Genomic DNA, 285013 nt, shown 5'->3' with positions numbered 1-285013 from the left:
AGTATGAGTATTCATGTGTCTACTGACGTTAGATTTTAAAGTGAATGTTTTTAAACAAATGTCGCATTTGTGTGATTTTACCCCACTATGAATATTCATGTGTGTACGGAGGTTATATTTTGAAGTGAATGATTTTAAACAGATGTTGCATTTGTGTGGTTTTATCCCAGTATGAGTATTCATGTGACTACTGACGTGAGATTTTAAAGTGAATGATTTTAAACAAATATCGCATTTGTGTGATTTTACCCCATCATGAATAAGCATGTGTACACGGAGGCTAGACTGTGAAGTGAATGATTTTAAACAAAAGTCACATTTGTGTGGTTTTATCCCAGTATGAGTATTCATGTGTCTACTGAGGTAACATTTTGAATTAAATGTTTTTAAACAAATGTCACATTTGTATGGCTTTACCCCACTATGAATACTCATGTGTGTATAGAGGTTGTATTTTGAAGCAAACGATTTTAAGCATATCTCACATTTGTGTGGTTTTATCCCAGTATGAGTATTCATGTGACTACTGACGTGAGATTTTAAAGTGAATGTTTTTAAACAAATGTCGCATTTGTGTGATTTTACCCCACTATGAATATTCATGTGTGTACAGAGGCTATATTTTGAAGTGAATGATTTTAAACAGATGTTACATTTGTGTGGTTTTATCCCAGTATGAGTATTCATGTGACTACTGACGTGAGATTTTAAAGTGAATGTTTTTAAACAAATGTCGCATTTGTGTGATTTTACCCCACTATGAATATTCATGTGTGTACAGAGGCTATATTTTGAAGTGAATGATTTTAAACAGATGTTACATTTGTGTGGTTTTATCCCAGTATGAGTATTCATGTGATTACTGACGTGAGATTTTAAAGTGAATGATTTTAAACAAATATCGCATTTGTGTGATTTTACCCCATCATGAATAAGCATGTGTACACGGAGGCTAGACTGTGAAGTGAATGATTTTAAACAAAAGTCACATTTGTGTGGTTTTATCCCAGTATGAGTATTCATGTGTCTACTGAGGTAACATTTTGAATTAAATGTTTTTAAACAAATATCACATTTGTATGGCTTTACCCCACTATGAATACTCATGTGTGTATAGAGGTTGTATTTTGAAGCAAACGATTTTAAGCATATCTCACATTTGTGTGGTTTTATCCCGGTATGAATATTCATGTGTTTGCGGACCACGTATTTTGTAGTAAATGTTTTTAAACAAATGTTACATTTGTGTACCCCACTATGAACACTCATATGTACACGGATGTCAGATTTTGAAGCGTATGATTTCAAACAAATGTCACATTTGTGAAGCTTTACCCCCGTATGAATACTCACGTGTTTACGGAGGCTAGGTTTTGAAGCGTATGATTTTAAACAAATATCGCATTTGAATAGTTTTTCTCCAGTATGGCATCTCATATGTCTCACTAAGGAACGGCTTTGAGTGAAAGACTCTAAACAAATGTCACATTCGTTCAGCTTTCTTCGAATATGAGATGTTTTCTGTACTGCAAGATTTTGCTGACGAAAAAATGATTCGCCTTGATAATTGATGTTATGATCCAATTCGGAACGTGTAGAGCATATCTCATTTGAAGCTTTTCGTAACGGTAACTCGTCTGTCGGGGTGTTAATATCATGTTTCATATTGTCTGAAGTAATTTTTCTTCTGTGTATCTATAAAATAATCCAAACATAATACATAATTAATCTTTTTGCGGATGATACATCAGTATATATGTATATTAGGTAAGAATGCAAAAGAGATGTGTGATATTTTGAATGTGGAATTGAACAATATAAATAAATGGTTGTGTGTAAATAAATTAAAAATTAATATTAATATAAAACAACAATGATATGGATAAATAATCAAACTGGCGTAGGTGAAGTGAAAATGGATGACAAAGTAATAGAGATTGTCGATAACATTAAATATTTAGGTATTTACATAGATTCAAAACTGAATTTTAAGGTACACGCTGAATATATTATAAAAAAATGGCTAGAAAAGTTGGTGTTTTATGTACATAGGTTAAGAAATGTTTTAAGTAGAAAAAGTAAAGTTTTAGTCTATAATACAATTGTCTTTGCTGTGCCACTGTGCTTAACTTGTTTAGTGGCCAAGATATAGGGAAAATAAAAAAAATTACAAAATAAAGCTATGAGAGGTATTTTGAATGTTGGTAGATTAAAAAGTATTTAAAGTATGTTAGATGAGTTGGGATGGTTGAGTATTGGTAATAGTTTAAAGCTAAGCACATTATCGTTTGCTTATAAGTTAGATCATGAGTTATTACCCGATTATCTTAAAGATTATAGAATAAGAAATAGAGATATTCATAATCATTACACTAGAAATAAGAATAATTTAGTTGTAGGTAGAGTAAGAAAAAGAAAGACAGCCGGGGGTGCCTTTCACAGGTGTGTGCTCATGTATAACGCCCTCCCTGAGTGCATCAGGTCTTCTAAAGCCATGGATGCATTCTTGCGAGGAGCTAAGAGACACCTCTGTGAGGGACTGTACATATAAGTTAAATATAGAATTTAATAAGCTAATAGCTAAAATTTTATATAAAGAAATAAATAATTAGAGCGTATTTCAATGCCATTGTACAGGTGAATTTGTATTTTCGATTAAAGGATTTCGATTTTGTTTCGAATCGTTCGAAAGCATTCGAATTCCATTTACTTGCCTCGCCATCGTCTGGAGAACTAGAAATGTTTGGCGGTAAATGAGCACCCGTTTCATCTTCCCATTTTAAATCTTCCAGCCAAACTTCCTCCGGCTTGATAGCCAAGGACTCGTTCAACCGCACTCTAGACGTTTGGTCAATCCGAAAACAAGCGTTTCGAAAGCCGTCGAGCAATTCCAGAGTGTTGACACAAGAGAGGCATATCATATTTGGCAGATGGTCACCTTTCCTGACCTACAAATGAGAAAGGTGTTGACGATTACGAAGACCAGCGCATTGACAATAGCTGTGGTGTAACATCATTATTAACCGGCAATTGACAGCAGGTCCAAATGCGTTGCGCCAAACGCGGTGGATGAGGGTCGTCATGGATGGAGACGAAGGACCCTGCTGGACCCTGCTGGCAGAGACAAAGCCGGCACTCCATCACAACCAGGAAGCAGACTAGTCCAACGGGAAGTTGTCGATTATTGCCGAGACAATGGGACGTGCAAACACCAGTCTGATGGTGCGTACGCACCAAGCCAACGAACGGCACACAGGCCAACTTTTAAAACCAGTAGCGTACAAAATATCGAAATAAAAATTAAATTTAAAAATTGAAATTAAATATCAAAATTAAAACTATTATTATTATATTAAAATTAAATTCAAGTATCAAAATAAAATTATAATCATTATATTAAAATTAAAATTAAATATTGAAAGTTAAAACAGAACATGCACAATTTAAATAAATTTTCGAGATTGACCTAAAATTAGATCATCAACAATCACATACAGGTAATCCTCGACTTTTGTTTGTCGAAGATGTTTTGACTTACGAAGATACGCACTAAGATCGAAAAAAAATCAAAGAATTATTATTTTTACTTCCCCGTAATGCGCAGTTACTGAGAATATATCATGTATTAGTATGGGTGATCCAACGATTTTTGCTAACCCGGGGTGTTGTCGGTCACATCAAACGGATTTTTTTATTCTTCAGTTGTTTCTCTCTTCGAAATAAATCAAGTAATTAAATCATTTCAGAGGTAAAATTTATCGGATAATGTGTGATTATTAATTTTATTTCGACGAAAGAAAAAAAACCCTTTGACAAATCACCGACATTTGACACCGCGTTTTTTTATGAATTGTTTTTTTTTTATCGATCATCCACGTGGAAATACAGTAACATCTCGTGACGACTTTAACAATATTTTTTTCGCTCGTAATCAGAGAAATTATAATATTTCTCTGGTTTTAAATGCAATATCGTCGTAATTCAAAACATTGTTGTAATTCAAAACATCAACGATGATCTAATTTTAGCTCAGTCTCGCTCTTTAGCTTGATTTTGATATTTAAATTAGATTTTAAAATTTAATTTTTATTTCGATATTTTGTACGCTACTGCTGGTTAAAAAGTTGGCCCAAAATCGTCGTTGGTTTAGTCCGTAAGCACCATGAGCAGCGTTTGTGTCACATCTGCACCTGACGAAATATTCGGTGTTTCAGTTTCAAATGGTCCGTACGCACCAAACCAACGACGATTTTGGGCCAACTTTTAAAACCAGTAGCGTACAAAATATCGAAATAAAAATTAAATAAAAAAATTGAAATTAAATATCAAAATTAAGCTAACGAGCGAGATTGAGCTAAAATTAGATCATCGTTGATGTTTTGAATTACAACAATGTTTTGAATTACGACAAAACGCATTACAACCAGAGAAATATTATAATTACGAGCGAAAAAAACCTTGTTATTGTTTCTTGTAAGTCGTCACGATACACTACTGTGTTTCTCCCTTCGGAAATATTTAACCAACGAAGATTTTGGGCCAACTTTTAAAACCAGTAGCGTACAAAATATCGAAATAAAAATGAAATAAAAAAATTGAAATTAAATATCAAAATTAAGCTAACGAGCGAGATTGAGCTAAAATTAGATCATCGTTGATGTTTTGAATTACAACAATGTTTTGAATTACGACGATGTTTTTTTTATTTTTTATTTATTTATTTAACATATTGCCACAGTGACATTACAGAGATCTCCAACGCGTCGCTGTGGCCGGTGATTCAGTAATAATTTATTTATTTATTTATTTATTTATTTGGAAAATTTACAGTTTATTAAGTTACATAGATTGATAGTAAAAAAAATATAATTATGTTAAGTAAACCATTAATAATTTTCACATATAGGTAAAAAAAAGAAAAGCTCAAACATTTAAAATAAGAAACAAAAATGATAATAGAGTAAGATAGTTAAAGAAAACAAAAAAAGAAAAAAAATAGAAATAACAGTATAATAAAAATATCAAAATAATAAGAATAATAATATGATAAAAATTATGAAATAATAAAAAAAATATAATATATAACAAAAAACAAAAAGACAAAATAAATACATCAAAATAAAAATTCATAATCACAATCGTAAATTTTCATTAAAATTAATCATCGAAAAACAAATTTGCAATAATTACTCTAGCTTGTATAGCATTAATATTAAATAAGTCAAACATAGAAATTGTTAAGATTAGTGTGTTGACGGTGGAGCTTGCACGCCAGATGAATGAGCTTCTTCCATAATTAGAAAAAGTATTAGGTATGTAAAGGAGCTCATTACATCTAGTCATTCTATTTGGTACACGCAATGATAGTCTGCTCAATAATTGAGGACAGTCGATCGAGCCGTTAAGGATGTTCAAAATTGTTGAGATGTCAGCTATCTCCCTTCTTTTGACAAGAGGAAGTATATGCTGACACCTACAAGCATCTTCATAGGAAGTATAGGTTAATCCAAAACGGCTACTGACGTACCTCAAGAATCTCTTCTGAATGCGCTCCAATCTGTCTCTTGCACCAGAGTACTCTGGGTTCCAAACTTGGGATGCAAACTCAACAATACTTCTTACGTATGCACAATATAGTATTTTGTATGATTTTATAGAAGTAAAGCATTTGGAGGACCGGATGACGAACCCGAGGGCCTTCGACGCTCGAGCTACAACATTGTCAATATGTTTACTAAAGGATAGATCAGAGTTTAAAAAGACTCCCAAATCCCTAATTTCCGATACCCTTGTGAGTCTATGTCCGTTGATTGAATGAGGAAAGTCAACTGGACATAGTTTTCTGGTGAAGGTTATGCAGGAGCATTTTGCTACATTAATTTCCAACTTATTTATGCTGCAATAAGCCTCTAGCCTGAACAAATCATCTTGTAGGGCTAAAGTATCATTTCGGTTGTCTATTCTCTTGAAAATCTTCATATCATCAGCAAATAATAGTACATTTGAATTCTGAAAACATTTTTCAATATCGAAGATGAAAATATTGAATAATAGAGGTCCCAAGAGGGAGCCTTGTGGAACACCAGAAGGAATATTCATCCATTTCAATATAAATCCATTTAATGAGACAGCCTGTGATCGACGTGTAATGTATGAGGTGAACCATCTATAGAGATCACCATGAATACCGATCTGTAAAAGTTTTTCAAGGAGAATATCGTGATCAATCCTGTCAAATGCCTTACTATAATCTGTATATATAGTATCAACCTGAGACCGATCGTTCATGGCATTAGTAACGAAATCATTAAATAGTAGTAAATTTGTTGTAACTGAGCGTCCTTTCTGAAAACCATGTTGTTGCATACTAAGAGATTGCGAGATAGCTGGAAAAAGTTGGTCGTACACTAATTTTTCTAATATCTTAGCAAATATACATAGCTTTGATATAGGCCTGTAATTGGAAATTTCGTTTTTTTTTCCTTTCTTATGTACAGGAGATATGAATGCTGATTTCCAGATACAAGGTACAAGGCCCTCACTAATAGATCTTTTATAGATAATGGTTAGTGGTAAAGTTAGGCTTTCAGCACATTTTGAGATAAAAATTGGAGAAATTAAATCTGGGCCTAAACATAAAAATGAAACGTATTAATAGAGTAGGAAAATAAAGCACATGGAAATAAGGAACATGGAAAGTACACAGAATAAAATATAGCAATGTAATAAAAATAAGATAAATTGTAAAACGTAAATAGAATTGGCAATTGATGAGTACGTAGTGATAGACGTGTAGATATCTAGAAGCATAAATATCAGCAGTTATGTGTATATGAATATAAATATACACATACATACTTGCATCCATAGAAGCGATACGGAATTACCGAGCAAACCATCACTCGTGATACCAATTGAGTTAACATAAAATTAATAAAGCGAATTATATAGTTTTTTGGCAAGTATTTGTTCATAATATAATAATAAACAATGATTTAGATGACAATTGACGATAGAATTGAAAATAAAGTGCGTTTAGAAATATAAGAAAGAATCAATAATTAATAATGAAAACAAAAACCATAATATATGGGCAGAATTGATAGAGTGCGTAAAGATAGACGTATAAGCCTACATGCGTAGGTAAGCATAGACATATGTATACAAATGAACATGCATCAATAATTATAAACAAAGATATAGAACTATTGTTCAAATAATAATCGTTGATGGTAGTAAATGAATCTGAACATATATTAACAAAGTGAAATATGGAATTAACCAGTTTATATTCTTTAACAATAATATTAATATTAAGACAATAATCAATAATAGAAGTGAAACTATAGTTATAAATAGAGCAAAAAGTATGGAAGAAATTACAGTAAAAATGTAATTGCATGTACAAGTATATGTAATTATAAATGAAGATATAGAATCAATTATCAAACAACAATTATTGATGATAGCAATTGAATTGAAATAAGTATTAGAAAAATAAAATATGGAATTAGTTAGTGTATATTCTTTGATAATAATATTTATATTCAAATAATTATTATTAATAAAAGTGAAAATATAGTAAAAAATATGGTGGAAAATACAGTAAAAAATAAAGTAAGAAATGTAGATATAAAATATAGAGAAGAGAATAACAGGATCGGTAAATATAATTATCACATAAAAGAGAAGGTAAGAAAAATATAAATAAAAAATTAGAATTGATTGCTTATTCATTGAAAAAATATTTATATAATCTTTTTTAGGTCGTCCAAAGTCTTTATGTGTAGAATCTTTGAAGTGGAGTTTTTTCTTAAAAGTATGTTTGAATATCTTACCCAGACGTATTGAAACCCCTTATCTTTAGCATAGGATTTTGTTTTGGTCAAAAGTTGTTTATTGGCAATGGTTAATTGATCATTTATGTAGATTTTGGTATTATCAACACCAACACCTATATCATTAACTGTGAGATTCTTGTGTTTACGGGTAGTCGCAACAAAGTCTTCTTTAATATATCTATTGATGAAGCTCACTACAAGTAGTTTATCCGAAGTGCGGGTGGGAACTCTTGTGATATAATTAATTTCTGATTTTGGAATATTACAATTTACAGTTTTGGAGATCGAGTCAAAAATATTAAAGACGTTTTCATTATTTTTACAAGGGATTCCTTTTATTTCAACATTGTTGAGCCTTAATCTCTGTTCATTGCTTGCGATTTTATTTTGTAATACATCAACAATATTCTTAAGTGACTCGATGTCTTTCACTTTATCCTCTACTGCACTTATCCTACTTTCGGCCTCAATAATCTTTGAACTGTTAAATTCACATGTTGCTTTGAGGTCGCTAATATCAGTTTTTATCGTTTTTATGTCCTCTGCAAGCGACGGCAGGCATGATATGTTACGTTTGATATCAAGGATCTCCTTAAGTAGTGTACCCAATGACGGCGAAGGTGACTCAGTCAAAGACTGAGGACTTTGTGGATTACGGCATCGTGGACACTTCCATGTAGCCCTTTTAGTAGCTCCCAATTTATTGTAGCCGCCTTCAGTAATTTTGGCACAATTAAAATCGTAATGCCTCTTACAATTAGCACATTGAACACCATTAGAAAATTGCGTTTCACAAGATGCACAACACTGCATGATTGCCAAAATGAATTGAACTAAAGGTTGACAATCTATGAAATTCACTCTGCGAACGAGAATGTATGGACTACCCACTTGAAACTTGAATTTATATTTTTTGAAATTATTATGAGTATATTGAGTATATTTTATAAGTACGAATTAAAAATAGCACAACAGGAACAAACTTTGTTGACAGATTTTTTTATTTATTTTTTTTTTTTTTAAGACCGTTTAGGTACTTTAATTAAATATTATTTATGGAAGAGCTAATAACGGTGCGAATGCGTCATCGATCGACAACGAACGACGGCGAACTGATAATAATAACATGATAACAGTAATAATAACTTATAATAATAACTTATAATAATAACAATATTAACACAACATCATTAAAATCATAAAATCATAAAAAAAAGAAAAAACATAGATAAAGTAATAACAATCATTAATATTTATAATAGGCAAAATCAACCACTGGTATTCCTCAACAACCACTCAACCAGATTAGTATATTTTATATTGAAGAGGTCAATTTCACCAGAAATCCTGTTAAGCAGATATATCGCTCTAGATATAGGAGCCGTTGACAACATATTTGTGCGAGCCACAGGAGGAACAAACAAATCACGATTTCTCAAGTCCCTGAATTTACAAGGTGCATTAAACCTAAATTCCTTTAGAACCTGACGATTGTGTATTATCCCATTCAACAGCTTAAAAAAGTGTCTTCCCAGTAACATATTCCGACGAGACTCCAATGAGTTGAAACCTAACGCCCCTAATAGGAATGCATTAGGATATAGCCAAGGATAATAACCATACTGTTTCAAATAAAGATATCTGAGAAACCGTTTTTGGATTCTCTCAATCTTCAATGAATGAGTTATATGGGTAGGATTCCATATAATAGAAGAAAATTCTAGAATACTACGTACTAAAGATTCATAAAGAATTTTAAGCACCAACGTACTCTGGAAAGGTTTGCTAACTCTTAGTAAGAATCCCAGCATTTTTGTTGCACGCAAACAAATATTGTCTATGTGTCGTTTAAATTGAAAATTATTCGAGAACAAGACCCCCAAATCACAATATTCATCTACAAACTTTAATTCAACACCACTTAGGCGATATGGATAAATCAAGCGATTTGAAGATCTTGTCACATTGAGAACGAAGCATTTTTTAATGCTAAAAAATAATTTATTATCGACAGACCAACTTGACAGCGCATCTAAGTCCAATTGGAGAAGGGCTGCGTCACTATGAGACTTAACTGTCTTAAAAAGCTTAAGGTCATCGGCGAATAAAAGATAGTCTGAATACTTAATTATTTTTGAGATGTCATTAACGTAAATTAAAAATAATCATGGACAGAGTCGTCAAGCCAGGTTTCCGTTAGTACCAGGATGTCAGCACATTGAATAGCCGAGTTAGAACCTAATTCATCCAGTTTAGATTTAAGGCCTCGTACATTTTGATAGAAAATGCTTATATTATGCATTACAACCAGAGAAATATTATAATTACGAGCGAAAAAAACCTTGTTATTGTTTCTTATAAGTCGTCACGATACACCAATGTGTTTCGCCGTCGATGAAATATTTAACAAAAAAAATGTCGGTGATTTGTCAAAGGGTTTTTTTTCTTTCGTCGAAATAAAATTAATAATCACACATTATCCGATAAATTTTACCTCTGAGATGGATTTAATTATTTGATTTATTTCGACGAGAGAAACAATTGAAGACATTATCCGATAAAATTTACCTCTGAAATGATTTAATTAATTGATTTATTTCGACGAGAGAAACAATTGAAGACAAAAAAATTTCCTTTGATAAAACCGACAACGTCTCGGGTTGAAAACAATAACTCGGTCACCCATACTAACACATGATATATGCTAAAATTAGATAAAATTAGATCATCGTTGATGTTTTGAATTACAACAATGTTTTGAATTACAACGATGCGCATTACAACCAGAGTAATATTATAATTACGAGCGAAAAAAACCTTGTTGTTGTTTCTTATAAGTCATCACGATAACTACTGTGTTGCCGTCGATGAAATATTTAACAAAAAAAATGTCGGTGATTTGTCAAATGCTGCGTACGGACCAAACCAACGACGAATTTGGTCCAACGATTTAACCAGCAGGATTAAACCAGTAGCGTACAAAATATCGAAATAAAAATTTAATTTAAAAATTGAAATTAAATATCAAAATTAAAAATATTATTATTATATTAAAATTAAATTCAAATATCAAAATAAAATTATAATCAATATATTAAAATTAAAATAAAATATTGAAAGTTAAAACAGAACATGCCCAATTTAAATAAATTTTCGAGATTGACCTAAAATTAGATCATCAACAATCACATACAGATAATCCTCGACTTTTGTTTGTCGAAGATGTTTTGACTTACGTAGATACGCACTAAGTTCGAAAAAAAAATCAAAGAATTATTATTTTTACTTCCCCGTAATGCGCAGCTACTGAGCATATATTATGTGTAAGTATGGGTGACGTCTTCGATGTCTTCAACCCGAGACGACCCGAGACGTTGTCGGTTTTATCAAAGGAAATTTTTTTGTCTTCAATTGTTTCTCTCGTCGTAATAAATCAATTAATTAAATCATTTCAGAGGTAAATTTTATCGGATAATGTCTTCAATTGTTTCTCTCGTCGAAATGATATTTTTTATCTTTCACATCCGGTTGTTTTTTTTTTTGGCTTACAAAGCGTTCGGAAGGATGAAGTCAAGATTATTAGTTTCAATATTGTGAGTGTTGAAGATACACGTGTTGTGCGTCGTAAATTTTTAGTACGACATGGAGAAAGTTCTAATTAAAAAAAATAGAGAGTGGACAAACGAAGATATTATATTACTTATAGACTTATACCGTGAAAAGCCGTCGCTTTGGAATCCGACACATAAAGAATACAAATTAAAAACCAAGAGAAATGATGAATTGAAGGAAATAGCAAATATTTTCAATTGCCATGCCAACGACATAAAGAAAAAAGTGGAGTCTCTGATGACCTCATTTAGACGGGAGCGACAACGATGTGAGGCTACAACAAAATCAGGCGCTGGAAGTGACGACATTTATAAATCAAAGTGGTTTGGTTTTGAAAAAATGAAGTTTTTACTCGACAAATTTACTCCGCGTGCAACACTAGATACAACAGACACATTGGTATGTAATAAAATATCATTTAATTTATTTTATTTTATTTTTAAAGATTTTTTGACACAGTGTCTTTGCAGTTCCACAAAAAGAGATCTACTACCGGTTGTCGGATTTTGTTCAATTTTTTTTCATTACTTAAAATCACTATCAGTATTATACACATTAAATATCAAGAAAATATAAATAATTTAAAAGGTCAAAATAAAATAATGAAATTTTTTTTTTTTAAAAAAATACTACTTCCGGTTTACAAATTCTGACCAAAACATTAGCAGCTCTAAGTTAGTACATAAAGAATACAAATATAAATTTTCAGCTTCATACGTTCAGGAGTGTGGACAGAACAGGCGACAACATTTTTCACCTTTCTAAGAGAAAAAAATCCCACTTCCGGTTTATTAAATTTAGTGATATTTTTTATTTTCATCACATTGATACAATAATTATACTTGAATTTTTTTTGTGAATACACAAGTTTAAGGGTTCAAAAAAAATAGTGGAAGAAAAATCGAACAAGAGTAAACTGCCACTTCCGGTTGAGGGATGATTACCAAATTTTATATATAACTTTTTATTGCGCTTAAACTTCTAGATATTAAATTTCAGTTCAGTAAACTAAAAGGTTTCTGAGAAAAACATAAAAAAACCTCGATTCTCTAGACTAAAAGTATTACTTCCGGTTCAAATAAAAATATTAAAAAAATATAAGGTTATAAAAATTATTATTTCTATCACATTTAAAAAGATTTCAGTCCGATTCGATTGGGAGATAATTGAATTCAAAAACTTAAAAAAAAGAAGCCACTTACATATGTATAAATGGAGGTACCATTTCCGGTCAATTTAAAAATTTGAAAAAATTTTACGTCGTGTCGATAAGAATTTCTGTAACCGATACTAAGTTTCAGTTCGATAGGATTAGCAGTGTTCAAAAAATCCTCAAAATAGACAGACACACACACATTTTTTCTAGATCATGAAAACGTGATCAGTAATGGATTCTGAGTGTGAATTAGTCAAAATCTCGAGTTCGAATTTTCACATGATCACGAAACTTCATCTATTGTTACTACGTACATAGATAAAGTAAAAATAGAGAGTAGAACAGTAAAGTATATACAATAACACAGTAAAGTATATACACAATCACAGTAAAGTATATACACAATCACAGTAAAGTATATCATTTCTCTGCTTACGAGCGAAAAACAATTATAGGGTATGAGTTGATTTGAGATTGTATTTGTATATTCATGAATTCGCTCCCATTCGATAAAAAAAGAGGTTAGTAAAATCCATCGTCTTGTCGGGAAATAATATTATTAAATACATTTATCGGATAAATTTATCTCAGAGGTAAAATTTATCGGATAATGTGTGATTATTAATTTTATTTCGACGAAAGAAAAAAAAACCCTTTTGGTCCGTACGCACCAAACCAACGACGATTTTGGGCCAACTTTTAAAACCAGTAGCGTACAAAATATCGAAATAAAAATGAAATAAAAAAATTGAAATTAAATATCAAAATTAAGCTAACGAGCGAGATTGAGCTAAAATTAGATCATCGTTGATGTTTTGAATTACAATAATGTTTTGAATTACGACGATGCGCATTACCACCAGAGAAATATTATAATTACGAGCGAAAAAAACCTTGTTGTTGTTTCTTATAAGTCATCACGATAACTACTGTGTTGCCGTCGATGAAATATTTAACAAAAAAAATGTCGGTGATTTGTCAAAGGGTTTTTTTTTCTTTCGTCGAAATAAAATTAATAATCACACATTATCCGATAAATTTTACCTCTGAGATAAATTTATCCGATAAATGTATTTAATAATATTATTTCCCGACAAGACGATGGATTTTACTAACCTCTTTTTTTATCGAATGAGAGCGAATTCATGAATATACAAATACAATCTCAAATCAACTCATACCGTATAATTGTTTTTCGCTCGTAAGCAGAGAAATGATATACTTTACTGTGATTGTGTATATACTTTACTGTGATTGTGTATATACTTTATTGTGTTATTGTATATACTTTACTGTTCTACTCTCTATTTTTACTTTATCTATGTACGTAGTAACAATAGATGAAGTTTCGTGATCATGTGAAAATTCGAACTCGAGATTTTGACTAATTCACACTCAGAATCCATTACTGATCACGTTTTCATGATCTAGAAAAAATGTGTGTGTGTCTGTCTATTTTGAGGATTTTTTGAACACCGTTAATCCTATCGAACTGAAACTTAGTATCGGTTACTGAAATTCTTATCGACACGACGTAAAATTTTTTCAAATTTTTAAATTGACCGGAAATGGTACCTTCATTTATACATATGTAAGTGGCTTCTTTTTTTTAAGTTTTTGAATTCAATTATCCCCCAATCGAATCGGACTAAAATCTTTTTAAATGTGATAGAAATAATAGTTTTTATAACTTTATATTTTTTTAATATTTTTATTTGAACCGGGAGTAATACTTTTAGTCTAGAGAATCGAGGTTTTTTATGTTTTTCTCAGAAACCTTTTAGTTTACTGAAATGAAATTTAATATCTAGAAGTTTAAGCGTAATAAAAAGTTATATATAAAATTTGGTAATCATCCCTCAACCGGAAGTGTCAGTTTACTCTTGTTCGATTTTTCTTCCACTATTTTTTTTGACCCCTTAAACATGTGTATTCACAAAAAAAATTCAAGTATAATTATTGTATCAATGTGATGAAAATAAAAAATATCACTAAATTTAATAAACCGGAAGTGGGATTTTTTCCTCTTAGAAAGGTGAAAAATGTTGTCGCCTGGATTCTGTCCACACTCCACACTGAACGTATGAAGCTGAAAATTTATATTTGTATTCTTTATGTACTAACTTAGAGCTGCTAATGTTTTGGTCAGAATTTGTAAACCGGAAGTAGTATTTTTTTAAAAAAAAAAAATTTCATTATTTTATTTTGACCTTTTAAATTATTTATATTTTCTTGATATTTAATGTGTATAATACTGATAGTGATTTTAAGTAATGGAAAAAAATTGAACAAAATCCGACAACCGGTAGTAGATCTCTTGTCTTGTGCAAGTATCCCTACATGTGTCTGTACGGTTCAATATGGAATTTTGTTTTGTGACTTTCTTATATTCCTCAAATACATAGATAAAGTCATGGGTTGGTCACACCCGAATTTTTTTTATTTTTTATTTTTTCCTTGTACTAAAACACCACCAATTGCGCATCACAGTAAAGTATATATTTAATTTGTATTCTTTATGTGTCGGATTCTATAAGTCTATACGTAATATAATACCTTCGTTTGTCCAATCCCTATTTTTTTTAATTAGAACTTTCTCCATGTCGTACTAAAAATTTGCGTAACACAACACGTGTATCTTCAACACTCACAATATTGAAACTAATAATCTTGACTTCATCCTTCCGAACGCTTTGTAAGCCAAAAAAAAACAACCGGATGTGAAAGATAAAAAAAAATATCATTTCGACGAGAGAAACAATTGAAGACATTATCCGATAAAATTTACCTCTGAAATGATTTATTTCGACGAGAGAAACAATTGAAGACAAAAAAATTTCGTTTGATAAACCGACAACGTGTCGGATTGAAACCATCACTCGGTCACCCATACTAACACATGATATATTCTCAGTAACTGCGCATTACGGGGAAGTAAAAATAATAATTCTTTGATTTTTTTTTCGATCTTAGTGCGTATCTACGTAAGTCAAAACATCTTCGACAAACAAAAGTCGAGGATTACCTGTATTGGATTGTTGATGATCTATGTAATTTTAGGTCAATCTCGAAAATTTATTTAAATTGGGCACGTTCTGTTTTAACTTTCAATATTTTATTTTAATTTAAATATATTGATTATAATTTTATTTTGATATTTGAATTTAATTTTAATATAATAATAATATTTTTAATTTTGATATTTAATTTCAATTTTTAAATTTAATTTTTATTTCGATATTTTGTACGCTACTGGTTTTATCCTGCTGGTTAAATCGTTGGACCAAAATCGTCGTTGCATGACACTCGCATCCGATAAGGTTGGCAATCGCGTTTGCGTTCATTTCACTTTGACATTTCGAATGTCAAATCACAGTTTAATCTTAATTCACCGCGGCGGTAAATGTACCGGGTCTATGAAAACACTGATTGTGTACTAACCGTTGGTCACACCCGAATTTTTTTTACGTCTCCAGTATGGCACGGTTTATTTATTAAAAAATATGAATGTAATGAACGGATTTACGCGCGTCTTTATGCAGAGGGCGTGATACGTCGTTATTCTTCCAAGAGTCGAGTTAGGTGGAAACGTGGACTAACCTTGGGATAGTTATATATGTGTATATAGTCGGGGAGGTTCCTGACTGCAAGTCGTCTGCGTTGATAACAGCTCCCTGGCTCCAGAAGCTGGCTCTGCGGTCGGGTCACAGCAGCGGGAGGGGGGAGGCAGGAGACAAACTCCGTACTGCCTCGTGTGGACACAAGATGGCGATCTTGGAGATGCTGGAGGGAGGTCCGTCCCGGATGGCGGCGAGCTGTCGAGAGAGCGCGTCTGATACTTCTCGAGAGGGGTATGGTGTTTGGCGCGGTAAAGTAACTGGTGCCAACCTCATTATTTTTTCCAAAGGGGTTCTTATCAGTTCTTCTACAGGGCTGCTTTTCGATCCTTTCCAGTGGTTGGTCTTCGTTCCTTTCAGAGAGCTGCTCTTCAGTTCTTTCAGAAGACTGTTATTCAAGTTGTTCCGATATTCCGTCATTTTTATGTAATTAGTTTGCGACATTTTATGTAATTAGTTAGCGAATTCTTTTGTAGCAGTGAAATTTATCTAGAAAGGCCAAACAATCGTTAAGTAGTCGTAAATTCCAATATTTTATGGAAAAATGCATAGGAATTTTCGAATTATAATTTGTCTCAGAACGATTTGGAGGCCCCTTAAATTTAGAGGCCACAGATATGCGCCAATTTTGCTGTTCGATAGTCCGCCACTGCTCGCAAGTACTAGAGTAGCATCAGTACCGGTTTTAGGGGGGCTGGGTTAGACGGCGCCCGAGAGCGCCGAGCAAGTTAGGGCGCCACTTGATGCGCCGAAGACGCTTCAAAATTTAAAATTAGAGCTCCAAAAGATTTTAGATCAGAGCGCTAAACATATGTACTCGGCAAAGTCCATTCATTGGGTGAAGGCGCATTCCCTTTTATATTCCCTATTATGCCTATCAAAATATTAGTTTCACATTTCACTGTGGCATCCACAATTTAAATCTTGTGCTATACATATGTATGCCGCTGAGAAATCTTCTGTAACATCACAATTTTTTTTCGGTATTCTCCAAATATTGTTTACCCGATTTTCAGCTTCAATATATTGCTGGAAGATTGTAACTGATCACGTGCAATTATATTTCTTAAATGTACGTATATATGATAAGAATGACATCAAGAACTACCGACCCATCAGTCTACTGTCAGCGGTTTATAAGCTCTTCACAAATATTATCACAGAAAGGTTGAAGAATACCCTTGATGGAAACCAACTTGCAGAGCAGGCAGGGTTTAGGGCAAATTTCAGCACAATGGACCACGTCCAAGTAGTTGGCGAACTAATCGAGCGCGCCAACGAATATCAACGACCATTGTGCCTAGGTTTCGTCGATTGTGAGAAAGCCTTCGATACAATTAGCCATGATGCAGTACTTAATGCTTTACAAACACATGGAGTACCGTAACCCTATATGAGGCTGTTAGCTGCAATATATAAAAAAGTTTAACCACAGCTTCAGTTAAACTTTTTTCAGGTACAAATAGATTTAGCATAGGAAAAGGAGTAAAGCAAGAAGACAAAATATCTCCTAAGCTAATCAATGCGGTGCTTGAGGGCGTTTTCAGGCACTTGAAATAGGACACAGTCGGAGTAAGCATCAACGGTCGCTTCTTGAGTCACCTTCGTTTATAGTTTTAATAGCTCGTGATCCAGCTGAGCTACTGTACAAACTAACACAGCTGGACAGAGAAAGTAGAAAAGTAGGATTAAAAAATTAACGTAGATAAGACCAAACTACTGTTCAATAGCTATTGCATGCCTAATAGCATCTCAATGGATGATAAACCAGTAGAAGTAGGAAATAATTATTTATATTTAGGTCAAATAATTTACATGTCCGGTAGTAAAGATGAAGAGATAAAGAGACGTATGAAATTAAGATGGATTGCATTTGGACGAATCAACGCTGTTTTTAAATCAAAAATCCTACTCTGCCTGAAGAAAAAGATCTTCGATCAGTGCGTTTTGCCAGTGATGACGTATGGATATTAAATTTGGACACTGAACGCCAAGATAACACAAATCCAATACACTCAAAGAAGTATGGAACGCTGTATGCTTGGCATAACGACGAAGGACAAGAAGCGGAACACGTGGGTGAGAAGTATGACAAGGGTAGTGGACATGGTGGATAGAGTGAAGAGATTGAAATGGCAATGGGCGGGTCACGTATCTAGGAGGATGGACGAAAGGTGGACAAAAGAAGTGCTTGAATAATACCCGAGAGAATGCAAAAGGGAAAAAGGAAGACCGCAAGGAAGATGGGTGGAAGAAATTAGGAAAATGTGTGGAGTGAGATGGATGAGAGTTGCGCAAAACAGAGACGGGTGGAAGCGTGTTGGAGAGGTCTTCGTCCAGCAGTGGATGGTGAATGTCTGTAGATGATGTCCTGTCTGTAGTCTGTAGATATGATGATGATGATGCTATACAGACCCATGACAGGATGTACCTTACCACTAGCGTAATTTGGGAAACTTGTGACAAATTTGACAAACATGTGGGAAACACGTATTTATTTTAACACTGGTAGATAAATTGGATAGCAACCCACATGTAGTGGTGAAAAAAACCGAAAATTTTGAAACTGGGGATGAAAGAAACAAAGAGTCAGTTCACGGTCAGTTTTCGCCCTGTTAACACGCAATGGACTGTTGATGATTGGAAAAAGGTATTGTTTAAATATTAATATTAAATTAAAAAATACTTGATAACCTCCTATGTACTAATTTTTCATTCATTTTAGGTTTGCTTCTCTGACGAAACAATTCTAAGGACAATGACAGATGTTGTCCAATACATCAGAAGACGACCTACCTAGAAGCTGATTCATACAACAAAATATAATGCATCTGTATGGTGTGGTCCGTTATTAGCGGAAAAGGGGCTGGACCCGTACATTGGGGCAGGATCAATACAAAAAAAAATTGTTAACAGATTTTTGCCTTATTTTGAATCAGAGGGGATGGATGCACATAATTACATTTTTATGCAAGATGTCACACGGCCAAAACAATTAACAACTACCTGACCACAAAAAATATTCGAATTTTGTTATGGCCAGGTAATTCACCGGATTTAAATCCAATTGAAAATTGTTGGGGGTATTAAAAAGTATTTTTTATAACAGCCCTAATACTTAAAGAAAAAATAATAGATACATGGAATAATGATTCAAAAATCAAAAAAACAATACAGTCATGCATAGAGATCAATTCGGGCTGTTATAACAAATAGGGGAGGGACAACTAAATATTAAGTTAAATACAGTTTTTTTTTGTAAATATTATTGATGAATATATTATGCGTGTATAATAAAAAGTTTTGTTTCATTTCCTGTTCTGTATAATAAAGGCTTCTGAGATTTTACAGCCACAAGCCCGCATGAATTCGTCACTTTCTATCGCTGCTTCATATGCAATTAAGTAGAATTCGCAAAAATTCATTCAAATTGAAAACATTGCTTAATTTTTGCATAGATACATTTTTGAAAGGATTACCTTATCGCATGTATTTTTTTTTCACAGCGAAAAAATTATATTTTATTTTATTTTATATCAATCAATGATAACCTTGATATTACTAAATATGACATTGTATGCAGAAAGACATAATATAATTTAAAAAATGCTTGCGATGATATTTCATCGGTAGAGACACGTGTTTTGAGCATTTTGCCATAAATGCTAATATTCGGAATAGATTTTGAAGGGTCTTCCTATCCCTTTGCCCATTTATTATGTGAATGAATTGCAGTTTACCATAGACGGTGTTTTTCCTGTGGAAACCAAGCAATTGCTTTTGTCTACTACTATAAACAAAAGAAGACAGTTGGAGCTGTGTATCCAAAAGGCTGCTCAAAAAAGCGTCTTAAAACTAGACTCTCACTCAAGACTTAATGAGACATATCTATTCCTCCAAACAGTGAGTAAACTATTCAATCCATCTGTGGCAGGTACAGAATCTAATAATAAGTTTTAAAAAACAGTTTTGTTTTGTTTTGTTAGAAACCGGCCATTGTTTAATGTATTAACAGAGGCTTAATGTTTGGAAGGATATCAACACTTTTTTAGACAATTAATAGAGAATATAAAAAGTCAATCCACGCCGGATATATTGCTATTATTGATGGCAACAAAAATTAAATATGAAGGGTTTGGTTGTGCCGCTCTAAAATCTATTTGGTGTTCCGTTAATAGTGTGGATGCTGAAAGGTGCCGAGATGAGATTTCGAAGGGAATGGTTTTAAAAACATACATACGTATCATTTATTTTATTTTATTTTGACAATCATTTAACACAGTGTATTCATATGTTGGTCCTATATGACACTATGGCCAGACAAGAATATATTATACATACAATAATATATTAAAAAAAAAACACATTTCATTTAATTTTAACAAACATAAACAACAGAGTCTAACATGCTACCCAAAATGACAATATTTAAATCAAAATAAAGAGGGAAGAAATAAAAAACAGTAAAAATTAAAAGAAAAGACTAATAGCCTCAAATTAATTTGATTGGAATTCCTCGAGTGTGGGTTTTCAAATGCGTGGAAAGTGAAATTTTTAGAAGGAATGATTTTGAACAAACATTACATTTGTATGGTTTTATCCCCGTATGAATACTCATGTGTCTACTGAGGTAACATTTTGAAGTGAATGGTTTTAAACAAATGTCGCATTTGTGTGATTTCACCCCACTATGAATATTCATGTGTGTACGGAGGTTATATTTTGAAGTGAATGATTTTAAACAGATGTTACATTTGTGTGGTTTTATCCCAGTATGAGTATTCATGTGTCTACTGACGTGAGATTTTAAAGTGAATGATTTTAAACAAATTTCGCATTTGTGTGGTTTTATCCCATCATGAATAAGCATGTGTACACGGAGGTAAGACTGTGAAGTGAATGATTTTAAACAAAAGTCACATTTGTGTGGTTTTATCCCAGTATGAATATGCATGTGTTTACGGACCCCAATTTTTGAATTAAATGTTTTTATGCAAATGTCACATTTGTATGGCTTAACCGCACTATGAATACTCATGTGTGTATAGAGGTTGTATTTAAAAACAAACGATTTTAAGCATATGTCACATTTGTGTGGTTTTATCCCGGTATGAATATTCATGTGTTTGCGGATCACGAATTTTGAATTAAATGTTTTTATGCAAATGTCACATTTGTATGGCTTAACCCCACTATGAATACTCATGTGTGTATAGAGGTTGTATTTTAAAGCAAACGATTTTAAGCATATGTCACATTTGTGTGGTTTTATCCCGGTATGAATATTCATGTGTTTGCGGACCACGAATTTTGTAGTAAATGTTTTTAAACAAATGTTACATTTGTGTACCCCACTATGAACACTCATATGTACACGGATGTCAGATTTTAAAGCGTATGTTTTCAAACAAATGTCACATTTGTGTGGCTTTACCCCCGTATGAATACTCATGTGTTTACGGAGGCTAGGTTTTGTAGTAAATGATTTTAAGCAAATCTCACATTTGTGTGGGCTAACCTTCCTGTGAATCCTAATGTGTTTACGGAGGTAAGTTTTTGAAGCGAATGATTTTAAACAAATATCGCATTTGAAAAATTTTTCTCCAGTATGGCATCTCATATGTCTCACTAAGGAACGGCTTTGAGTGAAAGACTCTAAACAAATGTCACATTTGTTCAGCTTTCTTCGAATATGAGATGTTTTCCGTACTGCAAGATTTTGCTGACGAAAAAATGATTCGCCTTGATAATTGATGTTATGATCCAATTCGGAACGTGTAGAGCATATCTCATTTGAAGCTTTTCGTAACGGTAACTCGTCTGTCGGGGTGTTAATATCATGTTTCATATTGTCTGAAGTAATTTTTCTTCTGTGTATCTATAAAATAATCCAAACATAATACATAATTAATCTTTTTGCGGATGATACATCAGTATATATGTAGAGTAAGAAAAAGAAAGACAGCCGAGGGTGCCTTTCACAGGGGTGTGCTCATGTATAACGCCCTCCCTGAGTGCATCAGGTCTTCTAAAGCCATGGATGCATTCTTGCGAGGAGCTAAGAGACACCTCTGTGAGGGACTGTACATATAAGTTAAATATAGAATTTAATAAGCTAATAGCTAAAATTGTATATAAAGAAACAAATAATTAGAGCGTATTTCAATGCCATTGTACAGGTGAATTTGTATTTTCGATTAAAGGAATGTTTTGTTTCGAATCGTTCGAAAGCATTCGAAATCCATTTACTTGCCTCGCCATCGTCTGGAGAACTAGAAATGTTTGGCGGTAAATGAGCACCCGTTTCATCTTCCCATTTTAAATCTTCCAGCCAAACTTCCTCCGGCTTGATAGCCAAAGACTCGTTCAACCGCACTCTAGACGTTTGGTCAATCCGAAAACAAGCGTTTCGAAAGCCGTCGAGCAATTCCAGAGTGTTGACACAAGAGAGGCATATCATATTTGGCAGATGGTCACCTTTCCTGACCTACAAATGAGAAAGGTGTTGACGATTACGAAGACCAGCGCATTGACAATAGCTGTGGTGTAACGTCATTATTAACCGGCAATTGACAGCAGGTCCAAATGCGTTGCGCCAAACGCGGTGGATGAGGGTCGTCATGGATGGAGACGAAGGACCCTGCTGGACCCTGCTGGCAGAGACAAAGCCGACACTCCATCACAACCAGGAAGCAGACTAGTCCAACGGGAAGTTGTCGATTATTGCCGAGACAATATGACGTGCAAACGGGTGCAGGTAAATTGGTCGAATGCAATACACCTAAATCAATTCACCTAATGCAATTCCACTAATGACGCTTTTACCGAAAATCTATTGACCTAATGGTAAATTCACCTAATATCTTTATACCGAATGACACATTCACCTAATTTCGAGGTTCAAACCAATAGTAGTAAATTTTATTATTTAGTAATTTTTCGACGCGATATCAATAGATGGCGTAGTAACATAGACAGATAAATGTTATAACATTTCTTTGCAAATAGCCCTTAAACTCTATATACACCATATTGCGCCCGACAGAAGATTTAAAAAGGATTTCCCACCGAGTGATGGCGAGTGAACTAAATTAAGGACATTGAAAAAATTAATTGCTTTTGTAGCTTTGTATTACCTTTTGCTATATATACTATACTATATTATATAGCAAACATTGTACATATTTACAGTAAAATTTATGATAAAACAAAGTAATAAAAAGGAATCAAAAAAGATATACAGATTTTTTTTATTGTACATATATTAAAATTGGCTTTCCAATCATCAATATTAAAAGAAGGTGAGAAGAAAACGCATGTATAATAGACAGACTAGTACAATTTCTACGATGGATACAATTTCCATAATAAATAATTAATAATTTTAAATATACGTAATAAATATAAATTATGATGAATACATAACAAATATAAATCAGTTTACATACAAATATAAATATAATTTATACTACATATGTATTGCAGATTGCAAAACACAATGAAATATAAACAATAATAACAAGACAAGAAACAAGCAATACAATAAATAATAAATAATTTATTAATCAAGTTACAGAAATAAACCAGTTTATAATAAACATTTTCATGTAATAAAAACTCATGAGTGGTATTACAGATGGTCAACTTATTACAGACAACACAGAACACATATATTCTTTTCAATATATGAATAATCAATATGTAAAACAACTGACGTTAAAGAAAATTGACTATTGTATCAAGTCATGTAATAAAAATACTCTTGTGTGAAGCTATAGAAGTTTTTTACAAAAAATTTGGTACGTATATAAACGAAAAGACGTTTGCTTATTTCAATGACCATCTCTTCTCCACCGATCATGGTATTTGGTTGTTCTATTAGTGACACCACACAGACCCTAAGTAAATAACGATTTCAATCAATAACTGTAGCTTGTGACATGTCTAATTGTTTCGCACAAAATTTAATGCTTATCAGCTCATTCATACAGCGATAAATAAAATTTAGCATTGGAAAGAGTTTAAAAATTTGAAGCCACATATTTTTTCGAAATCCTTTTTTAGTTCAGAATTTAATATCACATTTATAATTGGGTTTCAAGCGTTGAGCTAGGATTCTAAACGTACATTAAATCCAAATTTCAGTTCTAAATATACTAGAACGAAAAATTTAAAAATAGCATAGTATAAGTAATATTTATCAATAAATTATGGAATTCAGCATTTTTAATCTTGACATATTCTCTAACGCAGATTGCCTCCCTGCGACGATAACTGTGAACGAAACAGCTCCCATATCAAATTTTGCTAACACAAATGTGATACTGTTCCATTAGTTGTCGCATAAATCTACTAACAACAAATTTAGGATATTCTCGGCTCGATGATTAGGGCCAACGGGTCCTCAGTAGTTTCCACAGTTATTCCAACCCTTTCCTCTTCAGAAATAGTTTTCCAATGTCTAAAAAAAAAATCATTACCTTAATTGATCCCATGTTATCAAAACTTAATAAATAAAATAAGTAGGGTGAAATTGATTATATTGAGTAATGAAATGTTTCGTGCTTTTCTAAGATAATGTGATTGCAATTGCGAAATATAACTTCACTTAAATCATACGTGTACTTCATATTAATGGTTGTGGTTGGTGAGAACAACTGCGGGAAAGTTTTGCTAGTGTTTAATTATCACATTAAATAAAATAGTGAATTTGGCATTTTTCTAAAGTACAATATTCTAAATGAATTATTACTGGTATGAATTATTTCAAGTTTTATGGAGTGATTTGGCATACAATATAACTGTATAAATGAAAGTATTGAATTTTGACATGTTACATTTCAGCACAAATAAAAGTTACATATTATATATTTTCTTGAAATGTTCATTATGAGTATAACAAAAGTACATTTAAATGATAAAAAAGAGCCTCGTAAAAAAGGCTTCATTTTGACTATAGAACAAATGTACGACTTTTGCCGTGCAGAATCAACAAGACTTGAGTATGCATTGCAAAAAATATTTTGATTTTTCAATGGAGAAGTTATCTGAATACCAAAATTGACATTATGAGCAATCCAGATGTTAGGGTTTTTTGCAGACACGGGTTGTCCCTTATATTTAGATATGAATTTCTCTAGTCCACCGTATTCGATTTCCTGGTCTTCTTTTAAGTACTTTTACAACATTTTCACTGTTCTGGTAGGATAAACAATCTGCAGTATTATTAATGGTATCTGCATCTAAAACAATACAGCATTATAAATAATTGTACTAGTTCAAGAACGTGTTATTTACACAGTTTCATTATGATTTTATTGATGTGAATAATTTATCTCCTGAGTGATATCACATTCATAATAATATAACATCATCAGTGATTATAATTACTCGTAGCTAATGATGATAGAGTATGAATTAAAATATGAATAGAATGAAAAATCAGTCCCACCGTATCTAAAGTGGGAGGTATAATTAATTCAACATTCGTGTACATATTTTAATTGGCCAGTATCGCAATATCCTGGGCCCTGGGAAAATTAATTCTGGGTCCTATGACAAATTAAAAAAAAAAGGTCTTATAAATATATTTTAATGAGTTAAAAATCTATCAGAAATATTATAAAAGTACCTATATGTTAGTTGCTATTTTTTAATTTAAGATGTCGGCTGCTCTGCTGTCCCTTTCTCCATCGTAGTGTGCGTGGGATGCGTGATGTGGAAAAAAGGGAGGAAATTGTAAACCAATGAAAACAGGGCGTAAATCTGTTTATGTATTGCGACTGTATTAAGTTATACAGAGATCAAGCAGAGCAACCGAGGAAAGGGGGGGAGTAAACAAAGAAAGCAGAAAGCACGCGTGCCTTTTGAGGTTAGCCACGCGTAGCTGGCTAGGAGTTGTTGAGTAGCTGCCTTCTGGACGACAACTGAGACAGACCCTCTGATGCTTCCTCTGGCGCACACCGCTATACTGGCGATACTGGAGCTGGTCGCTGGTCGCTGGTCGCTGGTTGCTGGTCTCCAAGTATCGTCACAACCCATCACCAGTGGCCGAGCTGGTGATTTCGGTGGCGAGAAAAACTACGTGTTTATGCCGAAGCCGTTGGCGCGCGACTGTCAGTCAGTCTGGGGTGGCCAGCACAAAAATATATCGGACAAATCGTGGGTCGTAAGGCCACGAAATCTCGAGATTTGAGAATCTTATTTTCTGGAAATATTTGAATCTCGAGAATTCGAGATTTACTTTTTTGTTTCGAATCTCGAGAATTTTCGAGAAAGTATAATTTTTTTTTTAATATAGTGAATTGATTTTTAGCATATAAAATCGACAACATCAAAAGGACACAAATACTACATATGTATATCATATCAGGGGTTTATAACTTTATTAAAGACATGATGAAAGAAAGATATGGAGAGATACAATAGAACATTGAATTTATTTTTATTTTTTTTTTATTTATTTTTTTATTTAATTTACACCAAGAAGGCCTAACAGGTAAACCCAATGCACCTTCCTGGCCAAAGACAATTATATAAACATATATGTACACCATCCATATATACACAAATTCTTACACGTATACACAAATACACATACATACATTCATAAATATAAAAATACACATATATACAAATACATACATACACACCTACACATATATACATATATACATATATATATATATATATATATATATATATATATATATATATATATATATATATATATATATATATATATATTCACATATACATACATACACACATACATATACATATACACATACACATACATTACATACATCCATAAACATACAAACATTATACATGCATATACACATAAACACATAAATACACATAAATAAGGATAAATTACTCATATATATATATAAATAAAAAATAGCATACATATATAAATAAAGATAAAACCAACATACATACACATTATGCTAAATAATAAAATTACAAAATGAAAACAACATGTGTAAATATGTATGTAGCTAGAAGTCATTTAAAATATGCTGCCTGACAGAACTGTATGATGAAGTAAAAACATCAAGGCTCCCAGAAAGCAGGTTAAATAGTCGAATGGCTCTTGAAAGGGGTGAGTCATCAAGCACATTAGTTCTGGCCCGAATAGGCAGGAATAAAGTTCTGGAGCGAGATTCTCTCAATTTCTCAGGTACTCTAAGTTTAAGATTACACAGAACTTCAGGAAGATGACATTCACCCCTTAGAATTTTTAGAAAAAGCTTACCAAGATGATTGTTTCTACGTGAAGCTAAGGAGTCAAAGCCCAAGGAGCCCATGACAAACTTACTGGGAAATAAGTAGGGATAGCGCCCAAACTCTCTCATGTAGAGATAGCGAAGAAATTTTCTTTGCACCCTCTCTAACATTAGCGTGTACCTTAAATGATTAGGACTCCATATGGCCGAACCAGATTCAAGCAAACTGCGCACCAATGTAGTATACAGTAAACGCGTCACTCTGGTGCTATTAAAAGCGCGTGAGTTTCTGATGACGAAGCCTAAAGTTTTTGTAGCCCTATTGCACACATCTTGGATATGAGAATTAAAATTCCAGATATTTGAAAAAGTAATTCCCAAATCCTTGATATGTGTGTGACGGGCAAGAATAGAGCCATCAATATTGTAACCAAATTCAATTGATGATCGAGATCTGGAAAAAGAGACAATGTGACACTTGTCAACGCTTATCGGAAGACAATTTGAGTGTGACCAAATAACGAGTGAATCTAAATCGCTCTGTAGCAGTAGAGCATCGGAAGAAGATTCAACGCACCTAAAAAGTTTTAGATCATCTGCATATAATAAGAAGTTGCAATTGTGGAATATTTCCCTAATATCATTAACAAATAAAATGAATAGTAAGGGGCCGAGATTAGAACCCTGTGGAACACCAGAGCAGGTTGGGTATTCAACAGAAGAATAAATTCCATATTTTACAAACTGACGTCGATCCTTAAGATAATTTGTGAATAACTGAGAGAGACCATATGAGAAACCATAACCAATTAGTTTATTGATAAGGATGGAGTGATTTACTTTGTCGAAAGCCTTTTCGAAATCCGTGTAAACAGTATCTGTTTGAATATTAGCATCCAAGGAACCTGTTACAAAACCAGAAAATGATAACAAATTTGTGGTCGTTGAACGTTGTGGACGACCAACGTCCACAACGTTGTGAATAGAAAATAAAGTAAAATTATATAAAAAAAATTTTATAAGAGAAGGCAGGAAAAGAAAATAAAAATATAAAAAAGTAATTTAAAATAGTAAAAAAAAATAATATGTAACAAAGAATTTAAAAAAATTCCCAGTTTCGCCACCCGGCTTTGCCCGTGTTTTTGTCACCGGACAAATAACAAAAATACTGAACATCTATGTATGCATATTAAAATACTGAATATACATTGATTAATATATAAGGAGCAAATACACGAATAAATAAATAATAAATCAAAAATCTTTGTTTTATGTGTGTTACAGTGGGGTCATATTGTCAGTGAAAATATATTTTCACTAGCGTTTTAGTGATATCATAACCGAATACTTTCCCACTAGTGACTAGTACGTACATGCACATATATGTAACTTTAAAATGGTGCGATTTCGTTGTGACATGTGTATATGTACTTATATGATGACCGGATAATAACTTACCGGACAAGTAATACAAATACTGACCATCTATACATATTACAATACTTCACAAAATGATTTACGAGTTAACAAGTATACAAATCAGTCAGTTTATTGAACAAAAACATGTAGTGATAAATTTAAAATATTCTTGATATTTTCGAGATTCTAATAAACGATTTCTCGAGATACGAGAATCTCGAATTTATCATTAATATTTTTTATAAAAATATTAATTATAATCGAATTTATAATTAATATTTTTATCATTTTACGATAGAATTTGAGCGCAAATATGTATAAGGAATCTTACACAAGACAAAAGTTCTACTTCCGGCCGTCGGATTTTGTTCAATTTTTTTTGTTAATTAAAATCACTATAAATAGTTTAATGTGAGTATCCAATAGTTTCGAAAAAAACAGCAGCATCGGCAGCAGCAGTCGCAGCATTTTTGAGATTTGTATGTAATAAAAGGCTCGTTTCCGGTTTATAAAACTTATTGATTATTTATTATTTATGTAATATTAATTGAAGGACTATATTTTTTCGATAAGAGTAGACATTTAATTAATAAGTCCAAAAAATAGCGTAAGTTCGAGCGTACAAGTTAATACAAGTTATAGATATAAAATTTCAGTTCGATACACGGTCTAGGATATATAATAATTCAAAGAAAAATAATGCTACTTCCGGCAGATTTGAAAATGAAAAAAAAAATTATAGCGCAACGATTAAAATTTTATTACGCAGTAAAAAGTTTCAGTGTTTCAGTTTCAAAGATATTTAATGGTGTTTGAATTATCACTAAAATACACAGTCAAACACGCACATTTTTTAAAAACAATAAATACGTGCCAGTGATCGACTTCATCTATTAATAAAATATAAATTTTAAAATACAACTTAATATTTTATTTTGTTTTAAATAATCTTGAAATTATCAATGCAAAAGTGCCATCTATCCGTCAACGTAAAACAACCTTCATTCGACCAATTTGTATTTAGGTAAACTGCAGTTAGGTATATATGACATTAGGTATGGTCGTCGTTCGGTATGTTGATATTCGACCAACTCGCTTAGGTATACTCGAATTAGGTGAATTGCATTATGCTGCGTACGGACCAAACCAACGACGAATTTGGTCCAACGATTTAACCAGCAGGATTAAACCAGTAGCGTACAAAATATCGAAATAAAAATGAAATTTAAAAATTGAAATTAAATATCAAAATTAAAAATATTATTATTATATTAAAATTAAATTCAAATATCAAAATAAAATTATAATCAATATATTAAAATTAAAATAAAATATTGAAAGTTAAAACAGAACATGCCCAATTTAAATAAATTTTCGAGATTGACCTAAAATTAGATCATCAACAATCACATACAGATAATCCTCGACTTTTGTTTGTCGAAGATGTTTTGACTTACGTAAATACGCCTAAGATCGAAAAAAAAATCAAAGAATTATTATTTTTACTTCCCCGTAATGCGCAGCTACTGAGCATATATCATGTGTAAGTATGGGTGACCGAGTTGATGGCTTCAACCCGAGACGTTGTCGGTTTTATCAAAGGAAATTTTTTTGTCTTCAATTGTTTCTCTCGTCGAAATAAATCAATTAATTAAATCATTTCAGAGGTAAATTTTATCGGATAATGTCTTCAATTGTTTCTCTCGTCGAAATAAATCAAATAATTAAATCCATCTCAGAGGTAAAATTTATCGGATAATGTGTGATTATTAATTTTATTTCGACGAAAGAAAAAAAACCCTTTGACAAATCACCGACATTTTTTTTGTTAAATATTTCATCGACGGCGAAACACATTGGTGTATCGTGACGACTTATAAGAAACAATAACAAGGTTTTTTTCGCTCGTAATTATAATATTTCTCTGGTTGTAATGCATAATATAAGCATTTTCTATCAAAATGTACGAGGCCTTAAATCTAAACTGGATGAATTAGGTTCTAACTCGGCTATTCAATGTGCTGACATCCTGGTACTAACGGAAACCTGGCTTGACGACTCTGTGCATGATTCTTTTTAATTTACATTAATGACATCTCAAAAATAATTAAGTATTCAGACTATCTTTTATTCGCCGATGACCTTAAGCTTTTTAAGACAGTTAAGTCTCATAGTGACGCAGCCCTTCTCCAATTGGACTTAGATGCGCTGTCAAGTTGGTCTGTCGATAATAAATTATTTTTTAGCATTCAAAAATGCTGTGTTCTCAATGTGACAAGATCTTCAAATCGCTTGATTTATCCATATCGCCTAAGTGGTGTTGAATTAAAGTTTGTAGATGAATATTGTGATTTGGGGGTCTTGTTCTCGAATAATTTTCAATTTAAACGACACATAGACAATATTTGTTTGCGTGCAACAAAAATGCTGGGATTCTTACTAAGAGTTAGCAAACCTTTCCAGAGTACGTTGGTGCTTAAAATTCTTTATGAATCTTTAGTACGTAGTATTCTAGAATTTTCTTCTATTATATGGAATCCTACCCATATAACTCATTCATTGAAGATTGAGAGAATCCAAAAACGGTTTCTCAGATATCTTTATTTGAAACAGTGTGGTTATTATCCTTGGCTATATCCTAGTGCATTCCTATTAGGGGCGTTAGGTTTCAACTCATTGGAGTCTCGTCGGAATATGTTACTGGGAAGACACTTTTTTAAGCTGTTGAATGGGATAATACACAATCGTCAGGTTCTAAAGGAATTTAGGTTTAATGCACCTTGTAAATTCAGGGACTTGAGAAATCGTGATTTGTTTGTTCCTCCTGTGGCTCGCACAAATATGTTGTCAACGGCTCCTATATCTAGAGCGATATATCTGCTTAACAGGATTTCTGGTGAAATTGACCTCTTCAATATAAAATATACTAATCTGGTTGAGTGGTTGTTGAGGAATGCCAGTGGTTGATTTTGCCTATTATAAATATTAATGATTGTTATTACTTTATCTATGTTTTTTCTTTTTTTTTATGATTTTATGATTTTAATGATGTTGTGTTAATATTGTTATTATTATAAGTTATTATTACTGTTATCATGTTATTATTACTGAATGACCGGCCACAGCGACGCGTTGGAGATCTCTGTAATGTCACTGTGGCTAATATGTTAAATAAATAAATAAAAAATAAAAAAAATATCGTCGTAATTCAAAACATTGTTGTAATTCAAAATATCAACGATGATCTAATTTTAGCTCAATCTCGCTCGTTAGCTTAATTTTGATATTTAATTTAAATTTTTTTTATTTCATTTTTATTTCGATATTTTGTACGCTACTGGTTTTAAAAGTTGGCCCAAAATCGTCGTTGGTTTGGTGCGTACGGACCATTAGGCGAACTTACAGTGAATCCATCTGCATGTATGTACGTATGTAGTATGTTCCAGATCAGTCGAAATATCGATGTGAATTTTCTCAAGGTCACAAATCTGCACGGCTATTCATCCTCATATTGGGCGGGTTAAAGGTGTAGGAATAGGTTCGGTGATTACTAGTCAAATGTGAACCGGTCGCTCTAGATCGGTCACACTAAAACTGGTCACGAGAAAACTGGTCACACCCTGAAATCGGTCAATCAGTTTTCTCGTGACCGATTTTAGGGTGTGACTAGTTTTCTCGTGACCAGTTTTAGTGTGACGGGTGATCACGTGTGACCGATCTAGCGCGACCGGTTGTTCTGTGACTGGTTTACATGTGACTAGTAGTCCGTTTACCGAATATAGCACGACTTGTGCTATTACCAATCTCATATTACCAAAACAGTGATCTCATCATTGATCCTTTGCAAACATGCATAACTCAAGGGCAATGTCCCCTTCAACCATTCCAGAAGAAAGTGTTCATCGCGCAATTGTAAAACGAACGAAACCCAACAATGATGTCATCAGGCAACCGCGACACATGTCTGAAAAGTCATTTACTCGTGGCACACGACCGCATTCTCAAACGAACGACGTCCTGGCGCTGATCCCACATCTATAAACCGGTAAACGGATGGTAATTGGACTATTTGTCACATTGGGGTGGTCACAAAGACATTTTTTGCCATGAAAATCGCGAATACACAATATTTGGCACTCAAGTTCTCGTTACTATGATAGTTATCGTTAGTATGATGGACTTTTCGGCTGCCAGATGTTCCGCTATAGAGATTTTAGTGACTTTGTGACGAGTAATTTGTGACCAGTAATCACCGAACCAAACGGACTACTAGTCTAATGTGAGCCGGTCACAGGACAACCGGTCGCTCAAGATCGGTCATTCGTGATCATCCGTCACGCTAAAACTGGTCACGAGAAAACCAGTCACACGCTAAAACTGGTCACGAAAAAACTGGTCACAACCTAAAATCGGTCACGAGAAAACTGGTCACATCCAAAAATTAAAAATTGGTCGTATGATAACTGGTCACACAAAAAAATTATTCGCAAATACTTTTTTTTAAAAAGATATATGTTCGGTAAACGGACTACTAGTCATATGTGAACCTGTCACAGGACAACTGGTCGCTCTAGATCGGTCACTCGTGATCATCCGTCACGCTAAAACTGGTCACGAGAAAACTAGTCACACGCTAAAACTGGTCACGAGAAAACTAGTCACGGGAAAACTGGTCACGAGAAAACTGGTCACACCCTAAAATCAGTCACGAGAAAACTGGTCACACCCAAAAATTAAAAATTGGTCGTATGAAAACTGGTCACACGCTAAAACTGGTCACGGGAAAATTGGTCACACGCTAAAAACTGGTCTCGGGAAAACTGGTCACACCCAAAAATTTAAAATTGGTCACACAAACAAAAATATTCTCAGATACTTTTTATTTACGAAATTTTTATTATTATCGACTAGACATATGTTCGAGCCAAAGGCCCTCGTGGCCGTGGCCGTGGCCATTGTTTGTGGTCTTCGCGAGGAGTTCGCGTGCATCTGTCAACCCATCTGACGTTCACATCGCTCGCATCCGAGAAGGTTGGCAATCGCTTTTGCGTTAATTTCACTTTGACAGTTTGACAGAATGTCAAATCAAAATTTAATCTTAATTCACCGCGGTAAATGTACCGCGGGGAGGTCTACGAAAACACTGATTGTGTACCAACACTAAGAGGATCCTTTATTGATGTTCACTTGTTACAATAGTAATTATATGTAAAAAAAAAAAGAAGGTCGTTTTCGTTTCTCTGCTTCGGAGCCAAATGGGACGTTGCCAGAGATTAATTCTGCATGTTTGTGCAAGAGCGATGATTATGCCATCGGCTTCATCTTTAATATGGACGGTATCTAAAAGTGAATTCGTCATTTTATAATGAACTTGTTACATCTCATCTACATAAATAAATCGTCGGTAACATTATTTGTTTATCTTTGTTACATTGTAAAACATTTTCTATATGTCCAGAATGACCTGATATCGCCTAAGTATCGCCTTATAAGGGATAGATCTCTCAGGACATCTTCAACGTCTAATTTGTTTACCTATTGTTATGGTCACGTACGGATATGTCTTCCCACGACATTCCCACGAAACGGTATAGGTCAATTCTGCGAAAGGACCAATACCAGCCAACTCGGTCGCCATTACACCGGTCACACGGTCTCTCAGGACGCTACCCGGCCTAATCCGATCGCAATTACTCGGCGGCTCTTTTTAGTGTACGTAACACTATCATAAATTGAGCTCCTTCTTGATACTTCTGAAATGAATGCATCGCTGATAATTTTATGAATATTTATTATAAAGTTTTCTTTTTGACTAAAATTAACTTTGTACAGATGCCAGGCTCCTCAGTCGAGAAACACCTGCGTCGGTTTGTGAGATAGCTCGTGGTAAGCGTGGCCGGGGCTGGTTTCCTCAAGGTGCCGGTGTCGTCATGGACGGGCGTGCTTCGCGGTGCAGCTCTGTTCGCGTGTTCATTTCTGACGCTCTTTGGGACAACAGAATCCGATAAGTAGCAAATTTTACTGCACTGCTCTGTTTATACACATGTATAATGAGCGCAAATATTCTTTTTTTTTTTTTTTTGTACATGTATACAGCGAAAACAATAATCGCATCAGGTACTTTATTGATGTACTTTTATTGTCACATTGTTTCGATTCAATTCATATTTAATTTAAATCACATTTGCATTAATGAATTATAACGCACAGAGAATGCCAAACTTTAATTCCTACAATTTAATTTAATTTAATTTAATTCATGCGCTGTTATCGCTCACCGCTGTCTGATTTTGAATTCAATTGATTTAATTTCAATTGTGGTCCGATTTCAATTAAATGCAGTTTGATATGCGCTGTTATTTCTTATCGCTTCTCGCTTTTATTTTGAATTAAATATGCACCTAGTGAGTGGCAAATTTAAAATTTGTTTCTGATTAATTTCAATCTATTTCTGTTATTTAATTAATTACAATTTTCAAATTTTCATTCGGTTTCCACTTTATTTGAAGTGAAAATAGAATGAAGGAGACGGAAGAAGGAGAAACAAGGGAAAAAGAAGTGGAAGAAAGGGGAAAAATAGATAAATGAATGAATGAACAACCTGGGTGTCCAATTCTAGCACCCACTATTTTATTTTATTTTTTATTTTTTTCTTCTCTATAAACATACATTGATATTTCCGCTGTTGTTGTGGTTTATATTGTCCCCAGGAGTGTTTATTATTTGATATCATTAAATACACGTGAATTTGGGGGTATCGGGGGCGTGCACGCTTATCGGCGGTGTCCGGAGGTAGTGCTCCATACAACCGCACGGGTCCCCGGGTTGCGGATTGGGGAACGACTCCAGTAGTCAACTGCTACGGCGACATAGTGGTCCCGGACAAGGAGCACGTCTTAATCCACGGTGGATGCAATCGTGCCAACGGATGCGTGGCCGTAGAGACGTTAAACAGTACGGTCGCAAACGAGCCTCCGGAGTACCAGCCGACCCTTCGGAGTATCAGGCTTATCCGACTACGCGGGGCTCTGATCGGACGGACTTTTATTTCCCTAGCTACTCGTGGGAATCACAATGGAGAATAGTAAATTAAACGAAATAATAAATAGTATAGAAACTGAAGTGAATGAGCTCATAACCTTCATCAGCAATCATGATAACGTCCACAAGCCAATTAAAAAAGGTATTTCAATAATGCTGTCGTTAACGAATAAACTGAGAGAAGCGGCAGAAAAGAACCATACCACAGAATGCCGTTGTCAAAACAATGTAATGGCTGCAGACAACATTGTGAATGCGGGAAAGACTGCAGAACCGATTCCAAAAGAAAACACTGATCGGAATAAGAAAGGAGCCCGAAAGCTAAATCTTACCAAAAAAGAGATTACATCAACAAGAAAGGTCAGAAAAAGTTTACAGCACGCGGAAAACGCAATTATGGGATTAAAAAAGGCAATTGCCACCATTGAACCCGCAGTGCCCACTCAGAATGACCACACAGAAGACGACTGGAACCTGGTTCAAAGCAGACGTCACACACGACAAGGCACTGGTATTTGCAAGGACAAAGACAAGGAGAAGGAAAAAACTTTAAAACAAAGGAAGCCACGTTACATGAGAGATGCTGTCCTCATCAGCAATCAAGAAAGTGGGAAAACATACGCAGAGATGGTGAAAATGATCCGAGAGGTAAAACCGGACGAGATTGGATACGAATTAACAGCTATCCGCAAGACGCGCAAAGGCGACGCCATTATAGAACTGGCAAGAGGCTCAAAGGATCCAGCGGACCTGGCAGGGGTAATAGCTGGAGCACTGGGAAAGCCAAACGCCGCTAGAGGACTTGTACCAATCGAGACAATAACAATCCTCGACATCCCGGAAGGCGAAGAAGAAAGTGATATTGTTACTGCATTATGCGAGAACAACAGCGCTTTGAAAAAAGAGGATATCACAGTTAGATACTTAAAAGCTGGTATGAGAGGCACCCAAATAGCAATAGTTAGCCTTCCTGCTAAAATTGGAGTCCAACTACTACAGGCAGGGAAAGTAAAAATAGGATTCCTGAGGTGTAGGGTGCGCCGAAGAATCAGCGTCATGAGGTGTTATCGGTGTCAGGGCCTCGGCCACAGATCGACGACTTGCAGCAATCCACAACGAGAGACATGCTTCAGATGCGGGGAAGAGAACCATAAGATAGCTACCTGCCAGAACAAACTATGTTGTCTGACCTGCAAAAACAAAGAAGGAGCCGACACTGAACACCGCAATGGCACAAAGGAATGTCCCATATACAGACAAGAAGCAAGAAAAAATGCAAATAAACCTAAATGGCCCTAACATTCCTACAAATAAATCTCCACGGTTGTAGGGTTGCACAGGACCTTATGCATAAGGTGGCTGAAGAAAATGGGGCTGACTTGGCACTTATTTCTGAGCAGTATCGGTGGAATACCCCACCTCGCTGGTTTTCTGATGCAGATTCTAGAGCGGCCATATGTGCCTTCTCCCCTCTGCTGCATATTACTGATGTAGATAGTGGTAGCAAAAGCGGTTGGACTTGGGTTGAGATGGACAAGGTGAGGATATATTCTTGCTATTTTTCCCCGAATTCAATATACACCGACTTCGTAGAAGGTCTCACCCGACTGGGAGATAGCATCAGCGCTTCTCCTCTACCTACGATTGTCGCTGGTGACTTTAATGCAAAAGCTCCTGAATGGGGGTCTCCACACACGGATAGAAGAGGTATATTTCTTTCAGAGATGGCTTCACAGCTGCGACTACACGCTATAAACACCGGATCTAACACCTTCGTGCGCGGGAACAGTGCTTCGGTTATAGATGTTACATTTGTACACGAATCGCTACTGGGAAGAGTTGGACATTGGGAAGTTCTTGACACCCATTCTTACAGCGATCATCTATACATCAAATTTACAATAAAAAATTGCCAAAAGAAGACAAAAAATAAATCACTCGAAGGGTGGGCAGTCAGGAAATTGGACGCACCAGCACTCGAAGGGGCCATAGCGCTCAAGAGAGAGACTGTTTTCAATGGTGTATCTGGGAGAGGGGCTGAAAAGTTACTCAATCGCTCAACGACCTTTTCCGCTTTGCTTGCAACGCCTCAATGCCCAAGCTTGGCAGCGGCGTGCGTCGACCCCCAGTGTACTGGTGGAATGACGGGATAGCAGAACTCCGACGGAACTGCACAGCTTGTCATCGCAGGATGCAACGACATCCCGACTGCGACGAGCGACGTCAAGCGTATAAAGAGGCTAGAAAGGCTTTGCGCAACGCAATAAAGAGAAGCAAATCGCAGTGCTGGGAAGAGATGTGTAACTCTGTCAACGCCGATCCATGGGGTACACCTTATAAGATTGTGAGGAGGAAACTTCGGCGATCGATAGATGATCCTTACCTCAACAACCAATCTAATCTGGAGATGATAGTTGATGGACTCTTCTCGACCCGGGAAAATTCTGACGTCATCGTCAGGAAAAATATGGACAATGATGTAACCGAACAAATACCCATCTTTACTGACGAGGAACTAAACATGGCTGCCAGACGACTACAGACGAACAAAGCCCCAGGACCGGACTGCGTCCCAAACGCAATCATCAGACGGGTCGCTGACTCAGATCCTGCACTACTACTTGCAGTCTACAACTCTTGTCTGACAGAAGGGACGTTTCCTTCTTCTTGGAAGAGACAAAGATTGGTACTTATTCCGAAGGGAAACAAGGTCCAGAATAGCCCATCTGCATACAGGCCGCTTTGCATGCTGGACGGACTCGGCAAGCTTTTGGAGAGACTGATTCTCCAGCGGCTACAGAAGTACCTTGAGGATCCTACGAAGGGACTTTCGCCACACCAGTTTGGCTTCCGCCCGGGGCGCTCGACAATTGAGGCAATACAACAGGTAATTGACACTGTTAAGAAAGCATGGGAGGGAAGTGTCAAAGCAAGCGGGCATGTCGTGATGATTGCACTTGATATTAAGAATGCATTCAACTCAGCAAAATGGAACCTGATCCTTGAAGCGCTCCAAAGAATTGAGACACCAGCATACTTGGAGCGGATAATCAAAAGTTATCTTTCGGACAGACAGCTGGAATACAACTGTAATGGCATTCAACGACAGCGAAAGATCACGGCAGGCGTTCCACAGGGCTCGGTACTTGGACCTGCACTGTGGAATGTCATGTATGATGGTCTTATACGTGTTCCATTTCGCCCAGAGGCGAAGATAATCGCCTTCGCCGATGATGTAGCATTGCTAGTTGCGGCGAAATCTGTAGAACTCTTGCGAGCTATTTGTGAAGACTCGATCGGAAAGATAAGGAGATGGCTGTCGGACGCTGGATTGGAGTTAGCAGTTCAAAAGACTGAGGCCGTGTTCTTCACCAGATGAAGGAAGTTAATACCGCCGCAACTCTTCATCGATGGGCATGAGGTGAAATATAATAGATCGATCCGATACCTGGGAGTATGGATCGATGACAAACATCGCTTCACTGAACATACAGAAAAGGCGGCGGCAAAAGCAGCAGGAGTTGCCGAAGACTTGGCCAGGTTGATGCCCAACATAGGAGGACCCAAAACAAACAGAAGAAAACTTTATAATGAAGTAGTCCACTCGGTTCTGTTGTACGGCGCTCCGATATGGGCGGATGCAATGATAACGGAAAAGGCGAGACTCAACATAGCAAGAGTTCAGCGAAGAAGTGCGCTAAGAGTTGCTGCTGCATATCGCACGGTATCCGAAGCAGCCATCCTTGCAATAACAGCCATACCACCCATCAATCTGCTCGCAGAAGAGTGGAAAGCGGTCTACAGAGGGGAGCAAAAAAATGACTCAAAAGAAAGAACTATGTCTTTGTGGCAGACTCGATGGGATGCGTCAACTAAGGGTCGGTGGACGCATCGACTCATCAGAGACCTGAGGGTTTGGAGCCGGAGAAAACATGGTGAACTGTGCTTTCACCTAAATCAGATTTTAACAGGACATGGCTGCTTCGGAAGCTATCTGCACAAGATAGGAAAAAGAGCAACACCAGGATGTCATCACTGCAGTGCAGAAAACGACGATGCTGAACACACTGCATTCGATTGTCCAGCATGGAACGCACATAGAACCAATCTAAAAAATGAACTCGGTGTTAACTCATTAACGACGACTAACATGATTCCTGCTATGCTTGAGAGTGCAGAGGCGTGGACAGCATGCACTACGTTTGCAGTATGCATCATGCGGGAGAAAGAAGAGGCAGAACGTGATCGAGAGAGAAAAAGTCGGACTTATGTAAAATGACGAGAGCCTAGATGGCTATCCTGGCTGCCACCCTTGAGCAATACTTAATTAGTAGTCGGGTGGTAGCTGAAGAGGAGGGGGGTTTTACTGGGTAAAAATCCCACACTACCACCGGAATTAAACACGTCGGTGGTGTCTTCTAGAAGATTTCCCCCCCGCCGGGAAAAAAAAAAAGGTGCCTTCCTTCGTAGTCGGTGGTCTGGTCTCTGCTGATGTCGGCTGCTCTGCTTTGTCCCTTTCTCCTTCGTAGTGTGCGTGTGGGATGCGTGATGTGGAAAAGGGGACGGGAGAATATAATAACAAAAGGTTGTAAGTCTGTTTGTATGGCGACTGTATTTTATATATATAAATTACACAGAGATCAAGCATAGGGGCAAGGGGGGGGAGTAAACAAAGAAACCACGCGTGCTTTTTTGAGGTTAGCCACGCGTAGCTGAGTTGTCTGCCTTCTGGACGAAGACAGAACAGGCTTCCTCTGGCGCACACCGGACGGATACTGGAGCTGGTCTCCAAGTATCGTCGACCATCACCAGTGACCGAGCTGGTGATTTCGGTGGCGAGGAGCTAACTGCGTGTTTATGCCGAAGCCGTTGGCGCGCAACTGTCAGTGGCCGTTAGGGTGGCCAGCACAAAAATATATCGGCCAAATCGTGGGTCATAAGGCCACGAAAGCCGATCATCAGACATAGTCTGAACAAACTTCATCGCATATCTCTCCAAATTGCAATTTTTATTTTTTACGTCTAGTGTCCTTGTATTTATAATTTTCAGTAAGAATGTGTAGGCATATAGTACAACTTAAATGATCTCATCAGGTCACTGCGACACATATCCTGGAAAGTCATTAACGCATGGCACACGCTCGCCTCGTAAAAAGGTCGACACGTGTTTCTATACACGTGTCTTGGAAACAAAGGAAGAACACACTGAACCCATAAAAACCACGAACTACGTCCAGGCGTATGAACCCATAAAACCACGCTCGCAGCATAAATAGGTCAGCGCGAGTACCAAGAACAAAAGATGTGCACGCGACACACTTCAACCCAAAACGTTTATAAAGCAACGCAGCAACCTCCACCGGCAGAGTGAGCCTCTGAAGTTCATACAGATCACTTCTCCGAAGAAACCTCTTCGTACATACAATAACCATTGTACCAAATTGAACGAAAATAAACGATCCTCTATCAAACTCAACTGAATTTCCATGGGCCGGGAAACGGTCGAGGAAGAAAGATCTCTCCTGTGCACGTTTCCACGGGGAGACGGGGCCCAGAGATCCCCCATCTTGCTGAAGAACCGCTGTGAGGTCGAGTGCAGCATCACTCCCTCCCAAGAGTACCAGCCCAACGTCCTCTGTATTCCTCACGCCGTTTCCGGAGAAACATCAGCCGTGAGAGGACCGCAGAGCCAGCTTCCCGACCGCGAGGAAGCTGTTATCAACGAGACGATTTGCAGTCAGGAACCTCCCCGACTATATAAACTGTATCCCAAGGTTAGTTCACGTTTCCATATAAACCGAACCTTGGAAGAAGAACGACGTATGCGCCCTCTGGACCTCCCACCGCGAGATCAGATAAGCGCGCGTAAAACCGTTCGTTACAATACAAATTTGGAAGAAAATCAAAATAATATAACGCACCTGAATAGGACTATTTGCTTTTACACAATTAAAATTTGTATTTCTATAATATGTTCGGTTTCTCTCTTTATACTCTACTTTGATTACTTTATAGGTGTCCTCTTTTTTTAAGTTTTTTAATTCAATTATCTCCCAAGCCTATGACTGAATCGGACTAAAGTTTTTTTACATGTAATATAAATAATAATACTTATAATCTTATATATTTTTAATATTTTTATTTAAACCGGAAGTAGTCTAACTTTTACTCTAGAGAATCGAGGTTTTTTTATGTTTTTCTCAGAAACTGTTTGGTTTATTCAACTGAAATTTCATATCTAGAAGTTTAAGCTTAATAAAAACTGATTTCTAAAATTTGGTAAGTATCCGTCAACCATAAGTGGCAGTTTACTCTTGTTCGATTTTTCTTCCACTATTTTTTTGGACCCCTTAAATATATGTGATCTTCACGAAAAAATGCAAGTATAATTCTTGTATCAATGTGATGAAAATAAAATATTACTAAATTTTATTAACCGGAAGTGGGATTTTTTCCTCTTGAAAGGTCAAAAATGTTGTGCCCACTACTCTGTCCACACGCCTCAACGTATCAAGCTGAAAATTCATATTTCTATTCTTTATGTACTAACTTAGAGCTGATAAGATTTTGGTCAGAATTCGTTGACCGGAAGTACTATTTTTTTAAAAACAACATTTCATTATTTTATTTTGTTTTAGTAATTAAAAAAAATTGAACAAAATCTGACGACCGGAAGTAGAACTTTTGTCTTGTGCAAGTTTCCATACATTTGCGCTCAATTTGTATCGAAAATGCTGTCATTCATTGTTATAAGTATTTCATAATCTGTCTATACGGTTCAATAATGAATTTTGTTTTGTAACCTTTTTATATTCCTCAAATACATAGATTAAGTCATGGGTTGGTCACACCCGAATTTTTTTTACGTCTCCAGTATGACACGGTTTATTTATTAAAAAATATGAATCATTTTTTCAGATATATGTATGCTCTGACCGCAATGCTAAATCCATAGGATAATTAATCATTAGGAGTCATTACAGTAACATTTTCACCTTTGCTTTCTTCCTCATTTTCTTTTTCAGAAAACTGTTCTTCAGTCCTTTCAGGAGTCTGTTCTTCAGACGTTTTAGGATGCTGCTCATTATTTTTTCCAAAGGGGTTCTTATCAGTTCTTCTACATGGCTGCTTTTCGATCCTTTCCAGTGGTTGGTCTTCGTTCCTTTCAGAGAGCTGCTTTTCAGTTCTTTCAGGAGACTGTTATTCAAGTTGTTCCGATATTCCGTCATTTTTATGTAATTAGTTTGCGACATTTTATGTAATTAGCGAATTCTTTTATAGCAGTGAAATTTATCTAGAAAGGCCAAACAATCGACGACGGTGAGAGCAATTATCGCAAAGCTTTGAACTTTACATAAAAAAGTAGTCGTAAATTCCAATATTTTATGGAAAATGCATAGGAATTTCCGAATTATAATTTTTCTCAGAACGATTTGGAGGCCCCTTAAATTTAGAGGCCACAGATATGCGCCAATTTTGCTGTTCGATAGTCCGCCACTGCTCGCAAGTACTAGAGTAGCATCAGTACCGGTTTTAGGGGGGCTGGGTTAGACGGCGCCCGAGAGCGCCGAGCAAGTTAGGGCGCCACTTGATGCGCCGAAGACGCTTCAAAATTTGAAATTAGAGCTCCAAAAGATTTTAGATCAGAGCGCTAAACATATGTACTCGGCAAAGTCCATTCATTGGGTGAAGGCGCATTCCCTTTTATATTCCCTATTATGCCTATCAAAATATTAGTTTCACATTTCACTGGTACAAATAGATTTAGCATAGGAAAAGAAGTAAAGTAGAACCAGTAGAAGTAGGAAATAATTATTTATATTTAGGTCAAATAATTAACATGTCCGGTAGTAAAGATGAAAAGATTAAGAGACGTATGAAATTAGAATGGAGTGCATTTGGACGAATCAATGATATTACTAAATATGACATTGTATGCAGAAAGACATAAAATAATTTTAAAAATGCTTGCGCTGATATTTCATCGGTAGAGACACGTGTTTTGAGCATTTTGCCATAAATGCTAATATTCGGAATAGATTTTGAAGGGTCTTCCTATCCCTTTGCCCATTTATTATGTGAATGAATTGCAGTTTACCATAGGCGGTGTTTTTTCTGTGGAAACCAAGCAACTGCTTTTGTCTACTACTATAAACAAAAGAAGACAGTTGGAGCTGTGTATCCAAAAGGCTGCTCAAAAAGCGTCTTAAAACTAGACTCGCACTCGAGACTAAATGAGACATATCTATTCCTCCAAACAGTGAGTAAACTATTCAATCCATCTGTGGCAGGTACAGAATCTAATAAGTTTTAAAAAACAGTTTTGTTTTGTTTTGTTAGAAACCGGCCATTGTTTAATGTATTAACAGAGGCTTAATGTTTGGAAGGATATCAGCACTTTTTTAGACAATTAATAGAGAATATAAAAAGTCAATCCATGCCGGATATATTGCTTTTATTGATGGCAACAAAAATTAAATATGAAGGGTTTGGTTGTGCCGATCTATTTGGTGTTACGTTAATAGTGTGGATGCTAAAAGGTATTTTAGTAAATACAATATAATTGTTACCGATCGTCGCGCGAATCTCAAAAAAGAATCTGTAGAAATATGCTCCATGTTGCGTTTTAATAAATTTGAATTGGTATTATATTTTTATATTAATATTTTGTCTTTGTATTTTTATATTCATGTTTTTTTTCATTGTAATTTCAATTCCAAAACATTTTTCAATTTTTCTATTATATTTTAAATGTTGTGTTATCTTTAAATTGTATATATGTAGATAAATTTTATTAAAATTCATCGAAATGTTTTATTATTTAAAATTAAACTCTTCATAAAAATAGATGCTAAAATGTAATGCCCCAAAACGCTAAACGCTCCGGCTCCGCGCTCCTGCTCCATACTCCACTCCAGATCTATTTTATACAAATGTTACATTGACCTCACTATGAATAGTTTTCGCCGAGATGAGATTTCGAAGGGAATGGTTTTAAAAACATACATACGTATCATTTATTTTATTTTATTTTGACAATCATTTAACACAGTGTATTCATATGTTGGTCCTATATGACACTATGGCCAGACAATAATATATTATACATACAATAATATATTAAAAAAAACACATCTCATTTCATTTTAACAAACATAAACAACAGAGTCTAACATGCTACCCAAAATGACAATATTTAAATCAAAATAAAGAGGGTAGAAATAAAAAACAGTAAAAATTAATAGAAAAGACTAATAGCCTCAAATTAATTAGATTGGAATTCCTCGAGTGTGGGTTTTCAAATGCGTGGAAAGTGAAAATTTTAGAAGGAATGATTTTAAACAAATCTCACATTTGTATGGCTTAACTCCAGTATGACGATTTATGTGTTCAACGAGATTATATTTATGAGCAAAGGATTTTGAACAAATATTACATTTGTGTGGTTTTATCCCAGTATGAATACGCATGTGTCTACTGAGGTAACATTTTGAAGTGAATGATTTTAAACAAATCTCACATTTGTATGGCTTAACTCCAGTATGACGATTTATGTGTTCAACGAGATTATATTTATGAGCAAAGGATTTTGAACAAATATTACATTTGTGTGGTTTTATCCCAGTATGAATACGCATGTGTCTACTGAGGTAACATTTTGAAGTGAATGATTTTAAACAAATCTCACATTTGTATGGCTTAACTCCAGTATGACGATTTATGTGTTCAACGAGATTATATTTATGAGCAAAGGATTTTGAACAAATATTACATTTGTGTGGTTTTATCCCCGTATGAATACTCATGTGTCTACTGAGGTAACATTTTGAAATGAATGGTTTTAAACAAATGTCGCATTTGTGTGATTTTACCCCATCATGAATAATCATGTGTGTATAGAGGTTGTATTTTGAAGCAAACGATTTTAAGCATATCTCACATTTGTGTGGTTTTATCCCGGTATGAATATTCATGTGTTTGCGGAGCACGTATTTTGTAGCAAATGTTTTTAAACAAATGTTACATTTGTGTACCCCACTATGAACACTCATATGTACACGGATGGCAGATTTTAAAGCGTATGATTTCAAACAAATGTCACATTTGTGTGGCTTAACTCCAGTATGACGATTTATATGTTCAACGAGATTATATTTGTGAGCAAAGGATTTTGAACAAATATTACATTTGTGTGGTTTTATCCCAGTATGAGTATTCATGTGTCTACTGAGGTAACATTTTGAAGTGAATGGTTTTAAACAAATGTCGCATTTGTGTGATTTTACCCCACTATGAATATTCATGTGTGTACGGAGGTTATATTTTGAAGTGAATGATTTTAAACAGATCTTACATTTGTGTGGTTTTATCCCAGTATGAGTATTCATGTGTCTACTGACGTGAGATTTTAAAATGAATGATTTTAAACAAATTTTGCATTTGTGTGATTTTACCCCATCATGAATAAGCATGTGTACACGGAGGTTAGACTGTGAAGTGAATGATTTTAAACAAAAGTCACACTTGTGTGGTTTTATCCCGGTATGAACATGCATGTGTTTATGGACCCCAAATTTTGAATTAAATGTTTTTATGCAAATTTCACATTTGTATGGCTTTACCCCACTATGAATACTCATGTGTGTATGGAGGTTGGATTTTGAAGCAAACGATTTTAAGCATATCTCACATTTGTGTGGTTTTATCCCGGTATGAATATTCATGTGTTTGCGGAGCACGTATTTTGTAGCAAATGTTTTTAAACAAATGTTACATTTGTGTACCCCACTATGAACACTCATATGTCCACGGATGTCAGATTTTAAAGCGTATGATTTCAAACAAATGTCACATTTGTGTGGCTTAACTCCAGTATGGCGATTCATGTGTTCAATGAGATTATATTTGTGAGCAAAGGATTTTGAACAAATATTACATTTGTGTGGTTTTATCCCAGTATGAATACTCATGTGTCTAATGAGGTAACATTTTGAAGTGAATGGTTTTAAACAAATGTCGCATTTGTGTGATTTTACCCCACTATGAATATTCATGTGTACACGGAGGTTAGACTGTGAAGTGAATGATTTTAAACAAAAGTCACATTTGTGTGGTTTTATCCCACTATGAATATTTATGTGTGTACGGAGGTTATATTTTGAAGTGAATGATTTAAAACAGATGTTACATTTGTGTGGTTTTATCCCAGTATGAGTATTCATGTGTCTACTGACGTGAGATTTTAAAGTGAATGATTTTAAACAAAAGTCACATTTGTGTGGTTTTATCCCGGTATGAATATGCATGTGTTTATGGACCTCAATTTTTGAATTAAATGTTTTTATGCAAATGTCACATTTGTGTACCCCACTATGAACACTCATATGTACACGGATGTCAGATTTTAAAGCGTATGATTTCAAACAAATGTCACATTTGTGTGGCTTTACCCCCGTATGAATACTCATGTGTTTACAGAGGCTAGGTTTTGAAGCGTATGATTTTAAACAAATATCGCATTTGAATAGTTTTTCTCCAGTATGGCATCTCATATGTCTCACTAAGGAACGGCTTTGAGTGAAAGACTCTAAACAAATGTCACATTCGTTCAGCTTTCTTCGAATATGAGATGTTTTCTGTACTGCAAGATTTTGCTGACGAAAAAATGATTCGCCTTGATAATTGATGTTATGATCCAATTCGGAACGTGTAGAGCATATCTCATTCGAAGCTTTTCGTAACGGTAACTCGTCTGTCGGGGTGTTAATATCATGTTTCATATTGTCTGAAGTAATTTTTCTTCTGTGTATCTATAAAATAATCCAAACATAATACATAATTAATCTTTTTGCGGATGATACATCAGTATATATGTATATTAGGTAAGAATGCAAAAGAGATGTGTGATATTTTGAATGTGGAATTGAACAATATAAATAAATGGTTGTGTGTAAATAAATTAAAAATTCATATTAATATAAAACAACAATGATATGGATAAATAATCAAACTGGCGTAGGTGAAGTGAAAATGGATGACAAAGTAATAGAGATTGTCGATAACATTAAATATTTAGGTATTTACATAGATTCAAAACTGAATTTTAAGGTACACGCTGAATATATTATAAAAAAATGGCTAGAAAAGTTGGTGTTTTATGTACATAGGTTAAGAAATGTTTTAAGTAGAAAAAGTAAAGTTTTAGTCTATAATACAATTGTCTTTGCACACGTAGTGTACTGTGCCACTGTGCTTAACTTGTTTAGTGGCCAAGATATAGGGAAAATAAAAAAAATTACAAAATAAAGCTATGAGAGGTATTTTGAATGTTGGTAGATTAAAAAGTATTTAAAGTATGTTAGATGAGTTGGGATGATTGAGTATTGGTAATAGTTTAAAGCTAAGCACATTATCGTTTGCTTATAAGTTAGATCATGAGTTATTACCCGATTATCTTAAAGATTATAGAATAAGAAATAGAGATATTCATAATCATTACACTAGAAATAAGAATAATTTAGTTGTAGGTAGAGTAAGAAAAAGAAAGACAGCCGGGGGTGCCTTTCACAGGGGTGTGCTCATGTATAACGCCCTCCCTGAGTGCATCAGGTCTTCTAAAGCCATGGATGCATTCTTGCGAGGAGCTAAGAGACACCTCTGTGAGGGACTGTACATATAAGTTAAATATAGAATTTAATAAGCTAATAGCTAAAATTTTATATAAAGAAATAAATAATTAGAGCGTATTTCAATGCCATTGTACAGGTGAATTTGTATTTTCGATTAAAGGATTTCGATTTTGTTTCGAATCGTTCGAAAGCATTCGAAATCCATTTACTTGCCTCGCCATCGTCTGGAGAACTAGAAATGTTTGGCGGTAAATGAGCACCCGTTTCATCTTCCCATTTTAAATCTTCCAGCCAAACTTCCTCCGGCTTGATAGCCAAAGACTCGTTCAACCGCACTCTAGACGTTTGGTCAATCCGAAAACAAGCGTTTCGAAAGCCGTCGAGCAATTCCAGAGTGTTGACACAAGAGAGGCATATCATATTTGGCAGATGGTCACCTTTCCTGACCTACAAATGAGAAAGGTGTTGACGATTACGAAGACCAGCGCATTGACAATAGCTGTGGTGTAACGTCATTATTAACCGGCAATTGACAGCAGGTCCAAATGCGTTGCGCCAAACGCGGTGGATGAGGGTCGTCATGGATGGAGACGAAGGACCCTGCTGGACCCTGCTGGCAGAGACAAAGCCGACACTCCATCACAACCAGGAAGCAGACTAGTCCAACGGGAAGTTGTCGATTATTGCCGAGACAATGGGACGTGCAAACACCAGTCGGGGCAGCGGTTGTGTCACATCTGCATGTATGTACGTATGTATGTTCCAGATCAGTCGAAATATCGATGTGAATTTTCTCAAGGTCACAAATCTGCACGGCTATTCATTCTCATATTGGGCGGTTTAAAGGTGTAGGAATAGGTTCGGTGATTACTAGTCAAATGTGAACCGGTCGCTCTAGATCGGTCACACTAAAACTGGTCACACCCTGAAATCGGTCAATCAGTTTTCTCGTGACCGATTTTAGGGTGTGACCAGTTTTCTCGTGACAATTTTAGTGAGACGGGTGATCACGTGTGACCGATCTAGCGCGACCGGTTGTTCTGTGACAGGTTTACATATGACTAGTAGTCCGTTTACCGAATATAGCACGACTTGTGCTATTACCAATCAAAACCAGTGATCTCATCATCGATCCTGTACAAACATGCATAACTCAAGAGCAATGTCCCCTTCGACCATTCCAGAAGAAAGAGTTCATCGCTCGATTGTAAAACGAACGAAACCCAACAGTGATGTCATCAGGCAACTGCGTCACATGTCTGAAAAGTCATTTACTCGTGGCACACGACCGCATTCTCAAACGAATGACGTCCTGGCGCTAACCCCACAGCTATAAAGCGGTAAACGGACTAGTCAAATGTAAACCGGTCACAGGACAACCGGTCACTCTAGATCGGTCACTCGTGTTCATCTGTCACGCTAAAACTGGTCACGAGAAAACTGGTCACACCTAAAATCGGTCACGAGAAAACTGGTCACACCCAAAAATTAAAAATTGGTCACACAAACAAAAATATTCGCAAATACTTTTTATTTACGAAATTTTTATTATTATCGACTAGACATAAGTTCAAGTCGAAAGCCCTCGCGGCCGTTGGTTGTGGTCTTCGCGAGGAGTTCACATCTCATCAGAGTCAGCTCATCTGACGTTCGCATCCGAGAAGGTTGGAAATCGCTTTTGCGTTCATTTCACTTTGACAGTTCGAATGTCAAATTACAGTTTAATAATCTTAATTCACCGCGGTAAATATACCGCGGGAACGTCTATGATAACACTGATTGTGTTAGTAAGAGGATCCTTTATTTATGTTAACTTGTTGCAATAGTAATTACTAGACACCGGATAGTCACAGTGCTATCCATTGTTCCATTGTTGTAAATCCCTTGTAAAAAAGGTTCGGCAAACCTTTAACAATGCATTTACAACCTTTGAACAATACGCGGCACCTTCTGGGTCCGGTGACTAGTAATTGCATGTACAAAGAAGCTCGTTTCTCAGCTTCGGAGCGATGAATTATTTCTTCGGAATAGTCAAATGGGACGTTGCCAGAGATTAATTCTGCATGTTTGTACGAGAGCGATGATTCAATAACAACATCCAGTGAATCATTGGGATACTCCTCGGTGCCCCCACATACATACACTAATCCGTCAATTACTGCAGCCATCGAGCCTGATCGCTTAAATTTCATCGGGGGCAATTCAGTTCGTCGCTTTGAGATAAGACCCATGCACCAGATCTATATCTTCATGTTTTGTACATAAATAAAACATTGCTAATTGTTGAATATGAGTAAATTGAGTAATTGTTGAATATGAGAAGTGAAAAATATGGAATAGTGCAAGTGATATTGTTTTGCTGACTATCACCGATTTAATTACCAATGTAGTGATAAGTAAGTAGTAATATGTATGTACAATAGAACCACGATTATCCGGATTGTTAAAAACAAACATAAATTTTACGATTTTGCTGCTTTGAAATGCATTACATAAAAAATCTAAAATAACGAGCTACTAAATTATAATTGTATGATATATGTTCTTTCAAATAAATTCTAAAATATATACCTAAATCTAAATTACAGGGACAAAATTACTGAGAGAATAGTAGTTATTTTAGTAGCAGAGTTGAAAAATTAAAAAAAATTAATGAAATATTTTTATTTGTAATTTATGAAAAAATGCCTTTGGATAGTAAGTACCAAATATTTTTAAAAAAGTTTTATTTTTACACATTTGACTAGTAATCACCGAACCTATTTCTACACCTTTAACCCGCCAAATATGAGGATGAATAGCCGTGCAGATTTGTGACCTTGAGAAAATTCACATCGATATTTCGGGTGCAGGTAAATTGGTCGAATGCAATACACCTAAATCAATTCACCTAATGCAATTCCACTAATGACGCTCTTACCGAAAATCTATTGACCTAATGGTAAATTCACCTAATATCTTTATACCGAATGACACATTCACCTAATTTCGAGTTTCAAACCAGCAGTAGCCGAGTTTCAAACCAATAGTAGTAAATTTTATTATTTAGTAATTTTTCGACGCGATATCAATAGATGGCGTAGTAACATAGACAGATAAATGTTATAACATTTCTTTGCAAATAGCCCTTAAACTCTATATACACCATATTGCGCCCGACAGAAGATTTAAAAAGGATTTCCCACCTAATGGCGACTGAACTAAATTAAGGACATTGAAAAAATTAATTGCTTTTGTAGCTTTGTATTACCTTTTGCTATATATACTATACTATATTATATAGCAAACATTGTACATATTTACAATAAAATTTATGATAAAACAAAGTAATAAAAAGGAATCAAAAAAGATATACAGATTTTTTTTACTGTACATATATTAAAATTGGCTTTCCAATCATCAATATTAAAAGAAGGTGAGAAGAAAACGCATGTATAATAGACAGACTAGTACAATTTCTACGATTGATACAATTTCCATAATAAATAATTAATAATTTTAAATATCCGTAATAAATATAAATTATGATGAATACATAACAAATATAAATCAGTTTACATACAAATATAAATATAATTTATACTACATATGTATTGCAGATTGCAAAACACAATGAAATATAAACAATAATAACAAGACAAGAAACAAGCAATACAATAAATAATAAATAATTTATTAATCAAGTTACAGAAATAAACCAATTTATAATAAACATTTTCATGTAATAAAAACTCATGAGTGGTATTACAGATGGTCAACTTATTACAGACAACACAGAACACATATATTATTTTCAATATATGAATAATCAATATGTAAAACAACTGACGTTAAAGAAAATTTACTATTGTATCAAGTCATGTAATAAAAATACTCTTGTGTGAAGCTATGGAAGTTTTTTACAAAAAATTTGGTACGTATATAAACGAAAAGACGTTTGCTTATTTCAATGACCAGCTCTTCTCCACCGATCATGGTATTTGGTTGTTCTATTAGTGACACCACACAGACCCTAAGTAAATAATGATTTCAATCAATAACTGTAGCTTGTGACATGTCTAATTGTTTCGCACAAAATTTAATGCTTATCAGCTCATTCATACAGCGATAAATAAAATTTAACATTGGAAAGAGTTTAAAAATTTGAAGCCACATATTTTTTCGAAATCCTTTTTTAGTTCAGAATTTAATATCACATTTATAATTGGGTTTCAAGCGTGGAGCTAGGATTCTAAACGTACATTAAATCCAAATTTCAGTTCTAAATATACTAGAACGAAAAATTTAAAAATAGCATAGTATAAGTAATATTTATCAATAAATTATGGAATTCAGCATTTTTAATCTTGACATATTCTCTAACGCAGATTGCCTCCCTGCGACGATAACTGTGAACGAAACAGCTCCCATATCAAATTTTGCTAACACAAATGTGATACTGTTCCATTAGTTGTCGCATAAATCTACTAACAACAAATTTAGGATATTCTTGGCTCGATGAGTAGGACCAACGGGTCCTCAGTAGTTTCCACAGTTATTCCAACCCTTTCCTCTTCAGAAATAGTTTTCCAATGTCTAAAAAAAAAAATCATTACCTTAATTGATCCCATGTTATCAAAACTTAATAAATAAAATAAGTAGGGTGAAATTGATTATATTGAGTAATGAAATGTTTCGTGCTATTCTAAGATAATGTGATTGCAATTGCGAAATATAACTTCACTTAAATCATACGTGTACTTCATATTAATGGTTGTGGTTGGTGAGAACAACTGCGGGAAAGCTTTGCTAGCGTTTAATTATTACATTAAATAAAATAGTGAATTTGGCATTTTTCTAAAGTACAATATTCTAAATGAATTATTACTGGTATGAATTATTTCAAGTTTTATGGAGTGATTTGGCATACAATATAACTGTATATATGAAAGTATTGAATTTTGACATGTTACATTTCAGCACAAATAAAAGTTGCATATTATATATTTTCTTGAAATGTTCATTATGAGTATAACAAAAGTACATTTAAATGATAAAAAAGAGCCTCGTAAAAAAGGCTTCATTTTGACTATAGAACAAATGTACGACTTTTGCCGTGCAGAATCAACAAGACTTGAGTATGCATTGCAAAAAATATTTTGATTTTTCAATGGAGAAGTTATCTGAATACCAAAATCCGACATTTTGAGCAATCCAGATGTTAGGGTTTTTTGCAGACACGGGTTGTCCCTTATATTTAGATATGAATTTCTCTAGTCCACCGTATTCGATTTCCTGGTCTTCTTTTAAGTACTTTTACAACATTTTCACTGTTCTGGTAGGATAAACAATCTGCAGTATTATTAATGGTATCTGCATCTAAAACAATTCAGCATTATAAATAATTGTACTAGTTCAAGAACGTATTATTTACACAGTTTCATTATGATTTTATTGATGTGAATAATTTATCTCCTGAGTGATATCACATTCATAATAATATAACATCATCAGTGATTATAATTACTTATAGCTAATGATGATAGAGTATGAATTAAAATATGAATAGAATGAAAAATCAGTCCCACCGTATCTAAAGTGGGAGGTATAATTAATTCAACATTCGTGTACATATTTTGATTGGCCAGTATCGCAATATCCTGGGCCCTGGGAAAATTTATTCTGGGTCCTATGACAAATTAAAAAAAAAGATCTTAAAAATATATTTTAATGAGTTAAAAATCTATCAGAAATATTATAAAAGTACCTATATGTTAGTTGCTATTTTTTAATTTAAGATGTCGGCTGCTCTGCTGTCCCTTTCTCCATCGTAGTGTGCGTGGGATGCGTGATGTGGAAAAAAGGGAGGAAATTGTAAACCAATGAAAACAGGGCGTAAATCTGTTTATGTATTGCGACTGTATTAAGTTATACAGAGATCAAGCAGAGCAACCGAGGAAAGGGGGGGAGTAAACAAAGAAAGCAGAAAGCACGCGTGCCTTTTGAGGTTAGCCACGCGTAGCTGGCTAGGAGTTGTTGAGTAGCTGCCTTCTGGACGACAACTGAGACAGACCCTCTGATGCTTCCTCTGGCGCACACCGCTATACTGGCGATACTGGAGCTGGTCGCTGGTCGCTGGTCGCTGGTCGCTGGTTGCTGGTCTCCAAGTATCGTCACAACCCATCACCAGTGGCCGAGCTGGTGATTTCGGTGGCGACAAAAACTACGTGTTTATGCCGAAGCCGTTGGCGCGCGACTGTCAGTCAGTCTGGGGTGGCCAGCACAAAAATATATCGGACAAATCGTGGAAAATTCTCGAGAAAGTATAATTTTTTTTTTTAATATAGTGAATTGATTTTTTAGCATATAAAATCGACAACATCAAAAGGACACAAACACTACATATGTATATCATATCAGGGGTTTATAACTTTTCATGGTTATTGTGTGGTGAAAAGACTGATTAGCTTTAATACTATTGCATAAATCGCCACCCCATGAGTTTTTTTTATATTTTAAATATTTGTATACGAGACCAATGATTAAATACTGTGTTTTCGTTGATTTCCGAATTGATATGTTGTTTTGAATTGTTGTTATTGTGGAATGAATTGTTATGTAATGACTGCCACTTAAAATCAAGTTTTGCAAGTGATGTGTCACCGCTCATGGTTATTGTGTAGTGAAAAGACTGCCAATAAATCACCACACCATGAGTTTTTTTATATTTTAAATATTTGTATACCAGACCATTCATTAAATACTGTGTTTTCGTGTTTATTAATATTTGTCATAACTATTGTGTATTAAAAAAATTTCAAAAGACTCTGTTTCTTTCAATTTAAAAAATTTTACTGTGTACTTTTTATTCCCATTATTTAAATAATTAATATATATTTACTTTTTCTTTATAATTTTTAACTTCAGCAAGTGGAGACTCTTGTCTTCTACAATCTAAAACGAATTGTCGCCGGAAGATAAAGAGTGATATATATTTTCTAGTTTATTTCCGTTCGATTTCTTGTTTGAAAATAGATTTGAAATGTTGTTCAGTAAAACTCAAAGATTGTTAATGATAACAATGCCAGCTGTTCTCTAGAGTAAGTATCAAATGAAACACAATGTTTCCACAAATCTTTGACTTTTTCTAGTGTTCGGGTAAAAAGTATATATCTATATAAGAAAAATATTAACTTTCATCTATCCCATATATAATAATTATTTCATATGACAATGGATTTAAAATATGACTTATCGGAATTAGTCGATATGTAAAATGGTAAGTGTTCATCGTATGACATTTCTTCGCTGAATTCCGTTTCTTCTATCTACTTAATGAATATGATTTATAGAACCTAGGCTTTCAATGAATGTAACACAGTATTGCTTATCACTTAATAAAATGGCACTTGACTTGCAATTCGAGTCGGCATGACACTATCAACTATTAGTTTAATGTGAGTATCCAATAGTTTCGAAAAAATCAGCAGCATCGGCAGCAGCAGTCGCATCATTTTTGAGATTTGTATGTAATAAAAGGCTCGTTTCCGGTTTATAAAACTTATTGATTATTTATTATTTATGTAATATTAATTGAAGGACTATATTTTTTCGATAAGAGTAGACATTTAATTAATAAGTCCAAAAAATAGTGTAAGTTCGAGCGTACAAGTTAATACAAGTTATAGATATAAAATTTCAGTTCGATACACGGTCTAGGATATATAATAATTCAAAGAAAAATAATGCTACTTCCGGCAGATTTGAAAATGAAAAAAAAAATTATAGCGCAACGATTAAAATTTTATTACACAGTAAAAAGTTTCAGTGTTTCAGTTTCAAAGATATTTAATGGTGTTTGAATTATTACTAAAATACACAGCCAAACACGCACATTTTTTAAAAACAGTGATCGACTTCATCTATTAATAAAATATAAATTTTAAAATACAACTTAATATTTTATTTTGTTTTAAATAATCTTGAAATTATCAATGCAAAAGTGCCATCTATCCGTCAACGTAAAACAACCTTCATTCGATCAATTTGTATTAGGTAAACTGCAGTTAGGTATGTATGACATTAGGTATGGTCGTCGTTCGGTATGTTGATATTCGACCAACTCGCTTAGGTATACTCGAATTAGGTGAATTGCATTAGGCGAACTTACAGTGAATCGATATTTCGACTGGTCTGGAACATACATACGTACATACATGCAGATGTGACACAACCGCTGCCCCGACTGGTGTTTGCACGTCCCATTGTCTCGGCAATAATCGACAACTTCCCGTTGGACTAGTCTGCTTCCTGGTTGTGATGGAGTGTCGGCTTTGTCTCTGCCAGCAGGGTCCAGCAGGGTCCTTCGTCTCCATCCATGACGACCCTCATCCACCGCGTTTGGCGCAACGCATTTGGACCTGCTGTCAATTGCCGGTTAATAATGACGTTACACCACAGCTATTGTCAATGCGCTGGTCTTCGTAATCGTCAACACCTTTCTCATTTGTAGGTCAGGAAAGGTGACCATCTGCCAAATATGATATGCCTCTCTTGTGTCAACACTCTGGAATTGCTCGACGGCTTTCGAAACGCTTGTTTTCGGATTGACCAAACGTCTAGAGTGCGGTTGAACGAGTCTTTGGCTATCAAGCCGGAGGAAGTTTGGCTGGAAGATTTAAAATGGGAAGATGAAACGGGTGCTCATTTACCGCCAAACATTTCTAGTTCTCCAGACGATGGCGAGGCAAGTAAATGGAATTCGAATGCTTTCGAACGATTCGAAACAAAATCGAAATCCTTTAATCGAAAATACAAATTCACCTGTACAATGGCATTGAAATACGCTCTAATTATTTATTTCTTTATATAAAATTTTAGCTATTAGCTTATTAAATTCTATATTTAACTTATATGTACAGTCCCTCACAGAGGTGTCTCTTAGCTCCTCGCAAGAATGCATCCATGGCTTTAGAAGACCTGATGCACTCAGGGAGGGCGTTATACATGAGCACACCCCTGTGAAAGGCACCCCCGGCTGTCTTTCTTTTTCTTACTCTACCTACAACTAAATTATTCTTATTTCTAGTGTAATGATTATGAATATCTCTATTTCTTATTCTATAATCTTTAAGATAATCGGGTAATAACTCATGATCTAACTTATAAGCAAACGATAATGTGCTTAGCTTTAAACTATTACCAATACTCAACCATCCCAACTCATCTAACATACTTTAAATACTTTTTAATCTACCAACATTCAAAATACCTCTCATAGCTTTATTTTGTAATTTTTTTTATTTTCCCTATATCTTGGCCACTAAACAAGTTAAGCACAGTGGCACAGTACACTACGTGTGCAAAGACAATTGTATTATAGACTAAAACTTTACTTTTTCTACTTAAAACATTTCTTAACCTATGTACATAAAACACCAACTTTTCTAGCCATTTTTTTATAATATATTCAGCGTGTACCTTAAAATTCAGTTTTGAATCTATGTAAATACCTAAATATTTAATGTTATCGACAATCTCTATTACTTTGTCATCCATTTTCACTTCACCTACGCCAGTTTGATTATTTATCCATATCATTGTTGTTTTATATTAATATGAATTTTTAATTTATTTACACACAACCATTTATTTATATTGTTCAATACCACATTCAAAATATCACACATCTCTTTTGCATTCTCACCTAATATACATATATACTGATATATCATCCGCAAAAAGATTAATTATGTATTATGTTTGGATTATTTTATAGATACACAGAAGAAAAATTACTTCAGACAATATGAAACATGATATTAACACCCCGACAGACGAGTTACCGTTACGAAAAGCTTCAAATGAGATATGCTCTACACGTTCCGAATTGGATCATAACATCAATTATCAAGGCGAATCATTTTTTCGTCAGCAAAATCTTGCAGTACGGAAAACATCTCATATTCGAAGAAAGCTGAACAAATGTGACATTTGTTTAGAGTCTTTCACTCAAAGCCGTTCCTTAGTGAGACATATGAGATGCCATACTGGAGAAAAACTATTCAAATGCGATATTTGTTTAAAATCATTCGCTTTAAAAACTTACCTCCGTAAACACATTAGGATTCACAGTGAGGTTAGCCCACACAAATGTGAGATTTGCTTAAAATCATTTACTACAAAACCTAGCCTCCGTAAACACATGAGTATTCATACGGGGGTAAAGCCACACAAATGTGACATTTGTTTGAAATCATACGCTTCAAAATCTGACATCCGTGTACATATGAGTGTTCATAGTGGGGTACACAAATGTAACATTTGTTTAAAAACATTTGCTACAAAATACGTGCTCCGCAAACACATGAATATTCATACCGGGATAAAACCACACAAATGTGAGATATGCTTAAAAGCGTTTGCTTCAAAATACAACCTCTATACACACATGAGTATTCATAGTGGGGTAAAGCCATACAAATGTGACATTTGCATTAAAACATTTAATTCAAAAATTGAGGTCCATAAACACATGCATATTCATACCGGGATAAAACCACACAAATGTGACTTTTGTTTAAAATCATTCACTTCACAGTCTAACCTCCGTGTACACATGATTATTCATGATGGGGTAAAATCACACAAATGCGAAATTTGTTTAAAATCATTCACTTTAAAATCTCACGTCATTAGACACATGAATACTCATACTGGGATAAAACCACACAAATGTAACATCTGTTTAAAATCATTCACTTCAAAATATAACCTCCGTACACACATGCTTATTCATGATGGGGAAAAATCACACAAATGCGACATTTGTTTAATACCATTCACTTCAAAATATAACCTCCGTACACACATGAATATTCATAGTGGGGTAAAATCACTAAAATGCGACATTTGTTTAAAACCATTCATTTCAAAATGTTACCTCAGTAGACACATGAGTATTCATACGGGGATAAAACCATACAAATGTAATGTTTGTTCAAAATCCTTTGCTCACAAACATAATCTCGTTGACCACATAAATCGTCATACTGGAGTTAAGCCATACAAATGTGAGATTTGTTTAAAATCATTCCTTCTAAAATTTTCACTTTCCACGCATTTGAAAACCCACACTCGAGGAATTCCAATCAAATTAATTTGAGGCTATTAGTCTTTTCTTTTAATTTTTACTGTTTTTTATTTCTTCCCTCTTTATTTTGATTTAAATATTTTCATTTTGGGTAGCATGTTAGACTCTGTTGTTTATGTTTGTTAAAATTAAATGAAATGTGTTTTTTTTTAATATATTATTGTATGTATAATATATTCTTGTCTGGCCATAGTGTCATATAGGATCAACATATGATTACACTGTGTTAAATGATTGTCAAAATAAAATAAAATAAATGATACGTATGTATGTTTGTAAAACCATTCCCTTCGAAATCTCATCTCGGCAAAAACTATTCATAGTGAGGTCAATGTAACATTTGTATAAAAGAGATCTGGAGTGGAGTATGGAGCAGGAGCGCGGAGCCGGAGCGTTTAGCGTTTTGGGGCATTAAACATTTGGGAAGAGTTAAATTTTAAATAATAAAACATTTCGATGAATTTTAATAAAATTTATATACATACATGTAGCGTTGGAATTTAACGAAAGGCTGATGTATGGGCTATGGCTGAGAAAGGGTATGTTACGCCCGATGGTAGAGAGGGGATGGAAAAGTGGCAGAGGGCGCGAAAGGACCGCTATTTTACAGTTAGTAGAAGTTAACCTTCCACTGGGGGCGGTTGGTCGCTAAACCACCGCGTAGTGTCGTTTTAATAAACAACATGACTGAAAACGAAATGTGTTTGATCTTCAATTCCACCGCCACATCCATCGTGGTCCTGAATAGCGCCAACTATTTAGGAATTCCACCCACATACATATATACAATTTAAAGATAACACAACAATTAAAATATAATAGAAAAATTGAAAAATGTTTTGGAATTGAAATTACAATGAAAAAAACATGAATATAAAAATACAAAGACAAAAAATATTAATATAAAAATATAATACCAATTAAAATTTATTAAACTATTTTATAAAACTATTTATTAGAATATTTCTACAGATTATTTTTTGAGATTTGCGCGACGATCGATTTACTAAAATACCTTTCAGCATCCACACTATTAACGGAACACCAAATAGATTTTAGAGCATCATAACCAAACTCTTCATATTTAATTTTTGTTGTCATCAATAATAGCAATATATCCGGCGTGGATTGACTTTTTTTATTCTCTATTAATTGTCTAAAAAAGTGTTGATATCCTTCCAAACATTAAGCCTCTGTTAATACATTAAACAATGGCCGGTTTCTAACAAAACAAAACAAAACTGTTTTTTAAAACTTATTATTAGATTCTGTACCTGCCACAGATGGATTGAATAGTTTACTCACTGTTTGGAGGAATAGATATGTCTCATTTAGTCTTGAGTGCGAGTCTAGTTTTAAGACATTTTTTTGAGCAGCCTTTCGGATACACAGCTCCAACTGTCTTCTTACAATAGTAAACAAAAGCAGTTGCTTGGTTTCTATAGTAAACTGCAAGCTCTGTTTTATCCCCTCAATAATAAATGGGCAAAGGGATAGGAAGACCCTTCTAAATTGTCTATTAATTTTATACAAATTTCACTTTTGTTTGTTATTTTAGCATCTATTCGCATATTTTACGAATTTAGCATCTATTCCGAATTTTAGCATCAATTAAGCATTAATAGCAAAGTGCCTTAAATACGGGTCTCTAGACATAAGCTTTTGAAAAAAGCGTAATTTTTACACATTTTTGGCTTTTGCAATCTTCAACTAAAAATTCAGTATTTCTGTGCCAAAAGTGAGTATTGGATTTTGCATTCCGTGATTCTTTTTCAAAATTTTCTAAATTTGAGTGCATGATATTTGACTTAAAATATTTAAAATATTTATTTAAGTACCAAATATTTTTTAAAAAAGTTTTATTATAAAAATGGTTTTTATAAAATTATAAAAATAGTATCACATCTTATTATATAAAGATAGTTTTTTTAATATAAAAACGTATTTTACATATATTAACATCTACATATGTACATAATAGACATATGTATGTACATAGTACATGCATGTGTATGTAGAATAGACAAAAGGACAAACATTTATGTATTAAGCCTTTGAAATGGAAATTGAATTATAAATGTTTACGGAGAAATTGAAATCATGAATTGTAGTATTATAACATATGTATGTATAATATATTATATTGTAGTGATTCCTGAGAAACTTAAATACCCATCTTTGTTTCACTTTCGAATTTGAATGGTCAGTCATAAAAAGATCATAACCGTTGGGGCATAGTTCTTGGAGGTAACAATGTTTTATTACAAAATAAAGTTTAAATCTAAGATACATATTTATGTATATGTATCGTCGATTGCCATCTAAGAGGATAACCGCTCTTTGCCGATTACTTGTTTGCTTTCGTTTTCTTCGATTTACATTCTTTTGAACAGAATATCTGAAAATTAATACACAAAAATTGAGATACATAAAAAAAAATTCTGACATTTTATAAATATAAACAAACACATCTATTTAAATACACGATACTATAAAGATTATATTTTGTACACGAATTATCAAATAAATAAGTAAAATGAGAAATATTTACTTTAGAAGTATCAATATGATATGAAGTGGTATATTAGTGACTACATTTGAAAATCTTGCTGACGACTTTTTCACAATAATTCTCCTCGATACAAAATGTAGAATATATATGCCCCTCGGGACAAGTTCTGTAAGTGGGAATTTTCACATTACATAAAAAAATATACAAATTTAATAAATACTATTGCAAATGAGAATTAAAAACAAAGCAAGCTTAAAGATAAATGATTGGTTTTTCACGATTCTTACCTCCAGCTATCAACAACGTCATTTCGGCATTTGTGCATGTGATCTCCATTGCAGCTCTGGTTTGAAGTGAACTAAAATCCAGCCCAAAATAAATTATACAATTATAACGCCATTAGAAATAAATGGAAAAGAAACAAAAAACGGTACTCCAATTTTAAAATAGAGCTAATAAAGCTAACCTAATAGAGATCAAACCAAAATAATGATATTAAAATACAGAGTGTTTTTCATTATCGTTAATATAATATAGCATTAGAAATTATGTGCAAATAATTAAAATTTAAAAATGAAATACTGTTTTATATCTTGTAAAAAAAATTATATTTACCGCCATATTTCTTGGACACTTTATCGGAATTTCTTTTCCAATGCAATTCTTCTCTTCCAGATTTTGAATAATGGAGGCCAAAAATTCACTTTTTGCCCTGAGGTTATTTGCATTACCAAAAATAAATAGCCCTAAAAAATATGAACACTTTACATACATTTTATCCAATGACCAAGGATTTCACTTCTTAATTAGCTTGTTTGCTTCAACGGTAACAGTTCATTTACATAAATAGCATACAGGTATTCCTCGACTTACGACGGAGATACGTTCCTGAACCTCGGTCGTAAGTCGAATCCGTCGTCAGTCGAGGAATATATATATATATATATATATATATATATATATATATATATATATATATATATTTTTTTTTTTTTTCGGTGATTTTACTTACTTTTATTAATACAGTAATTCAAATGAATTCATATTCATATTAAAAAAAAATTAAACATCTACATCATCCGTACTTATTAATTATAAATTATACATCCTCATCACTTATCACATAAGTACAATCCATTTATTCATCTTCAGTTTGAGATACAGTCATATGTTTTTTTGAAAAATGTGTCTAATTTTGTTTGAACATTATCCTGTTTTTTTTCTCTATATATTTCTTGGTAGCATGCGAGATTTTTTTGAATCCTGCGGTTCACATTTAAAAATCTGTCACTGTCTGGGTCCATCATTTCAAACTTTTGTATTCCTTGATTAATTAAATTATAAGCAGCAGCCATTTCTTTCAATACAATTTTTTTCAGCTGTTCCGCAGATGTGATTGATTCATTTTCATCAATATCCGCTTCTGCAACCATTTGAGTTTCAAGATCTAATAATTCTGCATTGGTTAAATCTTCTGAATCATTTTCAAGAAGTTCGTTGATGTCTTCGTTATCTACGTCAAATTGTAGACGTTCACTAAATTGTATGATTAGGCTAGAAATATCCTCGACATTTTCTTGTTTTTCGTATATGCAAAGAGAAACGGGTTCAAATCGATTGGTGAGTTTTTTTTCCATATTCCGTACATATGTACATGCTGAAGTAACTTCTTATGCCGTTAAAGGGTCCATCCCTTATCTATATTTCTTATAGCATGAAGGATATTATAATATTTTCAAAATTCTTGAAAAGTGTTTCCTTCTTCTATTGCTTCAATGTCTTGCGCAAATGTAATTTTTAAATAATGAGCTTCAAGAAACGCAATGGAATTCGCTTTTCAATATTGTCATCGATCCAAATCACTAGTAATTTTTACATACCTCCTTTACGTTTCACATGGTTTTCGTGTAAGTGGTAATTTTTCCATTTGTTGAATGCGTCCGAGTCTTTTTTTATTTATTATAAGGACCCTTTAACGGCTTTACGATTTTTTTCTTTATCTTTTAAAATAGTGGAGACCGTTGAATGTGACAATTTCAAATTATTTGCCAAGTCCATCACTTTTTTACCACTATCATATTGTTTTATCACTTCAAGTTTCATTTCTAAGTCTATCACCTTTCTCTTTTTTTTAACAAGAGTTTCTGTATCAGTCATTATCACGTTTCTATATCACACATTATAAATGTTCTTATAAATAAAAATTTGAGCACTAATCAACACGAAATTGAGAAAATAAACATCCTAAAACAATAACGAACAGTTATGTAACAAACAGTAACGACCGTATGAGTTTGCTACCGTCGTGCGACTGGTGACGAATCCCAAAAGAATGAGTCATAACTTAATTGTTTAAACTACTGCGATGTTTCATTTCTTCCGAAAGAGAATTCCCCGTTTTCATAACTCACATCCACTTGAGATTTATCAATCGTAAGTGCGAACCGTCGTAAGTCGAGGACTACCTGTATATCATTTATGAACATTGTTAACGATTAGTTTGAGTGACTCACCTTGTTTTGCACGCGAAAGTGCAACACAGATACGATTCGGTTCATTTAAAAAACCAATTTTATTCTCCATATTATTGCGTACGAGACACAAAATAATGATTTGGTTTTCAAGTCCTTGATAACCATCTATAGATGAGACATTTACATCGTCAATCGACTGAACATTTCGTAACTGAAATTTTTATAATAGACGTTTAAATTACATTTTTTGATAAATAAATACTTAAATTATAACTACATATGAGCTGTTATAAATGAAAGACGCATAATTCCACTTTTCTTCATTTCGAGAAATATCAAATAAAGAAATATTATACACATTAAAAATACATCAACATACATTTTATTATTAGTATATACATACATGTACATATATAATCAATCTTTTTACTTTCATATATGTAAAATAAAATTTATAAAAATAATTGTCTATGTAAAATCAGATAGCGGGAGGCAATTTATTATTATCAACTCAACTATTATTCTAAATCGTCATTTATTACGAATTATTATCAACTGTATTAACGAATTAAAATCAATCAACACCTATTACTCAATAAACTTTGGTCCCTCGGAATCCGAGGAAATCTATTTCGTTGGATATCTTCGTATATCTTAAACCGTCATCAAATCATAACTCTTAATGGTTTTAAATCCTCACTTAGACATATTCCTTCCGTAGTCCCACAAGGGTCGCATTTAGGTCCCTTATTCTTTTTACTCTGTATTAACGATATTTCATACCTTTTCAAACATTCCTCTATACTTCTGTATGCTGATGATACAAAAATTTATAAACCTATATACACTATGGACGATTGTCATAAGCTACAGGAAGATCTGGATAGATTTTCTATATATTGTATGAACAATGACCTTTTTATTAATCTAGAAAAATACTCTATTTTAAATTTCACTAGAAATAAGTCTATTATCACCTATCACTATCAATTGAACCATTCAATTCTAAACACGTCATCTTCTATTAAGGATCTTGGTGTAATGCTCAATAATAAACTCGATTTCTTTGAACATATTTCCTTCATTACCAACAAAGCATTTAAATCTCTTGAACTCCTACTCCCCTCAACAAAACCCTTATGTACTTAAATTACTTTATTTTTCCTTTGTAAGGTCTTACCTTGAATTTGCCTCAATTGTCTGGTCACCTTTTTGTTTATCCCATATTAATTGTATTGAAAAATTCCAACTTAAATTTATTAAATCCTTACGCTACCTTTTTCCTACCTATAACCATTCTACTGTTCCCGATATTTTAAAAATTCCATCTTTTAACAATTTTTCTGTCATGCGACGACTTACTGATGCTACATTCTTCTTTAAGCTCATAAATGGTTTCCTTGATTGTTCTGATTTACTGAGTAAGGTTGATTTCAGGATCCCAGTTAGGTATTCTAGACACGTTGCACTCTTTTCACTTAATCCTTTCAATACTAATTCCAAAAAATATTCTTATCTGCAGTGTGTTTAAAAAAGCTATCAAGGAGCAATTGATTGGGGATGGGGTGGATATATCCACAAACAATACAACGTTGTTTGAACGAAATTGGACTGAAATCACGGCGGCCCAAAAAAGAACCATTGGTTTAAATAAACTGAAATCAGCCCGGCTCATTATTTTCTTAATTTTAATCTACTCTCTTCCATTTGGGCCTCGCAGGGGTGTGTTGTATTTGTAGCTTATTCTTATTTATTGCAACAGGCTGCAGTTGCAAGACATTCCATTCTTTGTATTTTTAATACATAAATTATCTTTGTATTTTATTACTCATTTAAATTTTCATTTATCTGCTATTTTATTACATTACTGTTTTTTATGATTGTGTTTAAATGTTGTTGCTATTTGTCCTATCTATTTATTTTTTGGTTTTTTTCCCCCTCTTGTTTTATTATCTAGGCCATTGTGGCGCATTTAGTACTTCCTGTAATGCCACAATGGTCCTAAATTTTTAAATAAATAAATAAATTATACAAACCCATTTTAAATATTCCACTTGTGACTTGTATGCACCCAAAATAGTGATTTCTTTTTGTGAATACCCTTGTTTTAACAAGTAAATGGCGAGAATTATTGCAAAACATGCTTCATTTTCGTTATTGAAGCTGAAATTCATTTTTGTCTAGAACAAATAATACAAATAATATTAATAGAATTAAATTTGAACAAAAACATAGAATAGCATTGTAAAAAATACATATGTATAAACGCAATGAAAAATGCAATAAAACAATAAAACGCAAAAAAGGTTTGACGCTCTGACTTCAATCGATCGAAACGCAAATTATCAACTTTAGCAAGTTAATGATTACTTCGGGATAATCATGATGGATGAAGAAAATATTTTTGGAGACGCCTTTAACATTTGGATACTGCTTTACAGAGTGGTGATCATTAAGATTTTCGTATATCAATGGAGTAATTAGATTTGAAATCTCAAGTCTCATTCGATGTTGCGTCACAAGCTGGCGATAGTTACATCCATATATAAGTCTTTCAAAGAGTGATATATTCAGTTTATAATCACGCGCCAATTTATATGAAGCTGTAGACGGCCTAAGTTGCTTGTGATCACCTAAAAATCATTTAACATGTGTAACATTAAAATTTAGTATTATTAAATGTACAAATATACCGAATACTCTTGATTATCGGCTTAATACCAAAACAGCAGATTTTCTCAATTAAAAAAAACCTGTATGAATTATTCGGATAATACATTTTCCATCATAAGCACGGATAATCGGGAGTATACTTAATTAAGTTGTGCCCACCAATCAATATGATGTGTTGGCAATTGATATCCAGATTTACGACAATGTGTGACTCTGGCACTATGGCGGATTCTTCGACTATCACTAAAAATAAAAAGAAATTGGTTGATTGATTCACAATGGAAGGAGACGTATTAGATGTAAAAATACAGCAGTGGATGCTATAAGACTTATTATGATGATATGCGAGGGTGATTTTTAGTAAGAAAACTCATTACTATTGATATATTTTATATAAAAATATATAAACGTAAATATTTATTTAATTAAGTCCCCGTGAAATCGTTACATCATGTGTACTTTATTATTCAATTATTTAAAAAAAAGTAGTAACCAGACCATATGTACATATGATTTTTCGCATATAAAAAAAAATATGTATGTACATACTTGTGCTTCCAATCCCGGAAGGTTACTTCAGCACCGGGATTGCGGTGCTGGGAATTTCCGATCCCGGGATCAATTTCAAATGTATAAGAAAAAGATCAATTGCATGTTTTCATATTTCAAAAACGTTCAATTGCATTTGGCAAACTCTCCCGATGTTTACTCCCATATTGGCGTACTAATTTTGAGAGCTTGGTTACATTCTTTAAATTTTCGATTCGCATCCATAAATTTCTAAGATTAAATAAAACACATCCGAAAATGTAATAAAATAAAGTAAAAAACATCGCTTTGATTCATTGATTTGTTTTTTACAAATAGTTGAAATAATCCACCCAATATAAAAAAACTCCAATTACATTTACTTTATGAAAAAAATTCGGATGTGACCAACTTACAACTTTATCTATGTATTTGAGGAATATAGGAAGTATAAAAAACAAAATTCGATAATCGAACATATACATATATACACGTTCACACATACCGGCTATGAGCATTTTCAATACAAATTGAACACAATTTTTTGAAAACTTACACAGACTAAAGTTCTAATTCAGTTCGATTTGATGAGTGGTTTGTTAGATAATTTAAATCGAAAACTTAAAAAGAAAGAGAACACCTATAAGGGGAGGTACCATTTCCGGTCAACTTAAAAATTTGAAAAAAAATTATGGTGTATCTATAAAAAATTCAGTAACCAATACTAAGTTTCAGTTCGATAGGACGAACAGTGTTCAAAAAATCCCCAAAATACAGTGACACACAATAAACATACAGACACTCACACAGAAACACAGACGTGATCAGTGGTCGATTCTGAGTTCGAATCAGTTAAAATATACTTCAAATATAATTGCAGTTGAGCACAATATCTGCGACAAAATACAGGCCGTTCATACCATTTCGTGGAAACGGCAAGCCGGTGTCGAAAAGGGTGGCAAACAAATGGACTATGACTGTCATTTCTCATCCCACCATTGTTCATTATATAATGTTGTTTTATGTTTTTTTTTATAGTATTTTTAAATAAATTTCTGCCAGCACCGTAATCCCGGTATTCAGACTAGTTTCAGCACCGGGATTGGAAGCATTAGTACATACATATATCTACAAGATGTTTATGTTTAACCAGTTATAGGGCTCAGAATTTTTCCCGGGGCCCAGGATTCCTCCAGTACGTACATATGTACATATGTATATGAAATAATTCGGGTCTACTATTCCGATTACAAATTCACTGTCATTGAGAAGTGAATTTGTAATTCTATTGTTATATATATACATATGTATTCACTATTTTAGTCGGTGAAATTAAAATCTCACTAGTGAAATTATAATTTCACTGTAACATACATACATATATACCTATACAAAACACATATACGAATATTTTACATAGTGAAATACTTATTTCACGAGATAAACAATTAAAAACTATTAAAAAAAGTAAGAATTTATTTTTAAACGTTCTTTAAATATTTTAAAGGTGTGTTAATAGCTTAAAAATCTATGAATGAGATCACAATATTTCTTGTATATTAAAGATATTACATACATGTACACAAAAAAAAAAAATTGTATACAATATATAAATTCCTGATGAAGCAAACGAAAGTTTAGAAAACGAGTCTCGAGATATTGCATATGAAATAATTAATATGCAAATGTACATACGCAAATGATTCTTACTTAAAAAGCTACCCTCGTATATATTTGTATATTTATTTGAACCTATTTTAGGAGCCAAAGCAGTAAGCAAAGTTTTTGATGCAGCGGCGCGGGTGGTTGTTATTGCAACTACATCTGCATCCCTTAATACTGATAAGTCGTTTTTCACTTCACGTTTTTTGTATTCTTTCAATAGAGCAGTGTGATCTTTCTAAAAAATTACAATTCCGATTTAATAAACTTGATATAATGGGTTCCCGGAAGAGTGCACCCAAATGCACTGAATAGTGGCGCAATCTAGAGAAATGCAAATTTTCAAAGGTTCTCGAGAAGAACTCACGTGGAGTTGTGGAATTTTATTTGCGTTAATTCTTCTTGAACACCTTTGAAACATTGGATGTCTCGAGAGTGCAGCTTTCTTGGGTGCATTAATCCGATCACCATTATACTGTGCATCAGAATAAGATGAAAATAAAAATTATTGCATACAGATAAATTCTTCATTAAAATAAAAAGTAAAGATTTAAACTCATTTAAGGCCAAATCATTATGTCTATCCAAAGTTTCCAGACTTCTGCGAACGACATCAAAAGTCATTTTGGTTTCAGTCGAAAATATGCGCTGAAATTTAACAAGAATAGCAATATAGGGCTTGGCTGTTTTATTTTTTGTCTTATGTGTATGTAACATATGTACATATGTACAAATTTGCTGTCCTGATCTTAAAACAAACTTGCACGCAGCTATCTAGAACTTGAAATAAATATTAGTGTTAGGAAACCAGGTTTCCCGCTAAATTTTGAAAATTCTAAAAACAAAATTTTCAAATTAGGTGAGTCTGTTTTTTAATACTATAATTAATATGCAAACACTGTTTAATCATTTACTTTTGACTTTAAATTGCCTCGGATGCATTGAAAATATAATATTTAAGTTTGCTTTGATTTAGAAAACATTTACCAATGTAAGATTTGTGAAAATTGACATTTGAAATTTTTCCCTCGAAATAGGTTCTGAAGATTTCATTACTTTTTGCAGTTTTTATTTGCAGCGCTGCTTATGGATCGTATTTATTATACAACTAGCTGAACCCGGCATGCGTTGCAATGCCACAATAACGCATGCAATGCCTGTTCCCGTTCCCATTTGTCGGAAAAACGCAGGCAGGCATTTGAAATTATTCAATTATTTGTTTATTTTACCCTAAAAACATTTGAAATTATTGTGTTGCAATGCCACTCATTCCCGTTTTTCCCGTTTCCGTTCCCGTTTTTGGGAAAAAATTTTAATAAATTATTCATAATAGCCTCTGTCCCAAATTTATTATATTTATTCCATATTAGTGTTGGGCTCGTTGATTTCAACGGGTGGTTTCGAAAAGAAATTGATGCACGAATTACAAATGACTGACGCCCCGACGCCTTTGCCCCCAGCGCCCCCGATGCCTTTGGCACCCCGGGGCTTTCGCCCTAGCGCCCCCAGCCCCGAAAAATGAAAAAACGAAAAAACTGAAAAAAATGGAAAATATGAAAAAAATAAAAAATATGAAAAAACCTGAAAAATATGAGAAAATAAAAAATATGAAGAAAAAAAAAAAAAATATATATTTAGCGACAGTCCGTTTTTTATATTTATTTTTTATTTTTTTATTTTTTTATTCAATTTACACCAAGAAGGCCTAACAGGTAAACCCAATGCACCTTCCTGGCCAAAGACAATTATATAAACATATATGTACACCATCCATATATACAAAAATTCTTACACGTATACACAAATACACATACATACATTCATAAATATAAAAATACACATATATACATATACATACATACACACCTACACACACACATATATATATATATATATATATTCACATACACATACATACACATATACATATACACATACACATACATTACATACATCCATAAACATACAAACATTATACATGCATATACACATAAACACATAAATAAAGATAAATTACTCATATATATATATATATATATATATATATATATATATATACATATATATATATATATATATATATATATATATATATATATATATATATATATATATATATATATATATATATATATATATATATATATACAAATATATATATATATATATATATATATATATATATATATATATATATATATATATATATATATATATATAAATAAAGATAAATAAATAAAGATAAAACCAACATACATACACATTATGCTAAATAATAAAATTACAAAATGAAAACAACATGTGTAAATATGTATGTAGCTAGAAGTCATTTAAAATATGCTGCCTGACAGAACTGTATGATGAAGTAAAAACATCAAGGCTCCCAGAAAGCAGGTTAAATAGTCGAATGGCTCTTGAAAGGGGTGAGTCATCAAGCACATTAGTTCTGGCCCGAATAGGCAGGAATAGAGTTCTGGAGCGAGATTCTCTCAGTTTCTCAGGTACTCTAAGTTTAAGATTACACAGAACTTCAGGAAGATGACATTCACCCCTTAGAATTTTTAGAAAAAGCTTACCAAGATGATTGTTTCTACGTGAAGCTAAGGAGTCAAAGCCCAAGGAGCCCATGACAAACTTACTGGGAAATAAGTAGGGAAAGCGCCCAAACTCTCTCATGTAGAGATAGCGAAGAAATTTTCTTTGCACCCTCTCTAACATTATATAGTATATAGTATAGTACAGGCCTGGGCAAACTTTTTGGATGAAGGGCCACATTAGAAATTAAAAATGAGCGGCGGGCCGCAAGTAAAATACTATTTTTAGATATACATTATTCATTATCGTTAAAGGAATTAAAACATTAATTCATACAAAAAAATAATTTAATTTGACGAATGAAACTGTTTTACATCTTTAACAGTGTTTTAATTTCAGGAGAAAATTTTGTAGTTGAAATTCTTAAAAATGCATGTAAATTTTCATCTGTGATGCTTGATTGTAAAGAATTTTTATTGATATTCATGATTGAAAATGTTTGTTTACATATGTAGGTTGATCAAAAAACCACCAGCATTTTTTGAGCAAAATCTCTAAGTTTGTCGAATTTTTCCGAATTAATACTGTAAATATATAATCTTAATTTATATCTCCGTCGATACGTTATCAATATATATTGCAATTGATCTCGTATAATTCAAGCCAATCTCAATTTTTCGGAAGTCGCCAAATCTTCATGGAAATTCACCACTTAAATCGTTGATAATTTCACCATATTCTTCAAATTTATTTTCTGGTATCTTCAGGAATTTTATGGTTGCAAAGTGGTCTCCCCGTTTAATAAATAAATGGAGAAGAAACAGTCGTAGTTTTAATTTGAATCCATTCAAACTTTTCACCATATCATGGACATATAAATTTTCCCTTTGGAACACAGTGTTGAAAGTATTTAAATGTGTCACGATGTCCAAAGTAAATGCTAAATCACACAGCCAATCATTATCAGTTAATTCGGGAAAGTCGATAATATTTCTCATTTTTAAAAATAGAAAGATTTCTTCTTTTGTATCCCATACTCGCCGAAGTATTTTTCCTAGGCTAAGCCATAAATAATATCTGTGAACTCGGATTCAATATCTTGAAGAAAAGCAATGAATTTTATGTGTTTCAAGCCACTCGATCGTATTAAATTTACAAGTTTAATAATACTTTTAACTTTTAACACATTTTTGTACAATACTTGTTGTTGTATAATACAATGAATTATAATTAAATTTTAATCAGGACAATTTTCGCAAACTTTATCTTGGATGGTCAAACTTGGTGCTCCGTCAGTTGTTATGATTACCAATTTGTTCCATTGTAAATTATATTTTTTTAAGCAATTAACATTTTTTTCAAAAATATCAGTTCCTGTTGTACGATCTTTAAGTGATTCAAATGACAAAAGCTCTTCAATAATTTCAAATTTAGAGTTCCATCCGCTTATGAAAATTAATGTTTGCTGTATCTTTTCGATCATTACTTTCGTCGAGAGCTATCGAGTACCATGTGATCGATTCTAATATTGATGATAATTGCTCATTAAAGTTTGTAGTCTAGTTTGGCCCAAATTCGAATTGTATCTTATATCAGAAACGATAAAACATTTAATAAATCAACAAAAAAATTTTTAGATCAGAAAAAAGTAAACTTTTTTTGAATTTTGCTCGCGGGCCGCAACAAAATACTCGGCGGGCCGCGGTTTTCCCAGGCCTGGTATAGTATATACCTATAGTATGCACAAACAAAGAGATAGAAGTTCTATCTTGTAGACACATTGGCGAATTCTATGACAGTTTATATACCTCCGATATATGATATTGGATATGTAATAAAATGTATATTACCTGACCATAAACGAAATCCAAAAAGCCTAAATCGATACGTTTTCTATCATCAATGTCTTCAATCACTTTATCCACTTTCTCAATTAACTTTGCCAGAAAATGAATAGACGCAGTGTAACGATTCTTCTTTCGTTTCTTATTCAGGTTGCATATTGTGTTAAAATCTTCTTCTTCGGACCGGCTCCCAATCCTTACCACATTATTGGTGATTTCCAAAATCCCTCTGAGAAATTGATCCAATGCGTGATTTGTCAAAGAGAGCACCACTATCGGTTTTTCAGACTTTTTAATATTTCTTAACATGGTATCAATTATCTTAAGCGCTATATACGTCTTTCCAGTTCCAGGTGGTCCATGAATTATTGAGAAATTATTCGTAAGTGCCATTTTAAATGCTTCAAACTGAAATAGGTCCAATTTGAGAGACTTGTGTGAAGGCCAACCAGTATCACGTCTCAAATTAACACTATTTGATCCAATTTTCCAATCTGTGAACGGGACATATCTGGGAATTTTCGGTTGATACTGAAAATGAAAAAAATAATTTATTGCAATTATAATTATGTATGAATTCACAGTCATTTTTTTCTTTTTATAGAATGCCCAATTTCGGACAATTTCTCAGAATTGTTTCTGACTTCTTACAATTCCTTGGAATAACTTCTCCAAAGAGGTTAATCCCGTCCAGTATGTTCAATGTTCCGCAATCGGGATAGGAAATTCAGCAAATAAAAGCCTAAATGATTCAATTATTCTCGTGGTTATCACTTTTAAAATCCACGATTCATTTCCGTACAAAAGAACCAACATAATATTTCAAGAATTCAGCACGTATTTTTATGGTAAGCTGTCTGTTACCAACAGAGGTAGGGGTTGGCTCGATGCTCTTTTGAAATAGCAATAGACCAGGGACGTCACTGGGATAATGTTTAGAGATGTCAGTTCATCTCAAAAATACAGATTTACAATGCATGCAAGAAAACATATAAATTAAAAATAACTTACGCATCGTTTTACTATTAAATTTTCCATCGGTAATTTGTCAGTACTTTGTAAATACTTTAGAATAGGTTGGTAGAATGGATAAAACGCCTTACTACAAAACATCATGTACGTGGATTTGCTGCCAAATAATTCTTCAGTCAATAGAGAGTTATCAAAACTCACAATTATCTGAAATAATTAAATTGAAAAAATTATGATGAAGACATGGAAACTACCAATGTTGTAGTTTTTACAAATTTAGAAAGATTTTTCACAATTCACAATAAAGACAAAATGCAACTAACGTAATTTATCGAAATTATGAATTGAAACATACTCACTGTTTTATCTATCAAAAAATTATTAGAATCCAAAACAGTACCAAAAAACCACGAATCGAAGGTATCTTTTGAGAAAAATAGCAGTGATCCGGTTAAAAAAGGATTCGGGGTACGATTAATTAATGGCATATCAATAGATACCAAAATCCCAATACGATAACGAAATTTTTTCATCTTCACTAGTCTGACACCGCGAAAAAACCTAAAACACACATAAATGTGGCAAATAAATAATAATAAATCGACTATAAAATATCTTTAAAATAAACTTTGTTCCAATTTTACCGTCCTCCTTCGTAATCATATTTCTCCGTGTGAGATAATATATTCGACCTAAACATCCCGATGGTATTTCTTATTCCTGCCATATAATCTTCTTTCATCAATCTAAATTGGATGTCTAAATAATGGTGAGCACTCTCAAATGTGTCATCCACAATATTGGCCCGTAAAAACACTGGATTCTTAGACAATTCAACCACGTCGGGTATAATATTGTGGTTGCGAAAATCATCGGGAGTTCCTGTCTGAACATATTGAATCTGATCACATGCGCTTTCCACAATATCGACCTGTAGACACTCCAGTTTCGTAGACATCGATTCATCCACGTCGGGTATAATATTGCGGTTGCGAAAATCATCGGGAATTCCTGTCTGAACATATTGAATCTGATCACATGCGTTTTCCACAATATCGACCTGTAGACACTCCAGTTTCATAGACATCAATTCATCCACGTCCGGTATAATATCGGGAACGCCTATCAGACTCTGAAAATCAAAGTACATAGTTATATATAATTCATAATCTATACATATATTTGCCTAGCGGAAATAGCTAAATTTATGCATATGTTACACCGAATCCATGAAATTGTCTATTACAAGCATTCGGCAAGAGAATTGCCGAATGCGTGAAAAATGCAAGCACGTTGCCCAGTTCACGGATTCCGTAAATTCTTTGCCGAATGCGTGAACTGGACAGCGTGTTATATTATAACCAAGTGTCAAAGTGACAGCTAAATAAGGATGTTTAATTCAGTTTAATTTACATATTATTATGTATAATATGACTACATACATACGTTTCACTGTTAAAATATTGATCAAAATGTATAAAAATGGCATTAATTTATGTATAAGTCATATGAGATGATCGAAACATATGTATGTAGTCATATTATACATAATAATATGTAAATTAAACTAAATTAAACATCCTCATTCAGCTGTCACTTTGACACTTGTCCACGCTGTCCAGTTCTAAAAAACAACACCGGAGCGCTGCTGTCTATTTGCCGACTCCATGCTTTGAGCAGACAAATTCTTGCCGAATACACGCATTCGCCAAAAAATTTGCCAAATCCGTGAACTGGGCAACATGCTTGCATTTTTCACGCATTCGGCAATTCTCTTGCCGAATGCGTGTAATAGACAATTTCACGGATTCGGTGTAACACATATATCAATGGATTCGATATCATTTGAAAAAAGGTCTTCGGCTAAAAATTATTATGATTAGTCATAGTAACTAAAAGCTATATAGGTATATCTAGCTTGAACCGTTTGCTATTATATATTCTATTGTGTCAAAAAAGCCAAAATTATTTGATAATGAGCTTTATTTAATCTTTTACACATTTCTACAAGCCTCATATCAGCTTGCTTTCGCTTTTTTATGTTCTGTTATCGGTTAACCTTGAACTTTTTGCCATACCATGTTGAGGACAATGTTATCTGTCTGTGGGCAGTACAATGTTATCTGTCTGTGGGCAGTACAATGTTATCTATCTGTGGGCAGTACAATGTTATCTGTCTGTAGTTGGTAACCATGCCGCGTCGTACCTATACTTCTTCAATCACACCATTTGTTTTAAGATACAAACTAAGAATCAACTCTCGGCCGAGATCAAAAACGGTTGAGCTGAAACTTTGGATACTTACATAGTATTTGACTGTGTTTTGTTATAAATTGTTTTTGATTGATGTTTTTGTTTTTGGTTAATGTACATTGCCGTTTGATCAGTTTTCATTTGCTTTAGTATTGTATGCATAGTTAATATCAATCGGATATGGGCAACATACCAAATGTTCAAATATGGGTGGATTTTTTTGATATCTTGGAAAGAAACTCACAAATATAAGAAAATGTTACCGGACTCAACGGATGGCACTGCAAAAAGTTGTTTAAAACCAAAAAAGATAACCGTTCGATTCGCCTGTGGGCCCCTTAACACACAAGTACTAAATCTGACTGTGCATATACATATAAAACTCTCTGTGTGTGTATTCAGTGGTGTCACCCTAATGGTTTTCATGTGTTTCCGGAAACCCGTTGTTAAAAATCAATTGTTTTCGGCGGTTACTACTTCAAAAAGGTCGCAATATATTACATAGCAAGTGAAGAGAAATTATCTTTTTTTCCGTTATGCACAAGCAAAACTAACTGTTTAAAACTAAATGTGTCTACGGTCTGCACTCGGAACTATCCTTCCTGGCAATAGTCAAAGAGAAGCTCGATAAAAAATAGATGTAGATTTAAGCCAAATAGTGATTAATATAATTCATAAATTATATATTGTCTAAATATTTGAAAATAATCAATTAATTAATTAATTAAAAAAATTTATGTTTTTGAGTATTTTATAGAAGTATATTTGCATGGTTTTTAGGCTTTTTAAGGTTGTTTTATATTGCACTAGTTGTTTTACTCGGCTTCGCTCAGTGTTTGTAATATAAACAGCTTAAACATGGCGAATCTAATAGTAAATATACATTTGTTTTTTTATTAAATTTATTTAAATCGAAAAAAATATAATATTCAACCAAATGCATTGTCATAGCAACTTTATTTTCTTTACGAAGTTCCCAACCAAAGATATATACTTACATAACAAGTTCTCTTTCGAAATTAAATATTAGATGATTTTACTTAAGTTTTGAGAATTTTAAATTTCAAACTCTTTGGAAGACTGCGAACACATACTTAAAGAGTAAATCAAAAATTTAAATTAGCAACGTAAAAATATCAACTTATACACCATTGAATTCAAATTTAACAGCCAGTGGATTTATACAAATAATCGTTTGAAATATTATAAATTCGTGTAATATACATATACTAGTGTTGGGCCCATTGATTTCAACAGGTGGTTTCGAAAAATAAATTGAAGCGACTGGTCTCGGAAAGAAATTGATGCGCGAATTAGACATTACGAATTACAAATTACGAAGTGATTACGAATTACGTTTTGTGCACCGTCGACGCCTTCGCCCCAACGCCTCTGAAAACACTGAAAAAATGAAAAAAAATATATAATAAAATAATTGGTTCCCCATACTGCTCCCTTCGTCCGTCACATACATATATATATATATATATATATATATATATATATATATATATATATATATATATATATATATATATATATGTATATATATATATATATATATATATATATATATATATATATATATATATATATATATATATATATATATATATATATATATATATATATATATATATATATATATATATATATTGACTTCCCTAACGGTTTCAAGATTACGCCCATCTAAAATAATGTTGGGGACAAAATGAGGACCTCGACCGTATCGGAAAATCAATACCATGGATTTACTCGAATTATACCGCATATTATGCTCTGCAGCATAACTCGAGCAAACTTCCAGGAGGCAATTCAGAGCTGACGGAGAAGGCGCCAAGATCACCATGTCATCCGCATAGCTGATGTGGTTACTGCATATTCCTACTATGTGGCAACCAACTCCAGTCTGTCTAAGGCGATGTGAAAGTTCATCCATGTACAGGTTGAATAAGCCAGGAGACATTGACCCACCCTGTCTAACCCCGCACTTCAAAGAAGCGGGATCAGAGTATGCATTCCCCCAGCGTACATGGCTGAACTGATTCCGGTACCAGGATGCTAAAAACCCCACGAATTGACTTGGAGCTCCCCTTTTTAACAGTTTGGACCAAAGTAGATCATGATTCACTCGATCGAAGGCCTTGGATAAGTCTAGAAAACGGACATAAACGGAAGTTTTTCACGATGTATAAAAATCCACTACCTGTTTTAAAGTGTAGATGGCCATGTCCGTCGACGAGTGCCTCTTGAATCCAAACTGTTCATCAGCTGACAAAAGGTAGTCACCATAGATATAGAATACATAGATACGGCCTGACGCTCTAAGCCGATCTCCCTGTTGGTGCATGCACACACAAAAGAAAGTACAGTGCATGCACACTCTCTCTCAGTAGCTAGTTCGCTTCTAAGTCGGAAGGTCGATTGACATTTTTCGAAAATGCCAACGTATTCAGTGAAATTGTGTTACAATTACTCAAGAAAACATAAAAAGGCGGATGGCATCACATATCATAAGTAAGAATTAATATATAATGTCTTCAATTATAGTAGTATTTTAACATATAATGAAATATCGGCGCGATGTATGTAGTGTTATATGTAGAGGTAGGACCGGAAGCGCGCCGTCTATTGTTCCATTATTGTAAATGCTTTGTAAAAAAGGTTCGGCAAACCTTTAACAATTCATTTACAACATGTGAACAATGAACAGCGCGCTCTGGGTCCGCTCTTTAGTTATATGCAGTGATGGAACAGCGGTCGACAACCTCTGCCACAGATGTCTCTAAATGCACGCGTATATCTTGTTGGCACTGAAGGAAATTCAGAAATCGACATTAAGTTTAAAACTACAAACAATGAACTAAATATTTAAGTGTCAGCTTTAAAATTGATCCTTGTGGAAGTTACTAATGTTTAAATATTGTAAGAGCTAATGGTGGTTTCATTATAGTAATGTGGGAAATCCTAATTCACCAACAATCAAAACAAACTTATTAAAAATAATAAGAAATAAATAGCGTAAGCCTACCAGAAATATCGACCGACAAATCTTCACCCCTAGACATCCTTGCAAGAAGCATAGACGGCGCGTGATGTCAAAATCACGCCATTCGCAAACGCACAACGGCCTCGCGCTAGACACGTGCACATCACATGGGAATACACGGCGCGAGATCACATGCACGTGCTGAACACGTGCACCCCGCCGACGGGATGTAGACATCCGTTGGCGACTCACACATGCAAATGCAGGTGTCCAACATCTGGCACTATAAAAGGGAGTCTCGGCAGGATAAAATTTAGTCAAACTCCAGCAGCAGACCATGCTACACCAACAACTAGTCGACATCCAGCTTCTGACCAGCAACACAGCACTATCCAGAGACCGTCTGAACATAACTTTCTAACTACTGCATAATTATACACTTGTATTAATTATTATAACAAAATAAATTCTTAATCCAAACATAGAGCAGTGTTTACAAACTTGAACACAGACTTACCTAACTTAATAAGCCCATGGTGGACTGGTGGTGAAGAACACCTTCACAACTAGATCAGTCCCCATAGTAACATACATTTTTAGTTTAATATAGTGTGTATAGCTAAATATTTTTTTCTTTTTTCCAATAAAATAAAGTTATAAATAAAATAAAACTTCAGTGCATGTACATATGTACATACACTGGTTGTTGACCACTGCCGACCACTGCGTCGACCTTTTTTTCACCACTTCCCCGCTAGTTAAACCCCCCGCACCCCTCAGTTACTGGCGACAAGATCTCCAACGAAATTAGTATGTAAAGGCATATCTAGGTTATTCTACATCTATGGTAGCCACTTAATCTGCCACTCAATATCTTCTCTAGAATTTTAGATAAAATGGTGGCTAGAGCAATAGGACGATAGCTGTCAATGACTGAAGCATCAAGCTGTGATGACTTGAGGACAGGAACAATAGTCGTTCTTGAAAACTCTTCAGGTACATGTTCATGCAAAATCATCAGATTGAAAAGCCTTGCTAATATGATGAAGAAATTCTTGCCACTATGCCAGCGGTTTCCAAACTTAATGCTACTACGCCTCCCTAAAAAAAATTTTTTTTTCCGCGCCTCCCTACCTTTTATTTTTTGATAGTTATAATAATATAGACACGTTTTAAATAATAAACCTTTATTTAAAAAAAAAAAACTGAACACTACAATAGACAGAATAATAAAAAGGTTTTGCTATAACATAAATTTATACGAACATCTATATTTATTTTTATATTAAATTACTAATAAAACTACGTCAAACACATCAAAATTTAGTGCGAAGGATGTTGTTGTTTATTGGCACAAAGTTTATCAAATCTTGGGGGGCAATATGGAGAGTGCCACTCGTAACTCCTTTTCGACTATTAACCTGGCTCGATATTTGGTTTTCATTGCAGCTAGTGCCGAAAAGCCCGTTTCGAATAAATAAGACGTTTCAAACGGTAGAAGCACTTGCATTGCTTTGCAATACAAAGATTCATACTATCCACTTAGATTCATCCAAATTTTAATTATGGTTTAATTTTGAAACTTTTGTTTTAGTGAGCTATCGCATGATAATTCTATCAGTTTTTCTTTTTCGATGGTTGTCAGCTCGAATTCGTCTTCTTCATTGTAGTTTTAATAGTAAATGGATTCTGTTTTGAGAAATCACAAAAATTTTGAGAAATCAAAGTCTTTGAAATAATTGAAAAAATGCAGCACTAAACCATCCAAGTGGTCATTAAAAAGATTTTTACTTGCTTCAATATTGGCTGTGGACAAGAAATCTTTGGAAAGTGAAAACATATCCAACTCATTCTTTTGTAAATTTGATTTTCATAACTTCAACTTTTTAATGAAAGCTTTTACTTTGTCTTTTTAAACAAGTGGATGTATTTGTGATCCCTGCATTGCTATATTTAAACCGCTCAATTTTCCAAAAATTTCAACCAAATAGGCAAGTTCATGTCTCTTCATATTGGTTTTCTTCGAGAAAGGTTGCTAATTAAAAATAAACATTCACGCATTGAATATTTACTGTTAAGCTACGATATGAAGTTTTATTTATTTGTAGATATTATAGTATGAAAATTATTTTTTTATTAAAAAGTTTTGGCGCCTCCCCTGGCAATAGTCCGCGCCTTCCCTGGCAATAGTCCGCGCCTCCCCAGGGAGGCGCGCCTCCCAGTTTGGAAACCGCTGGGCTAGACTTTAAATAGCCTTACAATTTTTCCGGTATAAATTCACAATTTCCACCTCACTAACTAAAACCGTATACTTGCTTTCTTAAGTCTTAAATGAACTTTAAAGATGTTTCCATCCGCCCAACTACCGACTAATTCGTAATGCACAATATTCGAATTCCGTCAACACACAAGTCAGGAGATAAGAATAATGATAGTATTTTAATCATCAATTCCTCTCCCCCAAGTATCCTAGTTATTATATTCGATCCGATGTAGTGTAGATTTTATCATTTTATTTAATAACTCTTAATATGCCAGCAACCATGCGATGATATTTCATCGGGTACAACACTAGTTATTTAACAATTAATATAATATTATTACAATATAATTCAATGCAAGGTCTTTAATAATATTTACTGTAAGTTTTGTTATCTATAACATGACGTTGGCAATTACTTTTATCGTCTAAAAAATATAAATTTCCATTAATATAAAATATATACGCATTGCATAAATAAATTAATTATGTACATATATCAACAACTTTTCTACATTATCATTATATACAACTAAATTTTCATTAATTTAAATATTTCAAAACTCGAAACACGAACTCAAGACCGCTATACGAACAATGTTGTATTTCTTGACCAAAATGCAATGCGAAACTGAAACGAAATATAATTGGCAACGCTAGATCGGTACGACTATAGAATATTTGAGATACAGCCTTGTATCTGTTCATACAAATAGGTGTATATGTATACGTATTTAAGTCCTGTAGACAGAAATGGCAAATTAATACCCTTCTCAAAAATTTTGAGAAATCAAGGTCTTTGAAATAATTGGAAAAATGCAGCACTAAACCATCCAAGTGGTCAATAAAAAGATTTTTACTTGCTTGGAAAGTGAAAACATAACCAACTCATTCTTTTGTAAATTTGATTTCCATAACTTCAACTTTTTAATGAAAGCTTTTACTTTGTCTTTTTGAACAAGTGGATATATTTGTGATCCCTGCATTTCTTTATTTAAACCGCTCAATTTTCCAAAAATTTCAACCAAATAGGCAAGTTCATGTCTCTTCATGTTGGTTTTCTTCGAGAAAGGTTGCTAATTAAATGTGTATATAAAAATGAAAGAAAAACAAAAATAAACATTCATGCATTGAATTTTACTATTAAGCTACGATATGAAGTTTTATTTATTTGTAGATTATTATGGTATGAAAATTATTTTTTTATTAAAAAGTTTTGGCGCCTCCCCTGGCAATAGTCCGCGCCTCCCCAGGGAGGCGCGCCTCCCAGTTTGGAAACCGCTGCACTATGCAGAACATGATCCGCACTGATGCTGTCCCAACCAGTTGCTTTCCCTCCAGACATTGACCTTAACTCAGATTCAACTTCATCGCCAGTTATGACGCAAAACGAATCTTCTGAGTTAGACATAACCACATCAGCCATGCCCATCAAATCCGAAACAGACTCTGAAATGCTTGCTAAATATATTGGAAATACTCCGATGGTTGTAAATTCCGTTAATATGTACCGGAATACTATTATTTACTGCTAAAATAGCATTTGTAGCATTTCAAAATTGCTTGAAGTCTTTATTTCGATGATATAGAGCTATCTTATCCATAACACTTCGGTTAGCGTTGGACTTTGTTAAACTTTACAATTAATTGACCGAGAATGTGTTTGCATCCTTAAAATCTATCTTGAGATAAGCTTTCGCGAACAAATAAAAATGGATTGGCGTACGACGAACAATTGTTGGTCATAGCAGGTATTAAAAAAAATGCACCACTGAGAAATCAACAACAATAATAGAACTCCAACGTAATATATTTTAATCAGTCTGGTTACTCCCAGACACCCCAAATGCCGAGCCACTGGACCAGAGCCTTGGTCAACCTCACCCTCCTAAAGGAGGACATGATAAGATGATATTTGGCTGATATTAATTTCACCACTGATTGTTGTTGAAAAGCAACTGATTTGAAAAGCAACTAGAATGTAAAATCGAATAACAAATATAAAAAAGTATAAAGCATGTTAATATTATAGTATTCTACCGTAAAAATACTCGGCTAACGATAAATCACACAAACTAGTGACGAGAAAACAAACAAAAATGCTCGTGTTCATAAATGCCCAAGGGAAAAATTTCGGCGAGTGCTATTTATTGTATTCCCCCACCCTATATACAATTATAACACTCCCCGAGTATTCAATCGAATATTATTGTTTGTTGTATTGGGAAAATAATTTGAACCTTTTGAATCCGATTGGCAGCACCTGACTCGAAGTCTGATTCAATTACGGAGTATTTTACTGAGCATAATTTTTTTTTGTAATCGGAAAGTAATTTAAACAACTAGAATCTGATTGACGACACCTGACTAGATATCCAATACGATCACGGAGCATTTAATCTAACATAATTATTATATTCGGAAATTAATTTTAAAAAATTAAACCCGGTTGACCACACCCGACTATAATTCAGAATATAATTCGATTCATTCGCCGAGTATTCAATCAAGTATGGAGTCAAATTGACTCAATATCGAATTCGGATATCGAGTCAAATTGACTCTATATTCGATTTATGTAAATACTTATTTTATTACCCGGCTTTGCCCGGGGTGTATAAAAATATTAAAAAAATCTGATTTTTTTTTTATAAATTGCCCCCCTGAACCTTTGCCGTCTAGGGCTACGCCACCTGCGCCCCCCTGAGCATTTTCCGTCTAGGGCTACGCCATCTGCGCCCCCCTGAGCATTTGCCATATAGGGCTACGGCCCACTAAACCTTTGCCGTCTAGGGCTACGCCACCTGCGCCCCCTGAGCATTTGCCGTCTAGGGCTACGCCCCCTACGCCCCCCTGAACCAATGCGATTCAACGCCTAATCGAATTAGCGCCAAAATCGAATCGAATCAAAATCGAATCATGTACTGACTAACCAAGATTGTACAACACGTGTCTTCAACACAATCATTGTTTGCTAAAGAGTATATAAACTCAATATTGTTAGAATTTAAGTTAGTCCGTAATCAACTCTTGTACCGAATATTAAAATAAATTGTTTTTTATTCAAACCGTTCGTCTGCAATTCTTTATTCGCGCACAGGCTTACCCGCACGCAATCCTGTACGCTCCTGAGAACGCGCGATAGAACGACTGTGTAAACGGGGGCTAATGACTCTGAATTAATTATTCATACAATCTGTATAGATACGATAGAAGTAGCCAATGGAGGAATTTTTGACAATAGAGCTTTCAACTTGAGATCGGATTGCCGGTAATTTCATTAAGATCAGTGCTGAATTGATTAGCTTAATGCAATCTCGAAGATAGCTTTAGCAAAGAACGAACTCAAAGTGAGCTCAATTTAATGATTCATTTTGTAACACTGAAAGTATTATTTACACAGCAAAGAAAGGAAGGGTATTAATTTGCCATTTCTGTCTACAGGACTTAAATACGTATACATATACACCTATTTGTATGGACATACACCTATTTGTATGAACAGATACAAGGCTGTATCTCAAATATTCTATAGTCGTACCGATCTAGCGTTGCCAATTATATTTCGTTTCAGTTTCGCATTGCATTTTGGTCAAGAAATACAACATTGTTCGTATAGCGGTCTTGAGTTCGTGTTTCGAGTTTTGAAATATTTAAATTAATGAAAATTTAGTTGTTGATAATGATAATGTAGAAAAGTTGTTGATATATGTACATAATTAATTTATTTATGCAATGCGTATATATTTTATATTAATGGAAATTTATATTTTTTAGACGATAAAAGTAATTGCCAACGTCATGTTATAGATAACAAAACTTACAGTAAATATTATTAAAGACCTTGCATTGAATTATATTGTAATAATATTATATTAATTGTTAAATAACTAGTGTTGAACCCGATGAAATATCATCGCATGGTTGCTGGCATATTAAGAGTTATTAAATAAAATGATAAAATCTACACTACATCGGATCGAATATAATAACTAGGATACTTGGGGGAGAGGAATTGATGATTAAAATACTATCATTATTCTTATCTCCTGACTTGTGTGTTGACGGAATTCGAATATTGTGCATTACGAATTAGTCGGTAGTTGGGCGGATGGAAACATCCTTAAAGTTCATTTAAGACTTAAGAAAGCAAATATACGGTTTTAGTTATTGAGGTGGAAATTGTGAATTTATACCGGAATAATTGTACGGCTATTTAAAGTCTAGCCTACGTCTATTCATCCCGGGTGACGCCGGGTATGTGTGTTTGTCCGCTAATTTAACCGAAAAATCAGAAATGGTTGTATATGCACGTGTTTTAGAAAAGTATATACGTGCTTTATTTATTCTTTATACATTGGAAATCAGATCTTCTTATTATATAAAAACCGTCTGTTATTATAATAAATAGTAAATGATTTATGCACGTGATGCATTTTGCGGAATTTTTTGTCTAAAGATGACAGAGAAGTCATCTAAAGATTTCTAGCAAAGCAAACGCACTGATCATTACATATGTTTGACTTATTTAATATTAATGCTTTACGATTGTGATTATGAATTTTACGATTGTGAAAATTTACGATTGTTATTATGAATTTTTATTTTGATGTATTTATTTTGTCTTTTTTATATATTATATTATTTTTATTATTTCATAATTTTTATCATATTATTATCGTTTTATTATTCTTATTATTTTGATATTTTTATTATACTGTTATTTATATTTTTTTCTTTTTGTTTTCTCTAATTATCTTACTCTATTATCATTTTTGTTTATTTTAAATGTTTAAGCTTTTCTTTTTTTACCTATGTATATGTGAAAATTATTAATGGTTTACTTAAAATAATTATGTTTTTTTTACTATCAATCTATGTAACATAATAAACTGTAAATTTTCCAAATAAATAATAAATAAATAAATAATAAATATGTAGGTTTATATTTACACGATGATGAAATCAGCGAATTTAATTTTTCCAAATTTCATGTATATAGTTAACGTTCTTTTAATAGGCTGATGATAAGAATTTATCCGAAAACAAGACTGATGATACACTTATATAAATAGTTGATTGTATGTATAATGTGTACGTATCAACAATATTAAGGTAATGCGAAATACTATACTGTTATAAAATATGTATGTATATGCGAGAGCACATCCGTTAACTAAACGGTATTATGATACACAAATCCATAATAAGATTATTAATTTCGCATTAATTGGATAGTGCGCACGCACATTAATACGGGAAGAAAAGCCTGTTCCTATTGTTCCTGATGTATCCTGCTCGCGCAAATTAAGTGAGTATGTACCGTTTACCATGGACCCTTTTTTATTGATCTTTCGTCTTAACAAATGACATACAATTTGTACCGGGCCCGTCACGGAGACCGGTATAAATTGTATGCCATTTAAATTTATTATGATTACTATTTCTGTTAATTAGGGTCTATGTTCCTAAAGAAATTCACTAAAGAATTAAACAATAATAAAATATACATATATACCAGTAAACATTCAATTTAACGGTAAATTTGTTGACAATATTAATGATTCTGTTAATCTCTTTGCTGATTTTTCATTTTCCAGGACGATTCTGCGCCATGCCATCGTGCCAAATCCGTAAGGTGTTTTTTTTCCACTGCCTCATATCATAATCAATAACTAAAATTAAGAATATCAAGCTAATTTTATTCTGTAAATTTTAGGTGAAAGAATTTATTGCAAAGGCCATTTTGTCATTGGAATGGCCAGGTAACAGCCCAGACTTGAACCCTATCGAGAATCTCTGGGCCATAATGGGTTCTAAAATCAATGATAAGAAGCCCAGTAGCAAACGAGAACTGCATTCAAGTCTGGAAAATGTGTGGTATAACAAAATATCGGACGATTACCTAAAAAATCTGATGGAATCGATGCCTAGAAGAATAAAGGCAGTCTTAAAAAATAAAGGAGGCCCAACTAAATATTAAATTGTGTATTTTGTATAGCTATTGTAATTTATAATATAATTTAAGTAATTTTTTTTAGATAAATAAATTAGTTTGGCAGAAAAAAAATTTTCATTGAACTACGAATTTTTTTCCCAAAATCACTCATTTACAAGAATGATGATAATTTCAATATACAATATAATTATATAATTATACTAATTTTGAATCACTTTAAAATATCATAAAGACATTGTTTTCAATATTAATGTACAATAAATATATTAGAAAACATATATACGTCAGTATTCAACAAAATATTGATTTTTTGGAGGTGAACACCTTTTCATGACCGCTACTGTACAATTCACAATTGAAAAAAAATCACTTTATGATTAGTGGGGGGGGGGGGCTCTAAATTACAATTAATTAAATCCGCCACTGGATATATCTTAATCTGCTGGCCCTGACAACATACTCCCAATTTTTATCAAGAAATGTGCCAATATATTAATTTATCCTCTTTTTTATCTCTTTAATCAATCTATTTCCACTGGTATATTTCCCAATTCCAGAAAGTCTGGCTATTTAATGCCTCTTCATAAAATGGGGATAAACTTAACGTAATGAGTTATAGAGCCATCTGTCAACTATCAACTATTCCAAAACTTTTTGAAAGTTTAGTATTAGACGAATTTATAACATCATTATTCCACAACAACATGGTTTTACTTCTGGTAGATCTACTTTATCCATTTTATTATTATATGAAAATTTTATTTCTAGTGCCTTATCTGTTAAATTGTAAGTTGACTCAATTTACACTGATTTTAGAAAAGCATTTGGACAAAGTTGATATTGAGATTTTATTATTTAAACTAAATAGTATCGGAATCAGCGGCGTATTACTAAACTGGTTTCGGAGCTATTTGTCCAATAGATCACTATCAGTTAAAATCGGCCATTCTGAATCTTACTCCTTACTCCATGATGTTAAAGTGCTTTTATTTGCATTAAAATATTTAAATGCATAAAAGACACTAATGATTGTGCTGTGCTACTCTACAATCTAATTTAAACACATTAAATGATTGGGTTTTTTTTAATAAATTATATTTAAATATAAAGAAGGTTATCGTCAGGATTAAATAAAATAAAAACAAGATTAAATATCGTCAGGTTCAGTAGGTCAAACTGCAAAATTATTTATAACTATCATATAAACAATGAATATTTACCATCATCATCGCAAATCAAAGATCTGGGAGTTATTTTTGATGATAAATTAACTTTTAATTCTCATATAAATTTTATCACAAAAAATGCCATCAAATCACTTGGTTTCTAAATAAGAAATACTACTCACTGAAAAAATGTAAATACGATTAAAATAGTATACACTACTCTGGTTAGAATTAGAGTACAATTCTACCATTTGGTCCCCCCATTCAATGAAACAGATTAACTTAATAGTCAGTGCAGTTAAAATTCATTAGATTTATCAAATTTAAATTTTTTTAAATTCATAATTATCATGTCAGTAATTTTATTATTTACAAGGAGATTCATTTGCTAAAATTATGTGACAGAAGGAAAGTTAACGGTATTTCAGTTCTGTGTGGTATTCTTAACGGCACCATCGGCTGCTCTGAGTTGGTGACTTTAGTGAGCTTCCATGTGCCGGGTAGATCAATTAGATGTAACCATCTTTTTTGACATGTCCGGCTTTACCACTAAATACTCATTGAACTCAGCTATGTTAAGACTGCACAGACATGGAAATTAATTGTCCATGGTCGATTTATTCAATGTTAGTAAACGCAACATGAAATCCGTTCTATTTAAACATTTTTTTAGTATAATATAGTTTTTTTTAGTATAATATAGTTTTTTTAGTATAATATAGTTTTTTTAGTATAATATAGTTTTTTTTTATAATATAGTTTATTTTGTATATATATATATATATATATATATATATATATATATATATATATATATATATATATATATATATATACATATATATAAATATATATATATATATATATATATATATATATATATATATATATATATATATATATATATATATATATATATATATATATATATATATATATACAGGGTGTCTCAAAAGAAAGTTTATAATTGATTTCAGAGCGTTATGTGGAGATGTTAGACGACTTCTTGGTGCCTGAACTGCAAAACTTTCCTGGCTATAACCAAAGAGCATGGTTCACAGCAGGACGGAGCAACGTCACACACGTCCAATACGTCTCTGCCACGAGTTCGTGAAATTTTCTCAGGCAAATTGATCTCCAAGAGAGTTGACATAAATTGGTCTCCACGCAGTCCTGATTTAACCCCTGGTGGGGTTATCTTAAATCTAAAGTTTACGTCAATAAACCGACTTCCCTGGCGCATTTGAAAGAAAATATCCGTCACGAAATGGCAGCCATCACTGAGTCCACCTGCCGAGCCGTCATAAGTAATTTTACTGTTCGATTAAATGAGTGCCGCGAACGTGAGGGTCTACATTTGGACGGTATTATTTTTAAGACATAAATTCCCAAATTGTGTACTTTAATAATTAATAAACATTTTTTCGATACACGGCTTACTTTTTTTTAATCGATCCACTAAATATAAACTTTCTTTTGAGACACCTTGTATATATGTTACACCGAATCCACGAAATTGTCTATTACAAGCATTCGGCAAGAGAATTGCCGAATGCGTGAAAAATGCAAGCACGTTGCCCAGTTCACGGATTCCGTAAATTCTTTGCCGAATGCGTGAACTGGACAGCGTGTTATATTATAACCAAGTGTCAAAGTGACAGCTAAATAAGGATGTTTAATTTAGTTTAATTTACATATTATTATGTATAATATGACTACATACAGTGGCGGACTGGCCATACAAGCGTACATGCCCGATAGCATGTGGGCCCCACTATCCGTTAGAAAATATGGGCCCTCAGTAAAATTAAATAACTTTTTAACTATTTCACGTGTGTAAAAATTTATAGGATATTGCACTTTGGGACCTAGAGTTTGGGTATTTCAACAAAACAAATTTCTTACGATATACACAAACAACTAATACCTGCTTTAACATCCCAAGGATCGGTTAACTTTTTTTATTAGGCTCGAAATGTAAGTTTCAACATTTGCGTGGCCCCTTTTACCGGGCCCATTTCCAACCTCAAGATTATGCATATACCAATACCTATGTAACAACTACCTACTGAAATAAAAATGGGAATGAACAAATTTCCGTGAATAATATAAACCGAATTTTATAAAACAATTTTGATAGGACGATTCATCATCAACCAGCGATTAAAATTTACTTCATACATACTTTCAAAATAACATTTGATTATACTTCGACGATATAGTAAGATTTAAATTTACAATTTTAAACAGTTTCCGAATATAAAATCTATTCCTAATCTTGACAAATCCATGTATATAGAAAGATAGGATAGGGGCCCCCTCCCCAAAATCCTAATTTTCGATTAACATTAATTGAAAATATTATGCATTTTTTGTTTTCACTTAATTTAGGGGGCACTCGCCCCCCTAAATTAAGGAATAGTGTGAATTTAGAAAATATTATGAATTTATGAATTTAATGATTAATGAGATATTATGAATTTAATGATTAATGAGATACTATGAATGCTGCGTTTATTTCTTATGGATGTTACTTTTGGGTAACTAATAAAATAATCGCTGCTATGTGCTTTGAAAAAATTTTATTATTTTGAAGCAAGTATATTTTGGTTTTTAAGTGGTATGCCTTGGGTAACATTCTTAGAAATTGTTCATCCCATGGAGCGAATCGTTAGAAAGGTCCCCTTTACTTTATTTTGTCTCAAAAACGGATGTGTATCGTTTATTTTTCCGAAAGTTCGTATATTTTTTGATATAGTGATACATTTTGATGGTCGATTTTTGTTAACCATGTGAAGATTTTTGGAAAAAAATTTTCGCCTGCGGCGCTTTTTTGGCTTTTTACATAATAATTTTTTCAAAAATAAGCTTGTTTTTTTCATATTTTATATTTTCCTTCTTATTCCGATTTAAAAAAGTTTTTTTGCAAAAAAATTCATTTTGATCAATCTTTGCATGCCCCCCCCCCCCCCGAAATTAAAAGCCACTTTTATGCCGCATTCTTTTATGATGCATTCTATTTACCTAGGACAAGGATTAAAACGAAATATACAATGTAATTTATGGATCTATTTTGCTTTTGTAATTTTTCTTGTACCTAAATTTGTTTATTCCCATTTTTGAAAATTATATTTATTTTTTGCCCTTGATTTTTAACGTGATGGAAAGAAGAAAATTTTGTTATATGGGGGGGGGGGGGGGGACAAATTTTTTCAACCCTGGGTGGGCCCCCTTTGACTCCTGGCATGCACTGATTTCAGTCCCAATCCGCCACTGACTACATACATACGTTTCACTGTTAAAATATTGATCAAAATGTATAAAAATGGCATTAATTTATGTATAAGTCATATGAGATGATCGAAACATATGTATGTAGTCATATTATACATAATAATATGTAAATTAAACTAAATTAAACATCCTCATTCAGCTGTCACTTTGACACTTGTCCACGCTGTCCAGTTCTAAAAAACAACACCGGAGCGCTGCTGTCTATTTGCCGACTCCATGCTTTGAGCAGACAAATTCTTGCCGAATACACGCATTCGCCAAAAAATTTGCCAAATCCGTGAACTGGGCAACATGCTTGCATTTTTCACGCATTCGGCAATTCTCTTGCCGAATGCGTGTAATAGACAATTTCACGGATTCGGTGTATATATATATATATATATATATATATATATATATATATATATATATATATATATATATATATATATATATATATATATATATATATATATATATATATATTTATATATATATATATATATATATATATATATATATATATATATATATATATATATATATATTATTATTTTATTTTATTATACAACATCAATTAATCAAACACACTCGTCTAACAGATTGCTAACTTAGGAAGTGGTGCAGAGAAAGAAGAGAGATGTGACAAATGTCAATGGCACCATCCAGTGAATTTAAGAAACGGAGTCCACGAGGAATGGGAGAATAACAAATATACGCATATGTATGTATGTATATGCGTATATTTGTATGTATGTATACGTGTGTTTACATTTGCGTGTGCATGTATGTATGCATGCATGCGTGTGTGTGTGTCTGTGTGTGTGTGTGTGTATGTATGCATGTATGCAATATTCTTAGTTATTTATTTTTCTTTTGTATTTCATTGTAATTTATTTTATATATTTTTTTCTTTCTCCATTTCCATTATGTAAAATGGTCAATTTTTTCTTGACCGTAAAATAAAATAAAAATAAAAATAAATAAATAAGAAGAACTTTCCACCCAAGTGACTATTAGTTATTAAATAAAATTGGGGCGACATATGCATATACCCGTAACCTCCGCAGAGTTGTCATGCGCTGTCATGCATATACACCTCTCACTCGTGCTGATAGTGAGAGAGTGAGATGCGTTATGTGTTTCTGCTATTCGCCAACAGGCGTTCTAGTGGCGCGCTGTCGGTCATTTGATATGCTCAACGGTCAAAGTGAAAAATCGGCCATTTCACCTCTCACAACGATTGGGTCACCATTAGGAGAGAGAGATTCTTTTGCTGTCGTTACTCTACATAGTGCGTGGTGTTCATTTTCATACACCTCAACATGGACCTCAAATTTCCTGAGAAATATAAGTATAAGGTGGATTCGATTTCGGACGATAGGTTGTCGATGAAGATCTTTGCTGAAATCCACGACATTGACGGTTGTGCCGACTGGGTTTCTTTGTATGCCCAACTTACGAATTCGAGGTGGATTGTATCCCAGTCGAGAGGCGATGGCGGAAAATACGTTTGCAGGCAAGTTCCTATTACCTATATCTATACAAATTTAAGCGTTACTTATGCCTTTTTTTTTACAGAAAATATTATAAATGCCAATTCAGCCGTAAAAATAAAAAGTTGATAAAAAGAAATTTTGACTGTTTAGCGTCTATTAACATTATAGTGAAATATATGAATACACGTACTAGATATCTTTACCAACACGTGAAGGTAAAAAATACATAGTATTTAATACTTTTATTTCAAAAAAATTTATTTATATTTCTTTTACTTTTTTGTTTATTTTAGGATAATTTTCCTGCCATAATAACCATTAATTTACAACATTCCCATGATACGGAGAGTGCCGAAGCTCTCACTTCGTTAGCTCCGTCTTCTGCCACATTTGATAGATTTCAATGCTATTTTCACAGCAAAATGAGTGTGGCAGAAGCAATTCGAGAGCATGCTGCATTTCTTAAAGAAGAATTTGGGGATGATGATAAATTAATGGTGAATGGTACATTCAACCCCAAAAGTAGGACAGTCGCCCATTGGCATGAAAAATGGAAGAAAAATCATTTAGGTGATACAACTGCTCCTGGAATGATCAAGGTAATACAATTTATTGCAATGAACATGACACAAGGTTGTGTACATAATAAATTTTGATTTTTTTTGTACAGAAAATATATGACACTATTGAAGCGATGGAGAAAGTAGGGGCTGCAAAGATTAAATTCATTGAAGATCCATTCACCGTTTGCATTATGACTCCATTGATGGAAAGAGCTTCAAATTTACAATCAACAAAGGACATAATTTTCATCGACTCGACTTCATCATGCGATCTGCAGCAAAACACTATCACATTTGTCTTAACAGAAAGTGTGGTAGGTGCTGTGCCGTTAGCTGTCATTATTACCAAAGGGCAAACAACTGCCGAGTATTCATCGGCATTTACTCTATTAAAAGATTTCTTGGGGGACATAAATCCTCGGTATATTATGACCGATGATTCTAATGCCGAACGCTCAGCTCTTAGTGGTATTTTTAAGGACTCAAAACTAGTGTTATGTGCTTTTCATATTTCGCAAGCGGTTTGGAGGTGGCTCTGGGATGCTAAACATGGCATTTTAATAGAGGACAGGAAAATATTACATAAATTTTTTAAAAATATACTTATTTCAAGTAGCGAACCTGAAGCCGATATAGCTTTAATTGAGTTAAATAATTCTAGAATATGCCAAAAATATTTACAGTGGATTAAATATGTTGAAAAGTATTGGGAACGTAGAGAGAGTTGGTGCTTCGCATATCGAAATCAATTTACACGTGGCAACCAAACAAACAATTACGCCGAGATAACTGTTCGGATTTTTAAGGACATTGTATTGAATAGATGTAAAGCTTTCAATGCAGTAGACATTATAGGCTATGTTTGCGTTGAAATGAACCGATATTATAAGGACCGGTTAATGGATTTCGCACACGGTAGAAATGCAGCTAAGAAGCATATTTTAAATCCTTTCACTAAAAAAATTACATATCTCACAAAAGACAACATAGTTGAGAGTGACAATGGTTTCGTTTACATTGTCCCCAGTCAAAAAATTCCAAATTTAGTATACGAAGTAGATATTAGATTAGAATGTTGTACTTGCAATACTGGATATCTAGGAAATATGTGCAAACACCAAGCTGGAGTCATTGCTTTGTTTCACAATGTGAAAGAAAAGACTCTAGAAAATAGATACAGTATTGCAGTATTAGCGTTAGGCGACAAGGCTAACACTAAAGAATTTTATAAACCATTAGAAAAACATCCTACTTTAGAACAGTTTTCATCTTCATCTTCGACTGACATTCAACAGCCTTCGCCTTCATCTTCGACTGACATTCAACAGCCTTTAATTTCAAGTGTTCTTATTGAACAGCTTTCTTCCACTTCAGAATGCATTCACAATATTATTGCCCCTGTACAAGATGATCAGGAAATTTTGAATTGGGAACGTGAAACTTTTGATAAACTAAATAAAAACTTATCAATATATCATCGTAAAAAGATTTTTTCTGCAATTGAAAAATGCAAAAATCCATCAGATTACATAGCAATAGCAGATCGCTTTTCAGAAAGAAAACTAATTAAAAAGCACTACAGAGCCCCAATAAACGTTCAACCAACAGCAGTTGCCAGGAGGCGATCTGGCGTTACTAGAGGTAACAAAAGATTAAGTTCTGGACGCTCCGCATTGGTGGGTGTTCAAAAGAAGAAGAAAAGACGACATAATTTGGCTGAAAACATATCATTAAATAGACCTAACGCTGTGTGACATTAATTATTACTCATTAATCATAATCTATGTGTTTTATGCATTTTTTCTTGTTAGCCTTATTGATTAAGCAATCTAATATCTATCTCGTATATATATGTAGACGTTTAAACAGATCACCTTTTTTTCAAAAATTGATACTTTTCGAAAATTTTAAACTTTTGCATATCTTAAATAATATTCACAACTCGAAGTATATTTTTACTCATCCTACCGTGAACGGAATTCAATAAATTTAAAATTTTACTACCGTTTATTTCATCTGCGACATGTCTTTAAGGTCTCTATCATCTTTAGAAATTCGAATACTAATTTTAGCTTAATTGGTTTGATTAGAACGCTTTATTGGTCACAATGTACTAAATACCAACTCTCCTTCCGTTTCCAATATTTTCAAACGTAATCTTCTATAATGTAATTTTTTTGTAACCACAATAGAATTTAACTTTGCAGTATTGATTATTTTGCTTTTGATATATTGTATATATGTATAATATGCACGCCCTTTTATAATGAAATGTTTACTATCAATAAGCCACCTCTATATTGACTGCCTAACGTGGAAGGCGCATATCGGTAGCTTAGACTCTTGGAGCAACGGTCGCCAACCAGGTCGGCGAGACAATTTTGATGTAATTATAACAATACTTTGTCCTTTATCCTTGTCCACGCTTTTTGAAAGCTATTATTTTGCTATAGTTAATCCTTTATGCACTTAATAATTTTTAATACTAATTCTCTTTCGATAAACTAATTTTAAATGTTTTTTTGCATTTTTCATAATGAATATACATATTGTTGATTTACTATAATTTTTCAATCATTATACAGTCACTATATTAACATTAACGATATCCAATTTTTTGCGTATTATTTGCGAAATATATTGCGAATTAGTTACTATTTCATATTTATAATTTTAATTTTATAAAAAAAATCATGGTTTTAATCTATGGGATTTGAAATTTTGAGTTTAGTGTTCTGTAAGGTCCGAAAGGTTGACGATTGTTGTTTTAGAGTTGGGAAAAATATTACTAAGGCTTTGCAATAGGTGTTGTTTCCCAAGTCTCTGAAAAGATTGAATGCTGTTAAGTGTTCGTTATTTGTTTGACCTTTGGTAATGTAATGAAGTGTAAGTTGTTGTTTTACTTATATTGTTTATCTATAATGTTTTAGATATTATATAATATATATATATATATATATATATATATATATATATATATATATATATATATATATATATATATGTTTTAATATTTCTGGTCGCACCTGGGGAACAAAACACTACTTATTCTAACATGAGTTCACCACCGTTCTCGAGCCTGTTTGCAATTGAGAAACAAAAGATTACTCCATCTAAGCCGACTAAGACGACCTCAGATACACCGGCCAACACTATTCCCCTTTGCTAACCCCAATTTTCAAAAATTTGTGTAAATCTCTATTAATTTAATCTATTATTTTCTTAATGGATAATAATGATTTTTACATACCTCTTTTTAGCTTCATTCTTACTAATGTTCTCCCATTCTAATTTTCCTATTCCATTCTTAACCATTTCCTGGTGAGGTTTTAAGCTTCTACCTTCTCGTGGTCCTCACTGAACAGTACTGCTAATATTGTATTATATTAAATTTTATCCCAACTGAGAATTATAATGTTTTAGCACTACTGACGAAAAGAAGCTTAATTTTTTTTTTTTGACACTTATAAGTCATGTGAATTGTAATATTTGAATTTTTGTAAATTAAATATTTTTATAATTAATAAATGCCATTTCATTGGTATAAATTGGCTTTTATTTTAATTTAAAACCGAAAACCCAAGGTAGCTGAGAAATGGTGAGAAATGGGAAGTATCAAAAATAATTGTCAATGAAGATTGAAATTTCTGAATATATGTAAATGAAGTTAAGTTTCAAATATATTGAAACTCACATACAATTAAATTTGATTTTAACTTTACTCTAATCCAAAATTAGGACAAAAAGGTATAAACTATAATTTAAAAACAATGTTTAAGAAAAGAGCCCTACGACTATGGTTTCCACGGTTAAAATATTGTTAGTATGCTACATAATACACGGCTTGTAGCATACTAACAATATTTTAAATCGCCGTCAAACAATCTTGTTTCAATGTAATTTGATGGCCACTACTGTGCAAAGTTTATCCTCATAGCTAAAACAATGACAGCATTACGTTGGATAATATTTATCCAAAAATCTGCAGGCTAATGTCATTCCCTCTTAAAAAATACACATGCTGCATATTTATTTAGCAATTAACTTGGTAAAAGCGCTCATGCTTTTAAACTTCAATTAGCAGCCAAAGTTTATCTATAAACATACTGTGGAATAGAACGAGCATACATGTGAACATCTTGAGAGTATTGATTGAAGCCGACAGTTCATGTTAATAGCTAAATCGCAAAATAAACATAGGGAGTTCTCGCACCAAAACAAACGTCAAACGGTTGAATACTATAAAATAACCACCACACACTACAGTCTACACCACCGCATATAAATGGATGGCTTTATTTGCACGTTGAGGTTGGTTGACAAAGGGACGAATATGCAACACAAAAATACAACAACCAACGTTCCATATCTCCGACTTTCTCTACAATGTGACAGTGACAGATGACAGATGACAGATGACAAGGCAGGCGGCAACCTAGCGGCAAAAGTAGCCGACAGCGCCACTAGAACATCTGTGGCGAATAGCGGAAACGCATATGCGCCTCTCACTCTCTCACTATCAGCACGAGTGAGAGGTGTATATGCATGACAACTCTGCGGAGGTTACGGGTATATGCGCGACATATGGAAATATACCTCAGGCGTTGGAGTCTCGTGGCAGGGAAGAGCAGGTTCAAAACATTCTGTTGTCTCTTCACTTTCGCACTGTCGAGGTTTCGCATTCTCGAAGACGACGGCCTTTTCCTTTCTCTTACGCCTTTTCCTGCGGACGACCGTAGCAGGAATGTATTCCAATTCCGGTCTTGGCCCCATCACAAATGTCTGTACACGTTGTACGACATTTGTGACGATATCTCGGAACACTCTGAGAAATTCCATTGTTAAAGTTATCAAGTTCGGAGCTTCCGAGCGACATGTGCGCGTGAGTCGATCTCGAGTCGACTAGTGCGGGTAACTGCATAGGGACACGGTCGATTGGGCGCCCAGGACGATTGGGCGATCAGTGTTACTCGCCACTGCGACAATTGGACGACGAGACTGGCGGACACTGCGTCAATTGGGCCCTGCGTCAATTGGGCGGCCATCGCACTGGGCGATCATCGAGTGGCCGACGGCGACCGGGCGACCAGGGCGCGTGGGCGACCACCGACACGGCCCGCTGGTGAAGTGGTCGCCAAGCTTACGTAAACTCTGCGTTTTGCAAGGAACGACCGCGAACGGAGCGTTATAGGAATTTCCGATGCACTGACAAATATTCTACCTACATACATATGCTTTATACCGCTTTATTTTTCGTTTCAGTTTTACCAATTTTTCGTAACAACACGAATCATACTATTAATTTTTTTCGCTATATTATATTACATTTGCTGGAATTTTATATTAAACGTACTTTTATAAATACATGTGTAGCACCTTTTCACAAAAAATAATTGTAAGATGACAAATCATATGTACCTACATATTCTCCAAAATAATATAAAAGAAAAATGATCGATTGAATCTTTCGCGCAGTGCTTTTAGTTTTTTTTCAAATGGACACACTTTTTTTTCTTTTAAATGTTATATTTCAGTTTTATCAATTGGATAAATTCACACTCTATTCTCAATTTTCTCAACACTGTATTAGTTATACATAATAACAAAATATTTTCTAATAGCGATTCTCAAAGTTTTCAAGATTATATTTTTTTTCAATGATGAAATACGTTTACGAAAAAAAAGCGCATACTTAAATTCGTTCGCGGAGCTCGAATAATTTTTTTCGGCTTTTCCCATAATTAAATTATTACATCGTTTACGATTCGCAGAGGCAATTCTCGAAAAAAATAGCTTTTTAAAGTAATTTTAAACATCTCCCGTTCTATGGTTATTGTTGAAAATTACATTGAGCCACAAAAAATCACGTTTTTTAGTTACCAGAGCGGAGACTAACCAATCTTTACTAACTTTGACCCACTGAATTCGAATATGATATTGATTTTTGCTGGTTGGTGATTGTTTACGAGATATGAGCGTTTAAAAAAATGCGCGATTTTTACAGTTTTTTGGCTTTTGCGGTCTTTAACTCAAAACCTAGTATTGCTGTGCTCAAAGTGAGTATTGGAATCAATAGTCAGATGTTTTTCCTATTGATTGTGATATTGCATTGCTTTAAAATACTTATAATTAATTGTCTAGCGAATTTTAAAAGTCAAAAAAATATTTTTTTTACGGATTTTTTCTCCGTGCTATTTTGCATTTATTTGGCAATTTTTTTATTTCACCTCGTTTATAAGGATTGGTTTTCTATTTTAATATTTTTTATTTTTATCTAAACGTACTAACTCGAGCGGTAATTGCAATTTAAATGCTTTCGTTTTTGTTGCTCAGTGTTATTATAGTCACATTAAAATCTATATGATAGTTTATAGTAATTAAGGCTCATTTCGTTTATCAATAATTTAATAAGGTATATTTTTACTAATTAATATCTTTCGCTTTTGTAAATTCGAAACATACATACATATGTATAACGAATTATGTTTACATCTATAACTGTCATCCAGCGCTCATCTGTTCATCTAATGTATAATTTCTTTAATAATATTTTATGCGTATAAAATATTACAAAGACCTTACAAGAAATTATATATTTTCAAATATTTGGACCGAATGAACGAACTCATTCAAAACGTTTTTTTTTTTACTATGAGTGGCAGTTTTATTGCCTAAAGATAAATAATACCGCGTCTCATAGGCTAGGCTAGAGATGCTCTGCAAGTCATTTTGATAAAAGAGTTCTCAAAACCACTTTTGACAACTGTTTCTCGAACTACTTTTTTTCTTGATTGTTTTACATGACATGTTATACATACATACATATGTAAGGTTTTTCAACGGGTTTTTGCGGTATCATAAATTCATGGCCCTCAAATTTGGTTTAAAATAATGCAATGACGTAAATGATTTTATACCCTTTATCCTTTTATTAAATTCAAATTATTCTGAAAATATTTTTCATCACAGAGTAAATTCCAATAACTATTTTGAGGGAAGGTCTTGATTTCAAAAATATTTCGCATTTTAATTTAAGTATTTCATCCTCAACTAGTATTTGGTCTACATCCAAAAATTATTTTAATTTGATTGATATTTCTTCTATTTGTATTTCATCATTGAATGGGAATGACATGAATAATATTATATCCTCTATTTTTGAAAAATCTTTAAATCTATCAAACACATTTCGTAACTTATTAGCATATTGATCATATTCATGTGAGCTTCTATCGTAGATATGGCAGCCATATTTTCGAATTTGCATATTTGAGCTGGGCTCGTAAAAACTGACTTTCGACATTGTATTTTTGGTGATCAATTTAATATTCTCTATTTCTTCACCTTAATTTTTTCATTATAATCATCTGCTTCCTTTTTTTACAATTCATTTGACTAAAAAAATAACTGAACTTAAATAAATTATACAGTTAACATTAAAAAAGGAAAATATATACAAAACGTGTTTAAAGTATTGTCTAACATTCGAGAGTTTTTTTTTATAACTTTCTATTGTAGGGAGATATTTTCGTATCACATTTGAGCATTGAAGTAGATACTTCAATGAATTTGAGTCTTAAATGGTCAGTTTATTGTTCTCAAAAACATACCCAACTAACACCAAACATTCGAGCGAGAATTAACCTACGTAATTATTTTTTTTCCTGTATAACTGTAATCAATTCGGCTGCGATTTGTGTTTTTTAATTATTATTTAGTCGATCAATAGAGCGACTATCATCGGTTTGTTTGTTAAAAAATGTGGATCAACCGTAATAAATGCTTATTCCTAATCTTACGAAATTCCAAAATATGTAAAATTTGTATTCAAAGACATTTATTTATTTACATTAAATTAATTTTAGAATTGCTGGTATGTAGTCAATTCTAGAAACTCATAAATCGACCCGTTTTATTCGACCTTTTTTAATTTATTCCAATATTATTTTTTCAATATCGTATTCAAATTATTATTAATATTATTAATATATCACTGATCAAGTGATTTACTTTTACAATTTCTTGCTGGAAATTTGAAATCTGAACCGCTGTATTAGATAAACAGATGAGTGCTGGATGACCGTTATACATATGTACATATGTAGATGTAAACATGATTCGTTATACACGTACATATGTACATATGTATGTATGTATGTTGCTACTTTACAAAAGCAATAGATATTAAAAACCATGTGAACTGTATAATAGGTAAGTAAATACGAAATGAGCCTTAAATAATTTTGCAATCAATCCGTCGATTTTCATTCAGTATTTTTTTTTCTTCTCGAAGCAGGTTTTACGATTACCTACCAAAACAATGAAATAAATGGTCGGTCCCAAAATTGCAAACATTTTTCAAATGGACACACTTTTTTCTCTTTTAAATGTTATATTTCAGTTTTATCAATTGGATAAATTCACACCCTATTCTCAATTTTGTACTACACTGTAATAGTTATACATAATTACAAAATATTTTCTAACAGTGATTCATTCAACATTAGATGATATTTTGGACCGATCCCTTCAGGTACCGATCCCTTCGACAAAAAAAAGAGGAAGAACATAATATTTGATATTTTTACGATACAATCGTCTTAATGCAATACAATGCCTCTTTGGCCCTTCTGCGAACAAATTCTCTCATTGCCCCGAAAATATAAAAATCGATATTCGTACAAATTTACGTAAAAAATATTCGTACAAATTAAATGTTCAAAAATAAAAATATAAATACTTATATAATAGCGCGAATTGCATCGGCTTTCGATGATCTTAAAAAATATGGGATCAACCGTGTGATTGGTGCTTATTTTTAATCTTACGAAAATCCAAAACGTGTAAAATTTGTAACTCTCAACATTAGATCAATTCTAGAATCGCCAGTATTTAGTATATTCATCAAATCATAGTATTAATAAAGTTTTTTGATTTACTTTTCATTGATGAATAATGAAAATAAATATTAAATTGAAAATTTTCAAAATAACATATGTACATATGTATGTACATTCATACAACACACACATACATACATTGAAAAAATTATTTCCATGCTAATTATAACATTTGAAAATTACAAGGTTTATCTTAGTTTTGGACAAACCTCCTAAAACTTTTCCGATCGCTTTGAAACTTTGCCATTTTTTTTGGAATAAAAAACGTTTATTTTATCGGAGAGGTTTTGAAAAAACGATGAAAACCATTTCAGAATAATTTGAATTTAATAAAAGGATAAAGGGTATAAAATCATTTACGTCATTGCATTATTTTAAACCAAATTTGAGGGCCATGAATTTATGATACCGCAAAAACCCGTTGAAAAACCTTACATATGTATGTATGTATAACATGTCATGTAAAACAATCAAGAAAAAAAGTAGTTCGAGAAACAGTTGTCAAAAGTGGTTTTGAGAACTCTTTTATCAAAATGACTTGCAGAGCATCTCTAGCCTAGCCTATGAGACGCGGTATTATTTATCTTTAGGCAATAAAACTGCCACTCATAGTAAAAAAAAAAACGTTTTGAATGAGTTCGTTCATTCGGTCCAAATATTTGAAAATATATAATTTCTTGTAAGGTCTTTGTAATATTTTATACGCATAAAATATTATTAAAGAAATTATACATTAGATGAACAGATGAGCGCTGGATGACAGTTATAGATGTAAACATAATTCGTTATACATATGTATGTATGTTTCGAATTTACAAAAGCGAAAGATATTAATTAGTAAAAATATACCTTATTAAATTATTGATAAACGAAATGAGCCTTAATTACTATAAACTATCATATAGATTTTAATGTGACTATAATAACACTGAGCAACAAAAACGAAAGCATTTAAATTGCAATTACCGCTCGAGTTAGTACGTTTAGATAAAAATAAAAAATATTAAAATAGAAAACCAATCCTTATAAACGAGGTGAAATAAAAAAATTGCCAAATAAATGCAAAATAGCACGGAGAAAAAATCCGTAAAAAAAATATTTTTTTGACTTTTAAAATTCGCTAGACAATTAATTATAAGTATTTTAAAGCAATGCAATATCACAATCAATAGGAAAAACATCTGACTATTGATTCCAATACTCACTTTGAGCACAGCAATACTAGGTTTTGAGTTAAAGACCGCAAAAGCCAAAAAACTGTAAAAATCGCGCATTTTTTTAAACGCTCATATCTCGTAAACAATCACCAACCAGCAAAAATCAATATCATATTCGAATTCAGTGGGTCAAAGTTAGTAAAGATTGGTTAGTCTCCGCTCTGGTAACTAAAAAACGTGATTTTTTGTGGCTCAATGTAATTTTCAACAATAACCATAGAACGGGAGATGTTTAAAATTACTTTAAAAAGCTATTTTTTTCGAGAATTGCCTCTGCGAATCGTAAACGATGTAATAATTTAATTATGGGAAAAGCCGAAAAAAATTATTCGAGCTCCGCGAACGAATTTAAGTATGCGCTTTTTTTTCGTAAACGTATTTCATCATTGAAAAAAAATATAATCTTGAAAACTTTGAGAATCGCTATTAGAAAATATTTTGTTATTATGTATAACTAATACAGTGTTGAGAAAATTGAGAATAGAGTGTGAATTTATCCAATTGATAAAACTGAAATATAACATTTAAAAGAAAAAAAAGTGTGTCCATTTGAAAAAAAACTAAAAGCACTGCGCGAAAGATTCAATCGATCATTTTTCTTTTATATTATTTTGGAGAATATGTAGGTACATATGATTTGTCATCTTACAATTATTTTTTGTGAAAAGGTGCTACACATGTATTTATAAAAGTACGTTTAATATAAAATTCCAGCAAATGTAATATAATATAGCGAAAAAAATTAATAGTATGATTCGTGTTGTTACGAAAAATTGGTAAAACTGAAACGAAAAATAAAGCGGTATAAAGCATATGTATGTAGGTAGAATATTTGTCAGTGCATCGGAAATTCCTATAACGCTCCGTTCGCGGTCGTTCCTTGCAAAACGCAGAGTTTACGTAAGCTTGGCGACCACTTCACCAGCGGGCCGTGTCGGTGGTCGCCCACGCGCCCTGGTCGCCCGGTCGCCGTCGGCCACTCGATGATCGCCCAGTGCGATGGCCGCCCAATTGACGCAGGGCCCAATTGACGCAGTGTCCGCCAGTCTCGTCGTCCAATTGTCGCAGTGGCGAGTAACACTGATCGCCCAATCGTCCTGGGCGCCCAATCGTCACGTACCGACTGCATATGTATATTGGTGCTTACGGACTAAACCAACGACAATTTTGGGCCAACTTTTAAAACCAGTAGCGTACAAAATATCGAAATAAAAATTAAATTTTAAAATTGAAATTAAATATCAAAATCAAGCTAAACAGCGAGATTGAGCTAAAATTAGATCATCGTTGATGTTTTGAATTACAACAATGTTTTGAATTACGACGATTCGCATTTAAAACCAGAGAAATATTATAATTTCTCTGCTTACGAGCGAAAAAAAAAATTGTTAAAGTCGTCACGAGATGTTACTGTATTTCCACGTGGATGATCGATAAAAAAAAAACAATTCATAAAAAAACGCGGTGTCGGATGTCGGTGATTTGTCAAAGGGTTTTTTTTCTTTCGTCGAAATAAAATTAATAATCACACATTATCCGATAAATTTTACCTCTGAAATGATTTAATTACTTGATTTATTTCGACGAGAGAAACAATTGAAGAAAAAAAAATCCGTTTGATGTGACCGACAACACCCCGGGTTAGCTTCCATCGTTGGATCACCCATACTAATACATGATATATTCTCAGTAACTGCGCATTACGAGGAAGTAAAAATAATAATTCTTTGATTTTTTTTCGATCTTAGTGCGTATCTTCGTAAGTCAAAACATCTTCGACAAACAAAAGTCGAGGATTACCTGTATGTGATTGTTGATGATCTAATTTTAGGTCAATCTCGAAAATTTATTTAAATTGTGCATGTTCTGTTTTAACTTTCAATATTTAATTTTAATTTTAATATAATGATTATACTTTTATTTTGATAGTTTTAATTTTGATATTTAATTTCAATTTTTAAATTTAATTTTTATTTCGATATTTTGTACGCTACTGGTTTTAAAAGTTGGCCTGTGGGCCGTTCGTTGGCTTGGTGCGTACGCACCATATGACGCCATCCACACAGACGATATCTACCACTACCTACCCGTTAATTACTAGAAAAATTACTAGTCAAATGTGAACCGGTCACAGGACAACCGGTCGCTCTAGATCGGTCACACGTGATCACCCGTCACACTAAAGCTGGTCACGAGAAAACTGGTCACACGCTAAAACTGGTAACGAGAAAACTGGTCACACCCAAAAACTGGTCACGAGAAAACTGGTCACACCCTAAAATCGGTCACGAGAAAACTGGTCACATCCAAAAATTAAAAATTGGTCGTATGATAACTGGTGACACAAAAAATTATTCGCAAATACTTTTTATTTACGAACTTTTTATTTCTTTAATGAAGAATTTCTTTAATACATACAAATGATTGATATTAGTTTGTCTGTTTATGACTTTCCATCGCAAAGTCAACATTTTAATGAAATGTTATTCCGAATCAAAGCCAGTGATCTCATATAGATATTTCACAACAACAAGTCTTACGATGGCATAATCATCGCTCTTGTACCAAATTTAATCAAATAAATTAAAGTTACAAAAAAAGTTCATCGATTTATTCATAAAATAAAAGAAATTTTAATATTTTCGTTTCTATTTATTTAATAATAATACAAATGGAAATTGCTCAATACTCCTTTCTTCCAATACAAGCTGCATTGCTACTTCTAAGTTTGCGTCTATCAGCTGGTTTCTAAATTTGTTTTTAATAAAGTGCATTACACTGAATGATCTTTCGCAATATACGCAATTGGTGCCAAATCTTTGTATTGGTTTGTTTCATTGTCAACGTATATTTCCGACCAAAATTTTTGAACCGAAATATTATTAAAATGGTTATTAAGTACTTGATCATGACTAATTTCTAATAATAAATATTTTACGTTAGCCCAGTTAATTAATCGCAATACTGAAAATGATTTTAATCTATTTTGTAGTACTATGAAATTTTCATTTGTCATCATAATAAAAGGGGAAGATACAAAAGAAACAGTTTAAAAAAAATTTAATTCTTCGAACCCTTTATCAAGTTCTAGATTCAGAGATTTAAAACACTCTGTTATTTTAAGTTTTAATTTTGAGGTTGTGTCAGTCATATTATCTATCAAATCACTAACAGAAGATAAAATTGAAAAATTGTCATTTTCAACTTCTGTCACAAGGCTTTTTGCTATATTTTTTAGTTTGTCAATGATGAGCATGGTTTCTATTATTGTTAAGTTGCTTTTTTGTAGTTTTTAAAATATATATTTTTTTTTTAAATATTAGTATTATTTACTATTAAGTCGCTGGTGGCCGCAGTAAAATCCACTAGTGGCCGCATGCGGTCACCGTCGCCGCACTTGAGAACCACTGCTCTAGACCAGGCCTGGGCAAACTTTTAGGATGAAGGGCCACATTAGAAATTAAAAATGAGCGGCGGGCCGCAAGTAAAATACTATTTTTAGATATACATTATTCATTATCGTGAAAGGAATTCAAACATGATTTTTTTTTAAATTTCATACAAAACAGTTTTTTAATTTCAGGAGAAAATTTTGTAGTTGAAATTCTTAAAAATGCTTGTAAATTTTCATCTGTGATGCTTGATTGTAAAGAATTTTTATTGATATTCATGATTGAAAATGTTTGTTTACATATGTAGGTTGATCAAAAAACCACCAGCAGTTTTTGAGCAAAATCTCTAAGTTTGTCGATTTTTTCCGTATTAAGGGTGTTCAAATTTCTTCATTCAGCATCCCACTGTAAATATATAATCTTAATTTATATCTCCGTCGATACGTTATCAATATATATTGCAATTGATCTCGTATAATTGCCAAGCCTATCTCAATTTTTCGGAAGTCCCCAAATCTTCGTGGAAACTCACCGCTTAAATCGTTGATAATTTCACCATTTTCTTCAAATTTATTTTCTGGTATCTTCAGCAATTTCATGGTTGAAAAGTGGTCTACCCGTTAAATAAATAAATGGTGAAGAAATAGTCGTAGTTTTAATTTAAATCCATTCAAACTTTTCACCATATCATGAACATATAAGTTTTCCCCTTGGAACACTGCGTTGAAAGTATTTAAATGTTTCACGATGTCCAAAGTAAATGCAAAATCACACAGCTAATCATTATCAGTTAATTCAGGAAAGTCGATAATATTTCTCATTTTAAAAATAGAACGATTTCTTCTTTTGTATCCCATACTCGCCGAAGTATTTGCGAATAATTTTTTGTGTGACCAGTTATCATACGACCAATTTTTAATTTTTGGGTGTGATCAGTTTTCTCGTGACTAGTTGTAGTGTGACGAGTGATAACTAGTCACCGGACCCAGAAGGTGCCGCGTATTGTTAAAAGGTTGTAAATGCATTGTTAAAGGTTTGCCGAACCTTTTTTACAAAGGATTTACAACAATGGAACAATGGATAGCATTGTGACTATCCTACCTCTAGTGATAACGTGTGACCGATCTAGAGTGGCCGATTGTCCTGTGACCGGTTCACATTTGACTAGTTGTCCGTTTACCGTCGATTATATAGGAGGTAAAGAAAAAAACCATTTTTTCGAAATATATATACAAATTAAAAACAATTGGAAACCCTTGTTCCGAAATTGAGGTGACACCATTGATCATAAGTAGAGGTAGGATAGCCAAGGTGTTTTTGTATTGTTTATATTTCTTTGTGTTTTGAAATCTACATTACATATGTAGTATAAATCACTAACTGATTTATATTTGTTATGTCATATCATAATTTAATTTATACATATAATGTTACACCATAATTTATATTTATTACGTATATTTAAAATTATTAATTTTAAATGGTTCGGTGATTACTAGTCAAATGTGAACCGGTCACAGGACAACCGGTCGCTCTAGATCGGTCACACGTGATTACCCGTCACACTAAAACTGGTCACGAGAAAACTGGTCACACCCGAAAATTAAAAATTGGTTGAATTTTCGGGTGTGACCAGTTTTCTCGTGACCAGTTTTAGTGTGACGGGTGATCACGTGTGACCGATCTAGAGCGACCGGTTGTCCTGTGACCGGTTCACATTTGACTAGTTATCCGTTTACTATTTTAAATGGGTCTACGTGACGAGACAGAATGTTAAATTACAGAAAACACAAATATCAGAAGGCAAAGATCAAAAAAAAAAAAAATGGTGCATGGTAAACGGTACATACTCACTTAATTTGCACGAGCAGGATACAACAGGAACAAGAGGAACATGCTTTTCCTCCCGTAATCTGCGCGCGCACATTAATATGTATCTTGCTCGCGCAAATTAAGTGAGTATGTACCCGTTTATCATGCACCCTTTTTTTTTGATCTTTCGACTTAAGATGTTTCGATTTTCGATCTTTGCCTTCCGATATTTGCGTTTTCTGTAATTTAACATTCTGTCTCGTCACGGAGACCGATTTTAAATATACGCACAAGTGGAAGATGGTCGCATTGTTTCGACCAGTGTTGCCAGGTTGTCGTTCATGTGCCGCTTAGCTAAGCACAAGAGCGACCCTGTAACGCCATTTGCCGGTCGGCTACAGGCGTGTCGTCACTGAATCACTCACTTCGCCGTGAGACATCTCCGCATCCACCCCGCCCCTTCTTCTCACTTTACCCGCTACCCCCCCCGACACAGGCGTCCTTCGACATGGCGCCCAGCACCAGGTAAGTCTCTCTGACCAACACCCCTCTCATCGAGCGCACTTCGACCGGCTTCTAGAACAAGTCGACGCCCCATGCGGCCCCCCCCCCCTCCACGCTATCACACCACACCACGCTCCCCTTGTAAACAAAGGACGACGCGTTCCATCAAGATCAGCGATCATGGAGTATACACGATCAGCGATCGTCCGGCTTGCCGCCATTTTTCATCCAAACCCGAGCATCTGATCCGAGCGTCTCATAGTCCGACTCATAACCTATAAGAATGGCGCGGCGATCGAACTGGTCTCTAGTGTTGCCAAGTGTGCACGTTTCGAAAAAAGCGGTTTCATTGTTTTTCTTTTATTTCATTTTTTTTTTTTTTAAATATGGTAACACATTTGATCCGGTTCGGATTTATCAAACAATGGCATCCTTCATTGCATTTTTTTTTCTTCATTCCCGATAAGTAGGGTTATGTGATTTGCATCGTAACTTTTTGTCGCTTGCATGAATGTGCGATAACTTTCGTGACCCAATGATGCAATAATTTCATAATTGTTTACTGTCCTTATTTGTAGCTGATGTATATAATGACTTTTTTCATCGTCGTTGCCAATATATCCACACATGTAAATTTCATTACAAAGGACTGCACCAGACAAGCTCAAGAATTGGAAACTGATTTCAAATCCACACATACACATATATGACAAATTTTTCTTACATATTTAGACATGATTGGATTTGCTGCCTGAATACAAAACGAAAATCACATTCTAACATTAATCTATAATGTAAATTTTAATAGAACAAACTTTCTAAGTACCTAAAAACTATTCAATATTAACCCTTTGAATGCTTATCACATCGCCAATTGGCGTTTTGCCAACAAGTCCATCAGCCTGAAATACGCCGATGGGCGTTGTTTTTTTGAGTATGTATAAATAAACAAGAATACTACCCGCTGAGCCTTTCCAGGTAGCATTGGTTTACATCGGAATTGTTGAATTTATAACCATAGCAGAATATCTCGATAGAAATCCCCCCAACAGATTGTGAGCATTACATTTTAACAACAATGAAGAAGATGGAACTGGTTTTGGAAAAATACATTCATCAATAGACTTGTTTTATATTGTTGCAAGATATATTAGAGCGTCTAAAAACACACCTTTACAAAATTCGAAATCCTCTGCGGTATTGATCTAGGGTTTGTTTGGTTTGGCTACAATTTGTATACCGGATTTCTAATTGGCAATGTTGGCGAAATTTTCAGCGTGACAGACTTTTAAATAAATAAAATTGTATTTTATTTTATATTAGTATGAAACGTACATTTTTTTGTATACAATTTTTAATATAAAACAAAAAAAATGACTATTTTCTATAAAGTCAAAGGCTTGATGAACCTATCGTAGATCGTCTTTATCGAAAGCTCCTATTTCAAGGGCTATCGGCCTGAATGGGATATTTTTAGAACAAATTGTCTGGTAGCCTGCACTCGTCGTTAATTTAATAATTGAATGTGATGTATGAGTGGAATTTTGGTCTTCTCTCTTCCATTTGGGCCTCGTAGGGATGTTTCGTATTTACGGCTGGTCCTTATATATTAGTGCTGGCTATAAATGCAAGACACTCCTTACTATGTGTTCTGTTTATTTGATATTTTTATTATATTATATCGATTCTATCGTCTTCGATGGTTACTTATTAATGTATTTTTGTCTTATAATTATATTTTCGACCATTGTGGCGATGCCTGTAATTAAATTAATAAATAAAATCACTTAAAAGAATAAGCCAACATGTCTACAATATCATCATCGGATATACAAATTATCAATCCTTTTTACATTCGTTACAAAGCGCTCAAAGAATATGTTGAAAAACCAATGTCTTAACATTGAAGAGTTGTAGCGTGAAACAAAATGCAATTGTGAAATGCAATAACTATTTGAGAAATTCATACATACATAACTCTTTCCCAAGAAAGTTTCACATGCGGTGAAAGTCACAATTTCATCGATTGCAACAGTTTCACAGTTTGACCCAACACTATCTTTGACTTTACTTTGACACTTTACGTCTGAGTCTTTTTTTTATTTTCTTTTAATCTACCACTAGTCCCAATCGCATTTTTGCATTTTTATCAATTACAACAACACACCACTGTTCTCATATCTCGAATTTAACTTTGAAGATGAACTTAATCTCGGGTCACATTTAAGTATCTTATATATACTCTCTCTCTCTCTCTCTCTCTCTATACACGTCTGTTCAAATATACAAAAAATCAATACATCAACACGCTTTTCCACTTATCAATTGTCTGTTTTATCACATGGAACATTCTAGGAATAAGATCCATGTATTGGATCATTCAATTTGCATTAACTTCAATCAACCGTTGCCAAAAGGGACGTCTACATCATCTTTAAGGTTCTCGTCGCTGGCACGATTTTTTCGGAACGGCTTCTGTGCTGTACAATCTCTAAAAATAAAACTTGAACTAGAAATTGCTCTCGTTTGCTTAATTTCCATCTTTAATAAAATGGCAACTAATTATTTGATAAAATGGCAACTAATTATTAACCCATCAAAAAGATAATTAAAATGATGAGTTAATAAGAGATATAAAAAAAGTCGTCTTAATTGTAGTGAAACGCAAAGGAGGTCTGTAAAAATTAAAATTAATGATTGGTAATTTATTAAATAAGTGATCAGTTAAATAATGTAAATATTCATTTTTCGATCAGTAAATAACAATTTTTCTATCGGTAATTAATTAAATAAGTGATCAGATAAACAATATAAATGATAAATTTATTTAAGGGTCGGCTTAGGTTAAGTTGAGTTAGGGTTGGCCTTATTCATTTAAGATTTGGTTGTTGGGGTTGGTATTTATTTAAAAAAAAAAAAAACATCTTAGCAGTCTACGCTTATTTATTTAAGGGTACGCATATCCGAGAAAAAGTCAGTCCATGGCAAAAAAAAAAAACCAAAAATCGGGAAGCCAGTAGCGTCAGCGAAAGTGAAAGAAAGCCAGTTGAAAAACGAATTCGAAGTACGGGAGAAAAGCGAGGAATCAAAACATCAGTGAATGTCGGATTTTATCAAACAAAAAACGCGCGCGGGTGGAGAGGATGTTGCCAGTGATAATATTTCTTATATGGCAACATTGACTCTACTTCATCTGTTCAGAATGCGTAAAACTGATGGTTTCATTTAATAACACTGTTCGACACGAGAAATGGTTCAGAGACGAGATATGACTTTTCTTATAGATCTATGCCCAGTAAACACGAATCTGGTAATAAAAAATGTCGATTGGCTCGAGATTCGGAGATATGTGTTTTTTAAATCGCGCGATTTTTCTATATCTTGGTGTTGTTCGGTCGATGTCTCAAAATCTGTCAATACTAGTACGGGCTTTTTGCTCGCAATTTTACCGATTTAAAGTTCAGCACACTTTCAATTAAACCTTTTAAACGAAAACAAAAAATAGTGTGGCCTGAACACTATCCCAATAAACATGTTTCGATAGAAAATACTCAATATAAAATAGTATTGACAGTGGGAAAAAATCCCAAGTGAAAATTTTTAATTTTGATTTGAACTGGACGACTACTTAGAGAGATTTGAAAGCTGAAAAGTACTACAAATGAAAGATGAAATACCCGACTATAGATTCCAATATTCATTTTGAACAGAAAATTGACAGATTTTGAGACATCGACCGAGCAACACTGAGATATCGAAAAATCGCGTGATTTAAAAAAACACATATCTCCGAATCTTGAGTCAATCAACCTTTTTTATTACCAGATTCGTGTTTACTGGGCATAGATCTGTAAGAAGAGTCATAATATCTCGTCTCTGAACCATTTTTCGTGTCGGAACAGTGTGATTGGCAATTCTTAAAATTGAGTTTGAGTTTAAAATGGCAAAAGCCGAGACAAAAGTTTGTAATGAGCATGCGGCCACGTGGTTTGCAACCATTTGTAGCGCAGCGTTTTTTTTGTCCGTGACACTTGGCAACCCTATTTGGGTATTGGTAGACCATTTCGACCAATAGGAATCGAAGTGAAATGAAATATATGGATTTAAATACTTACACTCATATGTACATATATATATATATATACAGAGTCTCTTTCGAAATTATATATTAGATTTGCGTGCGCTCTTTGTTTCTAGGATTCTGTAAGATTGTTGATTGATTTTTTTCGTTTGGTCTGTTTTCAGTTCAGTTCCGCCGCCGGCAATGTGGGCCCAGAGAAAAGACTGCATTCATCTTACATTCAATGCCGAATGTCCTGATCCCAAAATAGAGTGAGTTTATCATGATGTTCCGCTATTGCAATGTGCGACTGTATTTGAACTTATTTCATTTAATCATAATTTATATATATATATATATATACATATATCGGCGGCGAATTATATCAGACGCTTGTCGTAATGCGGAAGTTCATTTACTAAAAAATATTGTTTGTTTTTTTTTTGTACATATAAACTGCTTTGTTACCAAATTGTGATGTTTTGGCGCATAGTATCCATTGCAATTGATAACCTTTTCTTTTTTTTTTTTTTTGCTGATAATGAGTTTTATGTGCGATGTTGTATTTTTTTTTTTTTTATATATAAATATATATATATGTTCCGGGATGCAAATTTGGAGGAAATGTGTTTCCATGCGGTTTATCCTTTGTGCATTACATGAAAGTCGGCAAAGATGAGAGCAATCTCTATTAAATGAGTGATTTGGGTGGCTAATTTTATTTTTGAATTGTTTTGAAACTCGAAATATATAATTAAAAGCTACTTATGGCAATTAACTGTTTACGAAATTTACGAAAAAAAGTAAATATCAATAGATCTATAGATATATATTTTTTAATGCAGACTATTCTTTTATGCTTATTGGTAGTTTCAAAAGGGAGATAATGTATTAAAATTCAACCAATATCAAATTTTAAACGAGTTAAGAACCATTTTTACTATATATGTATGTATATTATATTCAAAAGTAGTTTTGTTTAATGGAGCCAACCCATATTGGGTCATTTTTTTTTTATTATTTACCAATTGTGTTTTGCATATCTTCATTGTAAGAAAAATTTTATATTTTTTAAATTACTCATACAGGGTTGGTTCCATTGAATAAAACTCAGTTGCTATTGGCGTATATATATATATATATATATATATATATATATATATATATATATATATATATATATATATATATATATATATATATATATATATATATATATATATATATATATATATATATATATATATATATATATATATATATATATATATATATATATATATATATATATATATATATATATATATATATATATATATATATATATATATATATATATATATATATATATATATATATATATATATATATATATATATATATATATATATATATATATATATATATATATATATATATATATATATATATATATATATATATATATATATATATATATATATATATATATATATATATATATATATATATATATATATATATATATATATATATATATATATATATATATATATATATATATATATATATATATATATATATATATATATATATATATATATATATATATATATATATATATATATATATATATATATATATATATATATATATATATATATATATATATATATATATATATATATATATATATATATATATATATATATATATATATATATATATATATATATATATATATATATATATATATATATATATATATATATATATATATATATATATATATATATATATATATATATATATATATATATATATATATATATATATATATATATATATATATATATATATATATATATATATATATATATATATATATATATATATATATATATATATATATATATATATATATATATATATATATATATATATATATATATATATATATATATATATATATATATATATATATATATATATATATATATATATATATATATATATATATATATATATATATATATATATATATATATATATATATATATATATATATATATATATATATATATATATATATATATATATATATATATATATATATATATATATATATATATATATATATATATATATATATATATATATATATATATATATATATATATATATATATATATATATATATATATATATATATATATATATATATATATATATATATATATATATATATATATATGACTTATATTATTGTATCAGGGAAAGATCAATATTAGCGAATTGTAATGTACATATTATTTTTCTATGGTGTACTTTTTTTTCGTACTGGTATAATTATTTGTCACAATGATTTGGATTAAATTGAATTTTTGTTCATAGAAATGGATAACACCATAAATGGAATTTTCAATGGAATATAATTTTCGATTGTGTATGTTTGTATGTACAATGGTAAAATTTGATCTTTGCCTCGATACAATCAGTCGTCTGATGGACTGTATTTGTCCACGAACTCTGTAATTGGTTTTTGTGTGTTGAGATAAAGTTGTATACTTTATTGAAATGTGAGTTCTCAATATTTTAGTTGAGTTAATATATATATATATATATATATATATATATATATATATATATATATATATATATATATATATATATATATATATATATATATATATATATATATATGTATTTGTGTGTGAATATTTGTAGGAAAAATTTAATATTTAGTGTACTATAAATTTTGCTATGATCGTTCAATAGGTTTACATCAAAAACGCTGTCGTTTGGTGGCAAATGCTTACCCGATAAGAATTCATATGATTATGTTATAAACCTGTATGCCGAGATAGTGCCTGCGAAATGCATAATTATCAACAAGGGCAGGTATATCCTGGTGATACTCCACAAGGTTCGTATTCAATTATATTTTCATTACATATAGAATTGGTCATTGCGACTAAACCATACGTATCTCCTCAGTATGCAAGCCCATTACTTTATTCATAAAACTGGCAATATGAGTAATGTTATGCAACACAGTCGTTTCGTGGCACTTGATTGTTGAAATATTTTTTTTAGTGCCAAAAATAAATTCAAACGTTATCAATGTGAAAGGTCAATGCTACACAATGGGTGGTCTTTACCTTTTTATTTTAATTTGCAACTCATTTGAGTTCTAGTTCAGACATGTGTCGAGTCACAATAGCCTCTAATAATGTTGGAAAACAGTTTTTTTTTTGTTCTTAGAGCGCAAATTTTGACTTAATTTTGTAATTATAAATGCAGTTTTATTCCTGTTTTCATATTCCGTCAAAACAAATTGATATCGTTTCAATACAATCCTAATCTAGAAAGATGATTTTTTACGTTCAATCAGTCTTTAACCTTTGAGTGCTAAATAATGATATGTCGTTGTTTATAATAAAAACGGCATAATGATTGTTAACATAAGTTGTTGACGTCATAATGGTCGTATTCGAATACTTACGTTAGTGCATCATCGGTATGAAACTTTTTATATATATATGTACATAGTCGTGCCATAAGTTCTGTTACAAACATATTTTATCACAGAACAAAAACTAACATAAAACAAATTTTATTACAACATAAACTTATACACATAATATAAAACTTAAAAATTTTCGAAATGTCCACCCCTATTTTCTATAAATCCCTTTAACGTGATCGGCCACCCGTCTCATCAAATTACGCACCACTTCCATTGACATTTCATCGACTGCTTCAAAATCATCTAAAGAGCTATGGCGTATTGAGCATGCTATGTTCTCCAGATCTGAATATAATTTATAATCCAGGGGATTAAGGTTGGGTCTCCCGGAGGGTCATTCTGCCATACTGATACACGCCCGAATGCTGGCCGTCAACAACGATTTTTGTGCTTTCTGGATTTTTAAGCTTCTGTTGTAAAATACAACGCTTATTGTTAAATAGAATTATATTGATGAGCTTCATAACTAAGGCTATGGCTAATTTTTACTATCACAGAACTTGTTCTCACTGTTCATCCCAATTTTGTGCCATGATTTCACGTTTTCGGAGGAGCTTTCTTCAAATTCGCTCTCGGTCTACATGGATTGGATTCGACGATCAAACTGTTCTTGGCTGGCCATTTCTTTCAGTGTTTAATAATGAGTTGGATATGGTGAAACTTTTGATCGTTCGATACACGAACATTCTTGGAAGCTTAAGCTTTTTCATGCCTTCTTCATAATCTCATGCAGCGCTATCACAGGCATGCGGTTTTCGTAATCTATCCACTCCATCTTACCTGAACAAAGGAGCAACTGATTATGTATATGAATGTAATCTAGATATGTACCTTTACCAAAAGGAGTAAAAAAAATATTGTTGGTATTTAATATTTACGAGCAAAACGATCGCAAACCTTTGTAACAGAACTTATGGCAGGACTATGTACATATATATGCATTTATATCAATGCAAACTTTTTTTTTCCCACTATTTTGTTTCTATAATAATATAGAATATAGAATAATAACAAAAACAATAGAAAATCGTTTTCTATTATAGAGGTCATGAGCCGTCGTGCAATTAAATGCAACTAAAATGCACACCAAATGATGCCAAAATCATAAACTAGTGCATTTACAACCACGAAAGACAGCTACCAAACACCCGCTTCAAATATCTTGTTTCAAATACAATGTACAAAAAAGTGTGGGTACGATTTAACCGTACATTGAGAAAAATACTTTGTATCTTTAAAAATGTTTGTGCATGAAAAATTTGTATTATTTTCGGTGCATTAAACAATCTCGTATTGTGCATCGAATAAAATATTTTGGTATTATAAAGTGACCATTAAAAGGTCTTCCGCTATCGACAATTGTCAACTGTCAAAAGTGCTCACTTTTGTTTCTCACTAGTGAAATGTAATCTTAAATAAAACCAACCCTAACTTAACCTAACCATACCATAAATAAACAAAATCCAAGCAAACGTTGGTTCGTATTTTGGTATACGCGATACAGTTCATCTCTCATTTTAATGCACATTTCATCCAATTTTTAAGTAGCAAATATTTTTTTCAATGATCAAAGCAAACTTTCTAATGCAATCTGTATCCGTCATTTAGAAATGCACACATTTTTTTTGTAATGTACAGAAACTTTTGTCGCATTAAGTATGGCACACTGCCAATGAAGTATGCTAACACTATGGTGGCCACTGACTCATATTTGTATCATTTTGGGTGCACAACGCTTACTGGAATATATTTGTATCGCGTTTTCGTCATAAACGAAAACGTGATGAAAAATTGTATCATTGGCCACAAACGATTGACGCGAACGTGATACAAATATATATCAGCAGACTGATACAGTTCGCGCAGTCGTAAATCATATATGTACCAGCGGCCACCAAGCGTTGTGCACCCAACATGATACAAATATGAGTCAGCGGCCGCCATCGTGTTAATAAATAATAATACATAACTATTTTCCTTCAAAAAAATTATAAATTTTGGCATTTCTCGCTAGTATTTTGAAAATCATCGTGGCGTTAAAAAGTTAAACAATTAGTCTGCGCGAAATTATCACCTTTGGGCTCTAGGAATTGCGATAATATTGTTCGTTTCAATGTGATGTTAAATAACAATGACAACAATGAATAAAATGTTAAATAACAATAAATAACAATGCACGAATATATAATTTCATTGACTGTTTTCAGGTGGCAGTTAATGCGCCTTTCTGGCCGAGACTTACAACTGAAAATGTCAAGCATCATTGGTTAAAAGTTGACTTCGGTAAGATGCTCGAGGACAACGAGAGCGACGAGGAAGGCGGTGCGTATCATTTCGTTGTCCCGAGTTTATTTTGATCGGGTATGAATTCATTTTAACGCGTTATGTTCATGTTACAGGCGGCAAACACAACATTGAAGACATGATGAGACAAATGGGAGGATTAGACGGTATATATATTTATATGTGGTATTATAATCGGTGATGCCGTCGAATGGCTGAATTTTTATCCAACGCTTTATTGCCGTTTCAGATATGAGAGACAGACCTGATTTTGACGACACGGAGAGTGATTCGGACGACGACGCTATTCCCGATCTCGAAGAATAAAACGGCAAATCTTTCGTATGCATGTAAACAACATGAAAGCGACTTTTTCACAGATTTACATATATTGTTTAATGGTTTCAATGTTAAATGTCCAATTTATCATCTTTTCATATTATTTTTTTTTTTTATTATTTTCGATCAAATTCGATTTCTTTTATTGGTATCTGTCATAAAAAATTTTTGCAATATAGCATAGTATTTTTGCATTATATTTCATAATATCACTGTTTCAGTTGCAATGTATCATATTTTTTTTGGCATTATTTGTATAATAAAAAATTTCGGTGTAAAATATGCTAGAATATATTTCTTCACATGTTCATCATTTGCATATATCATATTTTAAGCAATATATCATATTTTTTTTGGCATTATTTGTATAATATAAAATTTCGTTGTAAAATATGCTAGAATATATTTCTTCACGTGTTCATGAATTGCAATAATCATAATATTTTTCGCGATACATCAAATTATTTTTTGTAATATATCATAATATCACTGTTCCAAGAGCAATATATCATAAGATTTGTTTTGGCGTATTTTGTTTAATCAAAGATTTTGCTGTCAAATATGTTAGAATATTTCTTCACATGTTCATCGGAAACCACTGTCCTAAAATATGATGAATTTTTTTCATCATTAATTATGATTCAGTGAGTATATATATATACATATATATATGTATGTATATTTATAATATTTTGATAAGTACAAAATAGCGTAAATTATTTTTTTTAATTGAATTCGGTAGATTGTTTATTTAGAATACGTCTATTTTCTACCTCATGATTGCATTGAATTTTTTCTCATCCGAAAGTCTCCAGATTTGTACCAAATGTGACGTATAAATAGGTAGACTTAAGAAGGTTGTGTTGGAAACCACTCTCGCCAGGTCCAGGACAATAAAACAATGTTGTAACTCTATTATAATACTATATTGCAACGGACAGTGTTAAGTCTATGAAGTTCACTCGAATGCGGTTCTAATAACACTCATATACATATAAAACGACCTTTTTTTTTCTCTCAAAATATGATTAAGTATCGAGAGCGATTTACTCGACTTATTTAAACGTATGTTTTAACTATAGATTTGTTTACTCTTATAGTTTTTATTCGGAACTGTATTATTATGGTTTGGTTTTGAGCGATAACGTAACTAGTTGTATAGTGTGGCATCCAGACTCTGCAAAGAAAAAAAACCGACGTAACCGATTTGCCAAATTGATTTCAAATTGGCAAACTTTTACCATTTTTTCAAATCAAAGGAGTTGAATTTGCATGTCCTAAATACGGGAGCTGGAACTGGAGTCTGGTTAATTGTAGAATGTTGTAATCGTTTTTCAGGCTTTTCATAATGCTAGTAAGCATTACTGTTATTATTGACTTTTTCAACGATAGCAAGTTTTCTTACTATCATTGAAATGTTTCCGAATAAGCTGTACTGCTATCTTTTTTTTAATATTTAACTTGGTGTCGTAAAGGATACTCTTCGTCATATGAACATGTTATATGTATTGATTTTAGTTATATATATATATATGTATATGTATGAGGTATTGTAATTTGAATAAACATTAATTTTAATTTAATTTCTTTAAATTTGTAAAAACCAAATGTTGTTTTATTTATTTACTAATACACGCATCCCTGCATTGATTTTCAACAGGTAAGAAATACAGATGTGGGGGGAGATGTTTGGTAAACCTTTTATACTTATTACGAAAGTATATGACTTACAGTAGAGCGTCAAGTTTCGAATTAGTATACACTGACCAGTCAGTGTGTACACTAGCATTGGATTTTAGCTAGAGCTTACGACGCTAGATTCCGCAGATACTCTTACTAGACTAAGTACATATAAACTGACGCGCAAATTCATGCACTAGTAAATCTACTAACGAATGATATTAGATTGGTTTAGCGTTGCTCTTCCAATGAATTTTATGCTCAAGAATATAACTGGTTGTGTTCAAATAACTAGTTTATTGTTGAACAGAAACGAAATAGGCAATAATTGACAAGGTTAAATCCACTGTAGAAGATTTGCAATTGCGTACATCCGTATTACCTACGATTTTAGGTTTGCAAATATTTTATATTTTTCATTTATAGTATGTTCTTCGATGTAATGTCGCGTTTTTAGTTTAATCCGTCATAGGCCGACTATATACTTGTTAAGAATGTCTACTTGTTATTACTTTCGTACATTTACTGCGTACGGATAGCTAGTGTATGAATTTACTTGTAAACGTGTTCATTCATTTTCCCGTGTATACTGTTGCTGGGTGATTTTGATGATACCTACACTACTAGTCGGTGTATATTGATTCGAGCTTTATACTCTTATTGTAATATATGTATATATATATATATAGGTATATTACAGTGAGTTTATATCTGAATACAATCTCACTGGCATGGCTTTTTGTTATTTTTGACAGTTGAATGTAATTGCTACGCAATGCTGCCACCTTTTCAAAAATGACAGCAAACGATGAACATTGATCATCGATCGATGAAAAATGTCTGATTTTATATAACATTAGAAGTAAAGATATTGAAATGGCAATGGGCGGGTGACGTGGCTAGAAAACTTGGCGAATATAATATGTAAATTTACTTAAAAATGTACATATTTGTTACAACATCTGAGTAAAAGCGGTAAACGGACTACTAGTCATATGTGAACCAGTCATAGGACAACCGGTCGCTCTAGATCGGTCACACATGATCACCCGTCACACTAAAACTGGTCACACTACAAAAATTCGACCAATTTTTAATTTTTGGGTGGGTGTGACTGACCAGTTTTAGTGTGACGGGTGATCACGTGTGACCGATCTAGAGCGATCGGTTGTCCTGTGACCGGTTCACATTTGACTAGTAATCACCGAACCAGTAAAAGCATAGAAATCTTGCATTTGTATTATTGAATATCCAAAATGTGTATCGAGAATGTTGTCATGGTCAGCATATGTGCGTCATTAGCGAGTTTTATTTTTGATAATAATTATATTCCTCAAGTGGTAATTGTATTATTAGCAGTGGCGGCTCGTGGATAAGATATCTGGGGGTGCTGCGGTTGATTAAAAATAAAAAATAAATGTTTATTTGGATTATATTTTACTACTAACATCAAAATTATCAAAATTAAACTTAGATGTATTTTATTTCATTAAAAAATTGATTCCTATCACCTATTCTTTAAAATTTTCACTGTTCATAATCATTTTGTGGCGACCCCATAGAAGAGGGTGGCAGCACCGGTCGCCATGGTTACGGCAGTGGAGCTGTCATTCGACCATTCGGCCCTAATTCGTGGGGGAGGAACTACCCTGTTCCCCCAAGACGAAGGGTGGACGGAAGCCCTACCGACAGTGTTACTGGGAATCCGATCGGCATGGAAGGAAGACCTTAATGCCACGTCAGCAGAACTGGTATATGGTCAACCGCTACGGCTACCGGGAGAGTTTCTGGCTCCACAACGAAACGGAGGACCCAACACAGCGGAACTAGCAGAGAGATTGCGGTCCCAAATGGCGAGGTTGAGACCCAGTCCACCGCGGCGTCATGGAACAAGATCAACCTTTATCTTCAAAGACCTGCACACCAGTGATCAGGTGTTCCTGAGACACGATGCTGCCAAGGGTCCGTTACAGCCTCCATACGATGGTCCATACAGGGTGTTGAAGAGGGGACCGAAGTTCTTCACACTGAGAATTAAGGATTCCAATGTCACCGTATCGGTAGACCGCATAAAGCCGGCATACATGGAAAGCAGCGGAGAGCCCCCCAAGAAAATGCAGAACCACAGCAAGAAACTGGCCGACAAGCAACCACACGGACTGGCAGGAGAGTCCGGTGGCCAGCCCATCTGGACAGCTACATCCCGTAGTTGTCGCGACGGCTACGCAATGTCGCTGGGGAGGGAGTGATGTGGCGACCCCATAGAAGAGGGTGGCAACACCGGTCGCCATGGTTACGGCAGTGGAGCTGTCATTCGACCATTCGGCCCTAACTCGTGGGGGAGGAACTACCCTGTTCCCCCGAGACCCACAATTTGTTTTCAATTGACAGCATAGACAAAGCCGTCAATCTTTCCTGAACCATTGTGTTTCTTATATATATGTATGTCTTTATTCTATTTATTGATGAAAAACATAACAGTAAGGTTTAGAAGGAAGAGTAGAAATGTAGAAAGTGTAAGAGGTGTAGAAGGAAAGACGAAAGCAGAAGGAATGACGAAAAGTGAGAGGTGTCGGGCGCGCGCATACGACGCAAAATACGTCTCGTACAGCCGGGAGTGGCAGTACGAGACCAAGCTTCTAGCGCGAGCTCCCTCCCCGCGCCCCTCCTTCGCCCACTCGGCATATTCAAACGAAAACCGTACTGCACAAAATCATAAACGATGCCTCACCTTCTGATATTAGTACCGCGATGTATGATCATTATTGGATGTATCGGTGTGCGGGCGGGCTTAATACATGCATAAATAATATTGATATGTTCATATAATATACATACATTTATGTATATAATAATATTATTTTTTTCTCAATTTCCTTGGGGGTGCTGCAGTACCGCAGTGCGTATGGACGAGCCGCCACTGATTATTAGTCACATTGCGATCGCCCAAAGGACAATTTTTTCTATGAAAATCGCGAATACGGAATATTTGGCAGTCGAGCTCTCGTTAGTATGATGGACTTTTCAGCCGCCAGATGTTCCGTTATAGAGATTTTAATGACTTTTGGGCGAGCGCTTATCACCGAACTGTCATTACATCAATCAAAGGCTCGGTGTTTACTGGTCACAAATTACTCGTCACAAAGTCACTAAAATCTCTATAACGGAGCATCTGGCAGCCGAAAAGTCCATCATACTAACGATAACTATCATAGTAACGAGAACTTGAGTGCCAAATATTGTGTATTCGCGATTTTCATGGCAATAATTGTCTTTGTCACCACCCCAATGTGACGAATAGTCCAATTACCCAATCAAAGACCAAAACATATTTTTTCTACATGGCAACACTGAAAGTGTACTTTTGACAATTGACACTCCCGTTTGACAGTTCACGAAATCCAGTTCTTCCATTAGCTAATGATCGGATCGACCTTCGGAAATTCAAAACTGTAGTCTTCGCAGTGCCTTTGCTTCCAATTCGAAAGTGAGTCAACATTTGTGAAATTTTCGCCATTAAAACATTCCCATTCAGAGTCCGTTCACTATTGCGTCGCAAGTCTATCTCATACTTCCATTGCTCCACATAATATTGTCAACACATTTTCAAAAACTCGCCTCCAACCCGTTTAAATTTACACACCTTCATTCACATTCAGCGCGCAAATCGTCATCAGAATGAGTCATCCTTTTCGACACATTGCTTTGTGTGTGTGTCATTAATATATTGTATCGATAACCTATCACCGATATATTATACTGTAGAATAATGTTTATTGACCCTTTGAATGCTGACCAACGCCGATCGACGTTTTGCCAACAAGTCCACGAGCCTGAAATACGCCGATAAGTGTTGTTTTTTGAGTATGTAAAAAATAATCAAGAATACTACCCACTAAGCCTTTCCGGGTAGCATTGAAAAAAAATGCATTGTATAATCCGTGTCAATGTTTATAAATACTGGTTTACACCGGAATTGTTGAATTTATAACCATAGCAGAATTTCCCGACGGAAATCCCTAACTGCTGAGTATTTCAGATCGTGGCTTGGCATATAGATTGTGAGCATTACATTTTAACATCAATGAAGAAGATGGAACTAGTTTTGGAAAAATACATTCATTAATAGACGTCTTTTGTTTATTTTATATGTTTGCAAGATATATTAGAGAGTCTAAACACACCTTTACAAAACTCGAAATCCTCTGCGTTAGTGATCTGGGGTTTGTTTGGATTAGCTACAATTGTAATACCGGCTTTCTATTGGATTGCTAAATAATGCTAGTTGGAAATGTTGGCGAAATTTTCAGCGTGGCGAGCTTTCAATAGAAAATACGTCAACACTCAAAGGGTTAATCTTATGTGTCAAAATAGAAATCACTTATTTTACGTATATCTTTAAAGTACAGACTATCCGTTAAATATTATACCAAATAAACAGGAGTGTACTACATTAAGGTGACCATTCGTACTGATTTTACCAGGACGTAATGGTTTTTTGGGTATTAGTGAGTAGTAGTTGGCTCGTGAGAATTCAAAGAGGGGGCTGCAGAGATTAATCGGGCTGTAGTAGCTCGTTGACCATACCGGTGATCATACCGATACTATATTGGGAGAGCTGTAGCCCGGCAGCCCATATAGACGAGCCGCCACTGGTATCTGCTCTGGTAAGTCGTGAGATAAAACCAGTACACATTTTATAGATCTAATAGATGGATAAATATAGTCCTGCGGTGAAAATGATGTCTCCTATAAAAATATTGGCATATTAGTCAAATTTCAAATTCTATTTATCAGGAACAAATGCACCAGCCGAAGGATTTTTTACTCGGATGAACAATATATAGTCTTGTTTAGTATTTTATAAGAGCATTCAAGAAAATGATTTAATTTTTTTAAATAAATGTGCGTCCATGATTCTTTAATCTCAGTTTTAAATAATTTAAGTATTTAGAAATATGCTTTTGGAAAAAAATGGTCCTGGTTTTGAATTGGGTAAAAATGGTCGGTGCCACTTAAGTATGCGGTCTACCTTCACATATCTACTTTAGTATGCGATCTACCTTCACGTTTTTACTTTAATATGCGGACCCTAACAACCTAATCTTAAATTAATAGGGCCAACCCTAACTTAACCTAACCTAATCTGACCCTTAAATAAATAGGTGTTGGCTGCTAAGATATGTTTGTTTTGTGAAAATATTGATGAAATAAAACTAAAAAAATGTCCTGGTTTTGAATTGGGTAAAAGTAGTCGGTGCCACTTTAGTATGCGGTCTTCCTTCACATATTTACTTTAGTATGCGATCTACCTTTACGTTTTTACTTTGATATGCGGTCTTACTATCTCAGTTCTCGCGTGTGATAGTGAGACTGAATAATACCGACCCTGCCAACCTAATCTTAAATTAATAGGCCCAACCCTAACTTAGCCTAACCTAATCTGACCCTTAAATAAATAGGTGTTGGCTGCTAAGATATGTTTTTTTTTGTGAAAATATTGATGAAATAAAACTAAAAATAACATATCTTAGCAGCCAACACTTATTTATGTATATAAGGGTCAGGTTAGGTTAGGTTAAGTTAGGGTTGGCTCTATTCATTTAAGATAAGGTTGTTAGGGTCGGTATTTTCTTCACTGTTGACGATGTTTTGATAGAAATGCTTCGACAACATTATGGGGCGGTAGGAAAAAACAAAAATTATAATAAACAGGTCGTTGCTACGATGGATCATCGCATGTTAAGGTAGACCGCAGACTACAGTGGCACCAAATGGTCACCTTAAACTGTATGTATAATAATTTCATAGAGTTATAACGAATCGTATATAAATACATATTTATTTTTCAGCTTTTCTACTCAATTCTGATATCACACTTCAATGGAAGCCAAATTTAAAATTTTACTCATCGGAAAAAGTGGGGTGGGAAAATCATGGTAAAAGCAATTTTTTTTTTACTTTAAATAAATTATAATTTGACTCAATTATAGCCGTAGCTAATTAATATTATATGTAATTTTAATATTTTACAGTGTTCTGAATTCGTTCACGACTTCGGATTATGAAATGGTGCAAGCGCCGACAATAGGAGTAGACTTCAAAGTGAAAGAAATCTCAATAAATAATGACAAAATCAAATTGGGCATCTGGGACACGGCTGGCATGGAGAGATACCGAGTCATGACACCCTCATTTTACAGGTAACGGAGACCGATTCGAACGGTGGATAGACCAGCTGCCCGATCTCCAGTCAAATACGTCGAATGGTCTAGTTATGAATGGTCAATAATTTGGTTTCAGGGGTGTTCAAGGTGTGATACTCGTGTACGACGTCACCGATCGAGGCTCGCTCAACGATTTGAATAGCTGGATCAGTGAGTTGCAAACGTACGCTGATAAAAGCAACATTGTTGGATTAGTACTCGGAAATAAAATAGATAAGGTAAAGAAGTAGTGAGCGCAGTTGCGATGTGTTAACGGGCCCGTTTTTAGTGACACCAGATAAATTAGACTCGGTTTGATATGGTTCGTCTAAGAGCAGGCCCGGTGTTGTAGGTGAACCGTCACTATTGTGACTGATTGTCTATCATATGTTAACTGTATACTCGTACAAATATCATCATATTCAATTCCGGTAGATTTTATATGGCGAATACGACTCAATCCTCTGATTGATTGCCGTTTTTATTGAATCGATAGCCATTGTTCATTCAATGTTTTGAATTTTGCAAAAGACTATAGCTCGCCTGTGGCGATTATGTATCCATACACTTTATAATTTTAGTTGGTTTGTATAATTTTTATAGTGTGTTTACATACATAAATGGCTAGATGTATGAATGGATAGGGTTCTCAATCGAATATTCGAATATTATAATACTATCTTGAATGAAATTTTAAAAATATTGTATACTTAAGCAATATATGTACATACATAGATAGTCATTTTTTTCTTCAATATGCCCAAGCGACCTTAGCAATAATGCGGTTCCAACAATCCTTGGTCCTTTTCCATGCGCCTTTATTTTGTTTCGATTTTTTTTTCTTATCTAACTATGTATATATATATATATATATATATATATATATATATATATATATATATATATATATATATATATATATATATATATATACATATAATAGTCTACCTATACAACAAACAGTCCCAAATAGAAAGCGTATACCTAGAAAGCATTGAAAGCCGCATCATATACATTTATAATATCGCTATTTTGTGTCTCTGTGTATGTGTATCTGTGTGAGATGACGCTCGCCGTACTATAATAGTCGTTTACATATTTACATAGTCACAGCTAAACCAATGTAATATCGAAAGTAAAAAACTTCTATATATACTATTTGCTACCAATGTTTCCTCTAGGCTAATAGACGGCGCTAAGTCTCTGAGCATTTAGCGCCATCTATTGAAAATTTATTTAATTTAATTTAATTTGTTTTATATTGTTTAAATGTAGGTAGGTAGGTAGTTTTTACCTTTTTTTTTCATGTTAATTATAAATATTAAATTAAATATATTTAAAAGGTATTTGAAAAAAATATGAACGCGTGCGGCTCGAACAGAGCACCGACACATTTCTTTTAATTTTTTTTATTTAATAACTTAATATGCCATAACCCATGCGATGATATTTCATTGGGTACAATACTAGTAATATAGTATATATAAAAACGGACGCGATGAATGTGGGTATGTTTGTGGCGGACAGTTCCGCGACAAATCACTCACGGACTTTACACTCAACGGCGTTACGCGCACGAAATTAACCGACAAATCACTCACGCGACAGCTGGCTCAATTGTGTTAATTAGTCACGATACGTTTAATTGAGTTTTGGAATAATTATTGTCAAAAAAAAAAAACTCACTCACGGGATAAATCCCGTGAGTGATTTGTCCGTGATTATAATGTCCGTGAGTGATTTATTTGTGAGTGTAATGGCCTGGAGCCAGTTGTCGCGTGAGTGAAGTTTCGTGTGCGTAACGCCGTGAGTGATTTGTCGTGACACCATGGCGGGCGCGTGGACAAGTATTAGGATTTAAAATGCGCTGCGCGGAAGCGTGTGCACACATACACACATCCACGAAGAAACACACACACACACACGTTCATTCATCATTTCGAATGGGTGAACGGGTTGTATCGACGAATGTGTAATGCGCGCAATCAACTTTTTCTATTAATACGTGCGCGCATTACACATTCGTCGATACAACCCGTTCACCCATTCGAAATGATGTGTGTGTATGTATGTCTTCGTGGATGTGTGTATGTGTGCACACGCTTTCGCCAAAAGTCACTCGTATATATGTATACCCACTGTAAATTTGCTTTTAATGTTCTCGGAAATACGGCAAAAAACGTTTGATGTTTTCTAATCTAATATATAATTTCGAAAGAGACTTTGTATGTTGGTATATACATATGTATCTTTGGTTGGAAATTTCGTAAACAAGTCAAAATTTCTATGACGACAATTCGATTGTTTTTTTTTTCGATTCAAATAAATTTAATAATAAACAAATGAATATTTACTATTAGATTCGCCATGTTTACGCTGTTTATATTACAAATACTGAGCGAAGCCGGGTAAAACAACTAGTAATTTATAAAATTCAAAAAGTAAACGACAACTAAAGTAATTGATGATTAATTATAGTTAACCAATAATTATTCAAATTAAATAATATTTTACTTACAATTTGTTGATTTTTTGAACTAATTGTTTAAATAAATCAATACTGGTGAGAGTCGAAAAATATACGAATATTATTTGAATATTTCGAAAACTAGGAATAATTGAGAACCCTAATTAGTAGTTGCATATATCGATGGATAGATATGTAGATGTATGGAGAAACAATATAACAATACAAAATGGCGTCGACTTTGCCTGTCGTTGATTAGCATATTATTTGTGCGATTTTTTTACATCCCGTATTGCGTGCTTGTTGGCGTCTTGTCATTTAATAAAAAAAAAAGTGATAATAACGTGCTGATGATGGCAAAGTCCTCGTGAAATTTTGTCAATTGATGTTTTAAATTTTAGCCAAGAGCAGTCAGCACTGAAGACGGACGGATTTTTGCGCAACGCTACCGCATGATGTTTTTGGAAAGCAGCGCTAAAACCGGAGAGGGTGTGAACTTCGCATTCGAAGAGTTGGCACGGAAGGTTCGTCTCGCAGTTGACTTGTGTTTTTTTTTATATGCCATTACGAGCTTTGCCCCTTAGCTACACCTATGCTATTAAACTTGAGCATGTATACATTTATAGATTGTAAATTTGAAATCATATCCGAAGAGTTGTAAAATAAGATGACGAACCGTTTCAATCAGTGAAATCAGATAAATTTCAAATATGATAAAATAAATCTAGCCAGCAGCATGGCTCAGTGGTTGCGTTAATGCTAAGCACCGAGAGGGTTCGGTGATTATTGGTCACAAAGCGCTCGCTCAAAAGTCACTAAAATCTCTATAATGGAACATCTGGCAGCTGAAAATATGATAACTATCACACTAACGAGAACTCGAGTGCTAAATATTCCGTATTCGCGATTTTCATGGCAAAAGTTGTCTTTTGGGCGATCGTTATGTGACTAATAATCCAATTACCCGCCGATATGTCACTGGGTGCGATCCTGTGAGCTGACCTCGATTGAAAATTTATTCTAAGTATAATCTTTAATGCTGCTGGTCAGTCTTGGATATTTGTGACTCCAAGTCGATCGTTTCCTATCAGTTTGCCAATTTATCTGATTTTCAATGAAACGGTTACTGTGAAATTGGCATCTCCTTTCCAATCTCTCTTGCAATTCTCAAGTTGTTCAGCGTCTTGAGGTTGGCCGATTTGTATGATAAAATGCTGCAAAAATTTCTCCATAGATGTCACTGTGGATGATGTTTGTATGAATTCGCATTGTATAAAAATGCTTGTAATGATTGTATTGTGTCTGTATTAGTACACTTATCGCTTCGGAGTGATCTGTTAAGGCGTGTTTGACATAAAATAGGCAAACGATCTGATAGGAAGCGATCGACTTGGAGTCATAAATATCCAAGTCTGACCAGCAGCACTGCAGAAATACTCGGAATAAACTCTCTTCAATCGAGGTCAAACCAGGACTTGAACCCGGAAACCTCTTGGTGGCTAGCATTAACGCAACCACTGAGCTATACTGCTGGCAAATGTTATGTGAATTGAATTATGTGGTTTTTTGTTGTTGTTGATAGGTTTATGAAACTCCTGGACTATGGGAGTATGAAAATGCGGAGCCGGCGCCATCACCGACGCAAAATCAACAAAATTGCTGCTCCGGCTACATTTGTGAGTGTATTTATTTAAATTTTATACACTCGTACAAATGAAAGTGTGTTGATTAATGTTTTGTTTTCTTTTTCAGGGTGATTGAGTTTTAAAATGCGCATGTTATTTTTCAAAATTTATTATTCAGACATCATATCTCGAAGAGGCAATTTTTTAATTTAATTTCTATACATATAATATGTGAGTGGTTTTTTTTTATTATTATTATTTGTGTGTTTGAAAATAAAAGGCGAATATTTTTTTTTATGTATCTTTTTGGTGGTAGTCCGCATACAACGAAAATCCATTAACTGCATGAAGAGTTTGTTGTCAGGGCCAAAAAATATAAAGCACACATTTTCCTTTTTAAATCAAGGAAAATTTTAATAAATGTACAACTAGTTGTTTTACCCGGCTTCGCTCAGTATTTGTAATATAAACCGCTTAAACATTATTAATCTAATAGGAAAAATTCATTTGTTTTTTAAATTGAATTTATTTGAATCGAAAAAAAAATAATATTCAACCATTGTCATAGAAACTTTGATTTGTTTTTGAAGCTCCCAACCAAACCTTACCTTACAAGGTCTCTTTCAAAATTATATATTAGATTAGATTGATTAAATACTTCAATTAGTGGATTTTCGCTGTATGCCGTCAAGCTATTATATGTGCAGTAAACTTTCAATTATCCAGGTTGATTATAAAATGCTTTTTACAGTAGAGAAAAATCTGTGATTCCTATTGTTTAGCTAAGATGTTCTGACCAATAAGAATAGTGTATTTTGTAAGTTTTCGTAAAGCAGAGGTTTATGTATAACAAGGCTTTTCAACAAAAAAAAGCAATGTATGAAAGAAACATAAGTATGTATGTATTAGGGGGACCGAAAAGTAATCAAATAAACACCTGTCTGTGCAATTTTCCTATGCGATGAAGATGATCCTGAACTATAGACCATGGACAGCCAATAATTCCTCGATGGTTTGACAAGGATCTGATTCCACCGTTGACGTTAGGTATCATCATCTAATTTTTGAGCTCTTCTTTTCGTGCGATCTCCTTGATGTCCCTATTCCCATTTTTAAATTGTTTATATGTACCACCGATGGACACTTGTTTAGTTTCAAAATATCCCCGTAAGTATCGGTGATCCGTTTCACTGCTTCGTTTGCCTTCATTACTTGGTCTAACATAAACAGCATAAAATGACGCAAGTGTCCTTCCTCTATTATTGGTCTCAAAATCCTTCCTCAGGTATAAATATATTTTTTTAAACAGAAACAATAAATTTACAACAATAACTTCAACATAATAACAAAACTTAAGTGTTTGCTGGACCGTGTCTTGACACAAACTGACTGCGAAAAAGCTCGTCGACAAGTTTTGACTACTTTTCGGTCCCCCTAATATATACAATACGTTGATAAAGATTTAAAGAATGATGATGTAAAATTTTTGTAAACATTAAACACTATTTCTGTTTAGGAACAATTTATACGTCCATTTTATAAAATAAATGTGCATTTAAAAAAATTTTTGTTCATTAAAAAAAGTTTGCGTTCATTACAACAAAACTGTGTGCATTTTTAAATGACGGATACAGATTGCATTTGAAAGTTTGCTTTGATCATTGAAAAAAATATTTGCTACTTAAAAAGTGGATGAAATGTGCATTAAAATGACAGATCAACTTTATCAGCAACCAACGATATGGACCAACGTCTGGTTAGGTTAGGTTAAGTTAGCGCTGGTTTTATTTATTTAAGATTACATTTCACCAGTGAGAAACAAAGGTAAACACTTTTGACAGTCGACAATTGTCAATAGCGGATGCCTGCAACGTTGCCACTTTTTGTATCCATTCTAATGCGCTAAATCTATTTTTTGAATGATCGTTTCATATTTTTTTTAATGGTCACAATACGAGATTGTTTAATGCAAACTTTTAATGCACAAACATTTCTTTTAAGATACAAAGTATTTTTCTCAATGTACAGTTAAATCGTACCCTTTCTGTTTGACTTGATTCACGAATTGTCATCACATCTTTTAATTCGATATGTCCAAAATCTTAGAAGAGTAGAATAAACATATTACAGGCCACCAATGTATTAAAATATTGTTAAACGCAAAACATTATATTTATTGTTTTGCGAGATAAAAATTTTTCAAAATCAAGTAAATTGAATTTATTCCACGTTCATTTATAACGGCTCATATATGGTTTCTTTTAAGAAATAATGCTGTTTTCAACATTTAATCAACAAATCAGATAATCGAAAGTTTACTGTACTTTTTGTTAACGTATGTATATTTGTTGATTACCATATTAATAAGCAGCTTTGATATTTACATATATATTACGTTTACACTCTAATTTTTACGTTGTAATGTTTCATGATAACTCTATGTATATAATTTGGATCTGGAACGGATGTGTTCCAAATAAATGCGGAGAAGCGTACATAAAGTTCCCGGAAGATGTGAATCCAAAGACGATATGTGTATTTAATCAATGTTTCATTTAAGTTGAAACATTTTTTCAATACAGTGGTCGCTAAGATTCTGTCGACGAATCATAACCTCTTTCCGGGAACATTTTGTTATGACTTTATGTGTATAGATATATATATAGTGGCAGTTTATTCTAGATGCAAATTTGTGGCGTATGGTATGACACATCGGACCACAAAGATATGAATGTTTGTTCATTGGTGCAAATGCGATTTAATTGCATAGTCATTCGGGTCAAGTCTGTAATCACGTTCATTTCGATATTGCCGATATTCGATTTGTGGCATGTGAAGTTTATAATTATACATTATTTGCGAAGTTTCACAAATAATGTATAATTATAAACTTGTATTATATTGTATGTTTTTGTATTTATGTATATGGAATTTCAGTATTGCGTATTTGCATGTGTAATATGTATCTACAAACTCCTATGTATGTCCATACTATCGATTCGTTAATATGAATAGGTACATCGGAACGATTATAATATATAATATGTAATGTATAGCACAACTGCTGCGTTCTGATTTTTTTACATTTACATTTTTATTTAATTTGTAATTTATTATTATTAAACGAATTATAATTCATTGAAATACATATGTTGGTTTTCTTATTCGCATTTTATATATGTATGTATGTGCTAGTGTTGTACCCGAGGACATATCATCGCATGGGTGTTGGCATATTAAGTTATTAACCGTTTGCCCGTGGCCGTCAGCTATGGAAGTCTGTAGCGCGGCTGTCTTCCATAGAATTTCTGAACTTTGCACGGGATTTTGAGGATTATATGCGCCTATTTCGACTGTTTTAAGGTTCAAAATTGGTTGAATATATTACTGAGAGTTGAATGCCATCTATTCAATTTGCTTAAAATGAATATATATCAGTCAAAATTATTTTTTTGTGGAACCATACTGAAACCTCGCTTATGTGACGTCACGTCTTCATACAATTATGAAGAATGATTATTTGACAATTAATCCAAAACTACGAGATATATTATGTATTTTATTGTTTAAAATAATACTTTATGTGTTAATTAACATATCTGGTTACATTAAAATACTGGTAACTATTAAAATCTGTATTTAAGGTCGAAAACTTGATTGCCAAATTTGCGAAAAAGGTGTTGCGTACGGGGCTTGTTCGCTATATTTATTGCTGCGGGCAAAGGGTTAAATAAAAAAAAATTTAGATAAATGTGTCGTCGGTCGTGTGCTTGATCCCCACGTGGTCGAATTTTTTTCAAATACCTTTTAAATATATTTAATTTTAATAATAATAATTATTATTTTTAGTTGTTTGTGTATATATATGTTTTATTTTTGTTATGTCTAATTTATTATTTTGTTTCTTGTCTTTTCTGTTATATTTTTGACCATTGTGGCGCATTAGGAATTCCTGTAATGCTACAACGGTCCAAACTTTAAATAAATAAATAAATAATTTAATATTTATATTTAATTGTTTAATAAAAAAAAAATGGTAAAAACTATCTATAATAGTAACTCGAGGTAGGACCGGAAGCGTGCCGTTCTTTGTTTATTGTTCGCCGTGCATTGTTCATTTTTATGATGAACCTTTTTTATTGCACTCTAGCTTTGTAGCTTGCTCTATTTCCTGGAAAATAGACCCAAAATGCCCTGTTTCCAGGAAAAAGTACGCTTCCGGTCCTAACTCTAATAGTAACCTAACTACATATAAACAATATAAAACCCCGATAGAAAAATTAATTAATGAAATAAATTTTCAATAGATGGCGGTAAATTCTCTGCAAACATTCTCATATATACGATTCAACACCAAAGTGGTTTCGTCTAAACTTTAAAGTAAGATTTCGTTTCTGCAATGTTTTCTTACTCGAGCGGCTCCACGCCTGAATTGTTATTGACACGCCTACTTAGCTTATACGCAAGTGTATAACAGTGGCGTACGGTGAAATTGTTACAAATCGAGCGTGGGCCGTGATGCTTTGCATCATTCTGCGAAATGGTAGCTACGCCACTGCCCCAAAGCGTCACACCAGTCTTACTTATAAAGGACAAGTTGCACAGCATAGCTTCCCCGATCCATTAATGTATTGTTTAGGCACTTAAAGGTCTACCCTGGCCAGAGTCTATTGTTTGCGCACGCACTCGCCCAGGTATGTGAGAAATCCAGCGTATCCATTTTTCGGACACTTATTGACTCCCGTTAGCTTAATCCGGGGTCTCTATTGTTCAACCACGAATGCACTTAGACAGTGGATACTGTGTCTCATGTTCCCACGTTACAGTATCATATAATTAATTAGGTTTAAAATAAAACCAAACTACATTAGCATTGGTAATTGGACTATTCGTCACATTGGGGTGGTCACAAAGACAATTTTTGCCATGAAAATCGCGAATACACAATATTTGGCACTCAAGTTCTCGTTACTATGATAGTTACGTTAGTATGATGGACTTTTCGGCTACCAGATGTTCCGTTATAGAGATTTTAGTGACTTTGTGACGAGTAATTTGTGACCAGTAATCACCGAACCATTAGCATTGTACCAAAAAGTCATTTTTTATTTATTTAATATCATACAGGCGAGCTTAATACTTAAATATTGTTTTCGAACATTATTTATCATTTTCTTTAGAACAATCTTTGCATAAATATGAAATCTATCTGTTTATAACTAAATGAAAATCAGCTACAATCTACGCACTTTAGATTATGAAATAAAGAATCTATTAAAATTTAATTAAAAATTAATTGAAATTCCAGGCTTGTTATCAGTACAGACTTCGTATATGTATTTGGTGAGTAATATGTTATTTGTAAATTAATATATATTAATACACACATACATATATAATAATATCATACATTGTATGTATGATAAACACAGTGAGATGAATACATCGTATGAATATATTACTTATTTACTAAAAGGTCACAACCGTGAGGTCATTGAAATTAATTCTTTTCGTTTTGCTTTATCTATTTCAGAAACAGACTACAGATAAAGTTTTATTGAGTTGCAAAAGTTAATTTAATTTTTATTACGTCACAATAGAAGATAAAATTAATTTTAAGCCACATTTTTTTTTATACATATGTACATATATATCTATTCACATTCACAATCAATGGTTTGGATGTTGATTTGCTTAACCAACGGTTGAAATCAGTGGCGTACCGTGAAACTCTCCCTGTTTTTGTCGCACAGCCTTGCTTACGTGTGCGCGAGCAGGGTACAAGGGGACTAGATGACGTCATACCGAGTCCCCTTTTATAATAATGGACCGTGTATTTTGTAAAACGGAAAAATTATACTGTGTCTTATGAAACCGAACAAATTAATTCTTGTTTCGAAGCATCAGACAGGCGGGCGACTAGGAATGGCTACGTGGTCGACGCTTTGGCCACCCCTGGTCTATAAAGTATTGTATGTAGTACGAACTTCATTGTCAATGTCATATTCATTTCTTTGTATGTACACTAAATTCGGCGAATGAATGATTATATTAAACTCAGCATAGTGATGACTTGCATATCGTCAGCATACAAAGAAAATACATTAATTAACATATTTTTTGACTTACGTGCAATTTTCACGCTCTATATTTAGTTAAGAGGCTATTTTCTGCCATACAAAGTGTATCAAAATTGTTGAAATATATCGTTTATAAGAAAAAATGTTGGATGTGCCCAACTCATAACATTGGTTCGGTGATCATTGGTCACAAAGCGCTCCCCCAAAAGTCACTAAAATCTTTATAACGGAACATCTGGCAGCCGAAAAGTCCATCATACAAACAATAACTATCATACTAACGAAAACTCGTCAAATATTCCGCATTCGCATTCTACATTCCGCATTCTGCGCGCGCACATTAATACGGGAGGAAAAGCTTGTTCCTGTTGTATCCTGCTCGCGCAAAATAAGTGAGTATGTACCGTTTACCCATCTGGTTTAACATCTGGCAGCCGAAAAGTCCATCATACTACCGATAACTATCATACTAACGAGAACTCGAGTGCCAGATGTTCCGTATTCCCGATTTTCGTTGCAACGATTGTCTTGTGCAAAATAGTCCGTGCTCAAAACAGAGACGAATGGAAGTGTGTTGAAGAGGCCTTAATCCAGCAGTGATTGTCAAACGTCTTTGAATGATGATTATACGGTTCGGTGATTATTGGTCACAAAGCGCTCGCCCAAAAGTCACTAAAATCTCTATAACGGAACATCTGGCAGCCGAAAAGTCCATCATACTAACGATAACTATCATACTAACGAGAACTCAAGTGCCATATATTCCGTATTCGCGATTTTCATGGCAAAAATTGTCTTTTGGGCGATCACGATGTGACTAATATTCCAATTACCGATTATACATACGTATTTCAACTTCAGTTGATGAATTTTCATTATATATTTACCAACGATAAACTGTAGAACTGAATTTTATTTATTTTTGATATTGTAAGTAAGTATGTTGACGCATTTACACATATGTATACTTTGAGTACAAATCTCCTGTTTGTTGGATGTTGGTTTACATACATACGTACATACAGAGGTCAACGTCAATCGCGTCAGTGTCGATAATGTCGTCTTACGGTAGCCTCGTATGCTTGGTGATCTCTTTGTCAATCCTGTTTTCTGATGTGGTTGATGCTGGAAGACACAATTCACGTCACCTCGGCGCACCGCCTGTAGCTGAAGATGCAATTCTTCCATCTGACCAATGGTTCACTCAAAATTTGGACCATTTCAACCCGACTGAAACCAGAACTTGGAATCAGGTCAGACTTAATGCAATTTTCTTGTTGTTCGCCACACAGCCAATGCTGTCACCCTGTGGGTTTCCAGAAACCCTTTAAAAGTCTGGAAACCTAAATTCATCAATAAACTTTGCTTGTTTTTCAATCTCGAAATTATTTGACACCACCGCATATGGAATGATGATTTAAATAATTCATTCAATTATCTATCTAGTTTCCACTTATTTTGTTAAAGCGACCATTCATGTTTAGATTTGTCCGCAAACAAATTTCTCATCAGATTACAATACAATACAGTCACTTACAATATTTATCGTAGTTACGATAAATATTGTAACCAAACCAATAGTGATATCCATAGTTATTATACTAGAAATAAGAACAATTTAGCTGTAGGTAGAGTAAGGAATAAAAAGAATACAGCTGGTGGTGTCTTTCATAGGGGTATGCTCGTGTACAATGCTCTCCCTGAGTGTGTCAGGTCTTCTAAGACCGTGGATGTATTCTTGCGAGGTGCGAGGAGACACCTCTGTGTGGGACAGTGCATATAAGTTTAGTATATATGTATATAATTTTAGAGTTATGTATTTAATTAAAATAGAAGTTGTATTAAAATAAGCTAAATAGCTAAAATTATATAAATAAATAAGAGACGGAGACTCGCGACAGAACAGAAGACGGAGACAGGTTTCTTTATGTTTGTTTTTTATACAATTATATGGAGGGAATTTGGAAGAGAGAGACCGAGGTTCGAACTTTCTCTCCCAAACGCTTTCCTTGTAATTGTATACACAGCAAACATAAAGCAACCTGTCTCCGTTGCTAGTCTTGGTCTTTTGTTCCCAAATGCCACCTTCAGAGAGGCTACGACACACCCTAAGAGAGACAAGTCTTTGTTTCTAAGAAAATTTCAGCATACAAATTGCCGCTTAGTCCACAGACACTTAATCTTATAATCTATACTAACTTAACAATGAGAACTTTGCAAATTCATAATAAAATCATTTACAATGTAACAACGTACCAAAATTGACCAATCTCAAGGTGAGTATTTGGCAAAGGTATTTTCTACTCTACAAAAGATCAATCAAGAGATTTGTCTTTCGATATGTACATATTATATATACATATATTTTAGCATCTCTAGCCTACCCTTTCAAATTAGAAAAGGTCAAATAATAGAATGTCTACACTCTTTTGAATAATGTAATCATATTTTATAGAGATATTTCACAAATGACCAGTACTTCAAGGCGAACAATACCGGACCCGTCTTTCTGATGATCGGCGGTGAAGGTGAAGCTTCTCCGGAGTGGATGGTGGCCGGAACATGGATAGACTATGCCAAAAAGATGAACGCTCTATGTTTCCAACTGGAGCACAGATACTACGGAAAAAGCCGACCCACAAAGTATCCATCATCAGTATAGTCTAATTTTAATCAATTCCAAATTCGCGTATTGACGATTGAATCTGTTGCAGAGATATGGGTACTAAAAACTTGGTGTACTTGACGTCTGAACAAGCACTTGCAGACCTGGCGAACTTCATAGCCTCTACGAATGAAAAGTACGAGTTCGACTCGAACACCAAGTGGATACTATTTGGCGGCTCGTATCCGGGCTCTTTAGCCGCTTGGATGAGATTGAAATATCCTCATTTGGTTCAAGCTTCAATTTCTTCCAGCGGACCGCTTCTAGCTCAAACTGATTTTATGGGTATTTTCATATTAATCGTGGACATCATTGGGATGAATCTATTCCGACACTTATTGGATATTTATATATTGTAGATTATTATAAAGTTGTGGTGGATGCCTTGCGTACAAGCAGCGATGATTGTGTCAATCAGATCAAAGAAGGGTTCAGCCGGATAAATATCTTGCTCCAACACAGAGTCGGACAAAGAAGTATCAACACAAAATTCAGGTTTCAGTATTTTGATTTATTTATCTACATATGTATATAGTAGTACTTGCTTAATTCTAAAAGAACTTTACTGTAATGATTACAGTACTATTCTCCATCCAAAGACCAATCCTCGGCAGTCTATTATACTATTTGTTTTCAAATTTTATTTAAAGCTAACTAACTAGCATTGCCAAGCAAATAAAAACTTCTAAATAGCTCAAAAGTGTGTGGTCTAATTGGGTTAGGATATTGTAATGATACACCAAATTTGGTGGTATAACTTAGTTACAAACATTAATTTTAAGTGGTGGCTCGCCTATATGGGCTGCGGGGCTACAGCCCTCCCAGTATAGTACAAATGTATGCTATTTTTACTGTCCATATGGGCTGCAGACCTCCCAGTATAGTACATATGCTATCTTTGTCTACATTTGATCACCGGTATGGTCAACGAGGTACCATAGCCCGATTAATCTCTATAGCCCCCCCCCTATGAATTCTCACGAGCCGCCACTGTTAATTTTCATATATATATATATATATATATACATACATATATATATATATGTAGATTACTTTAAATCTTTAGTTCTCGGGCTTCATTTCTAAACATTGCGATAAAAAACAAGTGATGATTGTGATTGGCATTCATATTGAAAGATTTCTTATATATCGTAGGAAGTTTCATGCTTACATGTTTAGCCTAGAAGTAGGGCAAAGCCTGTTATGTCTACTAATTTTCATATCTTCGACTATTTTTAGGTTATGCGACACAATTGAAAATGCTTCCGATCTTGATATATCGACCTTTTATGAGAACGTAGCTAGTAATTTTGCAGGAGTGGTTCAATATAATAAAGACAATCGCATAGGAAAGAGTGCCAAACTTTCTAATATCACTATAGATCTGGTGAGCAACTTAACCTAACTTAATATCAGTCAGGTTATGTTTGTATTAGTTTCTACATTTATTTTCATGTGGGGTTTGTTTTTGTATGAAATGTTTATTATCAGGTTTGCAGATTGATGACAGATAAAGCAGCCGGATCTCCTGTCGACAGATTGGCCAACGTCAATTCTGTTTTGCTAAATATCAATGATGAGAAATGCTTAGACATTAAGTACAAGAATATGATAGCTCAATACACCAATGTTGATTGGGACGACAAGGGAAGTGAAGGAGGTGAAAATTGATTGCATTGTTTGAATCATTTGTATACTAAAATGTCAAATTTTATTTGGTTGTTCATAGTCCATCAACGAAGATACTTTACTCTGTTCTGATTAAAACTCATATGGCATAAATTCACTTTAACATATAACGTTATGATATTTATTGAATGTGCATACAGATTATGTCGATAACTTTTCGCTATAATTTTGTATTCATTTTTAACAATGAAAATATGAAAGAAAAACGTTTTAGGAAACGATCTTATATTATGTTACATTTCAGGTCGTCAATGGATGTATCAGACCTGCAACGAATTTGGATTTTACCAAACATCTAGTGAAGAATCAGAGATATTCAGCAATAATTTCCCTGTAAAATATTTCGTCCAACAATGCATGGATATATTTGGATCAAAGTTTGTATTTTTTTTTATTTCTCTCTATCTCTCTCCCTTCTTTCTTTCTCTCTCTCATAAATACGAGCGTGCGAGATAGAGCGAGATGCACTAGGGGGTGACAGTTTATGATTTTGGTATCGTAAACATCCGGTGTGCATTTAAGTTGCATTAATTGCACGACGGCTCGTGACCTCTATAATATATCCTCATGACAATTAGTGTGATAAATTTTTCGGCTGTCAGATGTTCCGTTATAGAGATTTTAGTGACTTTTGGGCGAGCGCATTGTGGGCAATAATCACCGAACCGATTAATACAGGTGTCACAACTATAAAATAGTTGTGAACTAGGATAGTTATGAAGTAGACGGAGTGAACCAGGTGGAGCTCCCGAAGCTCACTAGCGTTAGTTTCTGATACACCGGTGCATCTGTTTCAGTTGGGACACGTGGTTGTGTGCAGTTGTCTTTGTCTAGGGGTCGTGGTGTGTTCTGAGTATGTTCCGCTTGAATAGAAGCGCATTCCAGAGGGTTGCGGGCATCTGTGTGACGGGGGAAGTATGCGAGTGTATTGACCTTGATAAGGGATAGTAAGCAGTGTGCTATATTCCTACAATAGAAAACAATTTCCTATTGCTTTTGTTATTATTAGTACTGTAACGTAGAGATTAGATGAGTGGCGCTCGTGGACCGATGGTTTACTAGCGCAGATCACCTGCTCTCTCGTTCCCGCCAAAATGGCCTCTACGAATGAATGAGCCGTATGCAACGGCCAATGGGATCGTCTGACTCATCGACCAATAGTTGTTGAGTCCAAACATGCATAAATATGGGGCGCTCTCGAATTGGAAACCATTCCGACCTGGAGCGCCGACGAGAGCAGACGAATAAACGACTTCTACAATGCTCCTGCGTCTTTCTCTCCGATCCCGGAAGCCCCCTCTTTACGTGCACGCAACAGTACTATATTATTATTACCGATTCATATGTTTCATACCAATAATGCACTGGCAAATACGACCATTTAGAATTCAAAGGGTTAAAATCATACTCAATTTCATTTAACATACTACGGAGCTTTGAGCCATTTCAATTCAGATCTGTTAATAGTCAATTTAGAATTTATGCATTGAATTGGACTTGAGTCTTTAGTTGACTGCCGATTTGGTAAGGTTAGAGCTCGTTCAATTTATGATAGCCTACCCCTACTCCATGAAAAAGATGCGTACGCATACTGATTGTTGCTTTAGCGCATTTTTTCCGAGGAGTGGGGTGAGCCTTCACCAACATGTTTTCGTCTATGTATTCTCAATGGTTTGAAAGTTACACTGTATAAGAATTATTATATGTATGTAAAATATATATACATACATCAAGTCTTTCATGTTTTCTCCTTCTTTATTCTTGATCGTGGAATTCTCGTTTCAGATTCAATGCCGACTATATCAATTCAGCCATCAGACAGACTAATATTATGTATGGAGGTTTAGATATACAAGCGAGTAAAATTGTGTTCGTACATGGAAGTATAGACCCGTGGCACGCTCTTGGAATAGTCCAGACCAAAGAGTTTTCGGCGCCAGCTATCTTCATCACTGGTAATAACTTCTATATTTTATTTATGTATATTGCCTATAGATGGAATTCGTCGTCGCAATAAGTTGGTTTACATATGAATATATCTTTCGAGAACTGCTAGTGTAATATTTAAAATAAATACTTCTTTAGTTGATTTGCATTTACACCCAACGTCTGTAGGTGTCGGTATGCTAGATACAAATGTCCTTATAAATATTATATAATACCAAAGAATTTTAGTTTATGTCTGGTAGACATGAAAGTCATCGGCAAATAATCCTTAGTACATTTTCTATGGGCGCGTTCATACATGTTATATTATATTTGTATAGTCCATAAACAATACAATTTGACTTCTAACTAAGACTTGGTATAGTAAATTCGCTATCTACAACGCAGTTATATAAATCAGCAAGTATCTTTAAAAGTGCAGAGCTGATAATTAGTACTCAAAACTACTAAACTCAAAATAGATTATCTCAATTGCATATTACGAAATACTGCCAAACCAAAGTTGGGCAATTTATCTCTCGATTTGTCATAGTATTGTTACGTACGGCGTCGAGTAAGTGCAATCGGATTAGGCTGAGTAGCATCCCCGAGACTGTGTGACCGTTATAATTGGTTTCAAGGATTATCTCCAGACTGAGTGCAAGTAGGCTAAACAATGGCCACCGAATTGGCGTAGTTACGGCACCCGGTCCCTTCTCAGAAGTGACAGCGATAGCGTGGGACTGAGTGTCGTGGGAATACATATCCAGGTACATGCCTAAATAATAATGAAGTAACCGGACGTCGAAGATACCCTGAGTGACCTGTCCTTTATAAGGAGGTACTTAGACCATATCAATACATTCTGGACGGAGCACTGCCAGTGTGTGTATATCCTTAATAACCAATAAATGCTGTGAAACGACTTTGGCCTCTTACTTGGATCCTCCACCCACCCCTATGCAACAGTATCATAAAATCTTAAATCTTAGATACAGGTTTTTCTCTCCAAATTGACCTTTTTCCTTTGGAATGAAAAAGGTATGATTTGAAATGTAAAAAGGGTCAATTTGAAATGAAAAAGGGCCAATTTGGAATGAAAAACCTATAATCTCTAAGATTGATGAATTAAAACGACTGTCGCTTCATTTACAGACTCTTTGAACATTTGATGATTCCATAGCAGTCGTCATATAATATGTGAATTATATTTTTTACGTTCTACATACATATGTACCTACTTATACAATAACTAGTCTAAATTAGATCTTATATTTCAGGTACGGCTCACTGCGCCAACATGTATCCTCCAAAAGACGATGATTTGCCACACTTAAAAGCTGCGAGGACGATGATTTACAATCTGATAGACGCGTGGTTGGGAATGTGAAGCTTAGCAGATGTTCCGCCACCGAGGAAAAATTCAAAATGAAAAAATGTCTTCGTATATATTATGTTTTTAATTTTTCCAGATGTCAATTTATCCTTAATTTTCATACAATGGTATTTGATGTCAGTCAAGTATAAAGCAACACGTGTATTTTATTTAATAATATCGCATAAACATTTATAAAGTATATAGAAAAAGAGATACACACACATACATGCGTAATTAACAAAAAAAAAAAATTGATCAAGAATTACATTCAGGTTTTCGTAAAGTTATGTGAGATATCAACGTGACAGCCGGATGATGAACGGGATTTTCTGAAACATTAAAATACATGTGCTTATCTTTATATTGATTCAATGTTTATTGTATTGCATAGTCGACATTCGCTTTACCTATGTACATATTTTCAATAAATAATATTTCAATAAATATACATATTCTTGTTTATTATAATATATGGAACTTTTAACACTAGCCAATGCGATAACATGTGAAAATTTCATAAAGCGATGTTTTACTTTGAAGTAGAGCAGATTTACCTATGAATGACCACATAGCAATGTTGAAATGTGTGTATATTTATATTAATCTACAAAAAAAGACTTGCTCCAATAGATGCTTTTTAATATATTGTATGTATTGAGTAAATAATACATGGATAAAAAAATAACAAAACAAAAAATACTTTCTTAAAACTTCACATCATATTATTTAACAAATTAGATCATTTTTATAAGAAAAAAACATTATGAGAGATAACATCCAAATATCAATACACTAATTATATTAATAAAACAATTTTATACAACCAATTCTTATTTGATACAGATTTTTCATTCCAAATTGACCCCCTTTCAATGTCAATTTGAAATGAAAAAGGGTCAATTTGGAGTGAAAAACCTATATTATGTTTTCATACTATTTGCTTATGCTTAGTCATAGGTACAGGCACACTACAAAAAAGTTTATATTTTTCTAAAAGTCAAAATGTTTATTTTATTATATTATTTTACAATATATTATATTATATACATATGTATATATGCTATGGTCAATGTGATAAATCAGATTATTATTTATTTTTGACTTAACTTAATTTTAACTGACCGAGTTGATCTTTTTCAACTAATCACATTTCAACATAATCAACTGATCACATGCATATATACATATATGTACATACATGGGCGGCTCGTGACCTAAAAAATGGGTGGGGCACGAGGGGGCTAAAGCCCCCCCTACCCCCTACATTTTTTTTTTAAATTAGGAAAAAACTATTAACATGTTAACTTTTTTTCTATATTTGGCTTGAAATTTATTTTGAATGTTTTATATTTTAATATATGACATTTACTATTTTTTCTTTGGATGACTTGAAAGTTACGCCATTTAAGCTGTTATATGTACATATAAATTGGGCCCACTTTATGGCACAAACTCTTGAGTTGATGAAGACTCAAAAAAATTAACTCGAAATGATCAAAAAACTAGTAAAAAAAAGTTTTTAAAAACAAGGCTTTTCTATGTTTTGTATATAACATTTTATGCAAGAAAAATGCCTTTTTTTTTAACAAATTATCGACTTATAAATGATGAAATATCGAAATCGTTTAATAAAAAAATGAAATAATTTACATATTGTGATTGACAATTGTATAGCTTGCAAAATATATTAATACTTAGTTGAAATATCGAAAAACGTCGTATATTTTTCGAATATCGTATAAAGAATAAAGACGAGCAGGCCTGGCGTATTTTGCCCCAAAGAGGCCTTTACGCGGCCAACTAAAAGCGACCTTCTGTAGGTGGAAATACGGATCTTTTTACTCTGCCTCGACTGACTATCTACACTCGACACACAGTACCACTGACAAGTGCCAGAGTAGCAGATAAACTGAAGCTGGCGACCACGGGACCATGGCAAATAAGTGACTGCCCCGAACTGAATTATAAACCGGTTTGTAATGAATGGGATAAAGAAACAGCAATGTGTATAAAAATTTTCTTTTCTTTTTTGATTAGGAAATATGTGTGTGGGGCAGTTACCTGGTTGCCCTTAAATACGAGCCGTCCCTGTGTACATATATCTACTCACTGGATTAAGTTTCCTTAATGTGGGTCTTAAACGGTGAATCTTTTTTCTACCTACCGAACTATGACAAAAGATAAAATTTTTAAAACAGAAATACATATATGAACAGAAAGTAACCTTACAATCTTCAGACTTAAATCAATTTATCATAGATTTTCAAAAATGAATAAGGCCTGCTTTAAATATTATATTTTAACGTAATTTTAGTAACAACTTTAAATTTTCATTTTGTCCTACTCATTAAAAAAGCAACGAGAAACCACTCAATGTAAAAAACATTGTCTTGATGCAGCAGCAACTTTTTATATATGTAATAGTCCATCCGCTGTAGGAAGACGCATATGCTGTCCCTTACACCATCTCGACCAATAGCATTTCGGGTTCGGTGATTACTGGTCACAAAGTCACTAAAATCTCTATAACGGAACATCTGGCAGCCGAAAAGTCCATCATACTAACGATAACTATCATAGTAACGAGAACTTGAGTGCCAAATATTGTGTATTCGCGATTTTCATGGCAATAATTGTCTTTGTGACCACCCCAATGTGACGAATAGTCCAATTACCAGCATTTCGCGCGTACAATGTTCTACTGTCTGCACGAGTTACTATTGGTCGAGATAGGATGTAAGAGACAGCACGTACGTTTTTCCTAGGTGTCTTCCTACAGTGCACCAACTATACACATGAAATTAAAGATACATACAAAAATAATATAATTTTGACAAAATTATCACATTGGACGACCCAAAAACAATAAAAATAAGCAATACATTTTTATTTTTAATATTTACATATGAATAAATAGAAATTATTTTGTATTTCTCCCGGTTGTATTACACATATGTAAACATTTTTGGGTGTTTGAGTTTTTTAATTCAGTTTCAACGCAGGCTAGAGCAATGCTAAATAATCCGCAAAAGCAGTGAGCAAATGCTACCAAATAATAAAAAAAAAAAATACATCAATGCTTAGCGTTGTTTGAAATAACTTATAAAAATTAGTTTTAAATATCGCAACACTAGATAAAATATACGCAAAATACAAATTAGACAGTGTTTAATATATTTACATACATAATGCGCGCCATAACGTTTGTTTTGATCAAATAAAGGAAAATGGGTACTTGTCTGATATTCAGTCGCCATGAAAGCAATACACCGTATGTCAAATTATGTACCATGACGTATTAGTGTATTGTTACAGCGTTTTTGCAGAATCATCAAACAGGTCTGAATATCGGACATGTACTTTCGACCACAAAAGCGCACACGAAAACACAGATCCACCACAAAATATGCCGACAGTTCCAAAAGAATAAAGCGAAAATACACTGTAATTTTACTATTTTTTTATTAATCAATCAAAAACAATCCAAATCCACGTTAAAACAACAATGAATGATTGAATAATATTCAAATTTGATGACATCCAAAAGTTTCCCATGAACGGTTGCGTAAAACGTTTCGATCATTGATATGTGAATCCATTAAACAGTGTCAACTAATGTTCATAATACGGTTCGGTGATTATTCCGCAAAAAGCGATCTCGCACACGTAACTAAAATCTAGATCACGCAACATCTGGCACCCAAAAACTCCATCAATCGAAAGCTTTCCACGCGAAATATTGTACTAATGAGAACTCGAATGCCAGATGTTCCTTGATCGAGATTTTAGTGACGTGCGCGAGATCGCTTTTTGCGGAATAATCCGTTTACCTAGAATACATATGATGCATTGGACTCAGTCTACCAGCTGACATACACGTTTGTTTATTATATAGGTTTTTCATACCATATTGACCCCTTTTCATTTCAAATTGACACTTTTTCATTTCAAATTAAACGTTTTTTATTTCAAATTTACCCCCTTTCAATAAGCTGATGATTCGAGTCTGATGCGCCATATGTTTTTGTCTAGGATCAGACCTGATATTGAACTGGCTGTTTTAACGATCGAAATGTCATCCCCAATATTGAGAATATACCTTCAACTATGAATATTATTGTTTTGGAATGTGGGTTAATAATGAAATGGAGTTATCACATGTGATGTAGGCATAATGGTAACCATCAAGTTCAGAGAGATGGTTCGTCGTAGAATTATTCCATGATAATTGAAGTGGTGCGCCATAATTTATTAGCTAAAATTCACTTTTTCAACGAAAAATAAAATATTTACATGTTAACTATTTTTTACACGTGGCTTGAAATTTAATTTGAATGTTTTATATTTTAATATATAATTTATACTATTTTACTTTGGATGACTTGAAAGCTACGCCATGTACATTAGCAATTACATATACATATGTACGTATTGGGTCCAAATTACGACATAAACTCTTGAGTTGATGAATACTCAAAAAATGAACTCGAAATGATCAAAAAATTGTAGCAAAAAAAAGTTTTTTTAAAACAAGGCTTTTCTATGTTTTATATATAAAAATATTGAGACAATATATTAATGAAGTAAAAATATATATGAAAGATAATGAGAGCCTATAATGCAAATTTTATAAGATATAGTGTGAAAAAGATAAAGTTATAAACGTTAAAACGATTAAAATCTGACAAGATGAGTGGGTGGCGAAAATTCAAACATCTAAGGCTACTCGCCATCAAAATTTTTGAGTCATTACTAAAGCCAGGACCCAGAGGGTGCCGCGTATTGTTCAAATGTTGTAAATGCATTGTTAAAGGTTTGCCGAACCTTTTTTACAAATGATTTATAACAATGAAACAATGAGCGGCACCTTGGCTATCCTACCTCTAGTCATTACATGTCTCTATTACGATTATTTTTCACCATCGAACTATCAGAAGCGATTTAAATTTCTATCGGTGACCAAACCGCGCAAAATGGCAAAGTTTCAAGCCGATCAGAAGAATGTAGGAATTTCAACTGAATCATTAGCGAAGTGAAACATGGAAAAGCCTTGTAAAAAAGCCGTGTAATAATAAAAAATGAACCCTTACCAAAGCATTATGATTGTGTGCGAGATGAGCCGACGAAACCATCTACCCCCACTCCTAATCTTAATGCTTTGGTACGAGTTCATTTTTCGAGTCTTCATCAACTCGAGTTTATGCCGTAAGGGCCACCGATATGTATTACAGGTCCAAATAGCAAAAGCAGTTGTATCTTAATTTTAAATGACGCAATTACTAGTAAGAAAAGACAATCATTTCAGACTAGCGTAACCATAAATTGGTCATCACTTGCGCACCACTTTTTCAACTGTTGCGTTATTTTAGTTCAAAATTTTGAGCAGTCAACGACGCGGACTCAAACTACGTCTTCACACAAAGTGCAAAATCATCACTAAAGATCGGCGCTTGGTTTCTATTTGGACAAAAAAATGGGTTCACTATTGTTTTTTTTTTTTTCTAGATTTGTAGGACTGACAATAGTGAACCCAATTTTTTGTCCAAATAGAAACCGAGCGCCGATTTCTAATCATCACTATCAGTTTTGGCAGCACAATCAACATCTGGCGCTCTACCGATGAACGTTTCGCTCGCAGCTCCACTGGCATTTCAAAAAGCAACGCTTGCCGGTGATAATATTATATCCGTAGATCACCAGATATTGATTACACATCCGCTGAAACTGACAGTATATTTACACTATTATGTAAACGTAGCATTAGCATGCTGTTAAGTTGTTGAAATATATATGTATGTATATGTACATATGTTCATACAGTTTCGAAGATGTAGCCATGCATTATTATGAAACCCATTTTTTTATTTTTCAAAATTTGTATATATATTTTTATAATTGATATTTACTTGCGACGTGTTGAACTGCTGTGTTTTTACGTGGACTGCAATCCAAACTCGATGGGTATGCCTTCCCTAGTACGGGATCTCTTTACTATAAATAAGGAACAATACACAGAACTAATAATTTACACATCTAGAGGGGGGGGGTGGCAGTGGCGGCTCGTGAGAATTCCCAGTGGGGGGGCTGCATAGATAAATCAGGCTGTAGTAGCTCGTTGATCATGTATATGTACTAAACTAGTAGGGCTGCAGCCCCGCAGATCATATGGACGACAAAAATATCATGCATATTTACTATACTGGGAGGACTGCAGCCCCTCAGCCCATATAGACGAGCCGTCACTGGTGGGTGGGTGGGTGGGTGGGTGGTTGGGGTGGCACATAGCATACACATATAAGGGAGACACGCGGGAGTTTGGTTTGGAGAACATCTATAGCATTGTCAGTGAGGGTTTGGACCAACCTCGATGACGTGATGTGGAAACAATTCTCTATCGACAGCTAAATCTGTTCGATAGTATGTAGATGGTAAATAAAGTAAAAAAGTTGTCCATAAGTAATGCACGTGTCCGTCAGGTGTATCGACTGAGTACACCTCTAAACAACTATAGAAAGAAAAAAACAGTTTCAAATATCTAAACCAGCATTTCTCAAATATTGTGATGGACTGACGCAATACCCAGGGGTGTCATCCAATTTTCGTAACAGCGAGTTATAGTCGAATCGATCTGATAGTATGAGACTTACGTAAAATGTACGTGCTATCGCATTCACCTCCAACTCGACCCGCAATGGCCAATTACATTTCGTTTCAGTTTCGCACTGAATTTTGGCAAGAAATACAACATCGTGCATGCGTAAGCGGTCGGTAGAATTTGACTTTTATTTTTATTTTAATTTCGTATTTTGAAATGTTTACATTAATAAAATTTTAATATAAAGTACGTAAGTTGTCGATATTATTAATTTATTTATGGAATACGTATATATTTTATATTAATTTATATTTTTTAGACGATAAAAGTAATTGTCAACGTCATGTTATGGACAGCAAAACTTTCAGTAATATTATTAAAGATCTTACATTGAATTATATTGTAATAATATTATATAGTTAAGAAATAATTTAATAAAAATAAAGAAATTATTTTATGTCCTTGCGATATTGCAACACATTGCACGAATGCGACAGCATACTCAGTTCTCGTAAGTCTCACGCTACATCTCAATTAAAATTATTTCAATATACATATGTATACATATCTAATCTATAATTTGGAAAGAGACTTTGTATGTATCCTTGGTCGTCGTTTTCGTCGTCGTCGTCGTCGTCGTCCGTAGATCGGTGACGTCATCGAACACGTGATTCGATTTTTTTTTTTTCGATCCATGGGCGCCGATTTGTTTTTTTCGTTTCAATGGATTCACCCCCGCGGGGGCGCAAGGCGAGTAGCTTCATGGGGCCCCGCCAGGGGCGCCACAAGGGGCGCAGCCCCGTGGGGCCCCAGCCTCATGGGGCGCAGCCCCATGGGGCTCAAAAGGGGGCGCCACAAGGGGCGCAGCCCCGTGGGGCCCCAGGGGGGCCCAGCCTCATGGGGCGCAGCCCCATGGGGCTCAAAAGGGGGCGCCACATGGGGCGCAGCCCCGTGGGGCCCCGAAGGGGGCCCGGGGGGCCCAGCCTCATGGGGCGCAGCCCCATGGGGCTCAAAAGGGGGCGCCACAAGGGGCGCAGCCCCGTGGGGCCCCGAAGGGGGCCCGGGGGGCCCAGCCTCATGGGGCGCAAGCCCTAATAGGCATTAACTAAGGGGGGCGAAGCCCTAGACGGCAATTAATCATGGGGGCGCGGAGGGGCGAAGCCCTAAAAGGCAACTGATCATGGGGGCGAAGCCTTAGACGGCATTTAATCATGGGGGCGCGGAGGGGCGAAGCCCTAAAAGGCATTAACTAAGGGGGGCGAAGCCCTAAACGGCAATTAATCTTGGGGGCGCGGGGGGCGAAGCCCTAAAAGGCATTAACTAGGGGGGGCGAAGCCCTAGACGGCATTTAATCATGGGGGTGCGGAGGGGCGAAGCCCTAAAAGGCATTAACTAAGGGGGGCGAAGCCCGAAACGGCAATTAATCTTGGGGGCGCGGGGGGCGAAGCCCTAAAAGGCATTAACTAAGGGGGGCGAAGCCCTAGACGGCTTTGAATCATGGGGGCGCGGAGGGGCGAAGCCCTAAAAGGCAACTGATCATGGGGGCGAAGCCCTAAACGGCAATTGCTCATGGGGCGTGGAGGGGCGAAGCCCTAGAAGGCAAAGGCTCAGGGGGGTGCCGAGGGCGAAGCCCTAGAAGGCAAAAAAAAAATGATTTTTTTTTTTGATTTTTTTAAATTTTTTTTTTGATTTTTTTTTTATTTTTTTTTTGATTTTTTTTTTTGATTTTTTTTTTAATTTTTTTTTTATTTTTTTTTTTAATTTTTTAATTTTTTTTTTTTTTTTAATTAAATTAGCTTAGTCATGTTTAAGCGGTTTATATTATAAACACTGAGCGAAGCCGGGTAATACAGCTAGTTTACTATAATTACAAAACATCATAAAAATAGAAGATTGGTACATTGACATTTGATATTTTGTGCGACCCAAGAGAATCACATACGAATATTGTACGCGCATCGAAACATCATAGGCTAAGCGGAATTTCTCGAATTTTCCTAAATAATCGGCTTGAACTTACTCTTTTACTATTTTATATTTTGAATAGTGGGTTTTTTGTATAAGCCAATTGGATGATACCACTGCATATTTCACGTGTCAACGACTTTATTGCCGCACGTTTTTGTTGACGTCTCTATGGAGAATGTTTAAAAGCTCACGCAAAATACAGCTTTATTAGTTTTAAAAACTATTCATAGTTTGTTGTCGTTCTAAAGAAACTGATATTAGTTCAGCTTCTTAAAGGTGTACTGTGTAACTACTATGGGCGAGCGCGTGACGATTTTGACCTAGCTAAAGGGCCCACCGGTGGGCGCACGGCGACAGACCTCACAAGAGGCAAATATTTCCAGTTTGTTACCAAAAATCTTCTTTCTGAATGAAAAGTTTAATTGGATTTTGTGGAAATGATTATAAAACGTGCCGTGAACTAAAATTTATCAAATAATGATCTCCATATTTTTTTTAAGACCAAAAGTCGTTTGAGAAATGCTGTTCTAAATCATGCCGGTAATATTCAACCGATTGCTCTAAGTATTTGCATTTAAATATGTATAACACGTTAACTTTCTCAATTCAAATACAATATAGATTTTTCAAGTAAGCGCTGAGATTGAAAAATTCATTTTGTATTGGAACTGCCAATTTTGAGCATAAAAGGTTGTCAAACTTCTATATTTTCTTTTTGAATACGGCGTCGAATTATATTTATATAATTAAATCACAACCAATGTCATTTTATATCTAAGGATATACAATTGCATTTAATTGATCATTAATACAGATCTTTTCAAATATGAATTTATATTTTAAATCGGGTATAGTACATTTATGTATGTAAATTTTTTTTAATGAATTTTGAAAATATCTGTATTTAATATTGCAACATATCGAAAATAAAGATATTGTACTTCAATTGGGCTCACAAAGATGTTTAATAATAATAATGGTAAATATCATATATGTAATATTCGAAAAAGACGATATTGCTATATATGTATACATATAAAAAATTAAATCCAGATTTCTACTTTTGAATTGTAATCAAAAAGTTTATGGTGTAATCAAAAAATTTATGTTTCAATTTAAAATACAAGTTTGAAACTTATAAAATGTTACAAAATTACTTGAAAATTTGGAATCCCTTTATCGGTAGACCCGATGCAAACTTTTTGATAACATTTCGTCCAATAAATATATAGACAATAAATTTTTTATCAAAAGTTTGGTATATTCATTTTAATTTGCACAAAACAATTAAAAATATGCAATATGTTTATATGTAAATATGTATAAAAGAAATGTCGTAAATTTTAAATAGTATAATTTCATTCGGAGACGTGGTTTTTGTTTTATTAGTAGATCATATTTTGTTATACTCACTCGATCTATTTTGTAATTTTTGTGAATTTTTCGATGGTCTTTCTTTTTTTCGTGTTCGAGATTTCTCTAGTAATATATTAAACACTTCCTCTATTCCATCTTCTGGGTTATTACTTCTATCTCTGCAAAAATTATATTTTTCATTAGTACATATGGCTAAAATATAACTTCAAAATATAATTTTTCTGGCTTTCAAATAAACAGTCAATTCGTATCATATTTGTTATCATGTGATCCTGAATTAGTGTAATTTAATATAAAATATCAAGTCACATATCATTTTTACTCACAATTTTTCAATCCTAATAAATTCTGGATCTTTTCTCTTTCTTCCTAATGCGTTTGTTGATATTTTACTAAAGTTTTCTGTATTGAGAATATTAGTCAGTTCGTTCTCAGCTGATTCATTCAAGTGTATTTGATTTAACTAAAAAAATATATTGATTTAAAACTATTCATACAATTCAATACAAAATATTTAAAAAAAATAACAATCATGTATAAAAGTATGTATGTAAATACAACTACATGCCTCGGTTATCATTTTTCCTCGAGTTTTACTGCGTTCTCTGTGAGAAGCTTTTCGTTGTCTCTGTTGTTGCAACTGTTGTCTAGTAGTTCTGTATTCCAAAGCGAATTCAGATATAATTTTGAAGACATCTGAAGGCCTAGTTTCGGATATATGATGTGGCGGTACTCCAAGCCACAATAAAAATTTAGAAAATCTAAAAATAATATAAATCAACGTTACTTTTTGATCCAATTCGTATGCAGTTTGAACTTTATATACCTAATAGTCCAATGATTATGCATATTTGGACTATGTATGTATCATCATCATTATCATCTAAAGCCATTCATCCACTGCTAGATGAAGGCCTCTCTAACATGCTTCCACTCGTCTCTGTTTTGAGCAACTCTCATCCACATTTTCCTAATTTCGTCTACCCATATTCCCAGCGTTCTTTAGTTTACCCTTTTGCATTATCTCGGGTTCCATTCTAGTATTTTTTTTGTCCACCTTTGGTCCCTTCTTCTAGCCACGTGGCCCACCCATTGCCATTTCAATGTCTTCACTCTATCCACTACATATATCCACTACTATTGTCATAGTTCTCACCCACGTATTCCGTTTCCTGTCTTTTCTCATTATGCCAAGCATACAACGTTTCATACTTCTTTGAGTGCATTGGACTTTGTGCAGCAACTTGGCGTTCAATGTCCAAGTTTCACATCCATACGTCAATACTGGCATTTTCACATCCATAAGCCAAGTTTCACATCCATACGTCAACACATTGATCGAAGATCTTTTTCTTCAGGCAAAGTAGCATTTTTAATTTAAAAACCACATTCATTCGTCCAAATGTACCCCATTTCTCTTTATTTCTTCTTCATTACTACCGGACACGTCTATTATTTGTCCTAAATATAAATAACTATCCAATACTTCTACTATTTTATCATCTACTAATGTTATGCCCGTTGATTGCCAAATATTCCGCATTCACGGTTTTCATAGCAAAAATTGTCTTTGTGACCACCGCAATGTGACTAATAATCCAATTACCGTTAATTTCAACGGGCGACTTCGGAAAATAACTGATACACGAATTAAAATAAAGTTATATATTATATATAAATATAGTTTAAGGTAATTTATAGGCGCGCGCGCGTATTAATGCGCCGTTCACCCTTTCGAAATGATGAATGAATGGGTGTGTGTGTATGTGTCACCCGTCGCTCGGCTTAACGTCACACATGCCTGTCATCGCTCGGCCTGACGTCACATGACGCTCCACACCCCACTACCACGCTTCCCCGCGTCTCCTTGACCACTTCACTCTGATTGGCTGTGTGTTGACGGTCTGGCACAACCACACATACCCACACACATTGCGTCCGTTTTTATATATATATTATTGTGATGCTATCAGGCATGCAATAGTTATTGAACATTAAATGTATGTACAATCACCTGTAAAAGAGTCTTCGTTTTATTAAACCTAATATAATGATTCTTTCAGCGCAGTCGTGTAAGAAATCGCCGACTTTGGTTTTAATCGCAGTACTGTCGTGCTTCAAAATGACTTTGAAATTAGCCATGTGGTTTTTGCATTCAGTCTCTAGACGGTCAATATTCGCAGACAACTCCTCGTAGTTGATTTTCGAACTCCTGGTCACAGCGCCGATCTTTAACAACAATTAAATCGTTCATTTGAATCGCTTGTGATTTAATTTAATTCCATCGTACCCCAAAAAGATCTTACCTCGCTGTATAAATCGGAAGTGTCGGGAAATTGATCCAAAACCATATGACACAAATGATGCAACAGAGAATGTTTATGAACGGTGTCTTTGACTTCTTGAATCTTGGAGAGGTATTCAATTTGAAAACCTTTCGCCTCGGAGCCGTTCAAAAATACACCGATTGATAGTATGCATGCAAGAATCTTTTTAAATGTCAAATTCACTTTGAGGATTTCAATTGCTTGCTTCATATCAATGTAAGCTTCGAGGATTTCATTCTGAAAAATGATTTCACTGTCAATACTGCTCGTAAGTGTATTTTAAAATAAATTGTGTACGTATTTAATTTACCTGGAAACATTCGAAATCTAATCTGAAAGCCCACAATTTCAACCGTGCATTTAATTCATAAATAGACGACAACGTCAACAGGAACTGTTCTGCTTTGCCCAAAGGCGTGGACGGGTTCACAACCTATCAATTATATGAATTAGTCAATTTGGATTTGATTTTGTACACACTTTTTGTTGTAAACTGTTAATACAATACGTCTCACTTGTGCCTCTTGTATTTTGAGTATTTCATCTTTAGTCGGAAGCATGGCTAAAAGTTTGTCGATTCCTTCTCGGGTGAGAACCGACGAGTCCATATTGACAATGGCGTTTTTGATTGACTGAGTTGGCGGTAGTTTCTTCAATAGAATATTTACAGCATTGGACCTTTTATGATCTAAAACGATCACTTCACGATTTTTGTTCGCTTCTAGTTGTTTCTGAAATCAATCAGTAGATGATAATGAAAAAATATCAAGAGGAAATTTGTATGATTATAATATATTAATATATGAAATACATAAATAAATAAAAAAATGATAAATAGGAAAATAAACTGCTTATGCACATACTCACCTCCTGTTATTTTATTTGATGCCACGAAATGAACAGCCATGAGATGAAACAAAAAATTTGTTAGTTCCAGCGTTAAACAGAACAATATTTACAAGAATACATAAATAATTTATATGTATAAACATTTCACTTATATGTTACAAAAGTGGTATAACGAAAAAAGTGGTATACTTATGTATATATACATATTAATTTTTATGTGAAAATAAATACAATCATGGCCAACTTTAATTCTGTAATCCAATTTACTTTGAAAAGAAAATTAGATGTTTCATTATAGTACTCAAAAGTATAAATTACAAGTGTGCATGTTTTATGTGTTTCAATTATGCAGTGAACAATTTATTGAAGATGTTTTTGAGTCCAATCTACGCTAAAATTGTTTTGTTGTCGGTGAAAATGAATTTAATAATCATTGAATGAATTTTACAAGAATAAATCGATAGAATAATATGTTCACTGTAGTGCGTAGTATATAAAGCAGTTTTATTATGTGTATATGAAGAAAATTAAATGAAAAGCAAATTACATATTCTCTTAATATTAATTTACATTCTAAAAAAGTGTGTCTTCAAATGAGAAGGATATATATACAATTGATGTGCAGAATCATAAATATGCAAATATATGTATGTATATAGGTTTGAATTTCAAATAGTACGAGGGTCATTTTTTTATATACATATGTACATAAGAATCATTTTGTTATAAACTGACAACAAAGCATTGTGACGCCAAATCTTTGTATGTACAATCATTTTTCAATATAATCTTTATTGATATCTAAGCATTTTTGAGAAAAATAGCAATTCAAGGAACCCTTGAGTTCCTTGAATTGCAACAATTTGATGAACCTTATCATCGGTCTGTATGCATTTTCAACACATGATTTTTCTTTAATTTCAGGATGACATTAAAGTCAGATGGCCCTAGAAAATAGTCTAATATCTCCATAGAAGTAGAATGCATAGAATCGCTCTCAGCCTCCAAAAATGTTGCTACAAAAACTCTGCACGGCAGAGTTTGTTCATTGTTTGCTCATTTTTTGCTAAACTTCGTCTCTCTCTCTCTTGTCTCTCTTCTGACTTTCCGTCTCTCTCTTCGATGGCTCGCTTTTAGACGATACTTTTGTTAACAATGACCATTCTATGCATTCTACTTCTATGAATATCTCCCATGAAAGTTTTTCAACTATACTGCCTTTTTTTGAACAAATAATCGATTGATGGAATTAAAAGTCGATACGGTGAATAAAATGCTACTGAAAAGCAGCTTAAAGTAAAGATACATTTTCCAACAGGTTGAACCCCAAATCGTCAATTTAAACAGTAATCAATATATACAAACAATTCTTACTTAAAAAATGATCCTTATAGTATAAAATCATAAATGTAATTTAAAATTATATCGCATATTTGAAAAAAAAACTGAAATTCTTCATAAGCCATAGCCACAAAATTATTTTGAAATTGACTTAAATCTTGGACTCGCATGAGATATTATAATATAAATACGAATTCATATTCAATTGGCCTAACCTTGATAATTTCCTTGGTGCGTGTCTCGAACAGGACTTCCAGCGATGATTCATCAACTTTAACTTTTCCCAGCTCGTCCCAAATGGTGGTGCTGGGGATTTTGGTACCTTGAGGAATTTCTCTCCAGAACAGTTTGATGGTTTTCTTCGTTTTGGCGGCTGAGGGAAGAGTGACAAAAGTTTCAGGTATCGACGGTGCAGATGGACACATGGGAGGGGGTGGTATGTGCATATTAGAAGGGGGCATCAGGAAAGGCGGGGGTGGCGGAGGGGGGTTCACATTCTCCTCCATGCCAGAAGGTACTTCGTCGTCATCGTCATCTTCAGTCAGGTCGGAGAAATCATATGAATTGAATATAAGAGGTCTGTTGAGAGCCTTTGCAATGTTCAGCCACTCGATTTCATTATTTCGTTTGACTTCAGTTTTGATATCGTTTGCACTGCGAGATTCTGAAAAGATTAAAACGATAATTAAAATCAGAGCTGTTCAAACATTTGTATTGATACAATGTTTCAACTAAAATCAACGAGTCTCCGCTTAGATAACATGTTAAATCGAGCAAATCGTATAAATATGTAATATGTATGATCCCATTATATAGAATGGGAAATGGAATAAAATTTTACCTTTAATTTGACAGTTGGATAGCCCTTTAATTGCTTTTGATATGATGCCGGCCACATCTCCGACTCTATTTAAATTATCGTCCACTGTGGCTTTTGTTGGTGATTGATTGCACAGCTTTCCAGCAATGTCTTTAACAGTATTTTGTTTCTTGAGGAACAGCACGTGATTCTCCAACATGTTTTCTTCTAAAATCAGTCAAAAGACCACTTGAAATTGTCGTTTAAAAAATATTTTACATAAATTAAAAAAAAAGTTGATATGATGCCATTTAATAAAATTCAGAATTATCGTTACCATTGATAATATTGTTTTCTTCAATGCTTTTAGGTAATTTTTTTGATACGATTGTTGTTAATTCTTGTTGTTCTTTCATTAAATCTCGTTGCCTTTGCATTCTTTCACGGCGTCTTTGTAAAGAAGCTGCTATGTCTGTTATTTGTTAATGCACACAAAAACACACAAAAATTGGCAGGTTAATTAACAAAAAACCAAGTTTCACACAAGAAAATCTGTAAAATGTTTCCTTTTTTTTTAAACAATGTATTGTTTATAATTGAATCAACGGATTAAAGCATGTGTTAAAATTCCCGAGCATATACACACATCTTACATATAGGTTTTTCATTCCAAATTAACCCTTATTCATTTCAAATTAAACCTTTTCATTTCATTTGACTTGGTAACAATCATAAATCAAGAATAATTGAGTTAACTTTCCTATTCATGACTATTTCGGCTTATTTTATAATAAAAAATACCCGATCATAAAAGAAAAATTCAAACTATCAATAAATAGCATTATGATTGACATTATATTACAATTTCATCTAAATGTTAATTTATATTTTAATTGAATTTATTACAGGTAAAACCCATTTCAATATAGTAGCAAGTAAATATTGCATAAGAATAATAGCATCAACATAATTAAAGTGAAGATTTCATTGAATCATATCAATTTGAAACAATACGACGAAAAACATAATGTTAAATATAGAAACTTAAAAATAGTAAGAAACGTAATAGATAAAAAAATTGGACATTGACAACATTCTATGGAAAAACAAAACTGACCATAAGTCATATTAAAGATGTAAAGATTCGTATGATCAGCTATATGGTTAAATAACAACATGGCATTGTTTATTGGAAAATTAAAGAGAATGATCTTCAATTTCGCTACAATAGGCGAAAATAAAACACGTTTGAGTACTCTAAGATAATTTTTAGGTACATGAAAACTGAATTCTTGTAGAATTAGTGGATTATTAATAATTCCACGAAGTACAAGGAACATGTGTCGTAATAATAGTATACGACGACAAGATTTTAGACTTGTTAAACTTGTCATTCCTCATATAAATATTATTGACAAATGAATTGTGACGAATTTGGAACCAAAGAATAAACTTATAATTTTTTTTACACATATTCACCATTCTACGTTTTAATTTATATTTACAAAAAAACATTAATTGCACTCATTTTCAAACCTGATTAAAATTTTCCCACACATTAGTACCTAGCTAGTTTATAAATAAAGGGCAACTTACTCTCTCTGAACACATCAGATGGAGATTTAATTGGACTAGAGGATATTTTTGGTTCTTCGGTCGTCGGCGACACCTCTCCGTATCTCGTCGGAGTGCTAAACGAATTTCCACCATTGACCAAGTGCAGGGGTCTCGGTTTTGATAATATCGATTCACCATCATCGTGACGTTTCCGCAACGTCTCATCCAATTGTCTAAAATACAACAACTCAAATATGAATACAGACCGTCAACTGCATGTGCATTAAGTACAGAAATGTGTACCGTTTATTTCTATCATCGATAACTTGATGGTTCATCGACGCTTCGTAGATTTGAAGTTGTCGTTTCAGATCTAAATCAATAGTCTGATATGAAATGTAACGCTTTATGATGTCATATATGCCTTGCTCTTTCAGACTGTCCGTTTGCAAATAGTAAGTGTCTCGGTCGGTTATTCCGCAGAGACACTTGTTGATTAGTGTCATTGCGTAAATTAACAGTTCAGTGTCGGAAGCCTCGTAATCTTTCAGTAGATTTATAATGTTGGTCCACGGAGGAAGCCCCTGAAATTCAATAAAATCAATAAATACAACTTGTGCATTAGGTGGACGCATATTAAAATGACAACTTTTGTAAAGATGTATGTATATTCACCTGGCTTGTGTCTACGGCGTTGATGGCGTTTATAAGCAATATACAATTGGTGTCAACATACTCAACGAACACCAGCAGAAGCTTCAGCGTGGTCTTCACTACCAATCTATAATCTGAAGCTATCAATGTGTACAGCCATTGAAGACTCGGGGAGTGTTTCATCACCCCGTTCATCCCGTCGACGTACAACATCACCTGGCCGAGGGCCCTCAAGATGTAGTTCTGGTAGTTTTGATCAGCTCCAGCGCCGACCCTTATCAAACAGTCTAAGCCATCGTTTTGCACGAACTCGTGTACGAGGTCCTTGTCTTCTTGGAAGATCTGCTTCAGAGCGAACAACGCACGCCTGAGCTCCCTGCCTTCAGTGTTGAGTAGCTTTTCTGAAAATTTAAATAAACATACATCATACAGGTCAAAGGTTTTTGAATTTTCCGATTATATATACATACATATATAACTTGTTTTTCATTTTTATATTTATTACATGCATTACATACTTATAAACTACTTAAAATTTTCAATGTACATGTACAATATTTAATATGTAAATTTCAATGTCCAATGTACAATATTTATTTATATTTGCTTTTACATATATAAAAAAAGTGTTAATATTATTTATATGAAATGGTTTCACTCACCAATTATTGAGTGGACTCGAACTGATAATTGCGTTCTGAGAACTATGCAGTTTTTACGACTGAAACAAATATAAAAATTTATTGTTATATTATATAAAATGCAAATAACCTTCAAGCAGTCTAGTCGTACTGAAAATTGGTTGTTTTTTTAAATAACTGGTAAAAATTTAATATTTAATCCCATATACCAATACTATACGTACATACATATATATAATATTGTATAATTCATTAAATGAATCAGTGTCCCACCCAGGATTGAATTTAGGGAGGGGCAAGTAATTATTTTTTTTAATTGAATCAAATTCATTAAGTGATTATAAAAATGTATTAAAATAATTTAATTGTAAATAGGTTTTTGAGCTCTTTTTCCTATTATGCTGCACATTAACATTAGAATAATGTAATACTATAATTACTGACAAAAATAAAATAAAATTGTAAAATATAAAATGATCAGTAGATCAGTAGCTATTAAAATATGTAGATATAAGATGCATTGTGAACATAATTTAGTAATAAAAAAAGCATTTAGAAATCAAAATCAATTAAAGTAATAAAATCCAAGTTTTATAGCAAAAATTTCAAATATTTTTCAATTTCTATATAAACAAACTATTGAAAATATAATTAAATAAATATGGCATTTACAAGGTTTCCGGATTTGTGTAACGATATTATTATGTGTGTACGTATTTATTCAATCGATTAATTTATTTTATTTTACCACGAAGGCCTAACAGGTAAACCGCAATGCGCATTCCTTACAGTTCATTAAAAACATTGTATCATTTTTTATTACATACATAAATCTTTGTATTTTGAGAGGCTCAAGAACAATTATTGAATTAATCCATACAGACATTTATGGATTTAGACTTGTACATACATTTTTACATATTGTACATAATTCAAATCCAGATATTTGTGATATAGCGGGTAGGATGGTTTTTGCCAATTTGATAGATGAACCGTTTCAAAAATGAAATCAGACAAATTGGCAAACTATGATAGGAAACGATTGACTTGGAGTCACAAATATCCAAGTCACATACCGTATGGAAGTTACTCGAACGACTCTATCCTGTCTATTGAAGTACCCGGCGTGCTTTTGGAGACTTTATGCCAAAATTGGAGTCACAAATATCCAAGTCTGGCCAGAAGCATTAGAGATTAGCACGGGATCGAAACCGGTAACCTCTCGGTGCTAAACATAAACGCAGTGCCGGTTTTAGGGGGGGGGGATTAGTCGGGCGGCGCCCGAGGGCGCCAAATAAGCTAGAGCACCGCACGATGCGCCAAAGGCGCTTTTAAATTTAAAATTAGAGCGCCAAAAGCCATACAAAATTTTAGATTAGAGCGCCAAAGGCGAAAGTTTTTTCTAAGGGTGTTAAGATAAAATTGCCCGAGGGCGCATGCTGCATAAATTGCATGCCGTCTCGCTTGCACCAACACATTTCGCGTTACAACCATATACACAACGAAAGCATTTAAATTGCAATTACCGCTTGGGTGAGTACGTTTAAATAAAAAAGAAAAATATTGAATATAGAAAACCAATCTTTATAAACGTGGTGAAATAAAAAAAATTGCCAAATAAATAAAAAAATAGCACGGAAAAAAATCCGTAAAAAAAAATATATTTTTGACTTTTAAAATTCGCTAGACAATTAATTATAAGTATTTTAAATCAATGAAATATCATAATCGATAGGAAAAACATCTAACTATTGATTCCAATACTCACTTTGAGCACAGCAATACTAGATTTTGAGTTAAATACCGCAAAAGCCAAAAAACTGTAAAAATCGCGCATTTTTTTAAAAGCTCATATCTCGTAAACGATGCATTGAAATGGTTGGACATTAGAAATAGTCTTAAAGTAAGCACTTTAAAGTTTATATATAAGCTAGATAAGAATCTATTACCCAAATATTTTAATAATCATATAGTTAGGAATAGAGATATACATAATTATAAAACGAGAAATAGGAATAAATTAATTAAAGGTAGAGTTAAGAAAGCTAAAACTGCAGGAGGTGTTTTTCACAGAGGTGTTCAAATGTATAATGCCCTTCCTGAAGGCATTAGAAGTTATAATAACATTGCTGCTTTCTTGAAGGGTGTTAATGGATACCTTTGTGGAAGATGATTTATAATTTTTTGTTGTTATTTTTGTTGTTATAAATAAATAAATAAAAATAGTCTCCGCTCTGGTAATTTTTGTTGTTGTTGCTCAGTGTTATTTATCTTGTATATAATGATAATATATAATATAATGATTACTGTCACTTAATAGAACAAGGTATGACTTTGGATAGAATAGAAGAAAATGGATTGTTGTTTCTGATACGAATCGAGATACATACTCGGACGTCCAAAAGATGGAGTTGCAAAAGGCCACTTGACTCATAGTCACACATTCACGACCGTTAGACTAATAGTATATATGCGATTCGGTGCGGATGGATCAATCGTTGGATAATAACTGACGATTTGTACAGCCTCCATCGGCGACGATCTCTCTTCGTCGATTCGCACGACGCCATGGGAATATCGCTACGTTTGAAGACGCAATGCAATGCAAAAAGAAAAATGGCCGACACTTTCCCAATCGAAATGGCAGATGCGCTTTTCCAACGGGCGCTAATTGCAATAATTGGAAAAACGCACGAGGAAAGCTATCTCATTTAAATGCAAATCGTGCGAACTTGACAAGTTCAATAGATGCGTGAGCTCTAACCGTTTTGTACCATCGTATTATACATACAATATTATATATGATGATCGACATTTTCACACCGACTCTTTTGCTCTCCCGTACATATTTATAAGTCGTAACTATAATATAATATAATACACAGTCTAATCCGTAATGAAAAATAAAAAAAAATACGAATGAAAAACATGCACCATAGGCGAATTTTTTTACTATAAGTGTATGAAAGGGGTTCCAGGTAAATTCGTGTTATACAAAGAAATGTTTATTTTTATATTTTTGTTATTTATTTATACCAGGAAGGCCTAGCAGGTGACTCTTATGCCCCTCCCTGGTCAGAAACATTGTAAATTTGATGCAAGTATCATTATACAAAGTAAATACATATCAATTAACATCCATAGAGACATCTACAGCCAAATTTGCAGCATTCAGTAAATACAAATAATATCCATAGAGACATTTATGGTTAAATTAGTAAATTTGTAGCATTTTATGTATACAGTTCTGAAAACTCGAGATTTGTGAGAAAATGGGTAAGGTTGCCATTTGTTGGAACCGTTTCAATGAAAATCAGATAAATTGGCAAACTCTGATAGGAAACGATCGACCTGGAGTCACAATTCCAACGTCTGACCAGCAGAAACCAGTGGGACTCGAACCCGTGACCACTCTGTTCAAAGCATTATATGCCAACCACTAGTCTATTCTGGTGCACATACGTTTTTTTGGGTTTGGATGAAAAGCTTTAATACTTGTTCCAACATTACATCGTCACCATGACTTCAAATATCGCATATATGTACATATATGACTTCAAATATTGCAAATATTGTTATATGTGTATGTACAAGTCAAGAAAATAATTCATAAAACAAATAAATATGAATATAATGTTTTTTTCAAGCATATTGTATTTCAAGTAATTGACATCCGAGGAACTAATTACGGGCAATTGCATTCGAAAAATTTACCGGATACGTATGTAAGCAGCAGTGTCATCCGAATTCCGTAACAACGGGTTTCCAACAAAAAAAATCGTCCTATATATGCGAGAGCCAGAGCTAAACTTAGGCGTTGGCTTGGTGCTCATTTAATAACAATAGATCTCTCCATTACCGTACAAAGCAAGAGAACAAAAAACATGGTTGACAATAGTGAACCATTTTTTATTATTACAAGCCTCTTCTATGTTTGCCTTCGCTCGTTCATCTGACAACATTTGGATTTGATATCCAACATTCTTCCCATCGTATTGAAACTTTGCCATTTTGCGCGGTTTGGCCAAAAATATATAATCAAATCAAATCGGCCAGTACGATGGTGAAAAATAATCGTAATAGACAAGTTTAAAAAATGCTACAATTTTGAAGTCTAATGGTAAGTTGCCGTATTTATTTGCCTTTTTGCCACCCCCTGGCTTTGTCAGATTTTAATTGTTTAAACACCTATAACGTTTTCTTTTTCACACTATATCTTATTTTGGGTAGTTGGATTATTCGTCACATTGCGGTGGTCACAAAGACAATTTTTGCTATTAAAATCGCGAATACGCAATATTTGGCACTCAAGTTCTTGTTAGTATGATAGTTATCGTTAGTATGATGGACTTTTCGGCTGCCAGATGTTCCGTTATAGAGATTTTAGTGACTTTGTGACCAGTAATCACCGAACCCTTATTTTGTAAAATAAAAGTTCATTCAAGATCCAAATGCCCTATTAAAATCTAATAGCATTCTATTATTTAACTTGCACTTATCTTTTTCAATAATATTCTGTGGTCAGCAATTCAAAAACAGATTTTTTTTTTAATGATAAAATATTTTAAATTTTGAACTAGGGGTTTTTTTTGAAACCTCTTCGATGACAGCATTGTATGTATTTAAAGTACGTTCTTTTGAAAAATTTAAAAAACACATTTCAATATACAAATGGTTTATTTTATGTCAGCCGATCGATATGATCCGTTTTTAGTCAGGCGAGTACATAATCCAATCGAGAAACCAAAGAAATGAAACAATGCAAATTTGCCAGTGCATATCGTGATCTCTAGTCGTTCTCAAGGTCTGCCTCCAACTCGACCCGGAGAGCAAAAACACGGACTAAGCGGCGGTTCTCAAATAGATAAAAACACTCGAGCGCAGCATCGTTCATTATTGTGCTTCCATTTCGATTAGAAGACCGGCTCTCACTTGAATACAAAGACCAAAAAAAAAAAAAGACTGAGTACCAAAAAACCACTATTTTGATACTCAGTAGATTACAATACACACATACGCATATAAAATAAAACTTATTTTTAAAATGATGTAACTAGGTCTGTCATACGACGGTGAAATGTCTTTGAATATACCATCTAATATATATAATTTTGAAAGAGACTTTGTATATATGTCTGTTTATATCCTTCGTTCGTAGAAATGCGTGACGTCATCGAGCAAATAATTCGCTTTTTTTCCGATTCAAAGGATTCGAAGTTCCCGGGGGTGTAGGCACCGAGGGCGAAGCCTTAGGGCTCCACCCCCTAGGGGTCGAAGCCCTAGGGATCCGCCCCCTAGGGGGCGCAGACGCCGAGGTTCAAATAAATTTATGAAAAATAAAACCATTGAAATAAATTTAATAAAATGTTTACTATTAGATTAGTCATGTTTAAGCGGTTTATATTACAAATACCGAGCGAAGCCGGGTAATACAGCTAGTATGTATACAAAGGGTATTTCTGGTTTATCGGCGTAGACTAGCGACTTCTGAACCTAACTAACTGAACTAACTGAACCAAAATTTTCGAAATAAATGGCGTAAGCCTATTCATAGTAAAACACCAAACCAGACTAGGCACAAATTGTTTTATATATGTAATACAGGAATTTTTTCGTCTGAGAAAAGTCAAAAATTTTGTGATCACACGATTTTTTCCATACCACTGAACTTATCAAGCTGAAAATTTATATTTGTATTCTTGTTCAGTTGATAAGGTTTTGGTTAGAATTCGTAAGCCGGAACTAGTAATTTTTTTTAAAACAATATTTCATTATTTTATTTTGAACTTTCAAATTATTTCTATTTTCTTCATATTTTATGTTCATAATATTTATGGTGATGATATGTAATAAAACAAAGTCCGGCAACCGGAAGTAGAACTTTTGTGTAAGCTTTCCTACATTTGCGCCCAATTTATATCGAAAATGCTCTCATAGCCGGTATGTGTGAACTTGTATGTAGGTACATATGTATGTTTCTTGTATGTAGGCCACACATGCGGCATCAAAAAAAGCCAAATCGAAACAGATAATGGACCACGAGGAGAATGGGAACAGACAGGAGCGGGGTTGCGGGGAGGGCGTGTGAGCATCGGAGTGGGGCTGTGACGTGGGATGGCGCGATTCGTATCGGTGACGCACTATCATTCAACTGTCAAAAATTATAATTTCACTAATAGGGGCAAGTGAAAATGTCATTAGATATGATTTCACGGAACAATACCCAATGAAAATGTAACTGGTTATGATTTTACAGAAACGTCAGTAAAATTATAATTTCACTGAGGCAAAATACATATACATATACATATAAAAACGGACGCGATGTGTGTGGTGTATGTTTGTGCGTATGTGTGCTTGTGCCAGATCGTCAACACACAACCAATCACAGACAAGTGATCGAGGGGAAGTGGGGAGGGGGGGGAGGTGTGGAGCATCATGTGACGTCAGGCCGAGTGATAAGTGACACATACACACACACACACTTCATTCATTCATTCATCATTTCGAATGGGTTGGATTGGTGAGCATGTAATGCGCGCATTTTTAATTACGATAATATTACGTGCGAGCACGTGCCTATAAATTACCGTAAACAATATTTATATATAACACTCGCTGAACCTGGCATGCATTGCAATGCCACAATAACGCATGCAATTCCCGTTTCTGTTTTAAGTGATGGTTGGAGCTCAACTAACGTCTCTTCAAAGCCGTGTCGTCATAAACCAACTGGTAACGTGGTTACCAACAAACACATTTCCTTGACTACACAATAACGCTTCAAACTTTCGCCTCAGTAACATCGTACATAATTACGAATATTATTATTAAGAGGTTTTTTTTCCACAGTAAGCTTCCCGGACATACATACATACAACAAATCCCGAGTTCCATCGTAATGAGGTTAAGTGGTTTAGGAGCCTATACGAGACAGACAGACAGACAAACAGACATTCAATTGTATATATACATATACATATATAGATATGCATAACTTTATTTTAATTCGTGTATCAAACAACGGGCAACACACTAGTATTTAATAAAAGCTTTAAAAAAGGCTCAAATATTTCGTCACACACTGATTGTTTGTACAGACAGACACTGGCCAGTCCTCGGCGTTGGCTGGGTGCTTTTCAAATAACTATATACCGCTCCATTAATGTTCAAAGCAAGGGAGCAAAAAACATGGTTGACCATTTTTTGTGCGAAGAGCATCGACTGGACTCCTACCTCGGGACAGGGTCTACATAGCGGCATCGAAAGTGGAAAGATCGAAAAAGCAAATATCGGAAAGCAAAGATCGAAAATCGAAAGATCGAAAAGAATGTATGCATGGTAAGGGCGGTTTCAGACTAGCGTATTTTTCTGCGCGTATACCGTCGTTTCGGCATACGCGCTTACACGCGCGCTACATTTCGCGCTTCAAAAAACCGGACCCGCGTACACGGGCTTATTCCGGCGTTTTTGCTCGAACCGGTAGTGGCGATTTAGTATCAACATGGATAATACGAGCTTATAGGCGCGTCTACGCTCGTACGAGTTGCGCGTATGGAAAACGACGCGCCTATACGCGCCTACATGCACTTCAAAAAACGAGATTATACGCGCGTATAAAACGCTAGTCTGAAACCGCCCTAAACGGTACTATGTATATATAATATATATGTATGTATATCAGTGGCATGCTGTGAAATTATCTCTCGTTTTGTCGTACAGCCTTGCTTAATGTGCGCGGGCAGGATACGGGAGGAAAAATCTGTTCCTCTTGTGGTATACTGCTCGCGCAAATTAAGTGAAGCTGTACGACCGGGGTGGGAGAGTTTTACCTCACGCCACTGATATATGAAAATATATTACCCACTTTTCATATGTATTCATGGTAAACGAACATTTTCGTTTTTCGACTTTCGGTCACCGCTCGGGACATTACACCGAAATAAGCAGTTTTTAAGCGGTGCCCACTTTTATATCTAGGGCACGAATGCGTGCACCTGGTTACTAGTATATTATCCGCATACGTATGTGTATAATATTTCTAAAAATTTAGTAGGATATTTATGTAAACATCCACTGAAATTCGTCCAGATACAATCGAGAATAGCATGGCTTGCTTCAGCGTCCGCTCCGTATACATTACACACACGCACACACACAGACACACACGAAGATAAACATAGTCGAGACCAACCTGAGGATCGCGGACCGAACCAGCAGGTGTTCGCCTCCGTTTATTGAGGACAATTGGAACGTGTTCAAGTTTACGTAAAAATGCCCCATATCTCACAAAATAGATCCGAACACCTGGTCATCGTCTGTTGCGATCACAAAAAACGCTCTATGAACGTACGAACGTACCCAGATAATAAATAAAAAACCTGACTTTTAACTGACTCTCTTGTCTTTTCAACATGGAAGATTTCAAAGCGATCGGGAGTGATTTAGATCTTCGTCAGGACATTAATATGTATGTACTTCGTCGAATGCTCGATAAATTCTCATCTGTATATAAAAGTCAATGGGGGGGGGGGGGGGGGGACTCAATCGACTCTGATTGTCACGCATGCGTTTAAAATCGTATAATCGATCGATGCGAATCGGCCTTCGTGTATTGTGCCCGTTGAAACTTGAACGGGTTAAAATAAAGTTACCATGCCAAGTCCATGGGCGTGAAAAACGCCAATAGGCGTTGTATTTTGAGTATATAAAAAATAAACAAGAATACTACCCGCCAAGCCTTTCCAGGTAGCATTGAAAATAAATGCATTGAACATGGGTCGTGTAATCCGTGTGAATGTTTATAAAGACTGGTTTACACCGGAATTTCTGAATTTATAACCATAGCAGAATTACCCGATGGAAATCCCTAACTATTGAGATTGTGGCTTCGGAATTTGGATTGTGAGCATTACATTTTAACAACAATGAAGAAGATGGAACCAGTTTTGGTAAAATACATTCATTTATAGACTACTTTTGTTTATTTTATATTGTTGCAAGATATATTAGAGAGTCTAAACACGCGTTTACGTGTGAATCAGGAATCGGAACTGAACAGGGATCGGGATCCGGAACTGAAAAAAGAATTGAAATCGATACTGAAATCGGAATCAAAATCGAAATCGATCGTTATAATATTTTTTCGAAATCCCCATACTTGTCGATGCACGGCACATACCCACAAACACAAATCACGTCAGTTTTTATATATACATATATGCCCAGCGTCGCTCAGACGGATGAAAGTTTATAAAACAAACTTAAGAGTTTCAAGTCTTTCCAAAATCCGTTAACAGCAGCATATCCTAACAGAGGAAAAACCATTTCTAAACTTCCCACACACGGATTAATGAATATATGAATATGATCGTTAAAATTTTGAGTAAATAAAAAAAATGTAAATGGGCTGTAAAGGCATACGTAAATCAAAAAATCCCCAAAACACACAGACACACACACAGATACACACACAGACACACATACAGACACACACACAGACACACACACAGACACACACACATTTTTTCTAGATCATGAAAACGTGATCAGTAATCGATTCTGAGTTCGAATCCGTCAAAATCTCGAGTTCGAATTTTCGCATGATCACAAAACTTCATCTATTGTTACTACGTACATAGATAAAGTAAAAAGGTTTGGATCCGCTATACAGTTTAAATACCAAATTTGATGGTATAATATTGAAAATTGTGAAATTCCATAGTGGAGATATTTGAGACGTTGTCCGGGCGTTTTTTTATGGAAGCCCTACAATCAAAGACTTTCAACCGGTCTAAGTTCCACGCGAAAACACACTGAGTGGTATATGGTACGTGTTTTTTTTAGATACTTTTAAAAATGCGAAAAAAACGCAGCACTTCTAGCCCATATACATGGCGTAAAGTCCCAAAAATCACACCCTGGAGTGTTTTGGGTGATGCTTTACCCTTGCTTGACAGTGATCGATAACGGTGAATCCCATATTTGATGAAACTAAAATCTCGATCACGGAACATATGGCACTCGAGTTCGAGTTATCGTTATTGATTGGTAGAGTTTTTGGGTGCTAGATGTTTCGTTATCGAGATTTTAGCGACTTGCGCGAGCTCGCTTTTTGCGGAATAATCATAGAACCGAGAAATATATAGCACTCGGTTTGGGGATCACCCACAGTCACAGCGTGGAGCCAAGGACGCGACATTCCGTACTATTCAGTGTGTTTTCGTTAGGGGCATCATTTGGGGGGGGGGGGGGGGTGGTCGCCGCCCCTCCCTAGATTTGAACGGGACTATCCGGGACGTAGTTAATATTATGAATAAAATGGTATTGTAAATAAAATGATATTCTTATAATAGCATTATAGGTTTCAACATTTATTTAATTCTAATTTCATAATTTTTATTTAAAAAAAGATTATTTTGTATTTTATAAATATGCCTTTATACCCTAATCCAGTGGTGTAACCTCAATTTTGGAACAACGGGTTTCCAAATTTTTTTCAAAAAATTTATTTTGAAAAATTAAATAATGGGTTTCCGGAAAATTCTGATTTTTAACAACGGGTTTTCGGAGACCCATGGTAACCATTAGGGTGACAGCACTGCCCTAATATCTTACTATTATTTAATTTATTGATAAAAATATGTAAATAAAAAAATGATTAAAAGAAATAGTTAAAATTAATATACACTCATTTTTTTAATATAATACAATCCTCCCCCCCTAGAAAGTCATTTTTTACTGGTAAAAAATTTTGCCCCCCCTGGTTTTTCACCTTATTCGCGTATTTTTAGATAGTACACCAAATTTTGTGGTGATTTTTTATTGACTAAAATTAGTTTTTCTGTCTATTGTTAACAATTTTGAAAAAATACTTTTAAATATATAACATACTTTTCAAGGAATCCTTCCAACTCTTCCTGCTGTTCGCTCAAGGAAGATTCGAGATCGAGATACGGTCCATAGTCGCCATCTTTGTACACCTGGAGTGAACTATCGTCCAACTGAAAACAATAAACAAAATCTTTAATTTCTAATGACATTTGGCGTGTGACGTTTCCATTTACGCCACTGATTGAACGTGTCCGGCCGTGAAACGACAACGATAATTATACTAAAATTTGATACCCACTCGGCGGGTCACCCTAATTGACCGCTCGTTAGCACGAGCGTTGTTGCAAATTCACATTCACAAGCGATCGATCAACGTGTCAAACTCAATTCAGATTTAGGTGTTACATATTTCAATAATAGCACGATAGGTAACTGATAGTCCTGTGTCGTACCTGTCATTAAATCGTGATGATCTATGTATATATACACATATATGATCTATATACATTTGTATATATGTACGTATGCTGTTATTTAAAAACTTATAAATTCTAATAAAAAAAATATATTTACGTATGCTTTTTAATTTAGGAAACATCTCAAGGTCTTTTCAGTTGATCGAATGATCCCGTTATTCTTCCCGGTCTCATGATGCCAATAAGCCCATTAAATGATCAATAAGCGTGACCCAATGCGCAATTAGATCAAGTGGACGATCAATGACATGCATATGACGTTTTGACATGATATACATTTGAATCGAATTGTGTGGCCGACCTTTGTCTACAACAGTGTTCATAACTATACATATGTATGTACGTATGTATGTATGTATTTTCAAATAAATATTGGAAATTATAAAATTGAATAAAGACTGAAATTTGGGTTTACATATTTATCGTTATAGCATGAGATTTACGTAAAATTTACATGCTATCGCATTCGTCCCCCAGTGGACCCGCGATGGCCAATTACATTTCGTTTCAGTTTCGCATTGCATTTTGGTCAACAAATACAACATTGTTCGTGCGTTTAGCGGTCGGTGGAATTCGACTTTTATTTTTCGTTAGTTTTTAGTTTGTGTTTCGTATTTTGAAATATTTACGTTAATAAAATTTTAATATATAATACGTTAGTTGTTGATATTATTAATTTATTTATGGAATACGTATATATTTTATATTGATGCAAATATAAGTATATATTTTATATGATTGACAGCAAAGCTTACATTAATATCATCAAAGACCTTGCATTGAATTATATTGTAAAAATATTATACATATAGTTTAATAAGAAATAATGTAATAAAAAATAAATAAATAATTTTGCGTCCTGTCATTGTTACAACACATTGCATGAATGCGAGAGCATTGTAAATAGGTTTTTGAGCTCTTTATTTCCTATTATGCTGTACATCAACATTAGAATAATATAATACTATGATTACTAACAAATTAAATTAAAATTGTAAAATAGAAAATGATCAGTAGATCAGTAGCTATCAAAATAGATATAAGATGTATTGTGAACATAATTTTGTAATAATAAAATAATAAAAAGCATGTTCGCTTCTCGTTAATCTTACGCTACGCCAGATCGAATATATGTATGTATGTAGTAAGGATTGCAATTTATCTTTGAATTTAATTTACCGGTAAGCGGTAAATAATTTCTCCCATTACCGGTTTTAATCGGTAAATCGGGAAAAAAGGATTAGATAACTGTATGTGGGTACTTTTCTTTAAAACGTTAGCTTAGATTGAACCGTAAATTATTAAAAATAATTCTCAGGTGAATAGTGTTATAAAAATATTAAAGTCCATTCGTAATTATTAAAAATCACAATTCAAAAAACGTCTGATCGTATTTATCACGACTTGGTTGGTCTGTGTTGCCACTCTTAAGCATGGATCAGTGTAGCCACTCTTAAATACGCATCAGTGGTGCTACAAGAGAAATGTCAAAGTCAAACGAACTACTATTACAAAACTTTAAGACCTACATATAACAAAAGATAAATATAATGGCTTTTCATACCTCCTATTCATCCCGCTCAATATTTTAGTAATTTTGGACATTTAATACTGAAAATAAACAAATTCCAGACTACCTTATGCATGTATATGTATTTAATTCACAATAAATGAATTTCCGGTATTTTGACAATTTACCGGTAAACCAGTGATCCAATCTCTAATCGTTGGGCTTGGGTCGTACAACTTTGGTAACGAGGAGCGTAACAGTTAGAATACCATGGTAACGAACTGTTATTAAGATTTAAAAGATTTACTGTTGTTTGAAATGCCAGTAGGACTTACTAGCCGGCAATTGTTTTGTATATTGGTTGTTAATGCGCTAACTAATGTCTAGTTTTGATTATGAAACTTTGACAGTTTGATTCTCTTACTTTGACAGTTATTTGACGTCAGCACTGTTCAACGTTCTGTGACATCTATTGTGCGTCAAAGTGTCGCATGTTAAACTTTCATTGAGACCGCAAATGCGATTGTCTCGGAAACCTTAGAACAGAGAGCATTGTGATTGACGCGTGTTTGTGAAAACGTGTCGCTAAAGGATTATGGAGCTTGACAAAATTAAAATGAAAATTATATTTTTATTTTTTTACGTACATATTATACATTGCCCGAAGGCGACACATAAGGTTACATTTTTTTTTTGTATATATGTAGGTATAATAATTACTAACAATTTTTCTAACAACAGGACGTAGAATACAATAGAATACAAATAGAGACATCTATGGACAACCAACAAAATATTGATACACAGAAAATTTGAGACAAATACATTATGTAGGTAGCATTTACGAGATTCAACAAAGTCGAGATGCCGATAGCTTGAATTTGCGAGACACCGGGGGAAGGATACCGATTTATTGTATCTGTCTTAAGAATTAACCCTCTTGCTGATACGATGTTTTTCAAAATCCAAGCGAGAAATGCAAATATTTATTACGAATGAAGAAAAAAACAGTATTTTTTATCAACATACTTCATTGGCCGAGCGCGCCACATTTTACACTGTGCGTTGCATTTGAAACAATACATTTGGTGTTTGGTAGCTCTCTCTCTTTTTCTCTTTCTGTCGTGGTTGTAAATGCAAGTGAGGTGCACTAGGGGGTGACAGTTTATGATTTTGGTATCGTAAACATTTGATGTGTATTTTAGTTGCATTTAATTGCACGACGGCTCATGACCTCTATAATAGAAGATGGGTTTTCATTGCGTTTGTTATTATTCTACGTTTCATACCAATGATGCACTTGCTCACAAGTAAGTACATATTCAAATACGACCATTATGACGTCAAGAACGATAGTTGTTACTAATTCTTGGCGTTTTCTTAAATAACGATACATCATTCGTGTTTATCATTCGAAGGGTTAAGCTAGAAAAAAATCGTAAAATTGTAGCAGGAGTCTATTGAAAACCGAGAATTTTAAAATGAGAAAAGCTTATTGAAAGCGCAAAATTATAAAGGGTCCCAGTGAGCCAACCCCTTCCCCCATAGGCTATAGAAGCTGACAGATGTCTTGTTTCTTCTTATGTGTGTGAATGAATTTCACTCAAATGAATTTGAACCCAAACGGAGCTGGGATTTTGGGAAAATTCAAATAATCGAAATGTCCACTACCTCAGGGCTGAAACTCAACAAGAGATTTAGGGCGAAAACACACAGCGATGCACGTCGCACGTGGTTTTTTTTAGATACTTTTAAACATGCGACAAAAAAACTTGCACATGTTCTTGAAACGCCCAGCACGCCCCGCCCCAAAATGACCCCCTGGACTGTTTTCGATAAAATTGTATCTTTGTATTTATCCTTGCTTGACAGTGATCGATAACGGTGTATCCCATATTTGAAGTCATGTAGGAGACCCCCCACAGCGAGGAGCCAAGCACACGATGTGCCGTTCATCGCTGTGTGTTTTCGCCCTTAAACCAGCTTGGAATGTGTGGCTGCTTCAGACGATAAACGACTCACAAATGAATAACGCGTATTATATAAAAAAAAAAATGACGGCGGGGAATTTTGATCGAAGCCAAAAAAAACCGGAAGTAGAAGCGGACGATATGTAATTCACATTTTCACAGGCGATTGTGTTACGTTCAATTCTGCAACATAGTCATTGTTAATTGTGCGAGGAAAAATACCGGTTTTTTGCACTTAATTTAAAGATACAGTTAGGCCGGGTATCCAATTGCAAGCAAGGACTCGAGACATTTTGCGATTTTATCTGTGATGTGTTTACTGTATCTTAGATAACGAATAGGACGAGCTTGTTTACAAGTTACACGCACATACGATTATGCATAATACGCAAGTTCGTTTAATCCCTTTTGTTCAACGTAAGTGGTGACCTTGGGAAATGTGGAGGGACGGAGAGGATTGACGAAACACTCCATTCAAGTTAATTTGTCTTGCCGTAGTAAATACATATCTAAAGGTATAATTCAGACCAATTATAAAACAGGTGCGTATTTATCGTAAGCATTTCAGTCCATTTTTCTTCATTTCAATAAATATCTTGTAAAACATGAAATATAACGTATTGCGTTGCCTGTAATACGTTTATTCTGCTTTTCCTAGATTCTGGATATATGGAATCAAAATAAGTGATAACAATTTGTGAATGAAGTCAAAAGAAATAGTGTTTTTGGAAATGAAAATTGGACTTTCGCCAAAAATATCTTATATCATTTAAAAATATTTTCTAATATATTAATAAAACAGCAATAGAAAAAAATGCATGACGGGCTAATACAAACAAATGAACACAAAAAAAAATTATGTTTCTTTAATATAATATTGGTACGATTAAAAAATAAAATGAGAAATAAGAATAAAAAACCATTTAATAAATAAATTTAAAAAAAAACACTACAAATCCATTGTTTTAATTAGGCCAGCATTTTAATATCGGAAATTTGATAAGTTACTTTTACAAATGTATAAAGCAACCTAAAACTAATGGAATGAGCATTAACGCATCGTATACGAGTAGTATTTATCCTTGCTTGACAGTGATCTATACCAAAACGACCCTTTGGACCATTTTTAGTAAAATTGTATCCTTGATTGACAGTGATCGATATAACGAATATGGGATACACCGAAAATGGTCCAAAGGGTCGTTTTGGTATAGATCACTGTCAAGCAAGGATAAATACTACCATACAATTTCAACGACATATGTATGTACATAGGTCGAATTTGTCGTTTTGAAAGGACTATCCCATGCACGCGTGCCATGAACGTCACATTTTTTTCTATATGTTTAAAACGGGTGACCGTAAAAAGGTCGAAAATGTTCGTTTACAATGCATACATATGAAAAACGGTTAGTATGTATATATATATATATATATATATATATATATATATATATATATATATATATATATATATATATATATATATATATATATATATCAGTGGCGTGCGGTAAAACTCTCTCTCCCCCCGTCGTACATCCTCGCTTAATTTGCGCGAGTAGGATACAAGTGGAACAAGAGGAACAGGCTTTTACTCCCGTATCCTGCGCGCGCACATTAAACAAGGCTGTATGACAAAAAGAGAGATAATTTCCAATGATATATATTATATTATATATGCATAGGACCGCTTACCATGCACCCTTTTTTTTCGATCTTTCGACTTAAGATCTTTCAATATTCGATCTTTGCTTTTTCGACCTTTCGATGCCGTGATGTAGACCGGTCGCGTTATCATGCTTTCGGGGACGTTGTATCGTTCGGGGACGTTTCGTCGCGGAACCAATATGCCCGAATGTCTATAATTAAATGATCACAGTGCACAAAAACAAACGTTTGCACATTGGCGCATTTATCAGTAGTCAGACATGTTTGAGTAGATTGAAATAATAATAAGTAAAAATGCAAGATTTAACAGGAGATTGGAGTTTCGAGAGATCATTGTCAAATTGTCAGAGACGGCACGTGGTGTCGAGGTGAAGAGTTGCACCTTCCCACGACCGGTTATTTCTGGTTCGGTAGCCGCTGAAACCGGTGGCTCACATTTGTCGTTACGAATGACTCACAAAACTCTCGACGGTTGGCGACCGCTGCCTATTATATTGAATATTATAATATGTTACGTCGGACTAAAACAAACACTCGGAAAAATTAACGCACGAAATTCACCTGTCGAAACCAGTTTGATATAATTGACATTTTACATCATCAACGGACGCGACGAGTCTCGTCGCCTGGAAAACTCTCGTAATAAGAACACACACACAAGTGTCGATAAGAGTTGCATTATGGCCAAGTAATTTATTGACTATTGCTCGCGAAACACATTTAGATACGACGATTTAAATAAAATGGCGGTCTTGTCAGCGCTGATGGACAGAAGACGTGTGAATAAACACAATGACACACAGCATCCGACCGTTTCAACGGTCAAATCAATGCGTTGATTTCATTTCAAATCCATTCCTTTCCACAATAGCTTATTGATCCGTTCGAAAATAGCTATGTAGTTTAGAATCAGCAGTTGAAGATTAAACATTCCATTCGGTGGTGTGAGTATTGCGGAAACGCTCTTTTAAAGATTTAATAATTGTAAACGTAAATATACAGAGAAATGTTATAATAATAGAAGGGCCCTTACGAATAAATAAATGCTGTCAATATTACGCGGCACGTCTCCATAACTACGCTACATTGTACGGAATACAATCAGATCAATTTACTTATAAAAATGTATCCCATGTTGTTTGTTGTGTGTTTTTGAACGCATTGTGCAATTTTTAACGACGCTTGTCCATCTTGCGAGTAATATAAACAAACAGAGAAGTTTTTATCGGACATACGTCGAGCACCGAGCATCAAATACGACTAAAATTATTTAGGAATGTCTGTGGACAATCGTCACTTGACAACAATATAACGTCTAAAGCCACTTTTATTATTATAGCGGACCCAAAGCGCGCCGTTTATTATTCAATTGTTGTAAATGCTTTGTTAAAGGTTCGCCGAACCTTTTTTTGCACTCTAGCTTTGTAAATAGAGCCAAACCGCCCCGATTCCTGGAAAAAGCACGCTCTCTATCCGTAGTCAAATTATAAAATTTCTTTGTAAATATATCATCTTCGACATACATATAAAACCCTTTATACGAAGGTAGCATTTTTGATTTGAAAACACCATTCAGACCTTCGATCAATGCGTTTCGACAGTGATGACTAGAGGTCGGAATCTGAAGGGGCCGGAAACGTGCCGCCTATTGTTTCATTGTTGTAAATCCTTTGTAAAAAAAGGTTCGGCAAACCTTTAACAATACATTTACAATCTTTGAACAATAAACAGCCCCTTCAGATTCCGGGCTCTAGTGATGACGTATGGATGTGAAACTTGGACACTGAACGCCAAGATGCTGCACAATGTCTAATGCACTCAAAGAAGTATGGAACGCTGTATGCTTGGCATAACGAGGAAAGACAGGTAACGGAACACATGGGTCAGAAGTATGACAAGAATACAGTAGATACAGTAAAGACATTTAAATGCCAATGGGCAGGCTACGTGACTAGAATAATGGACGAAAGGTGGTCGGAGGAAGTGTTTGAATGGTACCCGAGAGAATGGGTAAAAAAAAGGGTAAAAGGAAGACCGCAGGGAAGATGGGTAGACGAAATTAGGAAATTGTGTAGCGTGAGATGGATGAGAGTTGCGGAGAACAGAGACGAGTGGAAGCGTGTTGGAGAGGCCTTCATCCAGCAGTGGATGGTGAATGGCTGTAGATGATGATGATGATACGAAGTTAAGAGGATCTTTCACGGATGTCCAGCAGCATAGGTCAGTGGTTAACATGTAATTGATTTTGATTTTTAAATGCTTTTTATTATTACTAAATTATGTACGCAATGCATCCTACATATATCTATTTTAATTGCTACTGATCTACTGACCATTTTCTATTTTACAATTTTATTATATTTTTGTTAGTAATCATAGTATTATATTATTCAAATGTTAATGTACAGCATAATAGAAAAAATAGCTCAAAAACTTATTTACAATTCTTGTTAGCATGTAATGCTTATAACTGAGTGGTCATATATATTTAAAAGGTATCTGAAAAAAACTACGACCGCATGCGGATTGTATTTTAACACAGGACCGACACATTTCTTTTTATTTATTTTTTTAATTAATAGTTTAATATGCACTAACTCATGCGATGATATTACATCGGGCACAACACTAGTGTATACATACATATATACTATTGGCGCTACAAGGCTTCGCTCGGTAAATGGAAATGAAATGGAAACCATGAAAAAAATCTTCATTTATTTTCTAATAAATTTATTTGAATCGTAAAAATTAATATTATTTAACGACCGACCAATCACAAACGTGTTTGACCAATCCAGCCAATCAGAAACGACTTTGAAGGTAGCCAATCAGAAACTATTTACAGACACCGTTTCGGTGTTATATATGTACATATAAGATGTATAAAATTAAATGAAATATTATATATAAGGTAGTTCAACAGTGAAACGGTTGTTTGTCGGTTGAGGAGTTGTGGGTTCAAATCCCGATCGAACGCGGAAATTTCATTCGATTTTATCGATCGTGTGTTGTTGTCAAAATCTGGATGATTTTGAAATCCAGATCGATCGTCTCGTGTTTACTGGTTTTAACTAACAATAATATTGGTTTCATAAAAAATTGGCTCATTCTCAATTTTCATTATTTTTGCTTCAGAAGGCAACGAAACCCACAGGAGGTAAAAACTTTTCCAAGACAATTTCACTACATGACAATTATTGGTACATGACGAAGTAGACTAAGCTCAACTGAACTTTTGTATACAAATGGTATGAGATTTTTGATTCGTTCCAGTCACGGATGCATTTGGACCCGTGTGTGCATCAGTGGCTGGGAGTTTATTTCGGAAAATAGGACTTGAGCGACTATTTCAGACATTGCTAAGACGATACGACCGACTTCCCGTTTTTGTGAAACTAAAAACACGCGTTGGAACTGTCCAGATTGCATAATAAAAGTGCAATGGCCGGCAAAGCAACACGTTTAAAAAAATGGTATCAATTCGCTACCCATTTGACAAAACTCTTATAATTGCATTACCTGATACGAGATCGGATAATGAAAGTGATTGCGATTTTTCAAAAACTTTTTTGATGATTAAATAAAAGGTGAACTTACTCTTTGAGGTGCTCCCAGTAAGCGATGGAGTGCTGGTAGTTGACAGGTGAGAGGCAGAAGGGTGCTGAATGTGTGAAGTACAGATTTTCCAGGAGTTGGGGCTTCGCTCCAGCATCTGAAGGGATCTGTGTCGTTCACGTACCGTACTCTGCACGTCATCTCCTGTCTGGTCATCTTCAGCTCCACTGTCTGCTTCTCTTCGACACTCATCTGAAAAACAATCAACTACATCAATACTGACAACTAAAAACATACTATCCAGCACTGCAAGTCAACAGCCCGGAATGGCAGGGCACGAAAAATAGTAGTTCCCTTCATACTGTACAGCAGCGCACGTTCAGACAAGTTTTGGCCGAACGCAAGGCCACATTATTATCCACAAGAATAGTCGAAATATGATTTTTGTGGAATCGAAATGTGGAATTTTATTTAATTCTCATATAAACACAATTTAATATATTATTCCTATTGAGTCAATTCAGTTTCGTGTAAATACGAGTAAATAATAGTAGCGAGTTTTTAGCTCGAAATTTTACCGATTTAAAATTCAGCACACTTCCAATTGACCCTTTTAAACGAAAACAAAAAATAGTTTGGCCAGAAAACTATCCCAATAAATATGTTTCAAAAGAAAATACTCAATATAAAATGGTATTAACAGTGGGAAAAAATCCCATGTGAAAATACGTACTTTTGACTTTTGATTTGAACTGGACGAATACTTATGGAGAGATTTGAAAGCTGAAAAGTACTACAAATGAAAGATAAAATACCCGACTATAGATTCCAATATTCATTTTTAACAGAAAATTGACAGATTTTGAGACATCGACCGAACAACACCAAGATGTAGAAAAATCGCGCGATTTAAAAAACACCTACATATATCTCCGAATCTCGAGCCAATCAGCATTTTTTATTACCAGATTCGTGTTTACTGGGAATATATCTATAAGAAAAGTCATATCTCGTCTCTGAACCATTTTTCGTGTCGAACAGTGTAACCATACTAACACACTTGTGTAGTGAGTCTCGGTGATTACTAGAGGTAGGACCGGAAGCGTGCCGTTTGTTGTTCAATTGTTGTAAATTCTTTGTAAAAAAGGTTCGGCAAACCTTTAACAATGCATTTACAACATTTGAACAATAGACAGCCCCCTCAGGGTCCGGGCTTTAGTGATTACAACAAAATGTCTATACCCTTCAGGTATAACACATAGATTACCTAAACACAATCTGCTTTAGGTCATCAACTTTAGAGAGTCTTTAATTAATATAATGTATAAGATGTATTATGAGCATTTATAAGAATTGTAAATAGGTTTTTGAGCTCTTTTTCCTATTATGCGCTGTATATTAACATTAGAATAATATAATACTATGCTTACTAACAAAATTAAATTAAAATTGTAAATTAGAAAATGATCAGTAGATCAGTAGCTATTAAAATACATAGATATAAGATGTATTGCGAACATAATTTCGTAATAATAAAAAGCATTTAAAAATTAAATTAAATTACTTGAAGATTAAATTACCGTTGATCGTATTGTACACATGTATGTATGTATGTATGTATGTATATAATATAATATTTGAGGTTTAATTTTTTACACGCGTTTGAATCTCCAGTACGTGATCGCATTGCAAATTGCGCACGGGGATAATGTACTGTTGTAATTTCAATTCGATCGCACACTCCTCGTTTGCTTTCGGTCTCTGGAGGAATTCGCTGAGATCTATCGGATGTTTGCACAAAATCTATTTATTAAACTGCCAATATGTATTGTATTGCAGTGCGTGTGTGTATGTATTATGTGCATGTATGCATATTTGTTTTGGACAAGTTCCAGCGTATGCGAAACGATAGGTATGCGTATTATGGAAAAATAAAATACAGTTTCCGATATTTCTGGACGCCTAATGTTTATTTAAACATTCAAATTTAATTTCGAATTCGTAAATCGCATTGTTCGCGTGAGAACGACGCTGACGCCATTGTCTGGAGAAGAATTCAATAAAATAAAACGCACATTACACCTTATGCAATTTCAAATATGTAATCGAAATAAAAACAATGAGCACACTCGGTAGACGTGTTAACTTTGTATATATGTTAAGTTGTATATGCCATGAAATATTTGTTTTTGATTGTTAAATGCTTTTTATTATTACGAAATTATATTCACAATACATCTTATATCTGTTTTAATAGCTACTGATCTACTGATCTTTTTCTATTTTAAATTAATTTTGTGAGTAATCATAGTATTATATTATTCTAATGTTAATGTACGGTACAATAAGAAAAAGAGCTCAAAAACCTATTTACAATTCTTATACATAAATGCTCATAATACATCTAATACATAATATTAATTAAAGACTCTCTAAAGTGGATGATCTAGAGCAGATTGTTTTTGGGTAATCTGTGTGTTATACCTGAAGGGTATAGACATTTTGTTGTAATCACCGAGACTCACTTCACAAGTGTATTAGTATGGTTATTAGTGATTGTGTCATAGAATCTACTGGTTAGTTTGTTAGTAATGTCTGTAACAAACGGAATATTATATATGGCATCCAGAGTGTATTTTCAGTTGTAATATATTCCAACTGGCGTTTAAGGTCATTCACATTCGAATGCAATTCAACTATTAAATTATAGCTCTGCTAGCGCGAATATACTTTCAACATTGTGCGCCAGTTGTAATATAACTAAGCTTCGGCGCGACTGTGTCCACCATTGTTCATTTTTATATGGAGCCTTTCTTTTTGCTCTCTAGCTATGTAGTTTGCCCTCTTTCCTGGAAAAAAGCCCCAAAACTGCCATTTTTGGTCCAAAAAGCACGCTTCCCAATGCAAAAATGCAATTCCCCATATGAATCAACTTACATACGTGGGCTGGACGGAACATATTCCAACTAGTCAAAATATATTACAATTGAAAATACACTTCAACTATAACGTTGTTGTATAAAGTTGGTACCAGGCTAGATGGAATATATTCCAACTAGTCAAAATATATTAACAACTGGAAGATACACTTTAACTGTGACATATGCATACAACTGTCAAATCGAATGCGCATCAAAACGTCAGAGGCCGACTGTAGTTGGTCAATAGAAACAATCACTAGACTAGAGCGTTTCGTTTCATATCCGGTCTAAACTTGCACCCCTCGCTGAAAACGTTAAAACGTCAAAAATATATTGAAAATAGCCCCTAATATTGAGAAATATGTAATATGAATAAATAATTTTGGCAAGCTACCGTCCGTTTGCGAAACACAAGATCGCGTTAATATGACTAGTATACTTGGCTGAGGTGTCTTGAGTAGAGATAATCTTAATGACTGTTTGTATTTAAAGATCTGATTCAAATATTTTATTATACATCACTGGAATATATTCAATTAGCCAAAGAATCTTTTATGAATGTTTCTGTTTACCGCCCCCAACTGAATCAGTTCAATTAAATATTATAAAAACAACACTGCTGAACGAACAGTAAAGGCGCGGACACACAGAGCTGTACGCGGCACGTGTTTTTTTTCTTAGATAGTTTTGAATATATAAAAAAAAAACGCTGGCACACCCATTACATACATATATGCCTTAGCAATCCTGGCCAAAACTCACCCCCTGGAGTGTTTTCGGTGATATTTTATCCTTGTATTGACATTAATCGATAGCGGTGACTCTCATATTTGAAGAAATGTAGGAGAAACTTGTCAAAATAATAAGATTGTACGAATTAACAATGACGTGAAGACCCGCCCATTCACAACCGGCGTCTATCTAGGCATGCCGTGCCGTACGATTCAGTGTGTTCTTACCGTGACGTTTGTCGGAGTGCACACACGGACGAGATATTCCTTTTTGATTTTTACATACCTCCTTTACGTTTCACTTACGATTACAATTCAGGAAAAAATTTGCCTCTTATCCGATCGTTTTCATACTTTACTCATCAATATAAGTAAATGGATCCTCCGCCATTACGATGGTGCAAAAATATCGTGTAAGAGGCGTTTGAAATTTGAATTTCTGAAAAGTGCCTGACGTCTATCCGGTTTTTAGTTTTAAACATAGATGGCGGTAGTAAAATAAAATTATTGGTATATTTTATTCAAAAAATAATTTGTTTATTTTGTTCACATTGGGAAGTTATCTCATAGCAAAGTCATGCAAAGCTCAAGGGCCCAGCTTGACAGGGGCCCCAAATTACTATACACTCAATATTATTTACCATTATCCAACTTAAAGATATCGAAAGTAATAAAAATGACTTGAGTCGTACATTTGTATACACAAAATATTGTTTTGCTCCACTATCGGTCAGCAAAGAGCAATAAAACTGTGGAACAAAACCAGAAAGCAGTAAAACAAAGAGCAGTAAAACTCTGAATGGGATTGAAATCTCCCCCTAACATTTTTACGCTACTCAATAATTTTATATTACTCTAAATTTTTTCAATAGATTTATGAGCCGTTTTTTATTTACGATCATGAAGTCTTCGAGCTGTAATATTTGCTGTATACATAATCTGACATATGATAATAGAAAACGTTGGACTGTATTTGCTACTTCAATCACCAAGAAATTCAAAACAAGACATTGGCATCAAAGCAGTAAATCATAGCATAACTGAATGTAAGAAGGATCGTATTTATTTGTGTTTTTTAAACAGAACGAATTATTTTGGATCAGTTTTGAGTTGGTTCACTATCCGAGTCTGAAAAATCTTATCTTTTATTGATTTAACGATTTAATAATTATAATCGAACCGATCTAGTAAGAGACTCACGCAAATTGTACTCGCGATGGCCAATTACATTGCATTTCATTTTCGCATTGCATTTTGGTCAAGAAATACAACACTGTTAGTGCGTATAGCGGTCGGTAGAATTTGACTTTTATTTTTGTAAGTTTTGAGTTCGTGTTCGTTCGGATTCTAAATTAAACAATTGGCTACGTAGGTGTGGAATCATCGTGATGTTAAATTTTGAATCAAAATTCTAAGTTTAAACATCAATGATTCATTTCAGTGATGATTTGCCAGCTTGCAGTCGCCAAGTAGCTCGGAAAGAGGGTGACCACTATCCGTGTCCGGACATTTCATCGCGGTGGCTTTTTAACTCACTAAACAGACTATAGGACAAGGTATAGAGCGTTTACTAACCAAAGCATACATATCATAGAGCCTATAGACGAACTTATATACATCCTAAACTTATATAGCCCACCACCCCTTTTTTATATGAAAAAATACTCTGATATATTAAATAAATAAAGTTTTGAACTACAGTCCATAATCCTGGATATAATGTAGGTATTGGCTTTTGCAGCCAGAACTACTACATAGTACCCTCTTTTACTTTATCTAAGTACGATGTACATTTTATTTTATATAGATATATACCAGGAAGGCCTAATAAGTAGACCCCAATGCACTTTCCTAGACAATTAATTATAAACATTGCAGTATTTTTATTATATAAATCGCTGTTTTCGAGAGGCTGAAGAACACGAAATTAATAAACAATTAATTATTGATTTGTGCATACATTTTTACATATTGTACATAAATCAAATTCAGATGTTTGTGACATAGCGGGTGGGATGATTTTTGCCAATTTGATGGAGGAACCGTTTCAACAATGAAATCAGATAAATTGGCAAACTCTGATAAGAAACGATCGACTTGGAGTAACAAATATCCAAGTCTGACCAGCAGTGATAAAGATTAGCACGAAATTGAACCCGGTAGCCTATCGATGCTAAACATAAACGCAACCACCGAGCCATTCTGCTGGCTATGTACGTAGTAACAATAGATGGAGTGCTAGGGCGGAATCACACAGCGGTGAATATGGCACGTGGTTTTTTTAGATAGTTTTAAACATCTAAAAAAAAACTACGTACCACATTCACCGCTGTGTGATTTCGCCCTTATGGTCGTGCGAAAATTCGATTTCGGGATTTTCACTTATTTGAACTCAGAATCGATGACTAATCACATTATTTAGTATGTGTGCATTTTGGAGATTTTTTGAACACCCGTTAGTCCTATTGAACTGAAACGTCTTAGTATCAGTTACTGACATGTTTATCGATACGACGTGATTTTTTTCAATTTTTTTAAGTTCCCCGGTGATACCTCCAATTTTTTCAAGTTCAAGTGATACCTCCCCTTATATGTATGTACATAGGTGTCATGGTGCATTTATAGAACATTAAAACAGGAAGAAAATTTTGCATTAATAACTCTCAATTTGGCTAAATTGTGGAGTTCAAGAGGTGGAAATGAGATTTAAGGCTTCATAGCAAACACCAGTTATATCTATATTATATTTCGAAGACAATTTTTAATGAGGAAACCTTTTTTGCAGACGGACACGCGTATGTATGTATGTATGTGTGTTAAAGAACTGGTTGTATAGCATGTCCTTGTCCGTGAACCCTAGTGGTTCATCAACGCTATTCGAACGAACGCATTTTAGAATCGATTATACCAGGACAAACTGCACTCCTTTGACGCATGTCGTAGACATAAACGCATCATTAAATGTATCAATCATTGACTTCATTTACATATGCAATGAGATCATTGTATGAATGCCGCACGAGTTTTGCGAAATGGATGTGTCAAAATGTAAAAAGAAGCTAGAGCAAAAGCAACCGGTGACATTTGTAAATGTCATATTACAATGGATTAAAAATTTGGCGATGGGCCATTGACGTACAAAAACGAATCCAGACAAGTCCAGCAATTAGTTTCTTGGCGACTCATAACTAGAGGTAGGATAGCCAAGGGGCCGCTCTTTGTTCCATTGTTGTAAATCCTTTGTAAAAAAGGTTCGGCAAACCTTTAACAATGCATTTACAACGTTTGAACAATACGCGGCACCTTCTGGGTCCGGGCATTACTCATAACTGTAGTGAGCGGACCCAAAGCGCGCTGTTCATTGTTCAATTGTTCGCCGTACTTTGTTAAAGGTTCGCCGAACCCTTTTTTTTGCACTCTAGCTTTGTAAATAGAGCCAAACCGCCCCAATTCCTGGAAAAAGCACGCTCCCTATCCTACCTCTACTCATAAGTACGTATTTCAATACCGGTTTACCAGTAAATCGCCAAAATTCGCGATTTACCGGTATATCATCTTCGACCAAGTGTGACAAAAAAATTGGTTTTTGAACGTGTGAATGTCATATTATGTCGCGTTGTCATTTTGTCCGCAGATATTATGGGCGAAAACACACAGTGATGCACGTGGCACGACTCGTAAGTACGTATTGCAATACCAGTTAACCGGCAAATTGCCAAACTTTCGCCATCGGTAAATACCGGAAACTATTTCATCGCCAATTGGGGGGAAAATACACAGCGGTGCACGTGGCATGTGGTTTAGATATTTAGATACTTTTAAACATGCGAAAAAATGGGCCGAGACGGTTCCCGGAAAGATGCATTAAATTTTACTGAATAGTATCAGTTTCGAGAAGTCATAATTTTCAAAGGCGCTCAAAAAGAACTTACGCAATAGTATTCCACAAAAAATGGGTTAGCAACCACGGATAACATCCAAATATGGAATTCTATTGCGTTAGTTCTGCTTAAACGTGTTTGAATGTTTGGATGTCTGGAGAGTGCAACTATCTCGAGTGCATTTTTCCGGTAACCGCCTTGCACATATTCATGGAACGCCCAGCCCATGGAATGACCCTCTGGGGTGTTTTCGGTAAAATTGTATCCTTGCTTGACAGTGATCGATAACGATGTATCCCGTATTTGAAGAAATATAGGAGACCACCCACAGCGGGGAGCCAGGCACACGTTGTGCCGTTCAACGCTGTGTTTTCAAGCTTAAAACATATACATGCATTAATAGCATAATACTACATAAAAAATCGATGCAAATGGCAAATTGTGGATTAGATTGTCTGGAATTAATTTTTTTCAGTATAAATGTGGAGACTTTAAATGGATAAATTTACTGGAAACGCAGACTAACTAAATCATAAAAAATCCGATCAGACGGTTGTTTCAATTGTGATCGAAACATTCAAATGAACCAAACTTTAAATAATGTGTAAAAAAAAAATAAAAAAAAAATTATTGTTACGGGTTTAATTTAATGCATTTATATGAGATTTATTTTTAATTATATACGATTCAATATAGGCTAAAGTTGTAGGGAAAAGTAATTTAGAGTTATCCATTCCACGAAAAAAAAACAACAATTGTTTTTATTTACCGGTAAATACCTGTATACCGGTAGTAGAAACAAAACTTTCAGTAATAGTATTAAAGACCTTGCATTGAAATGTATTCTAATAATATTATATAGTTAGATAAGAAATAATTTATAATAAATAAATAATTTTACGTCCTTAAAATATTACAACACGTTGGACGAATGCAACAGCATGTTTGGTTCTCGTAAGTATCTATAATAATAATATGGAAAAAAAGTGTATTTTTGACTTTTAACATTCGCTGGATAATCAATTAGAAGCATTTTAAAGCATTTAAAAGTTACAACCGATAAGAAAAACATTCGACTATTGATTTCAATACTCATTTTTGGCAAAGAAATATTAGATTTTGAGCCATAGACTGTAGAAACCAAATATACTGTAAAATTTTCACTTTTTTTTTAAACGCTCGAATCTTAAAAACAAAAAGAAACCCAACAAAATTCATTGTCATATTCGAATTGAGTGGGTCAAACTTAGCCGTAAAATAAAGGACGTATGGTCATATGAGAAATTAATCTGTAACAATTCCACAAACTTTTTTAGTATTAGAAATAAATTGGAATTGAAACCTTTGACTTTTTATTTGTTTTTTTTTTGTTACTATTGACTGTGAAAATATGTATTCATTTTCGACCTTCACAACACTTTAGTGTGGTTTCTCATGACGTAAATAATAAATTACATGTACAAAAAATATATAATATGCTCACATATTGATTTTTTTGACTATAACTTTTGATCAGCTTAATGGCATTAAAAAAACAGTTTACTTATGTATATGTATACAAAATAAAGCGTAGTGAAATATATGTATACAGAATATTCGATAGTGAAACATATGTATATGTCACAGTGAAATTATATTTCTAGTGAAAGTATATTTTCAATGACATTTCAGTGAAATCATAACCAGTTACATTTTCAGCGTTGGTTTTATTCATTTAAGATTAGATTGTTAGGGTTAGGATAGGTTAGGTTAAGTAAGGGTTGGCCCTATTCATTTAAGATTGGGTGGTTAGGGTTGAATTTATAGAGTTAAACGTTGTAAATTCATTGTTCGATACATTTTCACTGCTTGAATTGGTGAAAATATATTTTCACTAGTGAAAATATATTTTCACTAGTGAAAATATATTTTCACTAGTGAAAATATATTTTAACTTGAAATATGATTTCACTGTATCATATATGAGAGCATTTTCGATACAAGTTTGAGCGCTAATGTAGGGAGACTCACATAATATAAAAGTTCTACTTCCGGTTGTCGAATTTTGTTAAAAAAAAGCTTATTACAAAATATCACCATATATACATACTATAAGCATAAAATATCATGAAGTTAGAAATAATTTAAAATAATGAAATATGGTTTTAAAACAAATTACCACTTCCGTTTTACGAATTGTAACCAAAACCTTATTATTTCTAGATCATGAAAATCTGACCAGTGATCGATTCTGAGTTCGAATCAGTCAAAATCTCGAGTTCAAAAAATCGCATGATCACAAAACTGTACATTTTTATGTACATATGTACATACATAGATATAAAGTAATAATATTCAATATTCCGCCATATGATTAGATTTCCAAAGTTAACATAACAAATTCTACATATACATAAATATTTAATTACATATGCCATTCTCATTTTTTTACGTTTTCCGGTCTATAATTAAAATGTTCGCAATCCTAAAATGTGCATACATCTTTTGTTATAAAATGTTTTATTTATTCGTCCAGATTTATTTATTTATTCGTCCAGATTACATGATAGTCAAAAAAATGCACTAGTCTAAACGATCTAGTGCGTATATATTTTATATTAATGGAAATTTATAATTTTTAAACGATAAAAGTAATTGTCAACGTCATGTTATGGACAGCAATTCTTTCCGTAATATAATTGTAGATTTTAATTTTCGTATTAAGCCGACAATTTGATTTACGATTGATTTTATATTCGCTAACGTATAGCATACTATGACGCTCAAAGGGGAGCCATAAAAATGCAAATTCCTCGCAAAGTAATCCAAAGAAAATCCAAAGAAATAGTGCCTTAACGTATCTTTCGGTTATCTAATATTAAACTTATCTACTTATCTACGTATCTTTTGGTTATCTTATATATAATTCTAATATAGACTGTTTGCCATGTTTATATTACAAATACCGAGCGAAGCCGGGTAAAACCACTAGTACTTTATAGTAGAAGAAAGTACTCTTTAAAGATTTTAAAAATCTGTAATTTTCCATATATGTAAACTTGATTCGACAAAAGTCTTACTTTAGGAGGTAAATCTCTCTACAGTCCTTACAAATCCTACAGTCCTTACGAATCCTTGAAAATGCACCGAGATGATTTGCATGTCTGATTTTATCCCCTTTCCTCTTACCAAAACGAAATATAAATTTATGAAACGCTAGGAGTTGCGCGATGTAAGTATCTTCAAATTGGAACAAGTGCTGAATTCGTAACCAAGTATTCTTGATCCACATAAATGTGCGTTTTTGATGAATGCGACCGAAATTCCTGTGAAAATTCCTCTCAGTAAATATCAACAAGATAAATATGAATGGATGTCGAATTGCATGAAATGGAAGACTGACTGTTTAATTATTTAAATATTAACTCGTTAATATATAATATATAACTAGTGGTTTTACCCGGCTTCATTCGGTATGAAAAAAGAATCCGGAACAGGAAATGAAAAAGGAATCGGGGTCAGGAATTGAAGAAGGAATCAATCCGGAAATGAAAAATGAATCCGGATCTGGAACTGAGAAAGGAATCCAGAATCGGAAATGAAAAAGGAATCCGGATCCGGAACTGAAAAAGTAATCCGGAACAGGAAATGAAATAGGAATCGGGATCAAGAATTGAAAAAGGATCCGGATCTGAAAATTAATTTTTGATCCTACAATCATCAAACTTGCATTTTTATTTGAATACTAGCTGAACCCGGCATACGTTGCAATGCCACAATAACGCATGCAATTCCCGTTCCCGTTCTCATTTTTCCGAAAAATGCAGGCAGCGAACACATTTGAAATTATTCAATTGTTTGTTTATTTTACCCTAACAATGCAGATCGTGACGCGAAAACATTAGAAATTATTGCATTGCAATGCTACTCATTCCCGAGTTCCGTTCCCGTTTTCGGGCGATTTTATTTTTACAGTAAGCTTCCCGGACATGCTTACAACAAATCCTTAAAGTTCCATCGTAATCGGTTGAGTGGTTTAGGAGCCTATACGAGACAGACAGACAAACAGACATTCATTTTTCTATATTATATATATATATATATATATATATATATATATATATATAGATTTTTAGCTCGTGAGTTATTTAGACTAAACTATGGGAGGCCTTTTTGTGTTATCATTTTAGTATCATAGAAAAAGGGAGGTAGACAAAGTAAGTGTTGGAATGGTACCCAAGAAAATGTAAAGGGTGAAAGGGAGACTATTTTTGGCGCCCTCAGATTTTGAAGCCCGGGACCATCACTCGCATCGCATCTCTCTCTCTCAGTATACGATTAAGTTATTACAGGTTATCCAGTTGTCATTTGCCGGTAAATACCAGTATACCGATAGTAGGAAAAATCATTTACAATTTACCGGTTTTGAAATTTGACGGTAAATTGCAACAATCCTACACGTGATATAACTTTGCTCTAATCTCAAATATAATAATTATGATTTTTTTTCGCTTGTACAACATTATGTATACACGCAACAACTGTATATGTACACGCAAATTATAAAAAAAAATACACGACTTGTTCACGACCGGAACCGAACCTGAAAAACCCAAACACTAAACCCAAGTACTTTCGTGATAAGTCACTTCGACAAGACCCAGTACAATTTCAGCTCAACTGTAACAACACACAGGTACATAGAATCGAAACTAACAATGTGCAAAGCCGATTGCAATCAAAAGTTCAAAAGCTCACTTTTCCAAAACTACATAAGTTCGCTATGGAATTTGTTGATTTTTCGCTGTAAAGATACAGTGGAGATATGGTACGTATATATATAAATATATATTCACCCCGAACATGGTCATGGTGATGGTGATGGTGGTGGAAAATGTGTGCAAAAAGGGCCGGCGCGACTGAACAGCACCGACCCCACAAGCAGACTGACCAAGCAATCGCTGTCCAACTCAAAGATGACCAGTCGTGGCTAAATACACCCCAGAGCGATGCTTCTCAATCTCATTTGCCTCGAAGTTGACAATATTGATCAGTGGCTCTCAACCGAAGTATACAAACTCCAATTGAAGACAAGAATCGAGTCGATTCTAGTCTAGGGTTATATTTGCGAATGGAAGAAAAATGGCGTGTTTGTCGAACAAATCTGACAACATAGAATGATCTGATGAAAGAAAGAACAGAAGCTTTTATATGAACACAGTCTTGTACCGGTTCGGTGATGACTAGTCAAATGTGAACCGGTCACAAGACAACCGATCGCTCTAGATCGGTCACACGTGATCACCCGTCACACTAAAACTGGTCACGAGAAAACTGGTCACATCCTAAAATCGGTCAATCAGTTTTCTCGTGACCGATTTTAGGGTGTGACCAGTTTTCTCATGACCAGTTTTAGTGTGACGGGTGATCACGTTTGACCGATCTAGCGCGACCGGTTGTCCTGTGACTGGTTTACATATGACTAGTAGTCCGTTTACCCTTGTACCATATGTACAAATGTGTACAACGCACACAGGCGGCCGAAATATTTATTTATATTTATTTAACGTTTTGGACCATTGTGGCATTACAGGAAGAACCTAATGCGCCACAATGGCCTACATAATAAAATAAAATAAGAGAGGGAGAAAACATTAATAGATAGAACAAAAAGCAAAAGCAAAAAATTAAGATACAAAAAATTACAAAAAAAAAAAGAAAAGTAAAAAATAATACAGCATTTAAGAGGGCTGGATACCCGAAACCTTAATTTTGTTGCCGTTCCTTTCTTCGATATATATATATTGAGTGAATGCCACAGTTGCGCCTCGACCAGATAATATCTATGTATTTTAAATCGAAAAATCGAGGTTTCGTATTCTCCAGTTTTATCCCCCAAAACTGGACCAATTTAAGAAAAAAAATCATCTTCGGTGTGAAAAAGATATTTTCTATGTTTGTGTGGTCGTATTTTTTTAAAAATCAACCGTTAAATAAGCACGCTGGACTCTTTTTGTGGGTGTAAAAAAGAGGCGATTTTATAGACGTTTGGCGGCTCTTAACTACTATAAAAAATAACCAATCAAAAAAATAAAACCACAGAAACATGCCAATGGTGGATATCCATAGCATATTGAAAAATAATTTCTCTAGTGCCATTATTGAGGAAGAGAGAAGTGTAATACGTTTGTATGGACAAGGCGCTGATGTATGTACATATGTACAGCCCTCTTAACACAATCATAAAATACATTATAGTAATAATTATAATTAAAATCAGTAAAAATACAAAGAAGGGAATGTCTTGCACCTGCAGCCTGTTCCGATAAATAAGAACAAGCTACAAATACAAAACATCCTTGCGAGGTCCAAATGGACGAGAGTAGATTATTAAGATTCCACACATACATCACATTCAAATTAAGAGAATAATGATGAGCGTAGGTTACCAGATAAATATGTTGAAATGAATGAATGAATTGAAAGGCAGCAACTCACATATGTATTTGTACATATGATAATAAATATCAAGGCGGCTCAGGAAAGAGGGCGTTTTGGGGCTTTTTTCCAGAAAACCGGGCAAACTACAAAGCTAGAGAGCAAAAAACAAAAGGTTCACCGTAAAAATGAACATTGGTGCGCCGGGTCGCGCCGGCCTATGGTAATGAGTAGAGGTCGGAATCTGAAGGGGCCGGAAACGTGCCGCCTATTGTTCCATTGTTGTAAATCCTTTGTAAAAAAGGTTCGGCAAACCTTTAACAATGCATTTACAATCTTGAACAATAAACAGCCCCTTCAGATTCCGGGCTCTAGTAATGAGTAGAGGTACGATCGGAAGCGTGCTTTTTCCAGGAATCAGGGCGTTTTGGGTCTATTTACAAAGTTGGAGTGCAAAAAAAAAGGTTCATCATGAAAATGAATAATGCACCGCGAACAATAAACAAAGAACGGCACGCTTCCGGTCCTGCCTCTAGTAATGAGAGTCGAAAAAATTATGTTCCTAAAAATTACGAAACAAGACATCGTACTTTCTAGAATGCATTTACTAGGGTTGTCTTGTTGTATACTTGTGGATTGCTGTTGCAATTTACAACTTGTAATACAACGAACAAAAATTCGGAGAAATAACAGGATAGCAGGTATAGCTTTGAACCGCATAGAGCTATGTCTTCTATGTTCTATCATCTTTGCGACTGCCAGGATGTTGAGGATGTTTGGTATTGGTTGGTCATCGAAAGAACAATATCATAGACGTGGGATTGTGGGTAAAAATACTTTATTTTCATGAAGGAACTTGAAAACGTTCAGTCTCTCTTGTCATCTAGTCCTGTTCAGAACTAAATGTTTTAGTTTTTTGTCTGTTTTTCTCGTTAATTTTTATTGTGATTAAAATTTTCATCACTATATTTATTACAGGGTAATATTTTTGCACTACTCGCATGCACTTCGTTTTTTTTTTTTAAATAACATGATTAATACAAATGCTGATAAAATTAAAGGGCGGCCGATTTAAGTTTGCACACAGATGGCCGAGCTCCTAGGCGCGGCCCTGTCTAGAAGATTATGTAGACTTAATTAAAATTAAATTATGTATCAATATATTTATAGAAAGAAAAGGGTTAAAGTTGCACTTGCATAGATGCGTATGTATGTATAAACTTCAAAACAAGTTATCGCTTTTGCAAAAGTTGCCGATGCACGCGATTCTTTTCTTATTGTTATCGATTGAATACTATGTCAATAAAACTTTTCTAAAGAACAATCGTGTATATTATTATCTACATATATGGAGTCATAATTGTTTTTGATACTAAAAAAAAAAATTAAACTTAAATTGACGTCATTTTAAATAACTATAAATTATTAAATAATATTAAAACTAAATTATATAAATAACAACGTTAATTTAAATATTTGATTTAAATTTGTAGTTGATTCACTATTATCGAATATTTGGAATTGTTTTTAAATATTTAAAGTAATAATGAGACATCTGTTGAACAAAATTTAAATATGAATGGTTTGAAAATTATTTTTACTTTATTTCAATAGATGCTTCAATTTTAAAACAAAAATTCTTTGAAATGATAACACTAAAAACCAGGGACACGAACCGGAACCGTACCAAACACCGACAACCGGAATAACAGTTATTTTTGCCGGATCGAAAACCGAACGGACATTTTTTCAGTTCGGTTCCGGTTCGTATCCATGGTTTTGAGTGTTATTTTTTTTTTAATTGAAGCAGTGACATCTATTGAAGAAATATTTAAGCACTTTTCAAACCATATTGAATTCGGTAAAATTAATATACATTCATGTGTATGTATGTACGTATATACTTTGGCATTGAAGAATTAATGGACAAGCGTACAGGAATGTATATTGAAAATGTTTTTGAAAGTTGAATATAATATCGATATCAAACAAATCTACTTACAACAGACAATGGAGCTTATATTATAGGGGATGGGATTAAATTTCCCAACTCATTAGAAATCGAAATAGACAAAGAAAACCAGAATATTAATTTTGAATGAGACTATTACGCAAATATCCTACGAAATATGCTACCAAATATTGATAACTGTTCTCTCTCTCATCCCATCGGAATAAAATATGTGGCACATACTTTACAATAATTAGCAATCAAACATTCGATTAACGATTCCGATTTAAATACAATTATGTGTGAAGCTCGCGAGTTGGTTAAAAAGCTAAGAATCCCTTCTCTTATTATGAAATTTAACGAAAATGATACAAAAAGACTTGTAATAGACTGTATTACTAGATGGAATTGACACATTCGATATGTTAAACTCTTTATCGTTATGTAAAGCATTTTCGTCAAAAATAGCTGAAAACAATATGGAGTACAATTTCCCCGAGCAGAAATCGATCGACGGGACGGCCATTAAAATAATCCAGGATGAAATTGCAAAGCGAGCAAATTACGTCGGGTGATTTTTACGGGATTATGATTCAACGAAAATTGAAAATACAAAACTTAAAAAATAGATACACCCATCCATACCTGTAAGAATTAACTTCTAGAATAAAGCAAACCACTAGATTAATTCTAAGCTGTTGTCGCACTTTTGTTCCTAAAAGCAGGGCTTGATGAAAAGTTGGTAAGCCTAGAGAAAGTCAATTAAGTATGTGTGTTTGTTTGCATTTTAGCTTTTTTGCATATATTGCACCAGCGACAAGCTGCAATATTCTTCATTGACATGGTAACTACGCATAAGATATAGCGAAAACCCGTATAAAGAGATGTATAGACGGTGTGGGTGTATTTACAATAATTTGCTAATATTTAATTACAAGACAATGGAAATCCGTAAACCGAAAACCGGAACTGAACCTATAGGTATATGTAAATATATATATTTTTAGCGAATCGGATCGAAAGAAATAGCGGTACGGGTCGCTGATTATAACACTCAAAACTCAATTTCAACAGAGTGAAAATAATAATAATGAACTAAAATGGTCAAATAATGAAAACATATGGCACTGCGAGAAAGTATTACACAACAAAGAAAATTCAGACGTGGTCTTAAAACGGCTAGATACATAATGAGAGCCTATAATGCAAATGTTGTGTGAGATATACATAGTCATAGGGTTTCTGAAAACCCGGGTTTTCAAAAAACGACGGATCCGGGTCCAATATTTTGAAAACGCGACGGGTCCGGATCCGGTCAAAATCAAAAACGTTCAGATTTTAATTTATTTATTACGTAAAAGGCGATAAAAACCGAATTAATTGACGTGTCACTCTCTCGTTTTTCATTTGGATATATATATATATATATATATATATATTATGTGTTTTAAGATGTTTTATTAGTGCAGATGTACTTGAATTTTGAACAGCTATTTCTGATTCACACACTTCGCAGCATGCTTTATTTCGTGTTTTTGATCCCACTACATAGATCCCGGTAACGGGATCTAGTGGCTATGATTATACGAAATTCATAATGTATTATTGTCCTAATAGAATATACGATATCATGATATTTCATTGTTCGATTTAAGGTACGTGTATTGTTTAATTTCAAAACACGTGAAACTTAATAGGATACCCAATATTAATTAATTTTAAGATTTCACCACATCAACATAAACAATCTCAAAATGATTGATTAAAAGAAAAATTATATTCATACATTTATTTAAGTCCAGGTTGTAGATGTGAAGCGGGAAGTCAAGTAGATAAGTTCAATAGTCGCGAATCGATAAAAAAACAGGCCGAATAAATGGGAAATGAAATGAAACAAACAACGGATGAATGTTTTAAACGAAAGTTGAACAAGATTGAATGTACTTTACCTATCATATTCCGTAAAAAAGGAACTTGTGGTTTTTTCCCTTATTTAAAAAAGGTAGCGTAAAAGTCTACTAACGTTAAAACGGTTTTTACTAATCCTTTTTGTCTTCCCGGTGCATATATGTATATGAAACTGGCTAAAATTGTTATTTTGGCATGGGTTTTATCATCAATTGTATTGTTTTTAAGATCATCTAATATATATAACTATTACGTTTTATGTTTATTTTTATCACTGTACATTGATGTATTATGTCTAACGTTTCATAACGATTTCATAATTAAAATTATCAATATGTTTTCGAATTTTAAATTTAAAATACCTTATTGCTACATTATTATTTAACCCGAGGATTTTTCAATCGATGAACTTTGTTTCACTTTGTGGCCTATTGAAATTAACTTAAAAATATGTACATATATGAGTGAAATTCTACATTTATTCATTATTTACGGGATTTATGGATTTTATTTTTAATTTTTACACTTTTGCTATTTTTTTTTCTCTCTGAATGATGTATTATTTTCCTTTTGTTACTTTTTTTTATTATTTTATTTTACCATGTTTTCTGCTTTTGCTTTTTTCCTTTATTTACAGTTTACTTGTTTTTATATCATGTTTTTATATCTTTTTCAAATGTAGGCCATTGTGGCGCATTAGGTTCTTCCTGTAATGCCACAATGGTCCAAAACTATTAAATAAATAAATAAATAAATAAATTTAGCGAAATTTCAGTACGTATCGTTTTCGGTTGCATTCCATCATTCGCAGTTTTCTCAGTCGTAAAATCAATTTCTTAAACAAATAAGGTCATATATATGTATATGAATCACTTACACACAGAATCTATAAAAAACACATACATATTTGGATATTCTCTATGGGTCTACCTCACGGGCCGGAATGTGAAATTACCGAAAACGCAAATATCGGAAGGCAAATATCGAAAATCGAAAGATCTTAAGTCGAAAGATCAAAAAAAAAGAGTGCATGGTAAACGGTACATACTCACTTAATTTGCGCGAGCAGGATACAACAGGAACAAGAGGAACAGGCTTTTCCCCCCGTATTCTGCGCGCGCACATTAATACGAGAGGAAAAGCCTGTTCCTCTTGTTCCTGTTGTATCCTGCTCGCGCAAATTAAGTGAGTATGTACCGTTTACCATGCACCAGTGGCGGCTCGTGCATATGGGCTGCAGGGCTGCAGTCCTCCCAATACAGTACAAATGCATGCTATTTTTGTCGTCCACATGGGCTGCGGGGCTGCAGACCTCCCAGTATAATAGATATTCAAGTTATTTTTGTTTTCATTCGATCAACGGTTTGGTTAACGAGCTACTACAGCCTGAATAATCTCTGCAGCCCCCCCACTATGAAATCTCACGAGCCGCTACTTCCATGCACCCTTGAATTTTTACGTTAATACTCGAAATTTTAAATACCCGGACCCGGCGGGCTTTGAAGGCCGGGTCCGGGGCCGGGTTTTAAGACATTACCCGGTCGGGTCGAGTCCGGAAACCCTAGATATAGTGTGGAAACGAACCCATAGATTTTTTAAATTTATTATTAGATCAGGAATTTTATAATCTCGTGATGGAACAAAGCAATTTATATGCAGTAGAAATATTAACTAGATCGAATTGTGAGCATAGCCGTATAGCACGCTGGAAAGATATAATATAAGAGTAGACGAATTTAAAATTTGGCTACGACTTTTGCTGCACATGGGGACCATACGATTGAATCGTCAAAGTGATTATTGGAAAAAACGTTATGTATTCAATCTCACCCATTGATGTATAATACACTAGATGGGCCCAGACGTGTTATTTTGGTCGGAGATCTTGTCTTCACTAACTGAGGGGTGCGGGGGGTTTAACTAGCGGGGAAGTTGGGAAAAAAATGGTTTTCTTCCCTACGACGCAGCGGTACCTACCTACCTACTAAGAGAAACTTGTGCATGCGCCATGTATTTTGCATGCGCCAAAAGGGAGACAAGTATAACACGTGAGGGCGGATCTAGTATATTATACATCAATGATCTCGCCACATTCACCCAATTTGTGTCTCGTGATAGATTTTTTTTTTTTTTGATTCAGAGGACTTTGCATTTTAATAATAATGAAGAAGATGATACTAGCGAAAATAATGAATAAATGGTTACCTGACAACTCGTTCACAGATTTTCCGTAAACCGATGATGCGCTCCAGGCATTTCGTATACGGCCATCTCTTTCTCACCCCGTCTGTTCACCATGATCTCGTTTACTCTGCCATTACTCTTTCACAGACCGTATTTATTTATTTATTTTTTTTTTTTTATTTAATTTACACCAAGAAGGCCTAACAGGTAAACCCAATGCACCTTCCTGGCCAAAGACAATTATATAAACATATATGTACACCATCCATATATACACAAATTCTTACACGTATACACAAATACACATACATACATTCATAAATATAAAAATACACATATATACATATACATACATACACACCTACACACATATATATATATATATATATATATATATATATATATATATATATATATATATATATATATATATATATATATATATATATATATATATATATATATATATATATTCACATATACATACATACACATATACATATACATATACACATACATTATATACATCCATAAACATACAAACATTATACATGCATGTACACATAAACACATAAATAAAGATAAATTACTCATATATATATAAAAATAAAAAATAGCATACATATATAAATAAAGATAAAACCAACATACATACACATTACGCTAAATAATAAAATTACAAAATGAAAACAACATGTGTAAATATGTATGTAGCTAGAAGTCATTTAAAATATGCTGCCTGACAGAACTGTATGATGAAGTAAAAACATCAAGGCTCCCAGAAAGCAGGTTAAATAGTCGAATGGCTCTTGAAAGGGGTGAGTCATCAAGCACATTAGTTCTGGCCCGAATAGGCAGGAATAGAGTTGTGAATTATGTTATCAGTGAACAGACGGTCTGTGAAAGAGATGGCTGCATACGTAATGGCAGAGTAAACGAGATCACGGTGAACAGACGGGGTGAGAAAGAGAGATGGCCGTATACGAAATGCCTGGAGCGCATCATCGGTTTACGGAAAATCTGCGAACGAGTTGTCGTATCACCTGAATAAATATAGGCACTGTATAGCGTGCTTTATGCAAGATGTGGGTAGACGCGCCTTCCAAGAACTGTCTGACCGCCACACTGTCAAAACATTTGTGAGACAGAGCTAGTTTATAAAATATCAGCATAGCACGGATTCTAGCTCGGCCATTGATGTGTGTATAATGTGTATTATATGTTCATCAATGAGCTCAGCATTGAAGGGTTAACCAATTAAAATCTGACGAGTGGGTGGGGTGGCGAAAAGTGAAACATATACGGCTACAAGCCGTCAAGCGTCACCGTATTCAAAATGTCTCAATCTTAGACTTGTTTGTTACGACTATTTTCCGCATCGAATTTCAGTAATTTCAGCCGAACGTATTCGGTAATTTCAGCTGAAGTGGAATATTAGAGAGCCGTGTAATCATAAATGTATTGTGAATAATATATATATATATATATATATATATATATATATATATATATATATATATATATATATATATATATATATATATATATATATATATATATATATATATTGTGAATAGGAAAAATTAAAATGATATTTGACATTGACCTCGTCCAAGGTGGCTGCCATGGCATCCAGGACACCCCCTCGTGGACCCGCCACTAGGGGTTGCTACGGTTCACTTCGCTTTTGTATAGGTAGTCTTATTTTGCCCGACACGTGTTTTGTCGTGGCCAGACTTACGTCGGGTCACCCTCAAATATGCTTGTTATTCCTCTCTTCATAAACCTCAATAATTACCGCATTATCCAGAATATAATACCGTGTTTTTTTCCTTTCAATCATTCTCCAAATATGTCGTGTTACATTCGAGGTCGCCTAATATTCACGCTTAATTCAGTTTATTATGTACGTACATCAATTTCATATAATAGACAGTCTGTTACACACACATATGTCTGGATATCATTTCGTCGCTTTTGATATACATATTTAACAGTCGCAAATTTCAATTAATTGGCCGTTCAATTTTAAGTGACCACTTTTTTTAAATTTCTAATTAAGACGCATTTGGCCGAAAATAATTTCAAATACTTCATTTTTTAAATACTTGAGCCCGTCTCAAGGACATACATATACATAAGCTCCCCTTGTATTTTTTTTTATTTCGAAAGGAAATTAATTCATTTGCTCGAATACTTAAATTATTCTTGGAAATTTTTTCAAACGTTTTTAAATTTCGATTTCATTTTAAATATACTCGTATAACAAAATGGTATTTTATTTGTTGAAAGTAAACAGAAACAATATTCGACTTGTTTGAAAATATTTTTGCAGGACACATCGTTTTCGCCGACGGCTTTGAATATTTCAATCCATATATGTACATATGTATGTACAAGGGCGGCCCGATAAGTACTTAGCCTCACCACACGATTTTAATCCGAGAAATTTACTATCGTGTAGTACAGGTCTGGGCAAACTTTTTAAATGAAGGGCCACATTAGAAATTACAAATGAGCATAAAATACTATTTTTAGATATTTCATCATTATCGAGAAAGGAATTAAAACAAATATTTTTTTAAATTTCATACAAAAAAATAATTTAATTTGACGAATGAAACAGTTTTTTAATTTCATGAGAAAATTTTGCAGTTGAAATTCTTAAAAATGCTTGTAAATTTTCATCTGTGATGCTTAATTGTAAAGAATTTTTATTGATATTCACGATTGAAAATGTTTTTTTACATATATATGTAGGTTGATCAAAAAACCACCAGCATTTTTTGAGCAAAATCTCTAAGTTTGTAAAATTTTTCAAATTTCTTCATTCAGCATCCCACTGTAAATATATAATCTTAATTTATATCTCCGTCGATACGCTATCAATTTATACATTGTAATTGATCTCGTATAATTGCCAAGTATATCTCAATTTTTCGGAAGTTGATAATTTCACCATATTCTACAAATTTATTTTCTTTATCTTTCTGGCAATTTCATGGTTGAAAAGTGTTCTACTCGTTTAATAAATAAATGGTGAAGAAAAAGTCGTAGTTTTAATTTAAATCCATTCAAAATTTTCACCATATCATTGTCATACAAATTTTCCCCTTGGAACACTGTGTTGAAAGTATTTAAATGTGTCACGATGTCCAAAGTAAATTCAAAATGACACAGCCAGTCATTATCGGTTAATTCGGAGAAGTCTATAATATTTTTCATTTTTAAAAATAGAACGATTTTTTCTTTTTTATCTCATCCTCGCCGAAGTATTTTTCCTAGGCCAAGCCATCGAATATGATTATGATAAATAATATCATGAAGAAAAGCAATGAATTGTGTGTGTTTCAAAAGCCACTCGATCGTATTAAATTTACATGTTTAAAATACAAGATGTCACATGTTTCACTTTTGACACATTTTTGTACAATATTTGTTGATATATTATATAATACAATGAATTATAATTAAATTGTAATCGGGACAATTTTCGCAAATTTTATCCTGGATTTTCTTTAAGAGGGCTGTACACCCGAAACCTTAATTTTGTTACCGTTCCTTTCTTCGATATATATATCGAGTGTATGTATATATTGAGTGAATGCGACAATATATATCAATATAAATATTAAGTGAATGCGACAGTTGCGCTTCGGCCAGATAAAACGTATTTTGAATAGACAAAATCGAGGTTTCGTATTCTACTATTTTCTCCTCCAAAACTGGACCAATTTTTAAAAAAAATTCATCATCGGTATGAGAAAGATACTTTCTGTGCATCTATCGGCGTATTTTTTTAAAAATCGACCGTTAAATAAGCACGCTGGACTCGTTTCGTGGGTGTAAAAAAGAGGCGATTTTATAGATTTTTGGCGGCTCCTAGCTCCTTTAAAAAATAATTAATCAAAAAAATAAAACGATAGATGCACCCCAATGGTGGATATCCATAGCATATTAAAAAATAATTTCTCTAGTGCCATAATTGAGGAAGGGAGAAGTATAGTACGTTTGTATGGACAAGGTGCTGCTGTCCAGCCCTCTTAATGGTCCAACTTGGTGCTCTGTCAGTTGTTATGCTTACCAATTTGTTCCATTGTAAAATGGATCCACTGGTACACACCAGAGACCAGAGACTGGTACACATCGGCCGGAAAGGTGATGGCCACCGTTTTCTGGGATTCATAAGGTGTGATCTACATCGACTACCTGGAGAAGGGCAAAACGGTCACAGGGCTGATTCGACGCCGAATTGCAGAAAAAACGGCCCCATTTGGCGAAGAAAAAAGTGCTCTTCCACCATGACAACGCACCGGCTCACACCTTCGCCCTCGCCCCGGCCAAATTGGTCAAATTGGGCTACGAACTGCACCCCATCCACCTTATTCTCCAGATTTGGCCCCGTGCGACTTCTTTTTGTTTCCAAACTTGAAAAAGTCACTCGCCGGGCAGAAATTTGAGTCGAATGAGGAGGTAATCGCCGCCACGGAGGCCTACTTTGCAGACCTCGAGAAAACGTATTTTTCAGACGTGTTAAAGAAGTTGGAGCATCGCTGGGTCAAGTGTATCGAGCTAAAAGGAGACTATGTTGAGAAAAAAATCGCCACTTTTCCAAAATTTTCTTTTGTAGTATAAGTCCTTATCGGACCAACCTCGTATTAGATGATTATATACTACGGGTTTTATAATATAAACCGCTTAAACATGGCCAATCCATAGGCGGATCCAGACAATGGTCAAGGAGGGGGCCATTTGGGGATTTGCTGCTATAACAACACGAACGGTCACTTTCATCTTTGGATCCTTACATGTTCATACATACATAGGTAGAAAACCCGAGCAACAGTGTACGTTTAAAATTAATGGAATATACAATATATATGAATTTAAATTCCATTCCAAAGAGGGGGGGGGGCTATTGCACCCATGGCACCCCCCTTGGTTCCACCTATGGGCCAATCTAACTAACTAACATTTGATTCAATGTATTTGAATAGTTTTATTTTATTTAAATTTATTAGAATATTAATTTGTTTTTGTTTTATTAAATTGAACGTCACGGATTTTACGAACCAAACAAATATACATACATACATACATGCATACAAAGTCTCTTTCGAAATCATATATTAGATTCTGGTTTTATCTCACGATTTATCAGAACAGCCAGCACTGTACCGGTAAAACCAGTACGAATGGTCAACTTAGTTAGTTTTGACGTTATAAATACATACATATGGTGCAAGAAGGCATATTTTTTTTAAGTCGAAAACCTACCAGGGATTTTTACAAGTAAGTATTTGTGTAGTTTCACTGATCAAATTTTATAGAATGAACATTTTGGTGAAGCCAATAGAAGTATTTACTGACAAAATTCGTATATTGTATGTATGTATGTATTCATTGACCAACTGTAATCAACAACTGATCAAATAGTCACCTATAAGCTTTTTATTTACATTAAAAACCAACTATAGTTAAATCGATCTAGAATGATACCTTCATAAAAAGTACATGTCATTGCATTCACCCCCCCCCCCCCCACTCGACCCGCGATGGCCAATTACATTTCGTTTCAGTTTCACATTGCATTTTGGTCAAGAAATATAACATTGTTAGTGCGTATAGCGGTCGGTAGAATTTGACTTTTGATTTTTGTTAGATTTTGTTCGTGTTTCGTGTTTTGAAATATTTACATTAATACAATTTTAATATAAAATACGTAAGTTGTTGATATTATTAATTTATTTATGGAATACGTATTTATTTTATATTAATGGAAATTTATATTTTTTAGACGATAAAAGTAATTGTCAACGTCATGTTATGGACAGCAAAACTTACAGTAATATTATTAAAGACCTTGCATTGAATTATGTTGTAGTAATATTATATTATTAATTAAGAAATAATTTATAAAAAATAAAGAAATTAGTTTACGTCCTTAAAATTTGACAACATAATGCACGAATTTGACAGCATGCTTGGTTATAATTAGAGGTAGTACCGGAAGCGTGCTTTTTGGGTCTATTTTCCAGGAAACAGGGCAAACTACAAAGCTAGAGAGCATAAAAAAACGGTTCATCATAAAAATGAACAAAGCAAGGCGAACAATGAACAATGAACTGCGCAAAGTTGGTCCGATCTTTAGTTATAATAATACCACGGGAAAAAATGGGTAAAAAAAAGTATAATTTTGACTTAAAATTCGCTAGATCATCCATTATGAAGTATTTTAAAGCAATGAGAAGACATAAAGAGATTATTTTCAGTCCTTACAATGTTACTAAACATTGAAGGGATGCGACAGCATGCTCGGTTCTCGTAAGTAAGGAAAAGCGGTCAGGATGCTTTTTCCCAAAAAAAAAAAAAGGTTTAGTATTGTCAATTTATAGTGTCAACTTTTTTTATAATCTCTAGCTTTGTAGGACAATAGTAATTGACAATATTTAACCATTTTTCTTGGGAAATGGAAACTCCGCTGCCGACGGCTACTCGTAAGTCTCAAGCTACATATGTATGAACATCGGATCGATCATAAATAAAAATATTGTAAAATATGCTTTCATATGATAAAAATACTACTTAAACTTTGTTTTTTATATATGTACATATTTATGTATGTAAATAAAAAAATCAAGAAATATCTTTTGAACAAAATTGAAAAATAAATGGCTTTAAAGCATGATAATATAATAATCCACACAATCAGAACAAATTGCTCCACCGAATAACATCTCACTTAACTCGATAAAATGAGCGGAATTTAATATAATACGTACTTATGTATACCTATACATACATACACGTCTCGCTCCGAAAATCAATATCCGTATAAAATAATTCTTTATATACAAACATATCTATCTGCACGTGTTAGCATAGAACTTGAAATTGTTTTAGTTGTTTATAAACGTAATGAAAATATATATGCATGTATATACATAACTAAAGGTAAACATTATGCAGTTGAAAAACACTCACCTCGTGAGATTCGCTCTCGTTGGAGCAATCGATGATGCTGCACCTGAAAATAGAAAGAAAAAACGTCTTAAATAGAAGCAATGCGATAAAATTGGTGCACATGTGTAGAAGTAAAGTGTGCCAAGGCTGACCCACCTGCTTCCCACTTTCTGGATGACCGGCATCTGCGCCGTGCTATCGTGGATTCTCACTTGGGTAGGATCGATCTCTTCACATTCGGAACTGTCACCGTCCACCAGATCCTGACCCGTGCTCCTGGCGAGCAGCCTGTCCATCATCGGACTGAACAGTTGACCGGACGTGCCGAGGATGTCGTCGATGTCCATGTGCCTGGATATGTAATCGGGCAAGTTCTTGGGTACGTCGTTGTGCTTCACCGTGCGGTTCGGTATGCGGTGGTACCCGATAGTGTCGTAAGGGAATATACTCATTGTTCTCTCGTCGTCGTGTGGTGTCTCCAGACCTTCAGGACTCTTGCGATCGCCGAGAGGCTCCTCGTCGTCGTCTTCGTCGGGAAGCACCAGCGGTACGCTGTACTTGCCCGTGACGATGCTCTCGCCGGGAGCCACACCCTCGTTCAAATCGTTCTTTTCAGAATCTGAAGAGTCGTCCGAAGAGGACTCTGACGAGTAGTGTACTCCCTCGGGGATGTTTTTGTTGCTCTGGAGCCACCAGGCCTTCTCCCCGGACTCTATGTGCCTGATGCGCACCACGTTCAAGATGAAGTTGTCGTCTCCGTTCAGCTTCTGCTTCTCGCTGTTGGAGCTTGGCTCACTCCTGTTCCACTTCTCCTTGTCTTCAGGTTCTATGTGCTGAATTTTGTACACGTTAAACTTCTCCGATCGATCGCTGTCGCTCGATCCTTTCCTGCTCGGCGTTATGACTTCAACTCCTTCCGGGATGTTGGCGTTGCTTTGAAGCCACCATGCCTTCTCCCCGGAGTCTTGTTTTATCACTTTGTACTTGAAACCATTGCTGTCTCTTGATTGATCATTGCTGAGTGATTGACTACCGCTTTTCTTCAAGTTGGTGTTGTTGTCTCCGGTCTTTTCGCTCTTAGAATCTAGCCACCACTCTCGGTTTCCTGACTCTATGTGTCTAACATTGTTGAACATGTGATTTTTTCCATTTTCGCTGCTTGTAGTAATCGACGGTATGTTGTTGAAGGTGTTTGGGTTTTCGGATTCTTTGTTGCTTTCGGAGTCCTTGAGCCACTGACTTTTGTCCGAGTCTTGGCAATGCATTTTGAAAAGATTGGTCACTGGAGCTAATGCTCTCATCAGGAAAGATTTGGCTTCCTCTGTGCGAGGCTGCGATTCACTTTTTTGCAACTTGGGACTTGGAGTTAGTGGTGGTTTGGAAGAGCTGTCGTAAGACAGCGACAACTCATCCGCTGAAGTCCTCAAAGATATATCCGGTTTATAACCATTATTAATGTTGTTTTGTTCGCCGATTTTGAGGTTTCTGTCATCTTCACTGGAAGAATCGCACGAAGGTGTCATCATACTAGATTCTGGGCTGCTACTACTTCTCGTATTCATCTTATGATTCACGTTTTCACCATTTGCACTATCCGTTTTTTTAATTAGTCCACTTTTTGACTTCAAGAGAGAGGTTTTTGATTTTGTTTTTGTCAATGATTTCAAAGGACTGATTTCTTGGCTATTAGGTTTTGGTGATTCAGGCTCACTGCTTTGCATAGATGTTTCAGACTCAGCAGAACTCGAAGATACACTTCGTCTTATTATTTTAGTTTTGCCTCCTTCCTCTTTAGATCGAGGTTTTTTTATAATTTTTTTCCCTGTTGACTTGGTAGTTTTGTTCAGTGAGTTCAAAGACGTCGCTGATTTTGAAAGTGGTGCCGGATCAAGTTTTGGTACTTGTGGAGGCAACTGATCAGACACATCTGACAGTTTTGGTCTTGTATCAACTGACGAAATCATCGGAGGCGTGATTGACTTGGGTATTTCTTTCACTGGTGTCGTTCGACTAGCAGCCTCTTTGGATACAATCTGTTCTGTAACTGGAGTTTGAGGAAGACTTTCTTTCGTAGGTGATTTGGACACCGTTCCATTGCTTATAGAGTCGATTGTTTTAACAGGAGTAGTCGGTTCAGGCTTAATCTCAGTATCAGATTCTGAATATCTTATTCTCTCTGAAGTCTTACTCTCTGTAGTCGATTTATCACTGGCGACCGTGTCTCTAGAACTAGTATAATTATAATATCGTCCACTTAAGCCACTAGAATATCTACTGGTTGTAGAAGGTGTCGAATACCTAGAATCGAGATAGGACGACCAAGGTGACGTGGTGATCCTAGCTGTACTTCCGTATCTAGAACTTCTGGTGGAGTCGTCTAATCTATCCGATTGCATTTCCTTATCAATCATTTTGACTTTCTTCTTAGGTCTCGAGACGGTTTTCTCAATTGTTTTGGCCATATCAGCTCTTCTCGTGCGCAGGTATATAGAAGACGAGGGAGCTGTGGGAGACGTTCCTCTCGTCACCACTGTGATATTAACCATGGATTGCTCTGAGCTGTCACTCGACTCATCTTCCGAATCAGTTGTTTCTTCGTCGTTTTCCATTACACTTTCGTTGGTTTCCGTCGTTTCAGTTTTTGCCTCGCTGTTCGATTTGATGCCGTTCTGCTGTATCGGCGATTTTGCCGACTCACTGACCACTGTTGGCGATGAAGGGACACTGGCGGTTTGCTTGTCTACCGACGATATTCTGGAATAAGTTGTTCCGAATCGATTTGTAGTTGTGGGATATCTGGAAACATTGGAATCGACCTTGGTCTCCTCTTTCAACATGCTGCGGTTGTAAGATAGGGGTCTGGAATACAATTTGTACGAAGAGTATGAGGTGCTATATGTAGGAGTTTTGGTTGTTTTGCCAACTTCTTTGTCCCTATCACTTGAATCATTTGACTTATCTTTATTTTCCGCTACAGATTTGCTACCACGGTTAGAGGCGTCGACCGTGCTGGCTTGCAAATTAGAAAGATTTCTAGTGTAACCATAGCGATTTTTATCAGTGGGACTTGGATCTCTACTTCGAGGACGAGATTGTGAGTTAGCGCTCAACCTGCTGTATGCTGAAGTTGAAATGTCGTTTGTTTTGCCACTCATATACTTGTTCAACACGGAGCTCTTCTCTGACTTGTCATCTAAAGGGTAATTTCCATACCGCGAGTTTACACTATCCTTCTCTCTGGTACTAGACTTGTCTCTGGAGTAAGTAGTGCTCGTTGGTGAATAGCTACTCCTGTAGTTGTTGGATCCCGTCGAGGTATACCGTGATGAAGTACCAATTTTGTCCAGGGCCGATATAGATCTGCCACTATCTTTGCTTAGGGGGACGTCTGCTTTGGTTCTCGAGTAGCTGCTGTCATACTAAAATACAAAGAAAACATTTAGAAATGCGATCAAAATAGCCATTTTAAGCTTAAATGAATTTTTAACACACCTTCTTGGTGCTGGGTGTAGAATCCTGGGTTTTGGATGTGGTCGTGGGTGTGTACGAAGTCTTCAGATCGCTCTTACTCCAACTCTGTAAAGATTTTTAAGCGTCGTTAAAAATTTGAATGCATTTTCTGGAAGTGGACATAAATTAGTTTTGGACACTCGAAATTTTTTTGTTAGGAGTACATATGTGATAATGTTGCAGCAAGCGCACGCCGAATCATCATTCACCAAAAATAACCGGAGTCCCGGTGGGTTTACTGACATTTGGTAGCTTGCAGCTGCCAGTTTCTGCATTCACTACCTGTCTCAACCTCACGTAATGCTTCCACTTCGAAACAAGTCATAAAAACATTGATCAACCATTCAAACTGATACGTATTTCGTAAAATGGCAGGATTTCTTTTAGAAATCAAAAAAATATTTATTAACCTTTTGAATACTGACCAAAGCCAATCGACGTTTTGCCAACTTATCTACATATGTGCCTGAAATACGCCGATAAGCGTTTTTTTTGTGTATGTAAAAAATAAACGGGAATAATACCAGTTAAGCCTTTCCAGATATCATTGTAAAAAGATGCATTGAATATGGGTCGTGTAATTAGTGTCATTCATTTGTCAACGTTTATAAAGACTGGTTTACAACGAATTTCTCGATGAAAATCCCTAATTAATGAGTATTTTCGATCGTGAGCATTTCATTTTAACAACAATGAAGAAGATGCAACTAGTTTTGCAAAAATATATTCATTAATAGACATCTTTTTTTTACTTTATATTGTTGCAAGGTATATTAGAGAGTCTAAACACGCCTTTACAAAACTCGAAATCTTCGTCGGTAGTTATCTAGGGTTTGTTTGAATTAGCTACGATTGTTATACCTGGCTTCTATTGTATTTCTAAATAATTGTAATTGGAAATGTTGGCGAAATTTTCAGCGTGGCGGGCTTTCATCAGAAAATATGTCGGCACTCTTTATATTTTCCTTTTAAGTAGTCTTACGTTCATTTCCGAGCACCATTTCGCTTGATATAATTTTCATAATCATCATACATACATATGTACGTAGTAGTAATGACAAACTTCTTGATCTCAAAAATATTAAATGTTTATATAAAGTGCTGCGTGCCTTATAAAAATTTAATATCTAGAAAACATGATAGCTCAATAAAGAAGATCAAGAGCAAACCAAAGATTGAATATGAAAATTTCTTAAAAGAATTTTCTCATATTCAAGTATACGTACACGTACATTTTTGAGCTTGAAAAGGATATTGTCATTTAATTTCATTACAGTCTTATTTATTTATGGAATGCGTATATCTAATATAAATTTTGGAAAGAGACTTTGTATATATGAATGTATGTATGTATGTATGTATGTATCCCCTCATTCTTTCGTTCGTATATTCGTGACGTCATCTTTTTTTTCTTAGCCCTAGACGGGGTAGCCCTAGACGGGGTAGCCCTAGACGGGGAAGGTTCAGGGAGGCGCAGGTGGCGTAGCCCTAGACAGCAAATGCTCAGGGGGGGGGGCGCAGCCTTGACGGCGAATATTCAGGGGGGCGCAGGGGGCGTAGCCCTAGACGGCAAATGCTCAGGGGGGCGCAGGTGGCGTAGCCCTAGGGGGCGCAACCGCCGGGGGCGTACATATATTTTTTTATAAGACACTTACTAAATATGTTTGTTGGTTGTGACAGTCAATTTAATAAAAAAAACAAATGAGTATTCAAATTAATTTATAAAAAATAAAACTATCCAAATAAATTTAATAAAATGTTTACTATTAGATTAGTCATTAGTTTATTTTACAAATACCGAGCGAAGCCGGGTAATACAGCTAGTATTTTATATTCATGGAAATTTATATTTTTTAAACGATAAAAGTAATTGTGAACGTTACGTTATGGGCAACAAAACTTACAGTAATATTATTAAAGACTTTGCTTTGAATCGTATTGCAATAATATTATATAGTTAAATTAGAAATAATTAAAAAAAAATAAAGAAATAATTTTACGTCCTTTTAATGTGCTTAACACATTTGCAAGAATATATACCGGATCGACTAAATGGCAAAAATTTGCTGAACTTTATTCCCATTGTTTATTCCCAAGCTTATTTTACGAAAAAATAGAAAGGCAATGGGATTCCAGAAAGAGGTTGATCTACAATGAGAGTGCGAGATCCTTCTTCTGTTTAAATAGCTACATATATATAACAAATTATAATATTGATCACGAACTTTCAATAAAATAATAATCATTTTTTCCAATCACGGTAAAATTACCCAGTAAACAATAAAATATTTGAATAAAATAACCGAAAGTCGCATGAGACATTTCATATGCCTCGCTGGTTGCGTTTATGTTTAGCACCGAGAGGTTACCGGGTTCGATCCCGTGCTAATCTTTAACGCTGCTGGTCAGATCTGATTTCATCAGTTATGCACACACTACAACCATCCGCTATGCACACAAATATCTGAATTTGATTTATGTACAATATGTAAAAATTTATGTACAAGTCTAAAACCATAGATGTCTCTATGGATTAATTCAATAATTAATCGATTGTTAATTTCGTGTACTTCAGCCTCTCGAAATACAGGGATTTATCTAATAAAAATGCTGCAATATTTGTAATTAATTGTCTAGGAAGGCGCATTGGGGTCTACATGTTAGGCCTTCCTGGTATATATCTATATAAAATAAAATGTACACAGTACTTAGATGAAGTAAAAGCGGTTACTGCATATGAAGTAGTTCTGGCTGCAAAAGGAAATACCTACATACATTATATCCAGGATTATGAACTATAGTTCAAAACTTTATTTATTTAATATATCAGAGTATCTTTTCATACCTATGGATTAATTCATTAACTAACAAGTCCATAGGTCTGAAAAACGCCAATAGGCGTTTTATTTTGAGCATGTACAAAGTAAACGAGAATACTACCCGCTAAGCCTTGAACATGGGTCGTGTAATCCGTGTCAACGTTCATAAAAACTTGTTTACACCAGAACTTCTAAATTCACAACCATGAATATTTTAGATTGTGGCTTGGCATTTAGATTGTGAGCATTACATTTTAACAGCAATGAAGAAGATGAAACTAGTTTTGCAAAAATACATTCATTTAATAGACTTCTTTTGTTTATTTTATATTGTTGCAAGATATATTAGAGAGTCTCAACACACCTTTGCAAAACTTGAAATCCTCGGCAGTAGTTATCTAGGGTTTGTTTGGATCAGCTACAATTTTTATACCTGCTCTCTATTGGATTTCTAAATAATTCTAGTTGGAAATGTTGGCGAAATCTTCAGCGTTTCCACAGAAAAGACGCCAGCACCCAAAGGGTTAATTAATTAATTGTTAATTTCGTGATGATTGTCTAAGAAGGCGCATTTGGGCTTACATGTCAGAACTTCCTGGTATGTAAAAATAAAAAAAAGTATGCATGAGTTGTTCAATTATCTTCAGTATAGGGATTTGATATAGCATTCAGCTGAAAGAGAGAATGGAAAAGATTGGCCGTTCTCCTCTGGTCGTTTTTATTTATAGAGTGGGTGTCGAAAACGGTTTATCGGCTATTGAACAGTGTACGGAAGCCGAGGTGCAGATCAGATGATGTTGGAGGAGAGCCAACCAGTCGAAATGACAGTCTCTATAATAACGCTGCATGTCGCCCATTAACCCAGAAAAATGCTGGCTATCCAACTGGGCAACTGTTGTCGGTAGTTCTCTATCGCTATATTTTAAAATTAGTCCCATAAAACAATAGAGCGACCCAATTCCAAAATCCACATTCAATTTCAAAATACTTTGGGACTTCAACCCCACTTTCAATAGATTTGAAGTGGGGTTGAACTGCCCAGAGCTTTCTACATACAATGAACATACGTAAATTCTCCTATGACAGAATCACTAATAGCACTGAGCAACAAAAAAAAAATACCAGAACGGAGACTAGTCAACCTTTACTAAGTTTGGCCCACTGAATTCGAATATGATATTGATTTTTGTTGGTGGGTTATCGTTTACGAGATATGAGCGTTTAAAAAAATCCGCGATTTTTACAGTTTTTTAGCTTTTGCCCGCGTCACCAAATTTAGCGAACATGCCCTGTACGCGGCTGCTTTTTTGCGGGCTTTTGTTATCGCGTTTTCGCGTTTTTTTTTTATAAATATAGGTTGTAATATTTTATTTTAGCCTATATTGAATTTTTTTTGACTACTGCCATCTATTGAATTTGGTAAAGTATATATTTAGTAATATTTTCAACCAAGTTATAAAATTTTAACACAATATACGGCTCTTATACAGGTTGGAACTTCCAAGACATCTATGCGTGTCTCACGCGCTGAGGGCATGTTCGCTAGGATATGTATAGTAGTCGTACGCGGTGGAAAGGTTAACTCAAAATTTAGGATTGTTACGCTCAAAGTGAGTATTGGAATCAATAGTCAGATATTTTTCCTATTAATTTTTATATTTCATTGCTTTAAAATACTTCTAATTAATTGTCTAGCGAATTTTAAAAGTCAAAAATATATTTTTTTTCCGTGCTATTTTTCATTTACTTGGCAAATTTTTTATTTCACCACGTTTATAAAGATTGGTTTTCTATTTTAATATTTTTTTTTATCTAAACGTACTAACTCGAGCGATTTTTGCGTAAGAAAGATTTTCGTTCAGTTCCTGTATGCGTATAACAGAAGCGTTTTAATCCTATAAATGTGTTCATGTGCACTTAACATTGTATTTTTTTTAAATTTAGATGTTTATGACTAGAGGTAGGACCGGAAGCGCGCCGTCTATTGTTCCATTGTTGTAAATCCTTTGTAAAAAAGGTTCGGCAAACCTTTAACAATGCATTTACAACCTTTGAACAATACGCGGCACCTTCTGGGTCCGGTGTCTAATTATTAGCATTTATTAGAATTGTAAATAGGTTTTTGAGCTCTTTTTCCTATTATGCTGTACATTAGCGTTTCCCAACCTTTTTTGATTCGCGTACCACTTGTTAGTACATAACGCTAAATTGTACCACCATATAAAAATGATTGTATTTCATGATATTTGTTTTTGCAAGTGTAATTATTATATATAGTATTTGCATGGTAAGGAATGTGAAGACAGGATACACGCAATATGTAGATCTGTTTTGGTAAGAAATTTTGTGGAAAAAAAGTTTTTTGCGGAGTCACAATTATAATATGCTCAAAGTTTAATATATTTATCTACTATCTTGTCATACTTCTATTATTGATGGTTTTAATAAAAGCACAAAATTACAAAGTACATACATACATATAATACGTTTTCTTTTCATTAAATCTCCTTGCGAAATAATTTTAATGAGATCCTTGTACTTAGTTTTTTTTTTAATTAGGTTCAAATGATGCGAGATTTACCCTTAAGTCTGGAGCTGGATTCAATCGATTTCTATATTTGTCTTATTAAAATAAATTATATGAAGAGAAAGCTCTCTCAACAAGTTGTGCTAGGGTACAGAAATTTAAGCGCTATGTTATATAGCTGTTCATATTCTTCACTAATACTTAGCCAAAAATTAATAGCCTTATTTACTTAGAATTATGTATTTAAATGCTAATTGCCTGAAAATGTTCATTATCAAAGGGGTTTAATTCTTAAGGTTTGGGGAAGCACTGCGTAAAAGACGATTTCAGCCCTATTAAATACTCAATTATTTTTTCACGTTTATCCCGAGACATACGACTCTTGTTTTCAGATAAGAGATTATGTAACGTTTTAAATACTTCAGTTTCATCATTTTAATTTTCTAATCATATATACTTTCAATTTTATCTGCAACATTAAAGATTATTATCGAACTGTTCTCATGTGTCAAATTGAAGTTATTTATTTATTGAGCGTGAACGCGGTAAATTTAAAAATGCACTCCAAGCCGGATCCATGCCGGATCTGAGGAAAACGCATCGATTGCCAGATTTTCGATCATCGACTGTATCATATTGACGTCGACGATGACTAATCAAGATAATGTTTATTCATTACTAGTTGTTTTACCCGGCTTCGCTCAGTATTTGTAAACAGCTTAAACATGGCGAATCTAATTTTTTTATTAAATTTATTTGAATCGAAAAAAATATAATATTCAACCAATTCAATTGTCGTCATGGAAATTTTATTTTGTTTTCGAAGTTCCCAAACAAAGATACAAACTTACAAAGTCTCTTTTGAAATTATATATTAGATATAAAAAATATTTCCATTTTTATGATTGTAAATCATTCATTCCTGCATGTCCGCCATTACTGATTTTTTTTTCGCGTACCACCAAGTGGTACCACAGGTTGGGAAACGCTGCTGTACATTAACATTATAATAATATAATACTGTAATTACTAGTCACCGGAGCCTGAGGGGGCCGTGTATTGTTCAAAGGTTGTAAATGCATTGTTAAAGGTTTGCCGAACAATGGATAGCACTGTGACTATCCTTCCTCTAGTGACTACTAACCAAATTAAATTAAAATTGTAATATAGAAAATGATCAATAGATCAGTAGCTATTAAAATTGATATAAGATGTATTGTGAACATAATTTCGTAATAATAAAAAGCATTTAAAAATCAAAAAATACGTAAATTCGCTGATTTGATCCATACATACATATATATATAAAATTTAATGTACGTTTGTCTGTCTGTCTGTCACTAAAGGTAGGATAGTCACAGTGCTATCCATTGTTCGGCAAACCTTTAACAATGCATTTACAACCTTTGAACAATACACGGCCACCTCAGGCTCCGGTGACAACTGATAACATTGTTCATGCGTATGTGGTCGGTAGAAATTGACTTTTAATTTTGGTTCGTGTTTTGAAATTTACCAATATATAAAATTTCAATATAAAATACGCAATATAAAAAACGCAATTATTAATTTATTTACGGAACACGTATTTATTTTATATTAATGGAAATTTATATATTTTATACGGTAAAAGTAATTTTCGACGTCATGTTATGGACAGCCAAGTCTATTAGAAGGGATTTGTTTCACAAAATAGCGGTTAGATCATATTTTATTTTTTGGAAAATGCTTATTTAATCATTACATAATATTAAAATATTAAAACTTCTATTCATGTGGGGAGCCGTTCCATATACATACATAGGTACATACATATGTACATAATTACATAACGTTTGGTAAAAGAGACCAATAATTTCGAAAATGTGCGAATCAGGAAATCCTGCTATAGGGGGGGGGGAGGTTATCCCCATTGCCTTCCCCCCCCCCTTGAATCCGTCCCGGTGTTGACGTGTATTGTATAATGTAAATCTTAATCTTGAATTTTTAATCATTTGTAAATCGCATAAATCCAAATTTGGGTCTTGTTCACGGGAACATGAAAACTGTTATGTTTTATCACTTTTTATTTCAGAGATCGATACTTGATACGAATCAGTGAAAATCTCGAGGTTGAAAATTGCCACGAACGCATCATGAACACTTATTATATTCATATACATATATTAAAATCAATGTATGTCTGTCTGTGTGTCTCGGAGAGGCTCCTAAACCACTGAACCGATTACGATGGAACTTTCAGAATTTGTTGTATGCATGTCCGGGAAGATTACTGTGAACAAAAAACGGGATAAAACCTCTTAATGATAATATTCGTAATTATGATTTTATCGACGCGAAAGTATGAAGCGCCAGTGTGTAGTTAAGGAAATATTTACGTTGGTAACCAACTTACGCGCACGCATGCCAACGCTTACATTACCTACCACTCATACCAACCTTACATTTCGTACCACTCATAACAATCCTACATATATATAAAAATCTATGTTTGTCTGTCTGTCACGTATGCGTTCCTAAACTTTACTATAATTTAATTTGATTATTAAGTATTAATTTGAAACTGAAACATTCACTTATCGAAACGCATCGAGAAACTCGAACGGGAACGGGAATTGAATGTGTTATTGTACGATGGAACTTTCAGGATTTATTGTATGTATGTCCGGGAAGATTACTGTGAAAAAAAATATGCCACAAAAGAGAACGGAAACGGGAAAAACGGGAATGAGTGGCATTACAACGCAATAATTTCAAATGTTTTCGCGTCGCGACATGCGTTGTTAGGGTAAAATAAACAAATAATTGAATAATTTCAAATGTGTTCGCTGTCTGTGTTTTTCCGACAAATGGGAACGGGAACGAGAACGGGAACGGGAATGGGAATTTCATGCGTTATTGTGGTATTTTCAGCTAGTACATATATAGATAAAGTAAAAAAGCTTGCAGTAGACAGTGTGGAGACCCAAAGATAAATAAAACGTGTCGTACGTAAAGTGTAATGTTGACTGTCGGGGAAGAACAGCAAGTGTGCCAAATAACATTGGGTCAATGCAGCAAGTCCTCGACCTGTATCTCGGAAAACAATTCAAATAGTCTAAAAATATCCAAAATCATCAGTGAAAAACTACAGGTGGCAACTAGAGCATGGTTACGTTCTTCTGGCATGTTTCGAATAGAAATTGTTATACAACAAGATACACTTGAAGCGTTTAATACAGATTGTTATTCAAGTTCATTGCATTTCGCGATGTTACAAATGCCAAGTTCGCTTCTACGGATCGGTCAAAGACCCGCTACTTCAAAAATGATGACGTAATATTGTTACACCGATGACGAAATTCATCAATTTTTAATATCATTACACTTTCAACCATTCTTTCCCGCTGTGCTTACTTTGTATCCTTGTAATCACCCTTGGATACCATTCAGTGACGTAACTAGAAAAATTAGGCCAGCATGCCAGAAAAGTTAGGAAAGGCCCCCCTTAGTAATTTTGTTATTAAAATTAAATTGGTTATTAACTCACACAATTTAAATATTCTTTTTCCTCGCCTTCAAAGTCGCAAAGTATCAAATTACAATACATATTTCAAAGACAATTTTTTCTAATATCAACTTGATAGATAATTGCTTATTAATACTGTGCCATTACTGAAAACTATTGTATGTCATGAGAAGGTGAACAGATGGTTGGAAATTGGACACGCAATGTATTGCGTATCAAATTTGGATTATAAAATATTAAATAGCGTTACCTATTAGTCATGTGAATAATTTTAAGAACATTTCTATTTGAAACATGTCTAGTTACTTTATTTGAAAGCCTTTTGGGCCCCTAAATCTAAAAGGCCCGCATGCACCGCATGCCCGTGCGGCATGGTATGTAGCCACGCGCCTGGTACCATTCATTGCACATCTTGAAATCTTACACCATCCCCATTCACTCCACTATGTCTGCTAACTTTATCCTTATGCTTCTAATCTTCCATGCCCTAGCTTTATCATTACTTATAGGTATATCTGTTACAGTCAAAGTGTATTTTCAGTTGTAATATATTCCAACTGGCGTTTTAGGTCATTCATATTCGAATAGAATTCAAACAGTAAATTATATCTCTACAAGCACAAATACACTTACAACAATGTGCGCCAGTTTTAATATAACAGTTGAGTTTTGACAGCTCTGATATTTTTACTAATGCTTTAGTATTCAATAATGCGTTAATATTGGCTAGAATGTAACGAATAAAGGTAATGAGTACCATATTACGACTCTTAAGAATGTGTTCAAAACAAAAATGTGATTTTTCAACTCAATTTACTAGTCGAGTGACGTTTTCACGTATTAGTGTCTTCCTATGTACTATAGATTGAAATCTCAAATCTCATATTCACTTTCACTTAACAAGTAGAAAAATCTAATGTACTGAGAAGCGATTTGTTTTACAAAATAGTGTAGCGTAAATCATGTATGTAGTTGACACTCAGATCAGATTTTAATTTTTGGTAAATGCTTATTCAATCATCTAACATATAATTTCGAAAGTGACTTTGTAAGGTTTAATGTGATTATGTAGTATGTAAGGTTTGGTTCGGAAAACCAAAGTTCAATGATGACGATATCATATCGTTGAATATTATTTCTTTTCGAAATCAAATAAATTTAATCAAAAGTTTAATATTAGATTGGCCACGTGTAAGCGGTTTATATTATACATAAATACCGAGCGAAGCCGGGTAAAACCACTAGTCTAATATATAATTTCGAAAGAAACTTTCTATGTATGTGAGTTTTGGTTCGTAGAATTTTTTTCGTTAAATTTAATAAAAAAGCGAATGACTATTCAACAAATTATATTATTTCTTTTCGACTGAAATGAATTCAAAAGAAATAAATTTAATCAAATGTTTACTATTAGATTCGCCATGTTGAGGCTGTTTATATTACAAATACTGGGCGAAGCCGGGTAAAACAACTAGTATTATATACTACATACATGTTTTGAAAGAAAGCTTTTATTTTGATTTACGCTATTTTATCTTAACGCAAATATTACTTATTTCAAATCCTAGATGCATTTTTGTTGTCAAACAAGCTGTCGAGAAGACTCGGATCGTAAAATGTATATATTTTTCATTTTTTATTACAAGAAACAATAAATGAATACATATAAATATTTTATTTCGATAAAATATCCCTTATTATTCTTTGAACATGGTAAACAGATTTAATGTATAAGTATGTAAATATGTATTATTACATGCGAATACAATACAATATGTTTGTAAATACGTAGTTACATGTTGTATTGATTTTACCAATTTCATATTCGATATCCGGATTTTACGAATATTTGAGACCGTTCTCTCTGTTACCATGCAGTTTGTATTATATATTCCGAAACATACTGGAGCTAATGCATAACACTAGCAAATTTTACTATTTATTTATGTATTTACTGAAAAGCACACTTGCTTTAAAATAGTTAATAAAATTTGATGGCGAAATAATGAACGTCACCCGGAATTGCTAGTCTTTCTCAAAATATAATTACAGCTAATACAAAGTATAGTGTTATCTTTCTCAAAAGCAAAAGAGCAAAAAATGGATTGACCATAGTGAACGATTTTTTTGTAATGTTGCCTGTCGTCAAATGACGCTCCACACCCCTCCCCCTCCTCCCCGCTACCCCGCGTCTCGAATACTTTGCTCTGATTGGGTGTGTGTCCACGTGTCTGCCACATAGTCACATATCCACATACGTCACGTCTCTGTTTATATACATACATGTATACTAGCTGAACCCGGCAGGCGTTGCAATGCCACAATAACGCATGCAATTCCCGTTCCCGAGCTTAAATCGTGGTGATCTAAATTATCCAGCGTTTAACAGCGGAAAAACGCAGACGGCGAACACATTTGAAATTATTCAATTGTTTGTTTATTTTTCCCTAACAACGCAGGTGGCGACGCGAAAAAGATTGAAATTATTCACTCATTCCCGTTTTTCTTGTTTCCGTTCGTGTTTTTTCACAGAAACCATTGTGGACATACACACAATAACTCCTGTAAGTTTTATCGCAATCGGTTGAATGGTATAGGGACGCATACGTGACCAGACAGACAAACAGAAAAACATTGACTTTTATATACATATGTATATACTAACTAGCTGAACCCGGCATGCGTTGCGATGCCAGAATACGGCATGCAATTCCCGTTCCCGTTTCCGTTGCATTCCCGTTACCGTTCCCGTTTCAAGTTATGGTTGGAGCTCAACTGACGTCTCTTCAACGCCGTGTCGTCATAAACCAACTGGTAACTTGGTTAGCAACGAACACATTTCCTTGACTACACAATGCCACTTCAAACTTTCGCGTCGGTAAAATCGTAATTACGAATATTATTACTAAGAGTTTTTTTCTCGTTTTTTTTTCACAATAAGCTTCCCGGACATGCATACAACAAATCCTAAAAGTTCCATCGTATTCGGCTGAGTGGTTCATGAGCCTATACGAGATAGACATACAAACAGGCATTCATTTTTATATACATACATACATATGTAGATAGACTATATTATATTGGGCATGCTTGGGTATAACTCCCTTGAACTTCGGAGAAACTTCTCATTAATTCGTTTCGTTCTCCTGCTCTTACGTGATAATAATACGTCATGCCCGTTGTTGCTGGAGCAGTTGGGACTTTATGTCCCTAATCACTATGTGCGTGGTAGACATCATCATTTGCTGGCTGTACCTCCTGCCCGCACAGTTCTTTTTCGAATGGCTCCTATTCCAAGAGCTATTCGACTTCTTAATGAAATCGTTGCTGCCGAGACTGAATGTGATATTTTCCACCTTAGTGAGCGTAAATTGTCGGAAATTACTCTAACCCATTTATCTGGTAGTCTGCGCTCATCATTGTTTTCATGATTGATTGTGATTTATGAGTGAAATTTTGATTAACTCTCTTCCATTTCGGCCTTACAGGGATGTTTTGTATTTGTAGTTGTTTCTTACATATTTATTGAAACTGGCTGTAGGTGCAAGGCATTCCTTATGCTATATTTTTTTTTATTTGATATTTTTAAATGCTATTTTTTATGTTTATGTATGGATGTATTTATGTTTATGTTCAAATGTATTTTTTTATGTATAATTGATGAGTATATTATTTTCGTTATGTATTAATGTATGTTTAATTGTTATTTTGTTTTTTTTTTTGTGTTATATTTTTTGACCATTGTGGCGCTTTAGGAATTCCTGTTTTGCCACAATGGTCTGTTTAGAATAAAATAAATAAATAAATATATGTAGATGGACGATGAGGATTGCACAATCGGCTGGAATAAATGATGCTTTTTCTTCGTTCGTCCTAGAGCTCAGATGCATATGTACATATACATACGTTGATTTGACAAGCTATTGCTGCCAAAGGTGTCAAGTTGAAACCGGAAGTGAAAATCAAAGGTGCGAGCGTACGAAAATAAAGCAACGTTTAGTCACAATGTTATTTCTATAGTGCGATGACATATTGAGTTTATTGTACTCGGGGATGATGCACTTGCGATTGAGTTCGATGCCAACACGCTGCATGCTTGATGATGCACTCGAATAGGACCCCCCCAGTCTGTCCATCATTGATGAGTTGCCATTTGAGATGATGAAATATGTATGTACGTTCATAATTGATCATGAACGGGAAAATTATACGTCCAAATTATATAATTGTACGTCCAAAAGCTCCATATGGTCCAAAGTAAGAAAACAATCTCAAGATCCCTCGAACGAGTTATTTATATATGTATGTGGAGCAACGTTGACGCATTTCACGATTATAAATTATATATGATATAGCACAAAATCAGTATTCTTACATAGACGTTAATTCTATCTGAATTGTTTGATGAAGCGGTTAGGAGCCGTCGCGACAGCGCAATTACGTATTTCGAGCTAAACCAACGGTTGATCGTAAACAAGGCTGTCACCTGTATGGAAGTAAAAATTAATTCCAAGAAAATGAAAATTATTATTTATCGCCCAGTAACAAAACATGAATAGATCGAGATCGAGAAAGGAGATGCTCGAAATAGTTTTAACAGCATAACTGACACTCAATTTCAAGTTGACACTGAAACTGTGACAGTGTGTACTAAGAGATTGTACGGGCTGAGGGCGAAATCACACAGAAAAGAACACGGCATATGGTTTTTTTTTATAGATACTTTTAAACATGCGAAAATAATGAGAACCTAAAGCAAATTTTATAAAACACTAGATGAAGCCGGCACGCGTTGCAATGCCAGAATAAGCCATACAATTCCCGATCCCGTTCCCGTTCCTGTTTCCGTTCCCGTTTTAAGTGATGGATGGGGCTCTACCAACTAAGTTTTGGGTGCCATATGTTCCGTGATCGAGATTTTAGTGACGTGTGTGAGATCGTGCTTTGTGCGGAATAATCACCGAACTATTTTCAAACGCTCGTATCTCTTAAACGAGGTTAATCTCCCACAATAACGAGGTCCAACATTAACCAAAAGCCAACATTTGGTTAATGTTGGACGTTGAACGTTGCGTTCCCCTTTCCGGTTCCCCATTAGTGAAGCTCAACTAACGTCTCTTCAACGCCGTGTCGTCACAAACCAACTGGTAAAGTGGTTATCAACGAACACATTTCGTTGACTACACAATGGCGTTTCAAGCATTCGCGTCGGTAAAATCGTAATTACGAATATTATTATTAAGAGGTTTTTTCCGTTTTTATTTTCACAGTAATCTTCCCGGACATGCATACAACAAATTCTGAAAGTTCCACCGTAATCGATTGAGTGGTTTAGGAGCCCATACGAGACAGACAGACAGACAAACAGACATTCAATTTTATACATATATACATAGATTAATAATACTAGTAACCGGGTGCACGCATTCGTGCACTTGATAAAAAGTGAGCACTGTTTGAAATATGTGTATTTATATATATATATATATATATATATATATATATATATATATATATATATATATATATATATATATATATATATATACATATATATATAGATAGAGTGAAAAAAAGAAAAAGTTATAGGCTTTTAAACAATTAAAATCTGACATAGCGAGATGGCGGCGAAAAGGGAAAAATCGGGAAAAATACATACATACATACGAACAAACTTTAGTGTTTTATATGTTAGATATTATTAATTTAAATGTTTTAAAATACGAAACACGAACTCAAAACTAACAAAAAATAAAAGTCAAATTATATAAACGCACGAACAATGTTGTATAACGTGACCAACATGCAATGTGAAACTGAAACGAAATGTAATTGGCCATCGCGGGTTGAGCGGGGGTGAATGCGATAGCATGCACTTTTTTTATTAAGTCTCATGGCACTCCTAGCTTCTAGTTTTAGCACGGATAATCCACACCCGGATAATCGAGATTACACGCATTAGACAAGAGATTTTCTTCGTCGATAAAGATGAACCCACTCCTTCCTAATACATAAGCTTTAATCAAGCACGGTTGGGGGTGGATTCTTACTGGAGAGCCGTAGGGAGGCAATCGTGTGTACAATTGTCGTAATGAGACGTAATGCCTCCCCGATACTCAAATCTGGCTTTTGCGTTTGTCTGTCTAATGCCATAAATGGTCTGACGCATTATGTAAAAAATTGAAAACCCTGGATATTTGCGCCCACGTATTTGATACACGTGGAGAGCTTATAGACGAAGGGTTCGCATCTCATTAGCTGACAGGAATGAGAAAGCGAAAGCTCTCGAGTGTAAAAAATAAAGTGAAATTAAAAAAAAAATAAGAAAAGCGTGCAGAACGATCACATAATACGCATCGGAAAAATTAGAATCCGGCAAGTCGCCATTAAGGGGGAAATTAAAAGGAGTCGAGACAGAAAACGAAGGGCTCAAGATGCTCGTTTCCATGGTGCGAATCGCCATGACGATCGAAATCCTTTGACGCGTAAGAATAGAAAAGAGAGTACGACTTGTCATATTCCAAAAGCCTTTATATATGTATGTACCATGGCCACGCTCATATTACATGTACACAGATCTGTATCGAGGCATTGGCAACGGGGACATTTGCCAAGGGCGGAAAAATTGTGAAGGGCGTTCGGAGCGCGAAGCAAAATTTTTTACGACGAAAAATACAATATAAACCACACAATTGTTAATGGTTTTCGCAGTAACGCAAATTTTTATCCATTTAATTCAAATATGACGACGATTTTTTTATTATTACAAGCCTCTTCTATGCTTGCCTTCGCTCGTTCGCTCGCTGAAAAGTTATTGATATTATTAATTTATTTACGGAATACGTATATATTTTATATTAAGGGAAATTTATATTTTTTAGACGGTAAAAGTAATTGTCAACGTCGTGTTACAGACAGCAAAGCTCACAGTAATATTATTAAAGGCCTTGCATTTAATTATATTGGAATAATATCATATCTATATATATATATATATATATATATATATATATATATATATATATATATATTTTATTTTATATTTTTATATTTTTTAGACGGTAAAAGTAATTGTCAACGTCGTGTTACAGACAGCAAAGCTCACAGTAATATTATTAAAGGCCTTGCATTTAATTATATTGGAATAATATCATATCTATATATATATATATATATATATATATATTTTATTTTATATTTTTATATTTTTTAGACGGTAAAAGTCATTGTCAACGTCGTGTTACAGACAGCAAAGCTCACAGTAATATTATTAAAGACCTTGCATTTAATTATATTGGAATAATATCATATCTATATATATATATATATATATATATATATATATATATATATATATTTTATTTTATATTTTTATATTTTTTAGACGGTAAAAGTAATTGTCAACGTCGTGTTACAGACAGCAAAGCTTACAGTAATATTATTAAAGACCTTGCATTTAATTATATTGGAATAATATCATATCTATATATATATATATATATATATATATATATATATATATATATATATATATATATATATATATTTTATTTTATATTTTTATATTTTTTAGACGGTAAAAGTAATTGTCAACGTCGTGTTACAGACAGCAAAGCTTACAGTAATATTATTAAAGACCTTGCATTTAATTATATTGGAATAATATCATATCTATATATATATATATATATATATATATATATATATATATATATATATATATATATATATATATATATATATATATATACATATAAAATTGGATGTTTGTCTGTCTTGAATAGGCTCCTAAGCCACTCGACCGACTGGCTTAGGAGCCTATTCAATATTGTATTAACGAGAACTCGAGTACCTGATATTCCGTATTCGCGATTTTTGTGGCTAATACATACTCGTACAAACATGTTGTTGTGCGCGCGATCGCTATTTGCGCAATAATTCGTTTACCTTTGAAAATATGTAAAAATTTTACATACATACATAGTTTTGGCTTTTGCAGTCATTAATTCAAAATCTAGTATTGCTGTGCCATAGTCAGTATAATTATCTAGCAAATTTTAAAAGTCAGCGACAAATTTGAAAAATAAGCTTATTATATTATAGAAAATAATGTGTATTTTTGACTCTACAAATAATTAGAAATCACAACCCATGAAAAAACATCTGACTATTGATTTCAATACTCACTTTTGGTACTATGTAGATTTTGATTTATATAGGTTTTTCATTCCAAATTGACCCTTTTTAATTTCAGATTGACATTGAAAAAGTGTTAATTTTAAATGAAAATGGTTCAATTTGAAATGAAAGCCAACAAAAATAATTGTCATATACGAATTAAGTGGGACAAACTTGAAAAACTCGAAATGGGACATCTACGAATTTTAAACATGTACATAAATCATACTCAAACAATGGTGACATGTGGATAGGGTGGGTTTTAGCCAATTTAATAGAGTAACCACTTCAACATTGAAATCAGCAAAAAATTGGCCAACTCTGAGGGGCAACGATTAACTTAGAGTTACAAATATCCAAGTCTGACCAGCAGTATTACAGATAATATACTCAGAATAAATTATTTTCAACCAAGGTCAACTCACCGGTCCGAACCCGGCGAACTCTCGGTCCCAGACAAAGCCGTAATACCGAGCCCTTCTGCCGGCTAATTTAAACCTTTTGTCGATAGAAAATAAATTAATAAGCGATTTAAAATTTGACGACATCGTTATAATGAGTTTGATAATTTAAAAGCGATGTAAATAAATCTATAGATTCGCCTTTAGATTAATAGTTGAATGTTTTAATATACGTTTATACATTTTCATTATTCTAAAAGGAGCTTAATTTTGTATAACGTATTTTCAGTACAATAAATAATTTTCATTATAAAAGTTCGTTAGTTACCGACATTACAAACAAACTAGCCAGTAGATTCTATGACAGAATAACTAATAACCGTATACTAACACACTTGTGAAGTGAGTCTCGGTGATGAGCAAAATAGTGTATAAAATAGTATACAAAATAGTGAATAAATTGATTTTAAACTGGTTTGTATATATTTTATTTATATATCTGTGATAGGATAGTGTGTTAATTAGTCACGTTACGTTTAATTGAGTTTTGGAATAATTATTGCGTAAAAAATAACGTTTATGTACGCTATTTTAATAATTCCGTGAACATAATGTCGCGTGAGTGATTTTTTGTAATGGCTGTGAGCGAGTTGTCGCTGAATTTCGTGCGCGAAACGCCGTTGAGTGTAAATTCCGTGAGTGATTTGTCGCGGAACCATGTATTAGATGTATTATGAACATTTATAAGAATTGTAAATACATAGGTTTTTGAGCTCTTTTTCCTATTATGCTGTACATTAACATTAGAATAATTTAATACTATGATTACTAACAAAATTATATTAAAATTGTAAAATAGAAAATGATCAGTAGATCAGAAGCTATTCAAATAGATATAAGATGTATTGTGAACGTAATTTAGTAATAATAAAAAGCGTTTAAAAATCAAAAAATAATAAAATTATTTCTTTGCCATTTATTTATTATATTAAATAAAAAATAGATATAAAGGGACGCTTATTTGATAGTTGCCAAGGGGGCTTAAGTCATTCGTACGGCTCTGTACGTTCATATGTATGTACATACATACATATGTATATATATATATGAATTTGTCACACGTCATCGCGACGATAATCATAATTTTTCAGAATTTATAATTCAGAATCCGCAATCCGTCGTTTCTAGTTGGATTACTCTTCAGTGCCAAAACTTCAGGTCGCGTGTTCCGTCACGGATTCAATTTAATTTTAGCCGATTGCAGTTCACTCCGATTCATATCCGAATGTGTGACTTTTAGAATAGCGTAGGCTGGAAAACACTCGAAAATGCAAAATGTGGTGTAAAAATAAATCACGTGGCAAAGTCAAAGTGTCACAATCACTTACGCACAAAACCACGATCAAATTACGACCCCCAGGGAGGTTCGGCAATTATCCACTGGCTCAACTCCGATTTCTCACATGTTCAAATTGACAGATTCATATCGATAGACCCAGTGGAAAGCTTTTGTCGTATCAGGAGAACGTTAATTGAAAAAAAAAATGTTTTTAAACGATATTCTGTGCCTCCAACCGATCGATTTTGCTCGACAAACATTGCGAAATATAAAGTTAATTATTTTCATACATCTCATTTTCGAGATTAGTTTCGGTGGTTTGACTATTAAAATAAAATGAAAGCTCAATATTCAATATATAATATTTCTCGTCCCCATACAAAGCGTACCGCGTTTGTAACGGGTGCTATTTTATGTGTGCAGGAGGAAGCGTTATTTTCAGAAAATGTTTATTTTTTTCATGTTTCCGTGATTATTTTGAAAATAAAAGACGTTGGTGTTGTTTCCAACTAGTCTTAATCTTATAGACAGCGATACTAAGTTGTGAAAACCTGTCAAAATGCTCCAAAAACTTCACGGACAATGAAAGAAGTGCACGAATTGTACCCGAGAGAATGTAAAAGGGTGCTCTAAAGGCTACAGGGAAGATGGTTGGATGAAATCAGAAAAATGTGTGGGATGAGATGAATGAGAGTTGCCCAACATGTATTATACAGGTCAAAAAATGGTGACCGGAATAATGCACTCGAGATAAATGCACTCGCGAGACATCCAAACTTTCAAAGATGCTCGAGGAGAACTAACGCAATAGAATTCCACAAAAAAGTGCCTATAAGTGGTATTTGAATGTTATCCGAGGGTACCAACTTTTTTTTGTGGAATTTCATTGCGTAAGTTCTTTTTGAGCGCCTTTGAAAAGTAGGACTTCTCGAAACTGTTCAGCCGCTATTTAGTGCAATTTAGTGCATATTTCCGGGAACTCTATGAAACAGTTTATAAAATTCATTTACACATTCGTACATTGAAAAGATTGACTAAAAAAACGGTGTGAAGAGATATGTATATAAATTAAAAAAATACTTTTACGTGTTTAAAATTATGATGGTTTGAATTAGAGACTGTTAATGATAATAAAAAAAAAATGGAATAACTTTACAATTAAAAATATGTAAATTTCAATATCAAATTTGCAGCCAACATAATCGAATTAATGCTATTTTATTTAATATTCATTATTTTGTCAAAATAACAGAATTTATTGTGCGCAATTTATGAAATTGAATAAAAAAGGTGATTGACTGAATCTACATATGTATTATCATTCGATACGATCACAGAACTTAGTCTTTGTTAAAGCAGTGGTGTCATTTAATTGGTTTCCGTGGGTTTCCGGAAACCTGTAATTCAAAATCAAAAGTTTCCGGAAATCCATTGTTTGAAATAAAAAATTCACGTCATTTTTGTTAAAAACTATACAAAACTTCGAAAATATTGTTTCATTCGTAGTCGAATACATGGCAGGTATAAGGAAGGACCTTCTTTTCCGTTATGCACCGGCAAAATTAACTGTCAGCCATTCAATGTGAGCTGCACAGCTGGACTCTATCTCCCTCTGACTAAAAAGTCTAAAAACTTTATTGCACAGCTGTACTCTATCTCCCTCTGACTAAAAAGTCTAAAAACTTTATTGTCTAGAACCGGAAATACCCAAAGGATGCCGAAAACTCGATATATTTTTTCAAACTCGCAAACTTACTTTGAATTTGTAACAAATTCATAAATGCATTAAATACATATGTAGTATATTATATAATCGCTTACAATTTGAACTTTGACATTTTGAGCAAAATTAATAATACCTTTATATTATAATACATAATGGAAACATACAAATGCGACATAAATATGTAAAGGGTCAAATAAAAAAAAAATAAACAAAACATTTCTACCTTTTCTATGTTTCACTGCAGAAAAGGTTTCTTGAAAAAAATATGTGTACAACACAACCCACACGAGTAATAATTTAACAAATGAAATTTCCCGACTCTTCTTCAATAACAAGTGACATATGTAACTTAGTATTAACAAAATTTGCGACTACTTAAGCAAATGAAAATTATTTATATTTAAGGGGGTATTCTAGTCTAGAGGCATGAATTTTAGGTATTTTTTCAGGTTCAATAAAAAAAAAACAAAAAATATTTTTACCAGCCATTATTTTTAAAACAAGGTGAATTTCACGGCACGCCACTACTGAAATGCTTTCCTTCTATGTAATTGTACCCGAAAAAATTGTACTCGATAACATTTTAAACAAATATGTATGACGTTTGTTCACTAAACCTTTAGTCGTTCTCGAAATTGAACACTGGAACGATGCAGGTCACCATTACATAGAACAGAATGGTCTGAAACTGGGGCAAGTTTTCAAGATAGAGAGATGCGCAACAGGTTCACCATGGGAATGTATCACTTTCACTGACAATGCACCACAAGACTACCATTGTTCACAGAACGAAAGAACACACGTCTCGTAAGTTTCGCACTTCGAGAACAAATAAGAAAGTATGCACACTATCGCCGGCGAATTAATTCAACGGGATGTGAGAGCGGAAAAAAAATCACCCATTTAAAATTGAAAGCACGCGTATACAATCTTTTATATTATATTATATACATGTATATTAAATACGACAAACATCGACAAAGGAATATTACCAGACTATTGAGAATCAATAACAAGGCTTTTTCAGCGAAATTACATACCAGTTCCGCTGCGTGGGGGTAGGGAAGGGATTATTCATTATTATTTATTTAATTTAATTAATTATTTAATAGTTTTGGACCATTGTGGCATTACAGGAAGAACCTAATGCGCCATAATGGCCTACATTTGAAAAATATATAAAAACAAGTAAACTGTAAATAAAGGAAAAAAGCAAAAGCAGAAAACATGGTAAAATAAAATAATAATAAAAAAAAAATGTAACAAAAGGAAAATAATACATCATTCAGAGAGAGAAAAAAAATAACAAAAGTGTAAAAATTAAAAATAAAATCCATAAATCCCATTCTTTGTTTACACTGAAAAAAATTAAAATAGTATATAAAAATGTACAAAGGAGAAAGAAAAAGTAAAATAAAATAAAACAAAATATGAATAAAAAATAAAATCACAGCGAGGCCCAAATGGAAGAGAGTAGATTAAGATTCCACTCATTCATCACATTCAAATTAAGAAAGTAATGATGAGCGCAGGTTACCAGATAAATATGTTAAGATAATATCCGATAATCTACGCTCCCCAAGGTGGAAAATATCACATTCAGGGACAGCAGCAACGATTTCATTGAGGAGTCGAATAGCTCTTGGAATAGGAGCCATTCGAAAAAGAACTGTGCGAGCAGCAGGTACAACCATCAAATGATGATGTCTACCACGAACATAATTATTAGGGACATAAAGTCCCAACTGTTCCAGCAACAACGGGCATGACGTATTATATTTGGAGCGATATTGATTTATCTGACAAAAACACGCTGCGGGGGTGTGTTTTTGTTTTTTTTTTATTTGACAAACACTTAGAAATGAAATAAGCTTTTGATATTTTCCCGTTATTAATAATCCTACTTAAGTAAAATGTATAAAAATGTTGAAAACGTTCCTTCTATGAAAACGTGCCGGCTTCTATAAAACAAACGAAAAAAAAAATCATAATTATAATACAAAAATCATAATATACATTGAACGGTAAATGACCGCGCTACTACCGGTACAACGGTATTTACCGGTAAATTAAAACTGGGTAACCTGCAATTACTTGGTGACGGTCCCGGGCTTTAAAATCTGGGGACACCATAAGGGCGAAATCACTCAGCGGTGAATGTGGCACGTGGTTTTTTTTAGATAGTTTTAAGCATATAGAACAAATGTGACGTTCATGGCACGCATGCATGGCACACGGCGGAACACGTCCTTTCAAAACGACACTTTCGACGTACATATGTGGTTGAAATTGAATATACCAAAATGACCCTTTGACCATTTTCAGTGAAATTGTATCGTTGCTTGACAGTGATCGATAACGGTGTATCTCATATTCGTTATCGACCACTGTCAAGCAAGGATACAATTTTACCGAAAATGGTCCAAAGGGTCGTTTTGGTATGGATCACTCTCAAGTTAGGATAAATACTTCTATACAATTGTGTGCCACCGTGTGCCATGCATGCGTCCCATGAATGTCACATTTTTCTATATGTTTAAAACTATCTAAAAAAGAACCACGTGCCACATACACCGCTGTGTGATTTCTCCCTAAACGGCCTTCCTTTCACCCTTAACTAGCAGTACGGCTTAATGGTAGCGTGTATGTTTAGCACCAAGTGATCAGTGGGTTCGAACCGCCATACTGTTGGTTAGAATTGGGGGTATTTGTGACTCCAAATCGATCGTTTCTTATCAGAGTTTGCCAATTTTATCTGGTCATTGTTGAAACGGTTCCTCAAAATTGGCAAAAAATTATCTTTCCTGCTGTCGCAAATCTTCTATATTTATTGTGTGTATAATTTGTAAAAATTATGTACAAAATCTAAATCCATAGATGTCTCAATGGATTAATTCTGTAATAAATTTTTATTTCGTGTTCTTTAGCTTCTGGAAAAACAGTGATTTATGTAATAATAAAATGCTGCATTATTTGTTCAGGAAGGCGCATTGGGTTCTTCCGGTCAAGCCTTCCGGGTATACATCTATGTAAAAAATTACATTTTCTCGGGTACCGTTCCAGGAAAGAGGGGTTGCCTTTTGTCAATTTATATTGCGAAATTTTTTTGTTTTTGTTTTTTAGGTTGAGAACAGTCATACCCTGTTTCCTGGAAAATAGTACCCTAGCGCCTAGCCTTTATTCCATCACTCCCTTTTCCTATGATACCAAAATGATAACAAAAAAAGTGATCCCATAGTTTAGTCTAAATAACTCACGAGCTAAGAATATCGAAATGAAAATTCAAGTTTGTTGATTTTTTCGATTCTTCTTCTTCTTCTTCTAATCGTCCCGGTCAGCATGTAGACACTTACGGTAGCCCTAAGTAGTGTCACTTGATCGATTGCATTGTGCCGTGAACCAAACATCCTTATAAGTAGGATTGCAATTTACCGTCTACCGATAGATATAGAAAATTCTTTTTTTTTTTTTACAGGAATAGATATCTCTATGTGGTTAAGTTTCCCTACATTGAAACGTATATAATTAAAAAAAAATAAAGTTATATCAACATTACGGATTACAATTTACCGTCAAATTTCAGAACCGGTGAACGGTAAATAATCTGCCGGTAAATGAAAAACGCTTTTTTTCTTGGATCAGATGACTGTATTTGGTTATTTTTATTAAAAACCTTAATCTAAATTGAATCATAAATTTCAGATTTCTTCCAAGTCACCCGAAAAAATCAACAATATTAGACCACTTAGTTTTTATTTCAAATAATTACATTTGGCAACAATTGAAATCATAGTTTTCAATGCACTGTAGAATACTTTCATCCATAGAAAGTATATTTCTTTCATTAAGTTCATTGAATCTCCATTAGCGAGAATATTCGAGAAAATAATGTAACTACGCATTTTTCTACAGCGACATATTTTTCCATTCGAATTTGGGGATTTTTATTCTCTTTTTTATATATTTTTGATGCAACAAATTTATTGAACAAATATGTGTCATTTGTTATAATAGTTTTCGTATTTAAATATTCAACTGTTTCAATTCTGATATTTTTGACAATACAATATTTTTTTAATTGTATTGTCAATTGTTTCAAATAATCTGTTAATATTTCATAAAAGTATGCGTAATAGAAATATTTGAAAACTGAGACTTTTCGACGTTCCGAAAAGGTTCGTCCGGGACACTGGGACACGAGGCTTATAACCGGTGACAATCTCGATCAATCGGGACGCCTAGCAACCCTAATTAACCGTTATTCAAACAATCATACTTAATTATTTAAAGCTTGAACCATTTGTATGTTTCGATCGCAATTGAAACAACCGTCTTATCACATTTATTACGATATGGTCGGTCCGTGTTGCCAATGAATTTATCAATTTGAAATACACACATTTAATACTGAAAATAAACGAATTCAAAACCACCTAATGCACAATACGTCATTTGCATCTATTTTTAATGTTATATTATGTAGTGAAAATGTACTTAATTCGCGATAAAATAGTGTCTGGTGAAATTTATAGCCGGTATAATCCCTAGTACAAATACATTTGCCTGGCAACTATCTGGCGTTTAAAGTTTGAAAAAAACTTTAAAAAGGCTCTGACCCATTCCAAAGCCATAGGGCTGGGTCGCACCGTGCGACTTGCGAGCGACTTGGTTGAGGGCGACCAGACCAATGCATGCAGGTAGATGAGACATGCCATACCCTTCAACTTGTTTGTTCCACACATTTCCATAAATTTTTTCGTGTCGCGCAACTAGTCGGCCGACAAAGTTGCACGGTGCGGCCCGGCCAATAGGCTATGTAGTATTAACTACCAAATTTCGTGGTTTGAGGCTGAAAACTGTGGATTTGCATATATATATATATATATATATATATATATATATATATATATATATATATATATATATATATATATATATATATATATATATATATATATATTTATATATATATATATATATATATATATATATATATATATATATATATATATATATATATATATATATATAAATACACGCAGTCATATATACATACATATGTACGTACATATGCGGTTACCAGATGTCCGAATTTTCCCGGACACATCCTCTTTTTAAGGGCGTCCGGTGGGAATTTTAGTGTCTGTCTGGAAATATTTGCTAACATTGAAAACAACGTTGCTAAAAATCTTAATATATCGTATGAAATTAATCTTTAGATGTACACATAAGCTGATCGTATTATATAGTATTATATTATGTAGTCTTATTTTCGAAATAAATCGTGTAGTTTACAATATTTAATCCGTCTCAATCACTGTGTAAAATTGCCAGAAAACCCATTGACCGCAACGCTCGTTGATTGACAAAATTTTCGCCTAAATAACGAAAATTGTTTGCTTAAAACTATGTATTTACTAGTTGTTAATTTATTTACTAATTGTTCTATCGATCCACTGCCAGGGACGGATCCAATGGGGGGGTGTGGTGGTGGCAAACACCCCAACCCCCCATAACAGGATCTCTTTTGCCAATCGCTATATGTATGTATGTATGTACATATAAATATACTAGCCGAACTCCGCCATGCTTTGCAATGCCAGAATATGGGATGTAATTCCCGTTCCCGTTGCGTTTCCGTTCCCGTTTACGTTTCAAGTGATGGTTGGAGCTTACATAAATAACGTCTCTTTTTTTATTGCGTCAAAATACATACGTATATTATCCGTTCCCATTTGTCGGAAAAACACGTTGTTCATTTCAAATCATTTGAAATTATAACATTTTGCCCGTTTCCGTTCCCGTTTTTTCCCGTTTTTTTTCACAGTAATCTTCCCGGACATGCACACAACAAATCCTGAAAGTTCCATCGTAATCGGTTCAGTGATTTAAGGACCTATTAGAGACACACAGACAGACAGACATTCATTTATATTTATATATATATATATATATATATATATATATATATATATATATATATATATATATATATATATATATATATATATATATATAGATGGAACGGCTACCCACCTAAAAAGAGGTTTAGATTTAAAAACCTATATAAAAAAAAATAAGCCCGCATGGCGACCACTAGTTTACACTATTCCACTAACATTTAACAAATACATAATTACCAATTTTTAAATGTTATTATTTATTATTATTACCCGAGTATTTCTTGGAAATAAACATTGTCGATGCTTTGATTAAATTTCCTATTAAAATAAAAAATATTGTCATATTGATGTATATTCGCGTTTCTCCTCAAGAAAACATGTCGTTTTTTATTTTGACAAAATTCCTTTGTTCTCAGATCTCCCTTTTGTCGAATATGCTCAAAATGATATCGTTTTTGATTTAGCTTTGACTTATATTATTAATATTTTGTAACTGGCGGTTTTACTACTCGGTATTTGTAATATAAACCGCTTAAACATGGCCAATCTAAGAGTAAACATTTCATTAAATTTATTTGAATCGAAAATAAATAATATTCAACGATATCGATATTTTCGTCATAGAACTTTCATTTCACAACCAAACCTTACATACATACGTAGTTACATAGTATTTCTTTTTCATTTGTTTTATATTTGTAAATTTCAATTTCTTCTTATATTCTATTTTATAACCTTTTCCAAATATTTTAATACTATAGTTTAATTATGCAATGTTCTACATATTTTGTCAAGCCTTTATTCTTTACTTTTTAATTTGTTTTCCTCATATTTATCTTTTTCATTTTTGTAAAAATCTATTATTGGACTCGGATGTTACATATATTATTTATTTACTATTTGTTTTTTTATTCATATCTATGTACATCCTGTCTGTTGATTTTTCAATTAATAAAATAAAATAAAAAATAGTCACATTAAACCTTACAAAGTCTCTTTCGAAATTATATATTAGATGATTGAATAAGCATTTACCAACAATTAAAATCTGATCTAACCAATATTTATTTTTAATTTATCAGCGTCAACTACAAACATGATTTACGTTACACTGTTTTGTAAAACAAATCGCTTCTCAGTACATTCGATTTTTCTACTTCTTGAGTGAAAGTGAATGCATCAGCAAATATGAGATTTCAATCTACAGTAGGAAGACACTCGGGTCAAACGGACATGCTGTCCCTTATCATTTCAACCAATATCATTTCGCACGTACAACATTCTAACTGTCTGCATGAAAACTATAGGTATACAGTGGATGGACTACAGCAAAACCAAAACTTCCACTCGTCTCTGTTTTGCGCAACTCTCATCCATCTCCTTGCGGTCTTCCTTTTACCCTTCTGCATTCTCTCGGGTGCCATTCAAGCACTTCTTTTGTCCACCTTTCGTCTATCCTTCTAGCTTCACTCTATCCACTATGTCCACTACCCTTGTCATACTTCTCATCACCCACGTGTTCCGCTTTCTCTCTTTCCTCGTTATGCCGAGCATACAGCGTTCTATCCTTCTTCGAGTGCATTGGATTTTATGAAGCATCGTGGCGTTCAAGTGTCCAAGTTTCACATCCATACCTCATCACTGGCAAAACGCATTTATGACGATACGGCGTTGAGTTCTAACCATCACTTGAAACGGGAACGAGAATTGCATGCTTTATTCTGCCATTCTGCCAACGCATGCCAGGTTCAGCTAGTTAATTATAATAACAAGCTTTGTTATTAAAATTTTATGATTCAGTCGATTTTATTTCTTTCGCCCATTTTACATATCTTCGCGTAAAATATTAATTCCACCGATAGCAACGCGCGTCCACAACATAATATAATATGTACATAGGTACATACGCACATATACCTACATATATTTATTCTCGTTTTTATAAAACTGTCCTGTACATAATTATCCAGCATTTTCAACTCGTGTGCCCTACATTGGCCTCGAAAATTATGGTCCCAATAACAAGTTAATTTATGTACATACATAATTAATCAAATAAGGATGGGGCCGAGTTAACTTCGATGAGGTTGGCTAAGGTTATACAACATGTATATTGTTTAAACAGTCAACTCTTTCCGAATATCGTCAACGTAACACTGCACTAAATTATGTGCTTCTATGTAAATAGAAAATTGAAAATCTGACGAACGAACGTTAATTCCTACACACAATACATATGCATGTGTGTATGTATGTATGTATTTATGTAGTAGGAGATGAGAATAGAACTGCTATTTTTATGCTAATTATTTGATAAAACAACATGTATTATATATATATATATATATATATATATATATATATATATATATATATATATATATATATATATATATATATATATATATATATATATATATATATATATATATATATATATATATATATATATATATATATATATATATATATATATATATGTATCGCAAGGCAAATTCACGGCAAAGTACATATAAACAGTCGTCTTGAAATATATTGAATGATAAATGACGTTTCACATAATCATCCGGGTCTTGGGAAAAGACTGCATGATTGTGCTTCCAAATCCCGGCTTCCAATCCCGGGATACCGGTGTTTGCTGGTACGTAATAATAAGGAAAAAACATAAAACAACATTTTATACTGAACAAAGGTGGGATGAACAGTCATAGTTCATTTGTTTGCTCTGAGTTGTTTTGACGCCGACTCGCCCTTTCCACGAAATGGCAGATTTTGTGCTCAACTGTGCAATGATTTTTTAATATTTTCTTTTTATGAGACCTGTGTTATTCAGGATGGAACACGATCCATTGTTTCTCAATCGCACTGTGGATTTTCAAGTGTTCCGATCTCGTTATGCGGTGTGTGTAAAATGCTAAGACGCTGTTGTTTCTGTTAATTGTACGAAGATTATCAATTTTGATGTAAGTAAATTTTATTAAATACATAGGTAATATTAATATAGGTAACCAGCAGCGTGGACTAGTGGTTAGCATTTATGCTTTCGAACATAGTGGTCACGGGTTCGAGTCCCACTAGTTGCTGCTGGCCAGACCTTGGTTTGTGACTCCAGGTCGATCGTTTCCTATCAGAGTTTGCCGATTTATCTGATTTTCATTGAAACGCTTCCAACAAATTGATAACTTTTACCCAATTCTCGCGATTTTCGAATTTTCAGCACCTGGAATTTCACCGATTCGTATAAAAATGCTGCAAATTTTTCCATATATGTCTCGAAATTTTACTTTAAAAAAAATGCTCCGAAAATGTAAGTTTATCAAAATTTATCCATAGATGTCTCTATGATGCTTTGTTAAAATTATTCCATAAAATTGTATATCGATGTTTGTAATCGGCCAGGAAGGCGCATAGGGATTCACCTGTTAGGCCTTCTTGGTATTTAAATGTATGCAAATATATAAATATGTGTATGTCCAGTTCTTCGTTGTATAGTAATTTAAACTATATTAAAATTATTATTGAATAAAATTAAGAGGTGTGATATTTTTTTACACAAAGTCAACGTAATTCTAGTTTTTATATTAAGTGGGTTGTTTCGTGGAATAATTACTAGACGGTACGAACTATTTATAAAAACGAATCAATGAATCAAAGCGATGCTTTCTTTTTTAATCTTACAGAAATCTACCCGTGGATGCGAAGCGAAAATTTAAAGAATGTAGCCAAACTCTCAAAACAACAACGCCAATATGAGAGTATTTTTATATTAGCATTTTTTAAATATGAAAATATGCAATTGAGCATTTTTTTCTTATACATTTAATTTCCGAGATTGAAAATTCCCAGGACCGCAATCCCGGGGCTTAACCCTTTCAATGCTGACGAACACCGATCGGCGTTTTGCCAACAATTCCATGAGCTTGAAATACACCAATTGGCGTTGTATTTTGAGTAGTTTTGATAGTTTTAACATTGTATGTCAATTATGCTATATTAAATTACACACTGGAGAAATGGTTGCTTTTTACATGCTTTTTTCAGTATAACTTTTTACGCAGATTTTCGTAGAACGAATGAATTCCGTAAATCGGGGGACGGGTGTACATATGTACATACATTCATACATACATACATTCAAAATCAAATTGTGTAGAACACAAAATATTAATATGTATCCATATATAATATGTAGTATAAACATACATATATATATTTATTTAGGGTGACCGTAAAATAGTCGACAGTGAATGCATACATACGAAAAACGATTAGTATATATGTACATATATCAGTGGCGTGCGGTAAAAGTATCTCTACCCTCGTCGTACATCCTCACTTTATTTGCAAACAAACAGTTCAAATCAAAAGTCAAAAGTACGTATTTTCACTTGGGGTTTTTTCCCACTGTTAATACTATTTTATATTGAGTATTTTCTATTGAAACATGTTTATTGGGATAGTGATCTGGCCACACTATTTTTTGTTTTCGTTGAAAAGGGTTAATTGGAAGTGTGCTGAATTTTAAATCGGTAAAACTGAGAACTAAAAACCCGTACTAGTATTTAATCGTATTTACACGAATCTGAATTAAATCAACAGGGATTAAATTATTAAATTGTCTTTATATGAGAATTAAATATCATACTTGGACTATTCTTGTGAATTAATAATAAAAATTCTATTGATAACTGGCTTACCTCGATAAAATAAACGAATCTATAAGAAAAGTCATATCTCGTCTCTGAACCATTTTTCGTGTTTAAGGATTTTAAACAGGTTTTTGAGCTCTTTATCCTATAATGCTGTAGATTAACATTAGAATAATATAATACTATGATTACTAACCAAATTAAATTAAATTGTAAAATAGAAAATGATCAGCTACTAAAATATATATAAGATGTATTGTGAACATAATTTCGTAATAATAAAAAACATTTAAAAATAAAAAAATAAAATAATTTTTCATATCGAGCAGTGTTATTAGACTTCGTTTGTTTGTTTTATATTGTTGCAATATATATTAGAGAGTCTAAACACACATTTACAAAAGTCGAAATCCTCGGTGGTAGTTATCTAGGGTTTGTTTGGACGAGCTACAATTTTTATACCTGCTTTCGATTGGATTTCTAAATACATAGTTCTAATTGGAAATGTTGGCGAACTTTTCAACATAAAAGACGTCAGCACTCAAAGGGTTTTAACAAAACTTCCGGGATTGGAAGCACTAATTGTGGTCGACAGGTGGCCGCAACATCCTACCTACTACACTAATTACAACTGAGTCAGACAACGTACAGATTCTTGGGTCTATCTATTTGTCATCCGCTGAAAGACGCGTACACAATAATGAATATCCATATTCTTGGTTTCTTGGCACGCGCACCCATGGTACCTAACCATTAAGTTGTCTTTAGTTGCGCTTCTATTTCTATTCACCGAACTTTGCTTCTCGATGGCTGCCGCAGCAGCTCCTATCTCACTCTCAATTCGCATTGTTGTTTCGCGACTTAGACTTAGGACGTACATGTGTACATATTTACATATACATACATGCATTCGGTTTAGGATTGAGCTCGCGATTTGAGATACATGGTTGTGGGTTGTTACTCACGTAGCTGCGGTGCGACATTTTCGATTTCTTCCAGGTCAGCTGCGTGGGCGAGGGGGGATTTTCATGTCTCGGTGGGTCAGCTCAGGGGGCGGATTCCCCGGGGGCGCTTGCTCCGTGGGTACGGGTGGCTTGGGTGGGCGCCTATGTCGCACTGCTCGTCCCCCCGTCGTTCCTGGTCACGTGTTCCAGACTCTTCCTGTTTTAGATTATGTACGCAAATAAACGTCGATTCTCAAGCCGGCGTCTCTTGTGAACATACGCAGGGGGCTCCGGCTGTTAAAATGTTGAATCCGAATCGGTTCGGCTTAGGGCTTCCAAAAAACCCGAGTAATTTCACTCGTTAGATTTCTTTTTCTTTTTAATCATCAGTCATGGGGCTTGGGAACGAACAAATTTCAAAAAAATATTTTAATAATTTTTCATATAATAATTTCCACAATAAAGCATGCAACCAAATTTGTCGGAAAAATGTAGACAGCGAATAAATTTTAAATTATTCAATTGTTTGTTTATTTTACTCTATGGCTTCGCAATGCCATTCATTCCCGTTTTTCCCGTTTTTGGACGATTTTTTTTTACAGTTGTCTTCCCGGATATGCGTACAACAAATCCTGAAAATTCCATCGTAATCGGTTTAGTGCTTTAGGAGCCTATACGAGACAGATAGACAAACATTGATTTTGATATACATATCTATACATAGCCAGCAGTTTGGCTTAGTGATAGCGTATATATTTAGCATCACTGAGGTCATTGGTTCGTGTCCTCGCCACTGCTGGTTAGATTTGGGGGTTTTGTGACTCCAAATCGATCGTTTCTCTATCAGAGTTTGCCAATTTTATCTGATCATTGCTGAAACGGTTCCTGAAAATTGGTATTAAAAAATCTAATCCTGTTGTCACAAAAATCGGCCTGTGTATAATTTGTATTAATTATACACAGTAATCTGAAATCCATAGATGTCACTATGATTATTATTTCTGATTAATTGTTATATTCTATATATTCTGATTGTATATGTATGTATTACTGTATTTCTGATTTCTGATTGTTTATGTATTTCATTAACGTACACCCGTCGCATTGGAGCAAATCTGTAATGGCGAGTGTGTATTGATTTGTGACAATAAAATAAAATAAAATAAAATAAAATATGTACGAGTATATATAGGTAGATATATGTAGAAGCCAGCTGAACCCGGCATGCATTGTAATGTTATAATGACATATGCAATTCCCGATCCCGTTCCCGTTCCCGTTCTCGTTCCCGTTCGCATTTATCGGGAAAACGCAGGCGGCGAACTTGACTTGACTCGACTAAAAAAAAAAATAGAAGGCGGGAAATTCCACTCATTCCCATTTTTCCCGTTTCCGTTCCCGTTCTTGGGCATTTTTTTTAACAGAAACCATCGCGGGCATACACACAATAACTCCTGTAAGTTTCGTCGCAATCTGTTGAATGGTATAGGAACGCATGCGTGACAGACAAACAAACAGACAAACAAGCAAACAGACAAGCAGACAAACAGACAAGCAGACAAACAGACAAGCAGACAAACAGCCAAACATTGATTTTTATGTATAAATAGATAACCAGCAGCGTCGACTAGTCGTTATCATTAGAGGTAGGATAGTCTCAGTGCTATCTATTGTTCCAATGCATTTCCAACCTTTGAACAATACGCGACACCTTCTGGGTCCGGTGACTAGTTATCATATACATACATATGCTTTTGAACGGTGATTGGATTATTACGCACATTGCGATCGCCCAAAAGACAATTTTTGCCATGAAAATCGTGAATACGGAATTTTTTGCACTCGAATTCTCGTTAGTATGATAGTTATCGTTAGTATGATGGACTTTTCGGCTGCCAGATGTTCCGTTATATGTAGAGATTTTAATGACTTTTGGGCGAGCGCTTTGTGGTTGCTGCTCGCTAGACCTTGGTTTGTGACTCCGGGTCGATCGTTTCCTATCAGAGTTTGTTGATTTATCTGGTTTTGATTCATATAGAAATGCTGCAAATTTGTTCATAAATGTCACGAAAATTTCGAGTTCTTCAGCATCTGTTCGAAATGCTCCGAAAATGTAAGTTTATCAAAAATTTGTCCATAGATGTCTCAGAGGAGAATTCGGAACAGGAACTGAAAAAGAAATCCGTATCCGGAAATGAAAAAGGCATCCGTATACGGAAATTAAAAAGGCCCCCGGATCCGGAAATGAAAAAAATAATCTGGAACCGGAACTGAAAAAGGAATTCGGAACTGAAAAGGAACAAAAATACACGACGACGTAGAGAGGCCGCTCTCATCCTGAGAATGGCCTCGAAGTGAGCCACATGCTCCTCTACGAACATCTGCGACGCGCTGCAACCCCTTGATAGGACATAAATAATTGTATCGTAACCTCTATACCGGAGTGGTAAAACCGTCTTGCTAGCATATTTGCCCTTACACAAATTGCTCTCTTTTGCTTTTTGCTAATTGCAAATTGCTAGCAGTTGTTGTATTGTACCTTTATCTTCCTCATCGTCTCTCTCCCGCTCGTACCTGGTCCATAATTCACCAGCTTAGAGGCTAGTACAAAAGGACATAAATAATTGTCTCTTAACCTCTACACTGGAGTGAAAAAACCGTCTAGCCAGCATATTTGCCCTTACACAAAAATAGCTCTTCTTTGTCTTCCGATGTCACGGTCATCAGAGAGACTCTCCGTCGGCAGGTGTTCCAGGTACTTGACTCCCCGCACGGTTTCAAGATTTCGTCCATCCAAAATTATGTTGGGAACGAAAATCAAGACCATCGAATTACACGTTTCATACCACATATTATGTTCTGCGTATTAACTTCCAGGGGGTGATTCAGAACTGACGGAGAAGGCTTTGAAATAATGCGAACTTATAACACAATGGGAAGATGTCTACGTATGTATGTTCGAGATTGAAGCAGTACATATAAGCTGACCTTATGTATGTATATCCCGTTTTCACCTGGACAATTGTGTATTTTTAGTATACGTATATTGATCGTCCTGTTGTTTTCGCAAATATTCGATGTTTACCCCGTATTTTGTCGATTGTCAATTTGTATTTATTTTCCTAAATGCTCATCGATGCTCAACGCTGTCACCACGGCTTACAGGTGATACAAAATTGTTATTTATATTTATCACTGGTGTGAGTGCGTGAGATAAAATGGTTTCGATTATGCAATAGCATTTAAAAGTTTCATCCCTCAACGTTTAAAATGCGCGTTTAACGAAGATCTTCGAAAATAATTCAGATTCGTTGTGTACTGACTGATAAGCCAGCAGCATGGCTCGGTGGTTGGGCTTTTGCCTAGCACCGAGCCATGTAGCCATGTTGGGGTTTACCTGTTACACCTTCCTGGTATATATGTATATATGTATGTATATAAATAAAACGAAAGCAATTTGTCAATGTTGTAAAGTTCATTTTTCTATTTGACATGGAGGAAGTCATGATATAAATGAGCATCTACTACGTATTCAGAAGCATATACAGGCAGAAAATGTAGCAATATCAACTCCAAATATCAAATCGTTCATTATAAACCACGATGACGAAAGTAAAAAAATTGCTCCAAACAAGCTCTATTTTCGTACCATACCGTGCGTCATAATCAGAGTTTCAGATATATAATGATAATATAAATGTTTATTCGAGGGAAAAATTAAAAAATTTTTGGACATGGAACATTTCTTTTATACGGGGGGGGGGGGACAATTTTGCGGAGCGTCCCGTTTTGAGTCCTGGGAAATATGGTCAGGCTTAGTATGTATGTAAATATGGTCAATATGGCCTTAGTATATATATCTAAATATGTAGGGTTGCCAACTTGGTGCCGATGCTGACCCGGAGAAACTTTTTTTTGTGGATAGGGGAGGGCAGTATAAATATTATTAATACGATTGCACAACACCATAGGCCGAAGATAAGACGAAAATAGCACTTGAATAAATACGTAGAAAGGACACTTTTATTTGCCTCTCATTTACTCGCCAAAGCAACGGCAAAACCGATTATTTCGTTTACAATAATGGAATCGCCCGCACTAATTTTTATTTCTTTACATTTTGTTGTATAGTAATTATGTTTTCCCACTGCGAATGACAGAATTTGACTACTGATTTGGAGATTTTATTTCTAAACCCTGAGCCAAACCCGGAGTCTCCGGGTCAAAATTGCTGTGTTGCCAACCCTATTGTACATACGAACTTATAATTGCGTTATTTGTAGGGATGCCAAGTGTCATCGGCAAGAAAAGACAACATTAAACAACAAAATGTTAATTTTTACAATTTTCTTTATAATGTGCCGGTTATTATTAAAGTGAAATAAGTCATTTAAATTACCAAAAATACCAAATACCATTATACAAGGTAATCGTAAAATTCCACCAGTACAGGATAGGTTGTATCTACATAAATATAAGGCTAAGAATCATAATGTATAAATATATTTTTATGTAGTATCAAAATAATTTTTAAAACGAATTTACGTAAAAGTGAAATTATTTCAAACGAAATATTTCATGCCTTATTCCACTTTCATAATAACCGGAGCATACATATGTAGTTAGGAACATGAAAAGTGGACTTAAAAATGAATCGTTGAACTTAATCATCTTCATTCTCACTCTCAATTTCATCATCTCTGTTGCTATATTTATCTAAACTGCAAATTTGATGCAAAAATTATTTTATTTCTTTATAAAGCTCTGAACATGAAATATTTTTGTAATTATATGCCACGCTTAAAATACCCCGGACAGTGAAATGTTCAACTTTTTTCTTTCTTTATTTCGGTTCGGTGATTACTGGTCACAAAGTCACTAAAATCTATATAACGGAACATCTGGCAGCCGAAAAGTCCATCATACTAACGATAACTATCATACAAACGAGAACTTGAGTGCCAAATATTGTGTATCATGTCAAAAATTGCCTTTGTGACCACCGCAATGTGACGAATAATCCAATTACTCTTTATTCCACTGTCCGCTGATCATGGAAAATGTTCTAATAAAAGTAAATACGAATATACACTCAGTACTGCCAGGTTTCCTCGCTTCTCCACTCACGTCATATCTTATGAGAGAAAATATAGTACGGACTGCGTGAAATTATTGTCAAAATTAAAAAAAAGAGGACATAAAACAAAAGAATTGTGTTGCAAAAGACCTGTTGGCAACCCTAGTTATTTGATTATAAACTCACTAGTTATTTGATTATATATCACTACAACTATGGCAAGGAAAAATGGGTCTACCTCACAGGACTGAAAGTGAAAAGGTCAAATATCGGAAGGCAAAGATCGAAAATCGAAAGATCAAAAAAAAGGGTGCATGGTAAACGGTACTATGTATAGATAATATATATATATATATATATATATATATATATATATATATATATATATATATATATATATATATATATATATATATATCAGTGGCATGCGATGAAATTATCTCTTTTTGTCATACAGCCTTGTTTAATGTGCACGCACAGGAAACGGGAGGAAAAGCCTGTTCCTCTTGTTCCTGTTGTATCCTACTCGCGCAAAGAGACTTTTACCGCACGCCACTGATGGGTCTACGTGACGAGCCAGAATGGTAAATTACAGAAAACACAAATATCGGAAGGCAAAGATCGAAAATCGAAAGATCTTAAGTTGAAAGATCAAAAAAAAAAGGTGCATGGTAAACGGTACATACTCACTTAACTTGCGCGCGCACATTAATACGGGAGGAAAAGCCTGTTCCTCTTGTTCCAAATTAAGTGATCATGCACTGTTTACCATGCACCCTTTTTTTTGATCTTTTGACTTAAGATCTTTCGATTTTCGATCTTAAGTGAGTATGTACTGTTTACCATGCACCCTTTTTTTTGATCTTTCGACTTAAGATCTTTCGATTTTCGATCTTAAGTGAGTATGTACGTGAGTATGTACTGTTTACCATGCACCCTTTTTTTTTGATCTTTCGACTTAAGATCTTTCGATTTTCGATCTTTGCCTTCCGATATTTGCGTTTTCTGTCATTTAGCATTCCGGCTCGTCACGGAGACCGGCCACTGATATATATATACTAACCGTTGCTACTAACGAATATTCTCGACTTTTTCACGGTCACCTAGGAAAAATATATAATCTCGTTGAAAGGGGAATCTGAAGGCTGTGTACCCCCGGTTGCGGCTAATATTCATTACACGTGTACTTTGACAAAGACGATCAATACTTTAGTATATCTCAAAAAGAACGGAATTAAGCCAGACCGTTATAATTCGACCCCCGCCTCCGCCATCCCTCCCAAAGTCGAAAACCAAAAGTCTGACATAGCCTCGATGTGCGCAAGTCTTACGACCAAAAGCGATAGAGTGGGAATGGAACAAAGTGGAGGGGCTTGCGCATGTCTACTCTGTGTCGTATCGACTGTCGGCCTCAGCTGACGTTCAGGCTCAGTATTGATTGTGACCATGGCGGAGAAGATACGTGAAGGTGAAGAGCACCTCAGGCTCGCAAAACGAAGGTGATCACTCATAATATCGAAGACGAAGCGAGCTCATATCCAAACTCATCAAATCGAACAGCCCAACAATCATCCAACATTCCCTCTCTACGCTCACTCCGCGAATCACTTGACAGACGGGACGATTCGCGACTAAACATATTATGTTTTTTCGACCATAAGCCCTATTTTTTTAAAGCGAACATTTTATTCTAAATGCACTTTTAGCGCGTTATTTCGCCTCTTTATTATTCGCGTATTTTTTCTCATCTTTTTTATTACATGTTTTTTTACACATTTTGAACATTATCATTCATATATATGCTCACATTTATGTACATCATTCCCCTTTTTTTACCATTTGGAATAAATGTATTATTTTCTAGCTATTCGCAATGAATTTTTGAGGACGAAAAGGTAGGTCTCTTCGCATCGAACAAAACTCATTTTCAATTTTTTTATATTCACATATGTACATTATAAAGTTGGCAAATCCAAAAATGTATTTTTTTTCAGAGAGGAATTAAACCTGTTTTGCTGATCTTAAATCAATTGTACACTTTTTATTGTGCTTTTAATCTGTGCTTAAAATTTTTATACAAAAATGGATTTGTAATAGTCCCAAAAAATAATATTGGTTTTTTTATTTACCTATACATGCGTTTTATATGTGTTTTTTTTATTTAATTGTTGATAAAATTTAAACCAAGCATAATGCAGAATTACATATATAATATATTTGCACCCAAATGTACATATTATTTTTAATCAAAATCACATTCGCATATGTTAAATGAATTAAAAAGCTTATTGGTTTAAATTTTATCAAAAATTGACATATATACTTGGCAAATAATATTTGAAATGCGAATTTTTGTGTTTTTGATTCCTAGCGTGTTTTTGATTCCTATTTAGGTACATATAATATAATTACATATGTTTATTAAATATATAAAAAAAAAAACGAAATTTCACTCATTTTTACAAGGCTTTTATTATAATCTGTATTTATGCTGAGCTCTATTTCTTGAATTGTCTTAAAAAAAATTCATTTTCGCTGTAATCTTTGACGCAATTTTCAACAGAGTCGATTTAAAAAATTTCCCATCAAAAAATGTTTTCGAAAGTTGGTTAATTAAATAAAAAAAAATCAAAACTAACGTTGTTAAGGGCTTTCATGAATCTTAATAATGCATTCGGTTAATTTTCAGTCACCCTTTAACGTTGAGAAATCATTCATTTTCTTTCATCAATGTTCTATTAGCAATAATTTCTAATAGAAAATAATTTTAGAGCAAAAGCCACAGCGATTTTTATCTCCATGTTCAATAAAACCGTAATCTATGATCCAAGAGGGTAAAACTATCTTATCTAACTTGTCTTTTCAACAATATGAACTTCAGTTTCCTGAGATCAACATTGGTTTGGTATTAAAAATAACTACACTGTGTTTATTACAATTATTTAACATTTCACACTGTTTTACACATGATTTTTCATTGTTTCTATCAATTCGAACGTTTATTTTAAAAAACATATTATAAACGAATTTATTTTGCGTCGCATTCCTGTTATACAATATATGTATGTCGGTAAATATTTTTTTGCCTTATAAAAAATATCACAATTCTTTGAACTGGCATACATTCTGAGGGGGTTCTATCATTACAAAACATTATTGTAGAAAAGCTTCTTACTGAAGCTTATGTATATCAAAGCTGTTAAAAAAAAAAAAACCACATACATATATATATCGATTTCTTATATGAAATACAAAATATTACGCCAATAAATGAAACGTGAAGAATGAAATGAATCCTCTCAATAGAATGTCTTTGTATGTTTCACACAAAGACTTCGTATTTGTACAAACGTATATCTCATACTTACATTTCAATGTGTATGCGAATGCTTACAATGAAATTATAATTACATTTGACATTTTAGTGAATTCATAATCGATTACGCATTCACTAGGTATCGCTATATACATATATATATATATATATATATATATATATATATATATATATATATATATATATATATATATATATATACTCACTGCGAAGTACTTACGATGCCAATTGTAATCGCAGCGAAATTCCAATTTATATTCGATTATGGATTGACTACATATGTACGTATGCATGTGTAGTTATATTTTTCTCCGGAAGTTACATATTCCACTTTTCACCGTTCTGGTAAATAGCCTCCCCAGAGTGTTAACCGATGCATCATGTCTCTTAATTGCTGATGGCGTCAAATAATTCTTTCCGGTCAAGGATGAGAGGCGAGCCTCTCTTCTTCAAACTGATCTCGAACTCAATATTAATAATTGCGCAATAACCCAAATTTCGCGGATATTCCATTGGATCCGCCTTGTTGACGCGTGTGGAATCTATATTTGATTTGGGTATCACTTTTGACTCTCCACTCACCTTTCACAACCACGTCTAGACATTTTCTGACGTTCCCTTTATTCTCCAATCCTTTGTCTTCTCGCTTGTTAGGAGCAACTTAATGCAGAAAACATCAATTCATTTTCCATATAGGAAAGAGTATGGGCATTAGCCGTATCTATTACGTTTTCCTTTTAAGCATGCTTAGATATAATTACTTAGAATTTCGGAGAAACTTCTTTTATCTTCGCTTTGTTCTCCAGCTTATGCGTGGTATTCTAAGCATCGTACATCTTTTACAATACATGTATGTAACTTCACTTTGAATATGATATCAATGATTGTCTTGGCGAAAAATTACGACTATTACATATACACATATAAAATTTAGCAGTGCGTATAATAATGTACATATATGTACGTAGATGGTGCGATCTGTCGTGTTTTTATTTAACCAAACAATATTCACAATTTGCTTTTTATTGTTCAATGTTGGAACATGTATGGAGATACAACGGGTTGAAGGGTTTACAGCCAAATTGTTACATATGTATATGCATATATAGATTAACACGAAACTTTACGAAATGAACATTTGTTGCAGCTTGAAGACGTCTCTGATAAAATGGAGACCTGATTATGATTCCGCCGCCGATGAATTCAGCAAAGCTGGTACTTTCAATGTGTTTATTTATATTGTCGGCTTCGGGTCAAACGGTAAATATGTATAACGGGTGTAATTTTGGGTTTGCAGCGACTTGCTTCAGAGTCGGCAGGTCCATCGAGAAGGCCAAGGATTGTCTGATCAGGGCGTCCAATTGCTACAAGGAGAACAAGTCGTTGTTCCATGCCGCCAAGAGCCTCGATCAGACGGTAATTCTATGCAAGGATTCCGGCAATCCGAGGGAGATTCAAAAGCTGGCTGAGGACGCTTGTAGCCTCTACCAGCAGCATGGATCTTTGGATGCGGGTGCCAGCGTTCTGGACAAGGCTGCCAAGATACTAGAGCATAACCATCCAGAGGTGGCTCTGCAGTTGTTTCAACACGCAGCCGATGTCGTCATGGTCATTGTTCAATTTGTACATAATCGGCATTATATACCTATCGATAGCTATAAGCTCTTTTCTTCTGTTTCAGATTGAGGACGGAAGCCGTCAAGCTGCTGAATATATCAGCAAGGCAGCTCGCATCTTGGTGAAATTGCGAATGTACGTATACATTCAAAATGGCGACCGGACAAATGCACTCGTGAGAGTCCGCACTCTCGAGACATCCACACTTTCAAAGCCGCTCAATAAGAACTAACGCAATGGAATTTAACAAAGAAGCGGATGTCTCGAAACTGCGCCACTCTTCAGTGCATTCTTCCGGAAATCATTCGAAATACCGGATACATTTTATTTTATTTTCACATAGAGATACCTTCCGAGACAATTTATTACTAACATTGCAGCATTTTTATTACATAAATCGTTGCATTTCGAGAGGCTGAACAACACGAAATCAATAATTAATTAATCCATAGAGACATCTATGGATTTATACTTGTACATAAATTTTTTTTCATATATTTCTAATCGTGTACATATTTTCAAACATACGGGTATATTAGCCGGCGCTGCTCGAGCCAAATTTAACCAAAATATTTAAAAAAAAATTACGTTTCCGGACAGGTTTGATCAAGCTGCCGACGCTCTTCGTCGTGAAATTGGATGCCAACAATTGAATGAAGCTTTCCAAGCCATCGGCCGTCTGACTGTCGCACTTGTCTTGGTCCAGTTGGCCAGGGGAGATTGCGTCGCTGCCGAGAAGGCTTTCAAGGAATGGGGCAACTATTGCGAAGCCCCAGAAGTCCACACTGTGGAAATGCTACTTCAGGCTTTCGATGATGAGGATTCAGATGCGGCTCGCGCGGCTCTGAACAGTCCGTTCATCAGACATATGGATATTGAGTATTCTCAACTGGCACGTTCTCTGCCAATGCCACAGGGCATGTCCAATCCCAATGTATTTGGACTCAATCAGGTTTGTTCTCATCGGGTAAAATGCACACCTGGAGTTAAGGTACATTGCACGAATATTTATAAGTTTAATATTGTTCATATTCTCGTTCATAAAATGAATTAATCACAAACTATATACTATAATTGCATATTGTAATCGCATTTTTTTTATTTTTCAGAAACTCGGCTTGGCCAAGGATAAGACCGATTTGTGTTAAAAAATTTTTCATTTGCATCCACTCAGACTCGTATATTTAAAACTTAGATATTTAGCATGTAAGCACTTATATATGTGTGTTCCGGTCGATGTGACATTGTAAGCGTGATTAAGAATAATAATTTGTATTGTTATTCATTTTTAGTCAAACCTAACCTAACTTACTAATATCTCAATGATTACATTGACCGCAGCATATGACATTCTTACTCTCTTATAGGTACAAAATGAAGACAAGTCAAAACCAAATTCTAAGAAATAAATATGTGTTTCTTTATTATGTCATTGATGATAATTCAGTTGATTGATCTCGATTGTATAATTTTGATAGAAAATTATTATATATATATATATATATATATATATATATATATATACGCACACACGTATGTACATGCGTGTGTATTTTAAAATATAATCATTCTAGACATGGGTCTGAGTGCAGTTGGTGTGCTTTTATGATTGGATCAATGTATTTATGAATTATTTGCATATAAAAAGTAGACATATATATATATATATATATACCTGATTTAAATATCATTGTATTAATATATCACTTTTAATCTATGTGTGTACAAGTAATTGTTAAACATCATAATATTTCCTTGTTGTCTATTAGATCTATTAGATAATTCAAACTATATATTCCCTTTTGAAGATATTAATGTGTTTAGTATGTAAGACAAAAAAAAAATGAGTTTTCACATCTTTGCGCTTACATTTGCTTAGCAATTATGTATTGGCAAAAACCCAAAGTTTAGCTAGCTTGTCTCTATCTTGCGCGTGGATACACGCTAACTTTTCAGCTATGTAACGTCATCTTAATTATTAAGAATGTGTACTCCGGGTGTTAGAGATTAGTCAAAAAATCCAAAAAAAAAAATTTTACTATCTTAATATGAATTATATATGAAATATCTGTAATGCTTCTTAAACATGTCGTGATGCTTTAAATTTTTTTATTTATATTACTTTCCTTATATACACATATGTATCTATTACAAAACATCCAACTTCTTCCTTCACCGATAACCTCCTTTTCATTATCAAAATTGAAAGATGAGAAATCTCATGCAAAAAGTACATGCATACATAATAATTGGCCGAAATTTCGAAGATCGGAGTGACCCAACTGGACACCACGACGAACGACGTTCGGATGCCAAACTAAATGAGAGCTTTTAATATAAAAGAATTTAATATATAAAATAAGTTTTGGTAATTAAAGGTTTTCCAAAAACATATATATAAATACATATATATTCTCAAAGAAATCAAAATTTTCTTCTAATAAATGTTAAATAATCTAAATAATTATTGATATATATTAAATAAATAAAAAAAAATATTAAATTATAATTCTTATAAACAGAGATTTTGAAAATATCAAAAAAAAAAATGGGGATCACCACTAAAAACGATACTAATAGACATGTAGAGGAAGGTTAAAGAGCGCCATGATACGTCTAAGAAGTAAATGACCCGCTAATTTAGTGTAACGATGAAGGTGGAGTCACAATTTAACATAAAAATAACGAACCTGTCGGTCAAACCGACACCATAGCACGTCTCATAAATAAGAAAGAAACATTACATACGCCCAGTATATAAAAACACAAAATATAAAATGATTTTATTCATTCTACATATATATTTGTATTTGTCAGATAAAGAAATTTTATTATGGTATTGACGACACCATAAATACAGTTATGTACATATATACGAGGTTGGCACTACACAAGCACGGCTGGATACCTTCGTCAGTCTGGTTATTGATTCGTCATCGAATGCAGCCCATGGGTCTTAGCTCTAAGTTACACATATATAATGTTTAGTGTCTAAAGTGTCCCCTGATAGTTATCAACGGCGATAATGCCGTTGAAGTAGAAATTTTCTTGATTATATAATAAGGTTGTTTAGTTGTTGCTCCAAGTCTATCTTACCTTTAGAACACTTTAGAAAAAATATGTATGAATCATCCGAGACAATTTTTAGAATATTTACCAAGATACGCTTATATATATATATTTAAAATATATTTAATTCAAAACTATGTATTATATAATAGAAGCACCGCACCGCAAAATCCATCGAATGTCGATAGATATTTTATGGTTCTGTCTTACTTCCCGAGTCTATTCTAACCTAACGCCCAGTAAAATAGTCTAAGCAACTCACCTAACCTAACCCAGAAGGGTATCTATTAGTTAAATAGTTGAATAATAAATGTATTACACACTATATTGTATAGATTTTATGTGAAATCAAACTCAGTATGCATTCCTATATGAATTTTTCGCACCCTTGAAGCTCTACATGTTTTTTAATGCACGTCGTATTCTAACTATGTATAACGGTTCACCGTTGTCATATTCATGGTCATCTTCGAATGCGCAAATTGTGCACATTCGAATCGACGGCATGTCAATTTGAGACGTAGGCCGTGTTTTTCCGGTGTGATGATTTTGGGCCACGGTGGACGCGAATCGTTCAAGTCGTAATATTCACAATGACAATACAATCATTCTAACCGTAAAGGAATCCAACAAGCAAACAATATATTATGTCTAAAATACGCCGTACCTGAAGTGAATGCCGTTCCAACGACGAGTAAGCGTGATCGATCGTGCTCATGTATTACGTTTATATTATTATATAATAATCGAAGTTTTATCCATTAAGTTGTAATGCATTCCCTTGTTGATTGATTGATTCGGGTTGCAGAAAGGTGAAACCAATCTTTGTATTTGTATACATTTATATATATATAATAAGGCAGTGACGTATCATTAATCGGGGCCATAGTTCAATTTTACAACATTTTGTATGTCATTTTTATGAATGCATCAAATTATTTTAAAGAATGTAACAATAACAATTAATTTTAAGCTATATATATTAAATGAAATTGAATTTATTTTATATTTTAATGAATATATTCGGAGAGTACGAGTATGAAAGAGAAATTTACCGTACTTGTACGCTCTAAATTCTTGTTTATATTTTTTTGTATTGTTAAAAGAATTATATACAATTAGATTTTAACTTTTGACTATGTAATGTATAACGATTTGTATCTACATAATGTTTTCATGGCTTTTTTAATGCAACTTTCAAAGAAAGAGCACAAATACTCCAATTTTTAACAACTATTTGAATAGAATAGTACCGGATCTTCAGCTGTTTCGAAGAATCTTTGGACATACTGTTGTTTAGTATCAATTGATTATAATTTTTTTCATTATATGTACATTACAACTATGTAGAAAAATAAGTTATTCTCTTCGCTTCCGAAAAGGAATCTGATGCAGTTGCACTGCACCGCCTTTACCATTAATGTTACGTCACTGATTATTGTATTGATATTTTATTATATTTAACCAGTTTAACTTTGGGTAAAACATTTCCATTCGTAAGTTACGTTTTTACTGCATTTGGTTTTTTACCATTTCGGGATTACTCAATACTCAAGAAGTTCTAAAACAGGAAATTAAAAATTGGGAACGCCTAATTAACGCAAATAGACACAATCCCAATAAGCTAAAGCCTTCGAATAAATGTCGACCGTACAAAGCTTTCTCCTAATAGGCTCATTTTGACTTCTTTGATTTTGAATGTCCTCAAATCCTACACAAGCAATTGATTCAGATTACAATTCTAGTGGTTCAGATCAAACTCTATCCAACGTGCTGGAATCTAAAGACAATATGTACATTAATACAGCTCCAGTTGCATTTAAGCACATCTCCTCCATGTTTGCTAACCCGAAAGCCCCACTGGCATTTCAAATAGTGGTGATAATGTACTCAATAGAACGCCCGATGCCAATTATTACGAATCCCCCAAATGCAGTAAGCGTACACAATTAGCTTAGATTAAATGTAGAAATTGTGTTCATCGGCCTTGTGTTTTAAATAGTGGCATTGCCTGTATTTTATCCTTTTATTTAAATGCATTTTTTTAAGTTATTAAAACCTAAGGTGGCTATTATTGCTATGTATTTATAAGATGCAAATTAAAAGGCAGACTACGTGAAGCTATCGAATGTATGCGCTTTTATTTGGTATACATTTAAAATCGTATAATCGTTCAGCTGTATGCATAACGTCTGTACGTGCACTCAAATCAGACACCTCTCTAATTGCATCGTTAAACATGATTTGGCCATCTTATTATTCATATTTTAGTGTATACTTCGATTCGTTATGCTTACTCGGTAGTTCACATGATTCTAAATCTTCTTCGGGCTATATATTATAATAATTTATTTACAAAATGTTTATTTTTTTATAGCGATATATTATAAAATCAATGAGCATTGCTGTGTCTGCTTTATAAAAAAAGCTTATATTAAGTCACATAATCAATTGGTATGTATGTATGTACACCTTGTCCCTCGGTTACGCGGGGTTTTGCGCAAATGCACTAAAACGTTTTAACACTGTAACAGTGCTACGAATGTAAATTATGCTATTAAATTACACACTGGAGAAATGGTTGCTTTATACAAGCTTTTTTTCGGTATGACCTTTTACGCAGTGTTTCGTAGAACGAATGAATTCCGTAAATCGAGGGACGGGTGTACATTCATACATACATTTAAAATTGAATTGTGTAGAATACAAAATATAAATGTGTATCCATATATAGTAGTATAAACATACATATATATATATTTATTTTGAAACTAAATGTATTATTAAAAAATTATTATATGAATTGTTGTCAATATAAAATATATATATATATATATATATATCAAGTTTCATTTAATATATTTAAAGTGTTTTATTTTTCTCCTTTATCCCTTTGAATGCTGACCAACGCCGATTGGCGTTTTGCCAACAGGTCCTGAAATACGCCGATAGGCCTTGTTTTTTTTGAGTATGCAAAAAATAAACAAGAACACTACCTGCTAAGCCTTTCCAGGTAGCATTGATAAAAATGCATTGAACATGGGTCGTGTAATCCGTGTCAATGTTTATAATGACAGGTTTACACCTGATTTCTGAATTTATAACCATATAGTAGAATTAATATGGAAATCCCTAGCTGCTGAGTATTTTAGATTGTGAGCATTACATTTTAACAACAGTGAAGAAGATGGAACTAGTTTTGGAAGAATACATTCATTAATAGACTTATTTTGTTTGTTTTATATTGTTACAAGATATATTAGAGAGTCTAAACACACCTTTACAAAACTAGAAATCCTCGGTGGTAGTGATTTAAGGTTTGTTTGGATTAGCTACAATTGTTATACCTGCTTTCTATTGGATTTCTAAATAGTTCTAGTTGGAAATGTTAGCGAAATTTTTAGCGTGGCGGGCTTTCAACAGAAAAGACGTCAACACTCAAAGGACTAATCAGGGCGTAGAGTCGCCTAGAGCTACATTTCTCAACCTGTGTTCACATGGCTCCCTTGGGAGGCCCAGACCCTCTCAAGGGAGGCACAAAGCAAAATTCTACTTTTGGGGAGGCATAACAAGCTCTAGATGAGGCACAGTATAAAATTTTATAATATTTATATTTAAATAACACCGAAAGAAGAGCTTAAATGTTTTATTTGTCATCAAACTGAATTCACTTTTTTTTTTTTGATTTTTAAATGCTTTTTATTATTACGAAATTATGTTCACAATACATCTTATATCTATTTTAATAGCTACTGATCTACTGATCATTTTCTATTTTACAATTTAATTTAATTTGGTTAGTAATCATAGTATTATATTATTCTAATGTTAATCTACAGCATAATAGGAAAAAGAGCTCAAAAACCTATTTACAATCCTGTTTCCTCAATACAATGCACGTTTGTATTTTGGACAATATACTAGCTTGTGCTTCAATGGTTGGTAAATATTAAGGATTTATCGCATATCAGAAAAAATATTGTGCCAATTTTTTTTCAGATAAGGTTGGGAAGGCGTTTACATGGGTCACTTAATACATATATGTATATTATAAAAAAAAAACAATAAATATCATTAAATCAAGTCACCTTTTTCGACAAATATGTGAGGAAAACGAGGAGGATTTTGAGCGCTTTTTATTACACACAGAAGTTCGTTGGTTATCGAAGGGTAATTGTCTTAATCGTATTGTTATAATTTGGAACAGAATTGTATCCTTTACGAGTGATAATCAATTTGGGGAAGGTACAAAATTTGGCACAAAATGCGATATATTTAATTTGTCAAACAACAGGCGCTTCAAGAACCTGGAAACAATTATTGGAAGTTTTACCATTTATGTAATTCAAGACAACGGCACCATTCGCATACTCAATCTTCTTGTTGTTCATCTAGGTATGTCTTAAATGAAACATCTGGCTTACAAAGTGGGCACTAAGCATGTTATTGTTGCCGTTTATTTGCATAAAATTATGTTGATCCATATTATATCTTACTTATCTAATTTTTATTAATTTGAAATGAAAAAAAGGGTCAATTTTGAATGCAAAACTTATATAATTTGTGTTATTTACAAGTAATACAAAATAAATCCCTAAAAATAATTTATAATACACCCATATATACTAACTTGAAAAATCTGCATGCCATATATAATATTCCGTTTGTTACAGACATTACTAACAAACTAAACAGTAGATTCTATGACAGAATCACTAATAACCATACTAACACACTTGTGAAGTGATTCTCGGTGATAACAATAAAATGTCTATACCCTTCAGGTATAACACACAGATTACCTAAACACAATCTGCTTTAGGTCATCGAATTTAGACAGTTTTTTATTAATATTATGTATTAGATGTATTATGAGCATTTATAAGAATTGTAAATAAGTTTTTGAGCTGTTTTTTCTATTACGCTGTACATATTAACATTATAATAATATAATACTATGATTACTAACCAAATTAAATTAAATTGTAAAATAGAAAATGATCAGTAGATCAGTAGCTATTACAATAGATATAAGATGTATTGTGAACATAATTTCGTAATAATAAAAAGCATTTAAAAATCAAAAATCAAATGCTTTCAGACTGTAGACAGAAAGATGACCATCAACGGGTTCATATGAGTGCAGTGAAGTAGGTGTAGATGTGTATTAGTACGTAAAAGTCTTGTTACATTATGATAATTACATGAGAAATGAAACGCGAGCAATTTCAAATCAATCATATTTATTTTTTTAAATAGATAATAACAAAATTCATATTTTATACACACGGGGAGATTCAGATTCAGTGCATGGATGTACATACATAGTTTTGCCTTGCAACAGTCATAATTTGACGAGGCAAAGCTAAATCCAGATTATATGATAACTAATAAATACATATTTAATATACAATTTGATCTATGTAATAAATATACGAATGGTTTGTTACTTATATAAATATTTTTATTGCAGAACTCATTGTACTCCTATATGGATGTATGCATGCAGATTGTCATGGGAACCACATTGTAGACTATACTTCTAATGTCCTAATATAATATTAGAAAATAAATATCGAAACGTTTCTATGAGAAACAAAATAATGTACCAAATAAAAATTTCGAGCATAAATCATAACTAGAGACACGTACATATTTTGGGCATCTATTTTTATGAAGAGTTTAATTTTACATAATAAAAAATTTCGATGAATTTTAATAAAATTTATATACATACATACATATATACAATTTAAAGACAACTCAACAATTAAAAAATAATAGAAAAATTCAAAAATGTTTTGGAATTAAAATTACAACGAAAAAAACATGAATATAAAAATACAAAGACAAATAATATGAACATAAAAATATAATACCAATTAAAATTGATTAAAACTCAACATGGAGCATATTTCTATAGATCCTTTTTTTGAGATTCGTGCGACGATCGGTAACAATTATATTGTATTTACTAAAATACCTTTCAGCATCCACACTATTGACGGGACACCAAATAGATTTTAGAGCTGCACAATCAAACTCTTCATATTTAATTTTTGTTGCCATAAATAATAGTAATATATCCGGCGTGGATTCACTTTTTGTATTCTCTATTAATTGTCTAAAATAGTACTGACATCCTTCCAAGCAGCTTCTGATTATTTAACAGGCAGGTTTCTAAAAAAAACAAAACTGTTTATTTAACATTAATATTAGATTTTGTACCTGCAACAGATGGATTGAATAGTTTACTCAATAGTCTTGAGTGCGAGTCTAGTTTTAAGACGCTTTTTTGAGCAGCCTTTTGGATACACAGCTCCAACCGTCTTCTGTTGTTCAGTTCAGTAGTAGACAAAAGCAGTTGCTTGGTTTCAACAGGAAAAACACCGTCTATGGTAAACTGCAAGCTCTGTTTTATCCCCTCAATTTCTTCACATAATAAATGGGCGAAGGGATAGGAAGATCCTTCTAAATTGTCTATTAATTTTATAAATTTTATACAATATTTTACGAATTTAGCATCTATTAGCAAAATGTCCAAAATACGTGTCTCAAAATATGTAAATAAAAAATAAAAGGTAACGAATAACATTACATTTTTTTTCAGTGCAGATGAAACTAATCACCGAATACCATATGGGTTTGATTGTTCACTAAGAAGTGATGCACAAACATGGCTTTTTTCCTATCATATAGTGGTTTAGATTTATGTTGGGGCGGGTCTCTCAGAAATAGCGCTCCGAAGAGGCTGGCCAGAGTTTTGGAGTCGGTGCCGTTTTCGCTGCTGTGATTCAACACCTCTTGCAAAAAGCTGCACAGGTACAGGTAGACGGCTTTCTTCGGCGCGGGCAGCTGCGCAATGATCTGCTTGCACAGCAGATAGTTGGACGAGGCGTTGAGGCACGCATAGTGGTGATTGTACGGAATGATCGGCTCCGAAGTGCTCTCTAGTAGCATCATCAGCGCTTCGGTTACGGAATGTATGGAGCCGGGCAGCTCGTCGAGCGATCCGCTGTCGAGCCAGTCGCGAACCCCCAGCAGCTCGCAATGCCGGCCCGGCAACTTGAACAGGTTCGGCTCGTTCAGACCATTCACATAAATGTGATTGACTAGGAAGTACACCTCCTTCGGTATGAAGTACGGATTTTGTTGGTTCGGCACTTCTGATTCGATCAACCTTTTGTAATGGACTTCTCGTACGGGCGCCTTCAAGTGGATCAAGGTTTCTATAGACGTGCCGAAGCAGCTCTTTTCGTACGTGCCATTCACCGTGATGAATATGTCCTTGCCGCCGTCCAGATGCAGCACGAGGATGTCGTACAGTTTGTCCTCGCCCGAGTTGAACTTGAACGCAGACTTTTTGTAGATGAAGACTTCGAGTCTCACGTCGCACTTCTCGCCGGGGTTCAAGCATTTGGTGTACGGCTCTATATTCAACCAGTCCTTGCAGTACGTAGACTCTTCAAGCTTTTTGATGAATTCAAACTGGACCGGCACCTGGCCAGTGTTGGCGATGCACACCTCCTGCGCTTGCGGCTCTAGATACTTGACGTTGTCGAAGATTATCTCGGTCGGCTCGACGGTGACGTGCGGCAGGAATTCATTCTCCAGTTTATCTAACTTCTTGATTACGTCTTCGTGAACTTTGCGGTATTTCTTCAAATCGATGACTTTCACCTGTGATATGAAGAGCGCGCTCACCGGTTTGTGGTCGCTGATGTTCAATTGGGGATGGCTTTGGTAAGACAGCTGCTTGATATCTTCTCCTTTCCAAAATATTCGATCGCACCAAGCGGGCGCTCTGACTTTTTCGCTGGAATCCCAATTGTCCGTACCTGGATCGTATTTATACGTCGGTTGGAAGGTTATAGCGCCTTCGGTGAACCCGTTCAACACGTTGCTGGCCTCACACTGAATCCTCAGCTGATCGGCACCCAAAACTGCCTCTATATTATTCTTCAGTAGCAGTTCTTTAACGGTGACGTGATTCATATTGGTGATTCTGTAATTCAAATCGCCGAGCCAGAATATTTGATTGTGGTCCTTTATCGTTTTGTTGGGATATATTCTTGAGAAGTGGGTCCTGTTGCATATGTCGTGATAGTCTTGATTGCGCCTATCGTACTCTTCGACGTGTGCCGCCAGATGCGAGTTAACAAAGCAGAACGAAGTGTTGTGGAGTTCAAATCTAATGGAAACTCCACCTTTGTTGCCCATCTTGCCCATGATTCCCGTTCCGACGGTGTCGTACGCAACGTTCTTAATATGCTCCATGTGTTGCCTTTGAGCGTATATTATCAGCATCATGCCGACGAGTCGGACCAGTTCGACTTTGTGATATTTGGTTCTGGTGTCTAATCCAGCGTTGACGGCGTCCAGCCATTCGTTCTCCCTGATGGTGAAGTCAAACAGAAGCGCCTCCTTTGACAGATCCAACTCTTGAAAGCCGACAGCGTAGATGTCCGGCGGGGATGAATCCATGGTGAGCCAAGTCTTCAGAGAAGCTGTCGGCGGTTGCCCATTGATATTCCAAGTGCCGACGAATATCTTGAACGACTGTGTGTACGTGTAGTCGTACTCTTTCATCTTCATTTGGTATTTGATCATGCTGTCTCTGACAGCTGAAGGTGTGATGCCTCGGGCGATTTGCTGACGAGAGACTACTATGTCGGGGCTTCCCATCTCGGTTGACGATAAGTTGCTCTTCTTGGAGCCGGTGTATTTGTGCAGCCAGGCGAACTGGCGCGCCTCTGGAAATTTTTCCGCTATTTCGATGGCTCTGAAGAGCTCGTCGATGAACTCGGCTGTGGGTTTGCCATGTTTCAGTTCGAATTGGATTTTAAGTTTCTTGGAGGAGACGGTGACGTAGAGGAGGAATTCGGTGTCGGAGCTGGCGTCGTCTATTTCGCATTTGAAGCTCGAGTCGACGGGGACCACCCTCTCGATGGAGAGGTCTGAGAATGATGCCGTCAAGGACGACATGCAGAGTATCACGAAGAGGGCGTAGTCATCGTCGGAGGTGACCAGCGCTAAGACGTGTTCTCGAGGAAGCCATTCAGCTCCAACGAGGGCTGCGTCACCCAATATGGCAGCCACTCGTTCTCCGATGGCGAATTTTGCCGCAACTGCAGCAGCCACACTCTCACTCACGTTCATCGTGAACCGGCGAGCATCTGACAGTTAACAACTGACGTTTCTCGCTCAGTGCTGCCAGCACTAATATTTACACACAAATTTGTAAACGGACAATTTCGCACATGGCAATCTCGTACACGACAAATCCTGCCACGAAAATTGCGAATACGCAATATGTTTTTTTTTTTAAGTTATTTGCAATCGACCCATCGGTCATAAGCAGATTTTATAACAATTTAATTTATCAGAAGATTTGGCAATTCATTAATTGCCAACTTTTTATCCATTACTCGAGCACTCTGTGGCGCTTTAATAATAATAATAATAATAATAGCTTTTATTCCAGACGATGAGGAGAATAGTGCAATCCCCAACGCCCATATAAATAATATATAGATAATAAAAAAAGTATTGAAAAATAGTAAACAAAAAATAAATATATAAATATTACTGATAATAAATAATAATAATAATAAATAATAATAATAATAATTATGAGAAATAAATAATAGTAAATAAGTCCAATAATAATAAATAACAATAATTTTATGTCTATTCAAGGCGGTCGGTGTAGCAGTTCCATCCATCGAACATACAATGAAGAATGCAAATGAGAAGATGCAGCAGCAAGAAGACAATTAGGCGATAAAAATATACGAAGACGTAGAGAGGCCGCTCTCATCCTGAGAATGGCTTCAAAGTGAGGCACATGCCCTTTTACAAACATTTGCGACGCGCTACAGCTCCTAGGTAACCCGAAAAGAGCACGGTAACAGTTGTTGTATTGTACTTTTATCTTCCTCATCGTCTCCCGCTTGTATCTGGTCCATAATTCACCAGTATAGAGGCTAGTACAAAAGGACATAAATAATTGTCTCTTAACCTCTACATTGGAGTGGAAAAATCGTCTAGCCAGCATATTTGCCCTTACACAAATGGCTCTTCTTTGTCTTTCGATGTCACGGTCATCAGATAGATCCTCCGTCAGCAAGTGTCCCAGATACTTGACTTCCCTAACAGTTTCAAGATTACGCCCATCTAAAATAATGTTGGGGACGAAATGAGGACCTCGACCGTATCGGAAAATTAATACCATGGATTTACTCGTATTATACCGCATATTATGTTCTGCAGCATAACTCGAGCAAACTTCCAGGAGGCGATTCAGAGCTGACGGAGAAGGCGCCAAGATCACCATGTCATCCGCATAGCTGATGTGGTTACTGCATATTCCTCCTATGTGGCAACCAACTCCAGTCTGTCGAAGGCGATGTGAAAGTTCATCCATGTAAAGGTTGAATAAGCCAGGAGACATTGACCCACCCTGTCTAACCCCGCACTTCGAAGAAGCGGGATCAGAGTATGAATTCTCCCAGCGTACATGGCTGAACTGATTCCGGTGCCAGGATGCTAAAAACCTCATGATTTGACTTGGAGCTCCCCTTTTTAACAGTTTGGACCAAAGTAGATCATGATCCACTCGATCGAAGGCCTTGGATAAGTCTAGAAAACAGGCGTATACGGAAGTTTTTCGCGATGTATAAAAATCCACTATCTGTTTTAAAGTGTAGATGGCCATGTCCGTCGACGAGTGCTTCTTGAATCCAAACTGCTCATCAGCTGACAAAAGGTAGCCACTTAATCTGCAACTCAATATAGTGCAATGCTTTAGTCTAGTGTCTTTTGCACTAGACTTTATAAGAGCTTTTGCCAGCTCGTTTGAGTGGGTTTCGAGTCTACGCTTGTAGCTTTTTGTATAACTTTCTATTTCCGTTTTAATTGTTGGTATAGATACATGTTGATGAATTTCAGTGTTTCTCGCAAACCATGGGGCATTTGTTATTATTCTAAGGGCTTTATTTTGGAATCGTTGTAAGATTTCCACGTTAGAGTTACTACTCGTTCCCCATAGTTGGATACCATATGTCCAGACTGGCTTTAGGATTGACTTGTATACCAAAATTTTATTCTCTAATGTTAGACTGGATTTTCTTCCTATCAACCAGTTCATTTTGTGTAGCCGCTGGGTGAGTTCCTGTCTTTTATTTTTGATGTGATCTTTCCATGTCAGTCTCCTGTACGCAATATGTGGCACTCGAATTCTCATTAGTGTGATAGTTCGTGTGGATAACTATTTTTCGTTCGTTTGGTGAAATTTTTGAGTGCTAGATATTCCGTGATTGGGTTTAATTGTGAGACGTGTGCGAGACGATCATTTGCGAGGTAATTGGACTATTCGGATTTCTATTATATTGGATTTGTTTAATCTAAAATATACTGATCTGGTTGAGGCATTGTTTAGTTTGAGATCGTAACACCTTATAACATATTATATTTTTACATTTTTATATTTTTATATTTTCAAATTTTTATATTTTTATATTTGTTTTATATTTTATATTTGTTTTTTTTTAATTAATATATAATAATAATATAACATAATAATAATTAATTTTCTTTTTATGTATATGACGACTTGGAGCATAATGACGACTTGGAGTTGATCTGTAAAGTCACTATGGCAAATTTAGAAAAAAAAAAAAAAATATATATATATATATATATATATATATATATATATATATATGTATATTTGTCACATTGCGGTGGTCACAAAGACAATTTTTGCCATGAAAATCGCGAATACACAATATTTGGCACTCAAGTTCTCGTTAGTTTGATAGTTATCGTTAGTATGATGGACTTTTCGGCTGCCAGATGTTCCGTTATAGAGATTTTAGTGACTTTGTGACCAGTAATCACCAAACCCATTTGCGAAATAGTCACCAATCCATAAATTATCTGGGAAACGGATTATTGCGCAAATTACGATCGCACGGCAATTGTTGCCACAAAAATCGAGAATATAGAAATTATCTATAATTCTAGTATAGGAATATAATTTCAGTTCCGGTCCCAGATTCCTTTTTCAGTTCCAGTTCCAGATTTCCGGTTCAGTTCCAATTTCCAATTTCCATTTCAGTTCCGATTCCCGATTCCGATTTCAATTTAGATTCCGGATTCTTTTTTCTGTTCCAGATCCGGATGCCTTTTTCATTTCTGGATTAGGATTATTTTTCAGTTCCGGTTCTGAATTCCTTTTACAGTTCCGATTCCCTTATCTTATTATATAATAATTATCAAATGGAGTGCACACGTATGAGCACACATGCCACTAGCAACTAGTGACTAGTAGGTATATAAAAAAAAATCGTTGTGTGTGTGTGTGGGGGGGGGGGGGTAATTCATTTCTGATTGGTTATCGTTAATTTTGTTTTTTCGATTCAAATAAATTTAATAAAAAAATAAATTACTGCTAGATTAGTCATGTTTACGCGGTTTATATTACAAACGCTGAGCAAAGGTAGGTAAAACCACCAGTAATATATGAAGAGCGGACTCAGAGCGTGCCGTTCATTGTTCGATTGTTGTAAATGCTTTGTTAAAGGTTCGCCAAACCTTTTTTTTTGCACTCTAGCTTTGTAAATAGAGCCAAACCGCCCCGATTCCTGGAAAAAGCACGCCCTCTATCCGCACGGGAACGAAAACTCAACAATACATCAAACAATGAATGTCTGTATGTTAGTTCCTCGGTGCTGCTTAAAATCATGCAATTATAAAGAACGCTAAATCAATGCTTACATATAATGAACGCATAATCAATGCAAGTATATAATTAATAAGTAATTAGACATATTAATTATGGGTCTACGTGACGAGACAGAATGTTAAATTACAGAAAACACAAATATCGGAAGGCAAAGATCGAAAATCGAAAGATCTTAAGTCGAAAGATCAAAAAAAAATGGTGCATGGTAAACGGTAAACGGTTTTTTTGATCTTTCGACTTAAGATGTTTCGATTTTCGATCTTTTCCTTCCGATATTTGCGTTTTCTGTAATTTAACATTCTGTCTCGTCACGGAGACCGATTAATTATGTATGTACTTGTGATCGATTAATTAATTATTTATGTGGTTACTACATATGTAGTAACCACATAAATAATTACTTGTTAGCAATCGATCTCATTTTTTAAACTTGCTAGCAAATAATCGACCCACATACATACCTGTATATTTGGTAATTGGACTATTCGTCACCTTGGGGTGGTCACAAAGACAATTTTTGCCATGAAAATCGCGAATACACAATATTTGGCACTCAAGCTCTCGTTACTATGATAGTTATCGTTAGTATGATGGACTTTTCGGCTGCCAGATGTTCCGTTATAGAGATTTTAGTGACTTATAATTTGTGACCAGTAATCACCGAACCGTATATTTATAACTAGTGGTTTTACCCGGCTTCGCTCGGTATTTGTAATATAAACCGCTTAAACATGGCTAATCTAATAGTATACATTAATTTGTTTATTTATTCAATTTATTTGAATCGAAAAAATATATATTTACCAACAGCTAATCAGAAATAAATTATACAAACATAACTGGAACTACAATAGGAATCCGGATCCGGAACTGAAACAGGAATCGGAATCCGGTACTGAAACAGGAATCGGGACCCGGAACTAAAAAAGGAATCCGGATCCGGGACTGAAACAGGAATCCGGAACTGGAACAGAAAAAGGAATCCAGAACTGGAAATAAAAACGGAATCTCAACAATTAGATAGAAGAAAAGCTCATATGTATATACATACATATGTATGTACTTAACTGAAAATGGAATCGGGATCCGGAACTGATCGAAAACGGAATCGAATATAGAAAATTAAATTTTTTCGATAACGTCATGGATTCTACGAACCAAAACTAACAAATGCTCTTTAGAAATTATATGCATACTAGGGGTTTTACCCGGCTTCGCTCGGTATTTGTAATATATTCGTTTAAACATGACTAATGTAATGGTAAACATTCATTTGTTTTTTTTTATTAAATTTTTTTGAATCGAAAAAAAAATAATATTCAACGATATTGATATCGTCGTCATAGAGACTTTGTTTTTGATGCTCCCACCCAAACCTTACATAGTTACAAAGTCTCTACGGCGTCAATTTGTATTTGTAATATAAACCGCTTAAACATGGCTAATCTAATAGTTAACATTTTATTAAATTTATTTTAATAGTTTTATTTTATTTAAATATATTCATTTGTTTTCTTATTAAATTTAACGTCACGGATTCTACCACTCAAACCTTACATACATAGTTACATACATTAAACCTTACGAAGTCTCTTTCGAAATTATATATTAGATATATATGTACATATTTGAAGGAAATCTCATAAAAATGATCCCTTTTATTTTTTGAAGTTTTCAAGTTTTGATTTTTTATATCTTTGATATTAATTAAAGGGAGTGGGAGGTTGATTCAGGTACCGTATTGAGCGATATAAACTTTTGCTACCCCACTGGGAGGGTCTCTTCAGATTTTTTTAGTTAGTTTTATCCAAATACATTAACCAGCTGATTGGATTGATTTTATTAGTGTTAAAGTGCTTTATCAAGATGGAGTTGAAATATGTATAGCATTCTTAGCCAATTTGATATATGCGACCATTCGAAAAAATATCAACTGAATATACTGAAGTGCATTCGTAATGCTCGCGAACAAATTATTCGTTTATTTTATTCTTGAATACGAAGAGAAAAATAAAATAAAAATAATAATACACAGCCGCATTTATCGCTTTTATCTGAAGCTATACAATTGGCAATGGTTTTAAAATGATGAATAATTTCCATATTCATCATTTGACCTGAAAATGATTCATCTGCAATACGGCAAAGTGTAAACCATGTAGAGCGATCGATAGAAAATTTGAACTAGTTGGGCTTTAGACACACAGATGGCGCAATAGTGAACCCCCACACAAACTCTCAAACTTACGTGCGAGCCCCCTACTGAAATCAAAAATAGATCACAAAAGAGCTGTAAAAATATTATTTTCATTCTACGGGAACTATGTTCAACTACTTCTATTTTTACATAATCCCAAAATATACAAAGTGACTGAACGAAAGCAGATATTGTTTATTTTGTTTTCAAAACTTTTTAGGTTTCGAGGAATTGTTAGGGCTACCACTCGTATTTTATTATATGTCACTTGAAAATTGTTGGATCAGTGTTATTATTAACAAAAGTGAAATGTAAAATCTATCACCTAACACATTACTCGATCTATTAGCCAACTTATGTAGATGGTAAACGGATTATTTCGCACATTGCGATCGCGCACACGACAATCGTTGGCATGAAAATCGCGAATACGGAATATGTGGCACTCGAGTTCTCGTTAGTGTGATAGTTCACGTGGGTGGAATTTTCGGGTGTCTGATGTTCCATGATCGAGATTTTAATGCTAGTTTTATTTTATTTTTTAGTAAATATTTGCTAGTAATGAATAAATATATCGGATATAAAATATGTAATATACTACTATTTCACCGATCGTAAAAACTCAGTCAAGTTCGAATTGTTCTACAGGTACAAGATCTTTTAGTTGGTATAGTTTTGGTTGATCTGTTAGTTTCTGCTGGAAACAAATGCGTGTAAGTTGAATACAATCACCCTAAAATACACGAATTTGTTAGAAATACATATGTATTCGTAACAGAGTGTTTTTACACGATGAGACTTTGTCAAATGAAAGACGTTGTAGTTAGCTATCGCCTTTGTAAGTAATAGGATTGACTTTTGAAGTGAATTTTTTCAAAATAAATTTATTATAGTTTTTAAATTATAGTTGGTTTGCTATAGTTTATAAGTGTCTAGACACAATAAAACATTGTACGTGCGAAATGTTATTGGTTGAGATGAGGTGTAAGGAACAGCATGTGCGTTTTACGCGAAGCGTCTTCTTACAGCGTTATGGGCTATAAGTGAGAAAGTGAACATTTTGTAAAAATAATTTCAAAAAAGTGTACCGGTCGATTGGTATTGGTAAAACCAATACGAATGGTCACCTTACATATATATTTCATATACTCTCGATGCTATGCAAAAGCCCAACCACTGAACCATGCTGCTGGCTAGGACAAGGACAAGTTGCCCATCACAGCCTCCCCAATCTATTAATGAAAAAGCGTTCATTTTAAATGAAAAAGGGTCAATTTGATATGAAAAAGGTTTAATTTAAAATGAAAAAGGGTCAATTTGGAATTAAAAACCTATATACTGTTTTCTACCAATTTTTTCTCTTGGCAAAATTAGTCTCTAAGCATTTAGCGCCATCTATTGAAAATTTATTTATTTAATTAATTTTTCTATTGGTTTAAGTACTTGAAATTATATCTATGTATGTAAGGTTTGGGTGGTAGAACTAAATTTAATAAAACAACAAATGAATATTCAAATAAATTTAAATTAAATAAAACTATACAAATAAATTTAATAATATGTTTACTAATAGATTAGCCACGTTTAAGCGGTTTATATTACAATTACCGAGCGAAGCCGGATAAAACCACTAATTGTTTATATTTAGGTAGGTGGGTAGTTTTTACCATTTTTTTTCATATTAAACAATTAAATATATTTGAAAGGTAAAAATCGAACACAGGATGATACGTTTCTTTTATTTTTTTTATTTAATAACTTAATATGCCAGTACCCATGCGATGATATTTCATCGGGTACAACACTAGTATGTCATGATTGTCATGAGTTGACTCCGGATCCAAAGCGCGCCGTTTATTGTTAAATTGTTGTAAATGCTTTGTTAAAGGTTCGCCGAATCTTTTTTTTATGAACTCTAGCTTTGTAAATAACCGCCAAACCACCCTGATTCCTGAAAAAAGCACGCTCTCTATCTGTAGTCTAGTCATGAGTAAGGATAGGTGCTCGTTTTCTATTTCCACGAAAGAGGGGTTGCTTATTATCAATTTATATTGTCCTACAAAACTAGAGAGCAAAAAAAAGATTGACAATAGAAATTGTCAATGGTGAACCCAATCTTTTGTCCGAAACCGACCGCCTATCCTAAGTCATGATTAAGGGACAGCGGTCGGTTTCTATTAGGACAAGTAAGACGTACATAAGATGGTCAAAATTGTAGCATTTTTTAAACATGTTTGCGGAATTGATTTGAATATCTATTGTTGACCAAACCGCGCAAAATGGCAAAGTTTCAAAACGATCGGAAGAATGTAGGATGTAATCAGAGATCGGCACTCAGCGGGCAAAATTTATTTATTTAGTCGCAAATTGCTAATGAATGTATAACAAAAGTAACAACTAAAATTATAACTATAATATAACAAAATTAACAAAACTATAATTAGTAACCATATCATAATATTATATAATGCCAAACATTGCAGTTATTAAACTTATATAATTACATCATCTACCATAGAGGTATCTATTAACACCCTTCAAGAAAGCGCCTATGTTTTTAACACTTCTAATGCCCTCAGGAAGGGCATTATAGATTTGAACACCTCTGTGGAAAATACCTCCTTCGTTTCTTGTTTTCTTAACTCTACCTATAATTAAATTATTCCTATTTCTAGTTTTATGATTATGCATATCTCTATTCCTAACTATATAATTATTAAAATATTTAGGTAACATATTCTTATCTAGCTTACATATACATATATGTACAAATTTTAATGTGCTTAATTTAAGACTATTTCTAATATCCAACCATTTCAATTCATCTAACATTCTTACATTTTTCCTCACATTCAAAATTGCACGCATTGCCCTATTCTGCACTTTCTGCAGTTTATCAATGCACGATCCACTAAATAGATTGAGCACTGTAGCGAAATATACAATATGAGGCCGTACAATCAATCACATATTAATATTTTACTTTTTATACTTAATACATTTCTTAACCTACATACACCAACTTTTTTTGCCATTTTCTAATAATATAATCTGCGTGCACCTTAAAGGTCTGACCGCACTATGCGTCAAACGAATGAACCGACACTTCACAATAGTGTGCGACAAGATACGACACTACGCAGTAAATTATGTCAGTCATTCGTTCGGTACCTTGGAGCAAGATGGACGAAACGGACGCTAGTTTAGTATATTTGATATGCGAGGAAGAAGAACAATCAAGAAAAACCAAAAGATTATGGCTACATGCTATTTTAAAGTCACGATATGAAGAAGGAGAATAATTGTCGCAAGGTAACCCCCACTCAACGACACTTGCGTCCCGTGGCGAACGACACCTTGCGTCAAAGTTGGTTGAAAAGTCAATGTTATGTCTCATACAATTTCATACAAACAATATTTGGTCGCGTACTGTTGTGAAGTGTCGGATCGTTCGGTTGTCGCATAGTGCGGTCAGACCTTAAAACTTAATTTTATGTAAATCCAAATAAATGCCTAAATATTTAATATTATCTACTGCTACTACCATTCTCTTTCCTGGGAAATAGAAACAGAGCGCCGTGCTATAGTCAGTGCTGGTCTTACACCTTATGGCGCCCGCGGTAAACCTTTTCTAGGCGCCCCTAGAATATTTTTTTAAAAATGGGTTACTATCCTCTTTTTCCGGGCTTGAGACCGGCAGCAAAGTGTTTAGCAAGATTTCTCACCCCCAGCTGGAGTTAAAAATAAATAAATAAAATGATAATTCAGAAGTGAACTTTCCTAGTCTTTCTTTCGGCAAAATCTATAATTAAAGCTGAAAAATCCGGATTTTCAACGAAATCATTTGCAGTAGTTTTCAAAACTGAAAAGTCTATTTTGTGACATTGTAGAGTGGATATAAGTTTTGAAAAACCACGTTCACCACTTGATACAGTTTCAAGCAGTGTCAGTAAAATTCACATAGCAACCTATGTAAATGTTCGGATATAATTATTGTAAATCATGCTGTTTTATAAAATTAAATACAATGATTGGATTAATTTTACCTTGAACTTTATTTGAAAGAAAAGCTTTCAAATTAATAGTTTCATCGCTAAGTTCATTACTAATAATATCAGATTTTCAATTCGCGGTGAGCTTAATTTTAAGATCGGCTCTTTTCGGTAGATTCCCAAAACCCCACGTCTTTAAATATTTTTTCAACTGTTCGATTTTTTTTTTATTGACACTACTGTTGTATCTAAGAATTAAAAAAATATTTAATTGAAAAAGAACATCGTAACAAACAATTAAAGACACAAGAAAGCTGAAATCTTTTAATTGTTCCGTTAATGTGGTTGGTTCATGAGCTATACCTGGATCCTTTCTTTCAGTTTACGATAAAGTAATTAAAGCATCATGAACGTCAAAAATTTGATAACAAACTGCTTTGACACTTCCTATTTTCGCTTCTCATCGTGTGTCATATAATAAATTTAAAATTTTTTTAGGGCCTTAGCGCTCTAATTTTAAATTATAAAGCGCCTTCGGCGCATCGAGTAGCACCCTTCCTTACTCAGAGTCGCCCAACCCAGCCCCCCCCTATAATCAGCCCTGCTATAGGCATAGTTAAGGATAGATGCGACAGTGCTATTTTGGAGGAAAAAGGGCAAACTACAAAGCTAGAGAAAAATAAAAAATCGATATTGAACCCTACAGACACGACACATTCACACATTGTGGTTAAAAAATTAATTAAAAAAAAAACACGGATAATCTGCACTCGGATAATCGAAAGTACACTGTAAATGTTTATAAAAACAAAAATTATAACTGAATTTTTCCGTGAAGAGTGCACATGTTTAAGGGGTCGAAAAAAATAGTGGAAGAAAAATCGAACAAGAGTGAACTGCCACTTTTTTCGACCTCTTAAGCATGTGTGATCTTCACGAAAAAATTCAAGTATAATTCGTGGCTCAATTTTATGAAAATAATAAAATATCACTAAATTAAATAAACCGGAAGTGGGACTTTTTCTTCTTACAAAGGTCAAAAATGTTGTGGCCACTATTCTGTCCACACCCCTGAAAGTATCAAGTTGAAAATTAATATTTTTATTTTTTATGAACTAACTTAGAGTTGATAAGATTTTGGTCAGAATTCGTAAACCGGAAGTAGTTTTTTTTTTAATATTTCATTATTTTATTTTGAACTTGTGTATAAATACTGATAGTGATTTTAAGTAATAAAAAAAAATTCAACAAAATCCGACAACCGGAAGTAGAACTTTTGTCTTGTGCAAGTTTCCATATATTTGCGCTCAATTCATATCAAAAATGCTGTTATAGCTATTAGTATTTCATAATGCTGCCGGTATGTATGAATATGTCTGTAAGGTTCAATTTTGAATTTTGTTTTGTGACCTTCTTATATTCCTCAAATACATAGATAAAGTCATGGGTTGGTCACATCCGATTTTTTTAATTCTGAGTTAAAAACTTCTGTAGGAATTTAAAAAGTCATAAACTGGGCGTCCCGAGAAGTTTGTTCGGAACACCGGGACACGAGACTTAAAACTTGTGACAATCCAAAGAAATGTTATGATAAGAGAAGCGCCCTTTCGCATATATTTCTTGTTTCAATAACATGCGACCGTTTCCATAACTACGCATTATTGTACGCGTATGCGTATGTCATTGCCGAATGCTAGCTGTCGCCATAACGCTTTCATGAAAACTTTCATATATGATTTTAATTGAATAATATGCTACTTAAATGATCAATTTACTTATAAAAATGAATCCCATGTTGTTTATTGTGTGTTTTTGAATGCATCGTGCAATTTTTAACGATGCACTTGCCCAGATAAGTTTTTATTGGACATACGTCGACCATCAAGCATCATATACGACTGATGATAAAATTATTTAGGATTGTCTGTGGACAATCGTCCCTTGACAACAATATAATGCCTAAAGTAGGGTTGTCAAATTTCATGCAAGTCATACCGGGACACCCCCCCCCCCCCCCAAAAAAAGATCTTTGACTTTTCTATAGATACATTTTCAATCGAAGTGATAATATTTAGAATATCTATAATTGATTTTTTTCCCTTCTATTTTTAATATATGTAAATGAAAAGTACATTTGTGAAATAACCAAATGAGATTTTGGTGCTTTTTCTTCAGCTAAAAAAAAGCTTCTAATAGCTTTAGAGTGTGTTCTATTGCAGTTAATAGTGATAGCCACCTAGTTTTTGAATGTGAGAGTAGATTTTTATATTAAATATATTTATAGTATAATCACAGAAATCTTTTAGTCTTTCTGTTCTGACGGTGTCTATTCCGCGTCTGCGTGTGATAAATTGATTGATGCCTGGTATAAATTTTTTGTCTCCCTTCTACACATAGATCTCCAGAAAGTATAAGACAGAGACAAATAGTTAATTGTCGAATATTGCTGCAGTGTTTACCAGACTGTCTGGTCCAGACATCGACTTTTTGTTTATAGATTATGTTAATTCTGAGTTAAAAGATTTCTGTAAGAATTTAAAAATTAGTAAACCGGGACATTTGGGCGTCCCGAGAGGTTTATTCGGGACACCGGGAAACGAGACTTAAAACTGGTGGCAATCCCGATTAATCGGGACGCCTGACAGCCCTAATCAAAATAACATTTCTCTGGTTGTAGCGTATTTATAGAGACGTACCGCGTAATATTGACACAATTTATTTATTCGTAAGATCCCTTCTATTATTATTACTAGAGGTAGGACCGGAAGCGTGCCTTTTCCAGGAAACAGTGCATTTTGGGTCTATTTTCCAGGAAAGAGAGCAAACTACAAAGCTATAGTGAAAAAAAAGTTCATCATAAAAATGAACAATGCACGGCAAACGATAAACAAAGAATGGCACGCTTCCGGTCCTACTATAGGGCGGGTGATATGGTTTCGACCGATTCCCGGCCTATGGAAACACTTTGTGTTTGTAAGAGGATTGTTTATTTATGTTCAGTTGTTACAATGGTAATTGTATGTACGAAGAAGTTGAGCTTCGGAGAAGTGAGCTGGCTGAACTCCAGAGGTTCACCCTGGCGTCTGGAGCTGGTGCGTTGGTTTATATACATTGTGATTCTATGCGAGCCGTGTGCAGATGTCTTTGTCTTCAGGTCAAGTGTCGTAGTTGCATGATGACATCACTGCTGGATTTCGTTCGTTTTACGATCGAGCGATGGACTCTTTCTTTTGGAATAGTCAAAGGGGACGTTGCCCTCGAGTTCTGCATGTTTGTACAGGAGCGATGATCAGGTACGTCATTTCAGCTTTTTCTTAGGGGTGGCAGGCAAAAATTGGTCAAATAGATGGTCAATTTTTTTTTATATCGGAATAAAAATGGAAAATATTCTTTGCATATACCTCATTGAGTTTTAAAACATAAAAAATAAGCTTATTTTTGAAAAAATAATTTTAAAAATATTAAGTAAAAAGCCAAAAAAACGCCGCAGGCGAAAAATTTTTTCCAAAAATCTTCAAATGGTCAGCAAAAATCGACCACCAAACTGTTTCACTAAAAAAATATCAATTAACTTAATTTCTACCGACTGTCTGTATTTTATCTAGGTACATACATATGTACGTAATAACAATAGATGAAGTTTTGAGATCATGCAAAAATTCAAACTCAGAATCGATCACTGATGACGTTTTCATAATCTAGAAAATTGTGTCTGAGAGTGTGTTTTATCTGTGCTCTTCACGATTTCAGGTATAATTCCTTGTATCAATGTGATGAAAATATAATAAAAAAATCATTAAATTTAATTAACCAGAAGTGGGATTTTTTCCTCTTAGAAAAGTCAAAAATGTTGTGAGCACACGGTTTTTTTTAGCACATCCCAGAACGTATCAAGCTGAAAATTTATATTTATATTCTTTATGTACTAGCATTGATAAGGTTTTGGTCAGAAAGCAATTTTATTAAATAAGCAAAAATTTTTTTGGACCGAATTCGTTACACATGAAGATTAAATCCATCTCATTCGTTGTTTTGTGTGAGAATGGGCTTCTGCAAATAAAAATACGAGAAATAAAATCATTTTTGATTGAACAGATTCAGTAAAATATTAATTTAAAACTTTTCTTGAAAACAAAAAATAAATATGAACTTTCGGAAAAATACGCTACACATCTGTTTCTTGAGACAAAATAAAGTAAAGGAGACCTTTCTAACAACTCGCTCCACAAGATGAACAATTTCTAAAAATTTTACCCAAGGCATACCACTTAAAAACCAAAATGTACTTGCTTCGAAATAATAAAATCTTTTTTTTTCAAAGCACGTAGCAGCGATTATTTTATTAGTTACTAAGCTACCCAAATGTAACATAAGAAATAAACGTAGCATTTATAGATCCATAGTATCTCATTAATCATTAAATTCATAATATTTTCTAAATTCACACTATTCCTAAATTTAGGGGGGGTGAGTGTCCCCCCATGCCTCCCCAAATGACGTCCCTGAAAAAATTGCACGTGCAGATTAACAGTGGGAATACCAAGGTTGACTTTCACATAAAGTAAATCTTCTTGCAATTCCATTTTCGGTTCCGTTAATTCTACGATGGGAAGTCATAAACAAATAACCGTTTCAGTTGTAAATAAAATGAGGTGGACCTTTCTAACAATTCACTCCACAGGTCGAACAATTTCTAAGAATTTTACCCAAGGAATACCATTTAACAAAACAAAATATAACCTTTTTTTACATATCTTTATTGCAGCGATTCTATTTCTGGCCTAGTCTATGCTACTCAAAAGTAACATAAAATAACAATCATATTATTTCATTCATCGTTAAATTCTTACTGTTTTCTAAATTCACACTATTCCAAAACTAAGGCATGGCAACTGCCATGCCATGCCCCCCCAAATGACGTCCCTGGCGATGATGATGCCATCTTAACACACCATAAGCGGGCGAATTTTTTTTGCGGCGACTAGCGGTAGCGGGCAAAATCACAAGGCTGAGCGAATAAATACAATAGATTATAAAAATCGTTCAACATTCAAACTCATACAAAAAAAAAACTCCATATACTATTAGAAAAAACCTAGTACTACGTATCCCGCCTTCCGAATTTCTCGTTAAGCTTATATGAAACGTAATACTACGTGACCCGATTAAGGTGTTTTAAGACTTGTGGATTGTTGTGAATAATATGAGATCACTGGTTTTGATTCAGAATAGCACAGGTTGTGCTGTATTCCTACACTACCTCTAATTATTACATTTTTCTGCCCTACCCACAGCCACAATCCTATTTAAGGATAGTCATGACGGTGCTATTTTCCAGGAAACAGGACAAACTGCAAACTTAGAAGCAGAAAAAAAAGATTGACCGTGGAAATTGACAATGGTTGGCCCATTTTTGCGGTAAACGGACTACTAGTCATATGTGAACCAGTCACAAGACAACCGGTCGTTCTAGATCGGTCACACGTGATCACCCGTCACACTAAAACTGGTCACACCCTAAAATCGGTCACGAGAAAACTGGTTGACCGATTTTAGGGTGTGACCAGTTTTCTCGTGACCAGTTTTAGTGTAACGGGTGATTTGACTAGTAATCAGTGATTACTAATCATACATACGGTACATACTCACTTAGTATGCGCGAGCAGGATACAACAGGAACAAGAGGAACAGGCTTTCCCTCCCGTATTCTGCGCGCGCACATTAATACGGGAGGAAAAGCCTGTTCCTCTTGTTCCTGTTGTATCTTGCTCGCGCAAATTAAGTGAGTATGTACCGTTTACCAAGCAGCCATTTTTTTTT

General features: G+C 34.0%; 10 protein-coding genes, 1 long non-coding RNA gene and 1 pseudogene across 13 annotated transcripts; 6 read left to right on the top strand and 6 right to left on the bottom strand.

The window, feature by feature from the left end:
• Positions 1–1654: 1654 nt before the first annotated feature.
• LOC143922814 (uncharacterized) lies at positions 1655–3141 on the bottom strand. Its single transcript, XM_077446145.1, has 3 exons — positions 3025–3141; positions 2711–2948; positions 1655–1695 (listed from the first exon to the last, which is right to left on the bottom strand). The coding sequence occupies exons 1-3, from the start codon at positions 3139–3141 to the stop codon at positions 1655–1657; spliced, it is 396 nt and encodes a 131-aa protein (XP_077302271.1).
• A 17322-nt stretch (positions 3142–20463) lies between these two features.
• Positions 20464–23003, bottom strand: LOC143921727 (uncharacterized). The gene is made up of 3 exons (XM_077445097.1): positions 22790–23003; positions 22480–22713; positions 20464–22104 (listed from the first exon to the last, which is right to left on the bottom strand). Exons 1-3 carry the CDS (start codon positions 22904–22906, stop codon positions 20719–20721), a joined length of 1737 nt encoding a protein of 578 aa, XP_077301223.1. The 5' UTR covers positions 22907–23003; the 3' UTR covers positions 20464–20718.
• A 21923-nt stretch (positions 23004–44926) lies between these two features.
• On the bottom strand, positions 44927–49471 carry LOC143922592 (uncharacterized). The gene is made up of 3 exons (XR_013261592.1): positions 49070–49471; positions 48760–48993; positions 44927–47727 (listed from the first exon to the last, which is right to left on the bottom strand). It is a non-coding gene; the product is annotated as an uncharacterized LOC143922592 (long non-coding RNA).
• Positions 49472–56664: 7193 nt separating this feature from the next.
• On the top strand, positions 56665–60367 carry LOC143922480 (uncharacterized). The gene is made up of 3 exons (XM_077445732.1): positions 56665–56961; positions 57038–57271; positions 58304–60367. Exons 1-3 carry the CDS (start codon positions 56845–56847, stop codon positions 59687–59689), a joined length of 1737 nt encoding a protein of 578 aa, XP_077301858.1. The 5' UTR covers positions 56665–56844; the 3' UTR covers positions 59690–60367.
• A 615-nt stretch (positions 60368–60982) lies between these two features.
• LOC143922928 (NFX1-type zinc finger-containing protein 1-like) lies at positions 60983–99968 on the bottom strand. The gene is made up of 15 exons (XM_077446345.1): positions 99436–99968; positions 75522–76009; positions 75237–75438; positions 74917–75084; positions 73912–74436; positions 70043–70174; positions 69617–69764; positions 67496–67579; positions 67034–67296; positions 66700–66843; positions 64703–64874; positions 62805–62935; positions 62477–62547; positions 62229–62355; positions 60983–62075 (listed from the first exon to the last, which is right to left on the bottom strand). Exons 1-14 carry the CDS (start codon positions 99676–99678, stop codon positions 62262–62264), a joined length of 2865 nt encoding a protein of 954 aa, XP_077302471.1. The 5' UTR covers positions 99679–99968; the 3' UTR covers positions 60983–62075; positions 62229–62261.
• LOC143922569 (uncharacterized) lies at positions 93380–96679 on the top strand. The gene is made up of 4 exons (XM_077445872.1): positions 93380–94296; positions 94359–94491; positions 94570–94875; positions 94947–96679. Exons 1-4 carry the CDS (start codon positions 94103–94105, stop codon positions 96591–96593), a joined length of 2280 nt encoding a protein of 759 aa, XP_077301998.1. The 5' UTR covers positions 93380–94102; the 3' UTR covers positions 96594–96679.
• Positions 99445–122452, top strand: p23 (cytosolic prostaglandin E synthase). The gene is made up of 7 exons (XM_077446347.1): positions 99445–99470; positions 110562–110685; positions 114910–114996; positions 117482–117629; positions 120440–120554; positions 120632–120682; positions 120766–122452. Exons 2-7 carry the CDS (start codon positions 110669–110671, stop codon positions 120840–120842), a joined length of 495 nt encoding a protein of 164 aa, XP_077302473.1. The 5' UTR covers positions 99445–99470; positions 110562–110668; the 3' UTR covers positions 120843–122452.
• A 3419-nt stretch (positions 122453–125871) lies between these two features.
• On the top strand, positions 125872–135979 carry LOC143922927 (ras-related protein Rab-18-like). Its single transcript, XM_077446344.1, has 7 exons — positions 125872–126021; positions 128387–128473; positions 128570–128737; positions 128838–128979; positions 131609–131731; positions 132790–132883; positions 132960–135979. The coding sequence occupies exons 2-7, from the start codon at positions 128418–128420 to the stop codon at positions 132962–132964; spliced, it is 588 nt and encodes a 195-aa protein (XP_077302470.1). The 5' UTR covers positions 125872–126021; positions 128387–128417; the 3' UTR covers positions 132965–135979.
• A 3667-nt stretch (positions 135980–139646) lies between these two features.
• LOC143922926 (putative serine protease K12H4.7) lies at positions 139647–147030 on the top strand. The gene is made up of 9 exons (XM_077446343.1): positions 139647–140165; positions 141368–141555; positions 141627–141862; positions 141937–142072; positions 142817–142964; positions 143069–143237; positions 143511–143643; positions 145052–145221; positions 146473–147030. The coding sequence occupies exons 1-9, from the start codon at positions 139908–139910 to the stop codon at positions 146580–146582; spliced, it is 1548 nt and encodes a 515-aa protein (XP_077302469.1). The 5' UTR covers positions 139647–139907; the 3' UTR covers positions 146583–147030.
• Fhos (Formin homology 2 domain containing) lies at positions 146635–247426 on the bottom strand. Of its 2 annotated transcripts, none has more exons than XR_013261671.1 (21): positions 247178–247426; positions 215145–215228; positions 211809–215071; positions 211674–211716; positions 184739–184948; positions 175572–175681; positions 164700–164758; positions 164059–164438; positions 163687–163967; positions 163423–163616; positions 161869–162054; positions 161238–161691; positions 159353–159568; positions 159148–159270; positions 158817–159074; positions 158525–158739; positions 157079–157271; positions 156837–156973; positions 156547–156668; positions 152477–152561; positions 146635–146899 (listed from the first exon to the last, which is right to left on the bottom strand). XR_013261671.1 is itself a non-coding variant. In XM_077446342.1 (21 exons), exons 1-20 carry the CDS (start codon positions 247193–247195, stop codon positions 152503–152505), a joined length of 6600 nt encoding a protein of 2199 aa, XP_077302468.1. In that variant the 5' UTR covers positions 247196–247426; the 3' UTR covers positions 146636–146899; positions 152477–152502. The 2 variants fall into 2 exon arrangements, 1 of the variants encoding a protein (XP_077302468.1); XM_077446342.1 differs by having other exon boundaries at positions 146636–146899; positions 161243–161691.
• A 6200-nt stretch (positions 247427–253626) lies between these two features.
• LOC143922672 (gamma-soluble NSF attachment protein-like) lies at positions 253627–259019 on the top strand. Its single transcript, XM_077446005.1, has 6 exons — positions 253627–253732; positions 256718–256785; positions 256868–257178; positions 257252–257322; positions 257788–258139; positions 258297–259019. Exons 1-6 carry the CDS (start codon positions 253680–253682, stop codon positions 258333–258335), a joined length of 894 nt encoding a protein of 297 aa, XP_077302131.1. The 5' UTR covers positions 253627–253679; the 3' UTR covers positions 258336–259019.
• Positions 259020–265485: 6466 nt separating this feature from the next.
• On the bottom strand, positions 265486–269448 carry LOC143922673 (type II inositol 1,4,5-trisphosphate 5-phosphatase pseudogene; annotated as a pseudogene). The gene is made up of 2 exons (XR_013261616.1): positions 266512–269448; positions 265486–266436 (listed from the first exon to the last, which is right to left on the bottom strand). The product of XR_013261616.1 is annotated as a type II inositol 1,4,5-trisphosphate 5-phosphatase pseudogene (transcript).
• Positions 269449–285013: the final 15565 nt, after the last annotated feature.

The sequence above is a fragment of the Arctopsyche grandis genome, chromosome 2 (genome assembly GCF_051622035.1).
Source record: "Arctopsyche grandis isolate Sample6627 chromosome 2, ASM5162203v2, whole genome shotgun sequence".
NCBI lineage: Eukaryota > Metazoa > Arthropoda > Insecta > Trichoptera > Hydropsychidae > Arctopsyche > Arctopsyche grandis.
Note: the sequence above shows the minus strand (reverse complement) of the source record. Positions and strands in the feature narration are given on the sequence as shown.

Coding starts and splice junctions, on each gene's coding strand:
- LOC143922814 (XM_077446145.1), bottom strand. CDS start 3,141: ATGGAGTGCCGGCTTTGTCTCTGCCAGCAGGGTCCAGCAGGGTCCTTC. Junction 2,949..3,024: donor GGACCTGCTGTCAATTGCCG/GTTAATAATGAT, acceptor TCTCATTTGTAG/GTCAGGAAAGGTGACCATCT. Junction 1,696..2,710: donor TCCAGACGATGGCGAGGCAA/GTAAATGGAATT, acceptor ATTATTTTATAG/ATACACAGAAGAAAAATTAC.
- LOC143921727 (XM_077445097.1), bottom strand. CDS start 22,906: ATGGAGTGTCGGCTTTGTCTCTGCCAGCAGGGTCCAGCAGGGTCCTTC. Junction 22,714..22,789: donor GGACCTGCTGTCAATTGCCG/GTTAATAATGAC, acceptor TCTCATTTGTAG/GTCAGGAAAGGTGACCATCT. Junction 22,105..22,479: donor GTTCTCCAGACGATGGCGAG/GCAAGTAAATGG, acceptor ATTATTTTATAG/ATACACAGAAGAAAAATTAC.
- LOC143922480 (XM_077445732.1), top strand. CDS start 56,845: ATGGAGTGTCGGCTTTGTCTCTGCCAGCAGGGTCCAGCAGGGTCCTTC. Junction 56,962..57,037: donor GGACCTGCTGTCAATTGCCG/GTTAATAATGAC, acceptor TCTCATTTGTAG/GTCAGGAAAGGTGACCATCT. Junction 57,272..58,303: donor GTTCTCCAGACGATGGCGAG/GCAAGTAAATGG, acceptor ATTATTTTATAG/ATACACAGAAGAAAAATTAC.
- LOC143922569 (XM_077445872.1), top strand. CDS start 94,103: ATGGACCTCAAATTTCCTGAGAAATATAAGTATAAGGTGGATTCGATT. Junction 94,492..94,569: donor ATCTTTACCAACACGTGAAG/GTAAAAAATACA, acceptor TGTTTATTTTAG/GATAATTTTCCTGCCATAAT. Junction 94,876..94,946: donor CTGCTCCTGGAATGATCAAG/GTAATACAATTT, acceptor TTTTTTGTACAG/AAAATATATGACACTATTGA.
- LOC143922928 (XM_077446345.1), bottom strand. CDS start 99,678: ATGGAATTTCTCAGAGTGTTCCGAGATATCGTCACAAATGTCGTACAA. Junction 76,010..99,435: donor ACGAGACTCCAACGCCTGAG/GTATATTTCCAT, acceptor TTTGATTTTCAG/AGTCTGATAGGCGTTCCCGA. Junction 70,175..73,911: donor TGGATTTCGTTTATGGTCAG/GTAATATACATT, acceptor GTTAAATTTCAG/CGCATATTTTCGACTGAAAC.
- p23 (XM_077446347.1), top strand. Junction 120,555..120,631: donor CGAGAGCGACGAGGAAGGCG/GTGCGTATCATT, acceptor TTCATGTTACAG/GCGGCAAACACAACATTGAA. Junction 120,683..120,765: donor ACAAATGGGAGGATTAGACG/GTATATATATTT, acceptor TTGCCGTTTCAG/ATATGAGAGACAGACCTGAT.
- LOC143922927 (XM_077446344.1), top strand. CDS start 128,418: ATGGAAGCCAAATTTAAAATTTTACTCATCGGAAAAAGTGGGGTGGGA. Junction 128,474..128,569: donor AGTGGGGTGGGAAAATCATG/GTAAAAGCAATT, acceptor AATATTTTACAG/TGTTCTGAATTCGTTCACGA. Junction 131,732..132,789: donor TCGAAGAGTTGGCACGGAAG/GTTCGTCTCGCA, acceptor TGTTGTTGATAG/GTTTATGAAACTCCTGGACT.
- LOC143922926 (XM_077446343.1), top strand. CDS start 139,908: ATGTTGGTTTACATACATACGTACATACAGAGGTCAACGTCAATCGCG. Junction 140,166..141,367: donor AAACCAGAACTTGGAATCAG/GTCAGACTTAAT, acceptor CATATTTTATAG/AGATATTTCACAAATGACCA. Junction 141,863..141,936: donor AGCTCAAACTGATTTTATGG/GTATTTTCATAT, acceptor TATATATTGTAG/ATTATTATAAAGTTGTGGTG.
- Fhos (XM_077446342.1), bottom strand. Junction 161,692..161,868: donor ATCCAACTGTCAAATTAAAG/GTAAAATTTTAT, acceptor TAATCTTTTCAG/AATCTCGCAGTGCAAACGAT. Junction 159,569..161,242: donor GCACCAAGGAAATTATCAAG/GTTAGGCCAATT, acceptor GATTGATTTCAG/AAACAACTAGAAGCGAACAA.
- LOC143922672 (XM_077446005.1), top strand. CDS start 253,680: ATGGCGGAGAAGATACGTGAAGGTGAAGAGCACCTCAGGCTCGCAAAA. Junction 253,733..256,717: donor CTCAGGCTCGCAAAACGAAG/GTGATCACTCAT, acceptor CATTTGTTGCAG/CTTGAAGACGTCTCTGATAA. Junction 258,140..258,296: donor ATGTATTTGGACTCAATCAG/GTTTGTTCTCAT, acceptor TTTATTTTTCAG/AAACTCGGCTTGGCCAAGGA.